Consider the following 288358-nt stretch of genomic DNA (forward strand, 5'->3'; position numbering starts at 1 on the left):
ATCTTACCATGGCTGAAATGCTGTGAGATTCCAAAGTATTAAGCAACATCAATTCATAAGGGGGAGAGAAAAAGTATTAGTCAGATGGTAGATGCTTTGGGCCAGTCCTCATAATTTTGTTGAACATCTGTGTTAGTACTGAGGGCTCTTACTCTATGACAGGGGACCAAGGTGTTAATGGAATAGGAACAAATAGCAACCAGAATAACATCAGTGGGAATACTGGCACCCACCTCATCCCCAGCCCAGCACGCACATCACCGGGCTATCAGACCACACTGATTTTTACCTGGGCACCTATAAAATGTGAATACATGGATGAACTTCCAGCCCAACTCCAGTAGCCAGGAATAGATTTATAGTACTTATACATGTGAGACCATAAACAAACCCGAGCAGGGCATCATCTCTGTTTGCACCTCTCCAACACACACGAGCAGCCTTGTATCCCAAAACCACACTTGGAGCTGAGCTCTGCAGAAACGCCTTCTCCTGCATCCCCCTCCCTTCCCAGCACCCTGGGAAGGACACCTCCAGTTTTGGTAGGAGAGCTCCAGCAGGGAATTAGCAGCCTGGGAATTGCTGCAGCCATGTGGGAGCTTGCGTAATGTTCTAGCACTATCACTCACATCACTCGTATTTACTTCTTTTGGCCCCATTCTCTGCCTGCCAAATAAATTTGCAGCTGCAGAGGCTGAGCTCTAGTAGAAAGCTGAAGGATTTACTTCCAGCTATTGAAAGGTTTATAGCTGAGAAATGTGAAGTTGCACAGATTCTGCTGCTGAGGATGTGCCCTCCTCCTCTCGCTCCCCATATGCAGCTGGGTTAAAGGGAATATTGCACCACAGACAGCATTCAGCTGCTCCTCTCATCTGCAGAGACAAATTCCACCTTAAACATTACTCAGGGCAGTAATTCAGAGGCAGAACGTGGTGCCGGGAGCAGAGAGGGGTACATCACTGTGCACACGGCAAAGACACCTCATGGGCACTGTTTGGAGAAGAGCTGGGATGAAAAATTCCTCCATGTGTTATTCCCAGCCATCCCTGTCCTTTCTGCTCCATTAAATCTGGGACTGGCCCAAACTGTCTGGGGATACTGGGAGCAAGCAGAGCTTGGAAGGCAGCTGCTCCCTTGGTTTCCCTTAAACCATACTCAGGCCCAATGGCACTGGATGCTCTCTCCATCCTTCAGGACCCCAGCCCTCACTCAGCCTGTCTTTATTGAAGCAGCTGGTGCTTCACAGATTACTTCCAGGCCCCTTGAGGGTAGAAAGTCTTTTACATCCTCCAGCCCTGAGACTATTCCAACAGCTGTAACTATTTCATTTTTAATTTACTCGATACAACTTATTGCTGCTTAATCCATCAGGACAACTTTGGAGGGTTCCTGACCCATAAATCCAGAGCGGGGAGGGAAAAGAAGGGGGAAAAAAATAAAGGAAAAGAAAAAAATGCAAAGGATTTTGAAAAATTGTATCTAAATCATAGCCAAATGTAAGACTGGACCCAGCAAACCAGCCAGGTCTTACCTTGGGGTAGAGACCTTTGCTCTTAGCACGGTGACAACGCTCCACTCCACTTAACTCATCCAACAGCTTAAACCTCCTAAATTTGTCTGGAATGGACCTTACCTCCTTTTTCCTGCTAACCAGATCCTTTTGTTCAGTACAGAGAAGGAAAAAACTGCTTTGCATCGTCTTCACATAAACACACACAAATGTGTTTTACATCAAGAGCTTTTAAAGGCAAAGCCTCCCCCTCCCTCAGGTGCCACTTTCCCTGTGTTGCTGCTGTCAGGGGCTCCGTGCTCTTTTTCGGGTGGGTGGTAGGACTGCTCTAAATCAATCAGTTGACATTAGGCTAATGTCTAATTAGCTATGGGTGGGCATGTGCTTTGATTATAGGAAGAACCTCAGGCAATGACTTGTGTTTTTAAGGCCCAGTTTTACACGTATCAATCATCTTTTGACGTGCAGGGTGGGAGGGAAGAAAAATAAGCTGCAATAAAATGAAAGAATTCTGAAATATTAATGTGGACCTGAGTGTGTTATAACCATGGGGCTATAAATGAGGAACACACTCCTGGACATGGGTGTTAATGACAGTTTCTCTGTCTTAGGAAGAAAAAGAAATAAGTTTTTCCTTTACCATCCTCTGATTTTAAGCAAGGAAAGAGGTTTCCTTCTTAGGGAGAGAAAGATGAGATGCATCATCCCAAGGAGAACTCATCTACTAAAGCTATTTTAAATAGAGCTACAGACATCTCCCAGCAGTGGAACTCCTCTGGGAGATGTAAACCCGGCTGCATTACCTGTGGCTGCTGCTGCGGGGTCTCCTTCTCCTGCTCTTTTCCAATAGCCAGGCTCTATGAGACCAAGCTTCCCCTTGGCCTGCTGGACATACTTTTTGCCCCAAATCAGGTCTTATTTTGCCACGATGAGGGCCATTTCTCTGCTCTTTTCACTGCACATGACCATCTACGAAGGCTCTGCCATGTGTGTGTTCTCCATGTGCTCACTGCTGTCTACAGCCAGCTCCATCTCGCTTTCTTTAGAGCCACCCTCCACCTCCAGAGCCTGCCCAAGTGTGGACAGCCACGCTGCAGGGAGAACAGTGATGCTAAGTGAGAACACTGCTAGTTGGAGAGTTTTTCTGCCTCAAAACCCACCCCCCAAGCCTCTTCAAACCCCAGTGTCTCCATTTCTCCCTGTAATTGTTTGCTTCCAGTCTGGGTAACAATGCTTTGGTTTATTGGGAAAGACAAGAGGGATTTTTTTAGAATTACATGGAGATATGGAAAACCCTATAGGAAAGGTTCTAATTATAACTCTTAAACCCAGAGAATAAAGGGATCCAGTATTCCGAGCTCGTTGGCGGTTAGGGGTTAGGCAATACTTTCTGTGCTTTAAAACGTGTGGCAAACGATGGGATTTCTTTAAAGAAGAATTATTTGTGTTCTATTAAACTCACCCTCAACACTGCTCTGCTTTGGGTGATTGGCTTTGCCTCCTTCCTGAAACTCTCTATGCGGAGCAGATGGGGAAGAGGTTCTGGTGACACATGCCAGAGGTGTGCTTTAAATAAGAATAGCAATAATAATGCTAGTAATGCTAATAAAAATGGAAGTCATCTGATGTGCAGACTCCGGCTGCTTTATGCCTGGCTCCTCCTGTAATTCTCTGAGACCACAGTTTAAAATTGCTGGGTGATGATTATCCAGGGATTAGGGATTAGCGGGGTGGTTTGACTGCTTGTCAAAGCCTTAAAATAATACACAGATTAAAATAAGTCAATTTTCTCATTAATAATGAAGCAGATGATTTTAAAGCCCATGTAACCTCTGATGGGAGAAAAAACCCTACAGTGGGTAATGAGAAGGGACAGGTTTTGCTGGGTGATCTCACGATATCTGTCTCATCTTAGTTTGGTCTGATTTCTGCAGAGATTTAGTAACAGCTATAGCACTCAATTAAATTTCAGAAGCTCATTAGGCTGGAACCTCATTTAGTATGCACATACAGAGATAAATGGAGTAACTATAATAGAGCTGATCACTCAAAGCAAGCAGCTTGCTCCCCTTCCGAAAACCCCAACCACTTCTGAAAGGGAATGATCTAACAAATAAATGCAACAAATCAAAGTTTTCCACTGAAACTTACTCATCAGACCTTGGCTCCTCCCTGCCTTGTGGCCACTGCAAGCAGCTGGAGACTGGGGCTGCAGGAGGAGGAGTAGCTGGGGAAGGCAGAACTCGGCACAGTGCTCTTCTGAGGAAACAACGTGTGTGTTTTCCTAAGGGGAAGAAAACCCGTGTCAAAAGAAGCAAGCACCAGGGCCCTAAGTGCTCTTAGCATTAAAATAAGGGGGGGAATAAAAAGGAAAAGGTGTTGCATGCACACAGATAAATGGGCACCTGAATCACGTGCAGGACACGTGGGTATCACTATTAATTCCTAGAAAATGATGCAGCCAGAAAGCACAAGGGAGCATTGCTCTCCCACACACCCTGCTGCTACAGATGCGGCTTCCCAAGCCATCCCTGGAGGCTTTGCTGCCTTGCACTCTAGAAAAGACCCACTGGTGTTGAGGATGTGGGACTCTGAAAGCCTGAGCCCGCTGGTGTGGCACAACCAGGCTCTATGTGGGGCTGACCCCCCGAATTCAGCTGGTGCCTCGGAAAGTCTCTGCCCTAAGCTGAGAAGGAGCAAACCAGACCGCTGCTGCAGGAGAGACTGTGCATGATGCGGGCTGGCTCAGAAGATACTGTGTTTTTAAGGGACTAATTCATGCTGCAATAACAAATGACAAAATACAATAACCAATAACAAATGCAATAATAAAGGGCACTGTATTTTCAGAGAAGCTGTGATGCAGTGAAGGGGTTTAAGTCCTGCCAATATTCCACAGTGTAATAGAAGTATTACAGAGCATCACTAACATTTCTATTCTGTTCTATTCTGTTCTCTTTCTATTCTGTTCCTCTTCTATTCCTATTCTATTGTCCTACCATATCATCTCTATCATCTCATATCATACCACATCATATCTAGAAGAATACCAATATAGTCCCAGGAGTGAAGAAGAGCCTGGTTAGGAACACCAGAACCAAAGGACAGCTTTTCCTTTTGGCATGTTGCAAAGGACGATTTATGTTTTTAAAGGTACCATCATGCTGCTTTAAAGGAGTTACTTTGTCCTGCAGCTTGTCTGCAGGGAGAGCTGCTGCCCAGCGGTTAGTGTCTGGAAATGAGAGAGCAGACACCTGGGTTATGTTAGTGGTACCACCACTGACCTATGGCTGACAGCTCTAAATGGGGAGGACAGCTCTTCTAAGTGCTTGCTGTCAGAGGCTGAGTTACTATTAAAGAGGTTTTTAAACCAGGGTTTAACACAGAGAACAGAGAGGCTTTATCAGAGGACAATAAAATCCAGAGGGATGAGCTGGTGGTGGAGTCCACCTCTCGCATGTTGTGCATGCTCTCACCTAGGATGGAAGAAGAGGTAACAACCACCCTAAGGTAACAGCAACGCTACAGGCGATGGGGAGAGCACAAAGGGTGTTTGATGGAGGCAGAACAGAGAAACCAGGGATACCCCTCAGTCCCCACAGCCATGCAAGTGGCCCTGCATCTGGCTTTGTGTGCTGATTCACAGCTTGGAAGGAGGTCCCAAACCACAAATCCTGCAGTAAACCACTGCACCAAACCCATTTACTCAGACTTCATGCAGGGAATTCAGCTTTTTGTCCATTATTCTATTTATTACCAGACATGAAAATAACAACTCCTTCAGCTGAGGCTACCCAACCACAATTGCTCAATTCAGTCCATGGCACAGACCTTCTCCTGGCCTCCCTCCTGCCTTCAAAGTCTGACCAGTTTCTGAGAACAACTTTCCCTGTCTTTGCTTGCCCCATCCTGCCAGACAACAGTCTGTCTGGATGCAATTTCTCACCTTACAGGCCTGCTTTGGGAAACTACACGCTAAACACGCCTGGAGATGATGCCATTAGCATGTACAGAGCACCAGCTGGTGCAGAACATGCATTTTCAGGTGTTGGGAGGCACCAAATAGCTTCTGTGACATCCTCATGAGCTGCAATGCCTCTTTGAGGACACTGGTCCCCATTTGCAAATCATTTCACAGTAAGAAGGCGTCTGAAATGCCAGCAAACCGAAGTGACCTGATGGGTGGCAGTAAGAATAGACCACACTAACCTGGCTCTCTGGCTACTTAGCTGCAGGATGGGGCTTTACTAAGGCCTGCTTGTCTCAGCGCTTCATCCTGCCATGCCAATAGTAAATCACCAGGTACAAAGTTGGCATTCAAAAATGCTGGAGGCTCCCTGGGATACAAACTCTCAAAGAAAAGCCCCGGTTGAGCAGCTTTGGTACAGGAGTGACTGGCTATTTCAGAAGTGACCACAGAGGCAGATTGTGGTGCGGCTCTACACGGTGGGCTTGAGCCTCCGGATGCAGTTAACGCATCCCCATCACCAAGAAAACCACTAATGCTCAAGCATCTCTCAAAAGGCAGCCCGTGTCTCACTGCTGCACAGATTGCCCCTCAAGCTGCTCGTTATGAATCCTACAGACTCAAGCAAAATGCATTTATGGCTTTCAACGTGTCACGACTTTGAATCGCGCTACAGAAAGCCCAGCTTAGAGTTTCATTTCTCTCCCTAGATCTCGTGTTTGCTCATTCATTAGTGCTAGTTCCAGGAGATGAGATGACTTCTTAACGTTTCCCATGTAAAAAAGAACATAAAGGGAGGGTTTTGTTTTCTCCCCCCCCTTTGCAAATGCTAAAGGAAAAGCAAAGGGACCGTTTGCGTTTCTACACAGCCATTTTTTAATTCCCCTTTGAAAAATGCTGCCAGTACCCAGAAGTGTCAAATTCTACCACGCAGGGGGAATAATGTTGGTTTTTAGCTGGTAATAGTCTGTGTTTTTGTGGCTGACGATTGGGACATTTTTAACATATTTCTTCATCCTGTATGTGCAGGAGATGAGATGACTTTTTAATGTTCCAGGGGAGAAAACCCTTAAAGAAAGTGCATCTTATCCTCAGCAATTTTGAGGATATCTTTTACTTAGAAAGCAAAAGCAATCACCAATTCCTTGTATATATGTCAAGTTCATTAACAACCAGAAACCAGATAACACTATTTTGTATGGAATTCAACTACCTGCACGCTTTGCTGAGGGTTTCAGCAGTGTGTTGTCAGTGCCTGGGACCTAAAGGTGTGTGAGGGGACACAGCAGCCCTGTGCAGATGGGTTTGGATGCTGCTCCAGGTACTGCACCTGCTATTCAACAGGATTTTTCAGGTTGGATCATTTAGGAAGACCATTAGCTTTGCAGGAAGCTGGGGAGGTTTCAACATTGCCTAACTGAACCTTTCCAGCCAAGGAAATTTAGAATATACTGGTCTCTCTGCCTTCATATGGAGCTGGAAAATGACCACTGAGCTAAAGAATATCACAGGGACTTAGGGCAGCTTCTTTTTGCTAAGGGTAGTGTGGAAGCTGTATTTCAACTACAGCAGTGGGCAGGCACCCAAAAGACATGGCTGCACCCTGCAGAACATCATGTGGGCACCCCAGTACTGACCCAGCAGCACTGCTCAGGGTACTTGGTGCCTGGCTGTGCCATACAGCAACATCAGCTCTAGCTGTGACCGAAGGCTAAGAGCTTATTAGATCATGCCCAGAGGTGTGCTGAGATCTGGAGCTAGCTCCAGGTGGAAAGGGAGGTCTGTGCTGTGCTTTGAGAACTTGACTCCCAGACCACACGGGTTTAACTTTGCACAACCAGGAATTCAGGCTGAATTCCTAGAGCTGCTGAGCTCCTGTGCTGGTGCTTTACATCAACACTGCAGCACCTCATCTTTTGCTGCAATACTGGGTCTGATTCCGCTTACTCTTAACCCAGCAAAGCCCAGGAAAACCTCAGTAACTCCACTGAGGTTTCTGCTTCAGGCACTGCTCTGAGAAGAGAATCGAACCGCAGCAATGATGTGAGCTAGAGGCAGCCCTGTGAGCCAGAGATGCTCTAAGTGCTGACGTTAGCCCTTGCTTGGACCAGCACACTGACTGGATGCTTATGGCAATGCCCTTGTTCCTATGGCTCATCTCACTGAGCATCCCATATGTGCATCTTCAGCTGTGAGATCAGAGGGGCTGAGCAAGCTGAAGGTCCTGAGCACCCTACATGATTTCATCCCTTCTTTTCAGACCATTGGATCATCCTACCCAGCCCAAGAGCACCACGCAAGCCCTGGGACACAGAGCACAATGCCCTTTCCTCATCTCCACACCAGGCACAGCCTGCCCTGCAGGACTGGGACACCCTCAACATTTGCTTTATGTGATGGAGGAGACAAGTCCAGGCCTATTTCTTGATCCCACTGTGCCTATGAAACAAGCCTCTCTGGGCAGTTTCCTTCTGGGAGTAAATTGTCATTTTTCACCACATAAAATTTTGTAAGTTTCAAGCGAATGGAAAATGGATTTTATTATTTAATTAAAAAAAAAAAAAAATTGTTTCTTTTTTTTTTTTTTGACCCTGAATGTTTTATGGCTGCAAAAACAGAAATCTGTGGTTTGAACTGTTCAGGTTTGATGCAGAGGGCTATGGAACCTTTTATGTAACCCGCTGGCCTGAATAATTATCAAAATATTTTGCTTTCCACTCTTTCTAAGCCTCTGCATCAGAAAAAAAACCCCAGCGTTTGCAACCTTTTGACCACAAAATAATACTACCAAGAAAGCCCCCTTCAGAAGCCGTGGTGGGGGAGCTGCCGCCAAGGCTGCCCCGGGGAAGGCCGGTAGCTGGAGCTGGCTGCAGGGCTGGGGCTTATCGGTGCTTGGAGAGGGAGAGGGGACTGGGAATGGACCTCACCTGGAGAAGGGCTTTCATGGGAAGGGGCTGATTTCAGGGGGTGAGGAAATGGCTCTTTGCTGAGATTAGCGAGATGCTCGGGGAGGCCATGGCTGGCTCGGCTGAGATGGACACTGCCGACAGCAGGGACAGCTTTCGGTGGTCCAAAGCATAGCATCATATACAACTATGGCTTTGCAAAGCACCTTACGGATATTCATCTCCTCTGCCCTTCAGTCAAACACTATTTGTTATTATTATTAGCCTGAGTGTTTAAAACCCATCACACAAGGTTTGTTACAAGCCAGCATCTGCGGTTACAAAGCTGATACAGATGGGTTCTGCGCACGCTCACACGGCATCAGAGACAGGGAAAGATTCCAAAATCCAGTCCCTGGGATCAATTTTCATAATTGAATTAACAACACTGGGGAGGGATTTGTCCCTGTGCTGCAGGGAAGGGCAGGATGCAACGTCCTTTCCTCCCAGCTCCGAGCTCACATGGATCCACATAACAGGGAAATGGCAATGCTCCTCTAGCAGACACAGCACAAAGTGTGAACAACTCCCCCATCTCCAGTGTCTGGCTGCTATTTTATTCCCCAGACTCCTATAGTCTCTTAAGGAAAAGGCACAGCACAAATCTGCTCTTCACTGCTTTATATTTACTTCTGCTCTAGAATGCTAAAAGCTTTCAGAGCAAAAGCGTGTTATGAATTTCTGCATAGCAAGTAGGGAATCGCTGTTTCCAGTCTGACCCATTAAGTTCAAACTGAAAGTTATAGGGTTGATCACATTCGTGTTTTTATTACATCTTTCTTTTCCTAGAAAATACTTTGTTTTGGGTTTTCTGCCTCCCAAACTCCTTCAATCCTCTCAGCTTTTGGACAACATATTTGGATTGGTTGAACACTTGTTTTGGGTTTTCAGCAGTTAAGCACAGTCAGCAGGATGATGGCATCCTTGATGATGCTCTCACAGAGATAAAACCATCACTTTTCCTTAAAGCCTGAAGATGCCAAAGGCTGCTTTAAAACCCCTGCCCCAGTTCAATTCCTTTTGCTGCAGTTTCAACCATAAAACCCAAGAGCTGCTCTGGCCCAGCAGGAGGAACACCCCATCCCCAGCACAGCTGATGTGTGCAGGTCTTCTGGTTCAACCCCAAAAGCAGCAGTCATGACATTTTGGGCAAGGATTAATCAGGAATGGCTTCGTTATCGCTGATTTTACCTCGGGGCAAGGGAAATGGGCTGGATGACCTCTGAGGATCACAACCCATCCTGCAGTTCAGGGCTTTCCATGCCCTCAAGGGGGTGGAGGATTTTAGCTCTGGCCTCTGCAACCTCTCCTGCATCCTCTCATCCTGGCTACCTGCTGCACAGGGCAGGGAAATACAATCCCATCTGGCTTGTGATAGCTCTCGAACACAACCTCACTAAGCCTGCAGTGAGGGATCCCCTCTGAGATGAAGATAACTCCTCTTAAACCTTTACAGACTTATCCTTTTCTGTAGGGTGCTGGCACTTGGTCCCCATTTTTGCCTTCGAAGCAAACCAAACCCAAGGAAAGCAGTTTCTGTCGAGCACTGAAAGGTGGGCTGAGGACAACCAAGGCTGTGGAGGCTACTGAAACCTTCCCACACGTGTTGAGCAGATGTCTGCCCTGCACTGAGGGCTTCCTCCCGTGACATGACGCACTCTCTCCTTTCACTTAGTCCCACACATCTTGCCAGGAGACATCTTCCAGAGCAATATAGAGGGATTTTGTGGTGAGCTGCCCTTAGTGCATCCCACCTGGAACAGGACGGGAAAAGATCGACCTTTACTTAATGTAAATCAGTGCAATTTCATCAAATCCATGGGGCTGCAGCAGTTTGGATGTGAAGACAGTCCAAGCCTAGATTCCATCCTTTGCACCAGGGTCACACTTCGGTCCTTCTGCCTTACAGCACTAATTAGATAGGGGTGTAAAGGAAGGGTGATGGGGGGGAGGAACTGAATTTGTCACTGATCTCATTCTTGTGAGGCCCCGGAGCAGGATGAGGATGGACAGAAATCCCAATTAGATAACTAATTTAGCTCCTTGAGCAGATTTGAGCCCTGAGCCCTGGAGCCAGGAGCAGCACTTCCTGCCCCTGCCTTTGCCATGCTTGGCTGATTATCGGTTAATTGAGGCTTTTCACCAGAGGCCTGGAAACGCCAGCGAACCTGGAGGAATGTGTCCTGCGCCCTGCAGCCATCCCTTCGAGCTCTGCCTCCCTCCTGCTGCACCCAGCACTCAAAATGAGCTGGAAAACAGCTGGGGGAAAGGCCTCAGGCCAGAGCCAGGCAGAGGAGCAGGGATCCCAGGGGAGGACCAGGGACTTCAAAAGGCTGCTGTCAGTGGGATGCTCCTTTCCTCCTGCTCACTGTGCCTGAATCCATCTGGCTGGGCACAGCCAGAAAGCCCTACTCAATTACCCAGTTTAATACCAGCACTGAACATCTATCTTCCCTCTCCTTTCCCTGCAGTCAATAATACACAGTTGCTATCCTGTTTTGCTGAATCCTATTAAAAAAGTCCCTTACTTGCCTTCTATAGCAAAATTTCTACAGAAATGGCTGGTTACAACTTACTGGAGTTCAGGTACAAAACCCTGTGTCTCCACTTCCTTTGCCTCCTACATCAGTCAAATGCTAAAAGTGTTTCTTGCCGCAACAGCAAAAATGCATTACACCCTGGGCAGCATCCAGAATAAGAGCATTTTCCTCCTTTACAGCACTAATTGAGAGGTTTATAGGAGTACAGAAAAACATTCCATACCTCTTAGGGCTTCCTATAGTGTTGCACACCTTGAAGCTCTAGCTCTGAATACACTGAATCCTGCCATCACTCACTGCAGAATGGGGGTTCTGGTGCAGAAGCAAGGAAAGGGGATGGTTCTCTTCACCCAGAAGAGCTCATCCATGACCCAGTGGGGCTTTGCCTCAAGAAGATCCAGCAAATCTTTTTGTACTTGTCTACCACACATGATGAAACCCTCCATTTCCAGCCCCAAGTGTCTCCAAAATCATAGAATCAACTAGGTTGGAAGATCACCAAGTAGTCAGGGTCCCTTGAACATCTCCACGCAGGTGCCATCCTCTACACACAACAAGTGATGTCAAACAGCACCCTGCTTTCTTTTGGTTTTAAATCAAAATGACCAACTGTATTCATTGATAATGTCAGCCTTGAGCAGCGTTACACATTTAGAGGCAAGCTGAAAAATGCCTACTTCTATGGCAAGACAAATGCAGCGTAAGTGCTATTTTTCACAGTGGAGGAATTGAATCCTCGGAGCTTACACAGATGATGCTCTTTAACCTGCACCTTCGTGAGCCTTGGACCTGGACCTCAGGGTTTGGGACCATTTTTAATAATCACGAAGACCAGAAATAAGTCTTCTTTTTATGGGGAAAGCCAAAAATCTTTCCACTCCTGCTCACCTTCAGAGCAGGGACTTCCAACCACAACATCGCCTGCTGGGAAGCTCGCAATCAATAACAAGTGCTGGAAATAAGGGGTGCTCCTCCCTCCTCTTCACTGTGAATCCCTGTGTGTCCAACAGCTTCTAGCAGGTACCTTGTAACGATGGAGTCTCACAAAAACCCCTCTACTCCACAGGCTCACAGTGTAATTTGTTAGCCTCGGTGTTGTTTTTTCACCAGTGCGACTGGATTTCATCCTTACACAGCACTGCCTAGTTAGAAGCGGGTTGCAAAAATACCTGCTTTTGCCAAGATATCCTAAACACCATTTTTATAGGTAGAATATGCAATCCAGACCCTCAGCTGGTGGAATTTGGCATCACTCCACCAAGACCTAGTGCGGGGACACTGATTTAAACCAGCGCGGGAGCCAGCCCATGGATTTTCTCAGCCTGTTTGGTTATCTCAACCTTACTCCAACATAATGCTTGGCTTTATTTCAACCCTACTGTAGGAACAGAGCTGGTTTGGAGCACTGACAGTGATTAATTTGCCTCTCCATAGGATGCTATCACCATTTCAGGGACTCTGAGGATTACTTCTGTTTCCTATTCACAAAGGGACAACCCGAAACTGCTAGAACCAGAAATCCCCGTCTTGTTCTTCTGCATCTTTCCTAAGCTTGCTGCTCTCCCTCCCTTGCAGGCAACAGGGAAGAGGATGAAGATGGGTAAAAATCAGCTTTCCTTTTTATGGAGAGGCTTTAGAGTATTTCAGGAAATAGTGATCTCAGTAAAACCCAGACCTCACGGAACTGATGGACAGCCTCAGAAACAGGCAGGGAGGTGCCAGAGTCAGAATCCTAGAGAGAATAAGGCCTTCAATTACTGCAGTGATAGAATTAATTAATTTATGACTGCAGCCAGACAGCAGCGACAGCAATACTGACTGACTTCACTGCAATCTACATTGCTGACTAATGCTCATATCAACACCTCCAGCAACCAACCAGCCACCAGCCCCTTTGCTGGCTGAGATTTAGCTTGATTTCTCCAGGGAGAACCTTTCCAGATCATTTGAACTAATTGAGGTAATGGAGAAATTGTTCTCATGCCAAAACACTTTCTTTTTTTTTTTTTCCCCTCTCCCTCTTCTTTTGGTAAAATGATAATATTTAGAAAGCTTCTGGCTACTACTTAAAGGAGCAGGGCAGTGTCTTTAGGAGCAGTTCTGAGCCTTCGTGCTACGCTTCATCCTCCTCGGGGTGCTGGGAGCCCAACTGCACCCCAACATCTGCCAAAGCAACTGGGAACACCCCTGGAGCAGGAGCACGTTGCGCACTAATTGCAGCGATTATCAGCAACCAGCATTTACAGCCTCTCTGGACACAGGGGCCGAAGGCAGCAGCAATGTGGTTTCGATCAGGGCTCTTGGAGGGGGGTCCTGCTGCCCTTTGCCTCCCACCTTGTGCAGCTCTGCTTGAGATGGGGCTGAGCTCGCCCATGGGTGCTCGCGCTGCCTGGGCCAAGGGATGCTCTATAGGTGCATCTTTAGACACCTGAACTCCACTGAATTCCTATCCTTAATCAGTGCCTCAGTTTACCAGGCTGGTTCCCCTTAGACTCGGCTGCTTTCTCAACTCAGTGGCTATATTTCCTGAGGTACCACACAGACCCAGGGCTTCCCACATCACCCCAATCTTTGTGACCGGTTGTGCAGCTCAACACATCAAGAAAAGGTTTTTTTTTTCCTGGGACACCACACTTAATGGAAGCTTAAAGATCCATCTGTGACTAGAACTGCTGCTGCACAAAACCTACCCAGGTAGGTCCGACACAGGTTTGGGATCTCTGTAGGACAGCACTTTGGGAAAGCATGCTGCCTCTTGCAAGTTGGGTAATACAGGAATCACTGCCAGGGGATCTGGATTGATCAAGGTTAACAGACTGCTCCCAGCGGCAACCTCAGCCCCCAGAGAAACACTCCATAAGGAAGATTCCTGCGTGTCCAGACTGCTCGGATACAGGGGAAGAGATGAGGGAAATACAGAAAAAACAGGGAAAGGACAAGGGTGGGGCAGAAAACCTCCCTTTGGAGCAGATTCCCAAGTCCAGCCAGGCAGCAGCATGAAGATCTTCTTAGGAAATACAGCTGGGAGCTCAAAGGAGGGAAACCTTTTCCTGCCTCTAAGGGAATTCAGACTGAAGAATCCAGGAGAGGTACTGCAATGGAAACCAAACCCAACAATGGGATCTATCCTGATCTGTCCTTGAAGCCCTTTGCCTTCGTGGGCTTGTGGAGTCAGAGGACAGACAAGCAGCGCTGGGTGGACCAGCCCCGGTTTTCACTTTGTGCTGTAGCACAGACATCAAAATGCTCATTTTCACGTTTCATCCCTTTTTCTTAAAGCACGTTTTTGATTTGTATCCAAAGATGCAGCGACCCCAAAGACGCATGTCTGTGTGTGCATGGAGGGTTGAGAGAGATTAATCCTCATCTCTGCTGAGCCAGCATCCCCCAGCCCATGGTCTGTAACCTGCCTGCTCACCGGGTGCTTACAGACATTGCACTGGCTGTAATGGACAACACTGGGAGAGGAGAGAGAATGAATCAGCTGAATGCCATCAGTTCTGCTCTTGTGCTCCCAGTGAATGTTAATTACACAGGGCTGCCACCGCCAGGATTAAGCATACCAGAGTGTCTAGAGGCCTCTAGTGTCCAGAAGCTACAAGAACCAGGCCAGCACCTGCACAGAGGCAGAGATATTCCTGTTCTAGAGCCATGATTAAACAACCAGGACAAGCGGGATGGGGCGGGGGGACTGAGAGAGGCAGTGACAGCAACAGGAGCCCGATTCAAACTGATCGCTTTGCTTTGCTTACCCAGGAGAAAACAGTCACTGAGAGGTGCTTTTTCAGTACTTGCACACAAACACATCGTTCATACACAGAGCACTGTAACACAATGACACCCTGAGGCCAACGTGAGCCAGCCAGGCTCCATTCCTGCACGGGAGATCTCTGCAGCCCCCAAATCAAGCAATGACCAACAGTCCCTGCAACCAGAGCAGCATTCACAGGCACAGCATATGCAAAACCCACTGAAAGAGCACATGCTTGATGTTACCTACTAACATACAAAGCAAGAGAAACCCTTCCTATGTCCCCAGACATAGATCTTCCCAAATGAAGGCCTTTGACATGAAGGAGAATTGGATGCCCGCTGTTGGAGAGAGCAGCACTGACGGCAGAACCATCCCAGGACAAATGCTTCCACCTGGGGAACGGGGAGGAACTGGGAAATGAGACTTTTTTGGCTCTCCATACAAATACTCTGGCTGCCACGGGTTCCTCTTACAGGGGATGGGGGCAGAGGAGATTCCCTCTCCTCCCACCTGCCCATCCCAAGAAACGGGGCTCCACTGGTCCCACATGGAAATGCAAATCATCAGAGGCCGCTTTCTAAGGAGCAGAAAAAGCTCCTGCTTTGCCAGTAAGTCACAATACTGTGAATTTAAAAGAGAAGCTGGGGGAGGGGGCTCTAACAACTTCTTGTTTTCCACAAGTCCTTCAATTAGCAAACATCCCATAAGGAGACAGGGAGAGGGAGAAAGAAAAGAGATTTCATGCACTGACACAGCCCCAGTCAGTGGCAAGCGCTCCCAGCTCCTGCATGGAAAACACTTTCATCTCCCCTCGCTGGCTCTTGGCATTACATCACGCCAAGTGCATCCTGGGCAATATTGTTATGTTAATCAAGCAGCCCATGAGACTGGATTCTCCAGAGACATTCCCACCAGGTCCTGGCACTCCAGCTTATTCAAGCCGGGCTGAATTGCCCCCGGAGAATAAAAGATGGAGCCTTAATTAACTACTGCTCTCAGCTCCCAATCCCGCTCGATTGTGTTGTGCTGGCGATTGGGGTTGCTAAAGAGGCAGTGCCAGGATGCGATGCTGGGGCTGCTGGACCACGGCAAAGCTCAGCGCAGCCTCTCCTTGGTTGATTTATTGCTATTATGGTGCTGCGGGTGTTGCTTTTCCATGCCAGCGGCTTGCAGCGCTTGAATAAGTCATGGAAAAATTCAGGCCCCTTGTGCCAGTTTTATTCCCCCTTCCTTGTTTTCACTATTAGGTGCCTGTCTTTTCCGGTTTGGATCTCTTGAAGAGCTTTTACGACTCTGGACAGAAAAGAGCCAGCTTTTACATCTAACAGCATCTTTAATAGGTTTTTCTAGCTGCCCATGCCGCTGGTGTCGGAGAAAAGCTGCATGCTTTAAGGCAGAACAGCAGAGAAGTAGCATCTGGCCTTCCCTGACCCTCTGTTTGAAAGGGAAAAGCAAGTGGGAGCCTGGCAGGCAACACAGACAAGGACTACAGAGCACTCCCGAGGTCTGGGAGGGAGCCACATGCTTCCAAGAGAGCAAACCTGGCGGAGATGGGCGTAGGGAAAGCAGCCTGGGCTGAGACCCGCTGGGCAAAGGCCTTTCCAGCATCCCAGGGAAGCAGTGGTGATTGTGCAGGCTCCTCCTGGGAACAGCCCTGGAGAGCGGATGGAGCTGAGGCGCTGTGCATCTCCTCAACGGAGGGAATGGAGGGGGAGCAGCTGCTGAGATTCGGGGCTCTTGCTGCCGGTCAGGCAGGCGAGGGTTTAGCACTGGGGAGCAAGGCAAAGTACGAACAGGAGCATCACTTCCAGCCCAAGCACACAAAGGAAGCACAACAAGGCAGACTTTTGACGTGCAGCACTGTAGTTTCACTCCTGTTTGCTGTGTCCCCAAGCAGCTCCCACTTTTTCCCTGCAACAGATTCCATGCAGGAGCTGAGGGGAAGTCCTCGGCCACAGCCTGTCCCTGCTGGACACAAGGGAATCTCATTTGACAGAGGAAACTGAGCTGCTTGCAGAGAGGTCTTTGCTCACACCATGAGCCCAGCAGCCTGCAAAGAGGGTTTCGTTACTGCAGAGCTGTGCAGCGATCACAGCAGCTGCTGAGCATCTGCCCGCCAACACGGGGCTGTACCCTCGATTCAGAGGCTGCAGCTAAGGAAGGAGATGTCAGACGCTGGCTATGTGGGAGTGGAGGGAGTTCACAGCAGGGTGAGGGCGCGGGGATTGGAAGCTCTCACATCCTGGGGGATGAGGCTCTCACATCTGCACAGCTGGGGCCCTGCCCCTCCGCTTAATTGGCAATTAATGCTGGAAGGGCACTTAATGTGCTGTATATCAGCTTATCTCAAACGGCAGATCAAGGAGGAGACCACTTTAACCACGGAGCTGGTTTAGCTCTTAGGGAGAAGCGGAGCGGTTCTTTCTCTGTCCCCTATCCCTCTGATTTATACTGACCTGACATTTGCTTTTACACCAGTAAACCAGGTTCTGACAAGAATCTCATTAAATGCTGCAATAAATCAGTTCCTTCAACAACCACCTTTTGAAATGATAGAGGTATACCTGTTCTGAGACTTCGGACATGCATCTACACACACAGATGCACATACACTCAGGCAAATACACACACTTCAAAGCACGAAACCCTTTGGCTTAACATCCTGAGAGGCTTTCCAGGGATGAAATACTAGTCACCCTCAGCAGCAGGGGAAAAACACAAGTGAAGAGTTATAGACAAGGGAGAAGAGAGGCACTCAATATGAAATGAGATGGGTCACCTGCCAGAGGGATGCAGGGATCTCTTCCAGACCACAGAAGCTCCGGAGGCAGTGGGGCTATCACACCCACTGTGCTCAAATTGTGTGAAAGTTGGGACAGGGCAGGAGCCAGATGGTATATGGATATGGATATGTATATTTATAAGAAAAGCTAGAATTAAACCTCTTGGAGATTACATTCCGAAAGTACACAGACGTTCAAATGAGAAAGAAAAGCCAGTTAAAGTTGGTCAAAGCACAAAATTAAAAGAAAATAAATAGTTTAGAAGCAGCAGCTACAGCCCTCACAGGAGAATAACTCCATTTTCTAATCCTTGCAGATGCTATTTCAAAGACCAAGCATGAAAGAGCCTCATTAAGCAGAATTATTATGGGTAAAAAGAATAGAAACACACAAAAACCTCCTCACTGCTTACCAGGTGTGCCTGACACCAAGGACTCCTTCTAGTTCATGGTGGTACATGGCGGGTCTTTGAAGCAAGCTGCCCATAGCCCTGGTCCCTCAGGAACACAGCAAGTCAACACTTCTCTCCAACAGCCTCTATGAGCCCCTAGATGTGATGCATGGCTTTACTTATCCATGCTAGCAACCCCTGCAAGGCACTGGCTCACCTGGATTTAGGTATCAAGGAAATAGCTGCCACCTTTATCCCCTTGAGGAGAAAGTGCTACAACATTCACTTCACCTGTGAAACTAAGCAGTTCAGTTGGAATAAACATTTTCTTGGGCTCCTGATCCTGGTAATGAGAGCTCTAATCCCACTCTCAGTTGTAAACTGAGCCTTTGCCCGAGATCAACTTCTGGCTGATGGTTTCCCTTTACAAAAGCTGTTGGATAGGGAAAGACAATTAATTCTGTTCATAATCAAGCCTGAAAGTCTTGGAGGATGAAGGCTCTCCATCTACAACAGCAGCAAAGACAACGGGCACAAGAAACCTCCCTGCGGGACCTAAGACATGGATGGATCGTGTCCCATGTCTTTTCCCTTGCCGATCACAGGATGCCTCCTGACTAAATGAAAAGGTCATTTCCCCATTGCGCCATCACAATGTGGTCTAAAAATAAACTCTGGCCTTGAAAAAATATCTCCATTGGCCTTAAAAAGAGAGAAAGGGGGGAAAGAGGGGGAAAAAAAAACGGAGAGAGGGAGAGGAGAAGCAAAAAAAGAAAAGCCCTAAGTTGTGCTGTTCCTGTTGCCAACATCCACAATCCCTCTTCCAAATAACCTCTCATTTACATGCATGTTTATTTGGTTTGCATGGCTGTCTGGAAGGCAGGACTTTCCCCCCCCCTTCTTGTCTAAGACAAAGATGCGGAGAGGTAGAGAAATGTAACCCCCATTACTCAAACACATCCCCAGGACCAACTGCCACGGCTGGTTTCCTGCCTGACCAACCAACCAACTCCTGGGTGCTGGGGGTTTATGTGCAGGGAAGGTGCTTTAAGAATGAGCTGATAAGAAACAAACCAAAGAGGGATGTGCACAAGAAACAGCCTCCTGACACCCACAGCAATGCTCCTGAGCTTTCTTAACCTGGCCTTGCTTTGTGGAAGGGGGATATTTCCCCTGAAAAGCTCAGCATTGGTTTCATTAGATTTCCTTGAATGCATTGTTTTATTTGCCTTTATTAATTACACTGCAAGCCTGCTAAATATCCCCGGGAGTCATTGGAACTAGGACCATACATTAACATAGGGGCTGGAAGTGCTCTAAAGACACACACAAAACTCACGCTGCTTGGTAGAAAAGGCTTCAGATAATATTTAGAAGGACAAACTGTGTTCGCTGGGGATCCAGAAAGTCTAAAACACAGACTATCATTTACTTTGGAGACCAACAAAATCTGCACTGGAGTGTAAAATGGAGTAGGTGTAATTAAATATTGAATAGCCTATTGATGTTCTTTCCTGGTATTTAAATCACACCCCATGTGGCTCTCATTATCCAAACACTCACACACATGCTTAACTTTGACCAGGCAAACACACCGAGGTGGAAGGAAGAGAAATACGTCCATGCATAGGAAAAGCTACAGTGCCATGTTTATGGATCAGATGATTTCTGTGACTTGCTGCACCCTATTTCCTCCTCCTGGAAGGAGATGCTGATCTGTGTGGTCCAGGAGATGATCTCCCAAAGCTTTTTAGTACATATTTTTGTCAAAGATGGAAACGGGGCAGTGTGCTCTACAAAGCCTTAGAGGTCCTTCAGAGAGTACCTCCCATGATGAACTACTGGGAAGGAAGAGTGGAACAACGTGTTTCTACCCAGAGGAGTTATTTTGAAGCTTCCATAACTCTTCTTTTGGACCATCTGATGGACTGAAACCAGGAAGTGCAGTTGGAACCTATCACTGCAATCCTGGGGTATCAAATCCAGGCCTTGATTTATCCTTTAGCACTGGCCTAGACATAAAGAGGGCAGACTTGATTATTTTGGGATGCCAAACACATAAGCAATTTGTGGACTTTTCAGGAAACCCCTTCATTCAATGTCTTTAAGCTCCATCTGGCTGTGGCAGCCCGGGCAGTCCAGAAGTGTTTTGGTTATCTCTCCCTACCTCTTTAGGGATTTTTTATGTAAAAGTTTATTTTCCTTTGGATGGCTAAAACTTTAATAATTTCCCTGATGTGGGTGAAGCTCTGCTAATATAAAACCACTTATATTCCTACAGCTTATTCCTGTATGAGAAAAGGGAATGAGCTTAGGTGGTATAAGGCACCCTTATGCTGTCCACGCTACAGGATATGCCGCTATAACTGTATGGGTAAAATATCACAGCCTTAGCCAACATAATTACACCAGTACAAAAGATACTGTGTGCAGAACAGAGCTACATGTGCCACTTCCTAATACTTTCTTATGCCACTTTTGGCCACTGCTGTACCTGAATTAAAACACTTCATTCAAGCAGATCCTTGTCAGATCCCAAGCAGCAGGGAAAAATCTGGCCAATTTACTTGGAGCAACAGACACTTCTGACATGGAAAGGCAGAGCCAGGGCAGTCCCTTCACTGTCCCTCTCATTCTTCTCATTGATGAGTTTATGGTCTAGGATTCTGCTCAAGAGCAAGGCTGAAAATAGAAAGGGAGGTGTCACAGGGCAAGAAACCCAACCCACCCTAAACTCTGCATCACTTTTTGTTGTCTCTGGGGCTAGCTCTTCCCTGCGTGACACGCTGCATGTTAACCACGTCAGCCGTCATGGAAAAGAGAGTTTCTCTTTAAATAACCATTTGAAAGCCACTGCAATGGTGGAAAGGCCTTGAAAGATGGGAAGAGAAGGATCACGTCCCTGTTCTGCTCCTCTGTGGGTGGCACATTCAGAATGGCTGGCACTGCTGAAGGGCTTTGTCTTTTGGGGGAGCATGAAGTGCAGCCTAGCATAAACCTCTGCAAACTCAGGAATGAAGTGGGTCCATCAGATGTACAGAATTTCTTGGGATCTTTCTCCCTATGCCTTAGTTTCAAAGTGGAGACAGTAGTGAGGTGAACTGCTTGGATTTTGGCCAAACAGCTGGAATACACTGAACTCATCTAATCACGGAAGTTCAGTAGCCTTAGGCCCCTACAGTGCTTGGATGAAAGGCCAGGCCAAGCCAAGGGGTCATGGTGGAACATTAAACCAAATAAATCAAACCAGCTGGGAGACTCCATTTGCTCCCAATGTTACTTTTGAGCTGAGGGATGGGGGGGGAAAGGAGGGAGGAGTTCATTCATTTGGTCTCTGGATTGACAGCTGCTCACCCATCTGAGGTGGATGGAGAGCGTGAAGATCAACTGCTCCCATCAACCAGTTGGTCCCAGGCTGGAAAAAACCCTACTGGGTCCTGAGAGATGGAAAAAGGGGAGTTTAGGGAAGGGTGGTGTAGTGTGGGCATAACCGTGGTGAGAGCCAGAGCAGCCCCTCCGATTTCCATTGCTTCTACCTCCCTACCTCCTGCACCTCTACCCCCTTTCTCCTGCTGCAACTCTTTTAAGCTGAGAAAAACAAAGGGTAGCACATGACTGCCTCTCTACAAGAGCGTCACTAAGCTTGCACAGGGAACAGTAGCAGTGTTTAAGCTTTCAGATGCATGTGAAGGAGGCAAAAAAAATGAACTTCTGTGTTAGTTAGCATGTACCTTAAAAATGATGTTAGGCCCACCAGGAAAAAGTGAGCCCAGTCCATGTGGAGACACAGACACAGAAAAGTAACCCACAATTCGAACTAAGTTATTCATGTGTCAGATTTGCAAACTATTTCCATTTCTATATTAAGCACCTAATTGTTTGCTCACACATAGGAGCAGAATAAAACACAAACGCAGCATTTGCCTTGCCTACTACTGTGAGGACCTTGAGGACAGAGTAATTACACTTGGACTCCCCAAGTGTGGAATTAACAGTATGTTTGGGTTAAACTCTTCTGACAAATCATAGCCGGGAATTGTCTGAGCTTCCCTCTGCCCCCACAGTGTAACCAGCCTCGGAGTTTCAGCATATTTCGGTCTCCAGTTCTGTTATTCCATCACTTATTGTTATTAGAAGTTTTTCTCATATCCCGATTGGTAGAAAATGTCATCATCGATTGCCAAGAATAACCTAATATTGTTTAAAAACATTATTGCTGGGGCTGACCCAGGGCATGTCGTGCTGTGAGTGGAGTAGACTTGGAATCACAAACTCCTTTCAGCTTATGGAAGCAACAAGGGCCGATGTGTTTCATGTGCTTTCTGAGGGCAAGCTGGAGAAGGAGGTTACACCCGCTTCACACCGGCGCTTCCTGCCAGCCAAAGCAGCAGTGTCCTGCAACGGCTGTGAATGCAGATGTCCTTCATTCCCTAGGTGAGAGCAGGAGGGAGAAAGAGAATGTATGAACCTGAGGGTGATGGAGGTATCCACGCTTCTGTTTCGTCTCGTGTGTCACTGTCTCCATCCCGAGTGGCTCTTGCAGAGGGCTGGCAAACTCCTTTGCAAAGGAAACAAAAGCATCTCACAACATTTGGCTAACACTGGAACCGCATCTTTAGGGGTTTTGAGAAGCACTGTTAGAAATAGTTTTGCCATTTTATTTCCCCCCTCATCTCCAGTGACTTCCTGCCTTTTGCACAGCTCTGGATTAGCCTTGCCTTGAGCTTTCTAGGACAGGAAACAGCAGAACTGTTACTGCTGCTTAACTTCAGCAAGACTTGCACCAGCTGCTTCTGACGGGGCGTCCAATGCTTGGTGCTAACCCCATGAATTCCACCTCTCCCTGGTGATTCCTCATTGTGACCAAAGGTGACACAGGATGGAATAAAAGCGCTGTAAGTATTTGTGTGTTACACGCCTGACTGCATGGAGACATGCAGCAGCTTGCCCGAGTACCCAGTCAATCAGTGGCAGAGCCAGAAGACTTAAGAATAAGCTTTGTATTCAAACCAAAATACCCTCCTACTGCCAATTCAAGAGGGTAGCAAGATGTTAAAACCATCTGGGGGGGGGGAAGAGGGACACGATCACATCCATGCTTGGGCTAAAGATGAAGTTGCTGTCTCCAAAACCCTGCTTTTTGACCCTCTAGAGAGGCTTGTCTCCATGCATGGCTGCTGAGTGAGCCCAACACAACCCTCTTTGCTCCCTGGTTCAGACAAGAGCAGCTCTCTCCTCTCCCTTGCCCCATTATAGCTATTGAAAATGTTATGCATAAACAAACGACTGAGACAATTTATTTCACCATTTCCAGTAACCCTCCCCCTTTCTTTTCCCCCTTCTTCGTATCTGTGGCCCAGCTATAAAGAATCCAACAGTCATTTGGAAAGCTGAATATCTGTGATTCATCCATGACTATTTCACGGCAGATGAATGTGCTGTTACACTGAGAAGACATAAATAATTAGGTGCTTGTCGATTTATTTGTTGCCATTAGTATTTGTTCACAATTCAGGCTCTTTTTTTATTTGAGTGCCTGAATTGTTCATAACTAACTCTGGATTTGTTACAATAGTCAATTTTAATAGATGTCTGATGGAAGAACATCTCCAGATCGCGTGGGACCTGTACGATTTGATCCTTTGCTGCTTTATTCTCAGTGTGTGATGATGATTCATAGCGCACTGTTCCTACTCCTGGCTTAGATGGAACACAATGTTGTTGTTACTGTTTTCATATAGCTTTGAAATGTGTTTATGGCCCTCGCAAAAAAAGGGCAAAAATTCTTAGTGCAATAAGGAAATAACAACTATGAGGGGGAGGAAACGGAAAATAAAGACAAGTGTGGCTCGCCTCACCTTGGTTTTGCCATTTCCCCCTTTCTCTGATTTAGTTTGCCTTTTAGGTTCAACCTTTCCCATTAAGCAGGTCATTAGATAACTGAATTCCCCTTGCACAGTGCTCTTCCCCACTCCACAGCTGTGTGACTGCTTGCATTGTACAAACGGCAAACCTCAGTGGCAAGCAGTGATTCACAGAGGTGGGCTCCTCCACAGCTGGATAATGGGCATGACAGAAACCTGACCTTGGCATTGGAATAATCCTATAATTTAGGGTGTCAGAATATTTTCACTATTAAAACAATAACTTGCAGCAGGCGACTGGTGTTAGTCAGCATATTCACTGCTCTCTTCATTAGTCTGGTCATGTAAATTGTGTTGTAAGCAACCACATTTCACACCTGGTTTGCCATGCGAGTCCAAAACTTATTTTAACCCTCATGAAGTTTTATGTAACCTATGGCAGGATGCAACGATTTTGGAGCTGGTGATTTGGCATCGTTTAAGAAAAGATGCCTGACCAAGCATTAACACCACAAATAAATGACAGATAGTAATAGCTGCAGCAAATCCTTTGTGATCTGAGATGATGGTGAGACAGGAAAGAGCAAAGAAGAGAATCAGGCCAAGGCTGGGAATTACAAAAGACATACTCCTACAAAGAGCACTTTGGGGAAACGGGATAATATTGCCCAGGGTTTGCACAAGAATTCATCACTGCAGAGCTCCAGCAAGAAGTGATCCCATAGAGCATTATCGCTCTGGGAAGTGGTGAGCTCAGGCTCAGGATGACCCATAGGATCTTTTCCTACTCTGCTGTTCATGATTCCATTAACTGAGGTTGCCAGTGCCAGCCTGCAATGATTTTGTTCAAGATCTTGCCATTTACAAACTGAACCGTCTATCAAAAAGGAACAAAGCTGTATGTGCATCTAGTTTATAAACAGGAATTCCCTGAATTTGCTGCTTTCCTGAAAAAGCCTGAGATTTAGCACTGTGGTAGGCCACTCGTGCAGCTTCCCATCTTCAGGGACTTGCTGCCAAAGCTGCCACTGGAGAAGACATGTTTAACTGTCTGAAACTGAGGATACAGCCACATCACTTTTCAAATTCCCCCTGCCAACTGTTCCATGGTCAAACGATGCTATGGAAAAAGAGTCCTTTGCCAGCCCTAGAGGGAAACTTTAATGCTTCTTGCCAGGTGGATGGAAAGAGAATCATGCAGCCCACATGAACATTATATTTCTGATAGCGATAGAATGAATTCTCATACTAGGTTTTTTGCACCAAAATTCCATGGCCAAGTTGCCTCCCTTGATGATGAACACGCCAATTTGATTCTTGTTGCCAAAATCAGTGCACTGAACTCAAAACAGAGTAATTTTAAGTTGTGCTCTTCATAGCAGCAGAAAGAGGGAGATCAGTGGGGAAAGCTAAATCAAATATAGTTAAGTTAAAAGAGAAATTGTAAAGCAAACTGGAAGACAGCTGCAGAGAGCAAAGGCTGAGGGTGGCACTGCTTTGTGTTCAGGGTCTGATCTCAGCTGGAAGGGAACTAATCCCGAGTTACTCATCAGCTTCAGAAGGTTTCAGGCTGTGAACAGACTCAGCCATAAATGCTTGGTGGATTAAACAAAAGCTGGAATTGAAGAGCAGAGCCCACTAGTTGCTTAGATGCTACTCTGATTACTGATGAATGATGTCTCCCTCAGACTGCAGTCTCTGAAGAGCTGTTTTTAATGAGCTTGGTTGTAAGTTTAGATTATTCCAGGTTATTTCTTGCACTCAGTGCATCAGCCTGGTAAGAGGGCTAATATTCTATCATATCCTCAATTTAGACTGCTGTGTGACAAATGCTGGACCATACATATGCTTAATCTTTTCCAGTGTCTGGAAAAAGCTTGACTTGCCTTATGTTCCACACAGTAACCTTAGTGTATGGGGCTTGTTTTTCTCTCATGATGGACTGAGTGAAACTAAAGCTCCCCAGCTACATGCTGTTCCTTTAGCAAAGGGCCTGGGGTCGATCCCATCCATGTTCAGGGATATACAAGGCCTTGCTTAAGATAACTGCAGCGATCTCTAGTTTTCAGGCATGCCTAAGCTAGGGAAGGGGTAGATCCCAGCGCTGCAAGTGAAGCAAAGCTGGTTTTCCTCATTGTTGTCAATGTCTTGTCTCTACAAGGAGTACAATTCCCATGATTTACAGTGCCCGTCCCAGTTTGAATGATAATTAAACTCCCTGGGCAGGCAACTCGAGCCCTGCTCAAGCCTTGCAAATAGCACCAGCTGATCCATAGCTCTGTCTGGAGTCCCCCTGGGCAGGCAAAGCAGGCAGATGTCTTCACAACCACTGGCCTTGCACCAAATGTCAATAATAGAAACTGGGCAGTTTTAAGAGGAAAACCTTTCTGAAGCCATGGTAGTGTCCTGGCAAGCCAAAAATGCAACACAAGTCCCAAAGAGGCTCCTTGAGGCCAAAGAAAACAGGGGCAGATAACAGCATGGGGCTACTTCCCTCGGTGCAAATTGATAATGAAACATTCAGAATGCTGCTGCTGCCTCCTTTTAAGCTGATTTGATTTCTGCAAAGGCAGAGAAGAGCTTTCGGTGAACAAATACACTGGTGAATATTACAGAGCACCACATCCAGGTCTCAATCCATGGCAGGGAAAGGAAATCACCCCCCACTTCCCCAAGCTCTGGTTTTATTTCGCATTTGAAAACAGAAGTTTCACCCACGGTGCAATTACTTTGCAGAGGTTTGGTTCTTTTCAAGCTCTGCTTTATCACCTCATGTTATTGCACAGCAAATAGAGATGGTTGTTTATTGTGTAGCTTCAAGACTAAAGGAATCCAAGCATTGAACAGCTTCTAATCAGTACTGTCATTCTCAGAAACTCACCTCAATGCAGTTAAGGAGAAGCAAAGACACGGCTAAAAATGTTTGCAAGCATCTTAACACTTCTCAAGCAACTAATGCCATTAAAGGCAGCAGAACACATGTGTAAAATTCAATCTCCGTGCTAAGGAAACTGGAGCCAATATTTAAACAGGCCAAAACAGTTATCAGAGAGATTCTTGAGAAGATAAAAGGAGAAACAGCTCCTATCAGTACTTTAATCCATTGCTTCCAGAGTGCTACTGTGCACTCTTGACCTGGGAAAGGAATGAATCCTGAAGGGGAATAGCAATCATGGCAGGGAAATTGGAGTTCACAACTGGATGGTGCTGATTTTGCTTAATCTCATTCAGCTCACTTAGAAAGTACTAAAATATTTAAAATAACACTTTTATTTCACAAACCAGCTTGGCAGCTCCCAAGCCGACGGTCCCTGTGGCTCCCGGACGCGCACAAGAAAAAGCTGTAGATCAGATAAGGGGATTAATCCCATTTGAAACTCCTGGGGGAGCTCAAAACATGGCTGAATTTTCCCCATGGACCTGGTGGGATTCCCATGTACCCAAAAAGCTGACAATGAAGGTGAATGCTGAAGGGCAGGACTGTGGGAGAGTTTGCCTGTTGCAGACTCTCCATCACAGACAAGGCACTCGAGGTAAAGAGTTAAACAGCTTGGGGTGATCCAGGAAACTCATCTCCTCTGCTGCTCTAATAAAAACCCTGGTCCTTGGAATAGCCCTTATCTCCTGCTCATTTAGACAGTAGGTTTTTCAGGACAGAGAGTGGGTATTTCCATAATGTAGCTTTCCATGATGAAGGAACTTGGAACGGAACAAAGCCAAGTCATCAGCAGCTAATGATTCTCCTAATTTTTGCTGATGTTGAATGCTAGAAAAACAAGACCATTTCCTCTCCCATTTTTCACTCCAAGCCTGAGGTTGCCCATTCCCTGGCAGCCCGCAGTTGGGGGCTATGAGTGAAAAGCTGTAGGCTGAGTGCTAATTCTCCTGCTAGTCAATGCCTCCCATGCCAGAGGATACACAGCCTGTTTGACCATCCTGCTCATCACCCAGCTGCAAAGAGGGGATCACACACCTGCATGGAGCAGCTCCGGCCACAATCCAGCCCTGCAGGCAAATGGCTCTTGGCTGCTGCTTCCTCAGACAAGAGCGATGCCTCCAGCTTCCACTCAGTCTCTATCCAGCTGCTCGTGTCTAGCCACAGATAAACACTTAATAGGGAGAGGAAATGAACAGCGATGGAGCTGTCTTGGAATGAAGGCAGAAGGCAGTTGTTCAACAAAGAGCTTTCTGAAACACAGCAGCTTAAGGGATCTGCCCACTACTATCTTCTCCATTGCCTTAACTAGGAAGCGATCTGATTACAGGGTGGCTGGCTGGCTGCGCTCCCTCCAGCTGACCACAAAGCAGCTGGCAGAGGAAAACGGCTTTAAACAACTCCTGTTGTCAGGCCACAAACAAGATGTTTGTTACGCAGGGTGTAAACCTCAAACCCAATGAATTAAACAGCAACGGCGATGCTCCTGCCACACCGCTAAAGGCAATGGCATTGGCATTGCTCACCGTGAGCAATGGGGCATGGAAAGGCATGGGAAACACTGGTGTCCAACTCAGCAGCAGAGTCATGCACAGTGCAACAACTGAACAGTGCTCTTAAGGATACGAAAACTACACTGAACACTGCTAATTCATTTCCTCTTTGTCCTACAACTCGAAAACCTGGGGTGTGCAGACATCTCCATCCTTGATCCTCAGCCCCACCATGAAAATCTCCCCTTAAAGCTATTTCATCCTCACCAGCCAGATCTGCTTTATGCAGCTTTTACTCAGATAATATATTTGATTTATAGACACGCAAAAATCATATAAAAGAAGTCTACCTGGGGCAGCTCTTGAAAGACTTTTTACAAGTGCGGCACAAGCAGCAATGATGGCTATTTCTGCAGAGACAGATCTTAATAAAAACATCAAACTCTACCTGTCAATACGCCCAGTAACTTTTATTCTTGCTTTAACATCCATTCTGGGGTAATACAGCTCTATTTTAAAGCTGGTCTTCATTAAGGTAAAGTTAGCTCTGAAAGTTAGATCCAAAGGAAATGAAAAGCAAACCCTCCCCTCCTCTGGAAACGCACCCAGGAGGAGACAGTCTGCTTTGTTAAGCAGGTCAGAACACAGCTACATCTCAGCTCAGACCAGCTTTCTGTGACATCCTAACAATGACTTGTACATGAGCAGACCTGCAGGAGAAACAGGGCTGTCAGTGTGTGTGGTGTGAGGGTCTCCAATGCGCTGGAGACCAAGCGGGCAGCACGCATGGGCTCTGACCTGTCCAAGCCGTGCCTAAGCCCGCTGCAAGCCTGATTCATTGCATACCATGAAGCGACCCATGGCATCCTGCTTGCTTGCATTGGCGTGGCTGAAGAAACCACAGTGCCTGCCTTGCCCAATACGCCTACAGGGGAGGCAAAAGTCCTCGGTAAATCCTTCTTCCCACGTATACCCTCAGATCTTCCCCCATTTGGACCTTTGTAGGGGTCCCTATGTCAGAACAGAGCAAATGAACAACACCCGATTAGAAAAGTAATAGGAAAAACATGAGGTCTGGAAGCTTTAGTGAAATGAGCACTGGAGCTATGACCAGTTCCTTGGGTGCTGGCTGAGCATCAGCTGGTTAATTCCATTTCTGTAGTTCCCTATTCCCTTGCTCCCAAGCCACCCAAAATGCAGGCTCTTGGAAGAGCTTCCACTATGGGGAGCTCAGAAGTTAGACGGCAGCACGGAGCAGAGCAAAGCATCCATCCAGCAGCACTTAGACCCATGACAAAAGGTTCTGAGGAGCTAAAGAAGACAAGACCCCAACACACAAAGATCTGTAACCACTTTCCCCCAGCTAAAGGACAGGTAACAATGGGCTACTGCAAGAACATCTCAGAGAAGACACTTACAGAGGACACAGAGTCCCACAGTTTGCACCTTTCATATCAGCAAGAGCAGTGTGGAAGACTAACAGGAAAAGTGTTCCTGGTTTAACCTGGCATTCCCAACTCTTGACTGTGCCAGTCATTAGGCAGTATTGAGGTTTACTAATAGATTATTATTATTAATAAGCCAACTTAACTGATCAGTTTTCTCGAGTTGTTCTTTGATCCAAAATGCAATGCTCTTTCCAGTTTGAGACACCCTTACCAATGTCTGGAAGGAGAAGAGACCTCCATCTGCCTTCCCTGGCTCATTCTAGGCCATTCGACCTCTCAGATGAACCGCTGTGTTTGCATGTTTCACCTCTTTGATCCCAAAGTCCACGGCTGCCCAAATATGCACTTCCACACGGAGGAACGGCATTCCCTGTCCAAGTCAGCCCAGTGGGAAAACAAACAGCGAGGGAGCAAAACAAACCTACAGCATCAAAAACCATCAATCACCAAAGGTGTCAACTGCAGAGGCATTTGTACTCACACCAGCAAAGCCAAGCAATTGTTTTCCATCCAGCTAAGTTGGAAGGGTTATTTGTTTTCCTATATAATTTAAGCAAATGTAGTTGTGAGACGGGGCTGCTACGATGTACATTTATCTTTTAAACATCTTGAGAAGCCCACAACTTGGCTGCTAAATATTTACAGAAGATAAGGCAGGTGCAGAACATGCAGATGCTCCTGGTGAGGGAGGCGGGGCTGGTTAACATCTCTGTGTTGGAGCACAAGACACTTGCAGGTGGATACACAAGTTTAAAGGAAGCAGAAATGGGTCCCTTCAATATTGTGACTCTGCCAGGACACAGCTCAAGCCATTGCTATAAGACAATAAGGAATCTTTAAGGTGTACATTTAAAAATCAGTGCGCTGAACTCCTGACAGCTGCCCCTTGAATGAGACGGTGCCTGCCCTGCACCAACGCTTCCTTCAGAGGCTCAGTTTTGGGGTTTGCTTGCACTGCAGCTCATGACAAAGCTTTCTGTCTGGGATACTGTCTGCTTGGTGAATAAAATGGGGAGAAAGCAAGTTCTTTTACAGTGATCAGTCAAACAGGCCACAGGCTGGAAAGGGGTGCTGAACATGGGAAATTGGTTTTAAAAGCACAACTCCTAGGAAGGATGGAAACACATCATATTCACACGATCCTGAGCCCCCTCTGCAGCCCCACCAGGACCTGCATCGTTTTGCCTTATGAAGGAGCAAGGAGGGATGAGGAGCTCCCACCTGCTTAACTGCTACCAAGGGAACATCTCTGCTACCAGCCCGTGCCCAGGACAAAACCATTTCTGGCTTACACTCGCGGGAGAGGCGCGGAAGGAAGGGATATTGTTTGTTTCTCTTACATCTCCCTCCTGCACTAGGAGTTTTAAATTGGTTTATATGAGTTGCAGGCTAAGCTAAACATTTTAACTTGTCAGTCAACCCCTGTTTGTTGACCCAAGATTGGCAGATAGGGGAGACAGTTATTAGGGAGAAAAAAATGAGCCCAGTGGAAAACTCTTTCCTTGGGCTTTGTTTCAGCTCTATCATCTTGGCATCGAGGCCGAGCTGGGTTTTTCTTCCTCACTCAGTTAAATAATGCTGTAAAAATAAACACACACAATCAATTCATCTCCTTAAAGAGACACGTGTGCGTTTAATAATGTTTAAGTTGTTTACTGCAAGGAACTCACAACTCCTCACTTTATTTCACTGATTAAACCCTCCTTTGGAGCCAGTCAAAGTTAAGGAGGTTTGACATCTGCATTCTGCTGTGCCTGCAGCCTGCTCCACAGGAAAACGTCTTCTCTTTGGGGGAAGGGAGCAGCTACTGCTGGGGAGCTCTTTGCCACTGCTCTGCATGAGTTTTGTGTGTATTTGCTCTCTTTTGTTGCTCCAGGATATGGTTTAGTGTGAGGTGTCCCTGCCCTCACAGGGACATGGCAGGGCGGTTGGAACTTGACGATCTTAAGGTCCTTTCCAACCCTAACTATTCTATGATTCTATGACCCGAACCTCAGCCGTTCATTCTTCTTTCCCCATCAGCTACTGAGCCCATAGGATCTGCTGGTCCTCATACAACAAACCAGTCAGGCCCCAGCATTGCCACAGACTGCAGAGAACTCACTTCAACCTGATTATTCTGTTTTAAGCACGATGGCTTCCTGTGGTCCAACTCAGATTAGAGAAGAGAAAGGGAATAAAGCTCAGGGAAGGTGGTGGTAACCACAACAGGCTGACTCCACTTGGTGAAGGGTGCAGAAAGACACAGCTATCAGCATTTGGTGGGGAACACAGAGAAACAGTGGGGAGTTGCTACTCCCCAAAGCACAGCATGGCTGGTCCTCAGTTTCTGAAGCAAAAGGATGGGACAGAACTCCCAACGCAGTGTAAAACAGATGTAAATAAGAGCACACGATTCCCAACAGCCTTTTCTTCCTTAAAAAGGGATTTCAGCTACCCTCTGGAGGTTACTTAAACCCAAGGCCACCAGCAGAGCTGGTGCAGACCAGTGTGGTTCTCTTGAAGTCACTAAGGTTTGTATCAGCTGAATATTCCCTCCCACGATCCTTAATTCCCAAACATTATTTCTTCCCTGGCAGGCATTAAACTTGCATCATAGCTGGATGCAAATTGACTTTAAGGTCCCAGACAGGCAATTCCCACAGGCCAGAGGCGTCATAAATGTGGTTGGCTATTTAGCAAAGGGCCACTGCTGGCAGCAGGCTTAGAAATGCCTTTCATACTTGGACACATGCTGTGCATAAGGAGAAGATGACTCTACAGTCCGTGGTAACCTACCTCCACTCCATTCCTTCCACGACATTTAGCAGCAGGTCAGTTCTTACAGGTCTAATAGTACTGGTAAAGGGAAGGGGTCTGATCCATCACTGCCATCAAACCTCTGTCAGGTACCCGTGCAGAACATCTCCAGATGAGAATGGCTGCATGTTAAAGATCACTGATGTGACTGTGAATGATAGTGGTGGACAGATGACTGCAGGTGGAGGGTTAGGCTCAACACTTGTGTCAAGGAGATGCTTGAAGGTCACCTTATAGAGTGGTGATGGGTCAAAATAAAGACAAAGCGTGATCAAGTGTGCTTCTTGAAAATGGGCATCTCTCAACTCCTTATCTGACCTCTAATGCGTGAGAAAGGGCAAGTGTTCAGTTGTTATCCCCACCCTATAGGAAGGGCAGGGTGTCAGCCCCTGCTCCAGCAGGGAAGGTGCAGGTTATGTGCGAGGTTTTTAGCTCTGAAATAATAGGCTGTGTGCTGCAGCAGGAAGGTCTCCTCCTTGGGAGGTTTATGGGAGCTAATGAGGGTCATAAACATTTAGGGTCTTACTGAGCTCCAGCCACTGGCTCAGGCAGGAGGCAGATGCCTTTTCTGCATCACTTTCCTCATTTCTAAGATGGGAACAACGGCAATTAGGGCAAACCTGCCCCACCGGCTGCAAGAGATGCATCATCACCCAAGGCGATGGAACACTCTGTTGCATGCTGGACCAAGGAAAGGCATGTTCTCAGTTTGCTTTTACATCACACATGTATCCTGAAGTTGGATCTGGTGGATGTATGTAAAGACACCTCTTTGGCCACTGGAATCTGGCCAGAAATATGAAAGAGAATCTCTTTTCCCTGTCTTGACAGGGTTTAGTTACCGGAACATGTTTGTTACAGAGGCTGCTGAGCAAATCCAGCTAACAGAACAAGACACCCATTCCCTTTAAAGCTCTCTACAGTAGAAAACACATTCTTCCCGTTACGCCAGTAGTAGCACGGGTTTCCAGTTGGTGTTCAGGTGTTTATGCGTATCTATAAAGCCCCACGCAGTTTTGGCTTCTGAAATCTCAGGCACGTCCTGCAGACAACGCTGCTTTCACGTAACACCGGCTATGCCTTTAAACTGGTGTCATTAACTCCGCAGGCACAACACCTTCACACACTTGTGTAGTACCTCAAACCTGCATTTTGCTGGTTTGATCTGCACGAAAAGAGCTCTGAGGCAGAGCTGAAACAGAGATACAACAGCTATCAGCCTGGCTGTTGGGATTGCTGCTGTTATTCCTCCCCAATTACAGCTAATGTTACTGAGCTTGGGCTTCAATGGAAGTGCAAACGAGCGAATGCAGCTGAATACACTGCTCTTGGAGTAACATTTGTGCAGTGCCCAAAGGCTTAGGGACAAGCACATTGTAGATATTGTAAAGATAAAATAATACAGGCCTTGAAATAAAAACGTCTGAATGGTTTATGGGAAGTATTTATTTCACATGGGGCAAGCACTGCAGTCAGCAGCGAGAAAAGGTTTTTAAAGACAAGTGTTCAAGAGCATGTCTGGCACATCTACATCTTAAATACTCATCCCAGGAGCTGGAATTTTGGTCCAGGGAGACAAGAGCTGGCGGATTTCACACCAGACAAGCGATTTCTGAATAGATCCAAGCTGAATTAGATGGAGGTAAAAACGTGGCTGAAGTATCCAGCCAAGACAATCAATTGATGCATCACCAGAATCAGGTTTGATTCTTTCTTAATCAAAGTGCTATAATAAGAGAAGATCCAATCAGATGTTCGCTTCACTGCGGGATGCTTCTTCCAGGACAGGGAAGAGAAGGGGGAAAAGCAAACTCCAGTAGAGTTCCAGCAAGGAAAGGAGACCAAGGGAAAAGCATTTCAGTGGAACTACCTTAAGCCCATCAGAGCTCCAACAAGCATCCCCCTTTCCGCTCAAATCGCCAGAGGACCAGAGGTGCTGTAATTACCCTGCAAACCCACGTGTCATTTGCTGGACCACAATATTTTCCTTGCTCACTGTGCTCTCTTTCTTACAGACAGATTTGCTCTGTTGATGAAGACATGAATTATCCTGGTAGAGGCTTTCCAGAAAACCATCTGATTTTAAAATGGTTGGGGAAAAACCCGAACGATGCCAATGCAATCTATTTATTTTGTTTTAGAGAGGTGGTGTCCCTCCTCTTTATGCCAGTGACATTTAACTGCAATATATATATATTATATATATATATATATATATATCAGGAGCCTGATGAAAGCCTCCATGTGTGAGGAGGAAGGTCACAAGGGAGATGAGCCTACAGCCATTAGCCCTGGCTGTAATTACAAATCTACCTCAGAGGTTAACACACCTTGTTACAGTGGGGTTTCAGAAGATGGGCTGTAGGATTAAATAACCCCTGGGTGGTCCTTTAGGGTCAGCTGAAGGGATATTTCCACTCGCCCTATGTCAGGAGGGCTGGTTTTAAAAGCGCTCCAGTTTACACCTATTCCCCTGCGCTTTCCTACTACAGCCACGGTGCTTCTGGCCGTGCTGCTGGGTGACTGCAGATACAGGTGACAGCCCCATGAGACTCAGCATCACCAGGAACAGCCCTTGAGGACTCGCCGTGTCCAAACTCTGCAGCTCCATGCTGAGCACAACTGGGAATAGCCTGAGCTATCCAGACCTGAGAGCGAGAAGGAAGGAGCTGAACACTGTCCCAGCGAAAAGGGATGGCAGCCTCTGTGCAAAAAGCAAGAGAAGACAGAAGAGAGGGAGATACTGCCTTTGTCTGTCCACGTACGATAGAGCAGGGGTAAGAGCCATGCAGCATCTCCACCTTGGGCCAGCTCAGGCCCACTGCAGTGGTGGCTCTGCAGCAGGCAGAAAGCCTGCTTCCCCATCAAATCAGCACCTCATGCACTGGGATTTAACCCTTATGAAACATCTCTCCTCCTGGCATGGGGCAGGTTTAGACCAGGAAACCCACAGCAGCAGGGGAAGGGAGAGAGGCGTCTGGGGCTCTGATGTCTCCAACAGTCTTCCCACTGGTGAAATGCCATTGCTACTGCTATGCTCTGAAAATGCTATGCAGAGGCTGTGTCTACAGGGAGCTACATAGGTGCTCCATGGCTTGCTCCACCTCTAGCGCTGCCTGCATGAAGGACTTGTTTTCAGCTATGGGAGATGGAACCACCTCTGGAAGCAAGAGCAGAGCTAAGCCCTACCTTCCCCTCCATCCCTGTTCCTGCATGATACATGCTTGTCCCACACTGTGTGGCTTTTTGCACAGGGCTGGGGTTTGCTGACTCGGCAGCTCCCCCGTTCCCTGCAGCACCGGATCATCGAGCAGATCACAGGCAAATATTTAGACACCAGTGCACACAAAGGGGCATTCTCTCAGTGCTTTCACACGGGGATACAGTATTTAATCAAGCCCTGGGCAGAAAACAGCAGCTCTGAATTGAGGAATCATTACAAAAGACTGATGGCTTCTGGCTACAGGAAGGAAAGCGGGTGCTGCATCATGCCAACATTTCCAGTCCATTGCTGGGGGTAGGGATTCCTTATTTTCTGTCTCCCCTAAAACTTCCCATGTCATCACTTCAGTTGTGCAAAAACTCAGCTGTCAACTTTGTACTCTTAAAAGCAAAACTCGTCTCTATTTTAAAAGCCCCTACAAAGTCTGAAGGGTCCTGAATAGGAAAGGATGCCTGGGGTCAAGTTAGCGTCTTATTGAAGTGATAACTGTAACTGAGACAAAGTCTCCTGTAATACTTCTTGTTCTTCAAACATAATGAAGAAGTGGGATTATTACTTCTGAGAGCCAAGCAGTGACATCCTCAGACTCAGGACAAATACTGGCTGCTATCGTCAGCCCTAACTTCAGCCAAAGGAGCAGGCAAGGACTGCAGACTGTTGGTAACTAGAGTTGAATTAAGGGTAGGACTCACCCCTGTCCTTTATTCAAACAACATAAGAGGTTTGTTATCAAGGTTTGGGGTTTGGTACCATTTACATGGCTTGTCCTGACCAGGAGTACAACAGCTCTGGGATGTGACAGAGCCTGCTCCCATCTGCACCTCTGGCTGGAAATGCTTCAGTTGCCCCAGGGAGTGAGTCCAAGCATCTCTGGGATACAGAGGAGAAGGTTGAAACCTTCTGGGCCTGTAACTACACAAAACCAGTCTACATTGGAAATAAGCTGTACAGCTGTACTTCAGTTTGAAATGACTTGGCCTGCTCTTTGCCTTGTGTGCCACTGATGGAGAGCAGCCTCTGGGAGGTCCTCGCTCTGTGCTGGCTCATCCATGCAACCTTTGCTTGCGCAACAATCTGCTTCCATCCATGGGGTGCATTCACTTGATCAGAAAGCTGCATTTCTGAAGGTATGGGCTGAGAACACCGTGTTCCTCTGCACCTATTCCAGAGGCTGACTTCACGTTCTGTTACCCATCGCAGCTTTATTGCCTCTTTTCCTCCAGCAGCCAGGGCTAAGCCAATGCTCAGTAAATCACTGGGGGAGCAGCTTGTTTACAGGCAGCACCAGCTCATGTGTGACCCAAAGGGCTGGTCTGATTCAGCCGTGCTTGGAAAAACACAAGCAGGGCAGATGTCAGGTGGGAGCGCGGTCCTTCCCTTCGGCAGCAGTGGATGAAGATCAAATAAACCTGGCACGGGATGGGCTGGAGAGGCCATAAATCTCCAGGGTTTCTTAGAAACTGCCCTCCTTTGTTTGCTTTCTTCGTTTGTCTTCTCGATCCCTCAGTGCTTGGTGTTTGATTTAAAGGAACAGCTCAAGAAGTCCCACCTCAGCCTGGGCGCTCGACTGGCACAAACACGAACCTCAAGCTGCTGGCAGCAAAACGCATTCCCAGTGACGAGTGCATTTTCCAGTCTACAGAGGTCTCTGCTTGTACCTGCCCATGCTTAATGTCAGGCAGCTTTGATTTACAGCAGGAGACCACGATGAAGTTCCCTTGGGTGGCTGAGGCCACTCTCCATCCAGCTAACAGACCCTTTCAGTCCCTTGCATGACCATCATGATGCTGTAGGTTCATGTGCAGGATCAGGAGCTATGATGTCAGGACTGAGGATCACGCTCAAGCTCATCCTGGAGCTGGAGGGAATTTGTATGAGCTTGTTTGCCACCCCGGAGAACATCATCTTGCTGCAGGGTATGCTCTCCAGGCTATGGGGCAGCCCAGCCTGATAGCAGCTCTGCAAGCCAACCGTAGGTGATGCCAAAGTTACTTACCAATAGATGGGCTCTATTGAGTAACATCGAGTTAATGCTAATTGGCATCTAATCACAAGGACTCACCAGTATTTAGGTGGCTTTTAAACCATACAGAACCAAGCAGTGTGGGGTTTTTACCCCTCCCAAACTGATTTTTGCCACTGAAACTTGCATCATGAACAGATGTGTAATACACTGAGGTCATGTTTTTCCTCTGAAATTAGTGATCAGCTGCTTGCTTTCAGCCCATGTTTTATGGGCACACCAGGCTTCCCCCCACCTTCCCTTAATCACAGCAAGCCTATAGAATACAGACATGACGGGGCTGCCCAGATGTGCATAAAGCCACTACTCAGCACTACACCTAAGGAGGACACAGCGATGTCAAATGTCAACAACCAGGCATTCTCCTTCCTAAAAGGAGAGCAGAAAGAGGAGATGGATGCAGCTTGTGGATCACAGATAACTGCTATAGTGGGTGAGAGCCCAAAGCAGAGACAGTGCGGAAGCCACCGGTCAGTAAAACCTCTCTGAATGCGATAACTCGGTGTTAAACTGTGACCCAGGAGTACCCAAATCCACCTTTTTTCACTGTATACCTTCACAAACTGATTTTTGAGTTGATTTTGCCTGAAGAACATGGGGCAGAAAGAGGAAAACCTGTCATCATTCCCACGTGTTGTTTTGTCTTGACACAGGCAAGATCCTGGGTCATCAATTAAATGCCTTGGCTTTCTGGACAAACGGTGTGAAAAAGCTATTTCATTGAGGAACTACAACAGGATTTAATCTGACTTTATTTTCCTTTAGTATAACTACAACAACAACAACCTTTCCTTGTTGTAATAAGCACCGGTGGAGGAGCTGAACAAGAGATGGAAATTCACTCCCTGCAATGGTGTTTGCTTATCTTACAGCAAATGCAAGACCAGTGCTTTAAGAGAAGGAACCTGTTTGAAAGAGCACCTCTTCTTAGCGCGCCCTATTCCGAAACTACTTCCTTGAAAGGAGAACCCAAAATTGCTCTTAGATTTTATTTTTTCCCTTAAAGATACATCCAGGAAATGATTTCAGAAAGGGACTATTAAATAATAAAAATACTTGGGAAATTACAGAGTGCAGCCCCTTACATCCTGAGCTACAAAAAGCTGCTTCCAAGAACCTCTCTTTTGCAGCCATCTCAACCCACCTGCAGTTTGCAATATGCTTCCTATTTCCTTCCAAAGACTTTGCTCGGTACAAACCCTCCCCATACACACACAGAGCTCAGGGTTTCTCTGCCTCATCACTTCTTGAGCCATAGAGAAAGTGCTTTGCCTCTGAAAGCATTTCAGCTGAGCAGATTTCATTCAGGACTCGCTTCCCAGCACGTTTCTGCTTATGAAGATGTGAGGAATTGGCATGAAATGAAATCCAGCCCTCATGTTCTTATCATTTATCACGGTCACTGATGTAACGGTACAGCCCGTTATGGAGCATGACGTTTGTCTAACTCACTTTTCCCTGCTCAGAGAGCTGGCTAACTCAGTGCAACGAAATCTGCTGTTGCCAATGGCTAATTCCTGTCGTGTCCTCAGCAGCATTCCTGTGGATGCTCGAGGTCTTGTGGCAGAGAGGACCGGGGTCCCCCAAGACCCCGGGCATTGCAGGGTTCCCTCACCAGCTGAGATAGCCACTGGGATCCAGGAAGGAAAACTCAGCCAAGGTGGAGAGCATCTGAAATGTAAAGGAATTTACATCTTCCAAATCTCAGGAGCTGTTTCCAGACTGACAACTGCCCGTTCCCCTGGCCAGGACAGTGGCTCGCACTGCTTAGCTGCTCCTAGTCCCGATGGCAGAGGGATTCATCCTTCCACCATCTCAAACAAGGGTTATGATCAAGGTCCTGCGGGACCACTGCACGTTCTTGCCAGATGAGAAAGGAAACTTTTCATCTGTCCTAAGATCCTGCTTTGCAGGAGAAAACAAGGACATGCCCAGCCCAGGTTACCCCATTACGCAGGAGCACAACTCTCCCAAACACCCATTTCAGCCCCTAACCAGAGGGAAGATTTCTGGTATCTTGTCTAGACAGACACTTGCCTTTATCTCACTTCAGTTTGAAACAAATCTGCCTGCAATAGAAATGCTTTCAGCTAAGAGAAATGGGCTTTTTTTTAAGGTCAAACTCTCCATATCCATAGCTCTGAACCTCACTAGACTTGACAAAAAACTACAACTTTATTTTGGCTGCGGAGCTTTCCTGCCCTTTGGGGACAGGGAGGGAAATTGTACTCCACAGCCATTGTTTCTGACAGTTCATTTACTGGAATGAAACAATCCATTCATCACCGGGAGTCCATCAAACAGAAACTGTCTTCAGCTTTGGCTTGCATAATAAATATACACTATTTCAGCACTGTGGATTTACATTCAACAGCGTGTATCCAATACAAGGCGCATTTGCCTTAGATCCCTGGATAATATAATCATGGCAGTTGCTGGTTCTGCTACTGTACCAGCCTTTGAGTAGCTGTTTGGCTCAGAGCTGCCCTCTCTTCGCCTGTTAGTCATAGAATATCCCTTTTATCCAAACAGATTGCACTCTCCTGTTCCATTAAACAGCGTCAGAAAATTGATGGCAACATTCCCCCCCCAAACAGGATTTCACCAGATATTGTTTTAATTTCAGCCTCCCTTGCCTTTAAACCTGCTATGAGTTAGGACTCTAAAGGTTATAGATGGCGATTCCATAGTCAGTGGGGACAGTGAGGGATCTCCAGAGGGTGGCTCAGCCTGTGTTAAAGAGCTGAAGTCAAGCAAGATGAAAGAGTGTAACATGAAAGGAATGAGGGGAACAAGGTATTCAAACGGATTGGTGTTTGTCTGGTTTTTCTAGCTTGGTTTCACAGTGAAAATTCATTCCTATTTGCAAGCTTAAACTGCCCAATGGTTGAATATTGATGAGGGGAAGCATTAAATCCAGCATAATTAACTGAAAGAAATTAATTTATCAGGGAAGAATCTTGGGATGCACTGTCAAAAGAGAAACCCTTGGACAACTACAGAAGCTGCTGAAAAGTACTAAGAACATGGTTTGAGGAGTGCAAGTTGATGGCTACATTAGGATGATGACCTATAATCATGAATGCTGATTTCAATATTACATTTCTGCTTGAAGGACTAAAGTATTGGTTACTAGAGACTGCCCGTAGCTAACAAGAAAAAACACATTTTGCAACGTAGGAAATTTTGAACATACAGAAAATTTAAGATGAGACTTCAATAAAACAGAGTAGAAGAGAAATGAGGCTTTTTCTCTCCTTTTTAATCCAGTTTTAATCCATTCCACTTCTAAAGTCAAATTGAGACCAAGGACACAGTAACCTTCTTCCTTCCCCCTGGCAGGACAGGTACCTGGTGAAGACCAGCCTCAGAAACATCTGCAATCCTCCTAGGCTGCTGCCTTAGAACAGGCATGTTCCCTCAAGGAAGCTCCCAAATCAGCTCCTTTCTGCTGCCTGAGATCAGCCATCTGCTTGGACACGTGGGTTTGAGGAATGGGCATGAAGAAAACCCCAATGCAGCAACAAAGGGTCCCTCCCAAGCCTCACTGAGTTTATCCAAGTCCTTGTTGATGTGCTTAAGTTCAGAAGTGATGACTGAGCATGGAACCGGGTTCCTGAGAGGCACATCCTGCTGGGCTGGGGGTGGATAGGGAACCAAACCACACCAACAAAAAGGTCTTGAAATTGAAATGGAATTGCGTTTCAAGCCCAGATGGGAAGGCAGAAGCGTGGAGGAAGCACAGTAGGATCAAACCAGGATGAGGATGGACACTTAATTAAGAAAGAACAAATTGATCACTATAGGAGGGGGGTTTATTCCTCTTCTTTCATCTTTTCAGCACGAGAACACAGCCCATAACACTTTCCAAGCCCTGCAGCAACAGCATTTATCCGATAACCACACACTGATGCTCAGTGGAACAACTCCATCAAGCACCCAGTCAGTTGGTTAACTTTAATCATCATTTTAGCTCTGGGAGGACATAGGAGCTTTGGTTATCTTATTCCAGGCCAACTGTGTTCCCTTAATCAGCCACACACATGCACAGAAGCAACGCGAGACGGGCTTCAGGTTCCAGAAACAACAGCAGGTAGAGGGGCACTGCAGCAGCAGACAGCAGGACCGGTGTCCCAGAGCACCACAAGTAATCACTGCTGCTCTTGTGTTGCCTCCAAGTCCTTCAAAACACGGGCCCATTAAGGGGATAGGCAGAGGTAGGGAAAAGCCACCTCACAAATCACTGCAATGGGACCCTGGAGTGAAAATGGAGTCTGCTTACAATTGCTAATGAGGTGTCAAGCAATTTGTTTCTTCTCCTGGATGTTTTATTTTGGGAGGAGATAAGTTCTGACTGCAGACCATTCGGCCTGATTGAATTTAGTGAGGTTGGGAGCTCTGCGTACCAGTTTGACCCTTGCCAAGTCAGGCTTTAAGGAGATAGTCTATTCTATGGGAGGTGGGAAACTGCAGATTGGAGATCCCTGGTCTCCATGGGACTCCAGGAGCTCATGCACTGGAGCCCTAACGTCCATTTGCCCAGGGAAGCCTTAAGCCCTGGTCTTCCCTGAAGCAACCCTCGACTTCCTAGAAGTCATCTCTGAATTCCTGAGGCTCCGTGCACAGAGAAGAGAAAATATCTCTGGTCTCAGCAGGTTCTCTTTATTGAGCCTGAAAAGAGAAACATCAGCTTGCTCTTAAAGAGTGCTCCTCGGCCCACAAGGAGTTTCAGTTCACTCCAGATAAGTTTGATGCTCATCCAAATGGTAAAAACCTCAGAGGTCTGAAAGCTCAGCTTTATCCCTCTTGTGAAACCAGGCTATCCACTGCCTGCAGACAGGAAACACACAGGAGCAGCAAAATCTGATGCACTTGGGCACTTCTAATTGCAGCAGAAGAAATGGACTACTGGATGACCTTAGAAGCCAAAGCTGGTGGAAGCCTTTACTCAAGGCGAGGCACAAAATTAACTCGCAATGCCCATTCCATCAAGGTTAAGATGTGGAAAAGCTTGTGGCCAGCCTCCGTTCCTGGTGGTATTCACTACCTTATTCACTTATTCTCATTAGGCAGCATCAGTGAGGGGAGGAAGATGAGAGGTGGGACAGGGCAGGAGCTGGGAGGCAGACCAAAAGAATGCGAATGAGACAGGGCTGAGCTTGCAAGTAGTTGACAAATAGATGTGCCCATGTGGAATGCTGCTGAGCAGTAGCAGCCCTGCCTTTGACTGAGACCCAGGGCACCCACAGAGCCTTCTCAGGGAGGAAAGTGGGAGAGTGAATGAAAACTTCTCATAAACCTGATTAAAACCCCTCATTTCTAAACAAGTCCCTCTGGCACGTTCTTCCCTTTCGGTCGCATGGACTGAAACGGGACAAAGGGGAGGAAGCATCTTAATCCCAAATCTGAAATGAAAGATATGAGCAGGAACAACATCACCCTCACACAGAGCCGAAGTAACAGGGTTTAAACTTGAACACCCTCCACCAATCCAAGCACGAGGCTCGCTCCAAGACTCAAACATGCTTTGGGGTGTTGGGATCAAAGCCTTAGCAGTTGCTGATGATGGCAGAGGTCATCATTATAACTGGTGTAACTGCAGTGATACAACCAGGCTCTGAGCAGCTTGAGACCAGAGGTCTCACTCTCGTATTGCAAATGCCACATTTCCCCTGAGCCTGGCCAACACAAGGAACCCTGGGGCAGGGGGATAAAGGGAGCTTTGCAGCAAAGCATCACTTGTGGGCTTCAGGGATGCTTTTAAGCCATGAGCCAAGCAGCAGGAGCTTTGCTTTTCCCCGTGATGCACTGGGGAGGACAAGTTCAGGACAGAAACATGAAGAATCCCCTTCACACCCTGCCTGATCCCACTGCCTCCACAGAAAACCTTAACTGCATTGTGCTGTAATGAGCCATACCCAAACTACTGTTTTCTGGCCCCGTGTTTATTTGATTTCCTTGTTGTAATGAGACTCAGATGGCTGCTGTTTACCCGAGCACAGCACAGCACGAGTGGGCTTCCCTCCGTCTAATGAGCTGCAAGTCACTTCTGGAATTAGGGCAGAGGAAAGAACACATTCTTAGGAACTACTTTAAATTGAAGCCCTCGTTTATTTTCATTACAGCCACACAAAAGCAATATAATGTTTCCTCTCCCGTTCCATGTGCAGCTTTTCCTTCCCTGCATGGGGCTGCATTCTGCTTGCAGAACATCCACCTCTCCAAGCCTGTACCAGGAGGTTCATGCTCCTGTAAGGTGGTCCATGAGGTGAGCTCAGGCTGCAGGAGGAGGGGATGAGCTGGCCTCAAAGCTTGTGCTGTTTGACCACACAAGTGAAACAGGATTAAACCCACTGCTGTAACCAGCTGCTTGAGTGCTCTGTCATGCAACACAACTGGTGCTTAGGTCACCTCCAGTCCTCCTACGGCAGGAACTTATATTGCAAGGCAAACACCTGGGAGCCATGAGGTTTAGGTTCTGGTTTTAAGTCACCATTAGATGGATACAATGACCACCTGAAATGAATGAATTTATCACTGAAATCCAGTGATTAAATCCATGGGAAGTGCCTCATTGACTTCAAGCCCTGGACAACATTGGATGAGTCACACGATTCCAAACTCTATAGGCTGTGGATCCCATCACATTTATTTCTAAGGACCCCAGCAGAGCCCTCAGGGTGCTTGACCCTAAGGTAGGGACTGCCCTGCAGCAACAGCAAACTGCAGCAAGTATTGTCACTAAGGCAGCATTTGGATAATAATGAAATTAAACACATCTCTAGCTGATGTGAAGCAATCTTCTCTATTGAACAGCTGTTCACGCTGTTGCTTTATTGCGCTGCCATGTTTTAAGTTATCAAAACAGCATTTTTCCCCCCTTCAAAATGGGAAATACAGCATTTCCAGAGCAACAAATACATGGATGTGTCTCATGATTAAAACCCAACTCATGCTGCAAAGCTTCACAAGGAACTGGTACAAACAGCAAGCACTGAGGCAGAACACAAACACCTTCCCTGTGCTTTTTGCAGAGCATCCTGGGATCCCCACCAGATCCATGGATGGAACTGAAAGGCAGTTTGCAGGAAAAGATCCCATTCCCTTTCACGCCTTCAACCCACTGATAACAACAATGGGTTTTCTATACCAGATTCACTGTAATTCAGCTACAACCCTTTATCAGATACAATAAATTTTGACTATATTGATAAAGTGCCACCTCAGCATGCAAGTAGTAGTTTAGTCCTAAACTACCTCACATCCAAGCTGCATGTAATAACATACACAGCTGAGCAGTCACATACACACAAGTGATTCTCTTCTTTATATAAACCAGCTCCTGATTGAAGAGCAAATAACTGCCACTGGTCTTAAAGATCAAGATCCTCCACCTATATGATATACACAATGATGTTACTACATCAGATGATACCCATATTTAAACCACTACCACCAAGGAAAGGTACCCTCAGAAGAGTTCTATTGAGGAGCATTCAGAGGAGGTGCCTGATATTTTAAATAGAGCTTTTCAGACCCTCAAATCATCTTTCCAGGTCAAATATGTATTAGGTAACGCATTTGTTCAAACTATTTTGAGCTAAAGCACCCTCAGATTAAGCTGCAATATATATATTCTTTACAATAGATCTATTTTCCCATATGTTGGATGCAGTGTTGCCAACTGTCAGGAAATTCAGGAACAGCTTGTAAATTTAAGTGCTTTCCAGAGGGCTCTTGGTATGTGTGTAAAATACTCATTTTGTTCCTAAAACATGGCAAGACATTTTTTTCTCTATGCTTGAAAAATAAGGGAAAAACCTTCATAAATAATATCATTGAAGTGATGATGTATCAGTTTCTAAGAAGAAAATGAAGTAACTCCCTCAGTGAGCCCAAGTATCGGCTCCTTCTTGCCCTCCATGGCCCAGAAGATACCAATGCCTTGATGTGCTTTCAAGGGGAGAGTGGGCACAAAACCTAAGGGCTGCCTCATTTCCCCAGGGAGATGCATGCCCTCATGCTCTTAGAGTAAAGCAAGCAATAGTAGTAAGGCAGACAGGGATTCACTGGTCTCATTATTCAAGCCGACACTTGGATTCAGACAGATTTCAGTTGGATGTGATGGTTTGATGCAAAAATAGCTGCAAGAAATGGAGCTAAAGACTACAAAAAGGACAATTCCTCATGTCCATTCCCAGAACTGAAAAGAACACATTTTAGGGAAGATGGTGCCCAGCCTGGCTATTCTGCTGCACTACTAACAGAAAGGCAGCAGTCCTTTTCAGCTGCTACACAGCAAAATGAACTAAAGATCTCTTTCCTAAGCCTCCCTATTATAAACCCACACAGAAACAAGCAGTCCTCTCAATGCAAGAAACACTGCAGATTGTTCCCTACTGACTTATATAGCCCATGATCAGAGTTTGGACCCACGGTCAACAGGAATCTCCTTCCTCCTATGGCGTGCCTATAGGATTATGCCCACATAGCAATTAAAGGTGTTTGCAAGTGGTTAAGGTGGAGATGCCGAGATCCTAGAGAAACATCCCCTGCTTTGTTAGCTTTGCAGGTCATCTATCAGGTGGTTAGGGAAATAGACCTTTACACAGATCCGAGCCAGGGTAAAGGACAGGATTTTGCTACCTTCTACCTCTGGGATGCAAAGTCTGATCCCTGTTTTCTTCCTGGAACAGCTGATAACAGGGCGATTAACTCTTAAATCACTGCAAGCACCTTTAGATGTCTGGAGTTATTAACCATTTTAGTCAAAACTCAGGCTTGAACTCAGCATCTACTGGTGGAACAAGTGGAAAACTATTTGCAGCACTCAGCTTAAAGCACATTTAAGTTTATCCTATGCATCAGGCCAAATTGAGCTATCAAATGGAATTGGATTTGGATGAGGAAAGAGCATGGACTGAGGATGATCTGAGAGTCCAAGCTTTGGTGTTCTACTCTTCCTTAAAGGAAGCAATTTGGTGTCCCCTTAAAGGTCCTTTAAGGAGTGATATCTCTACAGACAGTGCCCAAGAGAAGACAGCAGTGGCTGAGGCACTTGCAGGCACCCAGCAGCAGCACTCGCAGGGTCTCCAGCCTGGACCACACTGCCTGGGCTGGTTTTACAGCTGTTTGGAAACTGTTCCGATTACCTAAAGCACACATCCTTCTGCAACAGACACAGCACCGTGGCTCTAGAGAGGGGCCCTATAATGCACTGCATAATACTAATAAACATGATTGTTATAAAAAGATAAGGTTACAGAACATTACACTTTGCCAAACACCAGCTGACTGTAACTTCAGGTTTGGGCTGAGCCAAGAGCCAGATTTTAACCTTCAGCAGTAGTAGCTATTCAGAGGGTTGTTCTAGCGCTGCTGCCAGGAAAAACTGCGAGTGAAAGGTCTGATTTATCACACATTGGGGCTGCAAACCTGTGCTCGGGTACCAGGCAGTTGCTTGTCAGGTTGCAGAGAAAGTCTGGAGGAAACCCTGCATTTGGAAGCGGCTGGAATTCCGGGTTCTGTTCTGAACAAGCAGCAGTGCAGCAAGAGGAATGCGTCCTGCCTCATCATGCACATGCAAAAAGGATGGATTTATCCTCATGTTGCTTTGCCATCCACCCCCCTCCAAAACCAGCCCAGTTTTGAAGCAAAGTTTAGGGTATAATAATGGGGTTTAATATAAGAATCTAGTAGAGCAACCTCCTCTTATGCCGATGCAAACAGAAAACAGTGCTGGGGACAACATGACTCAAGACTCCTGTGAAGTTCCTGAAGGCTGGAATATTGGGAGTTAGTTTTCATGTATTCACATTTCCTTTTCTCTCCCTGTAGTTATCATCTGCTTTATTTTCCATAGAACTGCTCCAAGTTCCTTTTGACAGTAGTTTTTCTTCTTATGTTTCTTTTAGACTGCCTGTGACTATAAAGCTTTTATGAACCACTTCAGACATGCCGTTTTGGAGGGATATATACATAACCTACAGAACAAACAGGCACTATGCATACTAAATGCATATCACTAATTATAATCTCCCTGCTGATGCCAATCATAAGAACAAGTTAAAGCCATTGAGAGGGGGAGAGTGAAAAACTCATCTGCGGCTGGCAAGGTAGGTGTACTTGACATGTCCTTTTATTAATGCTAATTATAGAGATCCCACAAATGGATGTCAAACAGTTCCAGGGTGTTTTGCTAAGAAATTTCTGTGATGGCAAAGGGAAGAACTCCACCCCAGCAGATCGTTTCTTCTTGTTTGCTTTACTATTTTCACTGTTTTACTTTTAGGGTAACCAAGAAAGAGAGAAAGAAAAATCCTTTCTGGCCTATGGTCAGTTGCTGTTTGCCCCTCAGCTGGAACAGAGGGCAAATATAACCAGAATCTGCTTCCTTCAAATGAACTGAGAATGAATTAAATGGGAGCAGCAGGACTAATTCTAGTGGCTGGTTGGATGAGTCCCTACATCTCCTTTGCAGCGCAGCTTGCATCTCCCATCTCTCACTCTGGCACTAAGGACCATTCCTACTCATTCTGCCCCACAAGCATTTTCCTAAGTGCTGCAATTCATGATCCTCCAGGGTCCCAGTGCAGCCAACTGCCCTTCCTCAGCAGATCAAACACAGGCATCGATATTTGCTCAGGTTCTACTGGGTTTGATCAGACCAAGGCAGGGGTTGGAAGGGAACAGGAATGAAAAGCATCCGACTGTCCCATCTCTCCCTCTCTGAAGGGAAAGCTTGCTTAATCCCCACTGGTACAGAATCAGAGAAGCCACAGCCTTCCCATGACTCCCTGGATTTATGCTAATAGAGCAAAATCTTTTGTATTATAAGAGATCCATCACGATGGGACATCTCATTTAAATAATGGCACCTATTTGTGCTCACACCCAGGGCACTCCTACATGCTCACACCTTTAAACGCTGACACACAGCCCCCTTTTTATGCAGGATTCCTCAGCTCCTGCAGCACACCATAAGGTATTACAGCAAAGACACAGCACACTCTGCTCTTTAACCCTTCACATCCAAATGGCTATCTCCCTCCCAGGTTCAAACTCATAGACCAAGGCTGTTTCCCACCCAGCAAACTCTCTCAGTCCAGTTTATTGCTACAACAAGCCTGGGTGCCTTAAACTGAGGCCAGAGAGCGATGGCAGCCTGTTTATTTAGAAGTTAAGAGTTTAACTGGCAGCAGGTATAAACAGAGATAATTCAGTGCACGGCCCAAGAACCCGGCCACGTTAAACACCAGAAATAGGATATTTTAACAGGAGAATCAAATGCATCACAGATTCCTCATTAATTGCCCTTGCACAGCTGTCAGCTACTACCAGACTTTAACTAGACCACATGAACAAACAAGTCAGTAAACCCTTTGCCCTCTCCCTCCCCATCACCCACTTGCTGCACAAACACACTTCCTTACAGCAGGAATTCCACAGCCTTGTACAAGTCTGGATACGTTAGAACCCAAACCCATCCTGTCCCTTCAGATAAACTGAATAATCGGCTCCATCCATGCCCCTCATCACATGCTCAAGTAAATGGACCAAACCTCAACGAGAACAACGCAGCTGCACGTGCTTATAGCATCTGAGAACTTGGGCTGAGGTCCAGAGCCTCAAAAGAGGCTGAATTGCCTAATTTCTATTGAAATAACTTGGGGTTAGACACTTAAATACCTCTGAAAAGCCAGGCCCAATGTTGTTGTTCTATATTTTTAATTAACTAACGTAAGCCCAGACAGAATTAGTACTAAAAGCTCTTAATGGGCTACTCTGTAGTAGTGCACTCGGGTCTTATTGCTCTTGGCTGGCTAATAAATTATATTTTTATTTGCCAATAAAACAATAAGAATAATTTCTGTTATTCCACTTGCAGATGAAGTGATTTCTTCCCCCACAAGTGTTGGCAAATGCTAGAATAAGCTCTGGAATACCAAATGATTCATGTATCAATAGAGAAGCAGTGGGGAAAAATACCCCGAGCAAACAAAAGCAGCAAGAACAAGTTGTAATCTGCAGCTCAAATCCATTACATTGCAGCTCCCCATCAGTGGATGTCTCAAGACAAGCATTTGCTGACCTCCACAGCAGGTGGGATTTACTGTATGAAGCCAGGAGAGGAGGAGCTGGGGGGGCATGAGAGTTTTGGCTCTGTCACAGGTAGCTGAGCAGTGTTTTTGCAAGCTCTATGAAGCCTTGGAACAATAAGTGATGCCTTTTGGTAAGGTCACTTGGGCCAATCCATCACCCATCTGCTTCTGCAAGCAATGGCATAATGAGGAAATGCAATAAAACTGCAGAAGAACTACTCACTGATACTCAATACACAGGTAACCTCTTCAGAGCCAAAGTAGCCAAGTCCCACCTCAGGCACAGCTCATAGCACTGCCAGTGGGTGAGCTCCAGCAAAATCACCTCTTAGCATTATGTTTCCCCATAGTGTGAGTTATAGGCAATAACCCTGAGCTCCCCAAGAGTAACATCCCCCTTCTGCAATGACACAATTATCCTTTACCATTCAGGACCATTTTCAACAATGATAATTTGTCCAGGCCAGGCACAGATGCAGATATGAACCTTTATAAAGAATGAGAGTGAAGGAATGAAAGAACACCAATATTACACGTGACCATAAAGGCATTCAGTGGGTGTCAGATGACATACAACATTTTGTCAGAACATTACACTGCTATTCACTATGACGTCCTCAACTTATCAATTCATAATAATACCCAGCTAGCTCCAATGAAAATATTTATACTGAGGCAGTGACTTTCCCCTCAATATCCTCACAATGTTTTACCACAAAGACAAGCTCAGAAATCATTTGCTACAGGTATCATTAAACTCATCTTCGCCCTGCTGGAGCCTGAAAACCAGCCAAGGAAACCTGAGCTGTTCTTGCATGAATTTACTTGATACACACTTCTACAATACTGTGTTGAATACAGATGATGGGGAATCTCCACAGGGGAGCTTTAAGCAGCTCCTGAGATAAAGCCACCCCCAAAAGCAATATGAACACACTAAACAGGCTACTCTGAAACAAGCAAGCAGTTATTTCCATTCAGATAGAGATGAGTTTGTAGAAGGGTTCTAAACAGACTGAAAGGGATGGCCAGAACCACATCCCAAAGCAACTGCTGCACCCAAAGCTACAAGGCAACGTACACCAAAACACCTGCATCTCTTGAAGCACAGGGAACCACTGGTCTTTACCAGAGAGACAAAACAGCACAAAGAACCTCTTACCTCTAGTCCATAGTGCAAACCGTAGTGCTCCAGGAAGGAAGTTGCCTCTTCACCCCCAAACTCAGGCCTGGGGTGCTGTCTGCAGCCCAGCTTTGGGCACTGCACCTCTTGCCAACCTCATTTCCAGCAAATTCTGTTCAGTTTGAAACACCTGAGAGCAGGACCCAGCCCTGGGTACCGCAACTGTTGGCAATCACAATAATCATCACCAGCTGGGACAGGGTGGGGTGATCAGCACCAATGTGCGGTTGGAATAAGGAAGCCTTTCTTTTATGTCTTTATGTTTTATTCCCCTGAAAGCAATGACAATTCCTTGGATCCCTTGGACAGGACCAGGAAGCAGCATCTCGTACCTAGGAAAGATAAGAAATTAAAGATGTCTGGGTAATTCCTGCTGGTATCACTTGCAAACTGAGCAATCCCAGACTGAGAAATCAGATTTAGCACCTCCATTCTGGAGAGGCATGTTGGGGGTATCAGGATTTCAGCACTTTCCAATGTGATAACTGGCTAATCTGCTGAAAAGAAGCTAATTATGTTCATAGTAATGAAGTTTGGTTTTGAGAGACTGTGTTTTCCCTCTGAGAACACGAGCTACTCGGAACACAATGTTCAGGTCCCTCTGATCCCATGGATTTTGTAGATGTGGATTTCCCATCACTTTGATACTGTGTTAGGGCTGAGGTTTCCCTCACAAATTTGCTTTCTTTTTCCTTCAGGGATTTCAAAGAGGGAGGAAGGAGTATCTTTTTCCACCCCTTACAGTGTTTTCTTGATGAATTTAGAGTCATACACACATTTAATACCATGAGATTAAACTTTTCTCCACTGCATTACATAAATGTGTTTCTGATAATTACAACCACAAGCCTCATTGTTTGGGCTTTTGTGATCATGTTATCCAGTGAAAACCTATATGCTCACCAAGGTGTACTAAAATCCATAGTAAAGTAACCACAGAGTAAGTTACCTCAAACAAAGTTCATAAACGGGGTTCTCCATTACTCCTTTCCTTGCAGGGTCATTTATACCAATAGAAAGTGTGTTCAGAGTGGTTACAATATTCTGCTGGTCTCATTTAGCAGCAGTTTGAGACCCCCCTTGGAATCAGGAAGGTGACAAAGTGCAACACAAAAGAATACAGAATGCCATGAGAGAGGTGATCTGATCATTTCCATGTATTATATTAGTTCATTTTCGCCACGGACACTGGCAGAGTTGCAGCACAGCACTGGGAAGCACCAGGTTCCCTATTTATCCTCTGTCCCTATCTTCATGTCTCCAGCAACTGAAGCACATGAACAAGAGCACAGCAATGTGTGAGCAAATCCATGCACACACTGTCACTCTGCATGGGTTGATGGCCACAATCAGTGGGGATGCTTAAGCTCTGCATTGCCAGACAAAACCAGTGTTGACCTGTAGATGTGAATTTCTGCTGCACAGTGACTCATCTACTGCTCTGACCTTCCCTCCTTTCTTTCCTATTTTATGCTCAGTGCCTGTAGCAAAAGTGTACATTTACAGCTCTCCTGGAAACACAATTAGAGAAAATGGTAGTAAATGATACTGCAGAAACTATAAATGGTTCCAGAAAGACAGCAACATGTGCCACAGAGTATTCTGGCTAAAAATATATCTGGAACCAGCCTGTCATTTGGAGGATTGGCCTGGTTCAAAGGATGCTGTTGAAACGCTGCCAATTCATGCCAACTGATACCAGTATTTTTGTTGGTAACGAGGCAAAACAGAGCCAAGGGTGGTCATTTATGTCCTGGCATTTTTAATTTTATCTTGAGGTTCTGGGGACAGGAGAAGTATAAAAAGCACTTCCCTCGTGAGGTTTATGTTCAAGAAAGGCTTAATATAAAGAGAGCCTCATATCATACACACAGAAACTCCCCAAGCTCTTTTGCATGTAGAAAGTACACACGCACCGTGTCTGAGAGCCCGACTGCAACACTTACAGACTTGTTCTATCAACCTTCTCTAATTAGCTGAATTTAACAACTACCCTTGCCAGCGCGAGGATGAGGATAAAGAAATTCATCTGAGCATCTTGGCACTGATTTCTAACCCTGCTGTTCCCATGCTGGTACACCCTGTTTCAGAACAGTTTGTTACCTGACACCTAATGAAGGAAAATAGGCACATATAGGTGGTTATCCAAAGCCACAGACCTAAAACTAGAGCAGAACAGACTGGGATTATGAAACTGCATCCAGTTCAGAGTAAAAACCAAAGGTGGCAGCTGCTTTTTCAGGCTCTCTTGGGAGTCTGTTGTCTGTCCCAAAATATGGGAGGTATTCTCAGCAGGTCCCTTGGAGCCATGAAAACTCTTGTTTCCTTCTATGAAATTCAGGTTTCGTTCTTGCATCTGTAAAAGAGCATCAAATCTGTGGCTAGATGGATCAAAACATGCCTCAGCCTTCAGATTTGGGGACTAAATTGGAGAGGGGAGGGCAGGGAACACTCCCATGTATCATTTGGGATCAGAATACAGACTTCAACCACAATTTCCACATGAATCTTGACCTGCCACTGGCTGAAGCAGATGTATTCCATCATCAGTAAACCCCAAACCGTGGGTGAATCTCAGCTGATGCTCTGACCATAGTGTCCCAGTATACCTTCTGGATCACTGGGCCTGAGATTTAAAACATAACATTCATAGTAACCCTTTTCTTTCTTTTTTAGTTTATTCCTGTATTCCTGTGCCTTTCTAATACAGTGTATTCCTGTACATTCTAGTACATCCCCAGCCACTGCACTGAGTTTCTTGCCTCAAAGGTACAGGACAACAGTTTGTGGCCAGAAGCCAGCAAAGAGTGGCCACTACCTGTCTGTGGTACCAAACACTACCTGGACTTGGGCTCCCCTTTTCCAACATGGCTTTTCATCTCTGGTTTCCCACTGCCCTCTACCAGCTGCCTGTGCCTAGAGTATCATTCAGAAGAGCTACAGAATGGATTTAGTTTGGCACAGAACAACAGGCCTGGGCCAGAGCCTCCATGTGGGCTCCTTTCCTGAAGGCCAATGTAGGTGGGAGAATTTCATGGCAGATCAGGATTTTGCTGACCAGGAAAGCAAGGCTCTTTCATGGCGAGGCCACTTCATTCAAAAGCTACATGACTTGGCAGCCCAAGGAGCCTTTTCCTTGCATGCTTGTCAGTTATGCTGGCAGCACATGGGCAGTCCGAGCTTGTGCTTCATGGATTTCACAGCCCCTGGATGGCTTTGTACTGTGTGCCAAATAGGGAACAACAGCCTAAGAAAACAAAGCTTGTGCTATCATGCAACCTGGGAGGGATTTAGTCTCCATGTAAATGTTTCCAATGAGCAATTGTGTGAAGGTCACAATTTACATTACAGTGATTGCCCACCGCAGGAGGCATCAGCGTGGTTAACCTCCTTCTCCATGTGCATCGTATCAGCAGAAACGGGATGGATTAGTGTTACATTGTCAAACTGCTCTTTGGGGATCCTGGTTTACATTTCAGCTCTGGCTGGCAAACGATTCTTGATTCTTCTATGTGAGAAGACCATCTCAAACCAGGCGAGGAACAAAGCACTTGCATTTCAAAGCATGCAGGAGACCATTTCTAGTGGAGCCCCTCTATCCTTAGCAGCTCAGGGAAGGCACTTTGCTGCATATGTTTTGTTGAACCCCTTTCCAGTACTCCTAGTGCCAAGTGTGGGAGTTCGCCGCTGAGATTGACCTTTCTTATCCACATAGAGAAGTGTGCCTCTCCACTCCTGCTCCACCATCATGTTCCTCAGCCTGCAGAGCAGCAGGTTGCAGAGGTGAAGGGCAGAATGCCACCCTGCGGTGTCTGACCTTTGAAGACCTTACTCCAAAAGAGAGTGGTTTTGCCAGGTGAGTTTTAAGAAGCACTTACCCGGCAGAACTGATGCCACCGATCATCAGCTTGCAGCAGCCATGTTCTTTGCTTCAATAAATAACCTTCCCATGCGGAATACACATCTGGCTCTATGGCATATGGCAGAGATTTCCTTAGTTTTGAAATCTTTGGTTCTTGGAAGTGTTTCATTTTGGAGAACCCTCTGGAAAACAATGAGACAATTCCAGAGAAACACTGCATTAGGTCAGAAGGTTCTTCTGCATCACCTTTCTTCCCCGCCACACCATCCCTTTTCCTTCCCCTCTTTAAGGACCATTTCAGCAGGTGCTATATTTAGACCCATCACTTTTACAGACCTGGTAAACATGTCCTGCTACCGGCAACGTGGTCTGACTTGACTTTTGAAGGAGATGGTGAAATGAGTTGTGTTTGGCTCAGCCTGAAGGGCTGCCTGGCACAGATCTTTGCAGGGAGCAGAAAGGAAACCTGCCTCTGGGAGCACGCAGACACCCAAACACTGCAGGAAGGGTGATATTACTCACAGTAGTTGGTACTGGGGGTTGTGTAGGATGGCACTCGATCTTGGAAGCTCTTTGAGACAGCGACAACGTTTTCTTTGCTCTGTTTAGCAGCCTGGCATCAGTTCTGCTCACGAACAGGACTCCTAGACCATAAACAAATACATACAAATAGTAGTGGTCAGTTGAAGGAGCAGGTAGCCAGTCAGTCCTGAAAATGCACTATTTGTGCAGTTGTTAATTCTCCTCATTCTGTCCCTCACACTGCACTGGCCATTATGCACTCTGCCATTTGTCTCCATAAATCCAACTGGATTTCAGTGCTGCTGTGTTGTCATTGCCCCATCAGCTGGTGCTGGTGATGTATTAACTGGCAACACCACCAAATCCCCAGGGGACACCTTCTGATGCCCCTGAAGCAAAACGCACCTAACCAGGCATGGTGGACAGAATGAGGCTTACTGACATGTGTGGGTATCAGAGGCAGATTGAGACTGACAGGGAAGTAGTGAGTGGCAAAGGCTGGGGGAGAGATCCAACGCAGCTCTGCCATTGCCGAGGCTGACATTTAAATTGCAGGCAGCCATGGGCTCATTCCAGGAGCCGCTTGTGGTTGGATGCAGGTTTGATCATGTAGAGGAGAAGCAGGAAAAGAAAAAGGGGGGAAAAAAGAAAGAAAAATCAAATTGTTCTCGGAAATCATGTTTAATGTAGAAATCTGGTTAATATTAAACTGTAATCTGCAGTTTTCAAGTACACTATTCCTCCAGGAAAACGTTTCCTGTTTGAGTACTAAGGGTTCCCTTATTACATCACTTCCTATGTCAGACCCAACAAGCCTTCAACATGCATTAGTGTATTGATAATGGGAATTTCAAAATGATTGTTTGGGGAAAAAAAAACCCTATCTGGGCAATACTCCAATCATATGGATCAATTTAGCTTTGGAATAATGGGGCCAAGCTGGTATTTTTGACACTGCGTCCAAATAGTACTTTCAGGAGAGGTGTTCTCCACTGCAATTCAGTTTCAGGAGCATGTACGTGTTTGGCCAGCAATTATAGCACCAGGTCTATTTATTCCCTGCTAAACTGACTTTGCAGGCAGAATTCCCCTTAATCCCACACAAACTGCAAATTGATAACTGTGCCTGGACTGGAATGAACATTATGCACCCAAGTGTAATAATTTATACTAATAATAATAATAACAACCCACAAAATACCTGGACACTTTTACACACAGCAAAGACATATATTACCCCAAAAAGCCCAACCACTAATAACCAATTCTGCCAGCAAATGTACACACAACCCTGAAAGCCTCACAAATTATGAGAAGGAATTCTTGCAGGAAGACACCACTTATGCTTTCTATAAAATACTGATGGAAAGAGCTTTCCAGACCTGTTGACAAGCCCAGAAGAAGGCCAGAACTCCACTTTTAGCTCTATCAGGCTTAAAGATCGTTCATGGTTTAAGATGTTAGCTACCATGGTGTGAGCCATGGGTCTTCATCAGAAATGTTCATAGGATACTGACAGCATCACGGTTACTTAAAGACTAACTGGTTCAGTAACTTCTCAGCCTAACCTTGGTTCAGCTAAATACACTTCTCATTGTGGAAAGAGAGAAATGACTGAAAAAATCCATTCGAAATCTCTTTATGAATCCAAAATAAGATTTAATTTGGGGAAAAAAAAATCAAGAAAATGAAACTCAAACCAAAATATTTCTACAGGAATCTAAATGCAATGGTTTCATTAACTGCAGTGTGCACTGACTTGAAAAAGGCCTCACATTATCTGATGGCAATGAATTCTTGGATGGTGTATACACTGCTTTTCTTGGAATTACAGTGATTTTCAGCACAAGAAGTCACTGCTCAGTTAGATAAGGAAGTTGTCTCCTAAACGTTCCAAATGCATTTCTATGTACACTGGAGTCAGATTTGTTCTCCCTAGAAAAGGTTAATGTCAGCTGTTCTGATTGTACCAGATGATTATTCTTTTTGATAGGTAATTTAGTTCTCTATGAAACCCTCTAGACCTTAAAATATCTTCTAATAGGACCATTGTCTCTTTGAATGGACCTTTGTATTACTTGATGAAAAAGAATTTTACTTCAGAATTTAACTATAGCTGCATTTCCATCACTTGAGCCTAGATTCTCCTTTCATTTTCTAAGCCCTGACCTGCTATTGGAGCTGCCACCAGCCTGATTTTCACAGAGCACCACCAGGAGCCAGTCGTCTTCAGTGGCACTCAATGGGCACAAGCACACAACCTTGCCTTTCCTAAAGGAATAATGAATGTTAGCTGTGCTGAGATACATGGCTATCATTGCTAAATCCAACCACTATTAATGAACTGGCATTTATTTAACATGTAAAAATAGTCTTAGTGAAATAAGTGATAAAGCCAACCAGGGTACCTATAGTCCCAGCAAAACATAATGTACATTCCAAATTTGTCATCAAAATCTTTCTTTTCTTAGCAAAGACAACATGGGTATTTCTGACATATTCAAAAGTGTCCAAACCATGTGTTACATATTAGAAAACTGATCAATTTTCATACTGTTCAAGATATGTGGCTTTATGCATTATATTTGAATGTATAATCACAGCATGGGATTCAAATGCAAGGAAAATGGATCAGCTTTGTATATGCTGCACTTTACAGATGTTATCCTCTTTTATTTACCTGCATATGTGAAGAAATGTATCAAAAATTTACACAGATTCTTCCCTCTTTGCTAATATTGAAAAGAAAAACCCCTGTTTTCTTTAGAGGAGGTTAGGAAAGAGGTAAAGCAATAAAAATACTCTTTAAGTTGTGTTCTCTGATGTAACTCCTTTGAAATCAACGTCAGCTGATGAAAAAAACCTGCTGTTGCATTGAGAACAGGCTGAGAACGAAAATATCCTTTCCTCTCACTTATACCAGGCAAATACAGAAAATTAGTTCAGAGCAATAGGTCAGTTTTGCTGCTGGAATAACTTAAACTGGCTTCAGAAGTCAGCTCTGCGGGACCTGCCCTTCTTCCTCGCAAAGTAACGTGAAATCCGCAGTGATCCACAGACAAATCTGGACTCGGCTCTCCCGATGCTCCTATCAATGCACAGAGCAAGATTTGCCCAAGAGAACTGGACCACAGCAAAAAACCCTCTCAGTGGGATCTGTCAGCCCTCGGCATTTCACCCAAAACCTCCAGATTTAGAAGAGCCCGAAGTTAAGTGGGGACAGCGACTAAACCAGCGTGAATCGAGGTGTTTCCATTGAGTCCTGCAGCTAAAGATCTGGCCCTGGGCCCACGCACAGATTTAGATGGGGTAACAGAAAGCAGACTGCATCCCTCCCGCCACCCCTCTGTCTGCCCCTCTCCCTCCTACTAACGCTGGGCAGAGTAAATCCCAGTGCCAGGCCGGCCTCCGGAGGTGCAGCTTGTAAAGAGGCTGTTGCAGACTGGCGGAGTCATACCCTAGAACAACAAAATCCATTGGCAATAGGGAGCAGAGAGAAAGCGGCTCATTTTTCAAGGGCTTTCTGCCCCGGCTCCATCCAGGAGCCAGCCTCACAGACTTCCCAATATTTTCATAATTAACTGAGCTGAACGTTCATAATTTGTAAACACAATAAAAAGCGCTTTGAGACACAGGGTGTGCAGTCAGAGGGAGAGTGTGTGCGATGGGGGAACGGTGCCGGGCTGAGGGGCAGGAGGGGGACGTTTCCTCAGGCAATTTACATCTGACTCAGGAAAGCTGGGAGGGTGCCCGCCGCAGGGATCAGGCTCACGACTCAAAGCGATTTTTCTTGAAGTGTCACTGCAACATACAACCACCATGTGTTCTTTCTTGGCTCCGCTTTCCCTGCTGATGCTCCAACGCTTGGACCGGCTGCTCCTGCCTGCCCGGTTTGCATCCGTTCGCTTCGGCAGGGGAAAGGACAGAACTGCGTTTTGATGCATGTAAGCGTGCTCCCCTGGCCCTCCTCCTCTCACCTCCACAAGAAGGGGCCCTCCTGATTTTGGGGATTTGGACAAAAGTGCTAGGGGTTAATGGGCAACAAGGTCTAGGATGTGTGTCTCTGTACGGGAGACAGAGGCTGTGTGAGGAAAAGGAATGAAATACTTCAGCAGCAATCCAAATCGTGTTTGCCAGACTCAGCCACCTCTGCTGATCTGCCAGCTCCTAACCGAAAACGAAAGCCCTGATCCACTATTGTTCTGCACTTGGGCTCATCCCTTACACTGGTTTGAATAGGTGCAAAATGCTTCAGCTCGGAACCGGACCCACACTGGGCTTGTGAGAAGTAATGGGATTAGCTGGGGTTGGGAGCAATCAGAGCACCAGGGGAGTAGCGTGTCTGAAGGCTGTAAGTAACTGTCAGTCCCACCGTGCCGAAAGAGGACACTAATTCGGTGCTGTTTCACAGGGATGATTTAATCCTTACCACCATCTGGATTCTAGCTGGAGGCCACCCACTCAAGCAGTGACCAGCTCGCATGCTGCTTAGCTTGGATGATTTGATGCGATCGCAACCTGAGGCTGTAGAGCTGTCACAGGGGAAAATACAAAACAGCTTCGTTTACAGAACCGAGTTCAGTTTCACTTCCCAGTGAAAAAAAAAACCTAAAAAAACCCAAAAGAACTTAAAATATAGTAATTCTGAGAGTTGCAAAATCTCCTGTGAGTGACAGCAGTTTCTGTGGGGCACACCGTAGTGATTTATGTCTTGAAACAGGCAGCTGGCATGGCTGCAATCAGAGCCACGGCTCTCCTGACCACTGCCAAGTCAGCGCAGCACTGACATGCCAGGTCCCAATGATTCCATCACCTTCCTCTCCTCCATCGTGGGTTTCTCTTCTTGGCGGCCGGCAGCATGGCTGCAATGCAGCATTACGGTGAAGAGGGATGCTGGACATGCTTGGCAACAGCCACAGCTCAGCTCGGGCCATGCAGTGGGGGCGAGGTGCTGGAGGCAGTGCTAAGCAGAGAACGACACGTCGACCTTACTGCATGGAAATGCCTCTGAAGCAGCCAAGAGCCAGCCAGCACACGCCTGTGGATGGAAGGACCATGCAACACTGACTTCTCTGCTGCATTTTTTGTTTTTTTTTTTTTTAAGGATATTGTTTTCATAGGCATGATAAAGCAGGACAGCCTCAAGTCACTGATACGGTTGACTTGTTCTGGTGCATCTTAACTCCTCCATTGCCAAACTCAGATGTTCTCCTTTTGCTGTTTTTCTGGGGTCACCTGGATTTCTCTTTGTCCATCCTTGCAAGAAAACTCCTTGTTTCATATCCTGGGTCTCAACTAGATCTCACTTTCAGAAGCTCTCCCCTTTTGCAATGCTAGGACCTGTACAGCTCAGATAATGTATGTTGGTCTTCACCTGCACAGAGGATCTTCACTCTCAGCCTGGTGTCCCTTCTGATCTGTGTCATACCCCAATCCAAGATGCCATCAGCACCAGCTCTCTGAGCTGCCCCACCACTGGCTGTTGCTGGTTTTCCCTTAAGGAGACCTGCAAAAATGAGGTGCCTTGACTAATTAAGTAGAGGGCTTTTTGGAGGACCACTAAGGATACAGGAGATTGCAATCTCCAAACCCACCTCGCTTTTGGACCCCCCTGGTGCCTTTGCTCCCACCAGCCTAAGGACCTGCAGTGACTAGTCTTCTAACTGAGCTGCCTGAATGAGGTGTACAACATTCCACGGGGTAAGTAAGCCTCCGAGTTTATCAGCCTGGGTGGTAATGGAGCTAACAATGTCAGAGGGAAAGAGCATGCCTACATGTTCTCCAAGCCGTCCGGATCCGAGCCAGCTCCAGCCTAGCAGCCTTCTAGCTGCATTAACGTGGCACCTCGCCCAAACTAATAAGTCCTGTGGAGAGGCGCCATGTTAACATGGCCATAAAGCTTCCAGATTGGAACAGCTTCCCGGGCAGAGCCTGGGTCTGTCAGCACGGCGAGAGGTAGACCTCGTTGCTGTTGCTGGTCCTCATTTTACAATCCAATTTCAGCAGAGGCAGCAGACCTCCCAGCTTAGCTGTGCCCCTCAGCGCGGGGCAAAGGTGCTGCCCTCGCAGCATCCGCCAGCACAAAGCGGTCCACGTCGGGTGGTTTTACCTCCTTCCTCCCATGCAAAGTCCTGTGTGCGCAGGCACACATGAGTTTTGGTCTGATTTGCTCAGCTCTGAAAGGAAACAAACACCATTTTGGCCTGGAATAACTCAGCCAAATTACAGAAAGGAACGCCACGTCCTGGTTTCTTGTGATGCTTTTGTGCTTTTCATTAAATGAAAGATAAATGGCAGATAATGACTCACTCATCTCCATCCACCTTATAAGCCCCGCAATCAAACCTTATTGCACAGGCATCTAAGGTATGTAGTGCTGAAGAAAAGTGCTTGTCAGGAGGGATAGAGAACAAAGGGTACCTGGAGGTTAGTAAATGTTTTTCATGGGCTCTGTAAGCTGTGGTTTCCTCTATTGGGGGTGTTATACACTTTCGGCTTTCGAGCTCCTCTGTCAGACACCCAGCCAAACAAGGGAGTGATTAGCAGAGTTCCCTCGTTGAGGCTATTGTTGTAGGTATGGTTTTAATACACCCACAGCTCTTGGCACTGCCGTTCATTTTCTGACTCCAGGAAATCTTGAACTGTTTATTGATTCAAAGGCAAGAAATAGAACATTGAGATGGAGCTAATTGGTCAGAGGCACAATCTGCAAGTCACCCAAATAAATATTGCCATTAATTGAGCCCCAGTTTTGGGGGAGGAAAAAGTAGCCCGGGTTTAACAGCGATAATTTCTTGCAAATCTCTGTTTTATTGGTTTGTTTTTCCACGGAGAGACCCTGAAGTGCAGGCTCACTTGAAGACACACCGATGTCACAACACGAGAGCCGATGCCCAAGCCCTCAGTTCGGTGGCTCTGGCACAGATGGAGCCTGGCCTTGCTCTGAAGAAGGGGGGTTAAATCTGCCCGTGACATTTCAGTGTTTGCACAGGAAAAGAGCCCGCAGAGCCCTCTGGCCCTGGCAACCTGGCTGCTTGCTTCTGCTTATGAATGCTCTTCAGTGGTAGATGGGAAGGGATGTGCCTCAGATACGTGAATTGGGCGTTCACTGTCCCGGTGAGAGCCGCACAAGCCTGCGTTAACCACTAAAGAACATTCTCTGCTACGTTGGGATTCTTTTTGGTCTCTTTCAGTTTTGCCTTTCCATCCTTAGAACGATCGACAGGCAGACATTGTCCCAAGCTTCTTTAGGGAAAAAGGAGCCCACGCTTTAGTAGGCTTGCTCTATGACATGGGGGGAAGACATGCTGCAAAAGATGAGGTTAGTGGGAACTAACAGTTCCTCTGTTCTCCCTCTACATCCTCCAGTAACTGGTACCTGACAGGAGGAGAGGCTTTAGCCCTCTGTTCCTCTTCCCCTTCAGTGTTCACGTGTCTGGCGATCAGGAGGATGGCAGAGATCCAAAGCACTCGGAAGAGGAATAAGAATAAAGACAGAGCAGAGAGCAATATTTATAATGTTCCACTCTTTGGAACTGCAAGGGCTGGGTTATACGCATGAAAGCTCTTACACTGGAGAGAAACACTGCGCTGGCTAAAGGAGCTGAGCAACCTATTTCTAATTAAAAAGGACTCCTCTCTTCCCTGCCTCTCATTTTACAGCAAATTAGATATGAAATCAGATCTGCTTTCCCTGCTTCTCTGAACTCTAATGACAGCTCACCATTGAGAAACATTTTGTTTGGGCCTAGGAGTGAGGGCAGAAGCCAAGAACAGTCTTCACAGTTTGAAATGCACCGAGAAATGTTCGAGAAAGTCCCTCGCTGCTGCAGCAACAAGGCCAGTGCATGGCACAGAGAGCAGAGCCTCAGGCCGAGGAGGAGAGCAAAAGAGCTGAGGGTTGAGAGGGGAACCACTGCTGCAGACTAAGATGTGCATGGTACAGCGATGGGTACAATTAGGGAAGCAGAAGTTACCTACTTCTTGTCTGGACCATAACAGATTTATGTCTTGCTGCTTGCCATGGAGTATCAAGCAGGTAGATAAGAGCCTTCATACTTTACACTGCACTGGAAAGCAAAGAAAATGAGAATCTCCACTATCTGTGCAGAGAGACAGGTCTTCTAAAGCTATAAACCCACCGTCCTGTTCTAATGTCACTGGAGCAACCTCAGATCCCCGTCTTCTCTAGAGGAAAGGTTTGACTGACCCCAGAGTAGATGGAGCCCGGGAATTGTACAGAGAAACCTTGTCAGGATTACAAAATGAGCCCATCTCCAGGTACGTTATGAACAGGATAAAAAAGCCATTACTGTCTCTTCAAGAGCCTTGGTAACGTGCCAGTGCTGGAAAAACACTTGAATTCAATCAGATCATGGAATAGAAGGGTGGAAAAAGCCCTTTCCTCCCTGCCTGCACTTCTGCATCATGTCCCAGCTTGAGGAGACCATGGCTGCGGCCCCTCCTGGACATCAGTTCAGAGTGACACTTTCTGTTGGGTACTCCCCTTTACAGATCTGCTAGACCAGACTCCTGAGTTCACTTCTCAGTTCTGCTGGAGAAACCCCTTAAGGTACATAGACCTATCTTCACCATAAGGAATAAAGCCAGCCCTGGAATGCAATGGCCTGTCTAATCCTGTTACTTTATTTCTTCCCGAGTGCGGAAGTCCTCTATTGTTAATCACTGTTTGATAAGCTCATATTGCAATTTGCCAATCACAAAGCACTGCCAGAAAGGGAAAGGATTTGCCTGACTCTGAAAAGCCAAGGAGTGCCTCTGTTAATCTCCCTGCCATTCTTCCGGCATCCCTGAAATGCAAATACTGGTGGCTGGTGATAACTGATGGGCGGTCGGCGATGGCAAGACACCCCTGAGCCAATCCACGGGCCAAGGGCTCAGCTGCACCTCTGGAAGTTGAGCAATCTCCCTGAATTGTGTGTGATAAAGTTCTAATCTATTGGCTATAAAAACCTGGTCAAGGGAATGTTTTGGCGCAGTTCTAGAGTAAGAAGATAAAGGAAGAGATGGGGAAGTTTCTCGTTTAGTTTCTAACCACTTTTTCCCTTCAAGGTTTCTTGAATTCCAAGTCCAGTCTGTTAAAGTCCCCCCGTTGCATTGCTGCATATCAAATCGGAGAGTCCGGACCTAAGTGCAGAGATAAAAGAGCACGTGCACAAACACACACATGATGCACACACACAAGAGCTGGTCATTTCTTCCAGTGGAGAGCTCTGCAGAGTCAGGCTTTCACTGAGAGCCCTGAAGTTCAAGTAGATGCACTCGCACAGCAGCAGTTCCAACACACCCCAGCACCGTTCTCTGGTTGTCTATCACCCAATCTCATCAGTCCTCACCAACAAACTACATCTGGAGCTACTGGAATGGGATAAAAGCTACATTCCTTGGGGAATACAGCCTATATCAAGGTCTACAGCAGCATGGACAGGGAGCAGATGAGGAGGTGGGGTAGGGAACTGGAGGCTAAAAGGGTAGAATCCCTTTGAGCCCTTCCAGTGCACTGGTACTACTGCTATCCACCTGAGAAAGTGCTTCAGAAACCAGGTGAAGGATGTCATCCTTCAGGCGATGGATCCTTTTGGTCCATGCCTAATCATCACTGCTGCCAGAATAAGGGCCTTGATGTTACTGTTCCTATTGCCCTGGAAAGGGACAAACCCCATCCTCTCGCTGCTTCTTACCCCTGATGATCTGCGGATGGACCAAACTGCAGCCCGTCACGTTGCAGTCTCATGAGGGTACTGCTGAATCACAGAAACATGCCCAAATCAAATAACAGCAATAACAGAAACAAGAACAAACATTCACTTGTATGCTCTAGGGTAAGAGGTCCCCGAATGCCTTAACAAAAATAACTAAAAATCAAAATTACAATAAACAAAGGCAATATGCTTATAAAAAAAATATCCCACTTGGAGCACTCGTACCACTTAATCCCATCTGTCAATAACACAGCTGCACGGCAGGGACTGTTCAGCATCTTTCTTTATTTTTCTAGGCATCCTGGCTGCGTGGAGCACATTAAATGACTCAGAGTTCCAACAAGCGATTTTGAAAGTCACTCTCTGTGGCTGCTACGTGTTTGCTTTCTCTTGACCTCACCACTCATATCTTGCTGTTGTTGCAAAGCTAAGTCATGGGCTGGATCCAAAAACCGGGGAACCGCGCTCCCTTTGGATTGCTGCGTTCCTGAAGGAGTCCTTCCTGCTTCCTGTTTGCGCTCTCGGCTGTGTTTCCAAAACAAAATTTCCACTGCCCTTGAAAAACACAGAGCCACGCTGAGCAGGAACGCAGGCTCCAGCCCAGTGGCAGGGCCAGGACAACCCCAGGGAGTGATGTGCTGGTATGGAACTCTTGTTTTTATCCATAAAAGAGAGGCTTCAGGCTTCCAGTGTCTGTCGGATGCAGGTGAGGTAGATGGAGCTCGGCAGGCTGTGGCACCAGTCTAACCACTGCAGCAGGTTGACTGCTGTGAACATCTGTATTGCCTACGCATGAGCGAGGCAGATGTGGAACTTCCAACCCTTTGGTACTGAGTGTTAGGATCAATGTTAAACGACAGTGTGAGCTTTTCCCACAGCACGTGCACCAATGCTCTGCCATGGCTTCTGCTGATGAGGATAGGGATGAAATAGAACTGGAGGGAAGCAACTTTAACTTCCTCATGCCAGCTTCCTACAGAACCTGTGGCCCAAAAAAGCACCCAAATCCCTGCTGAGATGAAGAGGGTTTGCAATATAAGGAGACGAAGAAGAGTCTGTTCTGGCTGAGAATATTATCAATTACTGCTTTTCCTCATTCAATATTCCCCCAAGACTACCTAATTCCAAAGCCTGTTTTCAGAGTCCTTTGGAAGGCTGGAAAAATCTCAGTCTCCTTGAGCTGCTGAAAAGCCTTCTGCTGCCTCTGGGTTCCCCTCCTTGGTGTCTCTGTTTTCTTAATGTTCTTTAATCATTCATTAGTTTTGTTCATTAGATGAGAACCTGGTGAGTCTTTAACTCAGTTGGCACAAAGACGTCGAGGTTATTAAAGGGAATATCATTATCACCATCTCTGCAGGTATGAAGCAAGTCAGTTGGAACTGGCTGGGGGTTTGGAGTGGATCAGGAGATGGGAACTGCAGACACCTGGGCTGTGCAAGTGATGCACAAACTTGTTTTACAGCTCCCGTTGATACCAGATGAAAGTTACTTGGATGCACTAGAGACCTGCACGTGATGGTTTATAATGGCAATAGAATGACGTGTGATGAGAAGAATCGAATGTCCAGTTAGGTCTTTGCTTTCTTAATGTTGTGGCAGCTTATCTGGAACACCTTATTCTGCAATTTCAGGAAGAGGATGGCTGAATTTCAATGCCATTTCTGCTTTGTTCTCCTGGTATCATTTTTCCTTTGCTAAAACTCAAATCTCTCTTTCACAACCAGGCATCTCCTGCAATTACGGTGTCAGTCATCATCATCCATATTACCTGGATTTCGTAAGGTGTGCCTGGCACCTGGGCTGTACTTGAAAAATGTCATTTTCTATTTGCTCAAGTATGCACAGAAATGTATCCTGCGACGGATACCAGTGGTGGCTGCAAACAACACTGGTCTAAAACAGGTATTTGTTTCTATGAAATGAAGTTGAAACAAAACCTCCCAGGTTTTAAGGCATTTCTCCACGTTAACTTTGTGGTGAAGGGATCAGCTTTGCCTGTACTGTAGAGAGGATGAACTAAAAACCAGAGCGATTTAGTCACTTAAGTCACACAGAAGCTGAGCAGAGGATGGAAATCTTTTTTCCACCTGTATTATCAGCAGCTTTCTGTGGGCAGCCACTAGACTGTGATGCACCACAGCTACCTGGGGAGAGTAAGGTCTGCATGGAGAGTGCTGCTCAGAGAGTGCCAGCCCAGCCAGGCTATGGCAGAAGAGTTGCTGTGTATGAGTGGGAAGTATCCCAAAGCTTCAGGATCTTTATACATTTCTAGCAGCTCTAGTGTGTATAGATGCATTTCAGTGTAGCTGATTTTCCTTTGCTTTAAAGGAACCTCATCTCCATCATGCTTCTATCACTGCCATGCAAAACAACAATGGCTCATTCCTCCTCTGCCTTCACACTCGGAGATGCGTCCTCAAACTGGGGTGGCAGAACCAGGGAGTCAAGGGCAGGTGAGCAGTGTGGGAAAAAGTCTTGGCAGCATGGAAGGCAGAACATCTGCAAGGAACAAGATGTGGGCACAGGGAGTTTTCAAGGAGCCATTCCCTAAGGCAATTTATAGCATTGCTGAGCTCTTTCTCCTCACAGCAGGCACGTGGAATTTGATTTGGCAATTCCCTGGCCACCTGTGATTTGAGGTTAAACACCATTACAATCATTCACTATGTTCCGTGCAATCAGACAGCTCTTGTTTTCCTCATTCCTTTACGTCTACCCCACCGCACCAAGTTCCATACCAAACCCTTATCACAGCTGGGTCGTATCTTATCAGTGGGTTCAGACTTCCCATGGCTGTCACAGACTATGGCACTGCACTCAGGAGGGTCATTACCCTGTTATGTGTCTGCCCTTTCTACGTTGGGCAACACCAGGGAAAAACAGCTCGATAACACAGCAATGAGTGGCATCTAAATGCAAATAGACAACAGAAGGTGCAGAGTCAGCACAGAGAGTTATAGCATTGGCATGGGCAGCATAGACTGGTGATAAATCCCTATCTTTGCTCTGAAATTGAGCTTTAACGGTTGGCCTGATGCCATCTTGGTATCAGGTCTCAGACATACTTCCCGCAAGCCCTTGTCTGTGACCTTCCGTGCCGTTAACCATTAGTTCTGATGGATGCCACTGCGTGTCATTGCACAACCCCATCAGCATCACCTGCACCAATAAATGCCTGTTAGTCCTGTCCCCTTTTAACCGGGTGTAAATTCCTCACCACGCAACACTGAGCTCACACTCTCATAAAGGTGAATACGAGACATTAAATTAAGCTGTTTTTCTTCCCTTTCTTGCGCAAAGAATTACAGTACACTTCCCAATGTCACTCTTATCTGCCCGAGGTGAGCTGTTATCTGACTTTACACATTTTCCCTTCCATTTTTAAAGGTCGATTACAAATGATGGGAGAATTTCACTTTCATTGGAAGTGGTTTATGTAGCAAAACCAGCATCATTTTCATTGACACCTCAGAGCTAAACTCATGTTGATGTGTGGGGTTATCTGCCTGGTCCTGTCTTCTATAACTTAATGCTGTGGTTGTTCCCTACTGGGTTTCTGAACACAGCCTTCTTCTCGTCATCATTTCTGAGCATCTCCTGAGGCCAAAGGGAAACACCTTGGGTTGCTCCTGGCTCTGAAGACTCCTCCTTCCTGCAGGCGCTAGCAGTGATGTGCCTGTCACCCAGAGCTTCCCTGTGCCCGTGGCCCAGCTCAGAGGAGCGCCTGTGCTGGACACCCCATGCCCGAGCCATGCAGTCACCGGGTGCATTGATGCCGAATGAAAGAGCAAAGCAGAGATTCAATCCATGTTGATTTTGAAATGATCTCTGGAAACATAACATGATAGCAACTCAAGTAACTCCTTTCCTTTTGGCAGTGGCAGCTCTTCTTGAAATAAACAGGTATGTTACGAGCCTCGGGGGGATTTTAAAAACCACTTGTCCCTCAATCATTTTTCCACTTTCCAGCTACTACACAGTACAAAAAAATGATATTTATGTTCCTGTAGACTTGGCAGCATGGTTCTGTGCTCATAATGGGCTATGTTTCTGGGGGCTTGGGGAAGGGGGGAGAAATTTCCACTCATTTTGTATAATTATGATATAGAAAATATTTGTAGGTCACGTTTTCGGACCATAACTAATGTGCTGTTCAGTCCTGCCTCCTACGTGAGCCCGACACGTTTGTCCTCGCGGGGCTGGTGGGATATTTACACCCCGATTTGCAGCGACACCACTGAGTGGGCTCAAGGAACTGCAGCTTTCGGGCTGTTCATCACTTGGTTGGCTTGGAATTATCTCTGCCATGAACAAAACAAACCACCAAGGAAAGAAACACTCCTGAAAGTCCTCAGCTCATCCCTGGGCATGTTTGGGTTTGGTGGTGTTTTCCTCACATTTTGCCCTGGTCTCTGTTTTTTTTGTGTGTGGGGTGGTCAATGGTGAAAATCACAGGGGAAGAAGTACCCATGGCTACACAGCGTGGTCATATGTTACAAAGGTTACATCTTGCTCAGTGTACTGCTTGGATGTATGACCTGGGTTATTCCATACCAAGCCCTTATTCCATACCATTCACATCATGCTCAGATCCCATGTTTTCCAATATAGCGTTGCTTTTTGTCTCATACACACACACGCACACAGACATCATTCCTTAGTCCATGGAGTCTGTACCTATATAATCTATACAGATAATCTATATCTATATAATCTATATTAATCTATATGATTTCCTATGTCTTAGACCTCGTATGTGTCTGTCAGCACAATGGGAAAAATGAGGAGTCCTGTGTTATAGGGTTCAGGATTACAGGATTCCCCATCTGCCATTCAGAAGGACTTTCAAAGGGAAAGGCCACTTTCCAAGGACTACTCCAAGCACCAAGCTATGCAGAGCATCCTTCTGGACGTCCTGATCAGCTCCTGCCACCACGAGGCCATTGCCAGCCCTCAGTTACCATGGGGCAGAGCTGATTCAGATGGGCAGCTCAACCCAGGGAGACTGAAGGCTCCTCTCCAAACTGAAGCACCTCTTTTCACCGCTATACATCTCTCAATGCCTGTTAGCCCTCCCTAACCTGTGTCAGGTGATATAATTGCCTTTCCCCTGACTCCCACACACAAACAGAAAAGAAATGGAGAACTTCAGGTAACAGACACCTTTCTCCATTCTCTCCATTCAGTTCAAATCCTATCCATCTGATTAAACCCACATAAATAAAATCTTCCCCCACCCCAACCATGCCCCCAAAAGCCCTAAATGAAAATCAACAGTTCCAGGCTTCACTTTTCCTGTTCATTGTAATCATCCCAAATCGGTGGCTCCAGCCTCTCTCAGCGGCTTCTGTAAAAATAGTTCTCCTTTACTGCTAAACCAAGGCGTCTTTATCCAGCCTCCGAGTGCACAAATGCTGCTCTTATTTACATAGAGAAATTACAAACAGGCTCTTGATTCTTTGATCCTGTGTATTCAAACAGCCCCGGGCTTCTGCTGATTCTGGCTACAGGAATCAGGTGCGTGGTGGTGGGTTATTACGGTGCAAAGAGCTTGGATTTTAACAGTCCCAGCGCCTATTTGGGCATAAAGCCTTGGGAAGGAGAAAAGCTCCATGTCCCTCTCCTGCTCCAGTGCTCTCAGGACACTGAACATTGTTCCCTTTTATTGGCATTCAAAACTGGATCTATTCCTATTGGCCTTCAGTTGCACAAGTGTGCCCAGTTCTTGGCTGATCCGGGAGGCAAAGTAGCTTTGTGGGATGCATCTCACCTATAACTGGTTTATTCTGGGTATTTTCAGTGTCAAAGACTGGAGGAGGAAACCATGATAAGAAGAATTATTTTCTTAATGCTTTCTATTTTTTCCCAAGCTTTATTTCAGGAAAAAAGGAATTTCAGGAATGTCCCCCAACATACAAATGTAGAGGCATCTTTTTTTGATGTCTAAATACCAAGTGGGATGCAAATCCCTCATCAAAATGAAATTTGGAGTTGATGCATCAAAACCATACTTTCCTGCTTTCCCTCCACCTCTACAAGCCAGACACTCCCTGAAGAGCCAGTATTTTCCTTGAGAACAGGGAATATTGGGATCACAGGGATAGGCTCTATGTGTTCGCCTGGGCATACGTCAATCGAGCTGCTGCAGGAGCACTGTGGTTGGGGTGTCAGGCTTGACTGCTCAGCCTTGCTGGGGTCTCCTGTCACCTCTAGCATCAGTCTGTGCTGGAACAGAACACTAGAAGCAGAACAACATCAAGATTTCCTGATTCTGGGCTAACTAAGCCCAAAAGTAAAGATGAGATAAAGCTGCTAAGAAAAGGTGAGGCAGAAACAGTAAGTGATGAAAAAGCCACCAAGAGCCATAAAGTCCTTCCTCGCAGGTTGTTCCTGCCCTTGTTTCTTGCTGTGCTGTGCCTTATGCTGGGAACCATGTCCACAGCAGCCCCAGTGTGTTTTGCTGAGTGTGGGAGGACGGTCCAGCAAGCTGAGCTCAGGGAAAATGTTTCTCTGCAAGGTTTGGGCATGCTCTGGCTGCATTACGCACAGTGTGAGCTCTTATCACCCAGCCTTGACATCTCCAGCCTCTGCTTGGGTGAGGGTTACAAACAGGGAGTATGTTCTTTCAAATCCCTGTCAGATTGCCAGGCAAGACCTGACTTTGTGCATGGGCTAGCAGGCTACTGCTTTTGCAAGTATTTAATGGGGCTTTTTATCGTTACTAATATTACTACGCTGCATGTGAGATGTTGGGCCAAATCCTGTGTTAATGCTGGCCTTAGCCAGCAATAATCCCCATCAATTTTATGTGAGCTTGCTGCTAAGTAAGGCCAGAGAAGAAGCGAGTGGGAAGCTTTGGGTTTTCTCCCTGAGCCTAAGTCACTGAAACCAAATGGAAAGGCTTCCCTCAACCAGGGCAGCTTCAGACATGGGTGCTGAGCAGAGGCAAGGGCCTGACGTTGTCATTCCCTAATTCCATCTTCGGGGACAACATGCCTGTGCCTCTGCACAACAGAGGCGGACAGATAAAATCCTTAGTCCTTATGAAGTCTGTGACTAATTCATAACGTCCTATTCTCTGCTTTCTCCCCAGTCTCCTGCCTCATTCATCTCCCTTCACTCACACCCTGGCAAACCCCCTTGCTTTAGCGAGCAGGAGGACCCTGCACAGCCAGATCACATTTTATCTTGGTTCATGGATCGCTCCTTATTTATTTAAACCTCCACTGCCTCCAGCCTCAGTAACGATGCTGCTGCCCTCAGCATCAATGCCTCTGCCAATACCAACAAGCTCCATTTAGTCTGCTACAGCTTCCTACGGAGAATTGTTTTCTCACTTTACTCCTGCTCTTCAACCCTTTAAAAATAGGCAAAGCCTAAAAATTATCCCCAACAGGCTTTTGCATTGGTTCACTTTGAAACAAAGCCTTTACACATGTTTGTTCTGCAGGGTCCCACTGATTTTTCCCCTCACAAACTTTTCTCCCATTGCTTTTTCAATCCCAAGCCTTTTCCTTCAAGGGCTTTTATATATAAATGTGAAAGGAGAGAGGGGAAAAAAAAGAAAGAAGGAAAGAAAAAAATGAGATTTATTTCTTTTATTTGATTCCTGGTTCCTTATTTATGCATTTACACACATACAAGGGCAGTTGCTGTGTTTTAATCCTACAATAATTGGCTTTGGAAAAACAGTAGCTCATAATAATAATATTGTGAGTGGCCAGAATAAAAAGAGCTACTTGAATGATGGGGCAATTAATCATGCGTGTGTAGGCCAACCTGAGAGTGCCAAGCAGGCACCGAGGGAAAAATCATCTCCCCTATGTCTCCTCCTGTCTTCAGACCCACCTAATTGGCAGTCAAAACAGACTATCTCACTTCTAAATTTATCTGCCCCTTCCACCGAGGCAGAGCTAAAGGTCCCGTTAGGTCTGCGGCAGCGGGCGCTCTGAACACGCGGTGTTTATAAATAAACCCTATATGAATAGCTAATTCCTGGCACCGCTGCTCTCCTCAACAGCAGCTCTGGCAGCTCAGCAGCATGGAGGAGGTGGAGGCCGTGGTTTCATCATGCAAAGTGCTCAGCAGCGAGCCTGGCCTCCTGTGCTGCCTCGGCTGTGATGGGGCCGTCCCTGGTCCCCATCAACCCCAAGCAACTGTTTGTCTGTCTGGGTGTGGAAGTCTTTCTTCCCACCCCTGGATCTGTTGCTTTGCGTGCAGGTCACTGCTCTGCAGCGAGAGGAAATCAGTGTCCTCCTAAACATACTGCACTGGGGTGGGAGGAGAAGGCAAATCCTCCTTTAGCTGCAGCTGTCTGGGGGACAGCCCCTGCATCAGCAGCTCTAGGTGAACCCACTGCAGCTCATCTGTCCCCCTCAAGTGCAAGGGTCCAAATGATTTTGGTGTTTGGCAACTTGAACTGCTCTGGAGGATGATGACACTTGAGCTCCTGAGTTGCCTTGCGTACTTTGGAAGGGTTACTTGTGCCATTTGGGAACATGTCCTTGTACATCTGTTCAGCCATAGGATATGATTTCATGGCTGGGCTTGAGCTGATCTAAGACTTTTGCTGCTGAGAAGGAAGATCCTGCCCTGATTTCTGCTTCCAGTCCTACTGGCTCTTGTCAGCTCAGCTGCTCACAGGACCATGGCCAGGTCTGTGAGCTGATCCAGCTGAAAGCCAGCCCTCTTTAGGTGGGAAGCTGGAACAGAGAAAGCAACTGATCCATTTGGGATCCTCCAAATCTTGACAATAGGATCTATAAGCCATCCAAAATATTATCTTGCTGGAGACATCAACAAGCCTCCCTGCTCCAAGTGGATAACTACTGTCCTTTACATTGGAATCAGCACATACACGAACCTGAACTCTCCCAAAACTCCAAACAGACAAGATCAAATACATTTTACACCCAGCCCTTCCTTTTCACAAGCTTCATTTAGCAGAACTCGGTGTCTTTGGCACCACAAGCTATATGAGCAGTTGGCTGTTGCAGGCACAAAGGTGATGACCTGACAGCTGAGCTGATATGGGGTGAGCTGTGATTTGGTTTTGATTTATAGGGGCTGGAATGAACCTGTGCTTTTCCCACCTTGGGTATGAGGCACCACTGAGGTGGTGCTACTGAGTCTAGGAACCTAGTATTTCTTAAAGGTATTTAAAATGTCATTTCCAACCATGATTTCCCATTTCACACACAAGAATGCAGAAAGACAGCAACCTCTCTGGAGCATTCATTCAACAAAACGTTGTGGGACAGAACTTTCTCTTGATTATACTGTTGAAAGAGGAAAACTGGAGTAATTCAGGGATCTCTGATCTTTACACAGGGCATGTTGAAAAGCTTGCTCCAGTGTGAAAGTCCTTTAAAAACAGAGGCTGTATATCCGAAGTGAGCCCACCAGAAAAGAGAAATAATAAAGAAAGTAGCTTTGAAAGACTGGGCAAAGGCCTGGAGGAGCCACAGTTTTCCTTCCCTGCAGTAAAGCGTGGCTAAAACAACACAAACTCCTATGGCTTACTAATTTTTCAACCCAATATTTTCATATAATTTGTGTGCTTTATAAGCCCTGGAAAAGCCACAAGAGGCCACGCATTTCTGATGTAATCGTCTTTGAATTCAACAAAGACCATTACCATGTCAATGAGGGGGATGGTTTCAAAGAGCAGAGGGTGGTTTGCAGAGCACCCAGAGGGGATTTTCACTGCAGCTACTGAAATAATAAACTCCTCTTTCCCCCTTCCCTTCCAAACTTCGGCTCCAGCTGGAGACATTTCAATAGTTTAGTTCTAATCACAGATAATTCTTTTTTTATTGTGTCATGTTGGATTCTGTTGTTATACACAACAATTGTTGCCATGTAACTAGACCAGCAAGGCGAAGTTTTAGCTCAGGTCAGTTGGAGCACAGACTCTGCATCTTGGCCTTTGAAGATGATGTATGTTTGGGGTGGAGGTTGCCCTTGTTTCAAGGGGCTTCTTCATAGAAATGGCTTTTCTCTCTCTGAGCATATCCCAGCTTTTAGTGTGTCTGTGAGGTTCATCACTTCTGCTTCAAACTGCCAAACACTTCTGCATGGGGGTGTTTTGATGCATGAGAAGTCCCACTGGCTTACAGTGAGCTATTCAAGATCCAAAATACTTCATAGGCATTCAGTCTTTGTAAGTTTAGGACCTCAACTGTGCCCTTCTAGGAGGCTGAAGTGAAAGGAAAGGCAGGAGGTAGGAACACTATGAGCAGACAAACGGCATCACAAACTACTACCACTGTAAAATATACAAGAGCATCCCAAGAAAAAGGTTTTGCTGCAGATCAGCACCTTAAGTCCAGCCCCTTGCAAAATGCATGTTGGTGAAATAGTCTGAGCACTTCTTCCAGTGCAAAAGTTACCAGCTGAAAATAACAGCTCAGGGTGAAAGAGCTGAAGAATTGGATCTGTAGCTAATCACAAAGAAGCCTAAAACCGAGTATTGACAGCAACATGGCACTATCATCCCTTTATGAAGAAAATACATCCCTTTATATGAAGAAGAGATATCCCTTTATGAAGAAAATAATCTATTTAAGTGCTTTCCCTGTTGCTCCCAGAACACTGATCTCTCTCTTCTGGATCTACTGGCCCGTGAAGTGGTCCTAGCAATGAAAGTCTGAGTTTTTTCACAAGTGACCTCATCCTGTTCCCTCTGCAAGCGCTCCCTGAAGGTACGAGCTCGGTGAAGATCCAGATCACAAGGAGTTTCCAAACAGATGTCAAAATGCCTCGGAGAGAGGGAATAAATCATGACCAGCAATCCCATCTCTATTGACTCTGGAAGGAGCCTAGCCACCCAACTCAGCCTAGATGCTGAGGGCAGGATTCGGTTGCCGAACCACAGATGTCTATCACTCTTTGAGAGCCCTGAGGTAACCCAGTCATGTGTGCGGGGTTGCAAACATAATTAAGGAGGTCACACAATCCCTATGATTCCACAGGAGATTCCAGACCTTTCCAAAGCAGCTGGAGAGCACCAGAGATACCCTAGCAGTGAAATCCCACCCATTTTATTGCTGGTTGAGCAGAAGTACTTGGGCCAGGACCAACAGTTGCAGAGAGACAAAGCTTTTGGGAGGCTTTAGGGGAGGGAAGAGCATTTTCCTCCCATTATAAGAAGACGCCACTTGTAGGGTTGAAAAACTGCAGCTCGCCAGAGCATAACCATTAAGGGTTTATTACAATTGAGTTTTATAACGCGCGTTCTAATAAGTCCTTAAAGAATGTGGCTGTATGCAGTAATCATTTCATAAATATTAATACAGCATTTAGAAATGGGGCCTTAATTTAAAGTGTTACCTTTTTATTAGCAAGTGCACGGTTTAATTACTGCAGTAAAACCAGAGATTAGTTAAGCTTTGCTGCTGTTCTATTACCTGGGAACCAGCACCAGCCCAGCTTTAATAAGCAGCTTCTGAGGAGGTGAAATTCCTCTGGCTAGAGACTGAGGGGGAAGGTTTGCCGCTGGAAACTGACTGTATTCTTTAACAAGGCTAGACTGTGGAATAACTTCTTCGTGCTGTCTGCATTCTTGTGTGCGTGTGTGTTAATTCACACACGTCCCCAGTTATTTCCACTAGGGATTGACAGGCTGGCCCTGAGCAAACAAACAGAAATAAAGCGCGAGGATGCGCGAGCAGCATCGGTGCTCAGCTTGAAAGGGTTTGATTTCTTTGGGGTTTTAAAAGACAATTCTGAGAAAATATTTACTCGTTTTTCCCTATTTTCGTTTGCACCCTGGGGCTGGAAGCTCCTTTTTTTTTTTCCTCTATCATTTCTGGTTCAGCAGATAGAGCTGGGGAGGAGGCAGGACACCAAGTTTCCATCCTGAACTCTGCAACCGATGTGCTCAGTTGGAGGGAACAAGTCAACCTTTGTACATCAGTTTCCCAATGCACGAGATAAAAATAACAATCCTGGAGCGATGTATCCTGGTACTGTTGTTTGGAATATGGGCCTTGGGAAGAGACAACGGAGACCTCAGCGGTAGCTGCATTGTGACCTAGTACATGAGATGACCTGATTTGATTACTGCCTGCTTCAGAGTAGTGGGAGATACCCCACTGCCTAAAATCCCAGGTAACTGCAAGCACCAGGTTCCCCCTGAAACCAAATACTGCTCAGGGATACTGGATGTGCAGACACTTGCAGGACACCGCCTTTTCGCAGAGAAAGGATAATCCAGCAGATGTGGGATGGCAAAGGGGAAGGAGGGACCGTATCTGTCCTCTGCAGGAGCACATTTCAAGAGCAGCCCGCTCAGTAACTGTCTGAGATCATTCAAGAGGCCTGTGGCTATGCCAAAAGCTGAACTCATGTCCGTTTGGTCCCTGTCTAAGAAGATAACACAAGCTGTTCTGTGAATCAGTGCAATGGGTGAAGACAGCTATGTAAAAGCAAGGCAGTCGTCGTTCCTCCTGCTATTTGCAACCCTCTTAGCCTTGTGATTTATGATGTTTCTTGTTTTGCAGACCCAATGTCTTCTGGCCAATGCAGATTTAAACATTTGGAGCCATGTGCAAGTCACACCCTATCTCTGACAGACACATTTGTGATCACAAAGCCTAAGCTCTCCTCTTACATGAGTGTGTGTGTGTGTGCTTTTGGCAAGCGCAGAGCTGGGAAGACAACCACCACCTACAGCTGGAGACCTGAGGGAATTCTCAGACTTGGTTTTGGAAACAAGGGGAAAAACCCCTCTGAATCATATGAATGTGGCAAAAAACAGAGCAAAATGAAAGCTAATGCAGAGAAATCAGGACTGAAAGCAACCGGAAAGTGGAATCCCAAGAGAAGATGTGACTAATGGAGGATGAAGAAAGAAGAGAGATCTGAGCTGTCTTGTGCATCCATCTCCTCTAGGAAGAGGGTATCGGTAGAGCCTTGTGTTATCAAGGAACGACACAGTTTGGTTTCTCCTGGTGAGGAATTACAAAGAGAAAAGGAAGACAAGGAACAACATGAAGGGACTGATGCTGGACCCATGGTAAATACCAAGCATTCACATTAGCCTCCCCTGGTGGGACGCAAGCGGGGAATCCCAGTGCTGTCACCTACCCAGCTCTTTCGCACCTTATTCGGCCAAGCTGAGCAGCATTCCCAGCTGTGACACATGGATCAGCACTGGATGTTGCCATGGTTAATTTCACAATTAAAAACAAATAGAGCTTATGCTGCAGCCCATGTTGTAAAAAGAAATGGAACTACTTTGCATAACAGCATAATTAGGGCCTAATTGCCAGCTGGTCTGTTAAACCATACATGAAAACAAACAGGGCTATAAATTACCATTATTAGAATGCTATTGTGGCTTGGGGAGATATTACACCATGAGAGCTTATTCTGAGGATCACACTGTAAACAGGGCAGACCCAACTGGAGCACAGACTAAGCATGGCCCTCCTCCCATTGTCTTCCTCATAACCTTGGGGAGCATTCAACCAATTCGTCATCATCTTCTTTCCACTTGAGATCATCCGTGCATCCTCTCCACAGAAGAACACCACAAAAGACAGACACCGCTTTTCAGTGTGAAGAGATGCAGCAAAGGAAACCCCATGGAAAGACGCAGATACAGGAAAGGAATATATACTTTTATATCTTAATTCTTAAGGAGGCTTGGAGTGGCACTGGACCCAGAGTTCTCCTGGGAACTACCTTATGTTAAAACATCATCCATCATTAAAGCTGAATTACATTGTCAGCATTCATATTTCTGCCTCGCTGTTTTCTGCTGGCATTGTTTGCTTTTGGGTGAACAGCTGGGACTCACAGAGACAGAACCTGTCTGGGAAACCAAGGAATGATGCTGAGCATCATCTCTAATAGAACCTTGTCTGTAAGTGATTTGCCTACATGCACACACGACACGCTGGAGTGCTATTAGGATGAGAACTTAGCCTCTGCTATTAGTGTAACTTCAACTCTCTGTAGATACATCATACACATGTGTTGAATTAGCTGTAATAATCGAACTTCCCATGATGACATTAGACACAAGGGCAGATTCAGGATCTGGCTTTGCCATTTCCTGAAGTCTCTTCAACAATTAGGGTAGCAATTGGATGGGGAAACAGATTCCAGCCAAAGGGATTCAGAGCAAAAGGGATAAGAAATCACGACTATTTGAGGCTGCTCCAATGGCATCAATCAGCAGCAAGCTCTCTTTCGTTTCACAGCCTTTGCATTAGCTGAGCCCGTTCACTTCTACGATGTTTTGCATTTTTACAGCACCTTTCACTGTAATATTCCCAATCCCTCCCAAACAGGGGGTCAAATGTTGTGTTGGTCACATTATCAATAGCTGGGCCTTTGGCTGTGGACCACAGGGTTTGGCTCATTGTGTTACCCATAAGATGCACCTAGGGAGCTGTTTGTTAGTGCAGGTGAAGGACCCCTGAGATGGAGCGTGATGGTGCACAGGAATGTTAAATAAGGTTTGGGAAGGAGATGTTAGCAATACCAGATCTAGCTCATAACACTGAGGAGGAGTTTGCACTTTACCCAGGGACCCTGCTCCTCAGCAACCTGTTAGCAGAGACGTGCACCTCCATCAACACAATGCCCAAATCCCAGCCTGGGTGTTCACTCCAAGAACTATGTGGCACATCACCCTCATCTCCTGCCCACACACAATCTGCTGAGAGTGTTTCTCCTTTCCACTGCTGCCTTCTCCTTCCCCTCCCCTGGCCGGGCTGAAGATAAACTACAAACCTTCTCTACACACAGAATTACCCCTCCAACACCCCAAGCTCCTTTTTTCCCCTCCAGAAGTTTCCATGAGTCTCAGTGATTCCTGATCTTGGCTCCACCGAGGAGCAGGAATGCGAGGCTGCAATCACTGCCATTGTGGGAATGATAGCAGAGGCAAAGCCCCGCTGGCTTTGGGAGCAGATTGTTATTGCAGTAAGTTACGCTGTGCTAACAGAACCCACTTTGTCAGGCAGCCACAGCGCTGGCAGCCTCTTTCCCCTGGCTGTCCTGTGCCAAGCCAAGGGGCAGCCCGCGGAGATAGGCCATTTGATTTACTTCACAGTTATTTCTTGCAGGATGAAGGAAAACTAGAGAAAGGAAATTAAAAGCAGACTTGGATCACTGAGTCAGCACAGACACACATGCTCGCTGCCTGCTGGGTCATTGGTTGGCACTGGCAGAGCTCCACTGGGTGGAAGTTTATAGACTGCATTATAAAGCCTTTTGCCTGGAGTGGTTATCATGAGAAACGCAGGAGCAAATGAATCCAGGCAGGATGGGAAGAGTGCTGTGAGGATTAAGGAGCCCTTTGTGTCACCTTTTAACTACTGCTTGATATTTATAACAAAGGAAAATATCAGGGGGCAGAACCTGGCGTAAATCACTGTAACTCCCCCAGCCCTCCCCTGCTATCTGCAAGTGCTAAACACGCAGCTCTGCTCCCCCAGCTGTTCCTTTATGCACCAGCATCCCTCAGCCTTGTGCTGCACATCTCTGTGCTGGGTGGGGACTGGCTCCCCAAAGCAGGGCCCATGGGAGGGTGTCTTTCCATGCTGACAGAATGACAACGTAGTGGCCGTAGTGTCCAGCACCGAGCATCTTCCCGGGCAGCAAGGTTTAAGGACAGGGGTTTAAAGAACATTTTGTATGAGCAGAGTAGGTGGTAGCTGATTTCATACAGACCAAATGTATGACTGACATCACACTATCACCACTCCACGTCCTTTTCCCATGGTCTCCCCGGTTTCTTTTTCCTTCATCCCTTAGGCAACAGATCTTCCTGAAGTCACTCAAACAGATTAGTGAACACCTGGTGCTCACCGTTTGCCCCTTGCTCAGAGCTACATCCATCTGCCTGGAGATGATCTAACCTCCTCGCTTTCAGGACTTCCAGGCAGGAAGGTTTTCCTGTGGATCGATACTATTTGTACATGAGCCTTTTTAAGACCCATTTTTCCTAGAGCAGGAAGCATTCCCACATTTGTACTAGGCACTTTGTGGAGAGACATACTGCCATTCACGTTTGTTTTCTGTTCTCTTTGGCTGCCTCTCGATGCTTTCGTCCAGAGCCGCGCGTCAGCGGTTCTGGCACAAGTGGATAACTAATGACTTTGGAAGGTCCTATTTCATGTGAAGTTTATCTGCTTCTGACTGACAGCTAAGTGGACCCTTTCCAAAAGCTTCAGGTCAATTTCCCTGGTTCCTGATGTCCTCTTATGTCAGACACAAGATTTATTCTCCTGCCAATGCCCAGAAGGTTTGAAACACAGAATATGCTTGTCATGCTTTACCTCTCCATCAGCTTTGATGGGCATATGGGATATTAAATGGGCATTTTCTTCCTTGGGGAAAAAAAGGGGACTTTGTTTTAATCTGTTTGCTCCTCACTTAAATTGGCATCTGTGAGAGGGGAGTGAGAGAAATGAAGGTGGAAGGAAGTGAAAGAAAGATGTGGAAAAATTGAGCAGGATTGAACACAAAGAAGATGAATCAAGGATCAATAAAAGTGAATGAAAACAGGGAAAATCATTGGAGATCTTGAAATATCCCATGGAGGAACAACAGACATCAAGCCCTGCTGATGAGAAGTGATTTGAAATTGTGGCCATCCCATGAAGCAAAGGGAATACAGCAGAATACAGAAAGTGGATGACCTCAAAAGGATTGATGTGTGTCCCTGTGGTGATCCCACTGCTGCCAGGCTCAGGTCTGGTCTCATCCTGCTTAGGTAGGAAGTGGCACTCATGGAAGTCCCAGAAGGGCAAAGTCTGCATCATGTCAGTGTACAAGGCTTAATATCAATGTAGTGGAGTGCAAGAGCAAACTGAAGAGTAAGAGCTGTGAGACCTCTTGTCATCATCCAGCCACGGGGAGCTCCACAGAGGAGCAGCCACAAACCCAGAGGATAACCTGGAGCCACCGAGCGCTCACTTCACCGCCCACTTAGAAACCTCTCCTGCTCCTAAAGCAGCCCTTGCGAGGGGAACACAATACAACAAGATAAAGGAGAGAGCCAATACCAACAGAACATGCCTGCTGCCAGCGTTTCTTCATTGCTATTTTTCTAGAGAAAGAAAATACAGACTAAGCACATAAATGGACAGGACTTACTGAGCTCAGTCATTTTTCTCCCTCCCATGCACCACTTTGGAAAATAAATAGTTTTAAAAAATATAGAGTTTTTTTTTTTTTGCTTTTTCAAATCCAAGGCCCGTATGTAGAGGAACAGCAAAGCTTTAACAGCTACATTTTTGCCTTTTTTCCCCTGCTGTAATTATGGTCTCATTAAGATTCCAATAAAAAATAGTCAAGAAATCCATTTTTTTTTTGCAGGGAAAACAGCAGTGCCCACAGTGTCTCGCTCCATGTTACGCTTTTCAAATATTTGCATTTGAAATTCCTCACTGCAAATAATTCCAAGCCAAATGTAAATATAACACTTAGATTACTCCCAGAAGAACATTCTTTTGACCATTAATCCCTCCAATTCGGAATCAAATTTTTCCCTCTCTCCCTTCTTTTTTGTCCCCTTTCTCCCCAGGACTGTAATTTCACTGTATTGACTGGACCCCGCAACTTGACAGGATATATACATATATATATATGTATATGTACACACACAAATATATACATAATCTTGTTTTTTATATATATATATAGGCTATATATATATGTATCTTAGTACCCACTGGAGCTCTCTTCATCTCCTTTGCTTGCTTTGTGCCAGCCTGTCAGCTCTGTCTGCTCTTACACAGCCCATGGGGGAAGAGGTCTGTTTGTTATGACAGAATGACTGGGATGAGGTTCTTGGCAGGATGCTGAGTGGATGAGGAGCTTCCAGGCCTAAAAGACAAGGTGCTTTAACAAGCTGAGCCCTAGCAGGGAAGCAGAGCGCAATGCTGAGCTATAAGCAGGTAGGGAACATTATCACTCTTGCTTCACCTAAGTTTTCCTAGCACAGAGATAGAAGAGGCAGGAGGAACCACTCAAAACCCTCTAGGCAAAGCTCCTGCAGAATACAGGCCAAAGGATTTCTGTTTGAGTAAATCCTTCAAAACCAGACCAAACCCTGCAGTGAGGCCCCCATGTGTTACAGCTTCCACTATCTTCCTAGTTAACTTGTGCCAACATCACTTCTTAACATCACAACGTATTATATCAACCTTCCAAAATGAACGTGTCACGACAGACTGTGCCCAGTCAATCTCCTGGAGCTGATGGTAACTGGGCTCCTAATTCAGGTGGGATGAATCCATGCCTGTGTGTTTCTAGAGCAAGGATCAGTACAAAAAGGGTTTGTCTCACCCTTCTGCAGCCAGCTTCCAGCTTTGTGTCCATTTGGCCAACACTCCTCCAGGCCAGGAAGAGCTGGAGCTAACTCCAAGTACTGTTGTGGCTCTCTCTTGGGCATGATGCGCTTTCACATTAAAATCCTGAATATGATCTTCTCATCTACTCTTCTCCAGTGAATCACAGAATCACAGGATGGTGAGGGTTGGAATAAAACAAACAAAAGAAGAAAGAGGGGAGTGATGATGACAGCCCTTAGAGCACTGCAGAGACTCCTCGAGGCAAGGGTGAGACATCATTCAACGTATTATATCAACCATCTCAGCTATCATGTCACTGCGCTTTCAAAGGTGCAAGAAGTTTTCTCTGACATTTGAGATGAGAATTAATTCAAAATTCATTGACTGGGTCTTTTATGTGGGTTATTTTTCTCTTTTCCTTTTTCCCCCCCTCTATTGCATTTCATCTCGCATAACCATTTCACAAGCCACCACATACAATGAACTGGAGCCTCCTCTTCCCCAGGCTGAACAAGCCCAGCTCTCAGCCTGGTTCCAGAGCAGAGGTGCTCCAGCCCTCTCCTCACGATGGCGATGCTGAGGGGGGATTTGCTCCTGAACTGGAATCTGGGTCTGTTACTGATGGAGAGAAATGAAAGCCCCGATGCAGAGACTGCAGCGCAACGTGTTTATTAGCATTTGTGTAGTGTTTTGGTCATGGCCCTGTCCATGGAGGGATTTGAGTATTTGAACAGAGCACTTCCCCAAACAGCAGCTGGCTCCCACAGCCAGCACCGTCGGAGGCACATGGACAATGCACTTCTATGCTGCACTGCCATGCATTTCCAGGCTTTCCTCTTCCAGCCCCCCTCACCTCCCACCCCTCAGGAAGATGGTTTATGAACTGCGTACAAATGTTTTCATTCAATGGGAGGAATGTTGTTTTCCTAAAATCAGGAATTAAGACTGGGGCTCATTTCAGGAATTAAGGTGTTAAGCCTCAGGAATCCAGCTGCAAAGACACGCAGCATCCAAGGTACAGAAATGCCAACCGGCAGGAATCTGGGTGCGGAGGCTGTGCAATGTTAATTGGGTTTTTTTCTTAAAGCTAGGTTTGTCCTGGTTAGTGGAAGGCATTTTGTGCACTCTCCTTGAAGCAGCACTTGGAAAAAGGCCCTGGGGGACTTCTTTCCAGACCTTGTATTCATTGGAAGCAATTGGGTTGTATCATCCCACTTTCCCCATGGTTTTTTTTCCCTTGTGGGAATTGAGTGTGGTGGTGTTGGCACACAGCTGCCTCCCACCTCTGTGCCTGGGTGGAATGCAGGGAGCACAGACAGATCATCCCAGGAATGCAGTGGGTGTTTCCTTGGGTCTCGTTTCTGTGTTTTAATTGCTTTAAAAATAATAGCAAGTGTGATGAAAAAGAAAAGATAAAAAGTTGTGAAGTGAAGGGGAAATTAATTTGTAAGACAATGGAGCAGACTGCATTGCCCTGAGCCAGGCAAAGCCAGTCCTGGAGTAGCTTTCTCCACCTCCCCTGCTTTGCATTTGGCTCCATGAGTGTCTCCAAACTGAGCCTACACATCTGCTGACAAACCTCAGCCCTAACCTGCATCTCCCACCCTCGCTCTGATTATGGACCACTTGATGACAGGCTGACGCATCCTCGGTCTGGAGACCGACAGCGTTGCTACCATGGTTCAGCCCTGAACCACGCACAACTTCCCCTGGCACTGGCTTCCATGAAGAGAAGCTGTCAGTCAGGATTTGAATCTCTCCATCTATGATGCATTTTGCATAAAATACATAAAAATAGAAGAAACATCTTTAAGAGCACTCTCCCTGTTTGTTTTGCTTTCAGGTCTCCACTGTACCACAAACTTCATTAAAATGAATTCCAGTACACAACTAATCAGCTAAGCAAAGAGGCACAATTTAAATACATTTATAAAGGCACCAAACCTGCACTGCTAAATCACACCAGCTTTTCTTGCAATACTTGGTCAGGATTTTAGGCTGCTTGTTTTCTCTATGCAAAGGAAACATAATCAGCCTCTGTCCTTGACATGAGGGGAGATGATGGGATCTCAGGAGACTCCTTGAACCGGAGAGAAATCAAAGCCATTTCACTGGCCTCTGATTTAGAGACACAAATGCATGTTTCAGATACAATTGCAACATTTGCCATGGCAAGCTGCTTGGAAAAGATAAACTTTACAGTTTCCCCATCACTACAAAATGTATTCATTTATTGTCAGCAGCAAAGATTACCCCTGTACACAGAGTCCAAAAACTTGTGCCCAGCTCAAACCTCCCATCTCCAGCTGGGGCTCTCCCTTTATCCCACTGTCCATGCAGCTGGCTTTCTGCTCCATCAACCCTTTTCCTTTGCTTTGTGTGTTTTCCTCTGCATCCCTAACAGTTGCACTGAGAGGTAATCTAAGGGTGTCACAGTCAAATTTGCTCTATGAATTTCTTCAAGAGAAGAACTCTGCAAAGGATGAGAGGTTTGGTACAAATGAAATCAAGAAAAGTGGAACTGCAGGCAACCACCAAGAAAGAAAGGTGAGCAATAGGATTTCTGTAATGTAAAGTATAATATGAAAGCAGAGAGAGTAGAAATCACTCAGCATTTACTGCAAGGCCAATTGTGGGATAACTTTATCCAGCATGATGCTCTGAGGACCACACGTCCTGGTCCAGCCTGGCACTGAGCGCAGCACATGTGCTACACTTGAAGCCCATTCAGAACCTCACCAAGCTGACAGGTCTTGTGGCAATGCTTGAAATAAAGTAAGTGTATGAACACTTGGCTGGAGCGAGGGCATCAGATTGGTCCCTGAAGGCTTCTGCTGTCTGGGGGAGTTTGACTCTAGGTGTTAGTGGAACAGGAGAAGCAACTACATAACTGGCTGGGGTCAGACAACCTCCCTGTCCAGGGCAGTACAGTGAGATCCATAGTGAGAAAACCTCCTCTATTGACGTCCTGTAGCCTTAGAGCTCATTGCCAACATCTTCCTTTCCAAAGTAACTCCAAAGCAGGGGCTGTAAGGAGTGCCAGGACAGCAGCAGGTTGGATACCCCAGTGCTCCTCCCAGCCTAAGCAGCTCTGCTTCACAGAAGTGGGGCATCTTTTGATGGACACAGAGAGTTGGAACCCTGAGCTGTCAATCAGGCCTTCCAAAGCCTTCAGACACCTCTCTACCAGCACAACCTTTCCTTCCTACATCTTCAGCAGTCAGAAGGCCACAAAACTTTTAAGGCTCAGGATTCCCCTGGGAGAAAAGGTGGAAGGGAGCTCCCCAGTTCTACCATCACCCCAAGCAAAGGCCGGTGGACAGGAGGAGGCTCCTCACTGGGGCAGCAGACTGTAAATCCAGTCTGTTCCCAGAGTTTACTCAACAGTGCAAACAAAAATAAACGGGTGTCAGCTCGCCTGCTTAAAGAGGCCATGAAAGGTGACACTGTGTCACTAATCCCTTGTTGCCATTCATTAAATACATCCTCTAGGCTGTTAATCTTCACACCTTCCTTTGGGGGCCACCAGGCAACAAGCTGGGAGGTCTTGACCATGGCAGAGGATGGCAGGAGATGCCGAAGGTCAGCCTGAATAAGCAAAACCAAGAGCACTGGAACTGTAATAAGATCATGTGTGAAGAATGCACGCTAAATATGATCAAATTAGCTGTGCTATGAGGAGCAACCAGGAGCCCAGCAAAGCGGACGGAGGATATCCCAGAATGCCCAGAGAAACTGGATAAGCCCAAATCCCAGATGTGGTATTTCTGTCACATCACGATAGCACACATCCTTGGCCACGCTGGGGACAGCAGCAAAGCTGGGGACACTTCTAGGGCTAGCAAGAAGCATGTTCACAACGAGAATGGACCTCTCTGGCCTGCTTGCAATATAAAGCATCCAAAGAAAGGCAGCAAACACGGACTGGCTCCCCACAAGAAGCAGCTGGAGGAAGGACTGACATTTAGGTTGTATCCCAAGCAGCCCTGCACCTACAGGACCAGCCAGGCTGCCACAGTATGACAGAAGAGCAGACACAAGGACCCTCATATGCCCTTCAAGGGCAGGATGAAGGCACTCCTCACCTCGATGAGGTTACATCTGGATCAGAATAGCCTCATGCATTTTGTCATTTCCATAGCAGATCTGTGGCATACCCTTATTTGCATCAAACCAGAAATGCAGTAGAGCAGTCACATCCCACGGCATAAAACAAGCAAGGGCTGCCTGCGAGGCTGGGATGAGTGGGTCAAATCCAGCAGCCTGAGCACAGGGCTAACCTGTAGGGGTGAGACTGGGTTAGAAAAGGTGCTGGTGCGCGTTGTACACTGAGATTCTGCACAAAACTGGTCTTGCCTCAGCAGCTTTCCAGGCTGGGACCTCTACAGGCTCTGCCTTTTTGTATGTCCTTGGTGCCAGATGTGGATGTCCGCTGGTGCTTTCCCCACTGGGCTGTTCATCCAAACAAACATGGGGATGTTCACCACAAACGTGGGTTGTTCTGGGCTGAGCTGATCGGGTTTAGATAACTAACAAAGAGAAAGCAGGATCTGGGAGCCTGGCAGTGGCCTGCCCAAGTGATCCCTGCTCTCAGCATTGTGTGGCATCTCAGGCAGGATGAAACATAGAACCACAGAATCCCAGCCTGGTCTGGGTTGGAAGGGACCTTAAAGCTCCTCCAGCTCCAACCCCTGCCACGGGCAGGGACCCCTTCCATAGAGCAGCTTGCTCCAAGCCCCTGTGTCCAACCTGGCCTTGAACACTGCCAGGGATGGGGCAGCCACAGCTTCTCTGGGCACCCTGTGCCAGCGCCTCAGCACCCTCACAGGGAAGAGCTTCTGCCTAAGAGCTCATCTCAGTCTCCCCTCTGGCAGGTTAAAACCATTCCCCTTGGCCTGTCCCTACAGGCCCTTGTCCAAAGCCCCTCTCCAGCTTTCCTGCAGCCCCTACTGTTACAAGGTCTCCCTTGAGCCTTATCAACCCTGTTCTCCTCCTGACCTGGTCTAAATACAGGTCTCCGGGTTTTCCTTGGGCTTGTGCATGGAAAGGAGGTGAATATTTGGGACTACAAAGTTTCTTCCTTTAGTAGATAAACGTAGTAACACATCTGCAGCGAGGCTCAGAAGGATGATAGCACGTCTGCAAGGCATGCTATTCCCCTCAAATTCTTTCCAGTGTTGCCTCACCGTGTAATTCCCTACAGGTGTTGTTGTTCTTAGAGTTTCACGATAAATAATCCGAGCAAGTGGACATTTTGTTATAGAAATATCTCACTGGCACATACATCCCCTCATTATTCACCTGGTGCCTGTGCTACTGTTGAAATGCAACGGTATGCACTGACACTGCCCTTGTCTGGAAAGGAGAGCTGCCAAACACACAGCAAGTCCGAATGACACCTGGCAAGAAGGGAATAGTTCAGGCTGTGTCCTCAGCCAGCCGTGCAGACTTCCCCATCAGATACACCGAGGTGTCAGGGTGACTTTGTTGGATGGGACAGATGAAGAAACTCCTGACTCCCTGCCCCTTCGTGTCCCATGGAATTACTCTTCTGAAAGAGCTTGAACTAAAAGGAAATCTCTCATTTTGGCTCAAATGATGACAGCCAGAAAGGAACTGAGGAACAGAGGAGAAACACACCTTTTTTTGTCACATGAAATCCACAGGAAAAAAGATCTTTAGAAGAATTAGCTTGCAGAGATCAAGCTGCACAAGGGAGAGATGGACAGAGAGGCCACTGCAGCTGGTGGTGGCTCAGAGTGACCCTGCGATGAAAGATGGGGAACTCTGCCTGTATCATTTCAACATGGCAATGAACCAGCATCTCCCCCTCCCTTCCTCAGAGCAGGGACTCTGAGCCCATCCTTGGGACGGGAGCTGCTCTGCGCCAGGGCATTACTGCAGGTTCTGCTCACCAGCCCATGTCTGTCCATGCGCTTTGCCACCAAAATGCGTTTGTGTTCATCTGAACCAAAAAACCCCGACACACAAGCCCCGTCCTCCCAAACCAGGGATCCCGGTGCATGCAGCCCTATTGACTATTTATCTTTGCTGAGAACATATGGTTCCACTTTGTGAGGCTGCTGGTCTCCAGGGTTAATGACATATGACCACATGGCCCAGAGCAAAGAGTGATGGGACCAACGTGCAGGACAATTGGGGAGGGGAAGAAAAATAAAGGAAGGAGTACTGAAACGTCCCCCTACACACAGAAAATGTCAGGTCCTTGGGCTGACATCAAGACAGATGTTGTTAACATCTGGGAAGATGTTAAGTGTAGGCTTTCTTTTCCCTTTTTACATTTAAATGTTCCAAATGTAAATATTACACATAAAAACATTTCTAAATGGCACTGTCTTTTTTACCCTGCTGAGGCCATGGTTGTCTCCACACCACTTACATCTCGGCTTTTAAAGGTTTTCCAGTGACACACTCTCAATGTGTCCAGTGACAAATGATGTAACATGTTATTAGACCATTGGTGCTGTTTCAGTGGAGCCCTGCGTTTCATTAAAGTTAGCACGCAACATTTCTTTCCAAGCAGCCCCACAGAACAACACCACCTCCATCCACACGAAGCGATGTGCAGTCCCTCGCAGGTATTAACACACTGACAAAAGCAAATAGCCAGAAGGGTCCTTCAGGCTCTCCCTGTCTCATACACCCTCCCCAGGGACTTCAGCCCTTCTGTTAGCATGGGAATAGGCACCCCTGGGAGGCATTTCACAAACCAGCACCAGCCACGGGCCAAGCTGGAAGCCCCGAAGGGCTTAGAGGCATCTCTCCAGGTCAGACCTAGAGCCCTGGACTTGCCCCATTGCTCTGTGCTTCCAGGAACCTGGCTCATTAAACACTGGTGGATTTCTACAAGCCATGAGCAGAATAGGCTCAATACCAGTTCTGCGCAAGCTGCCTCGCTCTAAACTCCAGCCTTCATCCTGCTCATGCTTTGTTCGCTGCTCAGTTTTACATACGTAGGGGTGACTCTGATAGAGGCAATTGTTTTACTGGTGTCACTTAGGGGAAAGAGCTCCTTCAACAGTACATGGCCATATTTTTATACTTGTGACACTAAGGGCAGACAGAGTTTTACTGAAAGAAGAGTGCTTTTTGGAGGATTGCTTATTTTGTTTGGGGCACTAATATAAACCGTGCTGGCAAATCCTTTCTCCTGTAGGCAAAGGTTAAGTAGTCCATTGATTTAATTGGCTTAAAGTTAAGTAGGTGCCTACAAGATTAGAGCCTGAGAGCAGACCCCCATTTCAAGCTGGCTTCCTTCTTCCTCTGACATCACAAAAACTCTGTGTGATTGCTTTTTTCCCCCAGCTTTGAAACTTCAACGTTATCCTCTGTCAACATCTCAGACGTTGGCAGAAAGACACAAAGCAATGGGTCACCGCTGTTTCCAGCTCGCTCGTGCTTCATTGCTCATACAGCTTCAGGGACGCTCTACAAACAGCAGAAGTCACATTTGTCCTGCATCAGGGCCACATCTGAGTGAACACAAGGAGCTCAGCTCACTGGTCTAGTCTTTTAAAGGCTGACATCCTAACTCCATTTTCAAACACGTCATTTCTGTGCCGTTTACGCAGATCATATAGCATGAATACAGTGGGAACTCTGGGCAATGCGAGACACAAGATGGGCCCTTTTGACATACTTCTTCCTGGAAGAACATCCACCATCCCATGATTTTCATGTGGCAAACACTGCTGGTTTGAGTAAGCCCTTACAATAAATAGCCTCCCAGCCCTCTGAGTTCCTTATCATAGAATCATACAACGGTTTGGGTTGGAAAGGACCTTAATACCATCAAGTTCCAACCCCCTTGCCATGGGCAGGGACATCTCCCACTAAACCATGACACCCAAGGCTTCGTTCAACCTGGCCTTGAACACTGCCAGGGATGGAGCATTCACAACTTCCCTGGGCAACCCATTCCAGTGCCTCAGCACCCTAACAGGAAAGAATTTCCTTCTTATATCCAATCTAAACTTCCCCTGTTTCAGTTTTAACCCAGTACCCCTTGTCCTGTCACTACATATGCAAGTAAAGTTTAAGTTTATCACCCACTGACACGATCCAATTACATTAAGAGTGTGAGCACCACCGGGAACCTCTGTAGCAAGTGAGAAAAGACAGCACTTTAATACTGGAAAGCACAAAAGGTCAAAATCTGAGCCCAAAAGATGAGAATAAAACACGTGAAAGGGTATTCTGTGTCATTTCTACCAATGTGAACCTCGGCATTGCCATAGCCACAATGAGAAACTGCTAACAGCACAGAGACACTCATATCAAAATACAGGGAACCAGTAACTTGAAGGCATCTGCTTCAAGCTGGAAGTAAATTCTTTTACAAACCCTCTTCTTCTTACTACGTTTTGGTTACTTCTTAATTCTCTAGAAGCGTGTTGGATTATAAATGTTTATGACATATTTGTACTGCACACCTGGCTCTCTGGGACATGTACAATAGTAATAGATTATATGATTAAATGTTTATTGAAAACATCTCAGTAATGTGCAGTTTTCCACTGCAGCATGTTTGAAAGAGCGGGTTGGCATTACTTTAGTGCTTCAAAGATTCACCCATGTTCTTCATCATCTTGTTTAGGACAGAATGCTGTATGAAGCGTGAACAGGTAATGTCCTCCCTCCCTCCACAGTCAGTGTCCCACTCTCCAGAGAGAGTGTTAAAGGCTCTTCTGTGAGTGAAAAACATCACTGCTTCCCACTGAAAAGAGAGTGGTCGAACACAACCACTGACGTTACAAACTGTTCAGAATGGGAACAGAGTTTTCCTCCCTGTTTTCACAGCACCTGCCAGAATGAAGTTCTGTTTTCAGCTCTCCCTTAAGCGCTTTCAGGAACTATAATAAATCAAAAGATGCAACAGAGAGCTCTGGAAGAGAACATACATTATGTTTTGGTAGATGTTTAGATGCTAAAGATGCAGATAAACACACAGTTGGGTTTAGCCACAAAGTGAACCAGGTTCCTAACTCTGATGAGCTCATCTTCATGGGAAGTTCTGCAGGGGCCACGAGGGATAACTCTTCACCTCTGGGTGCCTATGGATGCCCAGGGAATTTGTCCTTTGATTTTTGCTGCTCTACTATAAAGCTTGCATCGAGGGGGAACTGCTCTGTACACACTTGGGAGTTTTTAACACCACTGCTCCTCATCCAGCTTGCTGGGTTTTACTATGGCAACTCCACACCCTGCTACTCCCAGTGGTTGCCATGCCCTCAGCGGCAGCACCATGTAGTGCAGAATGTGCTACAGAGACATTCCTGTTCCACAGAAATAGGCTTGGAACTGCCAGTGCTTCAAGGCTGTAAAGTCACGTACATTGGGATTATAATGCCAAAAAGAATGAGAGCTCTAATTTAAAACTGCAGACCCCTTAATGCAGAAATTACCCATTAAACAAGATAAGATGACATAAAGCCCTGCTGGAATGAGTGCTGGGTGTTTGTGTAAACAGCCTGGATGTGAGCAAGGGAACAGCTGTAGGTTAGGGCTGATGTCTGGGGGGGTGATGGAGACAGCTTCTTTCCTTTCAGCTGGTACTTTGAAGGGCTCTGCTAATTGCTTATCTCATTTTCTCATCTGATTACCTCTGGCTGCAAACCCATCCACGCTCTGCCTCTTGTGTATGTTTATTAGAAGCGTTTTGAACTGTGAAAGGCCTGCAAAGTGCATACCCCTTGCAGAAGACAGGTTAAAAACCCCAGCACAAATACCTCCAGGGTTTGTCTTTTACCTGTTTCCTCTCCTCATTATCTCAGAACAATCAGACTTCACTGTGCTTTCTTTGGAGCTGGCGTTGCACTTACAGAGTTACAGGAGAATGTGAAGTGAAGGTGGCAGCGTGTTGAAGCAGGCAGAGGCTGCTCCGGATGGCTAAGGAGATGTGTGCATGATGTCCTCACCTACAAGGGTATTATAAATACATCATTCAATAATAGTATTAATAAATACATAGCCAACCATTTGAGCATTGATCTCCCTGCAGAAAGCATAGGTGTTTTCCCATGGGAGAACAGGAAAGTGGTATCTGAGCTGCCTGATCGGGGAAATGCCCTTTGCTAGTCACCTTCGTCTCCCTAATTAACACTGATGCAGGGGTATGTTCTGGGTCAGTCGTGCTAAATATGTTGGGTCCAAAGACACACTCTGGATCCTGAGTCACATGTCGGGAGTAGAAATACAACAATCCTTTAATATTTTATCAAAATAGTGTTATTTTGAACAGAGGTTTACTGTGAATATTCCATATATACTAGTCAGTGTGCACGGCACTGTGAAAGGCTCCTGAGAAGCTTCATATCTAAATAGAGATGAAATGGGATTTGCTTTACCCAAACAATAAATATTTAACTAAGACAGAAATAAACCGGTATCACAGTTCAGTGACTGCAGCCCTCTCCTGTGTGCAGACTCTAAAGCAAGGCTGTGCAGTCGCAGTGCTGTCCTGACCATTACCTTGCTGTCGGTATCGCAGTCTATTCCTTCAGTTACTTTGTGATAACCCACTTCACAGACCATAGAATCACAGAATGGTTTGGGTTGGAAAGGACCTGAAGATCACCCAGTTCCAACCCCCTGCCATGGGCAGGGATGCCTCACACTGGACCACGTCACCCAAGGCTCTGTCCAACCTGGCCTTGAGCACTGCCGGGGAGATCTCATTTTATTTCCTGATGCGATATGAGAGAATTCTTGGATCTCAACATAGTTCGTGGGATGGGAGAAATCCAACCTAAGTGACGAGTGTCCAGTTATTCCAGGCTTAATGCAAACGCCAGGACAGATCGAGAACAGATTGTTTTCCTTGTCCTTTCCCCACCGCATCTTCCTTTTCATCTCTAACATAACCATCTGACCAGAAGAGAGCAGCCCTTCTCCCACACTAGAGATTTACACATTGGACTAAGTTTGGGTTCCCTTAGAGCAGACATACAAAGCTAAAGCACTGAGGGAGAAGTGAACTTGAATGCTCTTTGTGTTTGTTTGACTTAGGCAGGTCCACTTTGCCTGCATCATCTTAATGGTGCTTCGGAGGGGAAGAGACCCGGGAGGTCTAGAGCAGTGAAAGTCCGCCTTCCCCAGCACTGTGTGTGACAGGCAGTTGTTGAATCAGACCTCATCAATTAACAAGAATTTAATTAGCTTGTATTGTTGCTGTCAACTCGGACAACTCGGACATGGAGAACAGATCATGGGTTTCCTTGGGGAGCAGTTTGCGGGGGGGTGCTCTCTGTCTGAGGGGAACCTGTAGTTGGAGAGCTATTTATAGGTTTTACATGGCCTACTGCTTCCTGTGCTGTGGGAGGGTTCAAGAGTGAAGCCATAAATGAATTCCATTTCCTTTTCTCCCTTTAGGACTGCAGGTATGGACCCTCTGCTTATTTACCTTCTGCCTGACAAGGTTTTCAACTGACTAAGCCATTCTTCTGTAATCCCCACTGGATCCTTGACGTGGGTTTCCATCACAGAACATCCTTTCAAAGCATTATGTCTTGGCTCTGCCTGAACTATATATAAATATATTTGTATATATGTGGTAGTGTTTTCTCAGGAGAAGCATGAAATGACTCAGATGAATTTACTACAGTTGTGAAGAATTCACCTCAGATAAAGAAGCCAAGATATCACCCATAGCTAGAATTTACTAGCAAGCACCACAAAAAGTTCTACGTATAAGTCTTGCGATTTAAATTCATTTTTCACTACACTCAAATTGGACAGTAACTGTAGTGACAATAGTTATATGAACGCCAGAAATAGTACAGCATCAGCTTTATGTCCCAGAGTCCAGTCCTACACTTGTATGGGTTATCTTGCACTGAAGATGTACCTCACAGCGTAGCTACTATAAGCTGGGCTGGCACCGTCAAAGAGCAAAGGAAGGTATTACGGTTGGAGCAACTGCTTGCTGGATGTTAGCTCAGTAATGATGTGGGGTTTTGAAAGCAGCTACTAATTGCTTTCATTAAACAATTATCCATAAGATCAAATAAATAGCAAATAATAAATCTTGCCGCTTTGGAGCACATTTCACTTAGATAAGGATCAACTGTGAAATATAATAGAGCTTCATTGTTATTATTAGTTTGAACTGATGAATTAGTGCTTACAAACCACGGTACCTGAACTGTGCAAGGCACAGGAGATGCAAGTAAAGCAATCAATAAGACTAAAGCTTCTTTTTAGAGGCTCAGAGGATAGTGAAAAGTGTTGTTTCTTTACCTCAGCAACAGAGGGAAGCTCTGCAGCCCAGAGACAAGGAAGGAGCTGCTATCTCAATGTCTGTGCTTGCCTTGAATGTCACTTCTCGAGGCCCTCTGCCTGGCAGCACCAACCTCCTCCCCAGCCCTCCCCAGAGATGGAGCTTGCAAGGTCACAGAACAGGACGATCATATTAAAGCTTAATTAATTCCATGCATCTTATTAAATAAACAAAAATCCATGAGCCCTGAGTGTTTCGTATACCCCAGTGTTGGATTCGTTTCTGGATCTGAGCCACCAGCTTCCCAATCTGGTCAGGAGAGGCACAAAGGAGACCGTTTCCAAGTCAGTAACCAAGCAGTGATTTGTGACATGTCAGGAATATTTAGGGAAAAATGATGGTGCCAGTGACCCTGGAGAAGGGAAATCCATCTTTTGGTTGGGAAGCGGAAAATAACTCTTGGAAACCTAACACATTTCCCCCCCCACCCCCCACCCCCTTGCTTCCAGTCTATTCCAAGATGGAAGATTAGTAGCTTGCAAAAGAAAGAATGTCACATAAAAAAATAAAGGGAACAGATTACCAGGAGCAAAACTGATACTAAAACCAAGCACTGAGCCATTTTCTCTCTGTCCTCCGCTGAGAAATACTGAGCGAACATTTACTTAGCAATTAGGTTTTAATGGCAGGACTTTCAAGGCAGCGCTGGGCAGAAAGTCAAAATCTACATTTTAAGGAGATATTTTAAGTACCCTACAATGCACAGGAGCCCGTATGGTTTTTCTTTCACTTGTAACACGGCACTTTGTCTTCCTACAAATGCATGTGGCTGAAAAGAGATAAATGCAGACGTCATTAGGTACCTCATATAGCTCATTCGCTTAAGCTTCTCTGAGCGGACAGCTGGTACTGCCCTGCTGAACCCCTGATGGATTTCAGAGAAGGATGTGCAACATAACCATAAGTGTTCAGCTCTAGAATGAATACAGGCCTTAAAAAGACTCTGAGATGAACTATTTCCCTTAAATTAAAGACTTGAGGGCACACAAACAAGTAGACATTTGGAGCTCAGGAGGAGGTTAAACGCTGCTCATTCTATGGCATATTTCCTGGTAGAGCATCCAGACACCTGCATCTGCTGCTGCTGGGTTGTACCCAGTTCATATTCCTTCTAGGACTCTCCCATGTGCCAAGAGCATCTATTTGCTCAAGAAGGGACTAACTCTCATCACACGTCTGCAGCAAACCTTGCTTTGTGCAAGCTTAATGCAGATACAACAGGGGCCAGTCCAGACTGGCTGGTCTGGTATTTTATCTGCACTGGGATCAAGACACAACCTTGACCAGGGAAAGAGGAGTTATTCCTAGAAAGGTGAGTTGTGCAAAGAAAAACAAGTAGTGAGAAGAACTGAGCATGAGACAGGAAAGCCACCTGGTAACCCTGTGCCTCAGTTTCCCTTTAAACCAGGAATCTTAACACAAGGCTGTACAGTGCACAACCCAGCCATCAGAAGCGCTTGTAAGGAACCACCTCTCACTATAAATAAATTGTTGATAAAGAAAGAAAATAAGCTTTGAAGAGAGTGAAATAAACCCAGGATATAGAAACTACATCCCAAAGAGCTCCCTGAACTCACAACTGGAGCGAGACGGCTCGATGTCACCATCCTCCCTGCTAGTACAGCTTGTTTATTTCTGCTTTGCAGTAAACGCAGTATTAGAGAGGAAAGGAGGGGGTGTACACTCCCATGAAAGCTTCCCCCATCCTTTTTTCTCCTTTCTCTAATGCTGCCCCTGATATATTAAGCTACATTCCTGCCAGCTTCAAGGACATGTTTCTGAATCCCATTCAAAACGCTGACAGCCACTGAACGTGTGAGAGGAAACATGCCCTCAGATGGACTGCATTTATTCGTCTGGTTATACCTTTAATCTGACATGTTTAGTAAAACCTCTGCAGTGAGTGCTGAGAACGTTCCAAGAGAAGAAAGAAGGAGAAGCAAGATTCAGGTGTTGCCTCTGAAGGTTGCTGTAGAGTTGGTTAAGGCAGGCTGCAAACTCAGAAGAAACTGGTTCAGAGCAAGGAATGGGGCTCTCCACTGATGCTACCATGGTTTGGGGGTTTCTGACCTCAGGGATTGCTGCTGGAGTCGATGGTCTTTACTGAAACCTTTTGCTACATGGAAATACAAGGATGCCCATGTGCTCCTTCATATTCTTCAATGCAAAAAATCACAGGTCTAAGCTTGAATCCATTTCACTGTTGAGAGTCGCACGAGCTGATTTCCCTTCTTTGAACTGACCCAAACAGGGCTTCAGCAGAACCACTCTGTGTGAATCATGCCCTAGAGTCGAGGCAGATGAGACACAAGAGCTGCTCCCCTCACTCAGGACAGAAACTGCTGAAATCCTGCTCACTTTAAAAAGGGATGTGCTGATTTACCCCATCGGAAGAAGGGAAACTTTCCAGTCCCAGTTTTAATACATCAGAGCTCTCCTGCAAACAGCTGTATTGTATTTGTTTGATCTTGTTGTGGTTCTTTTTCTTCTTTCTCTAGTTGGGGACTAAATCAGTGTCTTTCCTTATTTTTAATGGTGAGGATATGTATTTGTTCTGTCCTGGTGAAGTTCTAGTTACTCCTATTTCATTTCCATCAACATCAGTCAGGACCTATTCACCAGACTTAACTAGGGATTAAACACATTAACAAATGACTCACCATGATCTGAGGGATTTCTGAGACTGCCACAATGCTGAGCAAAGGGGACAAAGTGGAACAGCTTAATCAGTCCTTAACTTCTTTAAATCCTCATTTTTCCCTCTATTAAAATGGGAGGAGACAGTTCCCTGTGCTGCTAAAACTGGGGTGATGGGAAAAAAAGGTCACTTTGCAAAATACAAAGCAACTTTAATCACTATGATAAGGTTCTCCTTAAAAGTATTCAGTTCTGCCCTGATAGTCCTGCAGTAGGCACGTTCAGCAGCAGAGACCTTGAGCCATGTTAAATTGTGTTCGCTATCTTGAGCATTTGTGGTTACAAAGTGCCCATGGGACAGTCAGTGTGGACAGCCCAAGGATGAGCTGGTGCTTCAAGGCACAAGCAGCAGGACCCAGAGCCCCCAGGTGGTTCAGAGGATGGTCAGTCTTTCTATACCCTTGTCTGTACCCATTTGGGGTCAAGTTTTAAACAGAAAGAAACCCAAACTCCTAAAAAATCACGTGCTTAAATCTTTTCAAAAGCTGGCCCTTATGTGCAAGCAGCCCTGCTGAGACCTGCCCTGTGTGCAGCTTTAAGCATCACCTCTCACATTGTGGTACCCTGTCTCTGGTGGCACAGTGGCTGGACACAGCTTCTCTGGGGACAGAGAGGTCTGTGGAAGGGGCATCCTCTTGCTCATCATGTAACAGAGCCCTTGCAGGGGCTGACCATGGAGAAAGAGAGGAACTGAAACCACCTTGGCTTCTCTGCACGCTCTGAATCAGTCACGATGAGAGCATCCATCTCAGAGCACCACCCTTTGAAGATGGAGCTATACACAGATCCCAGTGGCCAAACCCTCACAGAGACTAGAACTTGGCAGTCAAAACCAGATCTACATTATCCAAGCGCAGTCACTTCAGCTCACGATGACGCACAGGCCTTAGATCTCCACTTTGCTCCTTTATACCAAGTAGAAAGAGCAAATCATAGGACACCCCATAGTCCTTTGAGGCGCATCCAGCATTGGTTTTAGAGCCCTATGACTCAACCGCTAGCATTGCTTGCCACTCTCTACGTCTGGATTAAAAAGACAGACAGAAAAAAAGCACCTCTGGAGCCTTTAAGACTAATTAAGAAGCGTATCAAAAGAAAAAACAAAACAGAGAGAGGGAGATAGGTTTGGCTGCCTCTGAATGAATCTTATAAAATGGAAATGGGAAACATGTGCAAACACTCGAAATATTTTTGCCCCTGCAAGATACTTGAAGACTTCCCTTGTAAAACAAATAGGGACCAAAATAAAACCAGGTTTCCTTCAGTCAGCACATAATCATTTTCATGTTAATTTTTATCTTGTTAACCCAAAAATCTATTAGAAGAGAATTATCTGCCTGAAATCTAGCTTGTGACTCATGCTAAGTGGTTCTGATATTTTGAGAAAATAAATCTGTACACTGTTTACACAAGTCTATCTGAAATTACAGTGTGTAAAAGAAATAATGGTTTTGAGTGACCATAGGTGACAAATGATCAGGCTTCTGATGTTATTAACTTTGGCCTTGTCTACGGCAGATCTTTTTTTTGCTTTACTTTTAAGCCCTACTACTTGTAGCAATCGCAAAGCACCACCAGGGCTAAATGCAAACCCGACTGCACTCATTCAACAGGAAAAGAATCTTTAACTCCACAGTGCTGTGGGCTATGCCCAGGTGCTGAACAAGATTACATGGTCAAATCCAGCTGTAATTACAATGGCCAGAAGAGCAATTTAATAGCAGACAGAATGGAGACAAGCCTCTCTGCTTATGAAGCCAATCTCTACTACCACAGGAGTTAGCTTGCGTAAAGAACATTTGCACGTACAGGGCAAGATGTTTTTTAATAGGGTAGAGATTCTCAATGCTCAGTCTGGTTTAGGTGTCCAACCAATGACTTCCTAAGGGCTTTACAGAGGAAATATGGAGTGAACCAGTGGACACTGGTCTCTCTAAATACACACATTGTGGTTACACCTGTGAGTAGTCATTCTAGGATGGGGCATGTTTGCGTGGATTCATTCTCAGCGCTTAAGGGAGTGCTTCTGCCTTTGGAAAACCTGGGGAGTGACCAGTGCCTGCAGCAGCCTTTAAACAGTTGCATGGCAAAGACTAGAATTAATTCTAATTCCTTTCTTTTGCTTGAATTTCAGCAGCATAAAGAAACAGGTAGAAGATGATGCTCGGTATTGCTAAATCTGGATGAACACACGGAAGTCCTAACTCACTGATGAGAACAAGTCCTGTGGTTTGGCTAGAGGACATCTGGGCAAAGAGAAGGAAACAAATGAGATGAAAACTGGGCAGTTTCATTCCAGGTACTTTTCCTGCCTATTGATTAATTAAAAGAGGACCTCACAGCTGAGACTTTCTTATAAAGGATTTTAGCCTACTGGCAGCTTCCTCTGGGACAATCCAAGACCAGCTGTAGCTACGACCCGACGAAACCACAGTCTGCTCTGGAGGGCTGTATTTGCCATCAGGCTGTTCTCTTGCAGAGGAAGAACTAAGAGGACATTTCTCATTACTCTCAAGGAGCCTCTCCTCACTCTGTGCACAGAAATCCCCGTCCAATGAAAGAATTCCATAGACAGTCCCACCGGAGAACACCTTCTGCCAGCCGATGTAACAGAGCTATTGCTGTCAGCATCTGCTTTGAACCTCCCATATTCTACACTGCCTTGCCTTATTGCCTTAGCTAAGGCTACGGGAGGACAATTATTTAGTGGTTTATATTGAAGTTATTTCAATTCAACATGGGCAGCTTGAAAACACTGCCTTAGGTGCTATGATTGCTGAAGAGGGCACAGCATCAAATGAAAGCCTGCAGGGAAAAGCTGCTTTTGAGCAGTTCTTTGTCACAAATTTATTCCATTTCAGTTATAGCAGTTATCAAAATGCTTCCAGCTGACTTTGCTTTCTAAAGGGAATATAATCCTGCCCATCCCGGTTTACACAATTCATTCCCATGCCAGGTTTTCCACCTTCTGGTTTAGGGGCTGGTTAACTTCCTAAATAAACCCCAATAAACAGATAAATAGCCCTGCTCTTCAGACAACCCCCTGTAATCCTACGAATCACAGTCAGTCAGTCCTAGCATTCACCTGACAGGACTGAGACGTGAATCCTCTTTATCCAGACTGGGAAGGCAACACTGTGACACAGAGTGAAGAGATGGCATGGAGAGGTTTCGTGAGTAAACGGCAGTGAGGTGAACAGCACCTTGAAATGTGCTGCGGAAGCAGAGCGAGTGGTTTTGTCTGTGGGTGCAGGGGAGCTGGGGCTGGGGAGAGGAGGTGGCAGACACGCTGGTGCATGAAGCGAGCCCAGGCTTGGAGCCCAAATACCTTTGTGATTTTTCTCCCATTTCAACTTTGCTCCTGTGGCTTGGCTGGGCACACTCGAGCTGTTTAGCAAGCAATAACACAGATGCTTCCCCCTTTTCCCTAGGCAAGATATGGCAGAAACCAAAAAGAGAGGTTTGTTTTAGCCAGAAATAAAGCCCACAATCTGACTTTGCTGGTGTGCTCTTTCCCATTGCACAGCTCTGCATTAAAGCAGCACCATAAAGCCAGCGTTTCCTTTTCACGTGCACTTCCCATCCCCTGTTTCAAGCCTTGGCCAGCATGTGCAGTGGCATGGTGTTGGTCTAACCAGAGCTGTGGAATGCCATGGTCTGTTCCATCAGCACTTGGAGCGTGCCACATCAGGGAAGACAACTCATCGTCCTCTGAGGAGTTAGCGATGGGTTGGATTCCAGTGGGGAAAGCGAAGGATAAGGCATTTATTATAAACCAGCACATACATGCAAATTTATGAGGTGACAGTATCTCTGAGTATTTGCCTTATGTCAGGAGGTACCACACTGTCCTGAGTGAAAACAATATCCCAGCCTTCCCGGGGGCAGGGCAGGCAGGGAAGTCTGATGCCCGCCGCCATTCTGGGATGAAATCCACGGCATTCTTTTGCCGTTTGCAATCTGAGAACTTCACAAGAATGCTGGGGGTGAGCTTCCCACCGAGACCACAGAATTAATACTGTTTAGTTTAACGTGTGGATCACCCACCACAACAACCAGCACTAACGGCATCGGGGTAGCTGGCTCAGCAAAGACGTCAAGCACCGAGTAAACTGAATCCCATACGGCGAGGTGAAGGATGTCTGGTGGGAGAGCATGGAGAAATCTTTCCTGCTGCTGTCCAGGATGCTAAAGAACTGCCCTTACTGTATCTACACATGTACCTAATGGGTTGGTTTCTTTCAGGTGCTCAAGAATTCACATTTAAAATACACTATACGATTTCACAGAGCTTAGCCAGAAAGGAAGAACCAGTCTGAACACCACCGCAACGTCAGCCACAGAATTATACCCTGTGCTTCCTGAAGCAAGGAAAATTTTCTTCTCCATTACCTAAAAACGACACAACTGAGCTCAGTGGCTTGAAGTTAATACAATTTAGAAACATAAGCAGGAATGATTTAAAGATTTTAGTAGTGAAGTGCAGTGCTTCTGTTAATAAACTGGGTAGGTGGCTGCATCACTTGTATCTAATAATCCTCATTCTTCTGCGCGCATGTGAATCTTGAGGTTATTAAACACTGCAAAGCAAGTATTAACAAACACCAACAGGTCATCAACTGGGGCTAACTAGAAAAGCAATGAAAAATGACCAGAATGCACATTATTCACCCAGTACAATCAAAGAGACCAGGACATGGCTGGTAATGGGAGAGGCTAGAAGGCAGCTCAGCGATAGAAGAATGGGGTTGAATAGTTGACGGATGCTGGGGACCCCACAGCTGAGTCTCATCAGACACTTCACCTGCTGTTGAAAGGCATTTTTCAAGTTGCCTATTGCCCTAATGAGAATGGCAGGGCCGGGCACTATCTCAAAACCAGTGCCATCAGCCAAATAAAGCAGAGAGCTGCCTGCCAGCTACTCAACAGGGATTAATAAAGTGGCAAGATTTACAGGGAAGTCAACTCAAAAAGCTTTCCAAAAAACATGAATCAAAACCATTATATTGTCTTGAATATACGTCATTAGTAAATGGGTTTGATGGGTTTCTGGCAGAAGGACACTTTCTAACCCTGATAGGCTAAAATACGTTTTACTGGAGCTTTGAGGGTAAGGAAAAGGTGGATGTGAAGCATGTGAAGTGAATATTAAAGCCCCTATTAAAATGGCTCCACTGAAGTTAATAGCGTTTTACTGCTTCTCATCAAAGCCACAGAGGTGTGCAAACAGAAATCAAAGGTAGTGGGACAAGTTGGTGGCACAGCCCCTTCTCTAGCAGCATGTGTGTTGCTTTCCATTTTTGTGCCCCTGAATATCCTTTTAGAGAAGCAATTCTAGCACTGAATGTGCCCAAATTCTTATAACTAACATCAAAAGTAACAGTTTGATTTGCTGCAATAAAATAAAGGATCAAAAAGTGATTTTAACATTACTTGGACCAGACTCATCAAAAGTACTTTTCATATCCACTGCTGCAAAACCCAACAACTGTCCAGATTTGAGCTGAGCACTGGTGAAATCATTCCACTGATGGTTTTGAAGAGCTCTGCAGTTAATGCCTGCTGGTGATGGGGCTGGCACTGAATTTCTGCCACACATAGCTCAAATGCTCAATGAAATTCTATCTTTCTAAGGTTTGGTTGGTTGGGTTGGGTTTTTTTTGCCTTTTTCATACCTTAGTCTAATCTTTGTACACATAAATATGCTGCTACCACCTCTTAAGGAAATAGAGCAGAAAGCTGTTGTCTGGAGGTTGTTGGCCTCAGTACTGTGGATAAACCATGCAACAGGTCCAGAAACATCCAGGGTGTCTCTGTGTGGTAAAACCAACCCAGCAATACACTGGTTATCTAACTGTTTGCCTCACAAAAGACCTTCATGTCCACCAAAGGGATGACAGCTGATATGCCTGTATTATTGAAGGTCTGACAAGCTAAAAGAATACTTTCATATACTGAAAGATGATTTAAGGTTAGGAAGCACAGACTAGGCATGGAGAGGAGATTAAGTCTGGGTAAGTTCTGTACACAGATTTGAAGATGTACATAGAAGATGAAGACGAAGAGACAGAAAGACTAAGGTCCAAGAAAAGCAAATGCTTAAATGTTAGAGATAGCAATTCTTGTTCAGCAAGGGTGAGCTGAGCCTTCCCATCTGCGTTTTGGGTGCTATCAATCTTTTACAGAACCTGTGAGTTTACAGTTAAACCCTATGAGCCAAGACTTCTCTATGGCACAATGTTTTCTGAATCCCTGAAGAGCTGCACTTCCTGAGTCCTACTTCAGTAGAGGTCTGATGCTTAGCAGTGTAACACCCATTGATACATAGACTAAAGCTTCAAAGTGGTGATGGCCAAGAGCCACAAGGTCATTTAAGCACTTTTATATGGGATTGAGATGCTTAAAGTGTTTCTGGATTTATCTATGATTTTGAAATAGGACACTGGAGTCTGAAACACTTAGATCCTACTGAAGATACAATTGTGTTTTGATACATGAAGATAATTAAATATGGAGATGGTGAATACAGAAGAACAGAAAGTAGCACTGTCCTTAGAATCCAAAAATACCATAGAAACTATGTGAGCACATTGGAACCATCCCATACACTGAGCAGCCCCTAGGAAGACATCTCTGGGTGCTTGTATTTGGTAGAAGTTAATCTGGATGAAAATAAGACCTATAGAGCAGTGAAAACATCCCTGACAGGATAATGTTCAATTTAATGTTCAAATAAACAGTCCTAATGAGATCTGTTATTACCTGCTATTCGGTCATGCGCTGGCATGCCAGCCCGACTCTAATGTTTCTAAATGCTGTCATAAATTTTTTCAGCCTAATCTGCTCCTGAAGATTTCTGCTGATGTCTCTCCTGCTTCACAGTAAATTATAGACAACACTGCAGCCTGCGAGGGGATCTACATCTCTGGCAGAAAACCCCAGCACACCAAACCCAGTCTGTTCCCCATCCAGGAGAAGTTTGCTCTGACAGTTAATAAAGAACAACGAAGGTGGAGATATTAAGCATACAAATTTGCACAAAATATAGACAGCAAATTGCATAGCTCATCAAAGTTACTCATATAGTGCCCAAAGAGGGACAAAAAGCTGGAATAACCTGATACCTGACAGCACTTAGGCCTGGTGTGATCAAGTCTGTTCCCTCCTCTGCTGTGCACATACATCTGAGAAAGCTCCAGTTAACATCCCTCCTGTCCTGCCAATGCTGATCCAAGCAGGTACGTACAAAATATTACTTCTGATACCTAACGTCAGCCTCAGAAGAGGAGGTCTGGCCATGGTACCACGCTTGTGGGCATCTGCACCCACTTTAGAGGGTTAAGGGAAAGCAGGGGGGTTCAGAGCTGCAGAACTGAGCCTTGTATCACTGCCACTTCCTTGTTATTTACCGTGTCCTCAACCTTTATAGCCTTTGGTCACAGGGGATGTGCCCTAAATTCCACATAGGCAGAAGGATCCCAAAGTGATGCTCACCAGTGTGGGAGATGGTAAAAAACAGATAGGAAGGTTTGTCCAGACTTGTACTGTGGTAATGACAGGATAGTTCCACTTATTCCAGAAGTCTTGTTCTTACATTTTTAATGAGAAGACAAATCTATAGGACTCTGACAGAGCAAGCATGGCCAAGAGTATCTCACTGAATCACACTGCAGCATTCTGTCGGGTTTAGCATTACATCAGCAGTGCCTTTCTGCTGCACATGTGTGTTGGGAGGAAAGCACTGAAAGGCAGCCAAACTCCAAGTGAAACAGGAAAACAGAAGAGTTCTGACTGTCTTCTGAGTGATCCGGTTTACAGTGTTTCACCTAGATAGGGTAGTGTAGTACCTGAATCACTTTATCATGCCTCAGGAGTGCAGCCTTGCAGTCCCTCCACTGGAGTATGAGGAAGGGACAGCAAGAATTTTGTATTGTTAAGCTCCTGAAACAATGCTACTGGCAAACGGTGACGTTCTTAAACACCAGAGACCTCAGACTACCCCACTTCTGCACTCTGCTGACTTTAGTCAGTGGCTTTTCTCCAACAAAGAACGTCACCCCCAAACAGGGAACTAACTACCAGTGAGAGCTGAACCTCTCCCTGCACCCAGAGCAGCCCTGCACCCAGAGGGAAAGGGGGCAAAGGAGGGCTACTGTTTGGTAGAACACGAGTGATGTCATCTGTTGGCAAAGGAGACATAACCCAAGTGTGCTTACAGATTGTGTAATGTTAAAAACCTTATCACTCCCATGCAAGCAAAGAAAGGCAACGGGAATACATTTTTTGTGGTGAGAATGCTTTTTAGCTTGCTTTCCTGTAATATGTAAGTCTGCAGAAGTGTTGTCATTTCCACAGTCCAAACAGTTTATTCAAAGACTAAGTGGAGTTTCAGTTTTCCACAACTTTGCTTTGTCCTGGCAATCCCCAAGCAGGTAATACTTCTAGTGCTTTATTAACACAGACTGGGGTCAATAAACACTTTGTACTCCCTGCCTCCCGTATCTACAAATGTCATTCCCCATCCCTAATGCTTAAAGACCAGAGGGATTCCCAGACCCAAGGCAGTGTAAGCTCAGCAGTTCAGTTACGTTTCAGCTCTTTCCAAGGCCACCACGTCTGCCACCTTGATAAATGCAGTTGTTGCTAGGATAGAACAAAATCCTTTAATCATTTTCAAACATTAAATTCCATCATGTCTGGCCCATAAATGTAAAGTTCACTTTCCAGGAAGGATTTACCAAAGTTGATACCTTGTGCTGGCGGCAGAACATTAACTGTACATTGAGCAAAATGATTTCTTTTTGGTGTGTATGGGGGGCTTTTGATGCACTCAGTTCCAAAAATACAGCGATACCCTAATTTGCCCCGAGTGGCTAAAGCTGGATGTGGTCATCTGTAGCTAATAAGGCGCAGGGATTTGTTTGTCACGGGTTTATCCTGGGCTAGTTAATGCTGCAAAAGGAGTGACTAAGCTCCAAGTGTGTTATCCCTCCCCATCCAGCCTCGAAAGCGTTACGTCTGCGCTGGTTTCTCAGCGGCAACGCACAACATCTGGTGCCGAACCAGTGGGGTCAAATAATGTTCTCACCATTTAGCGTAATTAACTCCAACCGCCCGTCTGCTGCAGGCCCCCGCCGCAGCCAACACAAGCAAAGCTGGGCCAAGACGAAATTTCTCCTCATTATTAAACCCAAATCTAAGCACTTGTCTGTCTGTAAAAACAGAGCAAAGGGAGGAAAACTGAAACCAGCGAACAGGGTCTGAGGTTTCAATAAATGTCAGAGAGCGTCAAGTCTGTTTGGATTGCAAATTATTGCTGGCTGATGGTCTATTATTTTACAACTAGCGATTGCTGTCAAGGAGTTGGGGAGGGGGTGGCAGGGAGAGGCTTCTCGAAGCCCAGCCAGAGGGGAACAGAAGTTACAAAATACTCCAACAATCGTTTGAAAACCCAAATCTAAAGTAACCTTAACGTGCGCTAAATTTAGAGCTTTTATAGAGCATCTCTTCAAAGGAGTCACCGAGGGCTCTGCTTGTGATAGAACCCATCACCAGGTCTGCTCTGACAGGGAGCATCTGCCATCCCTGCCTCTTGCTCCCAAACGCCGTCCTTCATAGAATTAAGACAACCGGAGGACTGTGAACAAGCAAGAGTGAAAGAGACCATCCCCAGCCCTCGTGGTGCTTAAGACGAGCTCGTATCTTGTCAAATGTGCTTGAACAATACAGACAGAACATTTACACGGCTGCTACATCCTTTTTGTAAATGAACTAATATATGAATGGATAAAAAGGTCACTTCTTGAATACAGTAGGGGAGGCCACGTCTTGACTCCCACTGACTGTAAATCACACAATCACAGAACCTGAGGCTTCGGACATAGGGAAAAGTAAATAAATCTGTGCCGTATGCAAAACAAGCAGTGAAAACATCCTGGAGTTAATGGGGGGAAATATTTCCCCCAACGACCCTGATTCCTGCTCCCAATATCTCAGCCTGGTTTTTGGAAGCAGACCAAGTCACTGAACAGAACTTTACAACTCAACAGAGATTCTGGGTCCTTGAAATCTGTAAAGTAATGAAACGCAGAGATGTTTTATATGGACAACATGGTTGCTCTAGAGTAATATGGGAGGTGGGCTAAAACACTTTACAAGTGTGTCAGGGGCTATATGGGAAAGCTCCTCAGTCCTTCTCTGGTCTAACACTGCCTGAAGATGTGTTCTTATTACATTTCTGAATATCTCTGTCATCTACAACTGTCCAGGTAGGTCACCAGGACACCAATACTATTGGGACTGAATACTGCACCATTAAACTACACTCAAGACGATGTCCACTGCGCATGAAGGATGTTATAAATCCTGACATTCTCCTCTCTAAAGATGTTACCATTGAAGTCAGTTACTCATGGCTTGTTTGTGAGACCCTCATCTCTCTTTATGCTTGGTAAAATCACCTCTAATTCTGTCTCCTGCCCCCCTTGGGCAGAGCTTCTGCTTATGGCCTTCTTTAATTCCCTGGACAGAAGTTACATGCAGCTTTGGGCTCCATGAGAAGTGCTATTAAGTCAGATTTCATCTGTGTAACCAAGACCTTCACGTTCAGGTGATGCATTGACAGCAAGGTTTTCCATGGCACTTGAAAACCTGGCATGTAAAAACTGCAACGTACAACTGAAACTGTCTGCAGGATGTAATGTGGACATTGCAAGAAGAAACAAGAAACAACCTACTTCTTATTTGGACTTTCCAGCAATGCAAACTGAAGAATTCACCAAGTTTGAAGAAAAGCAGACTTTAAAAACCCCATAAATTGTCACAATAAGTCTGTTTGACGCTATTGGTAAAAGCAAATCCTATTTTTTCCTCTCCCTAAAATTAAACCTGGGTTTTGCAAAGCAAAAAAAAAAGAATGGATTCATAGTTACAAAGAGCGGTTCTATTCCCCTGGACCCACCACCTCCTCCTCTCCCTCCCTCACACACGCACGCAGCAACTGGTAATAAAACTGTAACTTATGATTTCGCACCAATAATATCCCAAGAAGGGTGCCTCTATTTTACCCTAGAGCAAAGGAAAGAGGCCAAAACAATCAACCTCTCTTGTGCAGAGCAGAACACGGGCTCCGCTCCGCCTCAGCTGTGCGTACCCCTGATGTCTGTGGAATATGCTTTACCTGCCAAACTGCTCAGCCCAAAATGTGACTGTGACCTTGAAGCTTATTTTGGCCCATCACAAAGTGAGGGGAGAAGCAGGAGGAACGTGAATCACCCAAAAGCCTCTCCCTGACTTTTCCTCCACAAATGCAACCCAATCTTCCATGCAGAGCTGATCGATACTGTTCCAGTGCAACAGCTTTGGACGGTGAAGTCCAAACGCTTTGAAGAGATGGATCCATTTTTATGACTTCTATCAAATTTATCACAATACCCGGTTTCTGGAAGCAAGAACCATTTGCTTTTTCCTCAGTGTCCTGGATTGTACAATGGCACATCTCAGGAAGAAAAATCAAGCTAGATTTTATCAAGGGGAACTGAAATTCCTGATTTTGGTCAGTTCTGCACAGAACTGAAGAAAGGATCCTGATTCCGTTAGAAAGTTCCCGTTGTATCACTGCATGAAGAAGCAATCTTGCATCACCTCAACCATACAAATGGAGAAGTGAATATTAAATAACTGCAGCACTTGGTCCAAAAGCTGTTCTATCCATGATAGAGAGCGGAGACGTACATATGATAACTCAGATATCAGCTCCCTACTTCACAGTATAAAAGATGCACGTTCTATAAAGTGTTCTGCTGCTGCCCATTCTGCAGACTGTTAAAACACAATCACATTTGTTCTCTAGCCTTACAATATGCTGTTCTGTTGAGCTGCTCTAAGGGATATTACCAGGCACGGTTCATGCTTTGTACCAACTGATGGTTATCAGCATTGCAGAATGAAGTAGAGATGTACTGTTTGTCACAGAGCCTCCCCAAACACAATGCACAGGAATTAAATCAACCCTAATGAACTAGAACACCTCTCTTGGAAGTATCCACTAGTGAATGGCTCCCTCTTTAATTAGCATGAGGTTTTCTTATTAGCTACACCAAGAACTGCATTTAACTTCCTTGGCTGAACTAAACTAAGATGCACAGAGAGGGTTGAGAATAAAGTGTAACTGTTACAGACTGAAATGCCCCTGGAAAGCTCAGTATAAACTTAATCCCAGTAAGAGCCCCTGCTCAAAACATGCACCTTCATGGTCAGAGTGAAGAGAAAAGCCTCCTCGAGATGCTTTGGCTTCAGCTCTGCTCCTTCACTTTGGCACTTCTTCGCTTCAGAATGATGGATTAACAACTTAAAATTTCAGCAGTTCCCCCCCCCCCCCGTATTGGGATTGTTTTAGTGTAATTAGTTTCTAATTGCTGTGTCTAAACCATAGGAGTTTATGGGTGTATATACATCTCAATCTCAGCTCTCCGTAGGCAGGAGGGAGTGAAGTTACTTTGAAAGAGAGACTGACCATTGTTTAATGAGCAGTTATGGTCTGACAAATGATTGTGTAAAACACTTCCTCACTTCACATGTGCTCCCTGCATGCTGGGTCCCCACAGTGCCTCCCTCTTAACTTTCGTATTAGGTATCACACCCTCTCCAATTATTCTGTCTCCTTGTCAGATCCTCACTTGCGTAAAGAAGCAACTGTCTTTGTTATCTACCTGCATGGTAACATGGTGTTAATGGGCTACTCAGTTGCCTGAGTTTACTACTTATTATAACAATAATGAATATCTCAGCTTTAGGGAGAAAACCATTTTTCCCCTGTCAATACCACCAACAGTTTTAGCTCCATTTCAGATGCAGCATCTTCTACACAGATCGAGAGATGCTCTGCCAAACCTAAGTTATATCTGCTATCCACTTTCAGAATGAGATTACTGGATGTGAAGCACAGGTATGATAAAACAGCACAAGCACATTGATTGTTAGGAATCCAAGCAGACTTGCTGTAGAGTTACAGAAGCATACAACTGATCCTGTTCATGAGGAACAGTGAATAATGATTCAGGTTCAGGAGGTCCAAAAGCATATCAAGAATCACTGCACCACTCTTCAACCTGGAAGAGGGATTTTAAGAACCTCACATACATGAAGACACTATCAGAAAGGAAACGGGGAAGGCAGCTGAGACAAGCCAACAGTTTGATCTGTGTCTGGATATCAAGCCATTTTTCTTTCTGATGCATCTGAATTTATCACTGCCTCTGTGAAGATGCATCTCCAGTGAACGCCACACTGAGCTGGCTGGTATGCTGCTTAACTGCTTGGGGCTAAGGAAGTGTGATGATCCTCAGCAACCCTCAATGACCCTCACAGGTCACTTCCAACTCATATTCTATGACTGGGAGCTCAAGACTGGGTGAAAATCATCTGAGAACAGATTCTCACACTAAATTTTACAGCTGGAAAAATCTGAAAATAAGAATTCAATGAATCTCCATTAAAATGCGACCTAAAATTGTATCAGCTTCAATAAGCCTCATTCTACTTGGCTAAAATATCCTTAGACTTTTCCAGTGGTAACTAGGCACACCTATTAATCGGCCTTCCCAGAACATGGATGAGAAAAAACACTAAGATCATCACATTTTTTTTTGGATCTTCAGAAGAGTTTCCAGGCAAAATCCCATCCAAAATGAGGGTTAACGTTTAGAAGTTGGACGTGGCATTTTAAGATCTGGTGGCTAATATCTAGCTTGGGACAAACCAAACCAAACTGAAAAAGACTGCTGAACAAAACCTAGAATGAGCACATGATGGATGCAGTCTTTCTCTGGTTGCATTCAGCATGTGAAACCACCCATTGGGCTGACCACCCTGAGCTCAAATATTATTTAATGCTAGTGTAAAAAGCAAATAATAATACTGTAGTGTGAGTGTTCCATAGCGCGGCTTCCAATTCACCCCTGCCCTTCCAGACTCTGGGTAATGATTCATTTTCTCCTGACAGGAGGGGTACAGCATTCTCAGACCTTCTTGGGTGGAAGAAAGTTGGTAGGAAGCAAATCCACAGTGAGCCATTAAACTTGATGAGGATTAATACCCTCCCTTACTACCTTAATGTACAAAATGCATCGATCGCTTTGAGAATTGTGCTTAAGTCTACAGCTGGGAGCAAACCTGTGATCTGGGCTTTTTTTTCACTGTGTATGTACTAGCTAACTAATGGTGAAACAAACCCCAGTGCAGTAGAGGTGGGTAGTCCCATTACAGCAATAACATATTGTAAAGGATCAAGTTTCAGGACAATTAGCTCCTGGCTGCAGTTTATTACCCCATCGGAGATTTAAAACATGATTTTTTTTTTCCCCCTGCTGCATTCCAACAATACTTAAGTGTCTGGAGCTGACACTGTAAAACAATAATAGAGTGACAAATATCTGTCTATCTGAAGGCAGACCCACAAGCTGGGCTGTTTTGAGACAATAAATTGTAAAACCTGGTTTAGAAAAGCCTTTTCCTTCTCGACAGAACTGAGTCGGAACATTTTGTGTGTGTTGGTCTGGTTTTGCTGTTTGTTGGGATCTCTGCATGGCTGAACACCAGCATGTCTTCAGGCAGACAACTCCGTGGAGATGCGGTTTCTGGAGGAACAAGGGCCCAAGGGCTGAAGGAAGAAACCACTCCTGTTTCTCCATGGGAACTAAAGGAAAATACCCAGTTCCTCAATGGTGAGGAAGAATGAGGTGGACTAAATTCCTTTCTGCAGATACAGTGGCACATCAGGAGTCCATGGGGACTCACCTGCATGGCCACTTGGATGACACAAGTTATTTGTGATGAGACTCATCTATTTGGTTCATCCAGGTGTTACAGAAACCTTTAGCAGCAGAATGGAGATTGTGATACACCATAGCATTTAAAGGGTCAAAGGCTTCTTGAAACCTAATCTGGGGTCAGCCACCCTCTAAAACAGCCTCTGATAAAAATAATTAAATCAACATTAAGCAAAATTTGTTTTGGCAAATTTGCTTCCAAAACCCAAAAGCGCTCCCACAAGAAGGGAATGGGAAGGATGTCTGGGCAAATGTGGCTGTATTTTATAGTGCTTGCACATGGAGCGCAGACATTACCCTATGTCTCACAGACACATCTCTCTATAACCTCTGCTGCATGGACATTGTGGGTTCTTTTCAGATGGGCTTTGTAGGGAGCTTCAGTTCCTGCTGCCTTAGGCAATTTGGTTGTGCTCAGGTGAGTACAGCTGCAGGCAGCGGATAAAGGAAAATGAAGTGCAGGCAAATCATATTTGATCATTGCAATTATCCGTCAGACTGAATAAACCACTGCGCACAAACGTCCTCTGCCAACCAGAACTCCACTAGGCAGCTGGCTCTGCTTCCAAGCCAAATTCACGTTAAGTGTCTCCAGTCATAACTGTACCATTTCTCTTCTCGCAGCTGTACCACTGATGTTGGGAGGCTTGCAGGTTTCCTTATTGCTGAGCACCTTCCTCTTCGACTGACTTCCAAAATGAGGAGAAAGTATTTCCTGAAGCACTGAATTTCCCAGCAAGCCAACAGACCAAACCATGCTAGCCAAGTAACTCACTGCAGTTCTTCAAGCCTCCCCTCTGCCTGAACATACATTACATTGAACAACAAAGACCAAACTGTACGAGAGAGTGTAACATATAATGTTGTACTTCAAGTCCACTGTACTGTGGAGCACCTGTATCCTTTAAAACAAGCTGTATCATTTGTAGAATCTGGAACATAAAGAGCATTAGGGCATGAAGACAGTTTGATGTCATTGGACTGGATGGCTTTGATACTGGAATATCATTTGCAGAACATCATGAGTAGAAACATATCTGGGGATACCCTGCTACACTGGCTTTTCGTATGTGCACCCTGTGGCCTGCAAACAGCCCTGCAGCTTCCAGAGTAGAAAGCCAAGAATCATCAAGAGAAATGAAAGCACACAGGGGAAAAGGGAAAAGTTGGGAGCTGTCAGGGTTGATCTGTAGGTTACTTTCCTAGATTGGAAGTGAAAAGCATCGTGCATGTTGCAAAACATGAAGTTGCAATTACAGGAGCAAATTGTAGTGATTACACCATACATAATACTTGTCAGTGACACCATAAACAGCAGTGCAAAGTTATTGAAATTTAATTCAAATCCTATTTACATAGGAACTGATGTTTCAATCATAACCAGAGGCTCCCAACAGGACCACATTTCCCCCATTGTTGTGGGTGTTGTGCAAACCTGCCTATGTCAGGGTATCAAAAGAGCTTCACTTGTGCGAAGCTGACTGCAGACAGCACCCTGGAGGGTCTGCAATATAAAGCTCTGCTCTGTGAACGGGGTCAGACACAGAAGAAGCTGGAGCCTCCACGAATCCAGTTGTAGGACTGGGGCCTAAGAAAACACCCAGCGACTGACACAGCAGAAGAACAAGGCTATTCAAGATGTTGGTTTACCTCCGATCACTTTGGGTGGGATTCAGCTCACTAAACTCTACCCAGCTCTAAGTCACCTGTCTGGTTTAAGCTGTTTCTGTAGCTCGGTTCAAAGCCATCAGAAGAGAGAAAAGCCATAGAAAGGAGCTGTGCCACCTCCCTTACATAAGAGTTCTTACCATAGATCCTCTCAGGTAATTACAGAGGCTGTCCAGAGACAGCTGCCTTGATTAGATGCCTCATCTGCAGACAGCTGTAGATGGACATGCTAAATCCCAGTTTTCCTGTGGAACAAGGATGCTACTGCTGCCATTAAAACTGCAAGTCCAGCCTGAGTTCCCAAGCAACCAGGACAAGAGGGTTTGGGAATCTTGCTGGCTGCCTACACAGGGTGGTTTTGGAGCACAGAGACTTAAGTCTAGCCTAGTTTCCACAGGTCAGGGTTAAGGCACATTGGTGGAGTGGTGCAAAAGTCAGCCTGCGCTGCCAATATGCTGTGGATAAACACAGGCTGCTCTCTGTGGATAAACAGCAGCCCTGGAACGTCATTTTCCAGTGATGTCGATCTGGCACCTTTCTGCTGCACTAAACTCACTTTAAAGGAGTAAAGTGAAAAAAAAAAAAGTGGGAAAACTAACAATGCTAAAAAAAGGCCCTGCTATATTTAGAATAAAGCTGAGGACGTATTGGTCAGTCTCCAAGGGAAGTGGCCCAATGACCTGATTACTGCTCAGCAAAGCAGACGGGAAAAGCTGAAACTGGAAAACTGAATCGGTTTTATGACCTTTAAGAGCCGCAGTTAGAGAAGCGAGTTTAATGCCACTATCTTAGCATTTGCTTGGGCTATTAGTCATCCTCAGGAGAGGGCCTGGCTCGCGCTGCCAGAGCTCCTCCTCCTGCAGAAAGTGCTGTGACATTAAGTAAGTTATTCAATTATTTTAGGCCCCTCCCAAATTAATGCTCTCCTTGAAGCACCTTCTCCTCCCAGTGACACCAAGACTCACAGAATAATACCTGGCACCCGTTCATTCCACTCGGCTTCAGCCGCCTACTGGAGGTGGCCTAAATTAGAAGCACATTCACCCTCAGCTCTGTATTCAGTGCTGAGAGGATGAACATCCAAAGTCTAAGCTTTCAGGCTTATTTAGAATAGACTAGACTAGACTAGAATAGTTCGGGTTGGAAAGGACCTTAAGATCATCAAGTTCCAACCCCCTGCCATGGGCAGGGACACCTCACACTAAACCATGGCACACAAGGCTTTGTCCAACCTGGCCAGGGATGGAGCATTCACAACCTCCCTGGGCAACCCATTCCAGTGCCTCAGCACCCTAACTGGAAAGAACGTCTTCCTTATACCCAATCTAAACCTCCCCTGTTTAAGTTTGAACCCATTACCCCTTGTCCTGTCATTTAGGGCTGGATCTTTTTATGTTGGTGCATGTTGGTATCTCTGCGCTTAGAAGCACTCTGCCATGTTTATCTTCATGTGTTTATGCTTTCATGAGTGGAGAATGTATCCCCAGGTATTGCTGCTTTTAAAAGGAACCAAGATCATCGAAAGCATCGCTCCCACCCCAAACTGTAGATTTCACATTTGATTTCTTCTAGATGCAGCCTCTATTTTACACGTATATTAAGAAAGTCAATTTACAAATCCCAGTCTGACAACATCTGCAAATCGCCATCAGATCTAAACTCAGTGCCCACTTATGACCACAATCCCCAGATGTGCCCTTTGATCCCTCCAGAATGAGTGCTCTAGATGGAGACCTTTAAAACTTGGCTCCCAACCACCACGCAGGTGTTTACTTTGAGGATTGTCACAAAGGTGTGAGAAAAAGAAACCCATTCCAGGGCAGGCTGCCTAACGCTTATTTGCTTTCCTGCTAATTGTACCTGCAGAAAGCAGATTCCCTTCATTAGCCTTAGGAACACCACTGAACACCCAGCCTGCTTTCTCCTTCCCGCACGTCAGACATGTTATTCCTCAGGTTGGCAAGATGGAAAACTGGCCTGGCTCCAATGCCCACAGCGCACCGGCCGAGCTGCCTGCAACACGACCGTTGCACAACTCTCCCAAGGCACCACTTCCCGCGTTGCCATCGGGGCTGGCAGAAAGGCATTGCCATCCCAGGCCGCTGCCTCTTGCCCAACCGTCCTGCGCTCCCCTGGGAAAGTCGATGGCTAAGTTCTTAAATAGAAAACCGTGTTTAAAAACAAAGCCACGTGTCAGTGGTAAAAGGGACAACTCAACATGGTCCTGGAGTAAAGAAGAAAGATGGTTAATTGTAAGGAAATCTTCAGTTTGACCGTGGTGGGGTGGTAAAACCAGCCCATGCACTGCGCTTCATTCCCACGCAGTTTTCATGGAGTTCACTTCAGTTTTCAGAGTCTCAGGGTCAGTGTGTGACTGTTTCCTCTGGACTGACAGCAGCATCACCAAGCGAGTGCCACTATGAGCCAAGATCTGTCCCTAGGCAGCTGTCAGAAGCAGCCTTGAGGGCAGGTTTGTCTCTAAGTCTCCTGTTTGCTTGCTGGGCACAATCTCTACTTAAATGGAGCAGTGAAGGGGAGAGCACCTCACCTTATACTCTAGAAACAGTCAAAGAAGAAATGACCGCTGCAGTGAATGGTCCCTCAGCTACCTGCCTCCTGGAGTAACCATCAGGCAAACAAGAAGTGCCATTTTCCAATGGGGATGCTTTAACTCCATCTAAGAAACACGTGGATACTACCCCCATTCATGGCTGCCTTCAACTTCCAGTAAACAAAGCAGGAATAACAGAAAACTGTTACAGATACTGAATTTAAATACACATTTAAGACCTTTCACTAAATGACTGACCAGAGGTTTATGATACAAGCCAGTATTAAACATGATTTGTTTAAAGCACAGTTACATTTTAAAACGCAAACGCTGTCAAACTATTCACGAGGAAAAAAGTGCCTTTGGCATTGTATTAGCAATATAGTTTTAATCTCCCAGTTACTGCAGTCTTACTGTTTGCATTTAAGTCTGTCAAAAAGAATTGTTTAATAAGTGCTGCTGAACAAAGAGAGTGGAAATCACCACCCTAGGAAAGCTAGAAAAGCTTTCAGCAAGAATCTGAGGGCAGAAATGCTGCCGGAAATAACTGTATTTGATTAAAGGAATTTTAAGATGCTAAAATTTCCACGTTGCTGAACCATGTCTCCTAAGCAGAGTGTGGTTAGAACGCAGTGCTCTATTGGTGTGTTTTGCTGTCAGTCATGCAGGTGTCCCTTGGGAGATGCGCCGCTTTCAGGAGCTGCATCCCTCGGAGGCATGGTCATCAAAGTGGGGCCCGACTCAGCTCCAACAACAAGCAGCAGAAGGAAGAGGGATGGCTCTAGGAACGTGCCACATCAGGCCTGCTATTGCAGGGAGATACACATCTCCTCTTGCTTCTTTTCAACTTGATAATTAACTTCATGAAAAGGAAAGACGGAGGCTGGGATATTGGTAAAAAACCTCTGGGTTTGATGGGTAAGTCCAAAGAATTTAAATTACATTGGGGTTGGTTTGTAGCACGGAGCCCTACGCGATTATCAAAACCAGATTATAGAATATATCATTTGGTATCAGTTCCTGGCCTACTCAACTGCACAACACCAATTTGTGAGCTCTCTTTCCAGACTCCAGTGCTCACTCCTGACGAGGTATCTCTCAGCAGCAGGCTCTTGGACAGCTTATAACAGCGAGCAGTACATTTCCAGCCTTGTTTTATGTAACCTTTGTTTGGCTTTGTCCTCCTTGCACAACCCTGACGCTGCAGCCTCCGATTGAGTAAGACTGGAGACTTGGAGGAGTTAAGTGGCCTTGAACAAATAATACCCAGAACCGAACCCAGTCCTCCAGGGAGCCAGCTTCATGTACAGGAACATGGTGAACTTTGCCTGGAGACCTGCTCTACTGGAAACAGCGCAGTGGCAGTTGGAAGACTTTCTGAGGCAGCTTTCAGTATGTGCTGCACTCACGTGTTACCTTCAGGCAACAGCTAACCTTCACTTTGGACAGCTTTCACCCTGTAATTACCTCCTCTTAGCTTCGTGCATTGTTATTTCCTGGTCTCATCTTGGGAGGGAAGTGAAGGTGCTGGGTGTGCATGGGAAGCTCTCCACACCCTTCATGAGTCTGCTGAACTCTGCGGGGTATTAGGGCAGCGCTGGTAATTGGCATCCTCCACACAAACCTGGAGATCTGCTTAACCAGTCTGGGGGGTCCTGTGCACAAGGACAGGTATTTTATCTGGAGCAAGCCACATTACTTAATCAGCCCTGTCTCTCAGCTCCTTGTGCTTAGAAAGGGGCTAATTATGACACTTCCTTTCCAGTTCAGCTCTTTCGATAGCTTCCTGTAGTACCTCTGTACTGCGGGCACGGTGAGGAGCATGTGCATGGGTGAACAGCAACACCACTTGCTGGTGCACAAGATTCATGTGCTTTGTCCAGCTCACCATTCAAGAAGAGGAGAAAGAAAACAGTTGGAGGCATTGTGAGGGTTGAATCAACCTGATTATATTGCCTTCTAGGAGGGTAATGTGACCAGTAATGATGGGAGTGATCTAAGCACCACGTACTTGAAGTTCCTCCACACTTGGGGACATCTTATAAAATGATAAAGATTTTGGGGGTGTGAAGAAAAGAAATGAGAAAGCATTACCAGAATTTCTCTACTCATTGTGAAACTGGTTCTAACCGATGGTTTCAGGCTTTCTTCTTAAAGCCAAAAGAGAAAAAGAAGGGTTGGGGGTATAGGAAGGTTGAGATCCACTTGTGAAGATGTGAAAGACCCCTTTAAAGTGTTCCATGGTGCCATCGGGGTTCCAGGCAGCTTGGGTTTCCTGCTGTGGCTGTGGATTGGGCAGTGGTCCAGGTGGCTGGGAATCAACAGGAGCTTGGATGGTGTATGCAGTCTGAAAAGTGAGGATGATGCGTACTGGGAGGGACTGGCAAACACCCTCAGCTGGGCTCTAGCAAACATGATTAAGGGCTGTGTTTCAGGACCTGACTCTCATTAGCAGGAGTTCCATGGTTCCAGGCCCTTTACAGGATGGAGGGTTTTAAGAACACATTTTACCATCCATTTAATGTAACAATATTAAGCTAGATTTGGCAAGGCTACTTCAGACATAAAACTTTAAAATGAGCTTTTTCAGAGCATAAAATCACAATTGGTCCTGCTAGTAAAAGGATAAAATAAATGTCTATTCACCCTAATTGCTGTCAAAGTTGTGATTTTTTTGTTTTGTTTTCTTTTATATGTAGTAAAGCCAACTTGGGTTTATTGTATAGGGTGCAAACGCTTACCGTATAATATTATAAATCCTGCAGAGAATTAAGCATCTGCACATTTTTCCTGGCTGTTTCTTGCTTTAACTCGAACCGTCTGTTAGCACTGGCACAAAAGAAAATGATGTGGGCGAGCCTGATCCCACCTCTTTTCCAATTCGACTCTTTCCGAAAGCCTTGCTCGTGTATTGGCAGCAGGGGCTTCATTCTCTGAGTGCAACTGATGACATACTTAGGAGCATGGGAGAGTGGCAAGAAAGGATTCTGATAGAGAACATTCATGGGGGTTTTATCCACCTCATTATCGCAAAAGGATTAAAAAAAAAACCCTTAAAAGTTGGAAGGAATCAGCCTCCTACAAGCTCAAAATGGAAAATAACAATTATTAGATCAACTACTCCTGCCTCAGAGCCAATGTAAGAATTGGTGGATCCACAAGCTGAGATCTCTGACCTTTGCTACACTCAGCTCTGGTTAACCAGTCCTCACATCTCCCTGCGGTTATGGAATCACTGCTGCAACTTCCTCAGCATTTCCTCTCTAGCTTCCTTTTGTCCCTGAAAGCACCTACAAGGAGGGCTTTTGTAATCTGTTTGCCCAAGTCAACTGCACTTGCTAATGTCCCATTGAGGAATGGGCACAGGAATTGCTGCCATTTCACCTGTTTTGCAGTTGTAAATAGATAGATCTATTAAAGGAAACAACTCCAGGTAACCCTAGATATGATGCCAGTGCCTGAGGAGGTGCTGGATAACCTGCACATGCAGCAGCAAATGCTCACACCAAAGCAGAGCACAAAAAGAACAAATGAGTCTTGGTTATTATTGGGTTTCTTTCCCTTGAAGGCTTCTGTAACCTTAACAGAGATGGTCAAGATGCCCAAGAGAGTTAACCAAGAATGGCCATCCTGAGGTGGCAACAGGCAAAGGGAATATCTGAAGTTTGCATATTTCTATTGAAAAACAAGGGAAGAATTTTCCTCTGTGGCCTTGTCTGTGTGGGATTGACTGGGCTGGCGATGCCAGATCAGGCAGAGTGTGATGGACCCCATGTTTCTGCTGTTCCTTTGCTGTCCACCACCACTTCTCTTGCTTTCTAAGTGCCTCTAGTCAGATCCAAATATTCCTCTGTACTTTGTTTTTATGGCAAAGAGCAAGAAATATATTTGCTCATTTGGAAATCGAACCGATTTGCTGCTCAAGAACAGCATGAACTTCAGGTTTCTCAGGTTTCTCTGGACTTGCAGCCACTGCGAGCCCTTGGGCACAGCAAAACAAGACACAACTTAAAAACCGACACTTTCCCATCATTACTTGTGGTTCCAAGGAGATGTAGTCATGCCAGGCATCCCCTGTTAGTAATACTGCACGAGGGCGAGCCAAAGAGGAGGCTCCTGTTTCCAAAACAATGTCATCATTTCCCTTATTTACTTTATTATCACTTCAATCTGCAGATGAGCTCTCACTGAAAAAAGAAGAACATTCTCCACCTTACAACTGTAAATCAGTGCTTTCTAATATTGCAAAAAGGATTATTTGCCCCCGAATTATGGGTTTCTCACAGCTTTTACTTTGGTTTCCAACCTTTACCACTTTGAAACCAGCAAAATATAGAGACTCTGCAGAATTACTCTTAAAATTGAATTAAAGAGATTTACACTGCATTTGTTTCTGTTCCTCCTCATGGGATTAACTTTGGAAAAGGGGATTTTCCCATCACAAGCTCTATGTACTTGCAGCGCCCAGGCTCCTAGCCCAGATAAGGGCTGGGCAGCATAATGCACTTTAGTATTCTTCCACTAGATGTCCTCAGGTAAAATAGTATTTACATGGATTGGGGTAGAAGGACTTCCCGGGAATGTGTTTTTTTCCCCCCTGATGAGAGGAATGCTGCGGGTAAGACAATGTTGGGTGATCTACCCAATTCCCGGCTTGCTTCTAGTATCCCAGTGAGGAGCCAGGGCTCCCCTGCTGCCAATGCTGACCTTCCAGATCAGGCAGTGGCCAGGCCTGCCAGCTTTTGCTCAAGCAGCTCCAGAGACACAATGGTCCAGCAACACACAGAGGGTACAGCATACAGCGTACAGCATACAGACACCTTGGAAGCAGCGGGCAGCACAAAGTGCATTTCCACACCATTACCTTTCCAGGAGGGAAATAAAAGGGGAGCTGAGCAACTGCCCCTTATTTATCACTAGGCATGGAGCAAAAAACATGGAAAAGGAAGGGACTTCTTAGACTCCAGAAGCCTTCCATGCAGACTTCAGCTGAAGCAGGTCTGACCCCACACCTACCGCGACACAGGATAAGATGCATGCTCTCTTTGACCACCTTTATGTGCCCATCAGATTGGGGGCTTGGTGGTGGTTTAAGCCACAAGCTTTGAAAAGAAGAGGAAGAATGGATCTAGCTTATAGGAAACCCATAGGACATGCTGTTAGAGAAGCAGAGGCAGTGTAAAGGCACTGCGTACATGCCTACTGATCAATGAAACAGAAAACCAACCAAATAATTACAATCAATTACAGCTCATCCTTTCATAGTCAATCTTACTACAATGGACCATTGCAGCAGGAACAACAGCAGCTCACGTTGGTTTGGTTCTACCAGATGAGAAGCACAAGAAACATTAATGATAGGGTTGAAAATGATTCTACCCTTGCTAAGGTGTGTATAGGGGAAGGATTTTGCTTTAATGTGAAAGGAAAACAAGAGACACATAGAGTAGTGTTATTATTATCCACTGCTGCTCATTGTCTAAACAAGGAAGGTTCTGATGTAGCCCCTGGCCTGAATTGTGCTAAATTTAACCCATTGCTTCAGCTCTCAAGAGTTAAAACAAGAAATATTTGTCCATCTACTGTACAAACAGGGATGTGCTGGGTCCTACCCCTGGCTGTGTACAGTGTAATTAGAGCTGCTGGTTCTGCTTTGCTCTCTTTTGTTCTAGTGCGGTGGTCTGCTCTCAACCTGCCACGACCAGAAAAAGCACCTCACTTGTTCCTTCTTGCACAGCTTTTTGCTGTCCTTCAGGAGGGGGAAGGCTTTAATCAGACATGGTAAATGCCTGAAGGCAAACTGCAACACAGACAAAGCAACCCCCCGCCCCCAAATGAAACCCCCAAATACCCCCAAACTGCTCCAGGTGCAGAACACAACACATGGGGAGAAACATGTTAAACTGTGTTCGTTTTTGAGCTGAAATTAAAGGAATTGGATTAATGATGATATAAGTAGACACACACGAAAAGAGATTGACTACAGATAGGGAGACAGGTGAGTGCAAAGAGGAGAAGTGATAAGGGGGCAGGTGAGTTAATTAAATTGCTTTCTAAAATAGAGAAGATGTGTGTGAGGTAAGAAGAGACGGTAACGCAGTGATTGGTTTTAACTCCACAAGATCACAAACCCACCGTGCACACTGTCACTTGTCTGACCTTCCAAAGCAAGATGCTCAAAGAGAAGGGCAGAGAGTACCTAGAACTGACTTGTACAGACCAGAAACCAGAGCTGGAATTCATCTCTCCCAGCACCAGCTCTCTGAACCTTCATCACCCAACTGAAATCTTGCATCCAACTCCCTCTCAATTCAATGTGGAGAAAGAAGCATTTGGAAAGAGGATACTTAGAAGTGACAACTAGGGAAGCCAAGAGGAATCAATCATCCACTTTTGGAGGCTGTGTGCCTCTCATCCCTTGGACTAGGAGCTCAGGAGACGACCTCAGGTCAGACACCTACATGGTTAAATCAGCAGGTCCTGTCCTTCATTCCTCTAGGGAAAATGCACAGAAATCAGAAACAATCCTGAGGATGACTTCAGCCACTTTACACATTTCCCTTCCTTAGAGAAAATCTCTCCCTGGAACACTGAGATTCAGCATCCTGTTTTTCTGGTAGCAGGATCCTGCTTGGGGATGACTTTAAGAGGATTGGGATGTTTTTTTTCCCCGGGAGAAATTAACTCAGCAGATGAATGTGGAAGCTCCGACTGGAAAAGCATGTCCAGACTGGTCTGGAGAGAAAAAATACGGTGCTAACAAGGCAAATCCTGCAATTTCAGGTTTATATTACATTCATGGGGCAATGGGGAAAAAGTAGTGCTCAGCTTTTAAAAGTGTCCTCTCTGTCTGCAGCCAGCAATCTCAGACTCTCCATTAGTTGTGCAGTAAAAGTCAGGAAAAGATGGAAACAGACAAAATATGGGATGAGAATGCAGTGGCTGGAGGATGATTGCTGTGGTGTTGCTTTTGTATAACATGATATAGTAACCTGCAGAAATGCTGGTGCATTTAGACAGTCTAAGGTAGCTCTGGGTAACTTGCCAGGATCTTCCTAAGTGGAAGAAAAAATGGACAATGTGTTTTAAGTAGTTCCCTGGGCTCAATTTTCCCTAGCTTTGAATGAAAGAAATCCTGGGTATCCTCTTCCATCCATCAACACAGATCTTCAGCCAAATAATACGCAGGCATAAACAGTTTAGAAGCTCATCAAGAATGAGTTAGGTTAAAGTCCAGCCAAACCCTCTGTCTCTGTGCATCTGCCTCTGCTTGTCTCAGGACGTGATTGATCAGCAGTGTCAAGGCACAGTCAATCAGCTCTGGGGATTCCCAATCCTGATAAATCACTGCAGCGACAGTTAGTGCCATCCTCAGACTGGGGGCAGGGAATTGCTTTAGACATGTAAGGAACAAAATGACAGGGAGACGGACTAGGGGGACAGAACAGGAAAGCCAAGGCTTATTTCATAAAGCAAAGTGTTACAGAACTATCATAATTCTATTACAGAGTACTTGGTGAGAGCATAGGGTTTTATCTGCGGTGGTAGCACAACTTCAGTACTTGGAAATCCTTCCTTTCCTAGATTCATCACTGGCTTACTCCGGTAGTCTTTCAAAAATGAGGATTATGATATATACCTTTCCCATGGGAAACTGTAAGGCTCACTCACTCCAAGTTTGCAATGCTGTGCTTTGAAATTATCATATAGAAGATAGCTTAAATGGTGGTGCATTTCCGTGGGGAAACAGGTATCTAAGAGATCTGCAGTGCAAACGCAAGATCCCAAAAGACAACCAGAACCCTCCCCAAACTACCCTGATACTGCAAAGCATACTAAAGATTGCAATTCTGCTTCCAACTCCACAAAAAACCTTTGGTTGACTTAACCTACGAAAGAGAATCACGTGCAATTAAAATGTAACAAATGACAGGTCTTATTATTGCTGGAACTTTGGTTCCAGGACAATTTGCCATTCTTGGCTCAGTCTGACCCAAGTGAACAGTTTGGTTTCGGAGGGGTTTTTTGGTGTTATTTTTTTGATTCCCAGAATCAGGTTTTAAGAGCCCAGGGTGCGAGGAGGCACTATGGGATAGAGCAAGGAATTATTTTAACTAGCCCTCTTCCTGAAAGGCAGTTATTATGAAACTGAGAGAGATGTGTCTCTGATAAACAACACCCACCTTCCCCAGCCTGCAGCCTGTTTGAAGTGGCATGGGGCCAGAAACGAGCTTTGTCAACAGGTTTAATTTGGGTTCTTTCAATTCAGGGCTTGGTTTGCTGCAGAGAGAGGCTGCAGTTCCCCCCACATGGAATCCAACAGACTTTCTCCATTTTTCAGTGCAGGTAAGATGTCCACAAGGTTCAGAGCATCACAGGACAGCACATAGGTGTGAAGACAAAACCAAAGGTGGGCTGACATCCAACCGGATCCTTAAACAGCACATCAAAGTGTGCTCTTATTCCTTATTTGCAAATCACATCCTTACAAAACCCTATCCACCATCTGAAAGTCCAGGGGTTGGTGCTTTCAGGGCAGATCAAGCAACCCACACCTAATACACAACCTTTCCTAGCACTTCATGTGAATAAAGTGTTAATGGATGTCATCAAGGTGTGTCTGATGCTAGGACCAGTTCAACAGCCATGCCAAGCACCAAGCACTCCATCAGGCTCAATGCATGAGCAATTAAGGTCTCTCCTGTTGTAAAAAAATAGCCCCAGTTAGCTGTGGGGCTGTGAGAGCACATGGGTCAGAATATAGGAACTCCTCAGCCCTCCCTGAATTCAAGAAATAGACCAAATATAAGAAACGGCTCCACAATTTTAGCAGCTCTTTCCCAAGCCTTTAAAATCAATGCACAAACAGCAAACAAGCCTGACATCCCTGTGAGAACTGCATCACCCGCATCCCTCCACAGATGAGCCAATTAAATGGCAGAGAAGCACTGCAAAGCACCCATCAGTTTTAACTGCTGATGTCCTCCCCTAATTTCCATTGGAACAGGAGGACCAGTGGATTCCCGTGGTGGCACCGACAATATCAAGCACTCCCAATTAGTGGAACTAGAGGAAAAGCTCGGCCTCTGTGGCTTGACACAACCTTAAGGGAGAACCCAATTATAAAACTGATTCATGAGCTATGATTTCTGGCTCTCCTATTTTGTCACGACCCAGCTCCAGCCCTCAGACCCCTGCTGCCTGCACAGAGGAGCTCAGTGTCCATCCTGCTTGTCTATTCCCTTGATTATAGCTTCTTCCTTTCCCCTTTCTGTTTAACTAGGGTTCAGGACATGAAAACCTCTTCAATAACTAAAGCAAGCTGCTGTTAGGCTGCAAGTGCTGCAAAGCGCTAAACTTCATCCACAACTACTGTAATAATTCTTACAGCAACCATTATGATACTTCCAGATGTTGGTACACGCATTATGCTTTCCAAGTACAACTCAAATCCCACATGTATCCCGAAACCACATGGAAGGGGAAAGTTAGATCTGGGGGTGGACAGCGTCTGCGTAATTTCCTTAGCTCTCTGCAGTTGCCTTCTCCCTCTATTCCCCTCTCTCTCCTGCCACGGATTAGCTAAATGACTGCAAATAGGTATGAAGGATTTGCTGCAATAGAGGCAGCATGTCGTAACAAGCCAGTCTTTGAGACAACCACCATGTTTCCCATGCTAGCAGCCACACTGGTTCCACAGATTACGGATACTGCATATTGCCATCCTACAAATCAAAACTTGACCCAACAGCCCGACTGTTGAGATGCATTCAAACTAATTCCTGAGGTTTCCACCATGACTGTCATCATTTTCCTTTTTCCCCTCTGCTTTTTCAGCAGAAGCAAAACCAGGATTCCAAACAAACAACCCAGCAACAGACGTTGCACGTTTTCCTTTCTGCTCATCCTTAGTTTTATTGGGATAGTGGATTTCCCCTCGCTGCTCCTTGGAATTCTGACTGCGAAAAATCGATAGTACAGAAAACTGGGAGTCTGCAAAATGAAAGCAATGCTGCTGAATCCTCTCAAGGATAAACAAAGCAAGCTGCTCTGGGATTTCCATATCAAAAATAGACGGTTACGGGTCCACGTTGGGTAAAGGACAAGGGAAGCATTATTTATTTATCCATCCCTTATTGTTCACAAGCCTTTAGTGTCCTCACAAAACTGGATAACTTTCCTGTCGACTAACTTTAGAGTCCATAGGCTGGAGAACAGCATCTCATTCAGGCCCTGGTAAGAAGCACCACCACTGCTAGAGAAATAGGACTTCTTAATCATGATTGACTTTAGATATTACACTGCCATGAACTACTGGATTCCTCCTAGTCTGATTTTACTACTTTTGCTGGCTGAGGGATGACATTTTCATGCTGTCCTTTGAAGTGCCAGGCATCAGACTGAGGCAAACCTGATTTTAGTGATTTGTCCTAATAACAAACCTGATATTTCATCACATCACCCTGCACTATAACCCCATCGTGTTCTGTCTGATGTGATCCCAGCCACTCAACAGGGACCTGGGCAACTGCCAAATGCTCCAGCCAGTTGAAATTGCTGAGGGGAAACCACAGGGACTATTCTGGAGACTGGCTCTCATCTGGGATTGCATTGAAAGGTGAAAACATTATATGAGATAAAACACTGTACGCAACAGGAAGGCCCCCTGGGGTGACAGTGCCTTTGGTGCATGCCATCTGCCTAGTCCTCTTGTCTTTGCATGAGTTGTCTTTACTATGCCATGTACATCATGGGAAAATGACATGTCAGGGCTTAAAAAGAAAGCAGAGCATTTGGCTCTCCTTATCAAGAGCTCAGGTCCTCTGCCTGACAGCAAACTGCACTTTTACTTGGCCACCTACTGAGAGGCAACATGTTTGAAGGCAATCCCCTTCAGAGCCATTCACAGCATCAACATCAATTGTTGGGGTTAAGCACTCTCTTCCCTGAAAAATTCTCCTGACATTCATTATATGTCACAGAGCAAAAAGCAGCAGGTCTGAACAGGAGAGGCAGAGAAAGAGCCCCATTTGCTACCTTGCAGCATTACAGACTGATCAGACAGGTAGATAAGGCCTCTCCTCCAAGTTACACAATCAGATTGGAAGTGGAAGTGAAGACCACAGGTTCAGTGATGACTTATCGCTAGAGATGCTCATTTTATCTCTTGTTAGCTGGAGTGTAAATACAGAATAAATAGAAACAAAGAGAGTAAGAGGGAGTGAGAAAAGAGGATGTCCTGAAGTGGGAAAACCAGTAAAGATGAATCTCCAAAGGCTGGCAGAGTAAGTGCTGCTGCCTAGCAGTGTGCTCATAATCACAAGCGCATCCTGAGAAGGAAAGACAGAAAATACATAGAAAAATGGGAAAATCCCAATAGCTGTTTTACAGCAGGGTGGTTAATTGGGTGAAATTTGGGTCTGAAAACTGCAGCCTTGATGCAGTTGTGACAGTTTTCCTCTGGTGGCTTTGGGCCAAAAGACATCACATGTTGAGTGAGAGCTGGCTAATTTTATTAGGCCCAAATAAGACGCTGGAAAGATGGGAGAAAGCCCTGGGATGAAGACCATAGGCCTACCCCAAGCTCACAGTGTTGCCACCCATCCTCTATTCCCCAGCCTCTTCACCAAGTTGCTTCCTTGCTGTAAGCCCCTGTTATTGGCCTGGGGAATGATCCACCCCAGCGCAGTCCCCAGGCAGCTCCCTCCCAACAGGAAAACTGGCATGTAAGGATACAGCCCTGGTCTGGTGGAGCATTACCAACCCCCTGTGAACAAGAAGCTGTCCTGGCCAGGAGATGCTTTGGCTAAACCGTGTGCAGCGATGCAGCTGCAGTGTCACTGGTACAGGAAATCTGATCAGCTGTGGGAGGCTGGGGAAAACTGAGACCTGTGCCAGTGGCATTTTTAAGTGCACATCAGGGCTTCACAGTGGTGTGGTGAGGCCCTGTGCTTATAAAATGCTTAGGTTATAAAAAGTGCTAATTGGCATTTTCTGCCCTTGGCAAGAACATACTTTGGCTCCTACGTGAAAGAGCAGTGGGATGATTCTTCATCTTGGACTTCAGCTGGTGGTAACTGACTGGGAACAGAGGCAAAACCAGCTTATTCTTTGCAAGTAGGAGGAAAAGGGTTAAAACTCCCATTCACTTCAGTGTTGTACTGAGACCTTCCAGCATCAGAGTGGAAGTTGGCGATGAAGTGGGCAATGGCACTAGATAGATAATACTGCTGCAGTATTGGTTTAAAGCTTGTTTTTGTTAAACCTCCTTACTAGGCAACCCTACCAGCAGTCACCACTTTGCAGATACAGCATCATTAGCAGCTTTCAAAGCACTTTACTAAGGTGATCAGTAAAGACATTCACACTTTGATGTAAAGGCAAAGAGAAGCATTTCCCTACCCCAGAAGGTCTCTAGCCAAGGTGGAAATAGAGCAAACAATATCCAGTGTTATAAAATGTACCATAACTCAGAGTAAAAAAAAAAACCAAACCCAAATTACAGGGTTTGAGAGGTGAATATCAGTGAGGACTCAGACATGGCAAGCATGTGTCCTAGGACTGAGATACTTCAGGATATATTAGATAAGAAAGAGTTAAAAAGAAAGATCTGACAATGACTGTAAGGGCTCAGCTGTGACAGTGACATTCCCGCAGAGGAGGATGCTGTTCCGAGCAGTTTCATCTTTATCAGATGCGTAGGGCTAGAAAATGATTAAGCATTTAAGAAACTGAAACATGAACTGTTCCATATTGATTATTATTATTAGGAGCAACTGAAGAGCAAAACCTGGCTACTCTAATATTTCCCACATGGAATCCGTTCACATCAATGACAGTAACTTGATGGAACCACAGCAGGCTCTGAACTGAATTCATGCTCTTTATGTCTATTTTTTGACTGTGCTCTCATACAACGTACGTGAATTACAGGTAGCATTTATACAGTTTCCTTGGATCATTTGACCTTCTTGCTGCTGAAAGGTGAATGTGAAGATCCTTCAGGAAACACAGCTGCTCACAAGAGGAAACATTTTTCCGTTGGCACATGACACAGACTAAGATATAAATAAGATGCTCAATAAACTGGAATCTGCGATGTCAGTTCTGAATCTGAAGCCTAGAAAAACCCAACCACCACGGATTAGGCATCACTTGTTGTATTGTCCCGCGTCATTCTGACATTTTAGACAGAATAACTGTAGTCCATTCTCAAGAAGGATTGTGTTTGCTTTTATGAATGAACCTCACTCAACAAACCTTTGTTTAATTTCAAAGCCGGTTTTTATCCTCTCTCAGCTGACTTTTCTCATCCTGATTCAACAAAGCATTAAAGCTTCAACAATCACCTATGGTGTAACCCGTGCTTTAAGCTGTTCTTTGCTGAACCTCGTTCCCTGTCAAAGGAGATGCAGGCCTAGGACTCATTTTTATATCTCATGATCCTTTTTTCACTGTCTTCTCATCCTAAGCCTCTCTTGTCCCTATCAATTTCTTCTTGCTACCCCCACAATTCACCAACCTCACTTGCTACCAAGCAGGCACTCACCACGCTGTGCATGGGGCACGGGCAACACCAAGCACACCGGCGATGGAGTCTCGCTTGGATCTGTCAGATTCCTTTGACAAAGCAAGGGAAGTGGCAGGACAAAAGGATCTCATGTGTTTTTTTCCTCCAAGATGTCTGCCTGAAGTCTCACGCATGAGGGAAAATCCTCTACAAGAGACACGGTCGAACCCATCCCCTGTTGCGATCGTCAGTTTTCCGGATGACTGGAAGTCTGTAACCTGTACCTGAACCTTTCTGGTTGCTCAGGCTGTGGGAATTATTTTGGCGGAAGACAAGACAAAACAAGTCCCTGCTGACTGCAGCACAAAAGCTGACAGCCAAACGTAATTCAGGAAAACCCACAAGCTTACTCAGGCTCCGGAGCCTGCGGATATGAGGGTCGGATCCTGTGAAGTGCTGAGGACTTCCTACGGCTTCTCTCCATGCAGGTAGCAAAGCTGTGGAGAAGAACAGAACTCTCCCCAACACTGAGTCCCGGCTCCTGCCTCCTTCCTTCTGCCTCATCCTGCAACAGATTTGCATGTTCTGATTTTTAATTCAGGAAGGTCTCAGCATTTCAAGGTCACACAAGAGAGACACTGAGAGGGAAATGCTTTGGAGGAGCATCCGCAGTTGTAACAAGAAGGAAGACGAACAACACGTTTCCCCTTCAGTCATTCACTATTTGCATATCACAAACTCTCAGATCCTTCCACGAAGGTCCAAGTTATGTTTGGGACATGGTATTTTTCCTCTTCATTTCGTTATGCAGAAAACCTTGAGATGATTCCTCCTGGAAATTATGCATTTACACTTGTCAAAAATGTCATCTCTTAATTACTCATGATGAGGATCTGCATAATTTTGCTTTGATGCTGTGTTGCATTCTGGCCCTGGGTAAGTTGTCTACTTGTGCCCCAGGGTCACAGGCAAGGGTGTAGGGAAAGGCAGGCACACATATGTAGGTACCAGTGATGTCTGTGACAGAAAACTCAAAAAAACATTTGGAAACAGTAAAAGTGAGAAATCATTCTATAAGGATGCTTCTACACTCATGGTGGCCAGAACCAAATGAATCATAAAACAAAGCCTTGTTGAATATCCTCATTAGCTCACCAATATTGCTGCTGCCCCTGTCCTCTCTTACAGGTAGAAGGCAGCTCTCTTGCCAGCCCTGCATGGTTCTTACTAAGAGAGTGACCATCCAGTTTATAGATTTTGAATCCCTTACATGCTACATGACTATAGATGTGCACATATACACACTGCAAGAGCTCTGTGCATTCCTGTCTGCTGTGGGGACAGGGCTCCTGCACTCATCCTGGTGGGTGAGCAGAGCACATCTGACTTCTGTTCTAAGCTTCAGGTTTGCATCAGAATTCATTCTCCATTCAGAGCCTTTATAAGCATCAGGCACCTCTTTGCTCACTTTATCCTTGCTTTCCATTTCCAACATACCCGAATTTACAGCATTACAGCAGTTTCCCTGCTTTTCCTACCCCTATTGTTCCCAGGAAAGATGGTGCATCATCTCTTCCAGCTATGCTCTTTCTACTCCCCAGTACAAACCCCTCTGTAGCATTTCACGAGGCTTCCCATCCTTTCCCCCCATAACCTCATGGTGCTTCTGGCAACCACCTTTCCATTATGAAAACTGGAATAGCTAAAATAATTCAGGTTTGTCTGAAGCTATGCAACACACAATATATTATATCATAAACCAGAAATACGAATGTCTCCTATCACCGCTCCTATCAGTGTTCACTGAACAAGATTCCCACTTTAAACCACTGTCACCCTTTGAAAACTATTTAAAATCTCTAAATCTTCTAGAAGCCAGAATTAGAGCTGTTCAGCTGCTGAGCAGAAGAGAATAAGCCTCTCTTCAGACCAAAACAGTAAATCCTTTAAGAAGTTAGAATACATTTATCAGAGAATAAAGAAGTTATGGATGTTTCAGAGGTCAGGAGAAAATACCTGCGAGACCCATTTCATGTGATCCATGGAGGTCAGTGTTTATAGTTTTTGCTCTTTATGTGTGAAATGTTACATGAATGAAGGCTATTATCTGACAATTTACTGCTGCATTTTGCCTGATATTCTCTAAAAGGTGGGAAAATGTATATTCCAAAGGGCTGGATCTACAGACAAGAAAATAGCAGTGAAATCAATTGCAAGAGCTTTTGCCTTGTGACCAGGATTCCTCCTGGATCACTTTCATGGGTGAAAACAAAGCACAAGAAGAAGGGAGCCAGCAGGAAAGGAAGCATGCCAGAGACGTGTTTTTCTGCCTGAGGAGCTATGTGGGGATGACGCTTTCCCTGTTTCAAAACACCTTCTGTGATGGCCAAAACTTGCCATTAGTTAGCCTAGGTAATGCAGCTGATACCAGCTCCGTGTGTGAGGAACTCTAATCTGTTGACTGCTCTCCTTGTTTATCCCAGCGATGGGACTGTTTGGGAAGCAGGAATGGCAAAGATCACAACACTTTGGAAGAGGATGACACTTGTGGAAGGAAGGAAGGAAAAATACAGAAATTAAATAGAAATGAAGCTTGGTTTTTACTTTTTTAAAAGGCAAACCCTCCTTTGTACTAACATGCATTGCAGAACAAGGTATAATAACCTCTAAGAAGTAGGACCCTGGTTCCAAATGCCAGTCATCGATCACTCTTCTACACTATCAGCTTTCAGCTGCAATGTCAGCCAATTTAATCATCTTGTCTCGATGGGAAGACCAAGACTGTGTGATTTGGGAAGTCTCTCCTAGGGATATGGCATTTTGTGCTGCAGCATGCCCAAGGAAATGATGTCTCTTTGCAGTTCTTAAGAACATGTTTTCTGCTCCTAGCATATCCTCAAGGAGAGGGGGGAGATTTAGGAAATCACTGCCTCTTCACTGACTATTACTCTCTAAGTATACCCTGCCAATTGTCTTCTGGGGATAGTTCTGCCCAAGCACGAAGGAGACGCAGAGACAGTAGTTAGGGTACATTATACACTGGGGACATGGAAAATCTCTGGTGAGAGATTTTTTTTCCCTCTGGCATAGCTGTTCTGGGAAGATGATGTCGATTTGGAGATGTGGCCTCATATTTCAATCACAACACAGCTTACAAGGTCCAGAATGCTCCAGAAGTCGGGCCAAACTGAAAGAGAGCAAGTGGCAGGAAAGGGGCTCTTTCAAAAGTGAACAACAGAGTTTTCTGTTATTATTTGGCCTGATCCTTTTTTGTACGAGGATGTTCTTGGTCAGGTTTTTCAGAAGTATCTTTCCTTTTGTAATTTCTAAAGCGAAAGCAAGAAAGAAATGAAGTCGGAAGCTGATTTCTTCTTTAAAGCATTTCAACTCCCTGCTTTTATGCTGCTAAACCAGGATAAGAATAATGATCACACACGAGAGTTTTCAAACCTTTTCATTAACAAAACTACCCCCCAAAAAGAGAGAGAGAGGAAAAAAAAAAGCAAAATCTGAAGAAAACTTGCAACAGGTTTTCTGTGAGCATGGGTGGAGTGGAAAAAGTGAGCCAAGATAATTACCCACACTTAGTCATAAGGAGCAGGAAACACAGTAAAAGAAAAAAGTCTAATTGGAGCTGTTTTCATATATATATTAAGGTGTTAATTTCCATCACATCATACAATGCAAGAACAGATGATCCGAGTTCCAGGATCCTTTGCTTGCATATGAAATGATTAAAGTATATATGCAGATGTTGTATACCCATGCATGCACGTACACATCCATACATCAGCCTGTGGTCAGGGCAAGTTGTGCTGCTGTGCTTTCAGGCTGCGAGCACTTCTGCAGTACAGAGGAGTACAGGGAGGACAGAAAGCAGAACTGCAAACCCACGGGGCAGATGGAGCTGAAAGAAAAGAGGTCTCTATCTTATTGCAGCCCAGGTCCAGCGAGCTGTCAGGTAACCACAAATCCTCAAGGTGATTAAGAACGACCACAACAAATCCTAATTCTTTCAGAAAGGGATGGAAAATTCATCTCTGCCACAGGTTTCCTTTCTTCCAAAGGGATCGGTACAAAAGCAGGATATCCTACTCTGTTTGAGAGCTGGTGGTAATCTCAGTCTGCTTTGAAACAATTTCATTTCAAGGGAAATGTGACTGATTAATCTAGCTGGGGTTTTTCAGTTTGAAACGGGCTGTATGACAAAGGAGTGTGAGGATTTGAGCTTCCCAAGGGCTAAATCTTTCTGCTGGTATAAAGTGATGTAGCTTACCCAGCTAAGAGACCGAACCTATGGATCATCAGGAGCCTCAGCATCACAGCCTGCCTTTGCTAACATTGGGTGTTGCCCTTGTTCATCTCTATGTCATGTCAGAATTACACGTACTGATGGGTTTGTTGTTCTAAAGGGTGGTGGTGTTACAAGTTCTGCTGGAGCAATCTCCTTCCAGAGCTGCACAAGATGTCAAATGGAAAGTCACCTAAGAATTAGCATGGAAAAATACCAGAAGTAAGCAAACAAAAAACCTCATATATTTGTATTTGCAGTGAGTGCCTCTCTCCTCCCGTTTCTGCTGTTATTGTTGTAGAATGGCATTCAATAAAACTAACTCATTAACCTCCAAAGACGGAGAATGTTAAATTGGGTGGCAACACGGAAAGATGCTGGCAAAACTAGCGTGGGTTAAGAAATAGATTTGACTAGGCAACATACTGTCAGAGACAATTCATAAACTGTTCCATGAGTTCATGTCTCTTACCTTCTCCTCTTCCTCTATGCTCCACCTAAAAATAGCCAGGGCCTATCCACATCCCGGGAAGTGGCAACCCAGATACCTGTCAGTAATACCAGAAGCCGAGCTGTCTCCAGAAAGCCTAAGAAACACCCGCTGACTCACAGGGCTCCTAGATGCCAATCAACGCAGGCAATTAGGTATCCTAATTTTCTTCCTGTCTACTCCAGTGAGCTAATGCATAAAGGGAAGTGATTTCCATTGGAACGGTCTCATTCTGTATCTTTGACTCCAACAAAAATGGAAGATCAGACCAATCCATAATTGATGAAAAGTCTGGGATTCCTGAACCAATAAGCTACTCAGCCACCTTTTGTACTCATGCCAATCACTTACATATAATAGCCACAAGAAGTTAAATTGTGCCGTCTATCCAAAAAATCAAAACATGCTAGGCCTGAGAAGGGAAAAATCTCACCCAAGTTAATTTTTAACGTGGTTTTCCTTTATCCCCCCAAGACTTAGCTGTGGGACCCAGCGGATATATTCACTAGTATCTAGCTGATATATTCACTAGCAGGTCAACAGATGAAGAATCTTACTAGATACCATATGAGGTCTGTAGCATGAACAAAAAGAGATAAATCCTCCATGGATCACCTCTCTAATCCAAGGAGAAGGGCTGTTCAAAAGCAGTTTGGAGGGAAGAGCTTGAGATTTAGTCAGCCATGTGGCGAAGCTTTGAGAAGCTTACATGATGCATTTTGATGTACTACAGTTTACATCTGAGTCATCTCCTCATAAGAGTACAGTTATTTACAACTCCTCTGCGTTCTGCCACCAGGAGTGATCATTTGGCAGCTGATGCTTTATAGCTAAATGTTTTCCTTAGAAATACCCAGTGCACTCAGGGACGTCTGCATCCCCTGACTCACGGTAACTATGCATTTAGGCAACATTGTTTGTCTCACAACACTCTTTATAGCACCAGACCCAAATCATCACTGTAATGATTTATGCACTTCTGTCTGCTGCTCACAGGTCCAAAACTGCATTCAGACATGGCAGGGTACTGCAGCATGTCCCCATCTCCTGCCATCCCAGCACATGGCCCATTTGAGCCTTGCCATGCCATTTCCTCTCACTGCCCTCCTCTTCCTCCCAGCACTTCTGAAAGTCTGGCTGGGGCTGGTCCCTCATCCATCCTCCCCCACGCCACTGTGGAATTTTTATTGGCCATAAATACTTTATTGGCTAGATTAATATGATTTAAAGTGTTGCACCTAGTAAATACTGCGTGCTATTTGCTTTAGCAATGCTTGTGGGAAAGGGCAACCTGGGGACCCAGGCAATGTCGGGACTAGTGGAAGTAGGGGATCTGAATGGCTAGAGGGGGGCCTGGATGAAGAACGATCTGAGGTTGGTCTTGGAGGGAGGTCCATGTAGCGAAGGGACTCTCCATTGGTGTGTGCTTCTACCATGTGTTGTAATGTTCCACTTCACTGACTGTCAAAGCTTTCGACAACCTCGCCTGCTGACTTGTGGCCAGGGGATCCCTTTCAACACAGGCAAAGTCTGCTGAGGGAGAGAAAGAAAGAAACACTTTTAAAGAGAAATAAATGGCAGTTGGTTTTCTGGTGGTCTCATTCTGATCGCCTGTGGATTTGCTGCTGGAGTCCCACCTTCATTGTAAAGGTCAAAGCTGATGTGTATTGTTGTAGGATGCAAGATACAGCTTATACCTGCTTCAACTATTGTCTCAGTAATTGGAAGGGATTAGGAGTATTCATGAAGAGAGTTTACAGTTTTGTAAAGACACATGGACTCCTGGCCCAAAGGGAAAGAAGAAAAGGCCAATTTACTTCAGAAAGTGAACTGAGAGCAAGTAAACAGGACAATATGCTGGGGACCATCTGTTGTCCTATCCCTGCCAAATATCTGCTCACGACAACTAGGAAAAAGTGACCAACAGGGACTGAGGAGGTTCCTTTGTTCATTTCAGACACAACTGGCACGTTCAGCTGAAAGCCTATCTGAAATAGCCACCCTCCTGTACTGGTTATATGGGACTTATTGCTGTCACTAACACGTTTCTGAGCCATGAGGGCTCAGGAGGCGCTGGTGGTTCTACACTACTTTATACGGCACAAAGACATTCTGCTTCTTACACCCAGGACAATATGCTGGGGAAAATACAAATAGAAAACTGCCTGAAACATTACAAAAGATGGCACCAAAGGACCCAAATGGAAGAGGGTGCAGAAATGATATTGCTATGTCCATTAGCTCATCTTCTTTAATGGAGAAAGGCTGTCAAGAACAAAGTCAAAGATGCTATGATGTACATGAGTGGGACAACTGTCTTATTCCAGAAGTTTTCTTGTCATTCCTTCAGTGGGTTTTCTGGCCATTTCCATACACACTTGATGCTGCTTTTGCTTGTGTACGGTGGGAGGAGAGGATGGAGCACCAGAATACCAGAAAAAAGAGAATAATTTCAAAAGACAACTCTCTTCTTTTTCAACTTTCTTTTTTTCCTCTGGGGATTCAGGGTTTTCATGTCCCTCCTCTCCTTCCCAACCATGGGCACATAGCCACACGGGTACGGCCAAGTGCTGAATCTGCATCTCCAGGTTTCAGGGTCTGCATTTTGGATGTTGTCTGTCCAGAAAACAGCCCCTCAGAGAGAAGTGCTTTAATATCACCATTAGATACAAAATCAGGTTGCTGTAACCAGCTGAAACACTGAGCTTGGGGAAGGTAGAATATTATAACCTCAAGTGAAACAGAAGGCAGCACAAAGGACCTTCTTCCCCTGCTGTTATATAGGCTCTTTGAAGGCAGAGCAGAAGGTAAGTGGTTTTATTGAAAGGGGGAGTATCCTGCAATAATCAGAAACAGAGAAAGAGGAATGAACCCCAAGACAGACAAGTGATGCACGGTACAACTGCTCACCACACAGTGAATGCTGCCCCACTCACCTCCGAGCTGCAATTGATGGCTCCCACTTTCTATACTGAGCATGATGGTCTGTGGTATGGAATATCCCTTTGGCCAGTTCAGGTCAGGTGCCCTGGCTCTGCTCCCTCCCAGCTTCTTGTGCCTCTCCTCACTGGTAGAGCACAAGAGACTGAAAAGTCCTTGATTAGGTTAAGTACTACTGAGAAGCAACTAAACCATCAGTGTGTTATCAACATCATTCTCACCCCAAATCCAAAGCACTGCGCTGTACCAGCTACTACAGAATATTCACTCTATCCCAGCTGAAACCAGGACAAGGAGAAATCTGGAATGCCAGCTCACTGCTCCATGCAATGAGGCAGGATTCGGGAAAAACAATCAAACTGCCTGCTGTTTCTTCCAGTTTGAGACAGAGAAACCCCTTTAGTCAGACATTCCACACGACCTCAGTGCCTGCTGCGCCAGAAGGAGCATTTCGTGCGACCATGGGGATTTCCAATGCTGCTAAGGAGATGATACCATGCGGAACGATACCATGAGACACGCGGTGGCCTCAGGCCTCGGCACCCACATTACAATCCTCAAAATACCAACAGCACAAGCCCTGTATCAGATCCACAGACTTCAGAGCTTGGTTATTACCAACACAAGTGACTTTTTCTCCTATTAAAATACTGAACCTACTCTTGAAGATACGCAGCTTGAAAGCTAAAGAGAGGAAAACCAACCCGCAGAACACAACATAAAGCTTCACACATTGCTCTGTGGGAAAAGCACCTGAATGCCTTCATGCTATGGCAGAAACCTTGAGCTGAATGGATAATGCTGGTTCTAAAGCCTGCTTCCATGCTTGTCCCAAGCACACAGCTGTTCTCAGCTTCTCCTATTTGACATCTTTAGCCAAGGGCTCCGGAATGTTGTTAATTATCACTCGAATTCACTTCTCCAGTATCACTGTTAACACTGCCTGGCTGCTACAGCATCACCTTGAAGGAGAAAATCAACTTCCAACTAAAAGGTTCTTGCTTGAATAGGAAAGACAGAGAGTGGGCAAGCAAAATCTCATTCTTTTCCTGCTAAACAAAGTGAAATTACATTTGAACTGGAAAGCAAGCCAAATATCTCAGCCTCAGAGTCTGGCACTATTAGAAACAAACATCTTAGTTTGAGCAACGTCACAGAAGACGTTGATGGTGAAACAGTGGAAATGTCTAAGACTCATAGGATTTTTTTTGGAAAACATTAAAGATTTTAAAATAAGTGTTCCAAAATTTTAAGTGATTTTTTTTTTCTCCTATTTCTTTTTCCCCAAATACTTTAAGCTGGACAATTTGCTGCAGATCATCAGGTTTTGCACTGAGAACAGTAAAAGAAAAACGGCTTGCAATTGTTTTTCACCGAAAAAAGGTTTTTTTCAACAGAAAGTTGAGATGTCTGAGAACAATATTGGTGCAGACACTGATTTTGCCCTAGGAAACTGCAAACATGCAAAGTCCTGTTGAAGCTTTGCAAAGAAATGTTTACTCTTATCAGTTCTGCAGCCAGTTCCATGAATGTCATTCTAAGCAAAATCTGATGATTTCACTATTTTCCTCCGAAAAATACAAACCCTAATCTGCCCCATCTGCTTTTAGTTTGAGTTAAAAATATGTCTAAAACGAGAAGAGTGATGCTTCAGAAAAATATTCCTGCAAAAAGAGAAAAAATGAAGAGCTCTGGATGCAATCCCAAGCTTCCTGACAGTTTTCCCATCCCACAGAAGCTCGAGATTTCAAAAACATCTTTGCTGTGCATTAGGAATAAATGGTTTAGAGAAAGAGAAAAGACCCGCCCAAGGACATATAATAACCCAGTGGTGAAAGCTCTCATTTGGGACCTCGGCTATTCCAATTCAAATATTCTCACTGTCTGTTGGAGATGTCTCTTGCTGTCAAAAGCCAGGAGCTATCTTGGATCTGGGAAGCTTGGGTCAAAATGGATGCATTCCTGCAAAAAGCTGTGGTTTGATGACTCAGGATGAAAAATGTTCCTGCAGAAATTCTCAGCTCATAGTTGAGAATTCTCTATTACTCTCAAAGTAAAACAAAGTACTTTGACTAAAAAGCCTTGTGCATTACAAGGACCAGGAGATGCCCTCTAAAATGATTAGGATCTTCCTTGTCTGCCGTCAACAGAGATTTACGGAGTGGGATGTTAAAAGCTCTGGTCCATCTGTGGAGGTGCTGCAGCCCTGGCAGAGGCAGCAGCAGCTGACTGCAGTCCTCTCCTAGGGTGCATTCCATTTAACAAAAGCCACTGTCTCCTAGCAAGGTCTTAGCAGGCGAGATGGCTGATATGGATAGGAGCTGATATCACTTTATAGGAGATGAGAGTTCACTTAAGCACAGGTTCTTCCCTATTTTTCAGCTAGAGGCAGATCCTGCCACTGGGTACTCAGGCCAGCCAGACTGATTCAGATGTCACAAAAGCAACAACCTGTCCCTAAAGTCATCTCTAGAGGTAGAATTCAAACCTCAAAGAATGCAGTATGCTTCTCCGAATCCAACTCCTTCCAAGGGAAACGATCCAACTCCTATCACTGCTCCATTGTCAGTGGCTGAAACATTAATGGTGGTGAGCATGAACTGGAGGTGAAATTACCATTTTTGACTGACACTTTGGCTTTTGGAGACCTGGAGTTTGGCTCAGTCACAAAAAGATCTCATCAGGCAAAGAATGCACCAGGGTGCGGCTGAACCTGCAGGTAACAGGCACTTTCTCCACCGCTTCCCTTTTATTTTTAGACACATTAGCTGAAATGTCACATTTACCACAAGGTGCAGGAGCCTGGGCTCTCCTGGGAGCACTGACACTGTCAGCAGGTGTGTTTGTATTCTTTTGTCTACTTTCTTTGAAGTAAAACTAATAATTAAGAAGGAGGGAAGGCTGCATAAGCTGAGGAATCCATATCTGGGCTATCAGTGTGCTACTACTGCGTTACCACTAATAATAGTATATGTAAATTGTCTGCAGAGATTTTTGTTGGAATTAAATCAGTGATCTAAAGAAGAACCAGATTCTTCTCCTATCCATTAGAAATTAAGTCATCACTCTTCTTGTTGAAAAACAACATCCTCATTGCAGGAGCTAGCAGCAGAGCTGGAAATGTGACTTGGGAGTTTGAGGTTACATTCAGAAGGACTTCCCATGCTACAGCACTGACAGCTACGATGCTCAACTGCCTCTCAAATAAATGTCTGGCTGTTGGCATGGGCTCTAGAAACTTGCATTATACTCCTTAACTAATGTCCAAGGGCAGAAAAACCCCTTAGGACAGGATCCGGCCTAACCACAGTTCTTGGGTCCTGAGGGAAAGCTGTGGCTCCTGCAGGATTTGATGCAGAGCATCACCAGAACAAGCTGGCAGGGGCAGGGGAGCACTTGCATCCCGAATAGCAGCGAGGCATCTGCAGGAGCCCTCTGCCATGAAGCACAGACAAGACAGTGCCTGGGAGGCAGCTAAGATTTGGTGCTTGGGGAGCTGTAATACCTTCAGGGTTTAAGCATCTTGAGCATTCATGGGCAGAGAAGATGCAGGCAGAATTTAAACAGCTGAGCCCTGCGGTGGCTCTGATTCATTCTATCTTCTTCTTAATCTGGTGTTTAGTTCCCACTACAACTTCCTCCCACTTAACATATTTTTAAGCTTTAAAGTGAGAAAAGCCTGATCTCACAGATGCTGGAGTGTCCCTTATGCGTGAAGGGACAGCTCATAGGTAGCTGAGCACACCCTGCACACATACATGAGCAAAGCATAGGCCAGTACTTTCACCCTGCATGATGGGGCACATAGCACTGCAGCGCTCTGCACACACAAGGAGAGGGGATACTGGTGCTGGCTGAGCAGAGCAGTGTTCCAGGAATGGGAATGCTGAGCTACCCCAAGCGCCATCAGTGGGCAGGTGTCAGCAGCTCAAGGGATGGACAAACTGTGCTTTGCTTATTCTGACGTTTGCTTTACGACCCTCCCGAACTCCTTAACCCCTGCTTGGTCTCAACAATCTCAAGGCTGAGCTCAGAGTTTGCATGTTCACAAAGCTTCAGTGGAGGTGACACTGATAGGAATTAAAGATAGAAATGGGGCTGTTTCATTCTGCAAACCTCTCTCTCCAAGCAGACTGGCTACTTGATGTTCTTAACAAGAAGGGGGGGCTGGAATTCACTTGGTGAATTTTATGGTCAATTCAGCTTCCCTAAATCATTCCTTTGTACAAAAAGCTGGGAAAACATAGCAGAAAATCAACTTCAGAGGATGTGGTTATCATGAGATAATCAGGCCCTGGGGAAAGCAGACACACCTGCTCTGCTGTGCCTTGCTGTGCCCTTGAAGAATGATTAACTCCAGAAGCCACCCACCCCTTGCACCCGCAGTGCAAGCCCAAACCACTGTCCTCTGGTTCCCTATCAGTCACACTGCCCTTCATTGCACTGGTGACAGCAATCCATAAAACACAGCATTTGGGAAGCTGCATGGGAAGTCACAGGCTCATTCACGTTTGCTTGACCAGCAAAATACCTCTTCACAAACAGCTTACTTAAAGCAGAGCTCAGTGTAATGAGAAACAGACTCAGCTCTTCTGGTTTCCAATGATTCAAACTTCCAGCATCCTGGGTGGACCCACCTGCCTGTCAGACATCTCCAGTTCACAACTGATGCTGGAAATGCAAGTGATGCCCTGAACCAGGAGATGGGAGTGACAGCCTCTTCCTGGCTGAAATTCTGCCCTGTGATCCAGCCTTCCACGTGTAAATGGGAGGGTTCTGTGATGTGAATGTGAAGCAAATGTGGATGTGAATGCATCACCACCTATTATTGGCCAAAAATGAAAACCAGACCCATGTAATTACAGTTCCCAGCTGAGCCATGGCTTTGGCCGAAACAAAACTGGACTGACTTCCTGATACGGGCAGTGGAGAAAGGAATAAGAAGGGTTTCTAGCAAACAAGCTCTTCAGACTATAAGGCTATTGAAGCAACAAGAGCCACAGCAAGGGGGTGGTGTAAAATGACATACAGTATGTATAGCAAAGGAAAGAGGGGGGAGCAGAGATAGGGGACTGGAGTATTTTGGCTATTTTGACATGATCCATGTCTCCTTCTCCCAAGGAAAAATCCTGGCTACCGGCAGTACTGGTGCTGCTGGCACAGCGCACACCTCTCTTGCCTCTGGAAATCTGGAAAGTGGTCTAAAGGGAAAATATTTTCATTGGAAGTCATCAGTTGATACCTAAGCGAGGTGGAAGTAGATCTGACACCTCCTGCTCTGAGCCTCTTGGCAATCGCATCTCCTTCCTGTTTTTGTGCTCAGCCCAACATGCCCTAACCAGCAATGGTGACGATGGCTCACCACAACCCCCTTGGCTCCCCTGACCCGGGATCATGAGTTTTATTCCCCCTCTCTTCCAGTCAGGCAGCACAAAGAGATTGATTTGACTTCTTCAACTTAGCATCTAATAGAACTCACTTCAACCGCTGCTACAATGGCACGAGAACAACACACCCTACGCTGCACAAGCAGGAGGTGAAGCAGCCCAGCAGCTCAGCCCAGACACCTGACGTTGTCTGCTGAAGCGTTGACTGGCATTTGCTTGCAAGACTCATCATGAGAGCTGCTTTGCACATGCCAGCCACCCCGAGCTCCCCACCTCACATACTCCAACTGACACAGTGTGCTTTGGAAAGGCGCCAGGCTCTAGTAATTAAACTATTATCTTCCCTCGCTGCTTTTTTTCAAGTCGGGTTTATTGCAGAGCTCGTAGCTCAGAGGGATCCATTGTTGCTTTTAATTAGGAACAAGGATTTGTCTGGAAATCTGTGCCTGGGTATTTGTAATATTCCCAGGTGGAAATGAAAATGTTGCTGGTTTGAAATTAAGGTCCTGAAAGCATCTTTCATTTCAGCACAAGCCTGAAAAACACCCCTGCGAGTCTCCAGTTGAGATAAAACCAAAGATCAGCCTCATTGCACATATGTGTATTAACTCACATTCACTCATGGCTAGTTACCTCCGGGACAACTGTTGCTATAAACTTCACAGGATTTCGTTGCTAATTTGACAGGTACAGTGAAAATAACCAATGAAGGTAGCACTCTGCACTGATTTACAGCCCAGTGTTTGCACATGCTCCTGCTTCTCATGTTCAGGATCTTGCTCAATGCATTACTAGTATAAAACAAAAGCAACTGCTACTCTCTGGTCCTGGTTACTGTAGTTATTCTGTAGACAGGTTATTATTTAGTCACTCTTAAGCCTCAGAGAGACTGCAGAAGCCCCCCTCTTCCCCAGATGCCTGGGTTAGGTGTGCTGCTTCTCGCACATGCCTTCTCTCCCACCCCCTTTGCACTTCAGGTTTCCTTATCCCCCTTGCCCAGCACAGAAGGGATGCACACATCCCAGAACGGACAATCCTAAAGGCACAGCTTGGGAGCTGAGGAAACATTTGAGATGGATGCACAGAATTCAGGATTCATGGCACAGGCAGCCCTTAACAGCGCGGGCAGAGATTAACCTGCTTGTCAGAGGGAAGCCTGGCACCATGCAGATGCTTGTGTTTGCCTCCGAGATGTCTTGGTTTTAAAACTGGCTTTAAACAGACAATTCCTTCACACTGGTTATCAATCACTTCATATGGGTTTAATTCCTCCTGTAAGGGAAGTTCATTTGGGGGTTAAACTATCACTGCCTCCAAGGGAACATCTTCCTACAAACTTATGTTTTCTTCTCCCTTAAAAACACTGAACGCTGATGTAGGGAATTCTCTGAAAACCATAAGTACACATTTGAAGAGTTTCATCTAGTCTTGGCTCAGCCTTAGCATTTCAGTTAACAGGGAAGAAAGGAAGGAGCGTGAATGAAAGATTGCCACTTAGGACCTTGCTGCTTAGTAGAATGATGGATCTGTACTGAGAGGGGTTAGATCAGTTTCTCTGGGAAGAGCCAAAGCTGTAATTACCAGCCATAACATCAGCTAAGAAACACAAGTTGGGTTTGTTTTGCATCTATTCCATAACATCCACCGGCACAACAAGCTCCACCTATTGTAAATTCTCACACCCTGTCTCTCCCTCTTCTTTTCTTAGTGCTCTGCCTGGGAAAGTGACTGCGATGCTGTCTCTGTGCCTTTCCTACAGCTCCGCAAGGCAATAACCTTGTTATCAGTGGAACAGAAAGATGGAGAGGGATGAATGCTCTGACTGCAGAAAGAACCATCTGCAGGGGTTCTGTACCACTGGCTTGGCTTATCCTCAGCCTATAGAACAGGCTCTGAAACCCACCCAAGAGGTATTAAACCCAGTCCCAAAGAACTGCAGCCAGCAGCAGCACTTTCATTTGGCATGATGAGAAGAAACGACCATCTGTATTTCCACTGCAGCTCAGAGCATCATCCAAAATGATCAGCAAAGACATGCCTTGACCTCAGGGTCTTTGGTCCCAGAGGTAAGTTTTGCACGGGAGGTGAAGCATGAAAGATTACACAAAACTTCCCACTCACACAGTTACAACCACAAATGCAACTGATATTGGAAACGTTATATACACACATATATATATATATATATATATAAATACTCCAATAAAAACCCAGGAAAAAGCACTGAAGTGCACTTACTACCACAGTGCTGCAGCAGAGGCAGTTTTAAGCCTCAGTGACGTAAATCCTGGCTTCCTGTCCTCCCCGGCTCCCAGTCCCTATTAGACATGACTTTCAAGGACTCTTTCTAAATGGGCTGGACTCTTCTGCTGACTCATCTCCAAACGAGGCCAGGTGGGTCCCATTAACTTCAATTCAGGAAGTTAAAATATGGAGAACGTCCCCACAGTCAGCCGAATATTTTGGCAAGGCAAAAACCTGGAAAGGAGCCAGTTCAGGAAGCAGCTCAGGATAATAAGGTTTATATTTGTTGGTGAAGGAAAGGAAAACCCCAAGGTGCAGAGTGATTTGGGTGACTCAACCTGCTCACAATCTCCCATAACTTCAGTGGGTCCAAGTGCGTTTCAACTCGTATCTACTCCTGAATATCGGGTTGAAAACACCCATTCTGGGTATAGCAACCCTTAGAGTGCTGTAGCTTTAAAAAGAAGATGGGAGAAAGCTGTTCCTTTTCGACCACATTGCTGCGAATGTGATTCCAGCTCACTTTTGGGGTTTCCTATCATTTTTGAGAAAGATCCAATCACTTTCAGCTGAAAAACTGACTACTAAAAATGAGCTGAATGGTTTTGCTTAAGTCAGTTGTCCAGATGGGAAAGAAGTACAGCCAGCTGCCCAGAGAAAGCATTTGGAATGGTCTAGAAATTGATTTTCTTTTATTGAGGGGTTACAGGATGAAGTATTCTACTGTTTCTTTGGAGAAAAATGAGAGGATAGAATAGTTGGAGATGAAAGACTTAAGCACAGGAGCCCAGATCTCTGATTTACTAACTATTCTGTAGTCCTATTCTTACACCACAAGAATTTTGCAGAGCATTCCTCAACAGCAAGCCCTATTAGATTAGAGGCTGATGGAGCAGAATTGAGGACAAAGTTCCACTACATCCTGGCTGGCCACTGGTCTGACATCCTCAAGTACCATCAGTTTCCATGGCTCATGATACAAATGAGACGGAAACAACAAGAAGAGCTTATAAATGCCTTTGACTTGACAACCTAAAAGGCAAAGCTTTTGGCTTAAATCCAGAGTGATCCTGGAAACCTCATTTTTTAATCCAGGGTGAGACATTTCAACTGGCTTGTAACCATGTTCCATTAATAAACCTGGATCTGCTAATGTACCATCCATTCCAGAGAAGAAATGGGGAAAATGGTAATGGTTATTTATGCCTCCCTAGAACACCACTGTGCCTTTTTAATAACAGGCTTACTTCTAAATGCAGGGCTCCTCAGTGATTAGCATTTTGAGGTAAGCTGTAGGCATACAGGTAATTTTGGAGCTTTAGCTTTCAGATTATGGAGCTTTTTTGGCTTCCCTGCCTTTTGAAACTGACTATTTAGGGAATTATTAGCTAAAAAGGACAAGAAATGCCACTGGTATTGCTTGTCCTGCTGCTTTAGCTCCTCTGTAATTGGAAAGCTGGTGGATCCTGATCTACAAAGGCCAAGCAGGCCGGTCTGATTTACCAGAAATACTTGTAGCTAAAGCTGCTACATCCCATCCAAACCATCACTCACCCAGGTCCCAGCACAAAGGAGTTTCACCTGCAGAGTGAGGATATATGAAAAACCCTTCTGGTCATGCATCAAGTACTGCCCAGTTCCAACTTGAGCTGACAAACAGCATTTCCACCTCTGCCTTCAGTTTCAAGCGAAACTTTCTCTCCATCTTTTCTCATCACCTCCTTCCCACATACACATACGCCAGAATACCCAGAATGGACAAAACCCTTTTTCAGGTAAGACCCTGGGGGCAATTCCTTCCCCCCCCCCCCGTTTTGTCACTTAATCTAGATGCTTCCAACATGCAGAGCCAGCTTCTAGCACTGGGAATCTTGAAACCATTCTCTTTCCCATTTCATCCCTTGAATGTAAAGTGGGTGAGGAATCCGTCCTAACAACTGGGACCAGCTTATATCCACAGCAAAGGGAAACACAATCCCAGTAGCCATGTGCTTGCTGTTTGACAAGATATGACGTATCTGACACAGTATCTGCTGGTTTGCTCAGTCTGGCAGACTATCATTTCCTTGCAGAGTTTCAGTAATAAATTTACAGCCCTATTTAGAGCTATCCCTCAGGGGCTCCTGAGCAAGGAAGGCGCTGCCTTACTCATAAAGCTGAGGATACTTGAAATAGAACCGAGCTCCTGTGGAGCCCATGGGGTTGAATTGCATCACTGTAAAGACAGAAACAAACAAAATCCCCCCCCGGATGCTATGTACACATTGCACAGGAATAGCTGTTGGATAAAGACGAGCCTTCTCTTCACTCTAAATATGACACTTTCACCTACTTAGAGAACTAAAAGAGAAAAAAAACAATTTTCAAGAGAGATCACAATAAAACCACAAATTCTGTCACTTCCTTCAGTCAATGATTTACTTCTTTTGATGGCAAAATCATCAGTGATTCACTGCTTACCCTGTTCCCAGAACAGAGATATCTAATGCTCCAGCATGACAAATTCCAAAGAGAAAACTATTTTAACTTGCTTTGTTTTTATATAAGTCCTGTTCTCATCTAGTGCAAGCACAAGCTTTGGGAAAAGTCCAGATAAAAAGGAGTTTTACTGTGGCAGAACTGGGTCCAACAAGCCAGATTTTCCATTTAGAGGGAGTTTACACATTGTCTTCTCCAATCATGACAACGGGCAATGTCTTAAAAGGAGAGGTGCAATAATGTCACAAAATAGTAATAATAATAGCAGAGGTCTCCCCATTATTTTCCATGCATGGGAGTATATTCACAAAGAGCGAGGGGATTGTATGAGACCTTCACCTTACCCACTGTTTTAGTAACTTAAAAAATTACTGCTCTCTGAAGTGAGACTTAACAGATTTGAAGAGCTCTTTGCATTTTTTCTCCCCAGATAAAGCCTTCCAAAAGTACTTTACCCAGATAAATGCCCTTCTTCCCACCCCAGGATGATGGGCAGCTCTCACACCAAGAGGGAGGGTCAGCCTGAAGTCTCCCATTCCCAGGCAGCCAGGCTGGGCACAGATTCCTCTGTGCACTTCAGAGAGCTTTGATTCCTTCTTCACCTACCGTGGACAACTCGGCTGCAAGCTTGCTGTGATGTACACTCCCCTCGCTATGCACATTTCTCTTCCATTTTACAGAACTTATTTTACTGCTGGTTTAGCTTGTAGCCTAACTCCTGGTTTTTCCAAGGCTGCTAGGAACCACTGCCTAGTTCCTCCACTGGTTTTCCCAGATCAAAATGTCATCTACACAAACCTTTGTACCTTCCATACCATCAAACAGTTGTTGTATTTTCCTTTGAACACCTCAGGTGTTGAACATAACCCAAAGGGCAGTCAGAGGAAACAGTGTCTCCCAAAGGGGGTGTTGAATGCACAGAAATGTGCGCTGTATTTTTCTAAGGGCACCTGCCAGAACCCTGCTGACACATCAAGCATAGAAAAATATTTGCCATCAGCCATCTCTTCCAGAATTTCCTTGCCTTTTTACATGGTTATTTAGCTCATTGGGGTCGATATGTAAACAGAATGGTACCCAAAATAGGCCTGCCCTGACAGCACGATGATGGAGGAACAGCAAGCAACTAGGAAAACTGCCTGGTGTAGCTTTGGGTTCAATCCCTTCAGCAGGAGGAAACTGTCCCAGAAGCATCGCAAAGGGGAGGTTGAGCTGTTTCAGGTCTCTACTCTTTTCTCCAAAGGCTGCCTTCAACCTCTTCCATAACTGCTTCAGCTTCTTGCCCTTCCAGTCATTCACTCCCTGAAAATCATTATCACCATTTTCTATTTGGCTACTGCAGATTATCTACTTTAATCTGTTAGCTATGCAATTCCTGGAAATAAATGCTTAATAACAATGCTGAGTTTTGCACACTGAACTTTCCTATGGTCTGGGGCTATTTTTATTTTATTTTATTTTATTTTATTTTATTTTATTTTATTTTATTTTATTTTATTTTATTTTTCCCCATTGTGAATATCATTATTCCCACTTCCAGCTAGGACTTGTAGCCAAACCAATACAAAGAAATGTCCTGTTGACTTCCAGGTCAATAATCAATTCATCTTCTGCCACAACACTTTCTATACGTTTGTGAAGAATGCCTTCATATCAGACATTCCCCAAGTCATAATGCAGATGTACAGAATCAAACAGGACTAAAACCACATAAGCAAAGGTTATTATTTGCACATAGAACTCAACCATCAGCAAGGCACATCCAAATAGGGAAAAGACTCATTGGTGGCTGGATGACTCGAGATCAAGCATTGAAAGGCAATGAGAAAAATGACAGAAAGAACTTGGTACCAGTTAAAGAATGGATATATGGGAGGTCATGGCCTGAAAGCAACAAATCTTAACTGGAAAATACAACACATACCGTAAGGGAGCTCTTTTTAAGGCAAAAGCTGTGGAGACCAGGTGATAACAGCAAAACTTCCCACTTATACCCCACTGAATAAAGGCTGGGATGCATTTATTTGTTCCTAGGTTGCATGCAGCACATACAAGCTTCCAACAGGACGGGACTGGAAGTTGCTCAGCTTCTCACCTACAACTAACCTCAGCTGGAACTGCAACGCTCAAGCTTTGGACACAAACTCCAAAGACGAACCAAGACTATAATATGTTTGCAACTGTCCTATTTTTGAACCATCTATATTTTCCTTGGATATTAAAAGATACGTATTCTCTTTTGCAGGCAAATGCATGACATATGGCCTAGTTTTTCTCTCCAGAAAAGGCATAATGCCATCCCTGAGCCATGATTGCAGAGCTGTTAAACAGCAGGGATTATCGGGCAGGACAATATTAAGTGGTATTTAACAGCAAGACCAAAGTTCCTTGTCAAATGCTTGACTTAGTGTTCCTTGATTGTTAGCATCCCAGCAATGAGACCTTTTGCACTGAACCATTTTTCATTTTGACAACAAACTACCGCAGCTATCCAACGCTGCCTTGCTGGAGCTGACAGCAAAGTATTTCTGTGGCAGAAATATGACTATGTAGTGGGGTTCAGGGCTGGAGGAGAGACGGTTTTATCCCTTTCCTTTCAGAGCGCAATGGCATTCCAAGCAGTAGGTGTCCTGAGTCACTGCCTGGCTAATGTACTCAGTATGATCCTCTGTCTAGTCATAACAATGGTGGAGAAAAAGAAAGAGAGAAGAAGAAAATCAAACCCTTGATGTAATTGTTTAAATTACAGGTTACCTTCTTCTAGATGCATCATAACGAAGATGTATGTATGGTCAGAGACGAGGGGATAGGGAAGGAAGGTTGAATTACTGATTTAGGGGTGAATTTCCAAGAGGTTTTTAGAGAATCTGAAGTGCCCTTAAACCTCCACCAAAGCTGTTTTTATTAAAGCAATAAACCCAGGAGTGCTTATGAAAGTTATAGTGTGATGTGAGCAAGAGGCAGGAAATAAAGGGGAAAAAAGGGGGAACTTAATGAAGGTTTAATCTTCAAGGGAATATGGACTTCAAGACTGTAAATCTAATGAATGGTCCTATATTCTCATGTCAAAAGCTGGCATCTTATGCCAGCAAATTTAACGTATTCAGTTGAGAAATCTAGTTTTAAACCCACCTATTTATACTGTTAAAAGATGAGATGTGGTAGTTGGAGAAAGTGAAGAATCATATTATTTTCAAGGGTCTTTCCTACTGACAGATTTATTAGAGAGTTCATCACCCCTTTTCCATCGTTCTCTGTACTTCCAGGCTGGAAAACTTCCATGAAAACTCCTCAAAATTTGATTGTGATATACTCTGGAAGCAGACATAAAATTATATTGGTTTGCACTGGAAGAGAAAGAAACTTGCTGTCTCTGTTCCTGATACTTAAATTCCTACATTTCTTTAGTTTCACCTCTTCTTGTTTCTCTTTGAACAGGAAACCAAGAGCCCACCTTCAATTCACACCTTAGGGTTCATTCCTCTAAAGTAATTCCAGTAAGATTCCTGGAGAAACATTTGCATTAATACTAGAGTTTAATACACAGTTCTATTTTCCCTGCTTCACCCTATTTAAAAGGGAATTGCCTGGACCTGGCTATCTACAACGCTTGCGGCTTTGAGATAGCAGCTGGTGCCCATTCAAACCTGTCAGAAACACAGAAAAGATCTCAAGAAAATCCTGTTCAACTGAAATGCCCGTGGAAGCTTTTCCCTTCCATTCTCCACAACTGTTGTATGTCCAGATAAATACTGGAAATGTTGGCTACCTCCACCAGTACTACTGGCCTGAGCACTTTCACAGCCGTTGGTCTCTATATACAATAAGCTGTCAGTTAGCACTCAAAACTTGCTTGCTGTTGGTTGGAAACTCCATCTGTGCCCTGAGCAAGCCGTGTTCCTTGTGCTTCTTACCACAAAAGACTCAAATGCTGTGCTCCAAGCTTTACAGAAAACATTATGAAAAATGAAGAAGATAAAATGGAATCCAGATTATTATCCATCCTTCTACATACTTCAATCGATGCATCTCGTCATTCTAACAACATTAATATCACAGGCTCATCTTAACAGAAATGACTGAGATTTCCTGAAGGTGTAATCACATTCAATATAAAAGTGAAAAGAACCCTATTATTTCGTAGACAGAAAATGAGGATAAGCATTTTCAACTGCCCTGAGAATACTGCCAATCTCAGCAATATGAAAAATGTATTAATTATGAATGGTTAGCTTAGATGGTACAGCAAATTCCTCCTTTCTCATCTATCCATTCACTTACATCATATAGCACAGGGCTCTTTGTCTAACCTCACACTAAGAGGCAAACACCGAAGGAGTAACATAAACTGTGAAACCAGCCCACATGATGCATTCATCCCCACTGCTGCTTTCAGTGAAATAAAGGAAAATCATCCTCAATAAACAAGGGACTCAATCCTATACTAAGGAACTACAGAACAGAGTTTCTGTATTTTCAGGTCTGTAACCCGACACTAGACTTGGCTGGGTACAATGTGCCTTGGAATGGTAGTGAAATAATCTGCATGCTCTTTAAAGCAGCAACAACCCCTCCAAATTTGTACCTAAACTACAGATCTTCCAACGGAATTCCGCATGAATTCCTAGTGACGGACAGAATGGACACTGCACCATAATTTTAGCATTTCATGAAGTGCTCCGTACATTTACCTTTTCCTGCTTTCACAGAAAAAGCAACCTTATCTCTGGCCAGAGTATCTGGCTTCCAACATGCAGCTCAGCTGCTATGGGAACTGTATAAAAGTGTTTGTTCTCTGGTAATTAAAACATTTCAAATAGAACAGCCATGCCAGCAATAATCATGCCTTTCTAAAAATGGATTAAAATTAACACCTTTGGTCCAGATCTCTCTGAACGCTGTGGTCTTTACCAGTGTTCCGACCAGCGTCTGAAGGCTGGAGTGAGTCTCTAATTTCTATAATGAGCAAACCTAAAAACCTGTATCTGGATAACTCTTAAATTAGAGATGTTTGAGGTCTGGAGCCTGATCAAGTTGTACACGCTGTGGTTTGGGCACCATCTGTATTCCCTTCACATCTACCTTCCCTGTGGGTGCACTTGTTTCTAAATGCTGGTTGCTGTCCATGCCGTGTGTATTCCCAGGAAAGCAGAGCAGGGAGGCTCACCTGGGGGACGTGGTGAGCCGAAGAACGGGATTACCCTTCCAAAAGCTCTGGGAAGTGCCAGCTTCTCCATTTGTTTTATCTCCCCAGCAAGGGGCTTTGACTCTTGTAGCAGATCTCCCTAGGCTACGGGACCTTATGGGAATGTGCCTCATTAATCACCAGAGACACAGAGCTTCCTGCCCTGCTCCACCCTTGGCAACGCTCAAATCCAAATGCTGAATGAGCTATCAAGACTTTAAGATCTCTCTACCAGCAGTGGCTAAGTTAAACGTTAAACCAATTCAGATGTGTCCTAAAATAAAACCCCATCTACTGGCATTGCCCTCAGAGGATGACGCTTCCAGGCATCAGGCAAAAAGGAGACACTGAGTTTGTAATTTAGATGCTTTTGGCAAAGCTTCAGCTCAGACACCTCAGGCCTTTGCCCAGCCTAAGCATGCAGTAATATAATATTGCACATGGAATTCTATGGGAATAATGTAAAACCTTCGGTTTTTAAGCTCTATTTATAAAAGAGAGTGCAATTAATGGCAGCAATCTGAAATTAGCTGTTTTCTCCAACAGACATAAATCATTTCCACCGTTAGACTCAGGAGAGAAGCTGCTGCCTGAATGGTGCATGGAGGGGAACACATCTGAGCCCACCGAGGCAATTTCAATGGGGGCAAAGATGAGATGCCCATCCATGCCCACTTGCAGCCTTCACCGTCATTAAGATAGTAACTTCAGACTGGAGAAAAACAGTTTAACAGGAAGGAATTAAGCTCTTAACAGCAAAGAGCTGGTTGTGACATCATGATGTTCATTAGATCAAAGTCTTGCCGTGCTTTATTTAGGTATAAGCCCAAATCTTCTACACCTGCATTTCAGGCAATACTGATGACAACAAATGGCTTCATTCTATGTGGTCATACTCGGCATACGAATTCATCAGCTGGTTATTTTAAAGCACAGACTGTTCATTATCTAAAATATGTATTTTATGTGTATATACAACATAGAAAACTAATAATACGTATCAGAAACTTGTTAATACATGGCAAATAAATTACTTCATGAGTACCCTGACAACTGTTCCATCGATGCAAGTACTTAGGAAAACCTTAATATATCACAGGGATATTTACAACTATAACAGTCTTTGATCAGCTAAAAGAACACAATCAAGAAGGGTTACGTTCAGCAAGAGATCCATAAGCATTAATAGGAGATGCATAAATCTGTGATGAGTGGAGTGTGATAGCTGGGCCTCTTCTGACGTGAATTAAAGCCCAGCATCCACCACCAAAGGGTCCTCTAAACTATTTCTAACTCCGGTCCCCACCCCAGGCTATATTTTTCCCTTCTCTGCTCTGAAGCCGCAGGGCTAGAGGGTTCTCAGTGTGAGCTCTGCCTCTGTCAAATCACTTCACACCCACAGGGAAATTTCTGAATATGAATTGGGCTTTAAAAAAGCTTTACCTTGATTTAGTGAGAATATAAAGTGGGGCTGGAGTCAATGTGTTGTTTGTACGCATCGCAATGAATACTGTAACCTGAAGGGTATCTGCCACCAAGGCAGGACCAAGTCACACTGAAAAAGCTTCCAAAGAAGCTCTTTATTCAAGGCAGAGTTTTTAAGATGAGCAAAGCAACGTTATCTAGAAGCAGATATTCAAAATAGATACAAATATACAAGTGTTCTGAACACACTTCCAGGGAGCTTTTTGCTGTGAGTGATAAGTTACCTGACTACAGCAGGCTCTGCTGTGTTTTACTGCTTTTCAGGAGACATTAAGAAGGAGGAAAGAAGGAAAAAAAGGCAAGGAAAAAAAAGGAGAAGAAAGGTAACCACAGATTTTATGGGCTGACAAGTGATGGCTAAGCTACCGCTCTATTGGCTTTGAGTGCAGGATCCATTACAGATACCTAAACTACATTTTATCCATAAACTACATTTCAACAGCATTGTAGCTAGCAGGCTGGGCAGGAAACAATAGGAGCTGGTTCACCTCCAGGGAAGCTGGGGAAAGGCCTCCTGGCAAGGCGAGTGTGCCGTAACCGCTGCTGTGTATTATCTTCCACACAATCAGACTTTAACCTCAGGGAGACTTCGCCTCCTGATGCAACTGGGAGATCACATCAGAAAAGATATTAAAGTGTAGGTTCTCAGCCTCTTTTCTCCCCTGCCATTTTGGCTGAAGCAATCTCTTTGGATGACTCGATGTCATATAATACACTCACCAACTGGCTTAAAAAAATAAGTGGCTTTTGTGTACAATGGGACGTGTGTGTACAGACCTGCAAAGCCACAGAGATGGAAAAGCAGCCAGCTATTCTTCAAACCTAAGTGAGTCTTTTCCTCACAAAATCTTCTTAAAGCCCTCTCCAAGCATTATTTAATTTTACTAACCTTTGCAACATAACCCTTTGCAATATCTCTATCTAACAGCTGGAAAGACTGAGGGATGGGGAAATGAAACGTGCCACCTAAAGGGGACAAGCACGGAAGAGGTCTGGGTTGCTGTCCTGCCCCACGTGCTCTAGCTGAGACCCACAGGTAATCCTCCTCCCCTGCATTTGCAAAGGATGACAAACTGGGTAAACAGGAACTACAAAGCGCTTCCAGTTTTCAAGGAAATGGTTATAACTGTGATTCTCTCCCTCTGCCCAGTGGGAGATACAGGAATATTTTTACCCATCTCAGCAGTTGACAAATTTTCCCACACATCTTCTAGGGAATTCAGATGTCTTTCCAAAGCAATAAAACCTGAGATTTTTAATACTGACATGTTTCTCTTTCTCTTAGAAAAATCTCATCTCTTTAACTCCCCTTTAAGCAATGGGCATTCATTCTACTGGCAAAAAGGCAGCCTCCCTTTAAAAGCAGCATTTTTTGGAAAGAGCATGTGCCCACTGCATTATCTCCCTTTGCTTTCGTCTGAGCTTTGATCTCCCAGCTTTCATCCTGGTGCTGGGACAGACAGCTCTGTGGTGAGCCCTGAGCAGGGTGTCTGCCTGGAGCACATTGTTCCCTACCCAGGGGCTGCAGGGCTGTCTCTCAGCAAGCATCCTTGATCCATGCAAGGCAGGGGCTCGCAGCCTGCCAGCCTGCTAACAGGACCTGTTAACGATGGACTCCTGGCATACGACAGGACAGGGATGTTTCACATTCCAGCCTTTGATGCTGACTGGACCTCAGCTGAAAGACACAGTGTCTTCAGACACGGTGCAGAAGGGACTTTACAGGCAAGCAAACAGACTCAAAAAGCAACATGGTTATTTAACAAATTAGAGGAAGAGAAGTCTTAGCCCAGATCACCTGGAAAGAGCTGAAAATGAGAGTCATTCTTACAAGATTTGCTCCCTTCTGCTTTATCACCTCTTCGCAAAAGCATTGTTAGAAGAGAGATGGTTGTGGTTGAAGGTATGAGCCAGCCATCCATCATAAATGTACTACATCTCCTGTATATGATAAAGGATGTTAAAGCCTTTATCTACAGTCGAGTACATCCTTCATTAATAAATCTCTGCAGCACACTGTCTTGAGATGTGATGGAATCTACATCATTGAAGACGCAAGACAATTAATCAACCTACCAGGTTAATTAGTTCTTTCAGCACTACTTTCTATTATTTGCCATTTGCAAAGACAATCCCCGATTTAAAACCTTAAATTTAGGAGATGACAAAGCATTTAGGACTTTACCTACGTAGCTATTCACCCGAGTGAACAAGAATACAAGGCTTGCTTATCCCAACAGAAGAAACACCTTGAGAGATTCTCTTTCACTTGTTAAAACAAAAGAGCAAAAGGAACATCTAATTAGTCTCATAACGACTTATTTTGTACCCCCCTCCCTACCTTATTTTAAATAAAACCTGATGATGCAAAGTATTCCTTGGCTTCTTGCTCTGTAACCAACCAGCTCTCTGTGGAAAGAGCTTCTTTTTTTATGGCTACGTATTAAAAGTAAACCAGCCCATGCCAGGTCTGGATAAAAGGCTATTTATTTTCAACCAATTTGATAGCTGCAGTTTTCAGTAATTGAATTTTCTGTGGTCAGAGAAGCAGTAATCTTAGAAACCAAATAAATATTTTTTAATAAAATGGAACACTGAGAAACCCTATAATAATGTCAAATATGTAGCCACTTATGGATGGATAAATATTTTAAGAAATTTACATCTCACCCAATGCTTTAGGCCTTAAGCTTCCCTGGAAATTTCAAACAACACTATTTTATTTTGGGGAGGGGAGATGGGGGAATGGAGTGTATTTAGATAAAGAGCTAAATACTAATCCTTCTGTTTGCAGCAAATTTTAGTTCCACTATTTATGCAGCGGTTGCTGGTTTAATCAAGAAGAGAAAAATCAAACCCTTCCAATGGGCTGCTCCAGCTCACGCGATGCAGGTTGTACTGCAGACACCCATCCTTGCACAAAAAGGACCAACTCATCAGAACCACCCTTACGCATCTCTGCATAGTTACTGATGTGTATCACTGCCCTGTCCCCATAGCAAAACATCATGTAGAACCTCTGGAAAACAACCAGGTTTTGCTGAAGCCTCCCATCTCCTGTCAATCAGAACACAGCATCTGAACAGACACTTGTTCACACTGGTTTGTGCAAACTGGGGGCACTGGAAGAGGTTTGACTCTGAAATGCCTCGGGAAGCTAAGGATGAACAAGAGAGGAAGAGACAGAAAACAGTGAGAAACTCACTTATGTCATGGGTATCTATGCAATAAAATTAGTTAGGCATCAGAACACAAATACAAGTGTTTCCCTTAGATGCTGCGCAAATGCTTGTATCTGAAGATGTTTCTGCCTACTAAACACAGATCAAGGTACTTATAAACAGTGCTTCAGCACCAGAAACAGGTCGTGGAGGGAAGGTGCCATATGCTGGACCCTCAAGAAGTGTGCATTTATAGGACACCTAGACCTGGAGGCCAATGCTATTCAAAAGCCTGACCTGCCACCAGCCAGCAACCACTGCAAAACCCCTGATAACTTTGCCATTTCTAAACCTGGTGGGTCTTCCTTTGGCTGGGGTTCTCCTGCTTTCAGGACATACCTGTTTTCTAAGATAGTGCCAAGTCATTCTGGAATAAATGAGTTTCAATGGGAGGCAAAATTAGAGCTAACTGCAGAGACAGAATCCTCGTTTCCTGCAGGACAGTTGCGTTCCAGAGCTTGATGTTATTGTTCTCGTATGGTGACACCTGCTGGCAAATGCAGACTCCTGTAAGCACTTCTGGAAAAGGATCAATGACAAAATCCATTGGTATTAGTGAGCACAGGTCAGGGGTTTTGTGGAATGACACATGGGAAAGAGGAAGGAACTGGAATGATTCAGCTGCACTAAGGAAAAACAGAAGGAACACACATCAGGTCTTCAAATACATGATAAGCTGCTACAAAAGGGAGTAAATTGCTCTCCACATCCGTGGGATAAGATATAATAAAGGATCAATGCATATACTACTGAAGCAACAGAGTGGGCAAGATCCCTGTTTAGTAAAAGATTCCCAACTGTGAAGCTAAAGCATGGAATCTCCTTCACAACAATCAGCTTGTATGGAGCCTCACAGGCTCCTGTCACATGTTTTCTCCTTCCAGTGTGTCTGCTCGCTCAAACCTGATGGATCCATTACTCAATCAAGCAGTCCCGGTTCAAACATCAGCACTTCCCAGTCCACGTCTTCCTTTCTTTATGTTTCACTGTAAATGTTGATGAAAACCAAAACCCAGGTGGTTTTCAGCATGACACTCTGTGGAAATCAGGTATGAAATTACCTGTTTATTAATGATGTGTCAGGAGAATGACACGCTAACAGCCAGCTCCAGCACTGGCAGTGCTAATGGAGAAATAACAACCACACTTTATGCACAATAGGTATTCTACAGCACTCTAACTTTGCGTCCCTGGGGACCCAGCTGAAACCTATATGTTTTATCTCAAACGTTCAATCCCAGAGAGCAACAATTCCCAAATGGAAGTTAAACATATGCTTTGCCACTATTTTGCTGGATCACCTCCTTGGGATTCATGATTTAGACTGTCACTGGTCAGTGCTCCAGGCATGGAAGAACACTGATGGTGGGATGGGTTTTGCAAGGACATACCCCATTGCTCAGCATTTCAACAAGAATCCCCATTAGCATCTGATCCAGCACAAATATGCAGCATTCTTGATGTCACATATAAAGATTAAAACCCCTTGGGTTGTTCCCATAATAGTGCCCACCACATTGAACAGAGTGGAAATAAACCATAATTCACAGTAGATGGGCAAAGTAAATCTTGTTTGACTGCAAGATCCTTGAAAGATCTTTAGCACATTTTCCAGTGGGTTTATCTCCCTTACAATAAGATTCACATTTCCTTTTCTTTCTTTGTTCTGGAAAATTCTTGGGACAACACATGGGTCTGTCAGTATGGAACCAGAAGGACTAAGTGTGATGAAAACTTTTACTAATGATGTATCATGTAAATAGCCACTGTGGATTGTTCTGTTGCTGTCAAAGAGGAGCTTCTTTTTCACGTTTGGAGAGCTCATCCTCCAAGTTTTAGTCTTCACAAGTACCTCACAACATACAACATCAAGCACAGTCACTAAGAGATATTCCAGGAGATGGGGGCTTTGTCACAGAGACTTCATTTTACAATATCTGCCTTGTTCAACAGGGAAAGATGAGTCTTTGAGCAGATTTGCTGGTGCAGCTCTGGGGCATCATGTAATATTTATATTCTGTTAATCTATAGCTTTAAAGGAAAGATGGAGGAGGCCAAATCCAACCTTCATATAAATGCCATTGATTTTGGGTTCTAACAGCACTGGATTTAGGCCAGTATTTTCCCTTGCCTCACTCTTCGCCTTTCAGAATATTTGTGGAAATGAATAACAGGGTCATTTGGTATTCAGCCCTGGATATGAATTATAATCTTGGTATAAGCTACATAGAAATTTAAAAGGCAAATTTTTTCACCTCAGAAACACACTTTCCTTCAACCAGCCAGACAAGCCAGTGCCAGATTGAGTCCATGGCTTGCAGGAAAGCAAGGGAGCGCACACATCTGCATACACAGACACACACTGGAGGTCTAGGAGGCCCCCCTCCAAACCCAGAACAAAACGACAAAGTATCCCCCACCGAGTAAAGGGGATGGCTTGGAAACTGTTCAGAAACCTGAGGGGTTCACAAGATTGGCATAATCAGGTACATAAATTTCCATAATATCTGCATGAAAAATAGAAGCAGGCCACCTTTGTGTTCTCCTGTACCTTTATTTAATAAGGCTCTAATGCAATTAAACAACTACACACATTCAACATTTTCTCTCTGAGCTATTTCCTGCAGTGACTGATTTCCACCCCCCTTGAGAGCCCTGAGTACAATAGAGAAACAGAGGGGTTAGGCAGGACCTATTCCATGTGCCCTCAGCAGGCAGCGTGGCTGGGAGGTGGCCCTATCCTGAAAGAGATGTACTTACTGGAGAGATCGTGTAAGACCCCAGATGTTGAGGAATATGTTTCTGTCCCCAGATAAGACCTATAGAAACATCATAAACCTGCTAGATTTAGTTGCCTTAAGATTCCCTGACATATTAAATCTCAGTGCTTGCCTCTGACCTCACCAGCTCCTCTTTAGGTGATAAAAGCCTGACCCAAAGTGACTGAGCCTGGCTTTTAGGGTGCTGAGATCAATGCTCGGAAGGGCAGAGTTGGTCACAGCTGGAGCAAGAGACTGGGGTCCAGTGCTGAAAGTGCCCAAACCATCAGAAATGGATCTCAATGCCTCTGCCACCTCTGCCATGTTGCAGCTTTTCCTGTTTGAAATGGATCCCCCCTCCAGCTATGTACAGAGCATCTTAACACATCCAGTCTCTTCTGTTAGGATCAATCTCCTTCCCGTCTCACAGCTCTATTTTCCTTTTATCTTAACTTCAGCTTATTTCATCTCTGACAACCTGAAGTCTCAAGGAATGTCATGGATTTCCTCTGCAGCTTTTAAATAATGAAAATCCAATGTCCCTTCCTGAGCTGCAAAGAAAAGCGAGAACATCAGACCCCCCTCTGCTCTGAGATCCTTCTCTGTTCTTTACCTCCATGTACCCATCAGCATAGGCACTTTCTCCAATGGCCTTTCCTCCAAAGCATTCCTTCACCATCTCATCTTGTGTAACAAATGCTTGAGTGCAGGGCAGCCTGAACACAGACTGGAGTTACTGCAGCGCTGTGTGCTCAGGCACCGGTGTATTCTATCCCCCTGTATTAACTTTGCAATTGATCCTGCAAGCACGAGCCTCCTTCAGCTTGCACGAGCTCAGTGTGCAGACACGCATGATATAGGATTAGTGAGAGTTTTTCATTATGTTCTCTGAACAGAAATGGTCACGCTTTGTGAAGGTCCCCTCGAGGAAAACTTTTCTACCCAACCTCCCCAAGTGTGCTCTGAATTCAAGTCTATAAAACCCAAACCATAACGCTCCTCGGAAGCACACAAAGGAAGGATTTTATGCCAGTAACCAGGTAGAGATTCTTCCCCTCATGAGGATACTCTACAAGATCAAACTATGAGGCACAGGGATGCTGCGTACCAGTTTGATTTGCTCAATGTTGTCCTGTGTGTAACTTCCCTGCAGATTACAGCAGAAGCATCTTCTCACTGCATGCAGAGCTCTGCACAAAAGATGATGTTTGCTCATAACAATTATTGCCAACATGGAAAAGATGGTGAGTTGACAGCCTGACAGCTTCTTAAAGTAGGTCTTAAATTATTGTGTGCACTATTTTGAAGTAGCTTAAGGATCCGACTACAGAAACTGCTGGGCCATGATTAAACAGACCTCCAGTGAACTTTTACTGCTTTCAATTGCTTAATGGCCTCCTCTAAAATAACAATAGCATCTATTCCTCAGAGGGAGGAGGATGGATAAAAAGGGCAAAGCCAGCACCCAACTGATTTTAGTAAGTACAAAAGGAGACTCTGTGCCAGAGGAGTTTTTAGTTCACCTTAAACTTTCCCCTTGGCATTTTAAGCCCTATTAATAAACAAAACAAACTTGTTTCAGCAAACAGAGGAGTAAACAGCTTTGAGGGCTGCACTCTGTTACTGATTCACCTTCCTTCCTCTCCCCCACCACCCCAGGCCTCCTCTCTTGGACTCTGAATATTTTTATCATTAAGGCAACAGCGCTGGGACATGTTGTGGGAAACACTCAAAACAAAACCAGTGGGAAGGTCAAACAGCAGTCCCACAGCAGCACGGGACCTCACCAGGCACTCTCCTTGGAACAAACCCCCCTGTATCGCAATGCAAGGAAAAGAGAGCAGCGGAGAGAGACGGAGAGTCAGGCTGGCACCAGCAATATAATTTAGTGTGCAGGTATTTGATTTGATAAAAACCCTACCTTAATTTTAAAAAAATATATAGATGTATGTATATATGTATATATATAATAGGTTCCTGACAAGGTTGTAATTCATCGCGAGGGGCCAGGCCTGCAGTTTGGGTTTGCCGTGTCACTCCAACCTAAACCATGGCTGGTTTGACGTGATCCCCTAAGAGGGTAGCATGTTGCAGCTGGCAAAAAAATAAACAAACCTGAGCTCTGTGCTAACAGAGGGGTTTTTCCCTTTTGATTTATGCCACGAGCAAAGGGAAAACAGTGACAGACTTGTGAATCCAGTTTCCATTCGACTCCTCCATGCTTGCAGCGACTGCTAAGGAGATGGAAAGTGTTAAATACATGGCCTAGAAGAGGCAGGATGGGTGAAAGAGATAAATGGTAGCTCCAAGGGGGTTTGTGGCAGCATCATGCATGCATAGCCATGACCATTATATCTTCTTTTTAATTCCCAGGGAAATCCGTGCTGCTGAGAAGCCATGGCATAGTCCCTGTACAGCAGACAGACAGTGCTTTTCGGTACCACTCATTAAACTCAGGGATTTAACGCTTGTTCTGAAGAGTCACAAACCCACAGCCATTCCCCTGTAAAACAGTATTTCCTCCTCTGAGGTACTCCTGGCTTTTTTCTAAATACTGTCTTCAGGAACAAATGTATTTAGATCTTTCCCCATCTTCACTCTCCACTAGGACTGCATTAAGAGTTCCACTTCAGGTATGAGCAGGGAGCTTGGAAACTACTAAGTGAACTCAATTAAAGAGTCTGAGTACCTGTACTTGCCTGTCAGACGTGTTTTGTGCATGACTGAACACATGCAGAGAGGTCAGCAGTGATAAGAAGACACTAAACCAAGTCCACCTCTTTTCCCCCAAGCAACACAAGTAGATAGCCCTAGCTCTCATGTAACCACAGTCCCAGTACTGGGGCTGGCCCTTTTATAACTGGTGCATAAGAAATTGCTTAATTCCCACAGTAGACCCAGCCCTGTCTCTGCAGAAACCCTTCAACTCCAGGCAAGGCTCTGTGGTTTCTCCTATTGTTTTCAGTTTGTTTTTCTTTCCAGCAGAAACATAAAGCTACAGTGTTGGATTTGCAAATACAGATGACAAATACAGAGCATCAGACCAGCATGCTGCTTTTCACCTTGGACATGTTAAATGTTTTAGCTGGATGCCTAAAGAAACAAGGTTTATGTACTAGAGTTGTACGGATTTCTTCTCCATTCCATTCTATCCCAAACAGCTTTAATCACTGACTAATTTCAAGCAAATCTATCAAAGACATGAAAGATAGGTTTCTAACAGATTTCATGAAACAGGGAATTAGATAGGGGAGACAGCTCCCAAATGCTAAGAGAAGCCTCCCCAACCCCCATGGCAGCAGAAAACACATTAAAGGGAGGAAAAGAGAGGAAGAGATGTTGAAAAGTAGCTTTCATTAAACCCTCTGCACACAAAACTACTTGTTTATTACTACAAGAAGTTTTACATCCATCTCTCTGCTTCCAAGATCCAGGAGCTGAGTCCTAGAAACACATGGGGATTTAGCTTTATGTGCTCTGGGCTATAAAGTTAAACACACACGTAGCAGATCTGGGTCTGAAATGTGGTTATCACACTGTGTCCTCTCAGAAACAGAACCCAAAGTAACATTTCAGCCCAGTTAGTTTCCACAGCATCCAAGTATCACTGTCTGTGGCCCAGTGTTACTATTCTCATGATGAAAGATAGGAATTAGTCAGTCTCCTGCAGAACTTCAAATAGGAGGATTCTCTGCTTGCAGTGTGTTGCCACACTGATGTGGTACAATCCTCCTCCTGCTCCAGAGCAGCACATCCACACACAGACAGAGAAACTTGTCCTTATTGCAGACGTAAGCACTGATTTGCAGAACAGCAGCAGCCACATGGGCTCATGTGCCTAAGCTTTATATTATATAAATCTAATATAACAGTGTGTCAAATGTTTGCTTTGGCGATCCTGATTCCTCAAATCCCCCTTTTATACTAATATTTAAAATGGGAAAAGGCTTTAAAAGAATGGGCGCAAATTACCGGTTCAAAGGGTTTATTGGGCTTCCAGCTGAGCATTGCTTATGCTAAGAATGGGGATTTGAAAAAACCCACTGTTTAGGCTGGTTTATTGGGGTTTATTTCCTCTAGGACACTGCTACTGCAATCCTGGAGGAGCAGCAGGAGGGACAGGGGGCAAGAAATTATCTTTCCCTCCTGTAAATCCCAGCAACTGTGATCGCTTACAGATCATAAAGACTGACCTCTAAACTATCCCAGTTATGAAAGCTAAGGAAAACTCAGCTCAGCAGAAATGGGATGGACTTCCCAACAGTAACAGCCACCACTAAAAATACTCCTTTTTATTATTATTTTTATAAAATATTTAGGAAATTCTGGGCAAACCTTTGTTGAAACCTCACAGTTTTATTGCATTCCACCCAGCTCAGTTGTTACGCACAGGAGATGGGGGGTACATCTGTGCACATGGATGGCTGAAGAGGCAGAATTAGCCTGTTATTTGAAGGCATTAACATGAGGGCAGCTTATGGTGTTATTGTGACAATTTCCCTGAATTATCCTAATCACTTTAAAGGGTTTATCAGCTCAGCCTCTGCAGGTTAAGAGAAAGGACCCCCAAGCAGCAAGTTAGTGGGAATGGCCAGGGCAGGTCATCTCACTGCGGGTCTGAGTGTCCTTAACACAAGTCTTATCTTGCTGCTACTCCACTCATCTTTCCAGTCCACTTTTCTCTTGCCTGCCATGTTTAAAAGGCAAAAGACAGAGCCAAGCTCTCCTGCAGAAATACACAGAGAAGAGATACTGATTTGTGGGGTGAGGGAATAAAAAGCCTCATTATCTCACCTAGTATAAGCTTTGCTGTGCTTTGGATACAGGCACTATTAAGTACATCAAATAACTTTTCATCTGGATGCTAAGCCTGGAAGCACCAAAAGGAATTGCGCTGCTGTAATCATCCATCCTTATGTGCCAAGAAACTTTCCCTCCCCAACCCATGCCAGGGAAGCCCTTTTTGATGGACAATAACAACCTGGAGATCACGGATTTTTAACACTTTAAAAAAGTGAGTTAATGAAGAGATTAAAAAAGAAGAGGTTAACACAGCCATGTTACACTACAGGATTATAGTGTCAGACCACAGGGAGTAGTCTCTGGTGGTTTGCTGATCTCTGTGGTCTGACTGAACTGAAATTATTAGAACAGTAACTTCATTGCTGGCAGTATTATCGCATGTCTTTCTCCTCACTTGTAACTTTAAGGGCCTGATCCTGAAGAGTCTGAAACAGATCTGACCCTACTACCAATGAAGTGAACAGTGAAATTTCCATTTACTCAGCAATGGAGAATCAGGTCTGCACACAAAGGGAGTGTGGAGTTACCAAATGAACTGCAATGAGAGTGCCATGCGCTTGCAGTGACAGGATCAAAGTTTTAGGTCTCACGATGTAGAATCTAGGATGTAGGTTGGCATGGATGTGAAAGAGGTTACCTGGTGCTACTGAGCCAACCAGGATACCAGATTTTAGAAACCCAACATCTACCACACTGTTCAAATACTAAAAAGCAAACTACATTGATAATCCCTTGCCTTACAATGGCACCTTCTGATGGTGACTCAATGTACGTTACAAAGGAGTTCATCTCTATTAATCCATTCTGCAGATAGTCAACCCAAGCCACATGAAAGAGGTACAAAGATCAGAGTCAGCAGATAGGGCACACTGACATAGTCAATGAAGGAAGAAGACAACTTGAAGAGTAAATTACACATGTTTTCAAAATTCAACCAGCAGTTCCCAATTATTTAAGGCGGTGTTTTCTTAGCAAGGATTAGAAATGGTATTTCAAATCCATCATTTTAGCATGATGATACCTTTTTAAATGACGGGTTTCTGTTGCTGCTCCTGTTACTCTGCCTGTACCAAAAGATAACTTTCAAGTATTTTGTCTATCATTTTTAAAGAGAAAAAAAAAAAAAACAACCAAGCCTGAAAGAACAAAGACGACACTTCAAAGCCTTCAGTGGAGAAGGAAGTGCTTTCTAGCAAAAATCATACACTCTTGTCAATGAAACCTTTGTCAGACAGTTCCTCTCCTGCCTTGGCTGCTGTATGGTTAAAGATATAAAAGCAAGTGAAGACAGAAGAGAAAGAGAATCCCTGAGAGAATGAAAAAAGTCATGTCCCAGCAAAGTCCTCTCTTTGCCCTCAGAGTTTATCTGACATACTGTTATTGATAGCTCCAACTCCCCTGGCTGAGGGAGCACATATACCTTTGACTGCACTGAAGTTGATTTAAACCACACCGACAATTTGTGAGGCAGTTTTTCACTTACATAAGGAAGTTCTTGAGAGGATTCTGAAGCAATACAGCACTGTAGTTAAAACTGAGGCCATTTTAAAAAGAACTGCATTTCCTCAGGCTGTCCATAATTCTTCATTTTCATGAAAATACCAGGGAACTCTGCAGCTTTGCTAGGAAGAAGCCACCTAAATGCAATAGCCTTTGGATCGCTCCAAAGCATCAGTGCAAGTTCATTCCCTTCTGACCCTCACGTTCTCAAGTCTTAACTCAGGCAACTCTTCCCAGCCATCTGGAGTGCCATGTGGAGTTTTCTGGGAAACCACTTGCAGTTTGTTCCAGCACTAAAATGATTTTGGGACCTCCATTCTACTTTATAACATGTTTTGGGTGAAGTCCTTCTGTGCAGTTGTCATGTACCACTTGCTACACAACAAGTGTTCACAGTTCTCTTTAGTGCCCCTTTCCAGCCCCCCTCTAAGTAACACGTGAGGAACCAATTACGTTGGCAATGGTCCCCCTCTCCTGCAGTACTGCAGCAACACGTTACTAAAGATTTGGTTGGTTTTAACATTATTCAGTTGGGTTTCTTCTGATAGCTATTACACTTAACAAGTTTCCCCTCAATAACAAGTCACTTTTGACCTCAACACACCTGGAGACTTCACCCTTCTATTCCACCTCTGACCTCTCCCAACAGAGTTGACATTTTGCAATTATCAGCAATTTGTTAGCTTTATTTTTGTTAGCACCCAATTATGCAAATAATAGACCTGTAATAGAACTGCTCCTATTGGGCTGCAAGTTTGTAGAGAGGTGTTTCATGCATGACTGACTGTGATAGCCTGGGTCCAGTATGTAAGAGCAGGAAATGAGAAGTCAGAGAACACTTATCCCATGCAATCGCTGGCTATATACCCTTAGCATTTCTCTAGTAATAAGGGAGATCCAAGATCTGGGGTATTGTCAAATGCCAACAAAGAAAACACATTTCCCAAAACCAAAGAGAATGAGCTTGATCTGGAGCAGGCTCACCAGGAAGGAGAAATCCCAAATTACTTGTAATGCAGACAACAAGCAGTCACAAGGAATAGAGCAGAACTGTACTCCGGTCATGTCTACATTTGGCTTTTGTGCTCAAATATACCATTTTGTCTTTTCTTTATAGGCTTTTTGCAGCTTACTATACTGAAAAGAGAACAGCTGATCCATCACATCCGGCCCTCTATATATCGACAACAGGGTTCTTAACACACAGCTTTTCACATGCACCAAAGATGTATAAAACGAAACCTGAAAAGAAGGGCATGCTGGGCCCCATTTCCCTACCTTTCTCTCCTCACAGCAGCACTCAGCTCTATTTGACGTGTCAAGCTCACCATCCTCCTGACAGCAAACAAGTCCTTTCTGAGTCTTGTGACCTCATCCACTTCCCTGTCAAAAGATTAAGGCACATTTTCAAATGCTTAAGGCTATTTTTAGACTGTACTAAAGACATGAGGGGAGGAAAGTAGCTCGTGTACTTTCTTCATAATGTAATAATCTCTGTGTCTAGGAAAACAGCTCAGATTTGAATGTCACTTCACATAATTACCTCGGGTAAAGCTGGATCAGCCGCATCAGTCGGATGGCGTTGTCCAAATCGCCTCCCTCCGGAAAGGGGCTGTAGTGACTCTTGTGGCTGAGAATGCACAGCCACAGGATGCAGGACATGGGCTCTTATCTTTGCCACTGGGAGATGTTCTTTCAAGTGTCCTGAAAACAGAAACAAAAGCAGCGGAATCAGAAAACAGATGCAGATGCTGTGCTCAAATGTGATGAGGCCAAGAGCGCTGTGCTGCGGCTGAGACCTTGGACCCAGCTCTGAGCAGCGAGGTCCTGTGTGTGCTTGAATCCACTCCTACATGGTGAGGTGCCTGCTGAAGGGCAAGCTGAGGCACAACTCCAGTGGAAACAAAGCTCTATACACCTTCACTAACACAGTTATACCCCTTGCTGCTATACATCTAACTGAGCCCATTTCCACCGGCATGGACTATTCTTCACCATGTCTCACTGCAACAGTTGCTGGAATAAGTTAGTCCCTGAAGCCACTTGGGGGTATATTCACGGAGGACAAAGTTCAATACAGACATAAAAGCAACAGAGTGCCAATGATGATAAACAGTTCTCTTACAGCATTTTAACACCACTCTTCATATGTGGATAGTGGAGAGGAAAGGTAAAGCCATACAAAGATTCAGGACCCAATTTCTGGAAGCTGTGGGTGTAAAAGGCAGGCACAAATGCACATGCACACAATTGCTTCATGCCTTGTCTGCATCCTGTGCATGAACAGCTCTCACAGATGCTCACTCAGAGCACTTATTTTTACCCACAAGATGGCCAGGCTCCTCAATGTCACTTTGTGAACAAGTCTTTGAGAAACAGGGTCCTAAGCAGGCGAGTCTTTAAATACGGTGTCCTACGACATGAGGGACACAGGCATAGGAACAGCGTGAATGAGTTTTACATCCCCATCTAACTGCTGCTCCTCATCTGCACAATGGTAAATTCGGCTCCTCCTCTCCAGGAACACATTAAGAACTTGTATTTCATCAGGTTCCATCTCAACAGTAGCAACCAAGCAATGAGGGGAAGATAATTAAAGCTAAGCAAAACCCCAGACAAAATACATCACAGACATCAAGCTAACACAATAAAAACATCGCTTTCCTCTCCTCCCCTCCTACAGAAGGAAGCATTACAATATTCAAACCCCAAGTCAGAGAAGGCAATTCAAGACAGCTCCTCCCAGGATCCCCTTGATGATCTGCCCACTTTGCCAAACACTCAATTTGCTTCCAGCCAGGCCTGGCAACTCTCCACCCATGAATATGTACATCTGGATGCACAGTGGTTCTAGCATGTCACGCTCATGGGCATTTGGCCCATGTAACACTCTGTTTCCCAATCTGTAAGTACATGAAATATAAGACTAAGTAAAATCTGAGACACTGTGGAAACTGATGAGGGCTTGAATGAGCTCCTGGAATAAAACTTGAGCCCCTCCCCATTCAGAGCTGTATTTTTAGGAAGTCGATTGAGAAATGTTTTCCTTGCTCCATTTCCATGTTTACTGGGATACAACATTGTTACACTCGATTGCATCAGAAAACATGGAAACAGCTCTACAAATTGATCTGACCGCATGATCCCAGAGGAATTTGCTCCTTGTCTCCAAGGAGTTTCCCCAGCATAAACAATGTCAAATACAAGGCAGCCCTGAGAGAGTTAGTGTTTCTCCAATAAGCTTCAGAAACACTACAATATAGATCAATCTGTTCAGTAACTCTGCATGGATTTCATGATGGCATTATTCATAAGACATTGGATACAGCCATTCATAAAACTATAGAACACATTGGACATCAAAGTGAAACCTGCTGTATTTTAGCAGGAGATCATGTAACTGAGATCACGATGGGAGCAAAAGCAGGATAACACACACAGTCCCCTCCCAGGGACTGAAATGCCCAAGTCACTTCAGGAGATGTAACTGTGCTCTGGGTTAGTGTTTCCTAATGATTATTGGGCACCTACATTCTTCTGCTGTTCAGAACTCAGATATTCGTGCCAGAATAGAATTCAAGGTAACTGACTGATTAGCATGAGAATGGGAAACACAGGAGATTGAAAATATTTAGCTTGAAACTGGGACCTGTTCAATAGTTGAAAGTATAAAAACATACAAGCATTGATTTCCACACATCTGAGTGTCCTTTCCATGCAATCAATTAGAAACCAACTGAGTTCCACAGGAAAATAGTCCCATCTTACCCAAAAGATCATTTTTGCCATATAGGTAAACTAATTTTACCCTGGCCAAGCATATCCTCTAACTCCCACCCCACCTCTCTGGTTCTTATCCTGTCCTCCCCGTTAGTTACAATTCTGTAGTACAAAAGGTGGCTGAAAATGGAATTCCCTTTCCAGAAGAAAGCCACCTTCACTACAAAATAATGATGGAATCATCCTGACAGGGGCACAAAACAAGCAGTCAAATGGCAACAACCAACCTAATGGAAATGAATTTGTGTGGAGGGATTTTCAAGCCCCCTGAAGGCCTTTTTGTTTGAAATGTTCAAGATTGATCTCATTTTTTTCCTCAATGAAGAGTAAAAACTGCATCATGAGGCTTCAAAGTGGGCAGCCAGGAGCTGTCGTGTCCATTTCCCCACTGCTAAACTGAAGCTTTTTGGCAAAACTGTAGTATTCTGCAGGACAAGTTCTGATTTTGCAAAGGCCATTTTCTATCAGAAAATGATTGGGATGGAAAACTGCCCAGCAGACCTATTCAGTGTGTGTGGTAACATTAAATAAGCAGTCTTTCAGGTAGACTTGCTGTAAGGCTGCTATTGCCATTACAGGGAACAAGCAGCCTTCCCCATCATGCCCAAGTGAACCTGAGAATCAAGAGGCTTAGTAACAGCAATTCACTGCCTAATGTAAAGGAAATTTGGGGCTCGTTGTGAAGTCCACTAGGTTTAAAACTGTGGGAAAAAAAAAAGATGGTTCCTTCAAAACTAGGATGGACCCCACAGTAAAATACAGGTTGACAGCATCTGTTTGTTAGTGCTTTGTGACCCAGGACCTGAAAGCACTCGATTCATGAGCTCCTTGTAACTCAGCATTCTTATCAGCATCCTCCCCACTTTAAGGCTCAGGAAACTGAGGCAGTGATTGAGAGCTGGGGTAAAGCTGCAGTGATTCAGTCCCAACACCACGAAAACAATCCTGCCCCTGGCCCTCTGCCCTCCCCTCAGACCCAGACCACACTCTGTGGGTAGGAAGAGCTGCTCCAAGGAGCCCGAGCTGGAAGCGGTTGGCTCATCACGTGGCAGCCAAGCCATTCCCAGAGCTTCCCCATGAGAATGGTGTCTGAGCAGGCACAGCCCCTGGCAGCAGTGTTCAATTGTTCCTAGAGGCTGGCACACAGGGAGAATTAGAGAATATAACACATACATAAAAAGAATGTGTTCCCTCCTCCACCCTGTACGTGGCAGACGGTCCGTATAGACACTGAGATTAACTTCTGCACCTGAATTAGAACAAAGTGTTTTGCTATTCTCTTTCTCCTCTTTCCTCCTCTCTCAGCTCCTCTCCACCCCTTTTGCTGTCCTCATTTTAATCTACAAACCAGTAATGGGTCTGCAGGCAGCCTGCCAGGGTACAACTCGCATTCACCTGGCAAATGCCGGGATCCTTCTCCTGGCTCCAATTAAAAACCAAGACGAAAAGGAGGAGCCAGGAGGTCACTTTGAGCCAAGGCATCCGCCCAGCATGTCCAGACTTTATAGGAACTGAATTTATGGGAACTAAAGACTTCCATCACTCACTTGCTCTATTTCTTGCTCCAGAAGATGTTTCAATTACCCTTGGTATCAGTTTTAAAAGGCTGAAATGATGAATATTGATGGTATTAGGTTTTTTGCTTCATAAAATGGAAATTGCATGGGAAAATACACTGAGGCCAAGTGCATTTTAATGCATTAACAATTTTTACTTCTGGTCTAACAGCTGAGTGGGAAGTGTTAAGAGGGACTTCAGAACACAGAGTCCCTGGGGTTCTCAAACAGAGCAGTGAAACATCCATCAGCTCATTCCTGCTCATTGTCCTTAACCCTCCAATAAATCCATTGTATTTTAACTGTCCACTTTGCAGGTTTCATTGAGGAACCTGGTAGTTTTTACTCACATCCTAAGTGCTTCTTCAAATCCAACATAAATCCCCCAGCAAGCACTCACAGCAGCTGCTGTGTGAGGAATACATATGTGCAGCTACAAGTCCACTCCTACCTTATAGCCAGCCATGCTATCAACACTGCCCATCAGCCACAGCTGCTTTTCTACCCCACACCAACCCCCAAACTATGCTTTCAGTGTTCTTCCAGGGTGAAGGATGGAAGAACAGAGCCTTGAACACATCTCAGTGACCTGGAGTGCTCCATTTACTCATGCAGGCTAGGTGAAGTCCCGACAAACTTCATTTACATTTCAATAAAGGCAAGATGGGAATTCATCCCACTGACTGACACGGGAACAGCTATAAAAGCAGTATGAATAAAGTGCACTTCTTCAAATTGCAAACTCCTTGGGGCAGGGAAACATGCCAAATTCTGCCACTGCTGAATGGCTTCGATCACTTGGCAGGGCTGTGAATGGGGGCAACCTAGATCTTCTATCTACCACATGCTATTCCAGACCAGGCTGAGGTACCTTATTACCATCTCAATTCAGGCTGTGGGTACTCATATCTAGCAGCAGAATACCAGTGCATGAATTAATGATTAATGATGATAGGGTTCTTGGAAACAAGTTTTTAGCCAAGCATCACACTTGCAAATGACTCACTGGAAGTCAGTAAACACTGGTCATTAGCCAGCAGTTACAATGCAAAGGAAGCAGCAACTGACTTCAGTGGATTGCTCCCTCTGCTCAGGGGGAATTAGAGATACCCATTGGAATGCAATTACAAAACCAAGGCCACGGATGGGATCAGCTCACATTGTATCAAAGCTACTGTTGAGCAATACAAGGCATTACTCTGGCACCCAGTTGCTCAGTGCAGATCTCTCGGCTTCTTCATGATATTGGAGACCAGAAAGGGAAGAGGAAATTGCATATGGCACCATGTCCAGGGCCTGAGTGCTGAGAAAACAATCATCAGGCATCACATCTGAGGAGATAAATAAGGATAAGTTCACAGGATTTCTGTCCTCCCTCTTGTCACAGCTTTTTGTTGGAGCTGTTTGCTGTGGAGACATGCATTTGAGAGTGCATCTTATTGCTACAAACGCCCCTTCCAACACAGAACAACTCTTCAGCAATACAGAAGCATTTGCACATTTCCTATGCCCAAAGCTACATCATCAGACTTCATTCCCTCCTGAAGAATTACTGACAGAAAAATCATACATGCATTATAACTTCATTTGTTGGCTGGACTGAACACTACAGATTTCAGTTGCAAGTGGAAGCTGTCCTCTTGTGCATCACTATGGTTCCGAGTGCTTATGAACTGATTTTAGAACTCAATTCAAAATCTAGGGACATTCTGATTCAACTGCCCTCTCAGTGGGTTTGCTGCCTGTCGCATTAACAGGGAAGAAGCAATGTCACCCACATACTAAGATTCTCTGTGTTGCTTTTTGCACATCTCACACTGCATACACAATGTCACACCCTCCACATGGGGATGAGGGGACATAGGAAGATGTGGGGGGAGAGTAAGTGACTCACTGTGCGTCCAGACTGCCAGATTTGAGCAAAGAAGGGGTCAGACATCACCTAATAGTGGAAATGAGGAAACCTCGATAAGATAAGTGCAAAGGGACTTGGTAACTATGACGGTTGAAAAAGCCTGGAAGTCAAAACTTAAGATGATAAAAGGACCCAAAATTAAACAAAACAAAGCAAAACTTGACAACATTAAGCAAACTACCAAAACAAGACAGAGCTACCACGTGATGCCCTGGAAATGCATTGCTCAGTTAATTCATGGAACCTTTCCCACTTCCTTTCCATACTGGCTTGAAGCGATTGTTCCTTATCTGGTTGGCAAATTAAGAGATTACTTTATCCATTTTGAAACAGAATCACAGAACAGGTGAAAAAACTATTGGTTATTTAGAGCCTCCCCCAGTCACAGCCGTCACTGTGAGCCTCTGAGAGTGGAAGATAGGAGCACAGGGGAGATGACTGTTGATGTCATGAAGAAAACCTGCCAATATAGGATGCCAAAACCAAGCTTCTGACCATTTGTGGTCATTCAAGATCCCAGGGCACATTTTGCAAGAGTATGGGTGTTAGCCCTGGTACACTGTCCAAATCCAAGCTTGGCTATTTATATTCAGCCTCCCTAAAATACTGCTTGGAGTTTCAACTGGAAAAGTTAATTTTGCTTTTCTGTCTGGAACTGTGTGATGATGCAGGTCCAACAGTGGCATGCGGAATGCCATCGGAACAGTGTCCCTGTGGTTGGCAAGTCCTGGGAAGAGTTCCCTTTCTCGCCTTGCATCAGTACTTTAACACCCACAGACTGAAAAAGATGCTTTAAAAAATTAAGAAGGGATTGATTTCGAGACTGTTTCCAGGAAGCCCACAGGCATGAACCATCCTTAACAGCCCTAACTCCAGTTCTGCTTTTTAACTTGTAATGCTCAACATTAGATATCACCCAGAGAGACCAGAGGTTCTAGATGTAAACTCTCCATTCCTGTATTCCTCTACTGCAGGTGATGCTCATCTAGTCCCTATGGTCAGGAATCAGCACAAGCAATACACTGGACATCCCTCAATCAATTTGCTTTCTCCTCATCACCCATCATTGATTTTGACCAGAAACAACCACCTGGTTGATGGCAGCAACCTTGACAGGGTTACGAACACTGTGCAAAATGAAAGGTGAACTCCAGTGTCCACCAATTTGTTCCAAGGAGCCCTACTGACCATAAGGCATGGGGGCTCAGAGTCCAGGTAGATCCTGGGAAGCAGACTGCCAGCTTCTAGGATTTTCCACTAGTTTTAGCACAGCAAAGCAAGCCCTCAGCATTGTGTCTTTTCCCATCATTAAAGCCAAGTTTTTCAATGGTGCAGAATTTAATCCTGCATCATCAAAAGCACATTCATGCGAAAAAAAAACTATTTTCTTTACCTTTCAGAAACAATAAATAGGTAAAGTAGTTAAAAATTGAAGCTATTCAAATAACCAAAGGCTACGATTGAATACAGCCAAGCCAACTTACTCTGAGACATGGTATAATTCCACACAGATCTGGAAAAGAGATACACGGAGAAATGTGTATCAGCCAAAGTTAATATTTTCACAAAAATGGTGAGTCATATAAACTGGGATTTCCTCTTCTAGCCACTTGCAGCGTATCGACTGAGTCAAATCAAATTCGATGCAATAACTTTCATCTGATACTGCAATATGTTCAGCTCAGGTAAGACAGACTTTATTTTGGGCCTGAATTCTTCCTTTGTATCTAGCTTCTGAAATGAGTAAGAAATAATCTTGGCTTTCAGGATTCCATCCCATGCTATGGCTCAACATGATGTACCCACTTCCTTCCTGATCCTCACTTATCCTCCAGAAAAGCAGTACAGAACCAATACTCTGGTTACTGGCCACTATGTTAAAAAAAGAAGCTTCAAGATCATCCTAACTAAAACTAGTTATTCTTCCCCCTCCCATCCCCAAGAATATGAAACAAACCAGCTCTATTTATCCTTTTCTCTTTTTCATGAATCCACTTCAACAAAGCAAGACAATAAGACAAGGAAAAGGAGGAAAACCTGTTATCTTACAGAGTTCTCCTTCTTCACGTTCCACCATTAAAGTTCTCAGTTTAAAGTTCCCAAGTAACACCAGGGAACATCTCGGAGAAACCAACAGCCCAAATTTCTTCCTATTCCTTACAACGCACTTCAAGTTCTAAGCTATTTTAAATAATGGAAGGCGCTTCAGAGCTATTTAACTTTCCTCCATGCTTAATTCTGTCAAGTCAGCCAACAGCTTTTCTCTGCCATAGAAGTGAAACATTAAGAGGATCCATCCAACAGTGTGGTGGAAGCTACCTGGAGATGTCAAAGATGTTTAAGCATTGGTCAGGCAACCATCCAAGCCCAGGTGCAGCTCATCCTGACTCAGTGTGGGGAGTCCCAACTACACCATCTATGCAGTTTCCTTCGGGCTCCAAACTTCTATGATTTTATTATCATTGAATGTGTTTTATTCAGACCCTAGCAGTCCTCCAGACCTCACTGAGCTTCCCCTGTTCCTCATGCAGTTAACAGTAAGCTTCAAAATAAAAGGGCTTCTTATTCAGCCACATAGATAGAAGGGAATTATAAATAAACAATTAAAAGAAAACAAGAAATCACTGCTGTAAGTGAAGAACGTGTTTCAAATGAAACCAAAGCAGCTCCATTTCACTGAGGATGTTACTTGTAAGACAGATGGATGAAACCAAAATAAGCTGAATCACTTTGTATTTTCTTCCTGATAGACTGGAAGACATGCTTCACCAGGCTCAGCTGCTCTTCCTCTGCAAGGAAGCCAGGCCTCCACGGGGAAGTGCTGGGCATGGCTCACTTTTGCCTGCCACCACCTCCGAGTCACTCAGCAGAAGCCACGCCAAGCAGTAGTACTGCACGCTCCAGAAACAACACACACCAGTAACCCAGGAGGAAGCACCGCACGACAACACCCTGGTCTGGAAAATGTGATGGGTAACACAATGACTGATGAGTGTCAGCAGTGAGCAAGAAAAGCAACAGGTAATGGCAGAGGGGAAACCATCCTCTGTATCTCTCTCCTCTGGGAGAAGATGGAATGTAAGAACTGGGCTTTCCAGATGATCCCTTGGTGACCTTCTCATACCTTGTGTAACAAAGGTGAAAGTAATAAAGCCGTGCCTGTTAGGACACTTGGCAAGAAATAGTCAACAGCGAACATAAGGAATGCAAATCTGGCCTTGGCTTTCAGAGACGACTTCTGAAATCAAGGGTACAAACATGAGCATCAACATAACATTAAAGACTACAAGCCTTCTGTGAGACACTGAGGAAGAAGATTCAGGTCTGTCTCACCCTGCACACTGCCTTGCTCATCAGGAGTTTAGACTCCCCTGAGCAGGCACTGTCCTCGAGAAGCACAGAGTATTTTAGTGCTCAGATTGCTGCTTTTGGCACTGTGCAAGCATATTTTGTATTTAATCACATCGATATGGAAAGAGCAGGATTTATGGAAAGCACCTAGGTAAGTTCCAGGCCTTGCTCCCATTAGCTTCCAGTGGTGACTCACAGCGTGGTTTTATGAACTGTCTGGAAAAATCCCATTGGGATCTTATCTGCATCTTTAAGCACATTTATAAATTTGACCTGCTGTTCCTGTACAGCCCTTGGAACAATGAGGTGATTCCTTTGGGGATTTCAGGAATGACAGTAATGCACCTAATAATGAAAGGATACCCTTGCCTATGGCACATCCAGTACTCAGACATCAACCTCCAATCCTTACTCCAATACATACCTATTTCTGACACTCTTTCTGTTTACATTCTTGCAGAACTCCACTGGGCTCTTACTATTTCATTAGCTGTCTAGACTGTCCTGCAGGTAAATACAGGGCACTTTCAAACGGGAATGAACGCACAGGAGGAAAGAAACAAAAACAAACAGGCAGAGGAAAACACCCAAGATGCTGCTGACCTGACCTTCTAAAGCACTTGGTTAGGTACTTAAAGGCACGACACGGTTTTGTTCCCTGTAAGAAAGAGCAAGTTGCTTCGAAGGACTGGTTAAGGACAGAGTCATTCAAACAGCTCCATAAAACCAACCACAGCGCTCGGGAGCTCGCAGCTACGAACAGAGGCGGCAGCCGCTGCAATACCCACACAAAGCACTCGTTCTGCTGCCGGCTTCTCCATCAGGAACCGCATCCTCCCCTCCGTCCTCGTGCTCCTGGCGGCCGCCATTACCGACACCACGCCGGGAGGGGGGCGAGAGGGAAAGCAAAACCGCGGCAGTTGATTGGCTGACGCCGTGCGTCGGGAGAACGGACCAATGGGAGACAGGAACGCTGTTGCTGCGGTAACAGGAGGACTGCTGCGGCCTAGCCGTGCGGGTACCGCCATGCCGCCGCGGCGGGGGCCGTGCCTGGGTTACAGCCTGCCCCCTCCACAGGCATTTAAATGTCTGTCTTTAATGAATTCAGTAGTTCACACACCAGAGAATCTAAGGGGGGGGGGGGAGGGACACGACACCTTCTGATTTAATTCCGTAGAGAAACACAGCCGTAAATAACTAAATGTGTGCACGCGTACCTATGCACATAACGACAGCATCGGTTTAGTCCAGTGGGTCAACTTTGGCTTTAACAAATAAAATGCTGTGAAGGGAGGGTGGTCAGCTTGTTTGGAAGAACAACACCGAACGGGTGCGACTCAGCTTTCCCTGGCTTTTTAACAGCTATGAACTGCTTGATATTTTTGGCTCGGCTCTATTATTATAATTTTTGAAGGTTTTTTGGTTGTTTTTTTTCCTTTTAAAAAATACGAGGCCGTAGGCTTCCTCCCAAGACACACTCAGGTGGGGCCGCTTCTAACTGCTGACTTTCCCCTGGGGCACCTCATTTGGGTTTAAGAAAAAGAAGAAAAAGGGGGAAAAATAGGGAAAAAAAGGGGGGGGGGGGGAGAAGTAGGGAGAAATGGGGGGAGAAGTGCGCCCTGATACACCCAGGGAGGCTCAGGTCGCTCCCCTGCCTGCCTTCCTGGCGCTGCACTCGCTGCGGGCTGTGTAACCTCATTACACGCGCTGGCGTAGTCCCTCAGATTGGCTTGAAAAGGCTGCAGATGGAAGCACACTGACATTCATCACTTGCAAATGAGGGCCCTACCGTCATCTCCGAAGGAAGAGCTCCATTCCCTAAGCCTTATTCCAGGGCACTTTCCTGCTTGCTTTAGACGGGGAGCCTCAGTTGGAAATGGGCTGAGTGTGCTGGGGTTTATTGCTGCAGGAGCTGAGTGACTCCCTCTTGAGCCCCAGAGATGTCAACGGGGTTGCTCCATTTGCACGTCGCCTGGAGCGAGCAGGATTTGACCATTGCTTTTCCATGTCACCACTGGGAATTATTTTCCCAACATTAGGCCCTTATACATAAGTTTTGGTGTGTGATTTGTTCCACATAAAAGCTGCGCTGGGGCAGGCTGTCAGCTTTTAGCTTGCTTTGACTCAGACTGAACTTGGACTCCACAGCGAGTTTGGCCCGAATCAAAGTGATAAACCCAGTTGAGATCAGTGCATCATCAGGGAATGGGTTTGGTTTCTGCTGCAGCTGGTACTGTTTCATTGAGAACTAGTGCCGGCTGCATGGTAGAACATGATAGATCAAGATCATTTAATCTGTGTTATTATCTCTTTTCAAAGCATTGTTTTGTAATTTGTTTTCTCCTTTTTCATTCCATGAAGTTTCTGCAGAGATGGAAGTGAAAAACAAGGGAACAAACAGCACTGCAAGGGAATATATATTGAAGTGCATGTCTGAATACAATCAGAATTGGGCAATTCAGGAAGAGTCAAGAGATGTAGAAGAGCCCATTATTCCTGATCAGAAACTCAAGTGGAAGTTGAAAATGCCGATTAAAAAATAAAGAAGGAGAAAGAAAGACTTTTTTTTGTCAGTTCTCAATACTTTTCCAGGAAGTATTCCTGAGGGATTTCTGATCCAACAGAAATCAAGGATTAAGACTTTGAACCCTGACGTGCTTGGATTATTCGGCCATGTGGTTTGACCTAAGTTAACTCAGCGATAGTCAGAGGGGTTTAAACAAGCAGCAAATGTGGAGATGCCCTAAGTCAGAATGGCTGACTGCAATAAAATGAAACAGAATATGTGGGACAGCAATGACAGTCATAGCTTCTGTTGAGTGGGTTTATTTTTCAGTCTGGAAGCCAAGAGACTGCACTGCAGACATTTCTACCTATTAAATGAAATAAAAACAGAACTAAAATCATATACAGGCTTCTGTCTCTACAGGCACCATGGGGTACAGTGTTACTTATCAGTGGTTAGCTCCAGCCAAGTTTAGCTTCTTCTGAAGCATTAATGGCTAAATCAGAAAGCCAGCCTGGCCTGCATTTCACGCAGCTTGACCACTGGTTGCTTTAACACGAAATATCAGAAACATTATGGTCATATGAACAGGATGTATTTTGGCAGTTCTGTTTGTCCAGGGCACATGCCTAAAACTCTGCAGCCAGATGCCACGTTCCTGGTTACTAATCTCATGAGCACCTTTCCCATTGAGTCCTCTCTCTGGTTACATGAAGCACTTTTCCTCTAGCAAAGGTCAGCTTAAGAGAATAGACTTTCCCTGTAAGATCTGAGCAAGAAGTCTAAGGGATCACCTGAGCTTACAGCTGTTCCAGCTGCCCTCCTGGTGCACCTTCCTTATATGCTCAATAGCAGACAGGTATGAGGCCAGGAATCAGTTTTTTCACCACGTTAGTTTGAGAAGCTGTCTTCAGGGCTGGATATTGTTTACCTGAGGACTTTTTGGTCTTCTGTGGTGTGGGAAGTGATTCATTTCTAAGGATGATGTAAACCTTTTCCTGTTACAAACTTCCTATGTTTGCAGAAGCTCAAAACGTTAGTGATTGCTTTCATCCTCCTTGAACCTCTTCATTCAACACATTAATATCTTGAAGGCCTTTTGGTCTTTTAGACCTAAAGTCTTATGTTTGTTACCAGGTAGTGGGATGCATATGGCATGTGAGTGATAGAATAAAAGAGAAAATGTCTATGATTTGTGGTATCTTTCTGGACTGAGCATTATTAGCTGGTTTGTTTGGGGAGAGAGAGAATAGGAGAGAGGAGGAGAGAAAGCACCAGCAGCTTCATTCATGGGGGGATGCAGGCACTGCCAAGTATCATTATGAAAATTCTTCCCTTTCATATGATATTAAACTCTGCTCTTGGCAGGTCCCCTGATGCAGTCAGTGTTTTTAGTGAAAATACATGAGGTCCTGAATTCTCAGTTCATTTCTCATTATATTACTCTGTTAATAGTCCTGGGAAATACACAAAAACCCCAAAGCTGTGTCTGTGCTCCTGCAAGGGTCCCTGACTTGATGTTTAGGGTGGCTCTTGGCAATGAGTCTGCTGGAGAAAAGGGAAAAACATGTTTTAAAAGGAATGAAGGATCAGGTCTTGATTTTTCTGCATTTAGTTAGGCATTGAAATCAAGGCCAGGAGTTGGACCTCATCTTCCTAAACATGTCTGCTGTGCAACCACCTCTTTTTCAAGGGTTTGAGTCTTTACTGAGGGAGCTTAATTTTCAGCTCTGGATTTGATTCAATTCCTCCCCAAATTCAAGATTTTACTCACTTGTAGTCAGCAAAGAGAAGGTTGACATGGCTTAAGTGTGGAGTTACTGCTCATTAGGCTGGACCACAATAAGCGAGAAAATAGGTGTTTCTGGTCTGCCACAAATATAAATTAAAGTGATGTGAAAGAAGGCATGGAAGTGTAACAGACCTCCAGTACCCTCCAAAGAGGGGTGAACAAAACAAATGCGAAGGTGTTTCACGTATGCATGCTTTACCTTGTGGTGCACTGGGCTAGGAGCAGGCTCACAGTCAGCTATTGTGTCTGAAGTCACCGATGAAAACCCTGCAACTGCCATAAATTTATTGCTTGTGATCATGAGCAGAGCTGCAAGAGACTGGATGGTGATTTATGGTGCTGTGGCTATAAATTTTCTTCCTATCTCCTGGCCTGGGTCTATTTCATCTAGAAAGCAATATTTGATTCATAATTATTTTTTTGCAAAAAGCCAGTTGGTCATAACTTTACTACATCAGCCAAAGAAGTAGAAAAATCATGTAAATCTCATGTTGAATATCATATTGATTGCGAGTGAACAGTCTGTAAGACCTTTTGACCAGAAATTCTTAGCCCATCATTTCAATTGACAAATAACAATTGAAATATAATCGTGGCCAATTCCCAGAAAGACAGAGAATGAAATTTCATTCGATCAATAATGTGCCAGACATGATGTGCTCCATTTTCGAACAGCCATGTCCTTGGAGTCCGGATGCCTCTGGTCATGTAGAACATGATGTATTATGATCAGAGGGCCTGATTTATAGTCCAATGGCACACACATATCCAAATGAGAATGAAGCCTCTGTTGAGTAGAACACTGCTGGTGGACTGTAAAGGTCATATTGTAAATGCATCAGACAGGTAAAGGTTGAGAGGCTTGCCTGTTGCGCAGAAGTGTGAAAAATGAAGAAAGAAGTAAAATAGTTTGCTTGGTGTTGGGCAAGAAGTACATGGCACAGATGGAAAATGATCCATGACGTTATGTGTCCAGTCCCCACCTCTTCATCACTACTCTGTCTTCTCAAACCACTACTGAATGTGCAGGTTGTTTTCAGATTCTGTTGTCCAGCTGTGTCCTAATACTGCTGGGCTTTGGGCATCCCCATGCATACAGATAAGAGAGCTGTACTTGCACAGAACTGCACTGAGGCGCATGTTACCTTGGTCCTGTCTCCAACAGAACAGTGATAGTTGAGCATCTTGTCTCAGTTTCTGCTCCCATTGACTCTTGCAAACAGTAGATTTGAGCCAGTACAAACTAAACAGATCCTTAAATTTTCCTCCCCTCATTTTCTTTTCAGTTTAGGGCATGATGGCTGTAGGTTGGAGTTTAAGACCATTCATGGCTGCACTCACAGAACCTCAAGGCAACCTCTATTTGTGCCTATCTACAGAACGATGAAGAAAAAAGTGCCATTTTCCAAAAATTCCTCCCACTTCCTCCTCCCTGCCTGTGCCTCTAACCACTGCTGTATGTGCAGTTAATTGAAATGGTGTTTGTTTTATCTTGGATAACCTTGTAATTGATTGAGGTGGTGGACAGCAAGGCTCCAGAGTCATTTACATACCTGTGCATGGAGCAGTAATTTCTAGGAGGCTTTCCACTGCCCTTTTTTGTCCCCCTTTCCCCCTAAAGAACTATACTCCCCTGTATGTGCGTGTTTGCATACATCTATAGCTCTCTCTATAGGTATTCACATTCATATAGATCTCCCCACAGTCCATTCACTCTGGCTGCAAGTGTCCATTTGCTGCTGGTTGAGCTCTTATGTTACCTGGGGTGGTAAGGCTCCTGGCACTCTTCCCTCCACAAGAAAAACAGCCTGATTGGGGAGTGCTTGCTTCTTACAAGGCCTCGATTGTGTGCGAGGGCCGAAAAAGTAACAAATGCAGTTTAATTACATTGGATGCTTGGTGGCTGGTTTGCAAATCTTTTATTTGTTTTGAGAAGTGCCCCAGCAGCAGCACTAAATTTTGTGTGCATTCGGGGAGCCTAATGCACCACTTAATGCCGGGGGAGGGAAGACGGTCTCATTAACTGGGCTGCTGTCAAGCTAATAAACTAATGGAGAGCTTAAACAAATACAAAAATGAAGGAAGTAGACATGATGAGGGAAAAATAAAGTGACTAGACATGAAGTCTTGGGACGTGCGTTTCCACCTTCCCTGAAAAGGTGTCCTTGGGCACCCAGAATTTCGCGGATGGAGTTTTATGTCTCGTAATTCAAGTCCCCCTTTTAGGAGGCAAAGGTTTAGCAGATCTATCCAGGAATGAGTAACGAGAGAGGAGCTTTTCCCATCCTGCCCAGAAACCAATTCCAGCTCATCAGAGTTGTTCGTTTTGGACAAGAGTCAGATTCACATTCATAGGACAGAGGGGAGTGGAAAGCAATCAATGTTTAAATCTTCTCTTTGCCAGGCCGAGATGTTACATAAGGTTGAGGAAAATGTTTTATTATCCCAACGAAGCCCGAAGTGTCAGATACTGACAGCTTTTCAGAGACAGGATACTGGGCTTGATGGTCCAATAGTCTGACTCAGGCTGACAGATTTTCTATTCCACCCTCTCAGATTATTAGTTGTTCTTTTTTGGTCTGTTAGGTATGAGGCGATTTTAAACTAAAAAGGTTAAAGAAGCATACATGTTACTTTGGGACTGGGCTGAAAGAAACCTCCCAGTTCTGCTTATTATGGAGCCTAGGACACATACAAATCTTTTCTCATCTGATTTCTCAGCATGTCTGGCTACCACCATTGCACCCACTGAGATGGTACATTGATGACTGGCTGTGGAGTACATCTGGTCAAGCACATTTTCTCCTCCAAGTCCTTTTTGCACATGTTTCAGATGCCACCACGTCCTTGTATGAGACTTCAGGGTAGCATAAGCCCATGTTTTACTGAAGTTTTCAACACATAGTCGCAGAAGAAAGGGGTTAGTGGCTGTTTTACCTGCCTTGTTTCAACTCCAGAGTTTTCAGAAGAACTCAAGGGGTTTTCAAGTGTTTCTGAATACTCAGTTATCTCACCCAGTGGTTAACAAAATGCAGGGTGCTCCATGTTCTTCTGCAGGAAAACATTTACAAATCAATGTGTCATTTGGTGACCTTTGCATCTCAGACACAGAGAGGTTCATGGTAAATAAGTCAAGGGAGCCATTGCCAGGTCATAACTTAAAAAACATCCTTTCAGACCCTAAAGAAAAGAAGTTTTGCATTTGGAGATCTACAGATAATGATGGGGGGTCCCAGCCAGCATGGGATGTGTATGACTGGGATCATAGGCAGATGTGTGAGGCATCAGATCTGAGCCAGGCTCAGCTTGGAGCAGGCAGGCAATAGTCTAGATCTTCTTGCAGAAGCATTTGAGCTTTCCACTGTTTTTGCTCTCATTTTCAGGATGAAGTATCTGAGGGCAGTGGGATTTCTTCACTGGATTTGGTGGCGCCTCATGAGTGTGACAGCAAGCGAAAGAAACAGGAAGATTTCACGTTCACCTCAGATCAAAAAAACAGCAAACCACATTTTAAGTACTTATTTTCCTTCTGGAGGTCTCTGCATTGGGTAGTAGTTTCTTTGGAAAGTTTTGAAAGAGAGTGAGGTTGTTGGTTACATTCTTACAGCCCTCCTCATACGTTCTCCACGGTGTCAGGACAGATCTTGTAGCACATTACAGTCATGGCTGCAGTCTCCCCTAAATTACATCCTCTGCAACCTTCCCGAATCCAAGGATTTCCTTCAGCGGAGTGCGGTTCCCTGTGTTCTTGTGAAGTCTCAAGTGGGAGGCAGCAGTCACGCAGAGCTGCTCAAAAGATTGTGAAGGAAATCTGTTCTGAAGAGAAATCAAAATCAACATTTTCCAGGAAGAAAGTCGATTTTGTGTGTTTATTGTCATTCCTAAGGTACTTCAGGCTACCTTTTGATTAATATATCTGAATGAATTATCTTGGCTCTGGAAGAGGATTTTGGTTGCCTTTGGTTAATGCTGTGCTATAAGATGCTGAAATACTGCACAGATGACTGAGGCAAAGACATCAATAGTACAGAGGAGAAGCAAAACTTTCCATTTCACTCAAGACAAAAGCTTTCATCTGCCTCAAACTAACCTCTGAATACTTTCTTCCCTCAAAAGCTGAGCTGTTTCAACCCCACATCCCACCCTAAGAGACATGGAAGAGCTGGATCTGCATCCATTACTCACTCATTGCGTCGTGTCATTTACCATAATTACTGTGCCCATTATTCACTCATAGTCTTGGGTCACTGCTCTCATCTTCTGCTGGTCTATGCATGCTGAATTCCCCAGCAGATGGGGCGTCTGACATCTCTCCATGTGCTGAAATACAGTAGCCTGTAGCAGAGGGAATAGGCTTTGGTCAGTGTTTCTATACTCATTAAGGGTCTGGGACCAAGCATTTAGTCACAGTGCAGCAAAGTGCAGACTGCATGATGTCCTCAAAGGGATGATGAAGATTCAAACTGAAGGGAGTTGGAAGCTCTCTGTTGTAATCCACAAGCAATAACAAGAACCAAACCAAACCAAAATGAAAAAATCAAAACCATCTTCAGTGCAGATAATTTACATTTTTTCTGATTTAAAAATTGTAAAGGGAATTTAAAAGCTCATTTGAATCAGGATATTTGAGATTTGTTACTTGGAATTATTGCTGGACCATGCTGATGGAAAGACTTGGGTTGTTAAGAATGCCTACAGGAGGAATTGTTTGTTATGAATATTGTATTTCATTAACAAATCATTGTGAAGCCAGTCTCAGTCTCCAAATTGCTTAAGAATGCTCAATTCCAGATATTCATCCCAGTGTAATGTGGTTAACCAGATGGATGTGGACCCAGGATCAGATGAGAAGATGCAGTTAAGCAGTAAAATAATGGACACTGAATAACAAACACACTTCCATAATCTATTGGTCTGACACACAACCACCTAATTGCTTTCTTCTGTCCCTAGTCAGTAACTTGGTGCTTTTATCTGCATTTTTTGAACATGGAGACATTTGACTAACTCTGCTTTAGTACAACATATCCCTGTGACATAAATTGACTTCAGTTATAGCAACAAGATGTTCACAAGGTGGTTAGGTTAGGTGTGCCATACTGTGCTTCTCACCTTTGCCTTTGATGCAATATACGTCAGATTTTTTTACCGTGGGCTTATCATACATCATCTTTCTATTTTCCTAAGCTTTCCTCTGTGTGAGGGGTAAGTGAAGGAAAATAGACTGAGAAAGGCCTGGCTTGAAGGGCAGAATTTAACCTGAAGTGAATTTGAAGAGGGATCTGTGTGTGTGTGTGTGTGTGAAGAAATAGAGCAGCCAACTACAAGAGATTTTAGCATGTTAGAATAAAATACATAGACTCCAATACAACTAGCAAACAGATGTTTTCCTTTGACTGTTCTTTTTTTCAGTAGAAAAATAACATTTGGAAGCATGCATCTCAGCTCTCCTGAAATCAGTGCATCTACTCTGGTTTGCGGCACTCACCGGTACGTGATCTACATGATAGAGTCAGGGCAGTTGGTAAAAAGTTGTTTTAAAATACATCCAGAGTTTTTCTTCTTCCTTTTTGATTTTTCTTTAATTTTTAACATGTATTTAAACATGGATAAAGTGAATCGCACGCAGATCCAGGATGGAGTTTCCAGCCTGAAAAACAAAGATCAGCATTTGGTATTGCAGTTAACCACAGATAAAATTCAAATTTGTAACACTTCATTTAGCAGAGTATTAACCCCTGGGGAAGTGAATGGGAGACCTTCAGTGAACAAAACTCCTCAGTGTAGAGCCGGTAAAAATATATCTCCACCAGTTTTGCCCCTGCATCCTACAATGGCGTGAAGGTGACCAGCCCAGCTCCAATGCGTTTGTTTAACTTGCTCGGAATTAATCAGAGCACTCTGGGATTAATAATTACTTAATCAAATAATCGCTTCGTGACTCCAACACTATCTTTTTTTTCCTTCAAGCAGGCTGGAAATAAGAGCCGTGAATATGTAAATTGGAACTGATTAGAGGATTAGGTTTCACTCTTTTTTTTTTTTTTATTATTTGGAATAAAAACAGCCTGCAGATCCCTCTAAGCCAAGCCATGGCTCTGAATTACAACACTAGCGCCTGTCGGCTGTGATAATTTCACTTCATTAAGTTCCAGATATAAATAGAGAAAGTTTCTTACTTTTTTTCCATGCACCACCTTTAATAAGCACGGACTGGAAACACAGGGGTTATTGATCCACGCAGCTATTGGGTCTTTGCGAGGCTGGGGTAACAGTGAAAGAAGACCAAACACCTTCTACCTGTTGGCTGCTGCAGCCAGGGACAATCCATCTCTGTTGAGTCCATTTTAAAGCTTTTGCAGAAACTGCCAGAAAAGCATTGCAAGAATGAAAGTGTCAGCCTTGCCATTCATAGCAATGCAAAACAAACACGCCTGATAGGCCATGACAGCGAGAAATGTCAGCAGGACCATGCCAGGATTCCAAGGGTAGATGCCTGATGCGAAGCACCTCCGTAAGGTCATCCCAGATAACTCAGCTGAACGTGCTAAGCAGCCTTTGTGCATCCCTGGAAGTCTTCCTTGTAAAAGGACATTCTTCATACACTTTTTCCTGTAATATACAAGACTGTGATTTTTAAAAGCCTCATCCACAGGCCAGGATGTGGCCCGCATCCAGTAAGGTTTTTAACTATGGCATCCTCTTGTATCCACCAGGTATAAGAGGGTTTGCATTTTAGATTGTTACACATGCTTGTCTGCAAATCCATCTGTGGGATCCCTACCGCAGAGTAGGGAGCTGACAGCCTCATCAGTGACATGGACCATTCCTTTACTTTGTGACTTACAAATTGAGTCTAGGATATATAAAGCTAAAAGTACTGTACTGCAGCTCAGAAAAGAATTCTGTGGCCGAGCAGAACCATTTATTTCTCAGAATTCAAGGCTTATGTTCTTTCTTTTAATGAATTTGTGAATGGCGTTTAGGTAAGGATGCAGAATAAAAGGAAGTTCTTGATTTTGCACTAGAAATAAAACTCCCTTTGCCATAAATAAAAAAGAAGCTGGAAGGTGGGGGATTTCTGTTGCTACAGCTCTTAAGGACAAAGATTCTCCACCATAGATACTCTGATTTGATTAGATTGATTTCCATGGCCTGCTGAAAGGAATAATTCTACCAGATGAAACACTAAAGTTCACCCTGATCCCAGCTAGCAGTATGCTATGGGAATGCCATGGAGCCTCATGATGTTTACAGCCATTCCTATGTGTGCAGTGGGATGGGATGGGATGGGATGAGATGGGATGGAGGACATCCCACCTCCCTGTTTTGTGGGGCCATTCCATGGTCTGAAAACAGTCACAGACCTACACAAGGGCAGGTGCTGGGTTTGTTTGAGATGGATATGCAAACATCCAAGAGCATGGTGCCCGCCTGCGCCGCGGCTGTGTGGAGACAGTAAAGTCTTGTGAAGGAGAAATGGAGTGAAATACTTGGCTGGATGCTCATATTATGTAAATTTAGGCTTGAAAGCTTTAAGTATTTTCTTTTAAACCTCACACACGTGGGGCTTGCTGGGTATTCCTGATGGCTGCAGTGATTCTTGTGGAATTAGGAGGGCTTGCAGCTCTGGAGTAGAAATGCAGCCACTCCAGCTGATTCTTATAAGCACCCTGTGGGCTGTGTGTGCTTTGCAGACATTTTGTGATGGTGATTTTCTACAAATAAAATAAAAAATAGAATTAAAAATAATAAAAAAAAAGTAAAAAAAGGAAAAAGAAGGAAAAAAAAAAGAGTAAAAACAAAATCATTGCTGTGAAACTGCAGTGCTGCTCAGAGAAACCTTGATGCTTTTACCAGTATGGCCAGGTACTTCAAGGCTAGGTGTGCTCAAAATTGAAGTCTAGGAATTAGAGAACACAAACTTCATTTATTCAGGAGCAACTGGAAAACGGGACTGCGTTTCCATGGAGATGGGGGTTATTTCCTTTCCCACAATTTGAATCTTTTCCACAGGTCCTGTTTCTTTCTGGTCACTCGAAGGTTTTGTTGAGGAGGATTTTTCGGGTTTGATCTCAGGAGTTGGCCAAACTCCAGCCAGAACAATGAAAAAGTCGTAAATCACTTTAATAGATATAACAAGAGGGGAAAAAAACAGAAGGGAGAGAAATGGAGGGACTGAAATATGGCAGTCCTAGCACATCCATCAAACACAGAATACTCTTCTTGAGGTATGGGAGAAGACAGCAATTAAAAGCAGTTTAGACCTGCTGTGGTGCTTTAAGAGCTCTCATGCCTGAGATGCCATTCAGATTCGTGTATAAAATACATATCTTGAAGTTTTCTCCCAATTCTGGTGCTAGGGAGTGTTCTGTGCTTAACTATTATCACATAACGTTAAACTTACAAGGCCTAGAGCTGCTTCACCAACTCAGGGCTGTTTGGAGGTGGGATTCATCCCAGCTACCTTCAGCTATCAGAACTATGGCCACCTCGTCCATCTCAGTAGTGCCTAGGGAAAGACATATTTCTATATTCAGCCCCATCTAAGATATCTTCAGAAGGTGGTGGCAAAGAACATAGGATGTCTGGGGTTAGAAAAGACCTTTAAAGATGATCTAGTCTAACCAAGATGGAGAACTCCTGTAGGTATCAAATGAAACCTAGGGGTAAAATACCTTCCTGAACTGGGTACAAGTAGACAATGCATGTGTATTGGTCTCAGAAAGTCAAATAGATAACAAAGCAATAGCAATACTCCTACAGTGACCATCACCTCAGTGTGCAGTTACATTGCTCATTGGCAGTGCAGTGTGGGTTGTTCAGGCGTATCATATTAAGTGCTGTGTCTTACTTACACATAGTCTACGATACCTGGGTGCCTCTGCCGGCTTCAACCACTTGCAGCTTCTAGTGATATTAGTAGAGCTCCGTAGCAGGTGCCTAGAATGACAGTTTGGTTATTATAGTATGTTTATACCATGCCCCTTTCAGCAGAGATAAAATGGGTTTGTAATCATTTTTAGCAACATACAGAGGACCAGAAATTACAGAGTTTATGTGGGGAGTAGTTTTTGTTGAAGACTTTTTTTCTCATCTCTCCTCTAAAAGCACAGTACACACAGCTTTCCTCCTGCAAAGCTGATAAATGGTTTAGCCATTATTTAAAGTTTGGGAAAAGGCAGCTACAGAAATAACATTTTAATGTATTCCAGATTAGACTTCATGCTATATTTGTAATAAAGACTTGTTTCCAACACTGGTTGGCAGATCACTCATACGGACAATTATCCAAATAGCTATTAGGATACGATTGCGCTCATTTCCAGGCAATGCAAGGTTGCCAGAACTCAGCTTGGCTGGCGGGTGGATTTTGGTTTGACTTTTGGAGAAAGCCACAAGAATTTGTCAGTCGTCTTGGCCGTAAGGGAGTCTTCTTGTCCTGAGGCTATTCTTTTTCCTCTTCAAATACAGAAGGCAAGACATGCTCTCGTTTGGTTTGGGTTCCTCTGTATTTATTCTGTTATCTCTCACCTTAGCAGCCTCAGGAGGAGAAGACTCAGATGCGCCTAGGTTAGGAGGTGAAGGACCTCTCCCATCATTCATAGAGAAGAGGAGGATCAGTGTGGGAAGAGCACATGTATCCTGGAGGGTGAAAGCTGAAAAGAAAATCAAAGGTAATGAATTTCTTTATGGGGGGAAGGGAGCTTAAGGGAGGGAATACTTAATGCCAAGCTAAATCAGTGTTAGCTGGGAATGGAGACTCCCTCTCTATGCATTATGCTAATGTGTCATTTGGCAGATCTGAATCATGCTGGCTGGTTTAGTCAAGAGCTTGAGTCGAAGAACACCAACTCCCTCAGAAGGAAAAAGATCTCTTTGTGCCAGGGAACATGTTCTGTGGTGAGATGATGTAATTGTGTAAGTCATAGATGCAGTGGTCAGGAAGCTTTTTCATATTGAAAGATAGGTAGGTCCACAATGGTCCATGAAACTTCCAGTAGCTCCAACCATTCCTGTTTCTAGAGCTTAGAACAGAAACAGGTTCATTGTGTATTGCCAGTCTAGCGTGGGTGCTGCTTAGGCCAGCAGACAGAGGTTGGGTTGCGGTGTGTGTCTCTATCCGAGACTTACAATAGTGCATTTCATGACCTTAAAGAAAGTGCTGCAGTGATGATGCTCAGTGTTCTTCCCTTTGTAAAACAGACATAATAAATCTGAAATCAAATCATAAGCATTGCATTGTTGAGATGAAATTTATGGAAGATAATGTGCTCCTTGTGACAACAGGAGACTTGATAAAAGATCCAAAGCTTTGCTCTTCTCTGTTTCTATAATCAGATAATATAAACACATCACATTAACTGCAAGGAAGTACCAGCATTTCTGATAAATGTCTTTCCAATCTCTGTTTATCGAGGAGATGGCTCAGGACTAAAGCATCTTCTTTCTCATTTGCTTGTCATGAATAACACCATATACTGTATGGTTGAACAGTGGAAACACTGCTTCAAACACAGTCAGGCTGCTGAAAATGAAAGCATTTTAAAGGACAAGAATATCACAGGCCCTTTGTTAAAAAGTAATCTCAGGATCTTCCCTGAGCTCCAGTTGGGTCCCCTTCTAAAGCCTTTTCTGTGGGGTGAATACTACAACATTTCATGTCTAGAAGCCTTTTCATGCTGGCTGTGCTCCAGCACAATGACTGCACCAAAAGGGCTGAGGCATATCCTACCAATGGAGCAGAAAATTGCTTCAAGGCTAATAGCAGTAACACCTTGGCGAGGCAAACTCTGTAATTAGCAATAAAGCAGCACCCATGCCCAATAGGGCTATTGTGCCCCATACACGATTCTGCTCTTTGGTGCAAAGGGGAAACGTGTGTGTGAGTGAGAATGAGTCTACAGAGGTAATCCCCATCCAGTACGTTAATGATGAATGTGCTGCAGTTGGCATAAAGTGGAACCTGTGCCAAGATGAGGCCCTCTTGTTCCTTCCAATCCCCCACCTACCTTCTCCCAAACACCACATTATATTTTTAGCATTTTTATTTTCTTGGAAAAATATATAAACTGCAGTTATAAAATGTGTTTAAACAAATGAAATGGAGCTAGCAGGTGTACAGAATGGCCTAAAATGCTTCCCATGGCTGCAGTTAAAAAACAAAAACTAAACTTAAACAGTTCCATAGTGGAAAAAAAACCCTGTAGGTAGAGTATATAAACGTCATTTTGTCACACTGCACAGTCACTTTCAGTTTCGACTCCTCAAATGCACCTTGTTCTGGGTTTGGCTCTTCATTTCTCACCCAGATTAAAGGGGTTAATTCGCCCATTGCCATCTATGGGGAAATCAAACCCAGAAGTGCCACTATTTTACATTCCAGGATCCCTAGTACATCACGTGGAAAGCTAATCTGCAAAGCTGTGAATGCATTCTCTTATTTACTATTTTTATCATCTCCGTGTTGGATCTGGAGAAGACTTGGGCTCAGTTTGGAGATTATTTATCTTCAAGATTTAATTTTTAGTAGAATAGAGCTGCATTTACAAGTTTAATCAAAAGCAAAGGACTTCTGGCAGCTCACATGAAAATATAAGCACATACATATATATAGATCTGTATATATGTGTGTATACATATAGAGAGGATGTCTGTCCAGAATAATTTATAATCAAAATACACCATTAGCCAAGAGACGGGCGGCTATGTGGAGAAAGAAAATAATTCATTCTAAGTAGAGCTGGAAATAGAGTTTTGTATTGTACTTGTGCTGCCTGGTTTGGTGGAAAACCTATACGAAAGGGAATATTTGAGAGGTTAAAACTAAACAGATTTTAGCTTCTTTTTGCCATCCGAATGCTCAGAGGAGTAAATACATTGAATTTTGGGTAAGGCCCATCACTAGCTCCTTGTAGCAATTGCTGAGCAATTTTAGCATAGGGAAGAAGTAGCCTTTGATTCAGCAGTGAAAAGTGACATTTTTATGTCTGGCTCTGAACATTTCTCTCTGCCTACCTGAATGTTGATAAAATGCTTGTTTCCTAAAATAGTCCCCATCTCAGAATCTTTTTTATCTTATTTTTGCTTCAGTTTTTGTTTCTTTCTTGTTCACAATATGGGGAATTGTTTTTCTCTGTGTGTATGCCATTTGAATTCTGTCCACTTGAAACCGAGATCAGGGTCATAGCAAGATATTTTGCTGTCCTGCAGGCAGCAGTTCCATGCTGTCCTTTAAAAAGTTACTCAGAGAAAGACTGTACGAGTTCCATAGGGAGCTCATAGCCCTGGAGGTAACAGATACTCAAAGCAGGTTTCTTGGTTCAAGAAGCACATTTGATCCTAGTTGGCATCTCTCTTGCTTTGGTTTTGCTACTGCCTCCTAAAACTCACATTGTTCCAGGAAGCCACATTCTAGACACGAAGCCCCCGTCCATTTTTAAGGTTCCTCTTTGCAGTGTTCCATGGGGCAGCGTGGTCCTGTAGCACTCCAGAGCTCCCTTTCCTTCCAGCAATCAAGGATCACAAGATACATTATTGTTAAGTTAAACAAACCCTCACTTTTTTCCCATAGGGAGTTACTCAGCAGGCAGTAAAACGTGGCACATCCCAATCTTTCTGAAGCTGTTTGGTTCTGTAAATACATTGTTTTAATGCACACATTTAATTCAGGGTTCAAATTCATTGAAACGCATTCCCATCTCCATTCATTTGTTTAACGTCCCATTTAACTCTGACAAAAAATGTTGGGTCATTTATTTTTACAGGGATGAAGCTCACAATCATTCCCTGTGTTATTAAATCAATAGGGATGTAATTGTTATTGTTTTGGCTAATTAAAACTTTTCAAATGAAAACCAAAGTCTGAGTATGTTCCTGATTACTGTAGTTGTCTGAAATGCTTGGTTCAAATCCTTGGTCCTGTTTATTGAACGCCCACCATTCCTCTGGCATGTTCATTTCAGAGTGATTCTGCAGCCCCGTGCAGTGTGCTGATACCAGTGTTAACATGCCATGCTGACAAATGCGGATGGATGGGTGATTCCCAGTTCTGGGTCCAATATTCTTTTAATAAGTCAATTTGCTCTGAAGGGGTAATTCATTCCACCACCCCTCTACAGAACTGGAGACCTGGTTTAAATCCCATATTTACTGGAAGGCTGCAAGTGTGGTGTCAGTGCCCCAAATTGATGGGGACTCATTTAGAAACTGAAGAGAAAAAGAGATGTGAAAAAGGAGACATGGTTCACTTGGGTGAAGTACGAGGTTTCTGGCTGTGTAAAAGCAGCTGCAGAATGAGGCAAAGACACATGGCAGTAAATCAAAACACTTGAATGCAGTGGACTGTTGAAAAGCTTTGGAGATGTCTTCCCATGTAGTGTAGCTTTATCATTGCTCCAGCTTCTGCAAGCTTTTTGGTACCCTCATCTCTGCACACAATTACAAACCCCATTACCAGAAAGGATTTCTTCAAGCCTGAAGGCAATCCAGCTCACTGTGCTAACAGGGATGGACTTGGAGGAAGACTATTTTAAACTCCCGATCGTATGCGGTATGAAGTTTAACATGATTTGCAGTGAGGCTGTGAAGAGTTCTGCAGCTCTATAGTCAAGCCCATGCGTGTGCACAGACAAGTGAAATCTTTTCAAACAAACAGGGTGGAAATTCTTGGCTTTTCCAGGAACCGGCCTTATTTCCAGCGGATCGTGGTTTGGATTCCCAGCCTGCCCTTGGCATTCCAGTTTTCCCCCTGCTTGCCACAGCTAGATTGTGTTTGCTGTTTCTGGACCGAAATGCTGAACAAGATCCTAGTGCCTCAGGTAGGCGATGTTTTACCATGGAGGAAGAAATCCCTGTCTGAAGTCAGGGAATGGAACCTCCTAGTTCACAACTGGCAAACCTACAGGAAAGGAATTGAGCTGCCGTCAGTAGGTAACATATTAATGGCTGGTGTTTAATTTCTTATAGGTAAAACATAAGAATATGGTGGTCCTCACATTAGTGGTCTAACTACAGAAAAGTCTGTGTAAAAAGGTAGCACCATTTCCTTCCATCTGCCATTAAGGACCTTGCAGATCTGCCAGAAAAGGGAAAATTAACCTTCTGTGGAAATCCAGCAGAAGGCCTTTTCCCCTTTAAATCATTAAAGGAGAACTTAATGATGCGTCAGTCTGCAGAGCGCATTTCAGCCAGATGCATAGAGGCATGTGGGGTATTTGCCTGGCTGCCTTGAAGACACTGCAGCTCCAGATTTCCTCCTTAGACTTTACCAGACTACTGCAGATAGCAATAACTACATTTCCCTCTGCTGTTTCTGAACTGGCAAAGGTGAGAGGCTGCTGTGATCAATATCTGCTGCTGAACGTAGCTCTGCATGTGCTGGTTTTTCTGCATGGTTGGCAAAAATAACAGCATCAAGGGGAGAAAGACTCAGCCCTGTGCAGGGACAGATGAAAGATGACTGAAGTTTGGCTGGCAAGAAGCTCAGTGGGGCATAAATGAGTGGGTTATGATTAAGCTCAAAATGATAGTGACAGAAAAGAGAAATCCTGCTATTTCTAAGACCCTTTTGAATGCAAAGACTCATCTGTAGCCAACAGATGCCTGGTACAGGATTTTCATTGGCTGGAGACCAAATTAGGGACAATGCTATACATGAAACTTGCTCATTTGACCAATGTTATGCTTCATTTTCATCAGTGCTGTCCATGGAATATTAGATATTCTGGCAGTTATTTAATAAGGCAAATGCACACAAGGAGCCCTTTAAGGTAAAAAGTAAAATAATCTCTATTTTCTCTTCAGGAGGTTTTGGCAAATGGGAAAAGATGGAGGAGAGGGAATAAAAAGTGGATGTGAAACAAAAGTTTTAACAGTCTGTCGAACCAATTGGTATAATTAAGTTTTACTTCAGCCCTCAGGAAACCCCAGGGAAGTTTGTGGCATCCCAGTTCGTGTGCATATTAAGTAGGGGGATCATGTAACCTTCATGCAATGCTGGAAAGGGTTGGTTTTTAAGGAGTTACAGCACTCATTTATAGCAGTGTCAGTCTGAGGTAGCTCTGCAGTGTGGCGGTGTTAATCCAGAACTCTGTTGGGTTGCACAAAGTTGAGTTTGGATTCACCAAAGGTCTCCAAATTAGAAGTGGAGGCAATGGAAATTAGGGTAGAAACATGAGCTAAACACAATGCCAAATAAGGGCCTGACCAGGCACCCCTCAGAATCAGTCATTAAAAACCCATCAGGACAGCATACAATGTGCTGTAAGGAGATGAACAATGTCATCCCTCCCCCAGAAGCAGTTCCCATCTTCTCCCTTCTGACTGGTACTGAAATGTAGGGGATCTTTCAGCACTGTTAGTGAAAATCCTCAAGGTGATATCAGAAGTGGTGGAATCTGATCTCACTTTATCCCCCTGAGCCATTCCTCCTATTTACAGCCAGGAGCTGCTCACTGAGTAGGTCTGTCGCAGACTTGTCCCAAGCACACACTGCATTGTGACTGGGTGACAGTTGTGCTGTAAGAAATCAATATAACAAGGTGGTGCTGTAAAAATCAAAATAATAAGGACTAATTGCTTAAGATCATCATTATGGTGAAAAAGTAGTAATGGGAGGAAGCTCTTCAACAAGGGCAGCATTGTCCAGTAAGCAGATGGCTTGGCAAACCAGCAATCTTAGTTTTTCCAAATGTACTTATCTGCCCAATATACCCAATTCTGCTCTCCCTCAATAGGCTCATTGCTTAAGTTTCTTACAACATTGAAGCAAGTCTCATATCTTCACCAAGTCCTTCTTTAATACTTAAACCTATCACTTTACACTGACATTATTTCTTCCATTCAATACTAGGGTAAATCCTCAGCTGTTGAAATCAGTCCTGTTCCCCTGGATAAAGTCTGGGACGTCTTTCCAAATACAAAATTGGTTTTTCATTCTAAGTGAAAAGGAAAACATGAGAAGATTTTGGTACAAACTGGCTCATTACAGTTTTTAGTAGGCTTCCCAAGGAGATCTCAGTGCCATCTCATTGGATATGCAGGGGAATAAAGAGTGAGGAGGAAGGAGATTGCAGCTCATTTTAACACGTAAAGAACTAATGAGATTCAAAGTTACAGATTCTAACCCTTGCCTCTCTTTCCCTTCTTTAGCCCTCAGTCCTCTAAGCAGTCCCAAATATGATACAGCACTTTAGGAGAAAAACATTCCTATGGTATTCCAAGAGTGCTGAGGTGGGAGATATAGACTTACGAAGGCCTTACAGCGAGGGGTTTTTTTTAGCCCCCCAAACAATGCTGTTATAGAACATGTCCTCACAAAATATTCAACCCTTGCACATTTCCATTTTGGGCTTGCAACCAGGTGTGCCTGAACTCTCTGCAGCAGGGTTTTACCCAGCGTGATTCCTGGAACAGAAATGCAGCTTGTCCCTGTGTGCTTTCCCCAGCAGCTTCAGTTCCTGAACAAGCAGTTCTTCCCTTGCACGTAAGTCACCTACATGCTGGAAAAAAACCTAGAAGGAACCTGCAAATAGCTGCCTCCTGTAACGTCCTCCAGCATACACAGGCATCTTCTCTTAGGTGCCTCACTTGGATTTCTTGCCTGAGCTGACTCAAAGGCTGAGATTGTGCATACTGGGTTATGTGGTACTCTGGCTTCTTTTGACAAAGCAATAGGAATGGAAGCAGTATGGCTATGTCACCCTCTAAGCTCACTGTTGGGTGGTCTAAACCAAGAAGTAGTGCATGGGAGCAAACAGGATATTTGCTTCACACCCATGTACTGCAGTGTTCTGGTCCAGAGCAGTAAACACAGGCCAAGTCCACAGAGGTGATTTCTTTAGTTCAGGTGGTGGCATCACTTTCCTCTGGTGCAGAATGTCCCAAGCGCACTCTCAGGGGTGACTTTCTGCTACAACAGCACTTTCAGAGCGGCTTACTGAGAATGGCAGAACTCTAGCATGTTATAAACAGCTCTTCTGTAAAGAAGCAGTTCAGAGATGCTCTGTGAGGTCTCCCACGGAATGAATGAGACACCTGCCAGTGACGGCTTAGTTTAGTGCGATCTGTCTCTTGGAAAGGTTTTGGACTGGCTGATTTCTTGAGAACCCTTGGAGCCCAAACTTGCAGGATTCTAAACATCTTTATTTTCACCCCCATCACAACAAGTGTTTGACTTTCTTTTCTTTCCTTCCCAGGTCACCAGTTTACTTACTTCTTCTAAGCAGCAGCATGCCTCTTGAATGCAAAGCATTAAAGCCACCCCACTAATCACAGAAGGGTTAAAAACATGATTGGTGGGCAAAGACCCCCCCTTTTTTCTGCAGGGTTGGTTGAAATTGTGAATAGAGACTGACAGCTTGCCTGAGTGTTTGTGGTTCAATTTGAAACCACAAGACCCAGAAGCACATGGTTTAGATTCAGTGTCTTTCTCTAGCTAACGCGAACCATTTGTTCAAGCAGCTTGGCTATCTGTTGGAGAATAGTTTTGCACCAGGATCAGCCTTGATTCACCCCAGACGGCCACATATATTCAGATGGAAGCCCAAAGGAAAAAAAAGGGAAGAAATTCCCAAACAAAGGCTTGCATTTACTTTTCCTTGTTTATTTTTGCAGCTTGTAAAGGAGCTACTAATATCCTGGTTAAAGAAAATGTGAAATGCCAGTCAAAAGCAGCACCGAATGAGGTTGTGTTTACTGCAAAGCTCTGTTTTTCACTGCCATTTCTAAGGCAAATTCCTGTCAAACAGTAGTGTCAGGCAGGGCACGGAAAGAACTTAAGTCTTCACTTAAGAGACTTAAGTAACTCAACAATATATTTGGACCAATCTTCTCAAGTTTGGCTGTATAAAATGAGGCACATTTTACACATGGAATAAGGCTAAAGTTTAGTCAATGAGCTTCCACATGGGAAGCACTTAAATATAAACTTAACACAAGTCATTCACTTTAAGTCCACTGTGTGCAGAAGACCATAAGCTTAAGTGCTTTATTGCTTCTAATAAAGGCATAAAGGTTGAACACCTCTGCATCAGGCTGAACTTGCTAAGAGGAGGGGGAATCAAGTGGGATAAGTAGTTGGAAAGTGTATGTTTTTTGTCTACTCATTGATGACCTGCTCTGCCTTCTAATAGCTTGTCATTTATCACTATGTTATCATCATGTTGCTTCGGTATTACTCATCCCCAGCTGAAAGGAGCTGATGCTGCTATAGAAAGCAGGACTTGCCACAACAAGGCGTTCTATGGGCAAAAGAACAGGCAGTACAGCTTGATAGGAAGCAGATTATACATTTAAGTCTTTACCTTTCATACATCACATGAAGACATACGTATTTCAAATCTGAAATAGGCTTTCAACGACCACCAAGAACTAAAAAGGGAAGGTGAGCTAAGGTAATATTTGCTTCTTTGAATTTAAGCTATCTACAATAAGGTTAATTAAGGTACACTTGCAAGCAACTCTTTCCATCTCCATTGTCCGTCTCGGGGCAGAAGGATTTTCCAAGCACAGTGTAATGGATAGGAAGCACCAAAGGGTGGGAGCACTCCCCTTTCCCACTCAGGAACGTGCAGGCTGATTTACACTTGCACACACACTAAAATGAGGTAACATCATGGCATTCAGGCCCAATGAGAAGAGGTAATTTGATGAATTATTGTGCTGAGGAAATAAACCCACTGTTCAGTTACCCCAAATCACACGTATTAGGGCTGAAATGAATTCTCCTAAAGCAATTCCTCATCATCTAGCCCCCAGGATTACTTGTTTTACCTTTCTCCTTCTTGATATAAAACTGGTTCTGAGATATTACGTTACAATAGAGGGAACCACCTCCTGTACTCCGAGGTGAAGTAGCTTGGAAGAAAGAAAGAATACTTCCCTGCTATGTCTCTCTATCTCCTAGTTAGGAATAAGTGACCGTAAAATCTGTGTATGTGTGAAACCACAATATATTCCCCTGTTCTGTCATTAAAAGCCACTCACAACATAAATGTGAATCAGAGGTGGAGTGCATTCAGTGGCGGGGAGGAGCATGTGATTATGTACCATGAGTTTACTTCCAAGAAAAGATTGTATTTCTGGGAATTCAAAATAACATATATATTATTTTAGTATTATGGGAATATTGAAAAGACTTCTGATGTTACTGCTTTTTAAGCTACTATATAATGACAGTATAATTTTTATTAACAAAAAGACTTTATAGCTTTAGAGACGTGCAGCAGTCACTGCAAAGCTAATGAAGTGAGCATGAGGCTTTAAAGGCTGAGATACACTGTAGGTATATCAGGAAAACTGCCTTGGCAACTTCAGAGCTGAATAAAAGGGCAGGTTTAAGGTTAATGCCTGTTGTTTAAGCCATTTGGCTGGGCAACGGGAGTGGGGCTACACTGAGCTATTCACCAGAGACATACAGTGAGCCCCCTTCTCTTCTACTTCCCTCCTGTTTCTTAAGGCCTCCAAAAGGTTTTCCACCCTTAACTTGTATGATCGCCTGTTGTGAAAGAGAGGCCTAAGATAATGGTGTTTTGCTCCTGAGGTTTGTGTGATAAAAGCAAGTGTGAATGTGTGCCAGGTTGGATGGGGCTTGAATCAGCCTGCTCTAGTGGAAGGTGCCCCTGCCCATGGCAGGGGATTGGAACTGGATGGGCTTTAAGGTCCCTTCCAACTCAAACCATCCCATGATTCCATGAAAAAAAACCTTCCTGGTAAGCTTCCTGAAATGGCACAACAAGTAGGTGGAAAGAAAAGCTTGAACCCTTCAGTTATGAAAGCATACATCTGACTCCAAGCAAGCACTTGGGCAGTAACATCCAGAATACAGTCTTGCCTGATTTGATTTCCTATCTGTTTATTTTATTTGGACACCAGTGGGTGCTTGTTAGTCCTCACCATTGTGACTGCTAATGGCTTTTAGTTTCTTTCTTACAGAAGGGTTTTATTTAATGGATCAATCCCAATCTGCTGGGAAGAGAAACCGTGTCCCTGACATCTGCCATGTGCTCAGTGATAAGTAATCCACTACCCAATCACATGGAGAAAGAAGGAGCTTGGCAAGAAGATGGGCTTGTCTAGGAGGTCTGTTCCATCTTGAAGAACAGTGAAACTCCTCCAGATGTGGCATTTCCCTTATGTAGGGTCACATAGGTGAGGCTGGAATGGCAGCCTTGTGCTTCCATAGTTCATTATGGATATACAGGCAGAGGAAGCATCATGGCATACCAAGAGCCTTACAACATGACAGTCTCTTTTCTAACCATAGGAAGGACAAGCAATGCAAACTGCTTAATTCTTAGAGTGTTCTGTTTCCATTTAGTGTGTTTTGCTTGCAAACGTGGCTTCAAGTGGCTGGGATTATCAGACTCCTTTTGATGAATGATATTATGACAAGTTACTTCAGCTGTTTTTTCTATTGGGAGAAATCATGTTTATGGAAACACAGAAGGGAGGAAAAGATAGCTTCAGGTTTAGGTTTTACTTTCCTATAAATAAAGCAGCCTGAGCTGTGTCTCATTTGGCAATGGAATAATTTTCTGTAGCAAAAGTAATAAAAAGATCAGGATGATATTTGACTAAAATAAGATAAACCCCCAAAATATTAAATTAATAAAATCAAATAATATCGCTTTTACCAGCATGGGAAACTTTTACTCTTAAAAAGCTGAAAGAGTTCAGTGTTACAGCTCTCAAGAGAGCTCCGAAAAGTTTCCCTCATTTTAGTGAAAGTGCAGCTACCTCCTGTGGATAAGAAGAAGGAGCCTGGTCTGGGACTTGCGGTGTTCATGTGAATACAATTAGTTCACTTTGTGCAGTGGAGTGGTACCGGCAGAAACAAGCCCAACAGTTATTTACATTGTGATTCTAGCTGTGGCTTTGCTTGTTGTAGAGGCGGTGCAGTTACATCAGCAAGTAATTAATTACCCATTAATAATTTTTAACCTAAGATGACTGCAGACCTGATTCTCATCCAGGTTAAGGCTCCTTTTTGCATGCTACTGAAGCAGTGTGCAGCATCACACTCTATATGTCCCTGCAGGCATCCGTCTGTTCTTTATAGCACATCATTTCTATTTGTGGCAAGACAGATGAAATACAACGGGAGATACAGCCCTACCTGATCATCAATGCACTATTTCAGTATTTGATTGAAGGGAAAGGCATCTCTATAAACTACAAAGGGGAAATAGCTGAAGCAGCAAAGCCATGGAGAGATGAGCTGGAAGCTTTAAGGTTTCATGCTATGGCCATCATCTACTTTATGGGGGTGCACAAAGAGCAGGGAGGGTGCAAGGGGTGCCGGTGACCTCAGCCACCCCAGACATACATCTGAGTCCAGGTTACAGCTGACTGGAATCCTGAGATTTCCCTGGCCGGGAGCCAGTTTGAAACCCACTCGAGCCACCCTGGTATTTTATAGCATTGTAAAGACCATATTGTTTAAACCAGTTCAAAAATCCTCCACACAATCTGGCAGCCTCCCAAAACCGTCTTAAATGAGCCAAAACTATCAGCAGCCACCCACCTTCCTGTCCATTATCCTCTGATTAATGACATTCCACCGACAGGGTCCGACATTCAGAATCTCCCTGCTGCAGGACCTCTGCATAAATGTGATCTCGGAGACCTGTAAATTGTCTGTATAGTTTGCAGCTGTGTTTTATATGGGGGTGTCTCTTTGTCATGTGGTGACCATGCAGGAGGGGGTTTCTTAAGGGGTGGAGAGAGACCAGGGCTTGCAGCATCTTGTAAAACCTTAATTAGACACAGCAAAGGAGGAGAAATCAAATCACGCTGGAGGTGTGGTCCTCTTGTTTCTGTGATTGGTTTTGTGCTCCTTATCCAGCCACCTTGTACCTTCTGGGTCAGAACAGCCAGAATAAGATCAAGGGTAAAAAAGAGCCGACCTCTTCAGTTGGAATTAATTGGTGAACAGATTAACTCCATTAGGCAATTAGTTAGAGGATCAGTGTTATTTACCTATCTTGATTACTGGCCATGTGCTCCCTTATGCAGTGTGGATGCAGGATATTTTCCAAGTGAGATGCTTGCAGACAGATATTGTGGTACCTAGGCCAGCCCAGGAATAAAGAAATAGTCCTACTAGTAATAATATCTTCAATTAGTATTTCTCAGTCATAGGACATTTCCATTTCCCCCCCTTGTGATATTGTATTACCTGACTGCCTGGAAAGGGGAAATCCAAAGTAAAACCATGAGTGAAAGGGATATTACTTTGAAGTCAGTAGCTCACACTTATAAAATGTCTCAGAGATTCTGGATTGCCCTGGGCATGTGACAGCAGATGAGCAGAACATCTGGCTTGTGACTTCAACAGGAGCCAGGCACTGAGATACTTCTAATCTGGAGTGAGATGCCTCTGATTTTACGCAGAGAATCATTTCTTCATGATAACTTATTTTCCTAAAGTGTTATTCTTTCAGCAAAGCAGGCACAGGAGGCGTGTAGGGATATGTTGTACAGTTCCTTCAGTAGATTTAAGGTTTATGTCCCAGGCATGCATGCTCCCCTCCATTCAGAATGTGGTGGTGTATGTGCATAGACGAACATTTCTGGGTGCATGCATACCTGAATCTCCGTGTGTTTGTGTACATTCTCACGTCTGTATCAGTATATAGAACAAGTATATATAGAAGCACATCATATGACTTTTCAGAAAGCTTTATTTCCATGAGGAGCTACAGAGTACATCTGCACTCAGCAGTGACTCATCTAACTCTTTTTTTTTTTGCTTTGGTCCTGCTGAATCCAAGAAACTCTGAGTAAGTCAGCTCTGCCACGTCCCAAGTGTAGCAGGGATTCCTCACAGTCCTCGATGCAAACACAACTAGTAATTCTCCTCAGAAATAGCAAGAAATTGCTATTTGCGGGCTCATGCTTTACGCAATGATGACCTTGGCTGAGGCAACCCGAATGGAAAGGGCCGCGGCGCATGAAGTCAGTGCCACTGTGGTAAATAAAGGCAGCGCCAGGGAGGCCCGGTTTCAACATCGCCTGGCAGATGCAGCACAGCTGGGCAGGGGCACCGTGTGTATGAGCTGTGTTTTCTTAGCAGCAGTCTGGGAACCTCATGGCGCTATGTCACAGGGAGACAGGCCAGTTCTGGATCTCTGCTGCTTGTTTGGGTTTTACTTCTTCATGTGCAGACCCTTCTAGCTGTTCGAAAGAGCCGTAAACCAAACTGATGGGCTGCAGAGATAGACTGGGAGCAGGCTGACGCCTGTTTGTCAGTGCCAGGCTAATGTGACTTCAGAGGATTGCACATATTGACTGAAAGAAATAAGAACAAAAAATATGGAGAGTCTGTTTCAGCACTCCAAGCTGGCATTGAGCAGCCGTTGAGTGAGACAGGCTCTAGACTGTGATTTAGACTCAAACGTACCATTTTAGATAGTGAGAGTCAAATAGGTGCATGCCTTCAGCCTGTGAAACCCGATTACATGTGTCAAGGTTTCTACCAGCAATCTTAACTCAATCAAAGTAAACCAAAACGTAGCTCAGGTTCATGAAGAAGGCTAACTAACCTCATGGCAGCTTGCTCTACCTGCTGATTTGTAAGCTGATCTGTCTTTTTTTTCCCTGTAAACCCTTAGGTAGCATCACGAGTAGCCAGTACCCATTAGGTGCCTTATTTGATCGTTACAAATCAGTCATTGATCACTGCAAATCAGAACTGATCATTACAAAATCAGTCTGGGAGAAACCAGGACCCAGATCTGCCTTTTTCCTGTGGGCAGATGATTCTCTTCCCTCTGATCCTCTCCTGTCCCTTTGACTAGGGGCACTCCATTCTTCAACATCCACCACATCTGGGTTTTGCCACCTGTGGAATAGCTGTGATCATTTCCTTCTTGATACACACACATTGCAAGACAGTTACATTTTCATCCCAGATCCATACACAGGGTAAGAGTGGATCTCTTGATGAATTTGCCATAGCTCACTTAGCTTAATTCTGTTGTTTTTCCTCTCTGATTTTTCCCACATCTGTTTACTGTGTGGCTTCTTCACTGAACAGGCCGTATACTCATTACCATAAGAAATAATGTTTCATTGGAAGAAATATTGTCTCAGAAACACACTCCAGGTATATAATCTTGCTGTTTCTCCCTTGGTTCTCAGCTTGCTTTCATCAGGACAGTTTAGTTAAAATGATATTACCTCTCCTGGGCACACTTCACAGGAGCTTTACAGTGATGATGAATAAAACAACTGTGGCGAGACTGCAATAAATTAATTGCACCATTTTATATGAGTAAGGGAACGGGCAGGAGCCCTGAGACTGAAACAAGAATCTGACCATGACTTGGGATTCGTGGTTGAAAGGCTGCTAAGAAAAAGAGAAAAGATCTCATAGCAGGAGTGGGAAAAAAGGGTTTGGGGGAAAAACCAAAGCGAGCCCAGCACATTGTGGTTAATAATAAGCAATTTGGAGTCTCCGTTTCCATTCAGCCAAGTACGTGGAAGATCTGAATTTCTAATTTAGCAATTGCATTTTATGAGATGCAGAAAGATTTTATGAATCTGTGTCTCTCTGACTCGTATTGGCTGGGAGCGGATTGTCCAACTGTATTACAGGAGCCATCCAACAATTAAAGGCTACTTTGAGAGCCAAGGGGGAGATGCTAATCCTTCTAGCTTTTGTTTTGTCTCAAGGAGGATCTAAGTTCTGGCACCGCTGCTACAGGTCACTACTTACCCTGACAGATTTACCCCTTCAGGTGTGCTCCCTGTGCTGCTGTGTTGATTAAACACCAGCTCACTCTTAGTCTGTAGTGGGAAGGCTGAATTTTACCCAGGTTAATAGAATATGTATTAGAAATTGCCCAATCAGCATGCGCAGTGTGGAATCAGAAACGCTCGCACAAATCAAGGCCACAGAGATAAGAGACGACGAGTGGTGAAACGCAGTGTGAGATGGGTTATACAGAATCATCCTCCTGCTGTGACATGTCAAATAAGACAAGCAGCCAAACACAGTATGGAAGCACTCGTGAGAACAGAAGGGGAGCATTGCTTGTGTCAACATCCAGTCCTAATCCTCCAGGTTTCATGGCACAGTAAAATATCCTGGTGTAGGTGCAGCTCCGTGTGTTCATGAGGATGCCTGCTCACAGCACAGGGAAATGGGGGTTGTCCCTGGGTCCTCCTGGTGCTGGCACTAATCTGCCTTGTCAGACACCACTGCATTGCCGACAGGAAAATGCAGATTTAACGAGAAATACTGCCAGTGAATACCGGGGCAAGGGAGCATTTTGCGCTGGGAAGTCCCTGGCATGGGAAGTCCTTCATGCCATGACACGAAGTCCTGACTCTGTTTGGGCTGCAGCTGTTTTGCAATTGGGTTGCTGTTGTTTTCTTGTGGTGCAAGAAGGTTTTTGAATGGTCCCAGTGAGACGCTTTCCTCTGACATCCCCCTTTCCTGGGGTGGTTGTGTAGACTGACATGCCTGTCCTTTGCTGCTGCTGTCTCTCAGCTACTTCAGATGAGGTAAGAAAGCAGCTTCTCTATTGCCATCGACAATACAGAAGAATAGAGTAGAAGGGAAGGGGAAGGGGGTTTGGACTGCGTGTGGTGTGTCACAAGGTGTGTTTGGAGCTGCAGTGTGGAGAGGACTGCCCCTTCTGCACATGGCTTGGCTGATGGGGACAGAGAGGGGCTTATGGATGCTCCACGTCAGGGCAGTGATATGGTGAGTTTCCCTGGTGCATTTCTAACAGTGACGTACTCACCTGATGTATTTACACACATGCAGCATACCTGAGACAGACATTATTGCTGATTATTCACTGATTTTCCAATCAAGGGGAAAAGCCTGCACTGCTATTTTTAAGTTATGCCATGCTTGCCTGTTAATGCACTGTCACAATCCAGCTTTTTATACCTAAATATAGCTACTACTGCAGATACCTTGAATTTTGAGTGTAAACCCCTGAACTTTCACAGTTGTCAATGGAACATGGGAAATTCTCCTGCAGGATTTGATCTGTAGTTCTCAGAGTCAGATGCTGTTCGGTGCCTGAGCTGGACTGGCCTCACTGCCAGAGAGGTGAGAGGTGGTGTCCTCAGCTTCCAATGGATAAAATAAACCAAAACCTGAACCACAAATGTAGGCACTGAGAGGGTAAAAAAAAAAAATAAATCCTATTCCTTGAACCTTTCTTTTTTGATGTTTAAAGACTTCCTGAACTGACTGGCAAATGGTTTTTCCAGCATTTCATCCCAGGACAGGCTGGGAAGCGGGAGGTAGGATTTGGTACAGGGAGTTATGAAGTGTGCAGTGTAGTGACGATAGGCAGGTAACAACTTCTGGTGGTAATACCAGGGCTTGTAGTGGAGCCTAAATCCAGGAAAGGCCTTCTCCCTTTAACCAAAGATCAGTGAGAGGGGCTGGTGCCAGCAGACCGTCAGGTATCACCCGATGGATTACCTCTGATTGCTTCACAGGGCTCGGGCATCACCTTTTCTCTGAGGTAGCCAAGTGTTAGAAAAGCGTTTGGATGTTGGCTCAGAAGCAGGATGGGGAGATGACAAAGTTTCTGCTGGTGGAGCTGCTAAAGACATAGGGAAAGCAAGCTGTACAGACTGGTGGGAGAGGTGAGAGAAACCGGCACCGTGCCCAACGCAGAACTTTCCAAATCTGAGTTTAGGTGGTATTTGGGTGTAAAGTTTTCCTTTCTTTGGGTTATATCATTCATTCACTTTCTGAACGTGTGGTCCAGTGAGTTATGACTTAATGCGGGGCATGAGGTGGTTGGGTCCCACTGTCTGGCAGCTGTGTCTGATCCATCCAAACCCTCCTGCTTTCCTGGTCTGCTCCAGAGTCCCTTTTCCCCACAGTGCAGCGTTTCCATCTGGGAACAGACACATAGAAAACCGGTGTGTAAAGAAAGCTGGTTCCTCCTCTGTTTGAAACAGACATCACAACTTTCTTTCTCTTTCACAGCGGGAGCCCCCTCCTGTAAACACAAGGCAGCCCTGTCGGAACATTGGTAAGAAGATTTTAACTATTTTCTTTGGACACTTCATCCCTCGCCCCCTTCTTTGTGGATAGTGGTTAAAGTGATAATTAGTAAATCCTGGTACTCATCCAGCACTGACATCGTACACAGATACACAGGAAGACATGTACAGGATTGTCAGCACCCCTCTTTCTGACAGCGGTAGGAACAAAAAGCAGTGGTATAGACCCCTTGCCAGAGGCTGTAAACATGCAGCTATAGAAGAGTTAAATGGCAGTGACCTCACGTTTATGCAGCGCTTTTCATCCAGGAGAACCCTAACTGCTTTGCAAAGTGCCAACCGTTTCTACAAGCCACTGCAGGGCTGCTAATGGGGAGCCACTTTGGGACAATTCAGGCCAGGAAGTGAAAAAAAAAACACCACTAAATTCAGTCGAAATGAAGGAAAATTCAAGGTTCCCCCAAAATAACTTGTTTACAAGAAGCGTGGCCTAAAAAAGTGTCGAAGCTGCAAAATGTGTTATGGAGCATTTACCGAATGTGCAGGGGATTATTTCTGTGGCACAGAAACGCCAGCGAGGATCAAAATAACATTGTGTGAGCAACAGAGTATATAACAAATGAGGGCGTTTTTTCCAGCCCCAGTTGGATGTGCTGACTTTACTATACTGCGTGTCAATGCAAAGGTTCATTTAAAGGAGCGTGCAAGGACAGTTTCCACTTGTAATGCTAATTTAGTCATAAATTCTCCAACACAAGACACAAGTCCAGCTCTGTGCCATTCGCTCATGTCAAATGTTCCCGAGGCTCTAAATAACCAAGGCTTTGGTGGGGGTTGCAGAAGGGGAAGTAAAAGGGACCTTATTTAATTGGCTGGGCTAAAAGTGGTGAAATTTGAACTTCTTGACGAAAAATAAATGCTATTTTTTAGTTCGTGGGAGCTGCATTGTGGAGGAATTAAAGCACCATTTTCCTCTATGGGAAAACTACAACTGCCTAAACCTCACCTTATCTCACTACATCCCTCCTCTCATCTCACTGGAGGGAAATGGGACATCACAGGAGACAGCCAACAGCTGAAACACCCTCCCAAGGACCATCGAGAAGATGACTCTTGGAAGGGCTCTTTTAGGCTTTTAATGAAATGTTTTAGCTTTCAGTGAAAACAAAAACCTTTAATGTTTCCAGGCTTTTTTTGTTTTAATAAAAGTATGATTTTCTCCAGAAAACAAGGCATTTTATGTGAATATTTTCATTTACCCATATTTCTGTCAAAGACCAGCCCTGGTTGTTTAGTGGAAAGAGAGCCAAGAACGAGTGAAGGCCATGGGATCAATAGTTAGCTCAGACTTTGCTCTGAATTTTCCTTCAATTAGTGCTAAATAACACACTTCAGGGTAGACTAATGAAGTATTTATTTATTCATTGACTCTACTTTAAATAACTTTTATGGAATTGGATGGGACTTGATAGAAAGTCATTTTTCCTTTTATTATACTGTTATAAATCTGTAGGAACATCTCGATCTTCTGAGAACAGCTTCTTCATTTCTATTTATCATTAGGATCCATCACTTTATTGGAAAAAATGCCATGTTCCCTCCCTGCTGCTCCCTACCCCCCTTTTATTTTTAAGGGAACTTAGACACATAAAAGCAAAACAGAGAAGCAAAGCAAAGCTCACTCAGCACTAATTTGGCAACAGGGAGACTTGCTAAAACAGATTTTATTGTTTAAAAGCGAGGCTGAAGTTTTCCTCCTATAAAAAAAACAAACCTCTGTGACATTTGTTGGAAATACTGCTCGCGAGTGGCTCATGTATTCCATTGCACAGGAGATGCAATTAGATTTCTGCAGGTTTGTAAAACAAACTATGGTCGAGGAGTGCTGTCATGGAACCAGTGCTCTGATTTCCAGTTGGATAACTGAGCTTTTAATTAGGGCTCCAGTGGTGCAACTGCTTTGCAGTTTCTACAGCTGCCTGAGGGATTTGAATGTCAAGTTCTGATTGGAATTAGTGGGAACTGGGCATGCTCTAAGAGGATTTGAAACTTTGGGCCTATGTATTCCCTTTGTATGCGGAGGAAGGATTTGCTTAGTGCAGAAAAACTGCTGGAGGTCTGAACAATTACTGAGCAGGATCCTCTGCCACTGTAAAGCAGCATATTTTAGCCAATTCCAGTGGAGCCAAGGTGATTTTTAGCTACAAAGTGTAAAATCAAAGGCAGAGCCTTGTGGAAGCCACATAATCCACACCTCCACACCGAGGGGTTCTTTGCCTTCCCTCTGAAGCATCTGGTGTAGCAATATCATACTTCCACCCTGATTTCAACTCAGACCTGATAGCAGATTATGTGTTTCTGCTAACTAGGGAGAGTTCTTTGTCTATTTGGCATGTCCAAAACTGGCAGAGAGTGACAGGAGTGATTCAGTGGTGCATTTACATTTCAAACTAAGAAGTCGTTGCAGTGGACTGTTGCAACCGTCTCAGTGCTTCCCCCTGCTCCTGCTCCAAATGGCTGTGTTAGAAGTTGCTCAGAGTCTGTCCTTCCTTTTGCAAAGCTGTGATTTCAGGTAACAAAAGAGCTCCCAAAGCCAACCAAAGGGTCTGTAGCTGATCACAGCATCTCAGTCAGGGTCCCCTGCTCATTTCAAACAAGTCTTCACTGGCCTTCAGCCCTTCCCTAAGTCCCTGCTTGTTTTATTCTATTGCTAACTCTGACATTCCTTTGGGTTTTTAATTTCCCCAGGGGTCTTCAATAAGGAGGGGACCCTCACAATGAAGCTGGTGAATGTGCCTGCCATCGACAACCAGCTCTCTGATATCGCCAACACTTTCAACAAGCAGCACGACGATCACTCTGCCATGAAGAAAGCTGCCCAGAAGCTGAAAGAGGTTTCTGGCTGTGCTCCCACTGCCAGTCTTAGAGCCTGCATGGAGTCTGTGCAGCAGGAGCATGGTAAGCAAGCGAAAGCTAAGAACTAACTGAAGCCAACGTGAAAATAATGAGGACCATGTGAATTAACAGCATTCTCATAGGTGCTGCTGTGTCACTGCTCCTGTGTCTGGAGTGCCCATCACTGCTGGTTCATTGTTGTATGACACAGTATAGACAGAGTTCAGATTTCATGGAGATTCTGGCCATTTTTATAGCTCATTTCTACATTCTGGTACACTATAATGTTTCCTACTGGCTGTGACTGATCTTGAAAACACATGTCATGAGATTTGGCTTTTCTAGTGCTGCTTCACATGGCACTAACTCCAGCCCTGCCCTGTGACATCCGCCTCTGTGATACTGCAGAACCAGCCCTGAAACATGGGGGTACCTGATGGGGAGAGCAATGAGGTGCTTAAGGGAAGATTAGGATGGATTTGCAATATGCTTTTCAGAAAAGACTCACCCAAAACCCTGTGCTTCTCACTAAGTGAGCAAACAGAAAAGATATGTCAAACTTAGCCAGGTGGAAAGACTATTGATTTCACCAGAGGGAAGCCAGAGCAGCTGCATCAGGGGTGATTTTGGCCTTGTGTCCTTAAAGAAGTCCTTAAGGAAGTTATATACGAGTCTATTGGGTTGCTACTGGCAAACACCTCTATTATATAGCACACGCACACACAGAGCAGTGACAGTGATAAGGAAACTGGAAACGAGCTTGGTTTATGGATGCTTTTCAGAGTCAGTCACCGGAGAGCTATTGCTTCATGTGTTTAGTTCTGCAGAGACAAAAGCGTTCAGGCATCCCTTTGTTGGACTCCAACCAGATGCAAGTCACGAGATAGATGCTGTTTTGTCTTTTCAGGTGCCTACAAGATGCAGGTGCACGTGGAGGGCTATAGCTTTTCTCTCATTGTAAAGGAGGAGGAAGTGCCTGACAAACTGAAGCAGGTCCAGCAGCAGGTGGGGGAGCTGAGCCGATCCACAAAGTGTGTCCTTGATAGAAAAGCTATCCTCCAGGAAATGATCTGCTCAGTGCTGCAGAGCCAGGCTCAGCTGGAAGAGAGGATCAAAACCACAAACCCAGAGTATCTGGACCAGGTACGGTTAGAAAGTAACCTGAGAGAGAACATCCTAAAGCTCAGTCTGGCCAAGCAGCTCTCCGAGCAGTACGATGAAGCTGCCAGGAGTGCGTTGAGGGAAATGGCCCAGCTAGCTGGCTTGATGCTGGAAGAGGCTCCTGAAATAGGGACTGAATAGATGCTTATAACCTGCCCACATATACAGAGCAATAGCCTAAAGGATGCCTGGGTGGTGTAGTGTCAGTAATTAGCACTCTGCAAATGGCTTATGGGTAGCTCTGCGTCTCAGATCTGTTTATTAAATTGTGGGAGAAAAGGTGCACCTGGAAAAAGCTTTGATTCTCACCTGAGCCATTTACACAGATGGACAGAAAATGCCTTTTTCTAGGTAGTGTGTTAAGTTATACTTTATGCATTAAGATAGGGAAGATCATGGAGTACCTGACCAAAATAAAGGCAGTTTGCACTGGAATTTGGTAACTGCTTAGTAGGTGATGTGACTGTGGTAGAGGGGTGTTCAGAGTGACCCACAATGAACCCAAATCCGTGGGGTCAGATCCCCCATCCCTGAGCATATGTTAGTGGTACCCACCTGGGCTGATGGCTCCTGGGAGCAGGGGAGCCAGGTAGGGTCTCCATTGGATCAGTGCATCTGCCTCCTGTGGGCAGGATGAGACATCCCGGCTAGGTCTGACTCCTGAAGGGAATGAAGCTCTTTCCCAAACCTGAAATCAATGCTTAGACTGAAGGCTAGAAACTTTCCTTAAAGCTTTAGGAATACATTCCTTGCTGCTTAATATAGCTACAGATAATCATTTGACATATGGCTTATAGCACATTCCCACCCTTCCTTACCCTGCCTGGGAATTCATGGCACTGTGAGGTTGTCCTGGCATCCTGTCCAGTGCTGGCATGGCTGAGTGCAGTACAGCAAAGGGCAGCAGGAGATGTAAGACTCATTATGGGGACTGGAGGGGCTAAACTGGCAGGAGTCCTGTGCTCTGGGGCAAAGGCATTGATGCAGAAGGGGCACGTGGAGGAGATAACACCCAGACAAAGATTTCAGGATCCTTTAGCTTTATATCCAGTGCCATCAGACTCTCACTACTGACAGCCTGTATGAATGGCAGAAAGGAACCTTTCCTGCAAGACATGGGAGGATTGCTGTGCAATAGTGACAAGCCTGATGTGCCGTGTGCTGTGATGAGCCTTTGGAGACTGGATGGAAAACCCTGGCCCTGGGCTCTGGATGCCCAGCGTGGAGCCCGGTTTGGATCAAGGGCTGTGTGGATGGGGAGGGTCGGCTGGTTTTGCAATGCTGGACCTGGTTGCTAGTCAGAAAGCTTATTGAATTCATCACATTTTTTAAGGATGAGGGAGAGAATAGAAACCACGAGTGAAATCCTACCCAGCACCACAAATAACTACAAAGGGAGCTCAACCTCTGGGTTTTCAGCCTGTCTCTGCTCTGCCCACTCTGAGTGTTTTAAGTCCTTTTTCTGTTGGCCTCGGCTTATCCCAGAATGTGTCAGAAATTCCCAGGAGACTTTTTCTACCCTCACACAGCCTTGTGCTTCCATCGAGCCTCCATCTGCGCACGCACACAGTGGGCAGCGTGTTTGCTCCCTGTAACTACCCATTAGCCTCCGCCTTGCCACGAACACAAGTTTTCACATGTTTCCTTTAGGAGCTTCACTTGCAAGGCACATTTTTTGCATGAAGATATCAAAGGATTTTGTAATCCGTTCCAATTATTCTGTTCTAAATGAAATCAAGTGCCACTACATTCACATCAGGTAGAGCACCGGGTCTCCTCTTCAATACCCAACACTCTCCAGGCATATCTTTATTTCTATTCACTTAGTTTGCTAAGGAATTTGCGGGAAAGATTCATTATCAATCACAAATATTTCCTGCCACTCACCCAATAACACATTGACAACTAAATAGGTCCTTGGTAAATCTTTTCATAAACACATTGGCAATTTTAGCAGCCAGGGTCTTCGCTCTACCTCCAACTTCTCAGAGCACCAGCTTTTCTACAGCCTCTTATTTCTGATCTACTTTTGAGGGAAGAAGCAACCCAGCTTTCTTATCACAAGAACCACTGATTTCCCTGTCTTCTGCATGAGCATTGTGGTCACTAGACCAGGACTGGGACCCGTCCCCCTGGAACAGGGGTCAGTGGATGACCATGGGAAGGGTAAAGTTGCCTACATGCTGTTTCTGATGACAGTGAAACATATAGCACCATGTAGCTGTGAATCCTGGCAACTCAATTCCTGCACATCTGAGGAGCTAACTGCTCTGCATCCCCAGTTCAGCTCTAGTACCAGCTCTCACTGTATTTAATGGAACATATGTAATCTATATTAGCCTTCCACGTCTGGGAAATCTCATCTAGGCTCAAGTTGCTATTGTTACACTCAGACACACCGCAAACCTCATAATGTCTGTGGTTGATCCAGTCCAGTGCACTCAGACGTGCACGTTTCCAAGCAGCCCTTAGACATTTTGGAATGCACAGCATTCCTGTGCTGCCGTTCCCAAGGCAAGGAGCTCGCTCACCTGAGACATCCTCATCAGACCCTCAGCTACGCTGAATCCAAGCGGACAATAAGATGGGGTTACTGTAGCTATTGGAGATGTTTGAATGGAATGTTTATGCATCCCTTTGGATTGTAAAAACAAAAATATTTTTTATAAAAATTAAATATTTTATGAATAGAAGGATTTTAAAAAAATGGTTGTTTCATTTACCAGACCCCCAATGTTTAAGTTTCGTGCTTCAGACCAGATCAGGACTGGGACAGACTTTGCATCCCTGAAGTCACTGGTAAATAGCAGTGACTGCAGGCCTGGGTGTTTTTCATCTGAGCATCTCTACTGGAAGCACATTAGTGTGACTGCCTTTGTGCATATGCATTTCTTAATCAGAGTAAAGGTTGCAGACACCTGACCCATGATAGAATTGGAGGCTGTTTTCTTCCTTAATGTCCATGAAGTGCAGTAGCAAGAAGATTGATTTGGCAGCTGAATACTAGCCTGGAGTTGGGAAATTTGGGTTCTTTTCTCTGTTTCATTTTCTGCATTCTGTACAATATAAATAGACCTCCTCCCAAATACTGCATGTGTGAAATGCAAGTGTTTTCATGGGAGTGTTGCGAAGGGAAATAGGCTGAGAGCTCAAGAGGTCCTCAGGTTGTATTGTAACAGAGGGATGGATGTCTGTAAACCTCAGGTGGCCAGACAGAAAACGTCCTTGTGACAACAGAGCCTCAGGAAGCTCCTTCAGTTCGAATAAACACTCCAGAGGCAGTTGCTTAGACACCCTATTGCAAACCTGCAAAACAAGGGTGGAAACCTCGCGAGCTGCTCCCTGTGTCTGTGCAGGTTAGAAGTAGGAAATTCTGGTTCACAGTGTTACAGCTCTTGTCCTCATGACCATGACTCAGGAGTGCAGAGGTTGCAGCAGAAAAAAAGTAATAAAATAGAGAAAGTGAAGCTGGTCAACCCAACCCAGAAAAGGGGTTTAGTTTTGAGGTGTTCAGGGGTGGACTTAGCATCAGTCTTGGAACACGACACCAAGAGCCTCCCTGCTGCAAACATACTTTGCTCTTCCCTTATCTCATTTGCCTTTTAGTTTCGAAGTGCTCTCGGATCCTGTGCCTGGAGCAGAAGCTGGGACCTCCATTGCTGCTTAGTCTTTCTAGGAAAAAGGGCACTGGATGAAAGGAGTTGGATCCTTAATCGGCCTCATTAGAGAAGCTGCCATCTGCACCTCCCTCATTCTAATTAGTCATCAATAGGGCAGTGGTTTGGTCATAAAAATAATAAAGAAACAAGCCACCTCCACTCTCTCAGCCCTTTACACAGTTATTAACACAGAAAGCTGTCTCCTTCGCTCCCAGACTGGAGCGGGTGGATGTGTTCTCACTCAACAGCCTGGTGTCTGCAGGCCAACAGCTTGTTTCTTGGCAGGGCTGCTCAACCTAAACCCGTAAGCTGCGGCAGGCTGGAAAGGATGGAGCTAAATGTGGCAAAGCAACCAGGAGCATGTGATTACCCCACCCTTCACTTGTAAGGCAGTTCTGGTGTCCAAATGTCATTACTGTGCAGAAATAACATACAAAGAACGGATCCAGTCATTGCTGAAGCACCTTTAAAATGTTGGGGCTATTAACTGTCACCCCCTTGTCTCCCTTTGTCATAGGGCTTGCTCCTCATGGGCAGGAGAAGTGGGGGTAGATGAGCTGAATGACTCCTGCTGCTCCATTTAGGGTTTCCAGATTCACATGTTCCATGTACTGCTTTTGACTCACCCGGTTTATACCCAGGTAGAATCACCAGGACGTTTCTCTGAGACGGAGCCTCCCTGGGTTTGCCCATCCTGAAGCAGGACAAGCCAAAACAATTACGGAAACCACAAAAAGGTGGCTCAACAAGCAGAAAGAAGAGAGTTTTAAGCATAACGTGGTTGGCTGTGGTGGATGGGCAGGAATGGAGAAAACCTGCAAAGATCAGTTCCTTAAGCATCAGTGGATAAATCAGTTGTGGGTGGTCTTAAAAGCTGAGGAACTTCTAAGGTCATCCCAAAACTATCACGTCATTTACAAACCTATCACAGCTTCAGTGCCTCTCTAAAAATGCCACCTTCCTCCTCCTATTTCAAATCAAATTCCATGTTCCTATTCTTGGCCAGCCTGTATTCTGAAAACCATGTATTTAGGGACGTATTGGCACAGTCCCCCAGTATGTAGGTTAAGACAAATGTATTGACTGGTTAATAGGAGAACTAAAGCACAGCTCATCAGGGGGCTTGATAGGCCCGAGCTGCAGTGACCTGGTGGGGCCCAGCTCTGAAATTAGTGACAGCCGGCTCCCAACCTGTAGTTTGGTTCCATGAAAAGTTGGAGGAAGGCTGTTGGATCAAGGAAAGCTGGCTTTTACCCATGTATTTTACAGTTAATCTTGTATCTGTGCGGAGAAGAAATACCCCTCAAAAGTAGTTTTTAGTGGGCTAACAAAGGCTTTGGGTTGCTAAATACCATAGTAATAATATTCTTCTGCAGTTCTTTAGAAAGATTTATTAATAGTCGTTCTTATTTTCACAGAAGCTTTAATGTGCAGTAAAAGACCCATAAAGAGGAGCAACCAAAGGAACTCATCGATTTCACGCTGATCTGCACTAAAAAAATACCAGCTTTTTTCCCCCTTCTTCCAAATAATAATAAAACAAAGAGCTTTCAGGAGCAGCACCAGCAGAAGGCTAATGTAAAGTGATCTAGTCGAGACCCAGGAGGATGGTGTAAACTTACTCCTGCCTCTGCGGCTGTTTATTGTGTTTGTCTGGTTGCCCTGGGAACCAGCTCACGCCGTTTCACTTATTTTCTAATGTTCCTGTAAACGTTAGGTAGGGCCGGGATTTATTATACACTGTCAACACCTAAAATGGAACGCGCCGCTTAGTGCCGTTTGTTTGGCAAGGCGCCTTTCCATGCGCCCTTCAAGAAAAGTCTTTCTTACCCGGAGCTGTGTGTGACTGTGCATGTGTGCGTGTGTGGATGGGCATCTCCATCCAAATAAATAAACCCTGCACTGCCTTCCAGCAGCGAGGAGGATTGATGCTGGGTGGTATTAACGCTGGTTTGAGCAGCCAGTGACCTGCCGTTGGGTGGGATCCGTGACTCACGTTAGTTGCGGGAGGCGAGTATTTAGGGGATGGGGAAGGCGTGTTTACCAGGAGTGTTTATTATCCCTAAAGAAGCAGCGTGATCCCGTTGCTACTGTCCCCAAAGACCTCTGTTAATGTGGAGTGATGAATCGTCAGAATTATTAGGGCTGGAGCAAGCTTTCTCCTTTCCTCCATCAGTCCCGCAGCATGACGGAGCAGATTTGGTTGCACACTAGTGGGTGTGAGGCTTACTTTTTAATCTGCCTTTTTTTTTGCCTTGGGTGGTACCTCTCAGACTAACACGTGGTGTTAAACCAAGGAGATTAGGAACTTTTTAAATGCTCAAGAACAATCAGCATCTCAGCTCCCTGAAGTGTGTGTTTCTGCATCTCCCCATCCTTTCCTTACTCCTGCGCTGAACTGTGCCTTACTTCTCCTTTCCACTTCCCAGAGGGTAGGGGTCTTTCCCACCTCCTATTTTCCTTTACACAGGAACAGGCATCTCCTCAAGTGCCAGAGAGGAGCTCCCATCTCCGCCCTGGTTGCCCTTAATAGTGCCAAGTGCTGTATCTCCGACTCTTTTTTCCCTTGCCTCCAAATGAGATGGATTTGTGCAATGATTCACTACAACTGCAAATGCCTCTCTTCTCCCCCCCACCCCCAAGCTCACTCTGGACATTTGTACTCAGTTCAGCTCCTGATGTAATTTGCCTTCACTGTTACAAGGGGATTTGGATGCAGAAGTGAGTGGGGATTGCTCCAACTGAAAGTATGGGCTGGGGGGAGAGATGAGGTGAGTCAATTGATGGGTAAAGTCCAAGAAAAGTGGCTTTGTTCCTCCCCATGCTTGGGGCTGGGTCCTGCCTCCCACTGACCATAAATGTTCCCTCCTTGGCATGAAGCCTCTCACCACTGAACAGCTCCAAGCCGAAGGAAACCAGCCAGCACCCAAGGCATTAAACACGCTGGGATTAGCCAGTGTCCTGAGACTGAAGGTACAGAAGATGGAGGATCTCCAAGAGGTTTAGGAATGCGAATGGGAAAAGGCAGAGCCTGGGGCAGAATGGCTGGTGACAGCACACGGTGTTCAGGGAGAGAAGTCAGATGAGGAGAGCTGGACTTGACAGTGCCAGGCTGCATAGTGTGAATTTTTCTTCCAATTGGAATGAGTCAAGGATGGTGAATTTGCTTGGGAAATGCTATAGGTCACAACTCCTCTTTCCTGTGTGATGCTGAGGAACTTAAATCTTAATTCCCCACTTTACCTATCTGGGAAGCACAATTAATTCCTATTTGCGATGTGCCCTGAGACCCCTGACTGAAGACTTCGTAACAGTAGGCTCCTGAGTATGATTTGTGTAAAAGCAAGCCAATAAAGCAGCACTTCCTCATCTTGTTCCGGGCAAGAAGATGGGGAGATAATGGATTTTTCTCTCTTCTCATTTTCCTTCCTGATAGACAGTGTGCAAAAAGCATATGTTGTGCACAGAGGTCTGAGACTTCGGTGCGTGGAGTAAGCAGCAGCAACAGCCCCTCCAGAGGCGTTCACCTGAACCGCACTCACTATAAATCCGTGCACATACCCTCACCCCTCTCAATTTTAGGGACTATTTCCAAGTGTAGCAAGTGTGTGTTTCAGAAAGAAAAATGCCACTGCTAGAGAAAAACTGAAATGACAAAATGCCTTTTTAATGAGCCTCAAATGGAATGTGCATGACAGTGACAAGAGGAGCTTGGTGAAATCACAGCCGCTCCTTTTAATTGCCTCCTAATTTGCTCTGGGGTGCTGGTAATTGGAACAATTTGCCTCCAGAAACCTGTGAGGTCTCAGACACTAATGGATTTTGTCTTGCTTAATCAAGCCCACAGAAACCAGAGCCTATTGCACTGTTTTTAAGCTCAGCACTGTTACACTGGGCAAAAAACGTACCCACTGCCCACACAAATCATACGCTGACCAAACGTGGCTGAGTCAGTTCCTTGCAGGGAAAGCTGAAGCATCCCTGCTTGGTGTTATGGTCCTGAAAAAGGCCTCAAAAGAGGTGGCACAGTATTAAATATAACAAGATGATACTTGAAGTTTATTCCAACTCTACCAGTCCTAAGAAAATGTGTTTGCAAGCATTTTTCTTTCTGGTGCTTGGAGACCAGCTAAGTTTTAATGGCAAAATAAGCTGTGTGTAGCAAAAGAGAATAAATCATCTAATGGGCTATTTAATTTTCTTTTGAAAACTGGGTTCTCAGTGTTATGATTTAAGGAGGCTCTGTTATTCTACTTCAGGATAATGTGTGATATTATTATCTCATACAGAAAAATAGTGGAAGAGTCCTGTCACAAAATGCTGCTGCACCTTGTAATAACGTCACTCTTTGGGAACAGAAGCCTTCAGTACCTTACAGTGTGTTACAAAATGCTTCAGATGTTATTTCTGATCCATGTGAGGGAAGGCGAAGCTCGGAGGCCAGTTTTGCTACCTTATTAAACCTGAACTCTGTCACTTCTCTCATGCAAACAGAGGTAGCTTCTGGCTCAGCAGCGCCTGAGCATTTATTTCCTCCACCATGTCCGTCATGTTTACCCGGGCTTCAGTACGGGACTAGTGTTGTGGCTTAGAGACAGTTTTCCCTTCCTCCCCTCTCTGCCATCCCAAACACACAGGCAGGGTTAAGCTCTGCGTTACCTCAGCCTTGTCTTCCCACTCCAGCACTTGGTAGCAACCAGGGGCACAAGGAAAGGCAGGGAACTTGGTGAGCATCAGCAGAAGAGGGGTGAACATCACAGTACCTGGGTGCATCTGCATTGACAGCAGAGTTGCTTTGTATTCAATCTGATCCCCACCAAGCCCACACCTTTAATGCTGCACCACTGAAAAGTCCATTTGATGCTTGAAAACCCCCCACTGTTTCTGTTTTAAAACATTCCATCTTATTTAGTCAATTCCTTGTTTCACTTATGTCAATTATAAGTATTCCTAGACACTAAACAGTATATAAAGGTGCTTTCCCTTGATGAGGTCAGCTAGATAAGCAGTATATCCTTTCCACAAGCACTTTTCATGGCTTTTTCTTGAGTGATACCATTGCTGGCCTTCAAGCTATTGAGGAAAATCACCCCCTTAAAGAACGCAGATGCGTGTTTGCTGCATCAAGACCAAACGGCACCGCTGCTTGATTCCTTAGGACTGTAAATTTCCATTTGCCATTACCCACATTCTCTAAAAGGAAGTAGATTGTAAGCCTGTAGAGATTTATAGTTTCATTCTAAAATATCTATCATTTTAAACGCAGCGCTACTGCTGACATCCACTCAACTGCCCTAGATAGACTGGTAAAGTACTTAAAAAAAGACATTACAATATATCCAGATAGGTTTCAAGAGCTTTTGTTGGGCACGGACTAACTCGGAGACATATTTCATGTGAACTGCTATTTACCTTTCAGCTATATGCTTGAGCTCTTTATGTCCTTTTCCATTGCTCCGCATTGCCAAGGCTTTGGAATAAATAGACTTTTTCCCTGCCTGAGCCCGGCCACGGAGCCCATGGGCTGCGTGTGACATCACCTCGTGTCCTCAGAAACACCGTGGAAGGTTTGACCTCAGGTGTTGGGTTTTTTGGTATAACCATTATTGCAAACACAGCGGTCGAGATTTACTGGCTGGTAAGAGTTTGTAATGATCAGAGATTAAGGGTGGGACTCTCAAAACAGTGTGAGCCTTGAGCGCAGTCGGGTTTGTACTCCATTACCCAGCAGCTTTTCAAAGCTCCACCCTAAAGCTGTATGAAATTATTCTAGCGGCAAGGAAAGTGTATTTACCTAATGTCAAGTATTAAACATTACTGCCCATTAAAATATAGGGCTTCATTATATTTGGCCTGGTGCAGATGTGCAGGAGAGAAGGAGTAATTATCTTTTCCCAAGCCATGTACCTAGGCAGAGGAGTTGTCACTGATTTCTGGTGCCTGCCTGCGGGTAACGAGAGTCTACTGTTTGCAGCCCGTGGGGAAGCGACTTGCATCTTCAGGCTGTAATTGCTTCTGAGAACCAGGTCCTTCAGAATGCAAGCAAGCCAAACTGACCATGCACAAACCCGACGCATCCAAGCTTGTGGGCACTTTGGAAAGTAGAGGCCAAAATAACTCACTCGCTGTCACGCAGCAAACTGCTGGCAGCGCTGGGACGGGAACACAGACCTCTTTATTCCCAGCCCTAAGCGCCTGCTACACCATCATCCCTCGGCTCCTGTAGGCTGGCTGGTGCCTGCGAGTGTGCCCCTCTTTCGTTGTGCCCCATTTTGCAGTGGGATCGTGCCACCCAAAGCAAACTCCCTGGAAGAGGAATTGCTCTGGGGAAACCCAGCAGCACCCAGGTGACAAGAGCAAACAAACCCTCCCGGTATCTGCAGTGCGTGACCAGAGTGTGGGAAGCTGGCATCGCTCCATGTGCTGGGGACGTTAGAGGCAAGGTGACAGATCTGGCCTGTGGATGGCAAGCGAGCCACCTTAGCTCTGGATTCTGCTGACAGAGCAAGTCTTGTGAAAGCAAAGGAGAGAAAAAACCTGCCAAGCCCAGCTCTGGCCCCACGGCTCACAGGGTCAAAGCGCATTGTGCGCAGGGAGTCCCCATGCAGCGAGACATGAAAACCCCATGCTGTCACGACTCCTTATTAAGCTTGCTCAGTGACACAGAAATGCTTTTCTCTTAAACTCCCTGAGAAGCTGTAGTGAATTTAGCTGAAAGTGCAAATTACTTCTGTAACGAAGAGGGATGTTCCTGTATTTCTCACTTTCGGTTTTCCTCCCATCCCTTTCCTACCGATTCCTCTCTGCTTCCAACATGAGCCTTTATCCTAACAAAGAAGACTTTAGAAAGGGTAGTAGAGAGCCCCTAGATCTCTGCAGTGTCCAAGCTCTCAATCATGCTGCCCAGGAGTTTGTGACATAGCAGAAAATCAATCCGTTTAGGGATAAAACATGGACTGAAGCTCCCTGAGTAAGGGCTGGAGAAGGACAAGCTTGCTATGGTGTTGGATGAAAGCACTGATAAAGCAAGAGACATGCAAGCTGTGAGAACTTTAATCCCACACCTTCCACCTCAATATTCTGTTTTATTCTTGCTAGACCAAGTTAAGCTCCATGTGGTTGTGTAACAGTGCTCTTAAAAAGGGACACATGACACTGCTGAAGAAGCTGTTGGCTGCTTTACCCCCATGGCGCTGCTGGAAGTGAGAAAATACAGCATAAAGCAAAAGTGCAGTGGTGGGTATGAAGTGCTGGGGATTACCAGGCCTTCACCTTCCAAAGCCTCACAAAACCCCTCCTGCCCATAAATACAGTTTTCAGTGCATTGTATAGAGCAGTGCCTCCCTCAGTGCTTGTCAAGACAAAACTGCCAGGGACCAAAGGTGAAGACAACTGCATTTTGCCTAAATAAGGTTAATACTGGAGTAAGGCATTTGCTGAAAGAAGGAATGAGAACATAGTGATACAGAGATCATCATTCCAGTGGCAAATAAAGTATATTCCTATATTTCTATTGAGATTAATGGCCTTTAAGCTTTGCTGTCTGTAGTGATTATCCCAGCTCATTGCAAGAAGCATCACAGCACCAGTACAGTACATTACATTGGGTATTCTCAGGGATTGCATCCTAAAGATGAGGAGCACTGTGAAACTGCTTCCGAGATATTGCTGCTGTTTGGTTGTCAGGGAGCTCCTAACCGTGGCAGAGCCTAAAGCCTCCCTGCCTACATTCCCCTTGCAGGAACAAGGACCAAGCTGGGTAAATTCTGTCTCATAGAATGGCTGAACATGGTAAAAAAACAGAAGAAGAGGAAAGTATTGGCTATCCCACTTTACCCAGGACCAATATAGTTCGGTTTAAAAGTTGTCCAAGTGTTCCCAAGACATTTTCATTAAAGAAATCCCTGCAGCTGGAATCAGAAGCGGCATTCTGGTGTGTTTTCAGTGACGTCTATTTTACTATAGTGATAGTAACCCACGTCCTAGAACATCTTTCTTTTTCCAGGAAAACTGAAAAGGTTGCAATTGCGTAGCCTTCACAGACTTGACAATGGTTTAAGCTCTCACTTTATTTGGCCCATGTACTAAAGAGCAAGAAAGGAAAATCACTCTTTTCTGCATAATAACTTAGGACAGTTAGTAGACAAGATATAGGTGAAAGTCGAGATAAAGGCATCAGTTCTGAATCCCTCAGCCTTTTGAGGTTTAAACTGAGATTACTCCCATTGCTTTAATGACTGTTTATCCTTCCTCACTCCTTTTATTTTTAAGGGAGAGGGGGTAAAGGGGGAGGGAGATTTGGGGATTGAGTATTACAGAAAAAGGGTGGCAATTAGATGATAACAGCACGGACGGCGTCTGGTTACTGCTCATTTCGGAGGTGCCAAAGCTACATGGGACATCGTCATTATTATGGCTTAAAGTTGGCTAAGGTCACCCCGGTTCATCTGGTTTATACATTGGTAGCCTTCTCCTTATTACTTGCCAAACAAACCTTTTTATTTTTGCACACGTTTATGTTGATTTTGTGGTTTCTGAAATTGGATTCTGTCTCCTACGGGCCTGAGTTTCCACGGCAACTCCGGACCTTATCTGCTGCTGCTGTTTGGCAGACAGACAACAAGGCCTTTCAGTTTACTGCTCTGATTTTTTTTTAATTTTATTTTCTCTAAAAACCTTTTTCTTCTTCGTCATGTTCCCTTTTTTTTTTTCCCTCCCTTTTTATTATTTTTACTTTTCCCAACCCCTGTCAGTTAAAAATCACATAATTAATTGAGCACATCCTGTGCCACACGGGGCTGCCACGACTTTGAAGTCCCAATAGATCATTTTATAGAGCCGTGGGTACCATTTTTTCCGAGGCAGCACCAGGCGCCAGTGCGAGGGCTTGTGGAATTTAGCATATCCTACTCCAGGTATGATAAAGAAACCTTGGCACCTTCTGTTTGTTTTTACTAATTTCCTTTCCAAACTGCCTTTTCAATATAGAGGAAAGACCTCAGGACTTGAAGTTTGTTATTTTCTCTCCAAAGTTAGTCCCTGTTCCCCCTGACTCCCTCCCTCCCCTTCCTTTAAACCAGACTGAACTGCTTCTTTGCTTGGTGGTAAGTTTTCTTTTCTTCTTTTCTTTTCTTCAGGAAAGTGTGGTCTGATTTAGCATCGTGTAGCTTGGAGCTGTTACTGATCCTAGAGCAGCAGCAAAACCAGCCGAGGGAAAAAGACCCTGACAGGCTCTATTAACCCTTAAAAACAATAAATGATCTCATCACCTCCTCAAATAATAATGCAATAATTTACTTCAGCAAAGGAACAAGTCTTTTGGGGATTGACACTGAAATCTATCCCAGTAGACACTCGTGCTGGCATTAATGAAGAAGAAGGGCTGCTTCTCTGCCAAGCTGGTCATAAAGCGCAATGTCTCTCAGCATTAAAAAAGGACACCATGCATGCATAGGCATATCTATATATATATACACACATAGGCATGTGAAAAACAGGTTGAGGAAGACAGAAGATGAGTGGAAACGTGCTAAATCAGGTGGAAAATAGGTGAGGAAGGTTTGCAGTGGCACTGTGCATCCTGCATTTGAAACAAAGGGCTGTAGAATCCCTTAAGCCCTCTTCAAGAGAGCCAGGAACTTCTGGAGGTGTATTTAGCACTGCTAGCTGTCACGTGTTCTTCTTGATCAGACAAACAGGATCACTTGGGGTGGGTTTGAAGCAAGGAGCTAATTCAGAATTAATCCCTGCAGAATTGCTATCTTCTCTCTAGAATGATGGCACAGAGGGAATTGATAAAGTGATGAGTAGAGGGCATCCTGCCTCACAGGCAGTAATAGAAAATGAGATCTTTTGCACAGACATTTCAAGCCAGTTTCAGATTTCTGATGGGAAACCACGTTTCTGCCTATGAACTCCAAAGATGAGTTAAAACTCCTTTAGAAAGAAAAAATTAACCTTATTCTCTGTGAATTTTTGAACCATTTTAAAACGATTTCTGGGCGTATTTCTGCTTCATTTTTATAGAGCTTCATTTATTTCACTGCTACTTGGGGTCTTATTAAAAACCCTGTGTTGGAAATGAACAGGTTTCCATTGTTTCCGATGGGCTTTGGATTAAGCAATCAAGAAACCTTCTGTGAGAGTAAAACTGGGAAACAATTCATTACAAAATCCCAGCGGTTCACTTTACAGGCCTATGGAGCAGGTACTGTTCCCTGGTGAGTCTGTGGGACAAACCCCACTATATTCAGCTGTCTTGTGCCTGCAGATGCCTGGTTTGACCTAAACAAACAGGCAAACACTAATTACTATCTCTGTCTATATTTAGAGGCTTTTCATATTATGTCCATAGGAAAATGAGCTAACTGAACAGGACTGTAATTAATAGTCGGTATCTCCAGCCATTCCTTGTCCTCTCCAGAACAACTATTAGTTACAGTGAATATTTTATGATGCCATTAAAATATATCCATGAATTACTGTGTCATACTGGGTATTTTAGAATGATATTTACTGTTGTTATTAGAGTTTTCTGCCGCCTTCTCTCTTTTCTGCCTTTCGTTTGCTCTGCCCATCTGGAAAACTCAGACATTGGCTGTAACTGTAGACCATCACAAGCTCTGTAATCCCCAGATTTGAATCCCATCTCGTTTTGTATATACACACAATTAGTGCCCTAATCCTCTGCACCATTGCTATTTTTCTAAGTGCTGAAATCCTTGTGCAGGATTTGCGATTACAGAAATAGGAGCTTTATTCATTAAACAGAGCTGATGCTACCATCCCTGGGACAGAAGTCACACACAAATAATGTGCTTTGTGCTGCTCACATGTTCAGCAAATATATAAGGGATGAAGGTGAACAGCATTTTCCCCTTGCAGAAATCAAAGAAACTCCTTTTAAGCTGTTCTCTGTGTGTGTGAGTGTGTGCAAGCTACAGGTGCTAGAGCAGAACAAACTAAATCTCAGTGCAGAGCAAACCAGCGTTGGGTATTAGAGGTTTCCTCTAAAGAAGCCACACAAAGCGTTGTGTGAAGCTGGCATTGTAGGCTATGATTTTGGGACACGTTTTGAAGGAAGACTCGGGATTTACCCCAGAATGTGGTCAGCATTCCCATCTCCCTTCAGCCAACAGCTGATACACAGAATCTGGGTTCCCGACCCAGCCAAGAAATAGTTATATTTTATTAGATATTATAGATGTAAAATGCTATCATTTGGGACTAAAGGCACCATGCCATCGTGAAACAATAATATCATCATTATCAAGTTATCCTAGGCTATATACCAAGCTGTGTGAGAACTAGGGTTTTTACATACATTCTGTACATAATATACATTTATGTACATGGATGCAAGCAGCCATGAAGTTATCAGTTACTTGAGCTGTGCAAGCAAGAGGTTTTCTGGTTAGCTGGCTGGCCCAAAGAACACCCTGAACAAAATGTGCCTCCAGTTAACTTTAAAATGACAGCAATAATTCCAGTTTCATTTTGAAACTGCTTTTTAACCTCTTTCCCCTCCCAGCTGAATATAGGACTCTTTAGAAAGAAAGAATCATGAATATTGAAGCATTTCTGTGTCAAAACCATTGCGGTGACCCGTGCTGATAGCCTTGATTTTTTCCTCTCATTTGTAATGGTTAGAGCCACGGAGGAATGCAAGGTTTGCAAACAGCTCGTGTCTGACTGAAAACTACAATAGCTGGCAAATAAAACATGCAAGAAATTTCACCCTTTCCCGTCTTGTGAACAAGGCTCTGCAGGCCAGATCCTAAACCCCCGGGGCTCTGTAGATGTCTTGCCACTGATTTAGCAAGAGACGGTGCTCCAAGAATTAGCACTGAAGCAGCGTATTGAAGGGAGGCTCAGACTTGGAGAGCACCAATACTCAGCTTATACATTTATAGACAGTAGACTGACTGGTCAGTCAATTATTCCCTGGAATTTTGTGGACTCCAGGCAAGTCAGCTCAAGATATATGAACGGATCGATTTCAGTAATAAAACCCCATAAATCTGTCCTAGATTTCGGCTTGTAGCAAAACCTGAAAGTTGGCAAATTTCAACTCATTTGGGGTGACATTGCAAGCAATTACCCACCAGCTACCTACCATGCTCTTAACAAGGCAGAGAACGAAAGCTGAACCTGTATATGCGTGCGTAAGTGGTGAGCTAGTTAAAATAGCCATTGGGCTTTTATGATAATTTAACTGTGGAACTTGTACAGTGCAAACCTACACTCAAAGCAGACAATGAAGTTGCAGAAAGCGTACGAGACTGGTTTTGTTTAACTTTGGTCTTCTCAATTTACTCTCACTGCCACTGCCCTCTGGATGTTTTAATGGAAGTAAGAGAAAATGCTCCTTTTATGTATTAGAGCTATGCATGTGGGTGATTCGTGTGGCAATATTAATAAGAAGTAGATTCAGTTCTATTTTGAAACAAAATGGAATGAAAAATAGTTGAATTGCAGAAGGAGGCCATTTACTACATTGGGGGGGGGGGGGTACCTTTCATGAAGCATTTCTGATTTTGCAGAATAACAAAGTTAAAAAGTTAAAGAAAATAAACAGTATGAGTTGCAAACAGATCTTGTCAAGGACAGCCAGGCTGGGGATATTCTCGTTACAGAGGTGTAGGTGCAGTTCAAGTTTGGAAGGACTGCGAACTCTTCAGACATGTTTTGTTTCAGGGGATAATACCATAGAATCATAGACTGGTTTGGGCTGGAAAGGACCTTAAAGCTCATCCAGTTCTAAACCCCTACCATGGGCAGGGACACCTTCCACTAGAGCAGCTTGCTCCAAGCCTCTGTGTCCAACCTGGCCGTATCATGCTGTAAGGCATGACTGTTCCTCTTGAGCTGCATAGCTCCTTTCTCCATTGACTGCAAATAGATCCTGTGGTTACAGAGGAGTTGCTTAACTTTTACAGAGTAAAAATGAAGGAGAAACAGCCATTTCTCATGTGTTTCTGCTTTCGGTCTCTACCAGATAGTGATAGATGTGATAGTTCTGTCTTGATGAGTTAGAGCAGGGGCTCTGGCTTGCTATAGGATTTTTACAAAGCCTTTATGTTATAAGATCATCCATATAACAACACCATTCTAAAACCAATACAGCAACACACCATCTCATTTTACTCCAGTGTAGCATTTTTCAAGGCTGGAAGCATCCATCCTTCATTTTCCCCATTGTCTGTGGCTTTGTAAAACAGCAATAAGAGTAATTGCTGCTATTTGTTAGCTCTTGCCTCAAACCAGTCTATGTATATATTCACAAATAAGTCCTTAATAATTAATTCTTCAGGTTTTGATCTTGCTCACAGGAGCAGAGTAATTTCTGTTCCCTTATGGATTAGATTATCCTGCAAGGTTATGATTCAAGCCTTCCCTTCTTCTCCGATACGATTCTTCCAGACCTTGGGACTGATAGGGCTCTGCACAGCACCAGGTCTATGTTTTCTCTGTAAATACAGCCTACAAAATTTCAACAAGTCAGCCCTTGTGTGCCACACCGAGAGATTGATGACAAACCACATTATTTTTCCCCTCCATATAACTGCCCACAATTACAACGGTACTCTCTCAAAACACGGGTTTGTTTTTGTCCAAGGAGGAAAGCGCGCAAGCACGGCCCGATATCTCGGCGTAGAGCTGGCGGCAACACTGAGCAGCATTATTTGTGGAAAATGCCCTTTTCTTCCCTCTTTTTTTTTCCTATTCCATGATAAAACATGGGATCTGATTCTGCCACACGGGCTTAGGAAAAGCCAGTGACTCATTGGCAAAGGTTATCTCAATACCATGCTAGAGAAAGGAGGGGATCAAGACTTTGCAAGTCTTGTTCAGTTCGCTGGCCTGCTCCTATGATGGTGAGGTTGTACCTAAATCAAGGCAGCTGGTGAAATAGGGATTATTAGTGTTTCCTGTAGATTAGGTTTGTAACATGGTGTTTGGGGGGGGGGGGGGGTAACTAAAAATCTATATTTACTGTTGGTCTTGTGTTTGAAGACAAATGACCTGGAATGGTGCTACCACCCTGATTACTGGTGTATTGCTACTAATGCACAAATCCACAAAGTTGTAAAATGGCAAATTTTGCCCCCCAGAATAAATAAATAAGTAAATAGAAGGCTCTGCCTCCTGAAAGAGAGACATTTACTTGGAGGAGTGAGACTGTATTGTTACAGTTATCCCCTCACCCATTCTGAACCTAGCATCTAATTCCCTTATTTAATGCTGACATTCCATCTGCATTTAGGTTGCATCTCTTTACACATAATAAGACAGTAGCCCTGGGAAAACATTGATTGCTGGGTGCTCTGATGATATTTCCAGAAACCCTGCTGTCCTCCAGCTAACTGAATCCCCAGGCTCAATTGCAAGCTCCTGAGCAAAGGCAGCACCTGGAAAGCAAGTCGTCTTACTTTCAAGTGAAAACTGCTTAGAGCATCAAACATATGTCAGAATCACTAATTTGTCATGAAGCTGCTGCAGGCTTAGATCATCAATCATCTTGACACACTGTACTTGAAACGGTGCTGAAAAGATACAAGTCATTTACTCAAAAAATGTTTTCTTTATCTGTGTGCACCCTCAAAAACTTCCATGAGAGCACTGAAATCTCTGCTCCCTGCTCCTTGTTTACGAGACGTGTTTAACTTTTGTAGTTTGTGTATGGAAGAATGACTGAGTCTTTCTTCGTTCAGTGGCTCTTCCTTTCAAAACATGGATGTGCAGCATTTTTCTGGGCGAGAAAGAACCTACTTGTGTTAACTTCGCCCCTTTGAGCTTTAAATATTGCTGCCTGTGTTGGTTTATTTATCTCTTGGTTTAGATTTTTAGCTAAATTGCGGCATTCCGAGAGGCAGAGATTGTGCAGAGTACTGTAGATAAGAAATAAGTGATTGAATTCTTCAACTATAACACATATATTACCAATATTTAAACAGCTCTGGAAAAAAAATGGAGATTCCAGTGAAGCAAATTTAATCAACCCAATTTCTTAGGAACCACATATATGATTTCTACAGTTTCTCATCCCTGTAGCTTATGTAGCTCTAGCAAAGATACACAAGTTCCTAAAAGAACAGTCTAGAATTCCTCTGAAATGGTAAACTGTCTCGACCTTGGTTCTTTGAACCTTAATAGTTCTGAAATCTTAATCTTTCCTTGGCATTTCAGGCCCAAGATAATAAAACTCTAGAAAGTAAAATATTGCCTTAAGATTTGACTCACAAGGGTAAATAGAGACTTGTAAATTCCATGTGTGGTTTTCTTGAATCTCAAAGCAAACTGGAGAGCAAAACCTTATCACTGAAATGCTAAAATTCATTCACCCAATATAAGAAAATGTTAATTCTAGAGAAACACTAAAATCCAACATTTGGTTCTAGAAGCACAACGAACGTCATCAGCGACTCCCATGCCGAGTAGGTTCTGCAGTTTCTTTGCGGTGAAATGGGAAGCATCTTAAAGAAGCTTTGGCAATGAAGAGGGATAAAAACTATTGGGCTGATGACTGAAGTAGCTCTGAAAATCCCACCAGTTTTCCATGCAGTTTCTGACACCTCTGTGGAAAGTCTGCACAGCTTAATCCTGGGAGCTACAGCCCTGCTCTTGGGCAGTGCTGGAAATGAATTCAGAATGAAGTTAACAGAAGTGGAAACCCTTTGCAGTGAACTCAGAAAGCCTTTTGCCTTTGTAGTAAATACATATATGCTTAGTCTGGGGGGGTTTGGTTTCTTTTTCAACAGTTTAGACTGTCCTCATCAATAAGTTTGGGAGTCTTTTGCAAAGACACGTTTCAAGCTGTGGCCTTACAGGAGCGCTGATTTGGGATACGGAGGTGAAAAAGAGGGGAAGAGCCTACATTGTATTTCTATCCCTTAAAAAAGAAAAAAAAAAAGAGGAAGAAATAAAGAGAAAAAAGAAAAAGGCAGCAAGAGCAATAAAGCAAAAGGCATTTCCTAAAGGTAGCCATTAAATCATTCAACAGGCTGGTCCCTCGAGAGCAGAGAGGTTCCTCTTTCCTTTCCAGCACGGGTCTTTACTAACCATTTCTCATCTAATGCTCAGTGTCTTCACCTGGCTCTCTCCGGGCATTCCCCCAGACTTTATCCACCAGGACAGCACCACAGCTCTTTCTAAGATGGGCTTTGGCCCATATATCACTTTCAAAAAATGCTTCAATGGGTCCCTGATGATGTCAACCGAGGGCTCTGTTTTGCTCGTGATAATGTGCTAATGCTCCGAGACCTGGCATAAATCTTCCCTACGCATCATCATTTGTCAAAGTCACAACATGGGGCTGGAAACTGAAAAAAAAACCCACAAAAACCCAACCAAAAAGAAGTAGGAAGAGATAGAAAACGTGGTTTTCTTTTTTTCTTGCCTCCCATGTGACTTTCCCCTCCTCCTCTCCCCCTTCTCCTTTTCTCTTAATCTCTAAAACATCTGATTGTACAGAAATGGTAAATACAGGTTTTGGTTTCTCCCTCCTAAGTGTGCCTGTTTGTGTGCATGTGTGTGCTGGAAATGGAAACAGAATTCATTGAGGGAACCTTTGCCACCTTTGGTTAGGAAAATGCATTGGGAGAGAGTTGGTCAAATGGTGCTTGTTCCCTGTTTAGTCACCATTTGGGCTGATAAAATTAGGTGGAAACCCATGACCATATCAAAAGGGCCTAATGGCTGATGGGATTTGGTTTTAGTCATCTCCGAGGGAACAATCCCACAGAGCACATCAAGTGTTCTCTAGAGCTTGTTTAAAGCAAAAAGAAAAGTCATGAGAGAGAAACCCAAACCTGTTTCATCATTTTCATTCTCCTCTTTTCCTTTTCTTCTATGTTTCAGTTCCTTTTTCTCAATTCTCTTTTGCCCACCATCTCCTTGCCCCACTGCATCCCGTTCAGCTGCTGATAAAATGGTTCTATTTGAAACACCTCATGAAAACAAATTGACTTGGATGTTTAGCTGGTGTTTGTGCTCTGAAATGCCAAGACATACAAAAAGCATGTTGCTAATGCTGCTGTTAATGCCTGTTTAGTGGAGTCCTTGAGGTGCAGAAAGTGAGTTGTGATGGTGTTTGACTCCTTTTCGTTCCCTTGTGTCTTTATGTTATTAGTTAAAAAAACATAGTATGTACATTGGTAGGCAAGAAAGAAAACAAGGTGGTTTCTCCAGCAGCATTTAAAGCTAATTGAATCTACTGGGAAGATACCTCTGGACCTGAATTTTATTCATTATCAACACAGCCAGGTCTTAGCTAGAAGCAGATGAAAGCAGGTAAGAACTGAAGGGAAAATAAATGGAAATGGATGGAGTGTCACCGGAGATGCTCAGAGCTTTCCCTTCAGTTATTACTACATACACTGACACAAAATGACAAGCCAGATTTTCCAGCCCTCCCAAGCAATTCTCACTGTTGTGTTCCCTGCACAGCACTCACCTCTGTGAGCAATGCCACTAAAGTCAATGCAAGCAGTAATGCAAAAGTGAGGTTAGTACCCAGTCCCTGAGATGTGCTCTGTGCAATTTCAGGTGGCAGAATCCAGCCTGCAATGCTTTGTTGCAGAATGAGGCAGAATATGCAAGATCGCTGTATTTCAACCAGTACTGGATGAGCTTTGCAGTATCTGTTAGCCACTGCAGGATTCCCAAAACCAGTGGGAGAGCCTGGAAACTCTTACAGGGTTAGAGTCAGGAGCCATTAAACCTCTCCTTTGTTGCATTCTGTCATTTGATATATAGCTTTTTTGCCATTAAATATTATACTAAATGCTGATCGGTTCCGTTCCTGCTTCCAGCTCCCTAACAGGCACTGTAGGTTTATCATCAGTGTACCCTTACAGACTGTATCTTAAATCATGGCATGAAATTGAGCCCGGTGCTGTGATTGCTGTCTGTGCATGAGCCACATCAGCGGCTGGCAGCGCTCCCGAGCCCTGGCATCCTTCCTCAGCAGCCTGGAGTCCAATTAGACTTTACCTCAGGTAACTCTTCAAAAGCAAACTCTAATAATCATAACGTGATGGGCGACATGTCAGGAAAAAGAAAATAAGAGCCTTAAATCCGGTATTAACCCGTAATGGAAAACAAGCCATGGGGTTATTTCCATGAGAAATCTTGGAAGCCGTACAATGGGTGGAAGGGAAGGGATGGGGGAGAGGGGAAGGGGACACCAGGGCGGGATATGAAAGGGAAGGGGTCCTTGGCCAAGGTCTGCTCCTTAACTGAATGCTGATGGACCACGTTTCGGGTTTCATACCTCTGCTGACAATTTGCTGCACTTGGTATCAGGAAGATTAGAAGGGAAATGTTTACGGGGGTCTTAGTGAAGAGAAGGAGCTACACAACACTGCAATAACTTTCTTGCTTTTCTTTCCCTTTTAGTTTTGAATACAGCTCCCCCTTGTCACTGGGCCTGATCCTGACACGCTTTTGGAGTCTTCTGTACTCCATTAAGCCCCAGGAAAAGCAAGGTGAGGCTCAGGTCCCACATCACTGTTTGGGTACCGCTACTCTCCTTACAAACAGGATCCAAACAGAAGGAAAACCAAACAAGATGCAAACACAGAGGGAGAAAGGGGGATTAGATATCTCATCCACCCATCCCCATCCTGATGCTTACAGCAGTATCCATCAGGAGCCACTCCACTGTAATGGATGGGGTTAATTCCATCACCAGTGGAAACTGGACTGGAATTAGTCCTACTCTGATGACTATTTAACTAGTTGTTCATTAGGTGTGTTTTCTATGAATAGAGATGAAAAGGGAAAGAAATACTGGAATTCCTCTGAGGGAATTTGGACTCTTTGGAGTCCAGATAAAACTTTGTATAATACCTCTTCTTTCAATGAGAAGAGAATAATGTCTTCAATCCAATTATATCAAGGCATGTAATTACACACAGAGTAAATTAAATACAGTTTTTTAGCACACATGAGATTGAATGCCAATTCCAGCTTCCAAACCCACATTTAGTTGCAAAAAAAAAAAATGCTTCGAGCACATTTTATTAATACATATAACTATTACACATATTATGTACTTGTGCTCATAGTTTGCACATTATAGTGTAATGAATAAAATCTTTGGGATAAAGCTTTAGATGTAGTGCAAACCTATAAGTTGAAAAGTCCTGAGGGAGAACTGCAGTAAAGTAATAGATCTAGACAAAGAAAAATCTGTATTTTCCAAGATTGTTATCAAAATAGACGCTGAATAATGGCGTGTTTAACCATGAACAATGTCCTTTATTCTTGCTGGGATCCCTTATTTCACTGTGTGTATTTGGCCTCCCTGCGTCATTTCCCTCACAAACTCACCACATTGAGGTGGCAATACAATATATGATATAGCAATGGCTCTAGGGTCATCACGTTGAAAGCACAGGTAAACTGTTCAAAGATACTGAGCACAGTTTTCACAGCAGAACTGAAAGGGAGGAATGGCCTCTGCAGAGTGAAAAACTGTGTTGAAAATGTCATGATTATCAGAAAAGAATTAAGCCAATTACAAAAATCCCCATCAAAATATTGCATTTTAAATATGGACACACACTCCTGAGTATATATTGAGTGAACTTTGTTCAGACAGTGTTTACTGATGGTTTCTGATGTCTCAAGCCATACTAAAAGCGCACATAGTTTTTCCTGATAACATTTGATCCAGCATGTAGACATGTATTTTATCACAGCCCTGTAACTATTGACTCCAACTGACTGTTTGCTTCAAGTTAAGCATGAGCTTAAGTACTCGGCTACATTAGAGCTTACATGGGCATTCCCACCAGTATAATATTCCGAATCCCTCCTGTGACTACAATATTCCCCATAATGGGAACCCCAATATCGCTAAGGACTTTGGCAATCTTGGCCAATGTCAACAGAATGGGAGGTGCCATTTCATTAATTTCCCCTGACTAGGGACAAAAATAACTTCATCTATTCCTCGGTTTTGTGTTTCAACCTCCAGGAGAATAATTTGCTTAAAAAGTAAAGAAATTGGTTACTTTATACTCCAGTTGGTTGCATTAGACTGTAATTTCACGAGGCATCAGTGATTCCAGAGACTGATTTTTGACAAGAAAAAAAATGACCACACATTTGCTAGCATCAATAGTCACCTTTCCTCATGCATAAAGCATACGAACACATTTTTGGCTGTCAGTAGTTGAACAACAGAAAATGGGAAGGAAGAAGCATAGACATGTTTTAACTTTCTGACAGACGGGTTTGATGAACGGGGATCCCCGCACTGGCTAAAGAGTGAGGACAGAAAAATGGGTCCCCACGGTGCAGGGCAAGATCTCCTCTAATAACAGAATGAGTGAGCAAATCAGGGGAACCACAACTTTCCTACTGTGTGAGAGACCACAAATAATGGAAGACAAACAGATACGAGAAAGAGCAATTCGCTTTCCATGCCCGTTAAGTTTTCCAGGTAGAACTGGGTGTCAATGTATTTATGAGTTGGTCTCTCATATCTCTTCAGGTCTTTCTTAAGACTGAAGCTGGATTTGGGGTTCTGGTCCATTTTGTAGTGTATTTTGCCTGTGTTTGATGAGGGGCTAACAGGAACCCTTATAAATCATTCTTCAGCTGTGTAAAGCAGGATTCCTTTATAAATCCGTGGCAACCCAAATGGTTAAAATCCCAATATAATAAAGGGCATGTGCACGACTGACACTGCTTCAAGAAATGGCTTTCGAGTGCTCATTTCAATCTCATTGTTGTGGGATGTTTTTGTATTGTACTATCAGTAATAACAGCACAATCACGTATTTGCAACTGGTATTAATAATTCCTCAGCCACTAAACACCCGAAAGCCCTTCATTGGCACCCTTGATTTTTATGAGTGTATTGCTTTAAATAAGAGAGTGCGTTGGAGCTGCCATGTTGTGAAAGACCAGGTACCCATCTGTTTCAAAACAGTCTACAGTTAAGCTTTAAATGCTTTAAAGTCATGTGGCGTTGAATATAAGCAAATCCATTATTCAGTGTAACAACATATGAGCAACTGTGCTGACAGAGTGCTAACACGGCCCTCCTGGATAAAGCCAGACAGTTCCTGTACCTCCTCATCTGCAGCCATTAGAGGTTCCTCCTCCACCATCTAACCCAAAGAGGATGCTCAAGGGAATAAGGAAAGCTCTGTAACACACTGGAGTTTTGTACGGACAGAAAGGAATTGCTGAGTGGGTTTCTCCTTGTCCTGAAGGATGTGGCCCAAGTCTGTCCCTGTCCTGTGTGGCTCAAAGCTCACCAAAACCCTGTGCTGACTGTGGACCTCCATCCACAAAGTGCCAAAGCAATGCAGATTTAGACTCTAATGTGGGCTCAGGTCTGCATTTGAAAGGCAATGTAGACAATGTCCTGTGTGCCTTTTCCATGTACCTGTATACAGTTATATATATATGTGTGTGTATATATATATATGTATATGTATTAAAAAGGAAGACTATGGCAGAGAGCAGAATTAAAACCAGGTCTCTCAAATCCCAAGTTAACCTTACCCACTGGATTGCTTTTCCTCTCTTGTGTGAACACGGTATACAAATACAAAAGAGATAGACTGCAGAAATAACCTTAGGCACAGTAATACATCTGTGCATGTGTGTACATAGATATAAATATATATATTCTCAATATCAGCCTGAGAAAGCACTGCCTCGTAAAAAGTCTCTGAACAGTCAGTAAATCCTGGGCCAGTTTTCAACTCATGTTCCTGAGATAAGGACCAGAGGGAGGAGGAAGAAAAAGACAGCAGCAATCCTTTTATCCTTCTGGCCACATATGGTAGGTCTATTTCTTTCAGCAGATGTGAATAAAAATAGATATATTTACAGTTGCAGTTGGATACAGAATTGAGCATAAGTGAACACAGAGCAGTCGTTTTCATCGATGCTAATACCATAATAGTCTGGATTATGCAGTGTGCTGTTGCTATAATAACATTCGTTTGCTGTCAGCGCTCCCGTGTAAAAACAAATTAGCTGGATGATTAATGAATATCAAAACCAGCATGTGGATTCTCTTCTGTGATGCTTCAGCCCAGTGTGAAATCTCTGCTGCCGCGAGAGCTGTCTCTGCTGTTTGCATTGCAGAGTGTCTCCTGTGCAGCTCTGGGTACCACTGAGAAAGGTGGTTTCTAACCACAGTATCTTTCCAGGCTTTTTCATTGAAATAAAACTAACAATATATAAAAGAAAGCTGAGAGTCCAGGAATAGGTGTTGAGGTGAGAAATGTCTCCTTCAAGCTTAGCCTGACCTCTGCCAGCTCAGCATCCCTGAGGACAGCTTTACGGAGAGGGCCCCTGCTGCAAACCCTCCACCAGGCAGTCCAGAGGAGTGCTTGAATTAGGAGAGATGATGATAAGTACTGAGGGGTCACTGGGGTACTTTGGGGCATGTAGTAACTCTTTATGTGCTGGGGGGGGGTGTTGTAATTTGACTGCAAATGAGATGATTTTAAGCAGCTGGAATAGTTCGAATATACGAATAGCACCAAAGGTACAGTGATGGATAACCTTGTGTGGACCTGAAGGGTCCCAAGGGAAAAATAGTTCCATGCAATGTTAGTAGACTGGGTGGCAAAACCTGCCCTGATAGAGACACACCACCATGGTGGTAAAGCTACATTTATCCCAGAGCTGGAACAAACACCGGCAGACACTGCAGTTCTTAGAGGACCTAGTTAAGCAACACTTCCACAGGAAGAAGGGTAAAGCGTGCTGTAGTGCCATACTGGTGCTATTCCCAATGCATACTGGTGCAGAATGACTTGATAAAAAGAGATTGCGCTCAGTAAGTTAAGAGATTAATTCCAAGTTATTCCAAATGTATAACACAATTCCCTATTAAATCCTTAGCATTACAGCTTGCAACATAACCAACTGCTCAATACACTACGTATAAGCAGGGATAAAATACAGGTTCTTCTAAGAGTCTCAGCTTGACAGTTACATTATCTCTCATGTATATGGATTTATACAGCTCTCAAAACCTCATTCTCTGTTTCATGACATCACCACTATAATTAATCAATGCATAGACACTTCACTATTGACTTAAGTGCTCCGTGATACAATGAGATGCTGAACCCTTGTGCTGTGCAAAGGAGAATTGGTATCCTTTGTCTTGGTGACAGTAGCTCTTGGAGCTCAAAGGGTAATAGGGATGTCTGTGCTGAGACTCAACTGTAACATCTGGCAAATACACACATGCAGAGGCTGATGTGTATTTTCCTTGCTAATGAAATACTCCAGAGAAGCCCCCAGCGCAGGAGCAGTCGCAGCAGGCAGACGTCTGCTCCCTTCTCTCCTGACAATCCCTTCCTCCCCACCTTGATTGTATTTTCTTTCTTCAGCTCCTACCTTTTTTACTACTTCCTATACCACATACCTGAACGGAATCAGAGCGAATTCCAACCACAGAGAACTGGCATCTGTCATCAAAATCTACCTCCAGAGATCGCCTGTTTGTTTTTCTTGCTGTACATATGTGGGCTGCAGCATTGCGGGTATTCTAAACCTTTTTCTTTACTCAAATACTCACCTATGTCCCTCAGGAGTGTTTTAGGTGATATTGCATAGGACTTCCATGGCAAACAGGAAGATGAATGTGGCTTTTCACTGTAATTAATAAAGATTATAGGTGACCACGGCAGAAAGAGGCCTTGGTACCCTACAAAGAGCGGACAAACAACTCCCCATGGAAGGCAGCTTTGCTGGTGGTGCCGGATCTCCCCAGCTTCTACACAGCCCCATGAGTTCTGCTGCAAGGTCTGTCCCCAGGCAGCAGCAGTGGCTCGGGATGGGCTCATCACTAAAGGCAACAGCAGAACCAGTTTGGCTGTAATCTCAGCTCCTGACTAAGGGGCACCGGGCAGAGGCCCTTCGGGCGCTTTAGCATTTATGGGGTTAATTGTGTTTTTTATCCTATATACACACACACATGCGCATCGAGACCTTATATAATATAAAAAGGCTCTTTTCTCATATCCCCACGGCGCGCAATAGGACTCCACATATAGCACACCAAAAAAAGAGAAAAAAAAAAGTCCAAACACTGCCAAAATCTACATTTTCTTTTGGCAAACTAGTTAAATCTATTCATAATCTGGTGCCTGAATCAAGTTTCAGACCAGACTAGACTGCCTTGGCTCCTGGTTTTTGTTGCTCGACCTGTCTCTGACTGAATTTAGCTATGATGTTACATCTTTAGCCGTAGAAAACGTCTAATAATGGTAGCCTGTTTTATTTTGCCACTGGAGGGTACAAGTTCCAGCATTTCCGTACTGAGGTCCAATTGGAGCCAGTTTTGGACTTTTTGTTGGACAGAAACTTTCCTTGTTGCTTTTCGCTGTTTTCTTTTTTGCCCTTTTTTTATACATATATAATTTTAATAAGCTTCACTTCTCACAGCTTTCAGAAGGCGCAATGAAAACACAGCAGTGAAACGTCCGGTGTCAAAACCCCATGTTCTAACAAGTCACCTGCCTCGCTGCCTGCTTCAGTACTGGGGGCTCCCCTTGTGCTTCCCCCCCTGAGCACCTCCATCAGTTGATGGTGGTGAGGATGGAGCCGTGGTTTCTGGTGGATCACTTGGGGCTCTTCTCCTACTTTGGAGGCCACAGCTCAGAGCTTGATTTAGATGGTGTGGAAATGAACATTAATATGAATTAGAGTAATCACTGCCTCTGGGGCATGGGCAGTAAAGCCAGTGCTAGTAAAAGCCTGTTGTGAATCCAAAAGGAGATGCACAATCAGTGGTGGGCAAGAAATGCCAAATTTGAGTCCCTGTTCACTTTTATCAATGTAAAGCAAATACATTGAAGCCTTGAGGGTGCTGTTAAATATCCCCCAGGATCAGATGTGCTGCTATACCACCCATGAAATAAATGCACACCCCAGGAGGTGCTTTCTTAAAGCCACCTATTCCCAAGTATAAGGAGGAAAGTAAGACCATGCCATGGATGGATGGGGTAGGGATGAAGGGAGAGGACCCTCCATATGGGCATCAGAAACCTTTGGTGGCATCTCAGTGTCTCTCACTGAGACTTTAGACTGGCATTCCCTGAAATAATCCAGTTCAGATTTTCTGTCAAACTTGCTGCTTGCTGAAACAGGAAATCTTTATAGTTTTATATAATGCTAATAGGCCACCAGAAACTTTGACTACAGGAATATCCCTAACGTAGAGAGCTGAAGAACGTGGACGGGATTCTCGTTTTAGGTATATAGATACGAACCAGAGTGATTACATGGGCTTTGTTAAATTAATCTAGGATCTCTTGGGCTAGGCAGCCACACAACCCTCAGCATGACTAGAAAGGAATAAAATCTCAGGATCTGTTTGGGAAGCAAAATTTGCTTCATTTTGGTTTAAGCATCTTGAATAAAAGTGAGGCAATGAGAGTGATTTTGAAGCCAATTGTATGATGATGAGGCCATGTGATGGGGTCAAAGCACATGCTGCTTTGGGTTTATGCCTTTGTTTTGAATCAAGATTTTGATTTTTAAGGTCAATCTAAGTAAAATGAAGGTTTCGTCTCTGGGTTTTCTCTCAGTAATAAGAGGGAAGATTTATTACTCATCCATAAAATGCCCTGGAGAGTCTACAAGAATGGGGAATACTGAGGAATTGGGGAGCTGCCCCATGGAGCCCGTCTGCTTTCACACTGCTGACACCACAGGAGGCTGATGAAGGGGACAAGGAGGGTACAGTCCAGGCCTCATTTGGACTATTTAGAGCAAATGTAATCTAAACAGGGAGCCAGGAGGCTGGGCTGAGCTGGGGACGCTCCGCCTTGCCAAGTTTGGGTGGGTTTGTGTTAAATTGGATGTCTGAGCGGGTTTTTTTCTGCCCAACCCTCATCATTACATGCTTGCATAGAAAATTAAGTTACCACACCTTTAATGAACTTAATTTCCTAATTCTGACAGAGTTCCCATTGCCAGTGATTCACTCCCTGCTTTTCACACACTTCATCTGTATAACTTGTGTGTTGGGTTTTTAAACCAGGCTGAAACACTGGACTTACTATTTTCTTTTCTCTTTAGCTAGTTGAAACATGGTACATCATAAATTACAATCAATATTATCTTAGGGAAAGGATTCCTCCAATGTTTCCACTCGGCAGGGGGGTTATAGTAAGAGTAAAACATTTCCTGACTCATCCTTTCTGACCCTTCAGCCTTCATCTTCTCTCCTTGCCTCAGACTTCATCAGGAGGAGATGCAACTGAACGAGCAAACACATTGCAGAGCATTGCTCCTTAGACACTGGTGTCTACAGGACACTAATATCTGCATTAACATCTATTAGGACACTAATATCTGTAGGTAATTGAATGTGTCTTCTAATCAGAGCATTTAAACAGTGCCATGTGGTAAGCAAAGTCATGCGAAAACAGAAAACAGAATATTCACAAAATGAACATTATGCATCCTATTGATATAAAAAGGTGGGAAGGGGGATTTAAAAGCGTGAGGTATTAACACACAGTCTCCTTTAACCCAGTCTGATTCTCTGTGCTATGACTCCACTAAGGAGTATATAAATCCTTTATAGCCTTCTGCTTCAGGGACCTATTATCAGGGTATTTGTATGTGTGACTTTAGCCACTGGTCGCCACTAGATTCCTTCATATTGACATGACAGAAATGTATTGTTCCACCCTTCATGGTTCCTACAGTGCCATTGGAGTATCATTTACCCTCTTTTCCCACTCCTATTCTTCCTTTTGTGGTAGTCATCTGGGATAACCTGGCTCCAGTGATGACCATCATTGTGCTATAAGGAAATCACAGAAACTACAGAGGACTTATCTGTGCTGCTTGGCAAATCTGCTTCTAAGGCCACATGCTGGAAATGAGGCTGACACTGATGCTCTGGGCCCACGCTTCTAAAGTGAGTTGGAAGTGTTTTGCAAGGATTTATATTACCACTGGTGCAGCACATTAAACTCAATGAATTTTCGATCAGTTTCTTTAAAAGGATCTAGAAAAAGGAATGTGAATAGTGTTGTGCTTTCACACAGTGATAGTCCCTGCACAGCCCAGTCATTTGCTTTAAAGAGTCGATTACAAGAGGGAAACTGTGTTGTATGAGACGTCCCCAATGACATGATGTGCTCATGAACCTTATGATTTTTCATCCCTAATGGGGTATTTCCACACAAGTGTTTTTGTGAGGTCAGTATATGTATATACTTGATGTGTCTTGCCTGTGCCAGTTATTTCTGTACCTCCCCTTGACACTATACTGCCTATTCAAAGTATGGAAGAGTTTAACAGACTAAAGGCTATTCTCTACATGCATAGTAATATCCATATGATACACAGCTGAAATATGGCATGGTACTAAATGAATATTGCACCTTTAATAGGTACTCAATCACCATGAAATGGTGATGCACAATGCATGAGAAGTTAGCTTAAAATCCAATTCATTCGTTTTATTATTATTGTGATTTAAAAAGGTAGATGTCAGCCAGTTCTCATGCTTAAACATTGTTCCAAACACTCTTTGTTTGATAGTCACAATCCTCATTTCACTCCCCAGCCAAAATACATTCACTGTCAATTAACACCCAGGAGTTCTTGTTTGAAACCATCCTTCAGTTCTAATAGCTCTGCCTCTCACTCTGCAATTTAGCCTAATGTATTCCCAGCAAACAGTCATCAATAAGGACTCTGAATTGTGCTTTCAGACTCTAAAAGGTAGAGGTGACAATTTGTTCTTGTAGCCAATAGTAAAAGAAACAGAGGCTTCACATGGCCACGGTATTACCCCCAGGGTCTGCACAGCGGGTGATGCTCTGCCCGGTGAGCTCATATAGCAGCCAAGTGCCAGAAACCCACATTAGTCCCATATCAATAGCCACTGGGGGAAGGGGTGGTGGGTTTAAACCACAACATGGGTCTGTCTGGAGAACCAGGCTTTCTTCCCATTTCTATGCTGAACTTGTCCAAAAACTGCTTTCTGACTGATTAAAAGAATCGATACTGGCTTTCTGGAGGGAGAGTTTGCTTCCTTTTGACCCTGCTTTGGAGTTCTGTAAGACAAGACCAAATACTGACAAAGCTGGGGCTGAGATTAAAGTACATATAACAAGCCTTAGTGTTGCTGAGGGAAAAAGGCAAACAACCAAGCAACTAACTGTAAACTCTCTCTTAGGGTGAATAAACTGTGATGTGCTTACTGAAAACATCCTCCTGATTAAAAAACTGATGCTATTAAACAGGAGCAGTGAGTTCCTACCTAAACTACAGGATTAATTGTGTTTATCCCAATGTCTTGATTCCAGATACATACAGGCAGAGAGAAATAAAGCCATGGACATTTAACCCCTCAGGCACTGTCATGGCTTTCTTCGAGAGAAACGTTCTCCCACGCCATGATTTATTGACTGGAATCCAGCTATCCTGATCTCTTGTTGCTGGTCAGCTGTATTGCTTTAAAACATGGGAGAGTGACCTGACTTTAAGCCTATGAATATAGTAATTTGCTGTGAAGAGTAGGGCCGGGAATGACTGCCATATTCTGCTGGGTTCATAGGTTATGAGTGCCCCATATCTACACAGGCAAAGCTTTAAAACCCTGCAGTCTTATTATACAGTGCTGGACATACCTTTTAGATATGGAATGATTTGGAAATACAGACCACTATCAGTTCTATGCAACATTAAGTTTAAGAAAACAGGGGTAATGTTAATAGCTTTATTAATCCCTGGTGCCTACACACTATTGTTGGTGGAAGCATTTCTTAATGCTAATACAAATTTGTCCTGTTTATTGCATTCCAAGGGACTTTCCTGTACCCAGTGCACAGTATGAGGGTATCAATAGTTTCTACAATAAACAACTTGCTGTCTGCTGGCTGCTTTTTTCCTGCCATTAAGACAGCAGTTGTTTCCCCTCACCTAGGGGAGCAATCCCAGGAGCCTGAAATCCTTGGAAATTGCAGGCCCTTTCCCAAACACATCCTTTTTTGTTGCTGGCAGCTTTAGTCAGCTACAGACTTGCAGAAGCAATTACTGAAAAATCAGCTTGGCCTCAGTAATGTGCCTCTCCCAATATTGTATTGAAACAATGATTTGCAGTGATTTAAACGGTTATTTATGACCAAACTAAAACCCCTTCTCATTCCCACATCTTCTGAGTGCAGCACAGTGCAATATGGGTTGTGATGTTCCCTGCTGGCACCAGCCAGTGTTTACATCTTTGCCTGGCACCACTTGAAACTGAGTTTGCTTATAAACAGCCTGATATGATCAGTGAACTTCTGAATGATGGATCATGGACCGGTTTTATCCTTCCAAGAGGTCCTGTGAATGCCCTAGGAAAGCTCCTTCAGAGATTTTCATTGCTAGTTATTTGCTTTCCTTGGACTGCATACTCATGGTAGAAGTGATGCTGGATGTCTTTCCTATGTTGATGATGCAGGCTTATTTCTTAAGTAAACTAAGTGTAATTTATACCCATTGCCTTGCCATTTCGCTGTCCTGTCATCAATAAGGCAGTGATTTGTAAGTCAGCTCTGTTGGTTTATGTTAAAACCAACTGTGTGGAAATCAACATTAGTCTATCATCGTTATTAAGTACAAATTCACCACAAAGACAGTCACTCTCAGAATTTCACTTTCTTTCTACCAGCATGAAACAACCTGAATACCTGGTGAAGAATTCAATGGAATACCCAAAAAGTTTCCAATACACATGTAAAATTGATACTTTGGTGTTGACTGGGTTCATTTTTGTTTGTCACTGTGGGATTCATGCTATCTTACCTGCTGAAAGGCTTCAGGAGAACAGCACCTTCATCAGGACTGGGAAATGTGCTGGAAGACGTAGGCCCAGATGAGGATTTTGGCTGCAGGCAAGGTTTTCTTTCCCAAGTGAGATGTTGGATTCTTCTTGCCTGATATGGAACAAAGTTGTTACAAACTAAACTAAAAGGATTAAAAAAAAAAAAAAAAGACATGCAAAACAAACAAGAAATCCCTCCTTTCTGGAAATAAATCCAGAGTTATTCCATCCAAAGAGATGGATCAAATATTTTCAATTTGCAATCAAAGATAGTAGTCCTATCCAGCTGGATTCAAAGGAAAGAGACTGTTCTACCAAATGATAAATTATCCCCTTCTAAGCTAAGACAGATGGGTTGAATTACCAGATTTCTCCAGACAAAAAGCCTGGATGCTGTACAATGAAGAGAGAAGCATCTGAACATACAACAAGACCACTAATAAGGCAACGTTGCTAATGAAGATTTAATAGAATTGTTTATACCTGGTTCAAGTAAAAAGGAGTTCTATTGCTCTTTATCTTATCAGTCTACACCATGCCTGCCTTATATTGATCTTAGGCTGATCACCTCCAGGGAAGTTAAATATTCCCCTCTCCTCCTCAACACATAATTTGGCCCTGTGCTTTGTGTCATTTGGTTTCCCCCAAAGCATTGGAGATTCAGTTGTAATTGTATGAGATGTGAACTTGTATGAGGTTCATTGACACCTCCGGACCTTGCTGAGACCATCCCAGTGAATTATTATTTGTTATTCTACATAATGCAGTGTTTCCTTGTTGGCATAGAGATTACCCCTGAAAAAACTCCAGCTTGTTCTTCCACCCACACGCCAAGCAGAAAAGCATATAATGCAAGTGTTGGAAGGGACAGATTGATGACACATTACTCTTGTCCTGATATACTTCGAATCCAAAAGAAGTTCCCAACAGGCAAAAGCAATAAACTAAAAGCAGGAAGGGAAAAGAACAAAGGCAGTGAGTGACAAGATCACGCTGTTGTTTCTGCCAGCTACACTCATAACAGATTGCTCTGGACAGTGGGGGAAAAGCATGGTTCACTGGAAATAGAACCAATACATTTGCCATTGTACCTTCAAAACAGCCACTGGAGTCAGGAGCACCTCACCTCTTACCCCAGCAATGAATTTCTCCTGGAAATCTGGGGCAGTTGGTCAAAGTAAAGCTTCATTTGTTTCCCCTGGGGCTATTCAGAAGGTTCCAGTTCCCCTGGAAAATTTCAGGCTGGACGTGGGAATGGTTTTAAGTTTTGTCCATATGAAAAGTTTTTTTCCACTGTTTATGTTTTTTTTCCGAGCCAACCTGCACGTTGGAACAAGGAGGACTTGTCAACGAGGACGGGAAGAAATCTGATGGGTCCAAACCAACACTGCAGATCCTGAACACCCCCAAAAGCTGATGACCTGAACCTCGTGGCTCAGATCGTATCTGCTTGAGAAGCTGCTTTAAAAGTGTCTGATCCAACACTGAATCTGCCAAATGTCTGCAGAAGTCTTAAACCGAATCAGCCAAATCTGGTAGCTCCATTTCCTTGTAGCAAACAGGGATATGGGAGGAATTTGCCAGAAGTCCATCTATTAAGGAATCCTCTCAGATGATGTTAGATGAAAATACAGTGCTTATAAATGCAGACTCAGTCCTTGATCGCATTAGTTCCAGCTTGGTTTTAAATGAATAAGGTAGACTAATCCGAGCAATGCAAAAGCATTCCTGGTCTTTTTTAGTCCCCTTAGTCCCATCCTCCATGATTAAGCCAAATCAAAGAGCAATGTTTGCTGGCAAATCTTTAGAAAATACTGGAACCAAAGGTTATTCTAATGTATAAATCCCAAGGCAACAAACGTCATAGGGTTGCTTACACTGGACCACAAGCGAAAGGGAATTATTTTTGTTTCTTTAATCTACTTAATAACTGAAAGAGGGAGAGAGAAAAAAACCCAACAAAACCCTCTTTCTGCACTTTTGATTAGGCAGCGTTCATCACAGAGCTCATGAGATTTGGTGAGCAGTTCTTGTTTAGAGAGCCTGGAAGAAAGACATTAGCAGTGAAAATTAGAAGTTGCTGTTTATCCACTATTTAGGTATCATGAGGGCAGTTTCAGCACATGGCTTTCCTGGCCAGGAGCACAGCGGTGACACAAAGAAGCCAGTCTCTGTAGAATAAGATAACAACCCCTGGATTTAACAGCTGAAATACTGGGCCTCTTCCACAGGCACCTAAGGTACACGTGGAGACTGGGAAGACAGCATCAGCTGAAGAAACGTCAGCCTTGTGCACTGAGCTGGGAACATAAACCTGAAACTCTGATTTTGCTGTTGTTGGCAGGTTCAGACAGTCCTGACCCAGCAGCAATGTTCTGCAGTGACTCCTTCAGCATCACGCAGAGGAGATGCCAGCAAACGTGAATGAGGTGATGAGCAGCAGCTGGGAGGAGAAACATTAGCATTATCTCCACGACAGGGACACAGTGATTCCACAGAACACAAAAGCAGAGAGAGAAGCTTCTGCGTACAAGCTGCTCCCAGGGACATTTCAGTTGGATGAACAAAGAGAACAATCAGCCATTGGAATCCTCTCCTCAGGGAAGTGGTGGATTCCCCAGTGTTGGACACTGTTAAGATTCAACTGGACAGGGTGCTGAGACATGTAGTTAAGGCCATGCTTTGCCTAGAAAGGTTGGACCAGATGATCTTTGAGGTCCCTTCCAACCTGGAATTCCATCATTCTATGATTCATGTATGAAAAATTTAGCTGACACTTGGAGTCTGCTCACTGTCTCAGCTCCCACTCCTCTGCTCTTCAAAGGAGGGAGGGATAATGCTTACAAGGTGAGCATCCAGCAGCCTGGATGCTCATCCCAACTGACCCAGTCCCAACTCTAGCAAAGCTCCCACAACCCCAGCCCCAATCCTGCATAGGACATATGAAATTATATGCTACCTAAAGTTTCTGTCTATAAGTAGACTAATTGCCACAGACAAATTTCCTTTGTTTAAGAAGGAAATACCAGGAAAACAAGTAAAAGAAACCAAAGATGGGGAAGAATACGCCCAGATTCAATTTATTTATGATTTAGTGAAATCCTTTTGTTAACCCCCCATTTACAGCTTTTCTGCTATCATGTTTTAAATATAAGGATATTTTGTATTCCTTCTTGAACTGCAAATAGTGAAAATAAAACTGAAAATCACTTAAATCTTACAAATCAACTAGGCATTTTTGGCTTTAAGATAAAACATTAGAAAGTGTGATAAATTGTAGTATCAAGCTGTAGAAACTTCATACATCCTACCGCAAGTCCATACACCTGAAGAGATCACCACACAAGGATCAAATCACGGCTGATGTTTAAAATGCCACGCTTTGGGGCAATTTGGGCAACTATCTGGCATTTCTGAAGGCAGAAGAGCAACAAGCCTTGAGGTATTTTAAAAACACCAACCACTTTAGCAATTTCTACTGATTGTCTTTCAACTTCCTACAGGTCAGTAAGCAGTTACTTGGATGCTTTAAAAGGTGTTTTAAAACCTGTGGTATGTGGTTGTTTCTGGATTGGATGTTTCATTGGATCTCACTGGACTAACTATGGATTACATGACTCCAAAGCGATTACAAACTTGCTGACTCAGCTGATGCCATCCAATGCAATGCTTCCTAAAAATCAGAGGATACTTTAAATTTTTCAAACACAGAAAAGTTTCTATGTTAAATGTAAGGTACACATTCCCCTTCTCAAAATGTTCTTCAGGAGAACGTAAATGCATGCATATTAATCATAATAATCCATATCCACATCCATTTGGATGAGGCAGTAGAATATATACACCCACATGGTATTTTAGTTGAAAACAATCCCATAGAATGGGAAGCAAAAAGGAAGGTGGGCGACTTGGTTGGACCTTGCAGTATTTTTTTATATGAAGCGAATTTAGCTGAGCACACATTTTGAAGGGCTGCTCTGAGGCTGATGCTAATGGCTTTGCCAAACCCCCAAAATAACTGACAAACGTAATGGTCTGAGGGGTGGTTGAGCAGCATTTGCTGAATGCTAAATTCAGTTCGTTGGAAAGAGGTATTTTGGCCTTATGAAAACAACCCATTTAATATGGAGGCATGAGCAGAATAGAATAGACTAAGAAACTCAAAGATTATTTCAACAGCAGCTGGGCTGGTAATTATGGAAACGCTTTGTACACGAGTGATGTGTACAAAACAATAAGGACATTCTCGTGGCTGTGATGCCTTCAGTTTTTGTTGTTCGTGCTTCTTGTTCAGGGTGAAAAGAGTTGGGAATAACGGGGGTTTTTTAGGAAGAGATGTATTCTAGAAACTGTGGTTTTTTTGCTCCCAGCCATAGGTGGTGCTGGCTGAAGAATGAGGAGATCCTGAGAGTTGCCAATTTGACTTATGAACCATGTTTTCCATCTTGTCTTATGAGTTAAAAGGGGGGAAAAAAATGATTGTATCTGCTATGCTTCCCTCAAGGTATTTGGGTAAATGCTTGTTTTAGTCTCATTAAACATGCTACGGAAGTGTGTAAAGATACCTGCAAGTCTTCTGATTCAGCAGGAAGCGGGGTTAGTTCATATGGGAGTGCAGCGCATTAATCTGGAAGTATATGGCAACATACACTCATACAAATCATACAGCCAGGCTCGACGTGGAAAGACTGCAGAGCACGGCTGCCCTTTGCAGGCTTGTCTTGACTCTCGTGATCAAAGCTCCAATCAATCACCCAAGCCCAGGCAGCTGCCCAAGCTGGGAGACGCCGCGCTAGACCCGGAGTGGCCTAATGGAGCCATGCCTTTAAAGCAGCCAGAACCTGGCAAATGAACAAACAAAACGTGATTGTATCTCACACGGAGCCGAGGGGAGCCTCTGCCCGCTCAACGGAGGTGAGGTTAGATGGAGTGCGAGCTCACTGCCAGGTTTGCTTTGGGGACCAGAGCGCTGAGGTGGCTCAGTCCATCAGTGACAGCGTTTGGGGCTTTTTTCCTGAAGAGAAAAAGCCTGGTCCTGCTGTTGTGGAGGTTATCAGGACTCCTGGGAGGATCCGCAGGAGAGGAAAGGGAAACTGGGAATGGAAATTCCTGCTGCGAGTGGTACAAGGTTCAGATCTAGGTGATAACGCCCAGACGGCATCTGTTTCCAAGGGAAGACTTTGACTGTCCTGAACCAAAGCTTTGTTCCACTTCCTTAAAAAGCTGTGGGGCAAGAGGCTTTCCATGTTCGTTATCTTTCTGTTTGCCTTCCAAACGGGATTGGTGACTTCCCCACACCTTCTGCTCGTGTCGGAATAACATTGTGCATGTTTGTAAACTTGTGGAGAGATTACTCACAATAAAAATAAACGACTGCTTTGTGCAACAAATCTAAGGTGACCGCATGGGGAAACCAAAGCGAGTAAATAAAGGTTTCTTCTTGTAAATCTTGATCATTATTGCTCACATTTGAAGCAGAAAAGCTAGGCAAAGTCTTAAATTAACATCGGTTTCCCATGCTGCCTTAGTGCTTGAAAACAAGGTTTTGAACCAAGCCAAATTAGTCATGATATTTAACAGAAAACTTTAAACCTAGAGCCAGTTTAGGTAAGTTTTGCTGATCCTGTAATGTAACTACACCCTCTGCCCTCCAGAAGGTCCACAGGCTGAGAAACAAGCTTTCCAGGACAACATAGTGCGTGAAATGTGATGAATTCAGCTATACTATTTCCCCATAAGAAACTGCCTCCCTCCTTATTCCCCATGAAGACAAAGCAGCACATGTGCGCAACCTGAAGTTCAGTACATCCATCACCTGCAGCTCCCAAGCTTTTCGCTCCTATCTATTCCTGTGATGAACACAGGAACCAAGTGAAACTCCCAGGCAGACCATGCCATGAAGGGTTTCCCATCCAACCTGAAGCACAGAAATGGTCTGCGTTTTCTAAAGCAGAGGCAGAGATTGAGGGTGGATTTGTTTCCCTGCACTTTGGCCATCTAAAAATTAAGCGTCTAGTCCAAACTAGTTACCTAAACCCTCTGTAATTAATGGAGGAGACAGACATATCCAGAAAACAATCCAGCCCACTCGTCTTGGACAGTTGTCTAACAGAGGGATGATTCATCCTCCCGCTGATTATCAAGGGAGTCTACATAACTTGGAGGACTAGGGTTAGGTTCGACAAATCCCATCTCACCCTCTTGCCCACTGTTGTGCAACATCCCGCAGTGCAGGTAGGAAACCACCCCAGACTGACAACGTTTTAGTGCTCTAGCTTTTCTCCTGCAAGGGTTTGATCCAAACCCCACTCCGATGCAAAGAAGACCCTTTTAGAATGAATAGCAGTGCCAGTTTGGCAGTGCTCAGGCTCCTTGTCCTCTCTCTGCCCTGGGGTAATCAATGCTTTGAATCCAGCTCAGAAATAAGCAGAGACTGAGAACAGTTTACATGGACTTATGTTCTTGGAAAGATGTCAGCACATCACTTTAAATACCACAGAAATAAGATGCCACTCGGGAAAGGGAATCTGAACAGGGGTAGCTGTCAAACACACCTAACGTGAGGGTATATAGAAATTAATAATTAATCTGTTAATACCAGGCAGCTGCACATACAGATCTCCAGTGCCTGCCATGGAGTGGCATAATCCAAGCAGATTTGGCCCACTATTAAAGCAGAAGGGTGGGGTAGTGTCCCTGTCACTATCTAATATTACTGAACAAATGTAGTTAATATTATTCATGGTGTTACAGCTGCGTGTAACAGGGCAATGGCAGATATGTCGTGCTAGGCATATCCTGGGGGAAAGGAGCACCCAAGATTTCTGCTTCACGGAGGGAAGACACACACTGAGAGCCAAAAAGCTCCATCGCCGTGTTATACAAACAGGCAATCAGACCTTCTCTCCTTGCTTCTTTGCCAAACTGCACGGTCACAGAGCTCAGTGTGAGGGCTGCAGAGCTGGATGCTTCCGGCAGACAGCAAGGAGAAAACTGCCTGCAGTGATCCAGGTACTGCAGCAGCAACTGGTACCGGCTGCTGCAGCAGACACCTTACAGCAGCCAGATAGGGAATAACCTAACACCAGGAGAGGTTTCTTTCTCTATTTGCCGAGTCGGAGTTTGGACTGAATCCTGAAGAACAAGAACGTATAGCTAAGTTTGTCTGTAACCTTTCCAAGTGTGGTGCTGCGTATCCTGGACCATTAGTGACTTAAGTCCTTGGAAGCCCTCATCTCTCTCGACAGCACACAGATGCTCTCAAAAGGTTACCTCACATCACTCCAGCTTTAGGGAACGCACGCTGAGATAGCTTTCAGTCTCTGCCACCCACACCCCTGTGCTGGCACCGTGATAATTCACAGCTATTCCTGTGGAACACATCCAACAGCACAAACCCCCCCTTACATTAAAACAAACAGAAACAACGAAAACCACAGCGCGCTTTAAGGGAGGGATGGATTAGAGCAACGCATGACTCTATTTTCCCCAACACTTCTCCCACTCACAGATACTGAATGAGATCCCAGTCTCTTATTTAACTCTGCTTACTGTCAAGGCTTCGGAAAAAGGGCTACTGCAGCTTACATTCTGCAGGCTTCATTGCCATGCCAGCTCACACCTTCTAAATCCCAGCTTTATTTGCATGAGGGTGGGACATGTGAACCCACGGAGGAATCGTTCTAACAAAGCAACCTACTGCCACCGTTTGATCAGAGCAAGCTTTGCAGGGCAAAGTCCCGAGCTTGCTTGCAAGGGCCATTTGTCTTCATCGGAGAAGTGGAAAACACTTAATTGTGTGCAAGGCTGTAGTGCTCTGTGAAGAAAGAAGTGTTACGCTAGTGCTTAAATACACTGTGAGTAGAACTTTGGACTTGTGTCCATCCTGGGGGCTCAAATAAGCAAATATGGCCAGACTGCAAATGCAGTCCCTAAAACATACCACATGTAAGACACCATGCACGTGCTGATCAGCCATTTCCATTATTTTAATGAGGCTTTTTCTGTTCTAATGATTGCCAAGTTATGCGCAAGGATGAGCACAGCCCAAATCACTACAGGAACTGCAAACACAATACCACAGAGGCTGTGCTACAAGGTGCAAACACTGAAAGGAACAGGCAGCTCAACTTCTTTATCTTTATAGTGTTTTTGATGCTGGAACCATCCAACAGGCAAGCTATGGAGATATCATCATCCCAGGAGATAAGGAGTGCAACTGAGGAAGAGGAGGTCATTGCTATTTCCAGTAACACATGTCCAGAGGTAGGCACGATGTCAGTGCATACCTGGGAACGTGAGAACCCTTAGGCACTGAAAGCCCGTACGAGGGAATACAAATCTCAGGAGCATGGAGCCTGTGGGATCCTTGTCACTGAATTCAAATCAGTTTGGGTCAGTGAACATGCCATCCTTTCCCTTTTCAGATATTACAGGGCCCTATGGCAAAGACAGCAAACTCTGGAGCTACCTAAACTCTCAGCCAAGTCCTGGAGTACAGTGCCAAGAAGTGTTGGTGCTGTGCTGACTTTACAGACCTGACAGGGCTCTGCCTTCCTCCAGGACACTCCAGCTCCCCTTGAACAACCTAGTGCTGCCTTGTGCTCCATGTCCATTCACAGAGCCACTGTTCAGGAGTGATGCCCTCGGGTACCAACTGAGCAGTGCCATGCTTTGGACAGTTCATCGTATCAGCATGTGCATGGGTAGTGAGAGGAGTACTGGTGGTCACCTCCCATACAGCCCTGCAGCCACCTCTGGGATGGCTTTGCAGGAGCTAACTCTGCTTTGAAGTACATTTCTGCTCCTATAGCTCTGTGCATGGGTTTGAACCTCAGACAGCCCTGGTGAAATGATGATTTAAACTGACCTAAATTCCAGGTCAAGCAAAATTTAGGTTAATTTCACTGATGTCATCTCTACATTTTAATTGGCATAAACCCCCTGGGGCAGGGAGTTTTTCCAGGGAGTGCGTGTACGAGCGGAATCCACTGATGGAGTCTCACACAGCCTCTGAAACCCCCGATTCCCAAGTCTTTTTGTATTCACCTCTATGCATTCACATCAAGGTGCTGCCTTCCTACCACCTCAGGAGAAAAAGAGGCACACACACACTGAAAAGAGGGGACGAAGGGAGTGATGCTAACCGAGCCCTGCCAGAAGCAGCCATTTCTGAGATTGAAAGATCAGGAAAACATAAATGCAAACAGAGAGCCCATTAAACACTGGTGGAAAAATGGAAGCCCTGGAAAGTCTCCAATATAACTAAAGAGCAGGCCAGGACTGGAGTGATTCTGTGTTTGTTTTCTGTCCATTTTTCATGGTTTGCTCATTGTCACTTCGAGCTCTCCCAATATCGTTAATACAGCTTGACCAGTGTTAGTTCTAAGGAAAATATTTTCATTTTAAAAAAAGACATTTTCCTGAAAATCATTTTTTGGAATGTTGATATATTGTTGAAATACTCCTTTTTCTAGAAACAATTCCCTTTTTTTTAAGCAATGTTTGTTCAAAATTTTACTGGAAATATTACCAAATCTCTGCCCATTAGTCACATATATCACATTTGTACTTTACAAGACATGCTGGAAAGAAGTGTAAAATAGGGCCATCTGTAACGCAGTGAAATGCAAGCAATGTTGCTTGCGGGAGCACAATTGTTCTTGGTTTAAAGTCCTGAGTGGTTCCAACAATCATCCCAAAAATGCACACTATTTACAGTATTGTGACTCAAGTATGTGCTGACAAGGAGGGGAAGGCTGCTTAGCAAAGCTTTATGTATGAATGGTGTTCTGCCATCCTTGTTACCCTCCTTCTCAGGACTCTTTCCCATCCCACCAAAATAGTGTTTCCTTGCTCTCCCATTTCCAACACAGAACTGACACTCAATATGCCAAAATCTCCCCCATTTCCATCCTTTTTCTATCATGCTTTTACCTTATGGATGCTCAACTCCACCTATGGACTAATTAAGTGCATGAAACTACCTTCAAATTAATCTTGTGTGGAAGGTGAGATGCTAATATGAGACAAACTGACCCAGGGACACATAGACAAACTGCTTCCAGGACCCCAGAAACCTGGCCCAAGTGATGGGGAAGGACTTGGTGTCCCTCAGGGCAATTCAGGGAGGTGGATCTCCAAGTGGACCATAGCCACCCTGCGGCAGAAGCACCTCGCCCATGGGCAGGTAATACAGGGATTAGGTGCAGCAAGGGGAAAAAAAAGCTTAGGAGTAGCCAGAAAATGACACCCCGGGGGTGAATTGTGACTAGTTTAGGGGGAAAGGAGGTTCCTCAGCTGCTTATTAAAGAAGTATCTTAATCACAGTAATAGCTTAATTTTGTGTGTAATTACAACTCTGCTCTTCCCTCACTCCTCCACCCTGTCAGTGGTTAATTTTGCACACACTGTGTGCACATTAAATATTACCCTGCCATATACATGGGGTACTTATTGACACAGATGCAGCACACTTTAAAACAGGAGGGCAGAGGGGAGGGAATAGGGAAGCACTGGAGCCAGGACACAGGGCCCAGCCCCACTGCAATGGTAATTTGTGGTTTTTCCTCCAACGTTTAGTAGCCACAAAGAAGTCTTAGAAATTTCTGGTCAGAACCAGGACTCCCCTGTTCCTCTGCAGAGGAACACTGAGCCCTTACACTCCAACCCAATAAATATTTCATCTGGTTTGGAGGGAGAAGGGGTGGAGCCCAGCAGAAATTGTGTTTCACAGATGCCAACGGCAGCTCCGACCCTCTAAAAGCCAAATCCTACCTTGCCTCTGGCCTCTGTGCGTGTCCGCACGAGCACAAGGGCATCTGTGCTTGCACAGGCGCTCAGGGCACCGGGATGGTGATGCCTGGGTGATGTTGGTGCTGATGGGCAACTGTGGCAGCTGAGCATGTCCAAAGGCTGCCCATAGAAAACTGCAATAAACTGGAGAGCCCACACTGGTAACTGAATGGTAAAACATTATGCACAGAGAGCAAACTCAAAAATACACTTATATTCCTGTCTCTTAATGTAAAACACTCAGCCTTTACTCTACAAAGCCCTTTGCCTGACACAGATGATAATCACTAACCAATAACCAGTATTATGATGCCAGTTTAGAGGACAGCTTTCTGGAAAGGTATTTATTTCACCTTCTGTTTTACTCCAAGTGTTATCTTGGGCAGATTTTGGTGCCAAGTTGGAGCCCTTCCTTTAAGTTTAATCATCCCTCCTTGCCTTCCTGAAGGCATTTGCTCTACTTCAAGTATTGTGATCAGTGACTCATTGACCAGGGAGTTTTAGGATGTCCTGAAGAATATCTTATACCTGGTGTTAAGGATTTACATCTCTATGTACATTTCTGCATGACTCTTCTTGTGTTTCTTCACAAGTCTGATCCCTCCTTTGACTGAAGCGCTGCCATTTACCCCAGGGGGGGATGTTGCTGAGTTTTCAAGAGGCACATGGCTCTCTAGGATGTTTTAACTGTGAACAGTAAAATCCTGAAAGACTCTCATAAAAAAGAATAGCTGAGCAGCCAACATCATAAAGATTCATCTTACAAACTGCTGCTGCTCTCTCAAGGAAATAAAAGGCATGGTGCCCTCCAGTGTGATGATGAGGAAGAGAAACCTATGCGTGTACTCAAGGCAATAGGAGAATAACCTCATTTTATACATTAACACAGCAGCTTCCAAAAGTCCACGTGGGCCTAGCACCAAAGGGAATCATCTACCCAACCATTCTGGACAAATAAGCTGTGACAAAGAAAGGGTTTGAAATCAGTACACAGAGTTAAGCAAAATCTCCATGCGGAAGGCGATCCAGATCTGCATTTCCAAAGTAAGCTGAAGAGGGACGGACATGGGAATTTGCAGGAGGATTGTGTTCCCGTAGCTCATAATCACTACGGGGAATAAATCAGGGGCAGTATTATTTAGGGGAGGACTCTAATCTAATGCTAAGTGCTTTTAATGCTGAAGGGAAATGCCCACATCGCTCTCCTGTTGCTGCCCTCTGAGGGACTTATATTTGGATTTTAATAGATGTTAGTGAAAGGAAGATTTAATCCTGCCCCAGCTCATCCCAGACCTCTGTGACTGATAAAACTGAGGGTATGCTGGGAGTTTGGAGTATACAGGAGACAGACCCATAAAAAAGAAACCCATCCGTGTTACCCTCCACAAGCCCATCCCAGCCTGAGGGACTGCGGTGCTGCTCTCCGTACCGCCATCAACATCTTCCACACAACAGGCAAATACACAGACCCCATGAAATCGAGTCTAAGCCAAATACACAGGAATAGAAACCAATGCAGGCTGCAAACAGAGGAGTCTCTCAGTAAATGACAGTGTTAATAGCCCCTGAAGATTTAATGGTTTATCCTTTATTTAAACTCGACTGGACTATTGTATCACTTTGGGACTAAAAGCTACAGGTTACTGTATTATCTCCTTTTGCTCCATTAATTCTTTGGACTGTCAGGCTTTTCCTGAAACACTGAGACTTAGTAAGTCAGCTGCCCTTGCTGTGTTTCAGACAGAGGAACAGTGTCAGGATCACGTTGTACACAAGCTACAGAACTAAAACATTGCTATTAACAACAACCAGGGCCACAGATGCTCGGGGCAGCACAAGACCGAGTAGCTGATTCCCTTCTGCAAATGCAGCAAGATCAGCCCCAGGGGAGCTGGGTAAAGCATTAGAGCATCCCTTCTGTGGTGCATTTCTCCCCTCCAGAAGGTCAGAGGTTTGGGGACCGCTCCGACTGCTCAGCCCTTGGTTTATTTTCAGACCGAACCGATTAGTGTAGAACAGCAAACAGTCTTTGGGTAACCTGCAAGCAAAGCTTGTCTGGGTGTTAGCTCCAATTTGTGAGCCATGTTGAGGATTTTCTGGGCCAAGCCATTAAGTTCAGATTTCACCTCATTACAACTGGCCCAACTGAGAGAAAAGCCTCCACGTTCACTTAAATGGACTTGTGTGAATTTCTCTTTGGGGAACAGCATGCCTTTGGGAAATAGCTGGGTATGTTCTTCTATCTTCAGTTCTTTCTGCGGTGTTTAGGACTGGGATTTATCCTCATGGAAAATGGCCTCACATCAAAGAAGTTGCTATAAAATCGAAAATGACCATTTACATTGAAAATGATTGATAACAGGTTTTAAAAGTCTGCATTCGGTTTGCTTGGAGGTTGGTACCATTTCTGATTTAGTAACTTACTATTATTAACAGGAACAAAACGCATTAGCTTTGTACAAGCTGCAAACAAGAAGAGCGAGTGACGAGGAAAAGACCACCTAGTTTCATTGTATGAACCTATATAGAAAGTACAAACAATGAAAAGGGTTCTGAAGCCTGAATAAAAATTATCCAACTGAACCACTGAGTTTTAGCTGCCTCCAAGAAAAAAAACCCTTCAGACTGACAAGGTGACAAGAAAAAACAAATCTTTCCCATATTCCCTCAGTTTAAGTTAAGATACATCTAACGGTGAAGGGAAAGTGATTATTCTATTTTATAGATCTGATTTTAATACTGATGGCGTCTCTCAAACGAGAAGAAAGAATGAAACTGGAAATAGACATTACTGTATAAATTCACGAAAGGCTGCAAATATCATCCTGTTTAAAACGATAATAAATCAGCCTAGATCCTGAAGCCTATTTATTATGCTTGGAATTAGCAATAATAAAACCAAAGCTTCTGCAATATTCACAGTGGAATTTAATGGAAATAAAATGAACCTCCACAGTTTGATTTTGCGCTTAATGCATTGTCGTATTTTTGGACCCAAGGCGCTTCTAAAATTACATTACTTGAGGAGCTGTAATAAGTGTGTTCAAGTGTAAATGGCCATACTCCTATCCGGGGTTCGCGAGGCCGGTGGTCCCTCCATGCTCCCCTCTGGAGGCAGACACAGGCATCCTGCCATGCTCCCCAGTGGGGCCAGGGGTGTCCCAAGGTGCCCCAAGAGCCAAGTCACCCCCCTGCCTCCTTGGCTTCACATTTGTCAAAGCCAGGGTGGTTTCAGGAACGGGATCTGTGGATAACTCACAAATGGAATGGAGCTGTATGTAGGTTCCAAAAATAAAACTGCGTTTCCATATGCTGATCTTTGCTAAGTTTGTCGACATCTTCCTTATTTTTTCTCATAACTTATATATTTTGCAACATCTTTTAAAAAATGAACTTTTTTTCCGTAGTCTTTTCACCTCCAGAAAACCAACAGTTCTGAAAACCTTCTCAATATTCCTTTTCTATTAAAATGAAAACAGCAGAAAGAAAGCTTTAAACCTAACTCCATGGGGGAAGCTCTCACTGGGATAGCCTCAAACGGGGCCATCACTACCAAAAGAAAAGAGTATTTCTGAGGAGACTCGCATCCAATTCCTTTGAGGAAAAATTCAGATGTGATTTAACCCTGCGTTTCAATGTTTAACAGTTGGCTGGAGCAATCTCCATTACGCCATAACCAGATGATTCTGATATCATCTGAGAAAGAAAATGGATTAATATGAGCAACTGCAGAGAAAGAAACATCCTGTTTTTTTTTCAAGTATCTCAAAGAGTTTAAACAAATGTGGTTAGTGGAAATTAAGCAAATAAAATGAAAACAAATAGAATTATTTCCTATATGAATACCCCCACTAAAGGGAGAGGGGTTTTATAAAACATTCTCTAAACAGGAACTTGCAGAAACATACCCAAATGCAAACAGTTCCTTTTTCTTCTCCACCATGCACTCAGTGAAATGCATGTAACAACTTCCACGCACATTAACTGCTTCTTTTCCTATTTGTATTACAACTACGGGTTAGTTTTTCCCCTAATGCAGGACATCTCAAGCTTGACTTCGAACAGAGTCACTGGGTTCACATTCAGATCAGCCTGGACAAGGCTTCATGCAAATTTTGTCTAAGTTCCAGTGGAAAACACGCACACAGAATATGGCTTTATTGAATTGAAGCTGCTTCAGGTCAAGGTTTGCATTACGGTTTTCTTTAGTTTGAACCTGAAATGCAAAGTTGCACACCGGCTTACAGCCTCATGCGAGTAGGACCAATAGAGACCTCAGAGTGCCACAATTAACTTCCCTCTCCCACACCTTCACGTGGCTTTAATTGTAACATATTAAACCTATCAAATCATGATCCTTAACCAAGAATGTTCTATTCATTGTTTTAAAGCTCTAGCACACAACATCAGCTGTGTCCATATCAGCTGTTACCAGCCCGGGTAAAACACAAGGAGCTTTCTGAAAACAGGGAACAACCCATTGATCTCTGGCATTAAGCTGCTATCAGGCTGCCAGTTAAATACACGGTAGCTCACGATAGGGATGAAACGCTGAAATACAGCCCTTGCTTCTCCTGGGATATAAAAAGAGAGGAATGGAAGGAAAAACAAACAGTCTGGGAACAGGGGTGTTGGCAGCAGCGGCAGAGCTGGACACGAGGAGCTGCCGTCTCTGGACTCGTTCATCCCCTTCTCCAACGCTTATTTTCATGCACATTATTAACTAAGCAGAACGTGCACTCATTTTCTTGCTTTGCCCATTGCTATTAACCCGTTCCAATGCAGAACATTCCCTGGTTCGATGCAAGACGCACTTTCAGTGTTAAACCTGTCTGCAGCTGCTTTGCCATCGCTCCGCTGCCCTCTTCAGATCTACACTGGTTTAACCCTGGCCTTTCTTTAGAGGAAACCTTAAACAGCAGACACTAAAATCACCACAAGTATCACACGGAGAATAATACACACGCCTAATAAGAAAAGCCCCGAGGCTTTGAGCAGCTCCTGCCTGCAGTTTGTCTAATATACACGTGTTATAAGTTTGCTCTTAAATCTCAGATACAGACTTTACCCACAGAAACAAAAAGCAGGTGGTGGCAGAGGCAGGAATGGGATGTCAGTTCTGCCAGGTCGATTGACTTCATCCCAAGTTTAATGATGTTTCGTAGGTGGGTCTCAATTTTCCATTAAAAGGAAAAAGGCATTTTTTAGTCTATACAGAGAAGCAAAGCATGAAAAATGAGGGCTTCACCATTTTGAACATGATTCTCACATTTCACTGACTTGTAAAGGCAGCCTCGGAGGGAGCCTGCTCTGCTCCTTGCTGTATATTAAGGCGCTTTCCACTAACAGGCATGGGGAAACCTCCAAATCCAACATCCACCTCATGTATTCTACATGTTTTAAAACCATTATGTAAAATAAAAAAGCCAATTGCCAAAGTGGCAATGGGCCTCGGAATGACAAAGTGCTCTGCAGACACGCAGAGCTCGCAGGTTGCCTCTGCTCTAGCTGAGACGCGGACATGCAAAAAAGAGCTAAATGGGTGGAAATTATAAGCATTTGGCTCCTCACTTCATTTTCATTCCTCCTCTTGTTTCATGGATGAGTGGTTTCCAGGGGCCTGGGAGAGGAGACACCTCCCATGCTGGTGGTGTCACCACGTGGGGCAGGGGATGCGCTTGCCTACACTCCCTATGCCACATATGCCAACCCTGGGACCATACAAATGCTCCCTGAAGAAGGCAACCACCACAAGCCAATCTCTATGGTCCCTGCTAAAGGTACAATCACCTTTCTCTGCTGCCACTTAGAAGTCTGCTGGTTCAGGATGGTGCTGGGACCTTGGCTGGATATTATGCCCATGAGCCAGTAAAACACTGCTTGCTTTTGCCTTCTGTGAGGCAAGAAAGCCGGCATCCCTGTGGTGAAAGCTTCCCAGATTTACCTTCCTCAACATCTGTACAGCTCTGGCTTGCTGAATGCTCCCTTGCTCCTGCTTGGGCAGGGGTGATTTACGCTTACCCATCATCCCAGTACACTCCCCATGCCATTCCCCACTGTTACAGGTGCTGATGCTCCTAGACCCATCCGATGGCAGCACCTGGGTGGGATGGGAATGTTTCTTCCCAAGCAGCTCCTCCTCACAGATACACTGCACATCTGTGTCTGGCGAGGAGCTTGGCCATTTATTTTTCCTCTCAGTAGGCATGTTTGGAGCTGTGGGTGGCCTCCCCTGTTTAAAATAAAGAAGCCAGGAGGAAGCTTTGTTCTTTGCAGACTGAAAAACAAGGAGCCTGTCCTGTGCTGTGCAGAATAAGAGGGTAGCTTGGCTTGAAGGAAACGAGAATGCAAAGCAAAAAGAAGGAGAAAACAACCTTGTAGAAGGGCAGGCTCCGCTGCCGTGATTATGGATAGTCCGCATTACAGGAGCTCTTGTTTCAAGAGGTGATCAGAAGTTCCAGATACCTGATAGCAGCTCACAGCTACAGAAGAGTCTTGAGCCATGTTTTATCATATTTATATTCCCAGAGCTATCAGCCCATTTTGGTTATACATGGAAGGGGGAATATGCTTCATCCTTTTAGTCGCTTTATACTAAAGGACATCTTTGGAGCTCTGCTTGCCATTCACCTCCACTTCTATCTATTTGAGGCACGCAATAGTCCCTTTAATCATGGCTTTCAGCTGCATTAAAGGCATGCAAAAGAAGCAGAGCTAGAACAGGGGTTTGTTATTTATTTTAAATTCAAGGCCTCCCAACAGATTGCAAAACCATCTTGGCAAATCCAGAGACACCAAATTCCCTGAAAAATTACCCCGAGCAGCTCAGCCCAGTCCATTAGTCGTGGGCATACATACAAGGACATTACAGCACAAAGCACGAAGGACTAAGTCACCTCATAGATCCTCCCAGCCCAAGACAGGTTGGTTTGCTGCTTTCCCTTTCACCATTCTATATCTTTTAATCTCATAATAAATATTCCCCTCCTGCAATGGAAATTTGTCCACTGTAGGGACATTTATGACTTGTCATCGGATGCTGGACCAACAGAAACCCATCAGGAGCAAGCACGTGCATCGCAGCCTTTTCACTCCCAATTGTTTCTGACACACAGAATGAGTCCTGGATGTTTCTGGTCCTGTGTGCCACATCCTGACAACGTAAGGAGCAGGGCGTAGTGCCACCAGCCCTTGATTTACATAGTGTTCATTATATCACTGCTTAACTCAGCTCCGTGCATCCAGTGTAAACCCCATTTTTCTGTCTGAAGCTTGGCTAAGGAATGGTAGGAGATGCTTCATTATTACATGTCTTTAAGTGGAAGAAGAGCCTATTTTTAAACTGGTATTTTACAGGTCATTAATCCACAACCTGGATGTGAGCCTTTAGCTGTTGACCTCCCCCGTGACCAAGTTATTTACTGCATATGACAAATGGCTATTTTTCATAGCTGCTTTCAAAAGACATTGCACATTTTAGAGACATTATGCAGCATTGTAGCAGCCTTCATGATAGCCAGTGGCTTGTATCCTTAATCCACCCTGAGAGATATACAGGGCACTTTAACAGTGACTCATGCCAGTGTAGTAGAATGGTTATGTCCTTAACATGTGATGCATATTATTCTTATTATTTCTTGGATAATTCAGTCTAACAACTCCACATGGTACTAATATCAAGCGATTATCCAAGGGTATTTGAGCTGCATAACATCCACAGAAAATCTGCAGGAGTCTTATTGATACAGTTCCCATATCAAGTCCGTGTCCCTGATTAACACTAACAACTGGGCAGAACTGAGCTTTTAGAGCCAGCTTGAAAATTAGATATCAGAGAAAGTACTTCTTGCACACGTAAGTATATACCCTGCAACCAATGAACATGGTTTCATTAAATCAGGTTGTAAAAGTGAGGTTCTGGCAGTACTGATAGTGGATACAAACAGATAAAAAGAGGATGAATGCTGATCTGTATGGACACTGAAATTACTGTGTAAGGACAGAGCAGTGATTCCCACCTCTGGTCCCTCAGAGCAGGCATTTCAGAGGGAGGAGGCCAACTGGAAGCAGGGAGATAAGGAATAACCAGCCCAAGATTAAATTTCCAGTGAAGGAACTGGGAGGAAATTTATGCACGCAAATATTAGCCCCAAGATCAATGCTCCCTCATTTTTCACATGTCTTCAATTATGCCTCCTACATCTCCATGTCTGTAGGTATTACACAGACCCAGGACAGCTTTACTAGCGTTGTAATAAACCACCATACTACACAAATGGCATTTCACCGCCTATCTTGAGACAGAGTGAATTACAGAGCATGTGATGATGAACAGAAGGTCCCCCCAAATGATACTCTCAGCCTAAGTTTCCATGGCTTAATCTGTGTTTTGGTTTCAGGGGGAAGAACTCCATGGTGGCATGTTGTTTTAGTGGTTGGAGCATGACATAAAGTAAAACCCTGAAGTTCAAAGTGCCTAGCTGTTTACAGGAATCCCACCACCCGAGAACTGGCAGGAGCGTCCCAGATTACTCATCTGCATTAACTCTTTAGATAAACACTTTCCTGTTCAGTGTAAGGTCGAGCCGCACATTCCCTGACAAAAAACCCCATGTTCAAAAGTAAACACGACGTACGTCTGAATTATGGGCTTAAAAGATATATTTACACAAGGGCAGCTCATCATGACAAGTTTGTTTTCCCAGGTAGCAAGTTCTCCTCCTATGAAGGGATCTGGGGGGAATAATTACTACAGAACACAGATCTAATATTAATGAGCGACAGGGCAGTGCTAAGCCATGTCAGCTATGCAAGATGCCACGGTGAGGGCGGCTTCTTAACTCATGCCCTACAGTGAGCTGGGAAGGCAAAGGAGCTGGCAAACACACCGGGTTTGCTGCAGTGCTGCTTCCGAGAGCTGGGCTGGGAAAGCGATCTAATGCTCTAATGACAGAAACACCTACGTCTCCCACATACCCCATCATAAATTACTGGCATCGATCGAATTTCCATGATGTCAAGCAAGTGTGAAGGAAAATAGACTGCAGCTGAATGGAGGACGGGAGCGTGGAGCAGAAACACAGGAAAGCGCAGTCGGGTTCGCTTTCTCTTTGCTCTCCCCAAAGGAGGCGGCACATTTAAAAGTCAGAATTGAATCAGAAGCTCAGCTCTCAGTGAGAAGTGCTCAGAGGTTCTACTCAGGAGCAGCCCTGGAAGCCCCCCACATTTTATACCATGTTATAATTACATGCATCTAGCACTGAAGGTTAAAGCAAGGTAAAAGTGCATTTACGGTGGATAACATCCACAGTGAGAGAAGCATCAGGGTATCTGTGTCTCGGGTCTGGAAATAACTCTAGTCTACAAACTGCTTTTAAAGCCAACTCATCAGTAATCATTTCTATAGCAGATTATAAGTCTGAATGTTCAGAGACTTGTGCTTGCAATGCAGGACACAAACTGCTTCATGCCTGTAGGGCTTTTTCTGTTTTACAGTTAAGCAGCAAAGTTACAGCTGACATCATTCCCATGTTCCAGATTTGATTTTCCCACAAGTTTTCTAACTTCTTTTTTAAGCTGCAAAATGACCCCTTCTTTCACTGCTCTTTTCAGGGGCATTTTCCCTGGCTGAGGCTGGGGGATGCTCACACAAGCAGTTGGGCTGTGGATGCCGAGGGGCAGCCTGGAAGCAGTGCCCAGGAGCATCTTCATCAGTGCACTTGTGCCTGGAAGAGGTCAGTCCCCTTCTCCATGGCTCAGTTTCCACAGCTGCAAGAAGTGAACCTGGCAACATGAATCCCTCTCCATAAGCCTTATATTAACTCCCAAACCCCAGCAGACAGCCAAGAGTTTCTAAAGCAGCAACTAATATGTGGTGCCAGACCTTAGACCACTGATGTTCAAGGGGTGGATGGTCTTAAAGACCTGGCAAGACCATCATTAACTTCTTAGCTCTAGCCACATGCTGAAAATGATTAGCATCTCAAGTGCTGGTCACACCATCTTCTTCTGGCCATAACAGGATTAACATAAAGCAAGAAATGCAAATAGAACTGGAAAAAATCATCTGTCTCCCTGTTGCAGCTAGTAAGTATTACTTCTAACCCTGAGCTAGCAACGAGATGACAGATAGGGCAGTAAGGCCAACTGAAGTATTTTTTGCATTGATTTAAAGCAGAGAAGCCACATTTGGTACTTTATCAATTCCAGTGGAAACCAAGGATCATGGAACTAAAAGATATTAATCACAGTGGATTAGCGAACCCAAGGCTTCTATTAATTTCCCTGCTGGTTCCCTTATCTTCCCAGATTTTCCTGTCATTCCCGTAAGACTTTCCTTGTAAATTTTGCATTTAAAGCTGTAAGAAGGCCATTAGGAGATGGCAGGAGTCCTGTACTTTTCTCGTAATGAATTCTCAAGTTACCCTGGGTTTTCCTATGCCAAACAAGCTGAAGCCACACACAATTAGACTTCGCCTACCCTGAATAGACATTCTTCAGGAGGATCTTCTATTTTTAAGTCAGCTACTGCAATAAGCTGGCTTTACAGCCCCTTGTTATTTGGTATAAAAATAACACGTTAGGAACAACTGCAGTGTAAACAGAAGCATGGCACCTTATTCATGCAAATAATAATCTGGGGTTTGTTCTGATTGGGAATAGGTGAGTGAGGGCACACTGGAAGCTCTTACTCTCCAGCCAGCCAGCCTGGGCAGCTACTGCTCATGTTGCTCACACCACAGCTTTCCCATTCACTTGGGGTTCTTAAATGCATCGTAAGCAGAGGTGGTAGAGTTTGGCACATGGAGAAGACTGCCTTTTTATTCCCCTCTCATGCAGGATTAAAACCAATAATCATTTGTCAACTTAAGAAATCTAACCTGGGAAGCTGCATTTCTTCCCTCTCCTTTGCAGGGCAAATGGGGGCAGTTATTCCCTCTCCCCACACAGCTGCTGCTCCAGCAAGATCTGAGGAGCTGTAGCAGCTGATGGGGCTTAAGCAGAAGGTACCATTCATTACACCCATCTAAAGATGACTTCAGTGAATTAGAAGAACTAGTTCTACAGGAGAGAATAGCACTTCGATTTCTCTTACAGGACCCCCACAGTCATGCAAGCACAAGATGAGCCACATCTTTTAGGCTCAGGGCATGTCCTGAGCAGTCTCGCAGCTGATGCTCTAGTGAACATCAATTCAAACCTTAAGCATCCACCTCCTTCCCAGTGCATGAGTAGAACTATAGAGCCCCAGGAGACAGAATCTTCTATCACCACATAAGCCCCCCAAACAGACCATTTGCTTCAGTTAAACCCCCAGGGATTTTTGATCATAATAATATGAATTGTCCCCCCCCACCCACCGCTTATAAATTGAGTCAACTCAGGTCATATTTTCAAACTTCTTTCTACAACCATCAGAACTTCCCATCTCAATAAACACTTGAATATAGTCCATTGATGTCAAGTGCTGAGCCCTGGGCTGGCCAGCAGCATTCCCCTGGGTCTAAAAGCTTTAACTCACATCAATTTCAACTCCATACCATTCAATTTAATGCAAATACTGGTTTCACAGTGCTGCACACAGTGGTTGAACAACCCTCTAAATTGAGAAAATGCTCTGTGAAAAAGAGGAGTTATTGTTGGTGGTGTTATTACATTTAAACTTTCGTACATTCCATTTACAGGTTGTACTGAGTAAGGCAAAAATCAACACATTTTGTTATTTCTCTTTGTTATTTTTACTGTAGTTTCGCAATTCAGCAGCTTATAATAAATAGTGGCTTGAGGGAAGCTCTGCAGGACAAAGTTCCTTATTCAACAGCCAGGCAACGGAGAACTTAGTACCTTTGCGTTATTCTCCTATAGCCAGGAAAAAGAGCCACTAATGATGCTCAGACTGGTGACAACACCTATTTTTCTTGAGGAGTAAAGAGGGATCCAAAACTAGTCATTACCTTATGCACAAGGGAGGAAGAGGAGAGGGAAGTAGGAGGAGCACAGAATGTTTCTTTGATTTTATGTGAGAACCTTGCAGACTTTAGCAAGAAGCTGCTTAGTACGCCGGCACCTCAGTATGCCAGAATCACCCTGGAAAAAGCTTATCTTTGCATTCCCCAAGTCCCATTTTAAAATGGTTAAACATGTCCACACTGTCATTTGTTTCCTTCTGCACTGAAAAGCCTCCCCGTTTGTAAACCTTTCCCCCCTCAATCCACAAAGTGAGCATATAATATATTACAGGTTGATTTCCTTTGATATAGCCACCACTCACCCAGCTGTCTTTGTAAGCCCTTTTACCCTGCTCCCAGGCCATCTATTAAACAGCTCCCAGGCAGACCACGGAGCTGGGCAGCAGGATATCTTTGCAATAAGTCTTAAATTGAAAGCTCTGCTGCATCTCCCCACTGTGAGGGCCTGCTGAGATAGGCTTCTTTTAATATTGCCTTAATAGGCTCTTCAAACTCAGTTAATTAAGTTCAGTATATCTAGACAGATTTTCATTGCCTGCAGAGACCATGTGTCTTGGCAAATGGGAGCCTAGTCCTGCAACAGTTATTATCAATAGAGGTTTAGAAGAAGTGATTATAGCACTCGTGAGAAAATGTAATCACCTTCTATGATTCCGCTGGCTCTGCACATTTGGGATGGAGATCGTGCTCCTGAGCAGGAGGAGCCCAACCTGGAGCCATGGCCAACCATCCTGCTGGGGCTGGAGAAACGCATCTTCAGAGGCTTGGACCAGGGAAACTGCCCCTGCTCCTCCATACTCTTAAAGACGGGAGCTGCTGGGGCTGTTAATCACTCAATTAGGCCCTAATTATCAACACCCGATGCATCAAAAGGCCTCCCGTGGTCAGGGAAAGGTTGCAGCCATTCACTTTGACAGGTGATCCCTTCTCCATGCACAATGCCCACAAAGGGCTTGGTGGAGCCGCGGGCTGCAGGGGGGATTTGGGGCTGCCCTGGGGCTCCGGTGGAGGATCAAAGCCAGGGAAACAGCTGATGGCAGACTGGCTGCTTCCTCTGTCCCTGCAAGATGGAGCACGGCTTTGTGGATTATTTACCCGGCACTGGGGCTGAAATGAAAGTCCTGGCTCCAGGGGACAGGGCAGGAGGGATGCGGGGTCTGCTCCTTCCGCTGATGAGGCTAAGGCAGGCTGAGATGTTAGTGAGCCGGGTCACAAAGCCCGCGTGTAAAACCAGCCGGCAGAATTCACAGCCTCCAAATTGACCCCTGCGGGTCAGACTCCTCTCTAATTGTAATAATGTCTCTTACTGAAGACTGGCATTAAGGAGAGACCTTTCCAGCAGCTTGCCTTGGACTGAACAGAGCCCTGTTACCAGGAAGGAGCCTGCTGGAGGCTCCTGAACCACTTCTACTATAGGCACATCTACAGAGCAGTGAAAACAAAGAGAAAAGACAATTCTGGGCCAGAACTCCCTATTTCGAACAAGGTACAAATAGAAACACCATCCCTTGAAACACTGCACATTAACACTGAGAGCTGGGAATGCACCCCTCTTCTTTCCTTCACATGCAAATACATGGAAAATAACTGCCCCCTCCTTAGTGTTAAATAAGTTGCTTTGCACATATTTGGGAATATTCGCTCCCTCCTTGGACTTTTTCAGTGTAAAGATGACCTTCAGCAGCTCCTACATTTCCTGACAAGGCTAAAAGATCTTATCATCCATTGCTTTGTATCGGTTCCAGTTAATAACTGTAATGAATAACTTTATTAATACAGTTAATAACTGTATTGATTTTGGTTTAATAGCAGCCTGTAATAATGATTAATGCATTTCTAATACTTAACATATGCAGCTTAATTGTTCCATGAAAGTTGTGCTTTCATAGAGCAACAAAGCCCTTGGATGGAAGCATCACAAGAATAAAAGATGATCAGCTCGGAGCAAGAACATTCCAACCTTTACAAGGGCGTAAATAGGCAGTGGAAAACCGAGTCCAATAATCTGGCATTATAGGATGCTACAATAATACAATAATTCTCTCACCCTTTCCAGTCCCGGTCTCATTTCCTGGGTTTTAGCGTTACTCCGGGTTATATCGGCATGCAGTGAGTCAGCCTGTATCAATTTTCCTAATCCTCACAAAATGTTGATCATTTGTTCAGCTGTTCTTTTTTAGCAGAGTGACAGAACAAATGCGTAAGCAGGTTTTTAGGTTAGGGGTTTTTACTAACAGCTTCAAACTGGCATCCAGCTGAAAGCCTGTGATGAGGGATTTTAACTCCAGTACCCTTAGTAAAGGCACTGGATGGCATAATTTTATCCTCAACAATGTGATAAAAGTTGGGATGGGATAAAAAGGATCTTCCAGTCACCTCAGGGTTCCCTGAATTTGAATTCCTAAATTCCTGCCTGCCTCAGTCCTCTGTGTAACAGCGATTAGTCAGCACGGACTCCTATGTGCTCTTTCACACTTCTGATGCTCATTTCCACGGAGGTGGAACACTGCAGATCAGAGGCACAACAGGAGCCCAGCATTCCCAGGGCAGTGTTCAGGACTCCCCACTTCAACCAGTGCTACTAAAAGTACAGGGGAATAAAAATCCTCAGTGGTTATGAAGGAGCAACCCAGAGAGAGAAATACACTCTCCAGCTCTGAACCCTCAGCTTCGGTGCATCTTTTCACCCCTAGGATCTTGATGTCATAGGCTAGCTGAAGATCTCACACGCAATCCCTTTTATCCTTTTAGGATTTCTTGTCCAGGTCTGCGAGCAAACATTCTGTAGAAGTGACAGGTTATTTAAAAGAGTACATAGAAGGTGCTGCATATAAGCCATATTTATAAGTCTAATACATAATAGATTCCTACAGGGAAACTCCTAAGCTGGAAACCCTGAGTTATTCTTGCAAAGCCTGAGCACAGCGCCAGCATATCTTACAGATGTGTCAGCCATTCTTTCACCACCTAGGATTAACTCTAATCGAAAGTGACGTTCAAGACAATCCTCATAGCCTCTTGTTTGTTTTCTCGCTATAGGCCAGACGATTTTACCTGCTGATTCCTCATTGCAATTCCCCAAAACACTACAAAGAAAAGAAGAAAAGTACCTTATGTTCTTCCCAGAGTCCCAGCATTATGAGTTTATGTGGAAGAACGACGGGTGGAGAGGAACTGGAGGAGTTCAAGGGTGAAGAGGTTTCTTACATTCACTTTTTCCTCTAAAGATGTATGTTAGATATTACTATGTGCATTGATAAGATCCCCTCTCAGTCACCTTTTCTCCAGGCTAAGCAGCTCCAGCTTTCTCAGCCTTTCCTCATTAGAGAGATGCTGTCCATCACAAACTCAAGTGATGGAATCTTTGCATCAGTCCAAAATATCTGGAGTGCTGGTGTCCCTTAAAGCTCTGTGCTGAACAGTGGCTTTCCTCGTAGTGAGCTGTCAGCTCCCCAACCCTCACCTTGCTTATAATTTACCACCTAGAGTTTGCAGTGGAGCTTTTGAATGTACTCCTGAAGACTAAAGCAACATCCTAGTTAAGATGCTCCAAAGATGCAATATACTTCTGTAGACATCTGCACTATGTAGTTAACCGAAAGCACAAGATGGGGTAGAAGAGGATGCATGGGGGAACCAATGGGCTGGGAAATACGTGGGAGCAAGAGAGGGGCTCTCCCACAGATGAGACTTGAGTGCTGAGGAACAACTTGTGACACAGATACAGCAAAAGGCGGCTTGGATTCAAACACAACCTCTTGACTCACAGACTAAGCAAGGAAAAAAGTGGTACGTGATCAGAGCATGACTAACCCTGGTCTCTGCTGAGCCCTGTGGCTTGGACACTCTGCTAAAGATTTGGTTGTAAGCTGACATTTTTCGCTCTGATTAATCCTTTCCGTCCTTGGTCTCAGCTGACTCGGCTGAGCCCATTGGAAGCCATTGTTCAGCTCTGTGAACTTTATCTCTTTTTAGTGCTTAAACAGAAGACCCCTTCTCCCCCCACCTCATCCTTCTTGCTAAAAGCCTGTTTGTAAGAGCCATAATGAAACTCCAGGTGGCCTGGTGATTTTGAAGTAATCCCCTCAGGGATTTAAAGCACTTGGTTATGCCTCATGCATTGTAACAACCCATGGATGTGATTTTCCTCTTTCTTTCTGCTGTGCTGTGTGATTTAATAAGTGTGGGGCATTAGATGCTAAAGGGGTACTACTAATAAAAATACAATCAAAACAATTCCTTGAAACACACCAAACTGCAGTGTGTGTGTATGGGCAGCAGATCCAGTGGTTCTCCACTGAACGTTGTATTATCTCCTGAGCCAACCTCCACTGAAGAGAACAGCAAATAGCTCTAGAGCAAGGTCCTAATCCCACCTCCAACGCCCAGGCACCCATATCAGGGACTACATCTGGTCCCAATTGGTTTTTCCCCGTCATGTACTGAAACATCACCCTGGCTGTGCTGCCAAGCCAGAGTACCCTTGAACTTGGGAAACAGGGAGAGTCAGGTCTGAAACATTTCACCTGGGCCCCTTCTCTAAAGAAAACAGGAGAGGAGCAGAGCAAAATGAGTTCTCAAGGCTGAAAAAAAGTGTTTCAGTGTATTTGGTGAGTTCCCAGAGGTCTGCTTGCCACGTGTGTAAAAGGCCAAGTCAGGCACAACAGATGAGAATAACACCTATGGGGTTCAGGGTGCCACCAGGCTGCCACTGCCACCTGGGACTTCCAGTAATTCATATCCTAACCTGTGCTCTGACAGCAGAACCCATTCAGCTCTTTACGAAAGGTGAGAAAGGTGATGGAGCCTTTTGCTAAAGGCTCCTGGGATCAGTCTTTGCATCAGCTGAGAGCTTACCCCAGTTGATTAAGTTATTCTGGATATTTCCATGGATTAGAGAGAACTGTTAATACTGTTAACAGAGCAAGAATGAGAACAAAAACCAGACAGCAACTAAAGGGGGGCTTAGCTATTACCTCTTAATTAGTAATAGCAAAATAGGACCTATATGGCCCTACACCCTACTCACCATCATGAGCTGTCTCCTCTTAAACATCTGGTGCCGGTCACTGTCAGACCTGGGCTACCAGTCTGAAGGGATTACACATCTAATTCATTGCAGTCACCCTCATCTTCCTCGTGGTGAGTTCCTGGGGTGCAGAGCATTGTCCTCGATTGGTTCCACCAGAAAGGAATTTTCATGGGAGAGCCGGAGTGAATAAATTACCAGCAAATTGCTATTGGCAGAGTGAGATCAGGAGCAAGGAGAGAAGGATCTGGAGAAAGGGAAGGAAAGAGAGAAAGGAAGAAAGCATCTTTGGTGCACATTGAATTGCTTGCCTCATTTTCATTTGAGACTCCCAATCAGGGGCAGCAGCTGCTCCGATGATGTATTACAAACGACTTATTGCTGCAATGCATCATGAAGCTCCATTGCCCTGATGACATGTTACCATAATACATCATGGGAGCATTGCCCAGCAGGAACAGGAGTCCTGGAAACCAAGCAGCTCCATAAATTTCGCATGGTTCCCCCCCAAATTGTTGTGAATTTCTTTTCTGCTCTATTAAAGATTTAAGCTTCGAAAAGTGTGGGCCAGAGCAGGCACTCATTAAACAGGCTCCGATGGTTTCATAAGTCCCCTAAGTCATTAAAGGTTTTAATATAAGAGATTAACTATTGCTATTGTTGCTTGGCAAGAATAAATTATCTTTAAATACCTTCCTATGCCTCCTGATAGTGAGTCAGGAGCTCGAGCTCATGTGTGAGGACAACCCTGGCTGTGGAGATGGAGAGAAGCACAGTTCACCCTCCTTAAAATAAAGTGGAGTTGGTGCTTGAGCCACATTTACAGGTCGTTTGTGGGGCTTCAAGTCTAGGTCATAGGCACCACGGATGCTCAGCCCTTCTGGAAGTTAAGCCCTAAAAGCCCACAGGCTGTACTGCACATAATGAAACCGGTTTAGGACGAATTCAGTTTAGCAGCCCAGAGAGGACCTCTGCAGACTGAATCCAGAGTTGCAACCCAAGAAGTGCTGAGTTTGGGTCTGCTGATCCTAGAGGCTCCTCCGATCACTGGGTACCCCAGGAGGCAGGACTGCTGGGGATGAAGGACACTAGGACAACGTGAACACCTCAAGTCAAGGGTATGGAGAACACGTTCTCCAGGATGGTGGTGGAGAAGGGAGGCTGCACTCTACACACTACTTCTCTTCCCACTGCTGAGATGCGAGTGAGCTGCTCCAAGGGTGATGTGCTGTGCTGGTATCACTGCAGAGAAACCATAGCCTTGGAAATGTAACCCCGTGAAGAACAGCTTAGGAAGGAGATATCGCTGGGTATCTTGGATAATACTACATGAGCTCACACAAGGGCAGGTGCAAAGGGAAGGGATGAGCTGAAAATCAGGGCTTTAGTTTTCCCAGCACAGATCATGTAAAGGCACATGAAGGTTTGTAAGACAGACCTTCTGCAAGACATTGGTGTTAAAAGCAGGTATCATCTCTCCTTGTGCTTATTATGTCAGAGAAAAAAAGGACTTTTCCATACAGAGTGGAACGCATTGATTCAGAAACAAGAACTAAGAAAGGAAAAGAGGAAAAGGAAAGGGAAAAATAGGACGAGCAGAGCAATGTTACCTGCATTTAGGTTATATGGTAAACGTGAACGTGCCCATCACACAAACTAAGTCCTCCATGGCACTATGCAGTAACTGAGGACGGACCCTGTGCTCCCATTGAAAGGGGCCTTTTGCCGGCAGTGCTGGAAGCTCCAACAGGGAATTGCCAGCGAGTTCTTAGCAGCACGTTTCATGGTACAGTATCAGCCAGTTGAATTTGCCTTGGAAATGCCAGCGCAGCTCGGGCTGCTGTGTTGTAGCCATTTCTGATCCAAGATTAAGTGTCTTTTTATTTGGTTGAAATGGGGTTTAATTGAACGTGCTGCTCTGCTCGAGGTGCACCAAACCAACGGGGTTTGGTGTTTTTCTTTCCCAAATCCTAAGGGAACGTGCCCCTAGACCAACATTAGACTGTTTTGTTTTGGGGCTTTTTTTCCCCCCGTGGTCAAAAGATCCAGTGTGTGCTAATTCTGCTGGACTCTCTCTCACTCAATCACTCATATTCAGTGCCCCCTAAAGAAACATTGCAGAAGCCAGAAGGCTAAGAAATTACCCAAATGAACTGCCTGTGCTTTGCCCTCACATATCACATACTGAATTGTTGCCACCTTGCTGGTAAAATTAGCCACGTGTTTCACAGCGTTACCTTTACTGAGCAAATAACAGAGAAGGTGCTGTGCTGCGCTATGCCAGGGCAAAGGACTGCCCGAAATGGGGACTGACCGGAGCTTGGTGGCTTAAGAGAGGGAAAGTTGTCTTGCAAATGTTCTTAACTAATCTGTTAAATCACATTTTCAGTGCTGAGATGTGGTGGGCATGATCCCCCATACAGGCCATCTGTATGTGCACTTAAACTAAGGGCAAAAAGTAGTTTTGAGTTAGAAAGAAGCCCACTGATTTTATGGCGTTACAAACTCAGGTCTTTATTCAATTGTCCTGAAGCTTTAATACTGAAATGGGTCCAAGAAATAGTTTATTTGATTGAAAAATGCACTTTTGCAGTGATTCTTCTTCAGTAGAAAGATGTTTTAAAAGAAAGCATCTTGGTTTTTCATTATTAAAAAATTCTGTTTCAAAATTCGCCCACATTTTAACACATCAGCAGTAAAAGAAAGGTTAAATCAGGGAAAAAGAGGGGATATTATTCAGAGTCCTGCTTCTATTTTCTATCTCACAATGGAATCCAAAGGCATTTGCTTCAACCTGACCCAAGTCATAATAATAATAATGATAAAAAAAATAATTCAGCCATTGAGCTGAAAAATCAAATTTTCATACAATTTCATGTGTAGAAAATATTTCTGCTGCCACAGTCAATGAAAGGTGATGATTGTTCTATCTATTACCTGGGGGTAAATTCTTTTCAACCTAAAGCCAGCAGAAGGCAAGTGAGAAGCCAGCAGCAGCCTGGTGGGAACAGCAGAGGAGGATGTTTGCTGTCCACTGGCCTCCCAGTTGATCAGACCAAGCATCAAACCTAATTTGCCTCCTGCTGCAACCAGGTCCTCATCCTTCGGGATGTGATGGCAACAGAAATTGTGCTTGGGAACAGACCTTTTAAAGTCAGATCCAAATATTGCTCCTAGGGCCATGACATCTTTATTTTCTTTAGGGTACCTAAATTACAAAGCACCACCACTAAGCAAATACAGCTGGGTTTTGTGTAAGTTATCTGGGGATTTAAAATTACCTGAGACTTACTTAGAAGCTTCTGTGCTTTGAAATTTCATCTGAGACTCTGATTATACATGAGAAAATAGGATGCTCTGAGGCTGCATTTGCAGCAATGTCTCGTGCAAAGCAGCTCTTAATTTCAAATAGAGCAGCAAAAGCTGCAGCACCCCATTGAGGCACCCACCCTGCCATCCTGCTGCTGCAGTGGAGCAGCATCTTTGTGCACATGGGTGCACATGGAGCAGTTTTCAGTATTTCACCAAATTGAATTTCTTTTATTAGACTTTGACCTGTATCACAGTACTGTGGAGACTAAACTACAGTGAAAACAACCCTAAGTGGGGTGATGAAGGCAGCACGCGAATAAAGAGAGTGAAAGCTCACAGGATACACACAGGGAAGATTTGAGGCACAGCAAGTGCAGCGATTTGCCCATCCTCACGCAGGTGATGCAGCAGCAGAGCCAAAAATCACAGGCTCAAGGTCTCCTGAGCTTTCATTCACTGTCTTTGAGAGTCTCATCAACAGCCTGCAGCCAAGGCCTCATACGTCACCAGAGCAAGAAAAAACCCCAACCCTTTCAGCTCCCCAGCCTTCTGCAGCCCAATTTATGTCCAATTTGCAGACTTTCAACATAGCAGCCTCACAGTTCATAAAATCAAACTCAGCCAGGGCTAAGTCTCTGGGTAATGGATTTAGGATCACTCGAGGTGTTACTGGCAGTTCATGATGGGTAACTTTCTTGTTAACTAAAGTCCCTTTTGCTAAATGAGTTCCAGGTTTAACTCCCCCAGCCCCAGCCTTCACTGGTTTTTCCCCCCTCTTTTTTCTTCCCTTTTGGCAGCGCTGCTCTGGATGGGAAGGGAGGGGGAGAGGAGGTGGCACAGGGCTTTTTATTAGCCTGCGCGTGGAGGGCTTTTCATTGCGAGGGCTACGGGGAGCAGAGACAGAGGGAGGGGGAAAAAAGGTGGGATAAGTTGGTCTTTGTGTAAGGGGAAGGTGCTGAAAGGAAGGCTGTGTGCTGGGGCCGGGGGATCAGCCCTCTGGCTCCGCTTGTCTACACAGGGATATGGAGACAGCCGCCTGCCTAGACCGGTGCTTTTCGGTTTCCGCAGGTAACTGCAGGCACTGTGGGGAACACGGCCAAGGAGAGAAAACCACACATTGCACGTGGGGAGGGAAACTGAGCCCCTCCCGGGCACTACTGGGGTCCTGGGGGCCGGCAGTGCTGCCAACGAACCCGGAGTGGGGAAAAGGATGGCGCCCCTTCTCCTTCAGCCGCTGAACGTAGCCTCCATATATATCACCCATGTATTTCTCTTCCTCTAATGCTGGATTTTCCAGCTGAGAAGCCATGCTATTTATCTGGCAGAGATTAACTGCTGCTCATGTTGCAGGAAGGGGATGCATCATTTCCAAGTGCTACCGAGCTTTGGGGGATAACCCTCCCAGCATCCAAAGCAAGCAGCTGGGATATTTCTGTTGCTTTAAATTGTCCTTTCCATCTACCTGGCTTGCAGACTTTGCATTTTTGTTATCAAAAAGCTGGTGGCAAATTTGCTTTTCTCTCTTTTCTCTCCTGTTTCGCTCCTCACTTCATCCAAGAGAGCTACCTGTGCTCCCGAGCTCCCAGCTCCCCATCCTGACGGTCAGACCTGAAATCTGCCAATTTTTGTTGAGTCTCAGTGAACATCACACCAGGGCCATGGGCTGGAGTTTCTTTGGAAAAGGAACAGTAAAACACATGGTAGATAGGGTCAATTAAAAATAGTCAGCCCTTCCTATAGGGTCAGTTGTGTTCTTCACCACCTCCTGGTCCTTGTCTTGGGCCACAGTGAGGGAGAATAATGTGGTCCTCAGCAGCCAGGATGCAGTCTGAGGCTGTCCAGTTTATGGTCTGAGGCGGCCTTCTATGCACATGGGGAAGGATAAAATACAGCATCCAGCAGCAGATATGCCTCTCCCAATTCTTCACCCCTATTCCCAGCACACCCTGGATTCACCGTCCCAGAGAACCAGGACAGCAGCAGGGCTCAGGGCTCTCTGTCCACCTCCATCCACCATCACACCCTTTTCCCCCTCTTTTTCCAGTTCCTCAGACACAATCCTGGACTTTTAGAGGCTTCGTTGCACATTGTTGCCCACAGGAGCCGAATCAGGGGCTGGACACAGATGAAGCAGAGGAACCGGGGTTGCACTGATGCACCAGGCACCTGAGCATGGGCTGTCGTGCCATAAACCAACACATGGCATTTTGCTTGGCCTCTTGCATGACGGAAATCAGTGCCAGGCCAGTGATTTGCTGCTAAGGACATTTCCATGTGATTTTAGTCAAGCATGTCTGACAAAAAAGCTATTATATAGAGAGGCAGGAAGAGAGCACATTAAAGCAGCTCTTCGTGACAGTGGCCTTCCTACCCATTTATTATCACCTATCCTCAGATGATTTCTTATCCATCTTTTTCCCCTTCTCTTTGATTTCTGTTTTCCTTTGCTTCCACACAAGCCACTTCTCCGCCTTGGACAGGATTCCCGACTAAACTAAACTATGTGGCAGTTGTGTTTTGGTTTGTTTTTAACCAAAGTGACCATTTTGCCCTTTCTCTTCAGACAGGTCCTGCTTTCAAACCTTTACCTTGCAAGCGTTTCCTTTTGTTGAACAAATAACCATCGCAGGAGCTCTGTTCCTCCTTACACCCTCCTGTACAGCAGCCCAGAGGACAGGGCTTGGCAGCACAGGGGCTCCTTCCAAGGCAGAATAGATCAAAACTCATGAGGACTGTAGAAATAAAGTGTTTCTCAATGGGAAAACACCATTTTACTGAAGTCAAACCCATCTGCAGTTTTGATTTCAGTGAGGTTCCTCATTTGAAATACATCTGAGTGAAGCAGTATTTCAAAAGTGACAAAATACCCCATTTCATCATCTTAACATAAAAAAATATGGTCCTATTTTCTGGTCTAAAGCACTGTTTTGTTTTGAATTCAAATCAATATCCAACACCATCACTGACTGAAGGGCCCTTAAAAGATCACGACCAGCATGGTGTAAGGTGCTGCACAGCAAAGTGAGTGTGCAGTTGTGTTCAGCACACCCTAAAACCCCACTAATGGGTGTATTTTACATTCTGGCTGCAATAGAATTAGCCCAGAAGTGATTTATTATTGATATCAAATAAAAATCCACTTGATAATCTCAATTCTTTACCTCCAGCAGAGTATTTTCTTTCCCTTGTTTTTAGATACCAGCCAACATTTTATAATGGCGGTCTATGGGAAGCCTGAATCTACAAATGGAACATTATAGTAACTCAAGTGGAGAACTCTCTTCCACTCCATTTCATTGCTATTTGTTTTCAGTAACTTATATTGTCATCTGAGCCTTTTTTCCTCCTGGAAGGGTGCAGCTCTGCTCATTGTGGTTGTGCCAGCTGCCTGCGTTAGCCCACTGAGCGCACGGCCTGTAGCCCAGCCGGGTATTGTCTTTCAAACTAAACAAATAACCTTATTTAAAAGAGAGAAGGAAAGAAGAAGAAGAAAATGTCAGCCCAGCCCCCTGGAGCTCCGTTTTCCCTGCCTTTTGTGACCAATGTGCCAGTGGTTATGTGCTCCTTACAAGCAACCGCCTGAGGCTGTGCTCTGGCTAAAGCAATGGGGAAGTCTTACTAAAAAGCTACAACACAAAGTGATGTTTTAATACCAACTCATGAGTACTGATTTCAATCTGCCCTATTTCTGGAGAACCGTTATAAACAGCTTCTACTGCCTATATTGCAAAGGTGACTTAACCAGAACTAATTCTGATGACGATGAAGATCAGAACAACATCCCTTTCCCAGTGCCACATCTTATCAGAGGCTGGCACAGGATGCCAGAGAGAAAGCAAGGATGGAGATCATAGCAACAAGCTCATGCAGATCCTCCCAAGCCAGAGACAGATACTGCAGAGAATGAGAGTTTAAGTCCTCAAATGAAATATAAGTGTATATTCATGTGAGAATGTATGTAGATGCATTAAGAAATCATTCTTCACAAGAACAGAACCAATATTGAGTGTCGATTAGTGGTTCTGGTTTTACCACTTCATACTTGACTGCAGTGAGGTTCCAAGTAAATAAAGCTAATCTTCACATGCAGTTCTGATTTCAATTTTTACTCTTTCCCCCTCACTTTTAAGGTCTGCAGCACTAATTTGAGCCAGGATAGAGACCTTTTGAATGCGAAAGCAGTACTAGAATAAAAACACAGTTTCATGTTATGCAAGTATCAGTATCCGTTGATTAAGGTCTGATCTTTCAAAAAATAACACGTTATAGTTACTCACTTTAAATGTTAACTACTGTTAACTGGTAGGCATGTTGGCTGCTTCTTAAATAGCTTAATTGCTTTTCAAAACATTTGTGGTGAGAAGGAAACTCCAACTGTAAGGGACAAAGCTCTATTCATATTAATAGCAGGCAGCACTGTCACAGACCAAGGTACCATGGTACAGCATGGACTGGGGGACTTGTTGCAGAACTAAAAGTTGTGGGGTTTTAATGCTGCATCTTTGCTTCTTTATGCTCATCTCACCCTTTTGGTTCTCCAACTATAAAGCATGGATAATAAAACTGATAAACCAGCCTAAACCTTAAAAACAGAGTTGTGCTTTTTCAGATTGCCCAGCATTAATTTTCACTGCATATCTGAACATAGTACTGATAGATGGAAATGCATAGGGGTTTGGATTGTCAATAAATGCATTTCAGAGAATACTAATCTTCCAATGAAAGGTCTTTGAACTGGCAATGTGCCTGCCGTGATTATCTAGAAGTGGCACTGTCACCAAACTAAAAATAAATATGTTCTTAATAGTAGAATTGAGCAAAACACCCTTTCTTTTGACTTCTACAAGCAAAATTAGGAAATACTTCTAGTTATTTGGAAGGCTTTGCGGGTATAGGGTAGGAGCTAAAGTAACTGCCCCATCCAGGAGCCAGACATGTAGGGAATGAAAACCCACCCATGTAGGCTGACCCATGGGGTAGGGCCCATCTCAGCTCCCTCATGGGAACACTTTCCCTCTGTAGCTCAGACACTGCAGCAACGTTTCCTTTTCCCTATTATTTTACAATATTCATGTAGTCCCATTTGCCAGGTACACATCACTCTTTCCATTCTCTTCAAAGAAGAAGGAAGGAGAAGTGATGCTACTTGTAAACCTTCTTGTTCTGTGTCACTTTACTTTAGCACACCAGTAAAACTCCACCACATAACCAGCTTTTAATTTAGACCAGCTGACGAATACAGCCTAAAAATAGCTTCACAACAAATAACTTCAGAAAGAACAGCCTGTCTTGTTATTAAATTATTTAAAATATCTCCTTTCCCTCCAAATGTATAAAAAGAAAAGCAACTGAAAACCAAGTGAAGGTGAGGTACAACCATGGGCAAGCAGCTGAAATTTCCACACGCAGGCTCCCAGGATTCGGCCAGAGTACAAGTTAATACAAAGTGCCCAGACTTTTGTTTTATAAGGCAAATAAGCTAACCAAAGCTTTACAAACCCAAAACCAGCTCACAGAACTTCTAAATTTGAATGGTAGAGGAAAGTCACCTGCAGCACCTCAAAAAACACCTAAAAACCATACATCTATTCAAAGCCGGTGCTTGAAGAAAGGATGATGGATAAAGAATGGACTGGCTCTCTTCTGGAGCTGATTTACCCTGTCTTCAATGAATATAAGGGTACCTGGGTGTCCAGTGAGGACAGTGGGTACCATTGCTATTGCACCTTGTCCCAGCAAAATAGCAGAAAAGACATATGCTGTATGAAGAACTTGAGCTTCCAATTCTCCTGCAAACCCAGCATTAGGATATGCCCCTTTCTTCCAGCAAAAGCCTCCACACAATCTCCATACATGTCCATACCCCAGCCCTGAGGAGCTCCCTGATGTACTTTTACACATGAACCCCCTGAATCCCACATGCAGGGCCAGGGCAGGTGGGATGCAGACTGAGGCCCGGGTGATGGGCTCAGGAAACACATTCATTCTCAGCAACTCCACCAGTCAGGAAAGAATCCTGACAAAACAAATGGCTCCCCATAAACATGTCTAAGGAAATTAAGATGCTACAACTGATCTGCTTTAATAAAGTTACGCAGCGGGCTCAGTTTCCCAAGTTAGTCACTGTATTTTCTGCATCGCGCCATGCAATTAATCCTTCCTAAAATAAACGGACTGATTAAAATTCCATTATCCTGACAGTTCACAATAAACCATGGGACCAATGATCCCCTTTCTTTTTAACCATTTAAGCCATTATAATTAATTCTGGATTTATGTCATTTGCTGGTAAATGTTACGATCGCCTTACTAACTACTTAAACAATTTCAAACGGTTGCACTCCTTCTCAAACATGTAAACAACAGACAAGAATTGAACTGTTTAACCTGATTCACGTTTCATGACGTTTCCTCCATACACAAAGCTCAGTATTGAGTTGCTGGGGTCCCGTCTGTTTGCCTATTTCTTTTAATTCAGTATCTAATTAAATGCTCATAAAAAGCAAAAGAATTAGCACTTTGGAAAGAGACAGGGAAGTGTCTGAATTGGCCTTCGTGGTTATTTTGGTCTCAGATTCAACTTGCGAGTGAAAAGAGAGCTCGTGAAGAACATTCTTTTATATTATTATTTCAAACATACTAAAAAAAGGGCAATTTTTTCCTTCCCAAGCTTTCTGCAGTTCGCTTTGCCCAAAGTCAACCTTTCCTAGCCTGCCTTGTGTTTTAGGATGACAACCACTTCACTCGTAAAAACACACAAAATCATAACCATTTTTTCTCAGTGGGATCACTTTTTGCTCAAATGGCTCTAGTTTTTACGCCATGGAAATGAAACCAATCTTAACAATCAAACTTACCCCAACTAACAATATTTGAGATTTCATTCGCTCTCTTTCTCCCACGTCTCATGGCCTGCCCAGTGCTGGAGCCAACCTCTCATCAAGCTACCAAACATGGCAATGGCACTGGGAAGGTGTCCACATAAGCACAGGTTGGTTCTGAACAAGCCCCAGAAGTTGGGCTGCTCCTACAAATATTCCTCTATTTTAGGTCTGAAAGTTAATCTCATCTCTGCTATCCTTTACAGTCCTATTTCTGTGGTTCTGCATTACCAGCTGTAACAATGCACCCTCTTGGTTCATTGGGATGGCATTTGGCCATCACTTCTCTCATGCTCCTCTTCTCCAGGCAACCTCCTGGATCTCACAGCAATGGTGTCACACCAAGCAGAAGGCTTGGCCATGCTGCCAGCCCTTCCTGGCCTGGATGATGTCTTCAGGAAAGACAGCTTGAACTAATCAAGCATGGATTGAGGGGCTGCAAGGTCCTGCCTGCTCCAATCTGTGTCCAAAACCACAAGAGATGCAGTTCTAAATACTACAGCAATCATGCAAAGCAGAGAGAGAGAAGATGGATTTACTAAATCAACTACTCTTTTGCCTGTATTTTGTGGGTATGTTTTCATCTTAATGTTAAAATTGACCTAAAAAATCCAAACAAAAAGTGAGGTGATACTCTGTTAATAAAATTGCCACTTAAATCAATTTGTCTTGGTTTTGGAAAAGAGTATAAAGGTTTTAGCTTTTCAAAAACTGTGATTACAAACAGAGATATACTCTCCAAATTTTTTAGAAGGTGGAAAATCCATTTTCTAACCAGCCCTACTTACAGCTGGGTAGATGGGTTACTTATCCAAACTAACACTGACCTTCAAAAATGTTTGGGTTGATGTCAGTGTTTGGGCTGAGGTTTGGTTTGGCCAGTTCTTTTTCCATAGCAATTTACCCATCCCTAGAAGAGATGCAGCTCTGAAATGGAATAAAAAGAAGGACGCTAAGCACACACTGCCCAAACTGAGCTACTATTTGATAAGGATAACAAAACACCCCTTTACAGCATCTTTATCTGAGTGGTTGCACTCAGCGCTTATTAACATAGTAGGTGATCATATTATGAAAGCCATCAGCCCTAATAGCAACGCCCGATGAAAAGGAGGAAAGAAAACAGATTTATTAAGCAGCTAAGCTGTGTTTACATTGATAAATGAGCCTTCCTAGAGATCCCAAAGTTCATTTGAAACCCCTTCTTCAGCAGCTCTTTAGCTGGCCAGCTGCAGGAGCCTCCCGGGATCTGCCCAGTGTCATTCGCTGAAACCTTCCTTCTAAGTTTCTGCCGAGGTCTCCCGAGCTGCGCCCAGGTGTTGAGATTTAAGGATGTGCTGTTCCTCACATCAGCTGCACAGGATGGACTCTCGCCCATACTGTCAGCACCCTGCGAACAAGAAAAGGCCCTCTTTGTGCGCGCTCTCAGGCCCTGCTCTGTGGCTATCTCATTCTGTTTTGAATTAACATTGGTGGTGATTTCCGCTGGCTTGGCTTTGTAGAAAGCCCTCTATGTTCTGCAGCCGCTCTCCAGTTGCAGGGCGCCATAGGAGGCTGCAGGCAGATGCAAATAGTGTTGTCTCAGTTTGCTCCCGTGGTTTTTGCTTTCCAAGGCAGCGAAGAGATGGGGGCTTGGCCATTAGCAGCCAAGGTGAAGAGAAAGGACAGGAAACTGGGGGTTACCATGAAGGGCAAGTAACAACGGTTGCAAAAAAGCTGCCTTCCTCCCATCGGCCTCCAGAACCCGGTGAAATGGTTGAGCATATTCATCAGCATGGGAGAAATCAGAAAGTGTGAGGCTAAAACACATCAGTTAGTGTTATGGAATACGCAGGATGGTATGGAAGCCTGTTAGCACCCAAAGAGCTACATCCAGCATCAGATCACAACCCCAGTGGGATATAAATGTTAACCCAATACAGAGTGCTCAGCAAAGCAGCTCCCCAGTGGCTGCTCTGGTCTCTGATCCTGTGCTGCAGCACCCAGCAGCGAACGCTGACTTTCTTCATCTGCGTTTTCCTGCGCTCCTAACAAGATCAGAGACAATCTACATAGGACTGTGCAAACACACAAGGATGATTAATACTTGCTCGTGATTAATTGCATGTTTACTCCAGCGAATGACTCAACGACATGAATGCTTTTCCGATCCTTTGCTCGATACATGTATCTGTGCAGCATCACGAGATACAGTACAAAGCCAAGGCCAAAGCTGCACTCCCTGATCCTGCCCGCAGGAATCCTCTCCCCAGCCTGGATCAGCCCCAGGGCTGTGAACCACCTCGCGGTGGCTGAGTTGACAGTACTGAAGGTACAAAAAGTCTTGTACATATATATAGAGTTGGTAGGAAACCGGTTTCAAAACGGGAAGGCTATTGTACTCAAATTGCACCCACAGTCCCAGAATAGATGGGTGTTTTCGCAGAAGCAGCCAGGAGAGTTAACTCGTTGACTCTATACTTTAACCAATAGATGCAAAGTCAACAGAAGGGCGTTGAAAACATATCTTCAGATTTACTTATTTATTTGCATTAAGCAAAACTCGCCCTTTCTTCCCCAATAACCCAACAAACAAACCAAAAACCGGGTAGAGCTGCCAACGTGTTCCAGTTTGGCCTTGCAGATTTAATCCTGTCCTCTCGCCGTGGTAATGTGACTAAACACCGGAGGCAAGTCTTGCCTGTCACGTATTTTTCGGCCTTGGATCTGACAGCTCGGTGCATTAAGCCCAAGCAGTATTCCTCATTGCTCCCAGGAGCACTGTGGAACAAGCAATGCTTAAGCCTTGAAACAGAAAACAGCCCAAACAGCTCCGCAGTGGTATTATACGTGCATAGGTGCACGCACACACGTTCTCACATCCCCCCCACCTTGCACAGTTTTCCTCCTTTCTTTCCCTTTTTCCCTCTCCTCTTCAGCATTGCATTCTGCAATCGGTGTTCCTTAGAAAATATCTCTTACAAGCAAACAATCTCTGCAAATATGATTATTGCACATAATAATGCTTTCCAGATAGATTGCAAGTGGAATGAGGAAACTTAGAGCAGGAAATAGACTTTAAGTTACGTTTTGTATGTACCCAGTTGTTAATGACACATTAAAAGGAAAGGAACATTAAAAAGTCTGCTGTTTACTGTGACTTGCTCAACCTTTTTCTGCTTCCCAGACCCTTGGCCATTGAAAATAGCTTGCTCAGTGTCCCTTTTCTCTCCCTGATTGTGCCTTAACACATCCT

General features: G+C 44.6%; 2 long non-coding RNA genes across 4 annotated transcripts; one reads left to right on the forward strand and one right to left on the reverse strand.

Annotated features, from left to right (window-relative positions):
* Nucleotides 1–51822: 51822 nt before the first annotated feature.
* On the reverse strand, nucleotides 51823–178920 carry LOC133270439 (uncharacterized). Of its 3 annotated transcripts, XR_009743774.1 has the most exons (8): nucleotides 178741–178920; nucleotides 169258–169418; nucleotides 168993–169097; nucleotides 57513–57614; nucleotides 56416–56469; nucleotides 55344–55465; nucleotides 54838–55003; nucleotides 51823–53315 (listed from the first exon to the last, which is right to left on the reverse strand). It is a non-coding gene; the product is annotated as an uncharacterized LOC133270439 (long non-coding RNA). The 3 variants fall into 3 exon arrangements; XR_009743773.1 differs by lacking the exon at nucleotides 56416–56469; XR_009743772.1 differs by lacking the exons at nucleotides 56416–56469; nucleotides 57513–57614 and having other exon boundaries at nucleotides 178741–178916.
* Nucleotides 178921–179298: 378 nt separating this feature from the next.
* LOC133270440 (uncharacterized) lies at nucleotides 179299–182014 on the forward strand. The gene is made up of 2 exons (XR_009743775.1): nucleotides 179299–179403; nucleotides 180678–182014. It is a non-coding gene; the product is annotated as an uncharacterized LOC133270440 (long non-coding RNA).
* The last annotated feature ends 106344 nt before the right edge of the window (nucleotides 182015–288358 follow it).

This window comes from Pezoporus flaviventris, unplaced genomic scaffold (assembly GCF_033815535.1).
Source record: "Pezoporus flaviventris isolate CSIRO_AGI_PZ_B2104156 unplaced genomic scaffold, CSIRO_AGI_Pfla_v1 ptg000020l, whole genome shotgun sequence".
Lineage (NCBI taxonomy): Eukaryota > Metazoa > Chordata > Aves > Psittaciformes > Psittacidae > Pezoporus > Pezoporus flaviventris.